At 43.8% G+C, this 288,358-nt stretch overlaps 2 protein-coding genes across 11 annotated transcripts; one reads left to right on the top strand and one right to left on the bottom strand.

Annotated features, from left to right (window-relative positions):
* Positions 1-66,186: 66,186 nt before the first annotated feature.
* Positions 66,187-193,717, bottom strand: PTPRC (protein tyrosine phosphatase receptor type C). Of its 10 annotated transcripts, none has more exons than XM_084851522.1 (32): positions 193,675-193,717; positions 193,470-193,591; positions 131,874-131,915; positions 127,454-127,582; positions 125,229-125,309; positions 123,834-123,857; positions 119,598-119,831; positions 115,803-115,919; positions 115,342-115,497; positions 109,793-109,945; positions 106,879-107,028; positions 102,392-102,591; positions 96,914-96,974; positions 96,676-96,784; positions 95,839-95,873; positions 89,816-89,925; positions 87,654-87,744; positions 87,441-87,517; positions 87,265-87,301; positions 86,733-86,830; positions 84,641-84,766; positions 83,863-84,020; positions 82,587-82,722; positions 81,147-81,296; positions 80,356-80,446; positions 78,782-78,918; positions 76,180-76,314; positions 74,755-74,877; positions 73,446-73,621; positions 69,852-69,987; positions 67,872-67,979; positions 66,187-66,333 (listed from the first exon to the last, which is right to left on the bottom strand). In XM_084851522.1, the coding sequence occupies exons 2-32, from the start codon at positions 193,534-193,536 to the stop codon at positions 66,322-66,324; spliced, it is 3,459 nt and encodes a 1,152-aa protein (XP_084707648.1). In that variant the 5' UTR covers positions 193,537-193,591; positions 193,675-193,717; the 3' UTR covers positions 66,187-66,321. The 10 variants fall into 10 exon arrangements, with proteins under 10 accessions (XP_084707648.1, XP_084707649.1, XP_084707644.1 ...); XM_084851523.1 differs by having other exon boundaries at positions 106,879-107,025; XM_084851518.1 differs by having other exon boundaries at positions 66,187-67,979.
* Positions 193,718-260,590: 66,873 nt separating this feature from the next.
* ATP6V1G3 (ATPase H+ transporting V1 subunit G3) lies at positions 260,591-285,969 on the top strand. Its single transcript, XM_084851517.1, has 3 exons — positions 260,591-260,718; positions 281,356-281,456; positions 284,502-285,969. The coding sequence occupies exons 1-3, from the start codon at positions 260,637-260,639 to the stop codon at positions 284,673-284,675; spliced, it is 357 nt and encodes a 118-aa protein (XP_084707643.1). The 5' UTR covers positions 260,591-260,636; the 3' UTR covers positions 284,676-285,969.
* Positions 285,970-288,358: the final 2,389 nt, after the last annotated feature.

Genomic DNA, 288,358 nt, shown 5'->3' with positions numbered 1-288,358 from the left:
CCCAACACCAATCCCTTATTGCCATCTTCCTTGCTAGCCTGCACTTGCAGGCACTGATCTTCCATGCATATCAGAAGCAGGGATCGTTGGTGCAATGTGCAGGGCATAGATTTCATAAAGTGAGAAGTGTTAATAGCTTTTGCTCCAGAAGACTCTCCAAATCATCTCAGCAGTTTTTCCAGCTGGCTGTAGTTATGCAGTGGTAACTTTGTACATTCCCAAGGGAACTGTCGTCGTCGTCGTCATCATCGTCTCCTCCTCCTCCTCCTCCTCCTCCTCCTCCTCTTCTCTCTCTCTCTCTCTCTCTCTCTCTCCCCCCCCCCCGCATGTTTAGGGACTGAAAGGACCAACCAGGATCTGCCCCTAAATTCTCCTCAGAAAAGCAAAGGTTGGAAAAGCAGCCAGCCACTACTACAGAATCAGCTTGAGCAGGGCTGTAAATCAACCATGCAGAAATAGGTTTAGGGAATGGATTTACCCACGCACAAGGAACCAGAACTAATTTCTTAAGGTTTTTGAGGGCTGTGGAGAGAAAGGATGGAAGAAGCAGCAAAGAGCAAGGAAAAGAAAGAGTGTTTACATGACCCAGCATCACTCAGATGAAGTCAGAACAAAAGCCAACATCCAGCGTGCACTGCTTATTTGGAGCACACACATGCCAAGCTCTTATTCTCAGCAGAGCTCTGTGGTCCAGTGACCACTTTCAACTCACATTTTTTATTGAAGGAGGAGGGGGGTGGGGACAGACTTCTAATTAGCACATTCAATAGATGATGAGACTTCAGTGTGGTTTCTGAACCACAGTGCTGGCCTGAAAGGGCCATCAGATAGGGGGAGGGGGGCAGTGTGGCTTAAGTCCTTCATTCATTCGTTCTATTTCATTTCTGTATCACCCAATATTGAAGTCTTTTCCATGGTGTAAGCCCTGTTGATTTCATCCTGACTATGAAGGGCTAATTGTGCAGGGTTGCTGGCTACAAGCATGAAAAGCATATGAATTCAAAACTTTTGGAACAAGGTGCTTTTTTTCTTAAAATACAAGATAAGTTATTTCTTTCTTTTATAAGAAGTCACGATGCACGATTTCCCCTATTGAACTTATCAAAGAACCACGCCACCTCCTTCCCACAGCTATAACCCAGTAGGGATATATTGTATAATGCATAGCTAGATACAGTCATAGTTTTGGAAGAGCTCATGACCATCTTTTAGTTGTGCTAAGTAGCTGATTTCGTTTCCCAGCTAGAGACTACTCGATGGACTGGCTGCAATTCCTAATGAATTTACATAGTAGCATGTCTGGGTGAATATGCATGACAATTTAATCCTTAACACAATGTGCATGTAATCTCTTGGTTAGTTTGTTATCTGTGACCCCTTTTTTATATTACACTAGCAATGTGGGAATCATCTTCTTCCTATGCAACCAGAGTAGCATTAGAAGCCCCAGGCCATGTGGCTACTCTACATGCTAGCATTGCTGTGGGGGTGTGAGGATATTGCTGTAGGGAAGAGCCATTGCTTGGGCTTCTCACATTACAGAAATGACCCTGCAGTAGTGGCTTCCATGTCATCACCAACATGTAAGCAAGAGAAAGGGGAGTATCTTCCTTTACTGTGGTGAGAAAATGGTAGATGCTTCCTTTACCTTTCTCTTTCCACATTGAATCAGATAGCATTTAGGATGATGTCCACTATCAGACCTGCTCATTTCCTCCCCACCCCACCCCACCCCACTGATATAATGACTGTGATCACATGACACGGGTGGTTAATACGCTGGCTTCTTAACGACCCTTGAGCATGCTGGTTGCATGCCAGCTGATTTCCCTAATTACCTTGCCAGGCATGGTTTGTCATGACATCCGAACCCGGTGATGGTGGGTGACTGGGGTGGTTAACAAACCACACAGAACCCACGTTCTGTTGAAGGTAGAGATGGCACAGGTGCCTGATTCAGTTCAGGAATCCGGTGGAACTGCCCCTGCCCACACCCCTGAGCCCCGTTCGCTGCTCGCCCCCAGCCCGTGCTCGGTGAATGGCCTGCACTCACCCCAGAGGCCTCGTCAAGCTTCGCAGTTGCCATTTTTTGAGAAATAAAATGGCAATCGCAAAAGTGTGCATATTTGTGCATGTGCAAAAATGCGCATTTTTGCGATTGCCATTTTATTTTTCAAAAAATGGTGGCCATGGAGCTCGACGAGGCTTCTGGGGTGAGTGCTTACCAAGCATGGGAGGGGCTCGAGTGCAGTCCGGGGACCAGCGAACAGGGGCAGGGGCTGGGTGGGCATCTGGAGAACCTGACAATGGTGAGTTCGCACATCCCTAATTGTAGGGTTGCTGCATAGTTTGTTAACTACCCCAGCCACCCACCATCACTGGGTTTGGATGTCACTGCAACCCACACCCGGTAAGGGTACTTATGGAAATCATCCAGCACATATGGGGATGTGTGTCTCAGGGAATTCTGTTCCATTTGAACCCGACAGGATTCTCCAGTATTTCCCTTCTGGAAAGCGGTGGCAGATTTTTTTTTCTGATTCAGGAAATGTTTCGTGCCGTGGGGGTGGGGGGGGGGGTCCTGCCATTCATGCAGATGATAACTTGAGCAAATTGGATGGGATTTTTTTAGAGGGGTGGATCTTGAAATTTGCACAAATTGGATTGTTTTTTTGTTTGTTTTTAAGAAATCCATGGTCTTTCTCAAGTATGCGAGAGTGCAGATTCAGCTATCTGATGCATATACACTTGCCTTGTCAATTTCCTTGTACATTTCAGCTGTCAATGGAGCTGAAGTGGAATAGGTAACATATACAGAAACTGACAAGGTGAAACTGCATATAGGCTAATTTCTGCACAGCTGTGAAGGACCAGGGGAAAAATAATAGGAAGACAAAGGAGGAACCCATTTGTGCAATTCAGAAGCACTGAAAAATAAAAAAAATGCAAATGAATTGCACCAAAGGGGTGGGGGCAACTCCCACTTGGCAATCCTCTTGCAATTAAGTGTTGAACGGATCGATGTCCTCCTCCTTTTCAGCATTTCCCCATGTCTCCAGCAAGTCAAGAAGGGGGTCATGTTGGCTTCTTCTCAGAGTAGTTCAAGTGTTGAAAGGGAAGAAGACACTGACAAGGTCAGCTCAACACTTAATAGTGAGAGGATTACAATAGTGAGAGCATTACATTACATTACATTACATTACAACGCTTAGGGAGCAATCCTGTGGGGATAGTCGGCCGCCTCCAAACTCAGAGGTGACCACCTACCCAATGCAGGGCAGGCGGAGCGTGGAGGGGATCTTCTCCTCCGTACTCAGGCTGCCCTGCATTTGTGGCTAGATGGCTGATTTCACCATTTCGGTTCAGCATTTTTCTCAATAGGTTCTAGAAGGCTGCTGTGCTCACTTCCTGCTTACTGAGGAACACAATGATATGACTCTTAAGCCAAAAGCTTATTCCATCCAAAAAAAAACACAGGGCTTCTACATAAAGAGAACGCAAGTTGAACATAAGGACTCACTCATCTAATAGTTGTTTTCTGAATATCTGACATTTTGACAGATTTAACTGGAGAAGCAATAATTGTCCTCCATCCCCAAATTTGCATAATATATACGTACGTTTCTTTGCATGATAGAAATTGAGAATCTGTAATAGTCATATTCTGAACTCTCTTTTCTTCCATTCGCTCTGCACTGATAGGATCCCTTGGGTGGGCACAGGGAGAACTGAGGGGGTGGTCAAAGGAGTTGGATTAGATTGGTCACTACCAGTGATCATCTGTTCTGGGGGAAAGAAAAGGGGGAAGGATGACTTGATTCAGTTCTTCCTCTCCTCTCCCTGAACAGATGGTTGGAGGTGTGCTGTCTTAACTCAGAGAAGTGTCTGCTCTACACAGATTGTGTGTGGATTTCTCCCATTGGAAAGGGGGCAATTACAGTATGTCCCAAAATTAAAAACATACATACATATATACGTATATAGCTATGTTTCTTATTGCACAAAATTAAGCTCAAGTCTACCCTGCCCATGACTGCTCACATGGAGAAAGCAGACTTTGGGAATTCATTAACCAGCCTAAACTCATCCAGCAGGAAATCCCCTGTGGTAGAGAAGTCTTGTCTCATCTGAACTAGGTCTTTGTATATTCTCTCCCACACACAATAAAAAAGAGCCCCTTACCAAGCCAAATTAGGACAGCTACTGTTAAGAAATTCCCATCAAATGGAGATAATTTGCATGGGAAACACACAAAAAATCTCTGTGCATGTGATCTTAGTTTGTCACAAGCTGTTTTTCAAGTTTTCATCAAGTTTCCTATGGTATTATTTCCACTAGGCTGCTTTTGGGTCTTAGCCTACTTGCTCTGTGCCAGAATCTGATTCCAGTTCCCACTGTCTAGAAACTGAGATTGCCAAGATATTTGCTAAATCATTAGAACCTAAATGTGAAGTCAGGATGAGAAAATTTGCCTAAAGGATAATAATGAGAAAAGCAGTTGTCATGCTACTTCGGCTGATTTACAGAACAGATGCACTATGTGATGTGTAAACACTGAAATAGGTGCCTCTCCTCTACAAACAGCGTCCGTTCCATTAGCAAAGCTGGTGGAGACCTTGTTCAGAAGTGAGGAGAAAATATATTTCAAGTAACCCATTAATAGTTTAAAGTTGTTGACTTCTTTTAAACTCAGATGTGTTTCCTGCTTGCCAGCCCTTCCCAACCTAGATCCCTCCAGATATTTTCACCTACAACTCCCATCATCCCTGGCCATTAGCCATGCTGTCTGGGCTGATGGGACTTGTAGTTTGAAACATCTGGAGGGACTCAGGTTGGGAAGTGCTGCTATATGCCATTACAGAATTGTAGCAGCAATTCACATTGCAATTATAGGATCATCCTTTTTAAGAACCAGAAATATTAGTCCCTTAGTCAGTCTTATGGCCTTCCTGTCATGGAGAAGGCAGTGTATGGGGCCCTTCTATTATTTTTAAACTTTTATCTGAAAATACAACAATAACAAACAAAAAACAAAAAGGGGGGCCACAAAAGAGAAGAGAAAAGAGAAAAAATACCATATAACAATCCATGCACAATAATCATCTACGACACACCTAATACAAAAAGAAAAAGAGGAGAAAAGAAGGTTTTACCATTTCCACTTCAAAAATATACATTAATATAAGCAGTCCATATATCTAAGTAAGCATCCATACAAGACTGACAAATGTCAGAGATTCAGATATAACAAGAGCAGTACCATCCTCAATCCACTGAATGATGGGCAGTAGGTGTTTATCCTTCCAAGCCTGAAGTGTATGTCTCTTTGCAAGTGTAAGGGATCTCAGCATCCACTTTTGTAATCCATCTGTTAATCCCCACAATACAGGGATGCAATTTAAAAGTGCATGAACATCTGCTATTATCACAGATTTTTCAAAAAATTTTACGAGCTATGACTTCCAACGAAAAGGAAGCCACTACAGGACATGTCCACATCATATGTCTCAATAAGACATTATCCTCATTACATTGGAAGCATCTGGCAGAGCTAGCCAGCTTCTTCTTAACAAGCCTCTGTAGTGTCCAATATATGCAAAACATCATTTTTTGTTGAATCAGCCTCTATTTTAGATCTACAGAATTAGTACATATGGAAGCTAAGGCAACTTTACATTGATTAAACTGTATAGAGCATTCCAGCTCCTTATTCCATTCCTCTCCGACATTCTGAACATCTACTAATTTCAAAAGACTTTTATGAACAGCTATTATAAGCTTAGCTTTCTGTGAAGAACCAATTAATTCCTCCAACAGTGCAAGAAGTGCTGAAGCATTCATCTCTGATGGCCCATATAAAGACTCCAACAAGTGCTGTAGCTGAATATACTGCCAAGTAGCACTAGCCAGTAAATGATATCTATTCTGCAATACTGAAAATGTTAGAAACTCATCATCCAGTCCTGTTCACTGATCTAAAGTATACATTCCACTATTGGCCCAGCTCTTCCACATAAAAAAGGCTGTCTCTCTATTTTCAAGACTGGATTCTCCCATAAAGTTAATTTAGCATGTGAATATGGATCAAACTGCAGCTGATGAAAAACTGCATGACAAGTATCTCTTGCTGCTAAGATTGTTAGTGGAGCCATTTCTTTTTAATATACCCAGATCTTAGTGCCATCTAACCAGAAAGAGGTACCAAATAATTTGACTCCAAAAACAACCGATAGACTAGCCTTAAAAGAAAAAGTTGTTTTCCGATCATTGGTATGAGTTAACAAATAAGTTTGATGATGTAAAGTAAGATCTGGAAAATTAAATCCATCCTCTTTGATAGCCACCTTCATCTTCAGTAAAAAATGGGGAGGAGACTCCCCCCCAATAAATTTCCAAAATGCTGCATATTTTTTTTGAAAATAAGTTTAGGGAATGTATAAAGAAATACTGTGTAGTACATAAATTAACTGTGGCAAGTTATCCATCTTAAGTATGTTAACCTTACCCCAAGTACTTAATTAAGCAATGCCCATCTTTCCAAGTCAAGAGATATTTCCGCCAGTAACACACTTCTATTCAGTTAAACCATTTGTGAAATATCTCTAGGCACCAATATACCAAGGTATTTTATCACTCTGGACTCAAATGAAATTGCCATTGAGTAGCTACTTTGGGTATCTCAGTACTACCTACAGGCATTAATTTAGGTTTTGACCAATTAATAGTATAATCTGGAAGTGTACCACAGGTATCACTTAATCTTATTGATTTCAGTACAGAAGACTAACCTACTGATAGGTAACAATAAATCATCTGCATATAAAGCTGTTTTATACTCAGCCTGCTCATGCACAAAAATATCTCTACCTAATTGCACACACCAAGGATTTCAAGCACAAATCAAATATCAATGGAGACAAAGGACACCCGTGTGTTGTGCCCCACTCCAAACTAAAAAACTTGAAAAAAATCCATTTGTCATCACTTGTAACACTGGAGAGAGAGATAAAATTCTAAACTGTTAAAAAAATTCTTGTGGAAATCCATTTTTTTCCAATGTCACAAACATAAGCTGCCAATATAATTTGTCAAATGCTTTCTCCACATCAAGTGAAATAATCACAGCCAAATCTGTTCTTTTAGCATTCAAAGCAGTCAGATTTACTGCAAACCTTAAATTATCTGCTCCCTGTCTTTGGCAAATAAATCCCATTTGATCAGGATGCACTAACGTATGTATCATACACTGAAGTCTATCGGCCAGAATTGCTATTAATATTTTCACATCCACATTAATTAGTAAAATTGGTCTATAATTTGCACAGCTGGCATGGTCTTTGCCAGGTTTAGGGATAACTGATATATAAACTGATATATAAACAGGGCCCTTCTATACCGCACAGATGGAGGTGTGTTTTACTCAACTTAGGAAAATCGCGCAAATTTGTATAAGCTTCCATGTGGAGTGCCAACGATGATGTGTTGTGTTATGTTTGTGGGAGTGGGGACCACATGCATCTATTGTTCCAGTACAGGAAGAATACCACTAGGCAAAGTAAGTTTGTGACCTAGCAACGAGTGATGGGATGTGACTATTATGCATTTGTCAAACTAGCTTCACCTTTGGAACTAATTAATACAGAGCACACGCCAATGATAAGAGGTACAGTCATCAAGATCTAGGGATGTATGTGATCAAGATGCACACACCATTTCTTGCATGTTCACTTTGCATAGAGAACCAATCTACACATTAGATTATCACCCTCTGTTGAAATGAATGAGGATGATGTTGCAGCCAGAAAAATCTCTGCGCATACATTGGAGCTTGTGGCATGAAAGAGATCATGGAATCATCATCATCATTTATTATTTCATTTCTATACCGCCCAATAGCCGAAGCTCTCTGGGCGGTTCACAAAAATTATAACCAAACAGCACACAATAAAACAATTTAAAATACATAGAACATTAAAACCACAATATAACAATACAACCACAATAAAACCTAGCAGCAGTGCAGGAGTTTAAAATACAGATTTAAAACAGCAAAGATAAAAGTTTAGAAAGCTAAAATGCTAAAATGCCTGGGAAAATAAAAAGGTCTTCACCTGGCGCCGAAAGGAATACAATGTAGGTGCCAGGCGAACCTCACCAGGGAGCTCATTCCAGAGCTGGGGTGCCACAGCAGAAAAAGTCCTCCTCCTAGTAGCCACCCGCCTCACTTCCTTTGGCAGGGGCTTATGGAGAAGGGCAGCTGAGGATGATCTTAAGGTCCAGGCAGGCACATATGGGAGGAGGCGATCCTTCAGATAACTTGGCCCCAAGCCATTAAGGGCTTTAAATGTTAATACCAGCACTTTGAATCGGGCCCGGAAATGGACTGGCAGCCAGTGCAGCTGGAAAAGTACTGGCGTAATATGAGCTCGCAGGCCAGTCCCTGTTAACAATCTTGCTGCCCTATTTTGGACCAGTTGAAGTTTCCGGACCGTTTTCAAAGGCAGCCCCACGTATAACGCATTGCAGTAATCCAGACAAGAAGTTATCAGAGCATGGATAACTGTAGCTAGGCTATCTCTGTCCAGATAAGGGCATCGTTGGTATACCAGCCTAAGCTGATAAAAAGTGCTCCATGCCACTGAGTTCACCTGTGCCTCAAGTGACAGTTCTGGATCCAAGAGCACCCCCAAACTACGAACCTGATCCTTTAGGAGGAGTGCAACCCCCTCCAGAACAGGTTGAATATCACCTAGCCGGGCAGATGAACCACCCACTAACAGTACCTCCGTCTTGTCTGGATTGAGTTTCAGTTTATTGGCCCTCATCCAGTCCATTACCGTGCCCAGGCACTGATTCAGAACAGCCACTGCCTCACCTGGTTTTGATGAGAAAGAGAGGTAGAGCTGGGTGTCATCCGCATATTGATGGCACCTCAGCCCACACCTCTGGATAACCTCCCCCAGCGGTTTCATGTAGATGTTAAACAGAATAGGGGATAAAATAGAGCCCTGTGGAACCCCATGGCACAATTGCCATGGCACAGAGCAATAATCCCCCAGCACCACCTTCTGGAATCGGCCATCCAAGTAGGAACGGAACCACTGTAGTGCAGTGCCTCCAACTCCCATCCCTGACAACCTATCCAGAATTAAATACTGCACATTCAGATTTGCCCACTGAATAAAATTCCTCCAAGTAGTAAGGTCAGATAATCAGACAGTGAATCTCTGCTGATAATTTTTCTAACAGTGATGATGCATTTCCTAAAGCAGATTCATTAGCAATAGCCCACACATATGTACTTGTTCCCAAGTTACTGTGACTCATCAGCATCCCATCTCTGTAGGATTCTGTGGCACATGTACATTATTAGGTGAAGGGTTTAATTTTAACAGTGCAGTCCGTTTTCAGAGAGCAAGTACACTCCAAATGTAGTTCAACTGCCATCAGAATAATCTTTTGGGTCAATAATAGGCTCCCAGACTGCAGGAAATGATGAACATGCATACCGATTTGCTGATCTTTCTTGATCACTGTGTATTCATCTCAAGCAGTTTCACATCTGGTGCACAACTGCTGTCTTCAGAATTAGTTTGGGATTTTTGTTAAGAGCAATAACGTTATAGCAAGTTAATACATACAGCTGGGCTGCACTGCTATTCTACACTTTTTCTTTATTGCTTCCTTTTGAGGAGCATAGAATTCACCCAATATAAAACAGCAATATTTCATCTTGAACATGCCATCTTTCTGCCTCTGCTGCAGTCTTCCCTGCAGAGCACTTTATTTTATAGTGTTGGATAACATGATTACCTACACAAGGTTTTATTTACAAAATCCTACATTGATGTTTTAACATTAGGGATCAGCAACTGGATGTCTCTGGACAACGTCTGGCCACCTGAGAGCTACTGCCCCAATTGCCAACCCAGCGGTGAGAAAGTTGTGTAGACAAAATGGCAGCTGTGGCAACAGATGCTAGGCCATCGCTTTAGAATGGTGGGAATTTAGGCTTTGTGCCTCCATCCCAACTCCATTCAAGAAGTAACCTTCTAATTCAGGGTTGGGCAACTTGTGGTGTCCAAAAGTTTTGGTCTACAAATCCCTTCATCCTTCACCATTGGCTCTGGTGGCTAGAGCTGATGGGAGTAGTAGACCAAAACATCTAGAGGGCCACAAGTTGCCCACCCCTGCTTTAATGGTTGACCAGGCTGTTCTTATAGAATTGAATCTATAGAATCAATTCCAAAACTTGGATGGTTAAATATATAGCTTTCCCCCACCATAAAATAGCTTTTTGCAATGTCATCACAGTGCTGATCTTGTGAACCTCAGTCTCATCTGAGTAGCATAGTAGCCATTTGATAGTCTTGATTCAAGGATACTTCTTGTTGGACTGTGACTGGAATGCACCTTACACCACTCACAAACCTGGGTGCCTATTGCACTGTCACTGCAAGGTGAGGACAAACAAAACAAAAATGACCAGATTAGCATGCAAAAGGAAGCAGGTCAGGGGGAAAACTGTCACATGACCCCTTGCTTATTTGAACCCAAAAGCTGCTTTGGACACAGATAGTCAAACAACAAGATGATTATCTGGCAGCAGGAGGTTTAATGATCTAGTCCTTTGGTTTCTAATGTAGTAATACAGATCCGTCTAACAAGCTGTTTTTATGTTCACAGATTGCAGATCAAGCTGTAATGTGATGAAGATGTGGTACAAGACCATTTTCAAGCAGTATGAAGTTGAAACCAAGAAAAAAATGGTAAATATTACTTAAAGGTGTCAGGAGAGATGGGGAGGTATGTTTCTACCTGGCCCCAAAGATGAGATTGGTGCAAGCTGATGTCAGCTCAATGATTTATAAATACCAGCTGAAAAAAATGGACCTTCAAATTAACTTACATTCTTTTTTTTTTACCTCTGTGCCTATTCTTTCTTTTTCCTAGGACCATTCTCTTTGTTAAAACCTCATAAATATCTGAAACAAATGTCTAAAATTGCATATATGGCAACCAATAGTGACCCAATTTTATGTGGAGAGTAAAATGGACACTTAAAGGGGGACAAATAGCTGAGCAAGACGTTTTGATACCGGTTCTAATACCATAGATGCTAAGGGTAATTTTTGGCAAAGGTCTCACACATCATAGTAGAAACATGGACATTCATTAAACGGATCATTTTTCAAATGGATCAAAATAGTATTTAGGGCCAACTCAAGCTCAGCCTTGTTTGGCAGTAGTGGCCATTTTCCAAAAGGGCCATATAGATGATGAAACTTGCCTAACATTCAAGTGAAAAATGAAGTCAGCAATTCTAATATAATATCAGCCTTAACAGACGTAATACAATGTAGAATAATAACATGTGTATTTTTGATACTAGTGGGGAGGGGGTTGCACGGCATACCATAATTTCATCATTGACACTGACATGTGCCTGAACACAGATGTGCGTAATGTAATTCATTCTTCTCACAGACACTTTCCAGGAAGGTCTGTTTTACATCCACAGTATTCAGTTCATAGCAAAAAACCCTAAATCTGCAAAAGAGACATCCAATGTTGTTTCCACCCCTTGGTATTCTGACCTTATTCACATCTCCTACACTGATGGAGGTGTGAATAAGGGCACCACCATTCATGAACAGCCTGATAGGTGGTGTGCATGATATGGAATTGTAAGGTTTTTGCCACAGGTGGGGTATGGTTGATTCCGCTATCTTGCAAAAAAACAATATTTCCCTCTCTTCAATCACTGATATACATTCACTGTTGCATTCATACATCAGTACAATGTACCATTCAGTGTTACTAAAAACACTTCTTGAGCTCACTGCCTTTTGAGACTGAAAGTAAGTTGAGTGTGTCTGAAATCTTGGAAGCTGGCTACATGTCCCATGCTGTGATTTCCTGTTTCCTGCAAATGATGACATAGTGTCACAAGCCATGAATTCATGAAAGAGCAGCAATGCCTTGATCTTCTCACCAAGTTTCATAGCAACATCACAAACAGCTATGTGTATGACGTTCATTGCCATACGAAATCCACAGCTCTTTTCAATGGAAATCTGAAAAAAAGAATAAAATGGGGAGGAATCCAACATCAGAATCAAGATTCCTCATCAGTTTTCTCAAGCAACCATCAATGGCAGCAGCATCTGGTGTAAAGAGCATTCTCATTAGATCATAGATCACGGAATCGTAAGGTTGGAAGGGGCCTACAAGACCATGGAGTCCAACCCCCTGCTCAGTGCAGGAAGCCTGATTCCCAGGCAGTCTCCCATCCAAGCACTAACCAGGGCTGACCCTGCTTAGCTTCCAAGATCAGACAAGATCAGGCACATCCAGCCCTTTGCTCGACTCCTTGATTCCACTTCCTCATGATCGCCTGGTGCAACATTACTTGTATCAAAATGACTGATATGAGAAATGACTAGCTCTCCATGTGTGCTGATCAGGCGCTTTCCGCAATTCTGCTTTGAAATCGTCTTGGCAAGAAAGTTGAACAATTCAGTCATGCTTTCAAAAATGTAAGAATTTAAGTTTTTCAGTAGTTTCTAGGGGAAGGGCCTCAAAGCAGACCTGAGAGGAGACCTTTTCCCTTGAGTCCTCTCCTAAGCTATAAATAATGGTCCTGGTCTAGACTATGACATTACTTGACTTAAAAATCTGTGGCATCTGGTGGGTATTCAAGGTGTCACTTTAAGGCTCTCTTTGTCAGACATATCCCACACAGCATCAGTTCACTTGACTGCTGGAGCCTAGTTCTGTATGGATAGGTAGGAAGCCAATTCAGCATATCCCAACACTAGGGGTGGACGAAAGTCACTTACCTTTTCTCGCAGCTTGTTCGCGGTGGGGGGGAGCGCTTCGCTGCTCCCCCCGCGAAGTTCAGGCCAGGGGGGGAGGCTTCCCGCCTCGCCCGGCCGAAATTCAGGCCGGGGAGGAGGCTTCCCGCCTCGCCCGGCCACGAATGCGAAAGTTAAAAAAAAAAAAACGCCCCCTGATAGGCTACGTGACGATTCACGTAGCCTATCACGGCTAGATCTGCAAAGTCAGCCGTGATAGGCTACGTGAATCGTCACGTAGCCTATCACAGGTGACTTTAAAAAAAAAAAAGCGCGTACGCGAATGGCGGCCCCCATAGGGAGCCGCCATTCGCGTTCCTTATTTAGTTGCTGTAGTCTACGTAAATGTTTACGTAGACTACGGCGAAAATAAGGCTTATTTTCGCCGTAGTCTACGTAAACATTTACGTCGACTACAGCGACCAAATAAGGAACGGGAATGGCGGCTCCCTATGGGGGCCACCATTATCCGAACACACTTTTTTTTTTTTTTTTTTAAGTCACCCGTGATAGGCTACGTGACGATTCACATAGCCTATCACGGCTGACTTTGCAGATCTAGCCGTGATAGGCTACGTGAATCGTCACGTAGCCTATCAGGGGGCGTTTTTTTTTTTTTTCTTTTATTGCAATGGCGGGAGCGGCAGCCGGTTGAAAGATCGGCTGCCGCCCCTGCCCCGCTCGAACACCCGACAAACCGCCAGCCGGACCCGCCGCCGGGAGGGACATTCAGGGAAGGTAAGTCCCGTCCCGGGGGGGGGGCGGGGGGCGGGGGGGCGGAGGATTTCTCCCCGAAACTTGTTCGGGGGGCTGAACACGTTGGCGCTCGGCCCCCCGAAGTTTCAGGGAGAAATTCTCCGCCATCCCTACCCAACACGTAAGAGCAGTACCAGTGCTAAGCATATTTACCAAAGCAGTGCTGTCAATAGCTACTGCATTAACCTCAGGACAAGCGTTACTGGTTTTTGAAAGAATCCAAACGCACTTCACCTACAGCCTAAACTACGGATGGGCAAATCTCTCCGCTTCACTTCTTACAACACTCAATTAAAAAAAAACAACCCTCAAGTTCTTTATCTTCCTAATATGAAGAACTGTGCAAATTTTAGTAAATTCTGATCAAAAACCAATTGAAACTAAATTCCCACCCATCTGCATCAGGCAAATTCAATAAGTACAGCGATTCCCAGCAGGGAGAGGACCATGATGTACCTGCCTGCCATATACCTATTAAAGCTATTTCGTGTCCCCTTGGCAATTGAGCTACCGTATTCTCCAGGGTACCACCTTGTCCCCAGTGTTGTTTAACATCTATATGAAGCTGCTGGAAGCAGTCATTAGGGGATTTGGAGCAAACTGCCATCAATACGCTGATGACATATAGCTCTATCTCCATGTGACTAGGGATGTACGAAAGTCACTTACCTGTTCGCGGATTATGTTTATGGTGGGGGGGGAGGTGTTCCGTCCCTCCCCCCGGAATCCTGGATGGGGGGGGGAGGCGCTCCGTTCCTCCACCCCGGAATCCTCCGCAGCCAGTTGTGTTCCGCGGCAGCTCCACGGAGCAGCCAGCCAGCCCCAGCCAGGCCAGAGCCGTCCGCAGCCGGATTTCCAGCCATGGAGGGCTCTGGGTAAAAAAAAAAATCCGCGTACGCAAATGGCGGCGGCTACAGCCACTGCCATTTGCGTTCCTTATTTTTTCCCATCTTAGTCTACGTAAATATTTACGTAGACTAAGATGGGCAAAAATAAGGAACGCCATTTGCGTACGCGGTTTTGTTTTGTTTTTAACCCACCCAGCCATGATAGTCTACGTACAGATTTACGTAGCCTATCACCTCGTGTGCTTTTTTTAAACCTAGCCATGATAGGCTACGTAAATCTTTACGTAGCCTATCACATCTTTTTTTTTTTTACAAGAACAAGAGTGGAAATGGTGGCAGTGGCAGCCGGTCGGAAGACCAGCCACCGCCGCAGCTGCTGCCACCCGGAAGATCCACCCCAGGTGAGTCTCGTCCCGGGGGGGATCCATGGGGGGGTGGGGGGTTGCAGACCATTCTGCCACAGATTTCGGGGGGCCAAATGCACTGGCATTCAGCCTCACCGAGATCCGTGGCGGAATTCTCTGCCATCCCTACATGTGACATCTTAAATTAGGGATGTCGGAGAAACCTGCAATGGATTCAAATGGATCTGAATTTCTATGAATCCAACCTACAGATTGTGCAGTGGACCATTTTTTTCTAAGTCATGTGGATTCTGCAGATGTGTGGACCAGGTTTTTTTTTTTTACCTGGGGGGGGGGATTTGTGTAGATTCACACTTCTATTAATGCACACCCATGCTAATGCACTAATGTGCATTAGTGCTAATGAGCACTTGCACGAGTGAAGTGAAATTCTTATAGAACCCTTAAAAAAAATCTGATTCCATTACTGAATAGATGATGGAACAAAAGACGCCTGACAATCTATGAAACACAGATGGCCCAGATTTAACAAAATCTGTAAATCATTAATATGATCGGGTGAGGCTGTGCAAGTCCTGGATTTCCCACATTTCACGCATACATATTCGCATTTTTGCAATCGCCATTTTATTTTTCAAAAAATGGAGACCACAGAGCTCGATGAGGCCACTGGGGTGAGTGTGGGTCACTCGCCAAGCACAGGCAGGGGGCAAGTGGGGCAGGGGCTTGTTGAGTGGGGCTTGGGGTGCAGACGGGGGGGGATTCCACCGGAATCCCGGACAGAATCAGGTGCCCGTGCCATCCCTCTTTGCTCTCTCTTCTTTGCACACTCGAATAATGGACATTGTGAAAATGTGAGGGCTGAGCTGCGTGACACCTTAGGAAAATAGGAAGCTCAGCTGCCTTATCCATTGGTCCATCATGCCCAGTACTGTCGAAATTGATTGGTAGCAGCCCTCCGGGGTTTCCAGCATGATTTTTCCAGCCCAGCCTGGAGATGCCGGGGATTGAACCTGGAACCTTCTGCATACAAAGAAGGTGCTCTACCACTGAGCTATGGTCTTTCCCTTCTTCTGTGATACTTGTGTTTTGCCTAGGGATGGCGGAGAATTTCTCCCCGAAACTTCGGGGGGCCGAGCGCCAACGTGTTCGGCCCCCCGAACAAGTTTCGGGGAGAAATCCTCCGCACCCCCCCGCACCCCGCACCCCCCCCCAGGACAGGACTTACCTTCCCTGAATGTCCCTCCCGGCGGCGGGTCCGGCTGGCGGTTCGTCGGGTGTTCAAGCGGGGCGGGAGCGGCAGCCGGTCTTTCGACCGGCTGCCGCCCCCGCCATTGCAATAAAAGAAAAAAAAAACGCCCCCTGATAGGCTACGTGACGATTCACATAGCCTATCACGGCTAGATCTGCAAAGTCAGCCGTGATAGGCTACGTGAATCGTCACATAGCCTATCACGGGTGACTTAAAAAAAAAAAAAAAAGTGTGTACGGATAATGGCAGCCCCCATAGGGAGCCGCCATTCCCGTTCCTTATTTGGTCGCTGTAGTCTACGTAAATGTTTACGTAGACTATGGCGAAAATAAGGGCAACGCTATTTGCGTTGCCCTTATTTTCGCCGTAGTCTACGTAAACATTTACGTAGACTACAGCGACTTAATAAGGAACGCGAATGGCAGCTCCCTATGGGGGCCGCCATTCGCGTACGCACTTTTTTTTTTTTTTAAAGTCATCCGTGATAGGCTACGTGACGATTCACATATCCTATCACGGCTGACTTTGCAGATCTAGCCGTGATAGGCTACGTAAATCGTCACGTAGCCTATCAAGGGGCGTGTTGTTGTTTTTTTTTTTTACTTCCGCGTTCGTGGCCGGGCGAGGCGAGGCGCCTCCTCCCCGGCCTGAATTTCGGCCGGGCGAGGCGGGAAGCCTCCTCCCCGGCCTGAATTTCGGCCGGGCGAGGCGGAAAGCCTCCCCCCCCGGCCTGAACTTCACGGGGGGAGCAGCGAAGCGCTCCCCCCCACCGCGAACAAGCTGCGAGAAAAGGTAAGTGACTTTCGTCCACCCCTAGTGCCAAATCATATTGGCAAAGGCTATGAAAGAATGTAGCATTTCCACAGTTTGGTATAAATGGAACCACTGAAAGTATTCTGGACAGCAATATATCACTATTTTAGCAGTTTGTGAAAGACAATGTGGCTCTGTTCACCAGTGTCATTTTTATATATCAGGAGCACATCCCATCCTTGAGATTGGGCAGTGAACCAAGAAGCATTGCATTTAGTTTACTCTTGTGACACATTCGTATTTTATTTGCTCTTTATGTCTGCACCTAGTTCTTTGAAATGAGCTTTACCAAGATTCAACACATATATGTGCTATTGCTATTTCATTTTCTGAAAGCTTGGCCTTAGTGCTGGCATGTTTGTAGAATTTCGTAAGGCACACGAGGTGAGAAATAGCATTATTTGCCACTAATAGCTACCCGATGAAAACTTTGGCATCCCTCAGTTCTGTCACAACTTTCCTTACTTGATAGTCAAGCCTGAACCTACACAACATTATCAGCTTAATTTCTTCCACTTATGACAGAAAAAAGTCACTAATTAAAACCTCTAATTTTAATCACAAACCTGAACATTAACGATTGTAAAGAAACCAAGCACTTTGAAATGAAGGGTATATAGCTAATGCAATAAATATTACCACCTCTGTGATAAATATTAGCATAGCTGTTCAAAATTAGAATTGATCCTATCCCAGTTGTTATCAGCAGGCAAAACTGCAGATTTGAACCAAATTCCAGTACTTCCTCTGGTCGCAAATTAACTTCCATTCTTGATGTGCTTGAGACAGTCACTTGGAGCAGGGGTCCCCAGGCCGCAGACTGGTACCGGTCCATGGCCTGTTAGGAACCAGGCTGCAGCGGGAGTGTAGGAACCCCCCTTACCTTGGGTCCGCGGGGGGGGAGGTGATCCCCCCCCCTAATCCTCGCCGGCCCCGGCTGGCTCCGCTCTGCAGCAAGTCCACAGAGCTGCCAGCCGGCTCCGGCCACTGGTGGACTTCCGGCCACTGAGACGGAAATGGCATATGCTATTTGCGTGCCTGTTCTTCAAGTAATAGGCTACATAACATAGCTTATTACTGCAAAGAACAGGGACACAAATGGCATCCGCTACGCAGACCCCATTTGTATCCCAGCGGCTGGAAGTCGCTGGAGCCAGCCAGCAGCTCCATGTTCTCACCGCGGAACGGAGCCGGCCAGGGCCAGCGAGGATTCCAGGGGCGGGAGGGACAGATTGCCTCCCCCCCTGCGGACCAAAGGTAAGGGGGGTTCCCACACCCCTACTGAGGCCCAGTCCCATCCTCCCCCCGGTCCATGGAAAAATTGGTCCCTGGTGCCAAAAAGGTTGGGGACCACTAACTCGGAATACTGTTTCCCATGCAAGTCGACAATTGGAAGCCCAGCATGCCCGGTTGCATATATGAAATTATACTTTATTTGTTTAAATTGTTTTAGCCAGCTATGAGAAGACTATGTTTAACATAATATTTGCATACATACATACATATATATATATATATACACCCACACACACATACATACACACACACACAACCATCAACCCCCAAATTGGAAAGTAGGGATGAGTGAGAATTTCATTCTGTTTGGATTTTTTAGAAGAACTTACGAAAATTTGCAAATTGAAGGAACTTGAGATTTAAAATATTCAAATGTGAGAGAATGCTATACTGACACATTTGTCCATCCCTATCTGAAAGCACCACGTTTCCAACTATCAATTTGCATAAATTTTGAAACAGTAGTACTTGTCTCCTGTTTGTTAAAGATGAGAAGGTTAATTGCCAACCTGTATGGCAGCCTTTCCCTTTCATGAGGAAAAGGTAAATGAGGTCCTTTCAAGGACACCACTGGGATAGGCTAATCCCACTTTCTCCTCCTGATGACCTCAGCTTTTAAACACGGCTTGCTTGCTTTTCTATCTGCACAGGCACACCTCTTCATCTGCATAGTTCCAGCCCGAGATCTATTTCCTGATCATTCTGGAGTATGTCAGAATTTGGCAAAACTGATAAAGTGGGGGATTCTCACTGTAATTCTAATACTGGAAGTTTGTGTGACCCAGTGAAATGGATAGCTGAATGTAAGTTCAGTACAGACAAAAGGAAGTCATTCTTCACACAACTTGTAATTAACATCCGGAATTCATTAGAACAGATGATGGCCATTATCTGAGAAGGCGTTTATAAAGGAGTAGGCCAATTTGTGAAGTATGGGTCTACCTATAGATTTTAGCTAAATGGAATGCCTATGTTATATAATGCTGAATGCCAAATCCTGAAGACCATCAGTAGATGAAGGCCATCACCTTCATGCCCAGTTTTAGGTTAGCCAATTGAAACAGAGTTCCAGGCTAGAGGGATTATGGTCTGATACAGTAAAGCAGTTCTTTAAAATAACATCCCATGAACACTTCTACACCTGTCTATGTTTACTATGCATGCAGCCTTTGTGTAGAATATTTTCCCATCCTTCTAGCAGCCAACAGGAAGGTGGTGCTGAGATTCCACATGAAGTGTAACAATCGTAGTGAGTAAGAGATGATAAGTGGGGATGTGGACAAATTGTCACAGCTACTCTGCTTTTAGTCATATTCCCATGGCAATGTGTAGTCCATCTCTCAGTTAACATCAATAATCCTTCCACAGGTGAATGCCCAGAGGTGGGAAAGGAAAAAAGGGGAAGAAGAGGAATACTTTGCAACCCAAACTTACAACCATAATAAAGAAATAGTTTATCTCGCTAGGGAATCCATCAAGTTTAGTTACCAGACAAAACCAGCTTGTGGAAACCCTGCAAGAGCACTGGACATACAAGCACTAATTAGTCCAGCATCCTGGGAAAGAGCTTCACTGTTAATGGCATTAATGTCAACAGTCAGTGCAACTCTGTCTTCATTGAGCAAATCCTTTGTGATTATTTTTCACAGCTAGAAAAATTTGTATGTGTTTCATTGAACTGTCAGATATCTTCAGAACAGTGGGCTCAATCCAGCCAAAGTTAACCACCTTTTCAGTCTCACGGATTTAAGCACATGGTTTGTCGTTTTCATTAAAACCAATGACTTAAGAGTGCTTAATCTTGGCTGGATTGTGCCTGTTACTTATACAGTCTCATGCATTAATTCACATGATACTTTCCACGATAAGCCAAAACACACACACTGACAATGTTTGGATATTATGGTGTCCTCAGTGTTCCATTTGATTTAATTACATTATGTAGCATTAGCACAGAGTCTATGAATTGTAGGAAGGTAAACACAAATATATACTCAAGTAAATTAACATTCTTCATCTTGACCTCCAGCCTCATATACAAAAGAAAAGCCTTGGTTCATTCTAATTAACAGGCTTAAAGATGCCGCTTGGCCTAGCAGGAAAACAAATGTTCTGTACAACGCAGCACCCATATCTTCAATTTAGGTCAAGCCATCAAGACGATGCAAAGGACTGAAGATGGAAGATGAGATGCTCTATTTCACATATACGCCCTCTGGAAGGGCTGGCAAAGGCAGCCACTTAAATTAAGTACAGGTCATCAGACAAGATATTTAATCTATTCCTAAAACAGACAACTTCCACAGCTGAAATCCCAATGGCCTTTAAAGCAACACAATGAACGACTTCCTCATGTACTCCTGTCAAGTCATGTTAGGTTTCTTGTTTTTTAGAAGTGATATTTCATGTAGGCTTGTGACCATATTGCTCAGAGCAAGGAAAAGTGTTTTGGTTTATTTATGACCTACTAACCTTAAATAAAGAACACCGCAGAAAAAAAGTTACAGCCAATCTGAATGTTCTCAGAAGCCTGGAGATATGAAATGAACATAAAATAAATCTGGCATTTGTAGCTCAGGCCAGCAAAGGCACACATGGCCAGTCCACAGGGTTTCTTTAAAAACGAAGATGGAAACCAGATGATGGAAGAAAAGGGGGGAGAAGTCATTGTTACCCAGTGTGTAATGGAAAAGGCAGACCACAAAGCTGAAAGTTTAGGAGGGAGAAGGGATTTTCAGATTGCACTCAAGGTGAGAAATAAACAGAAGGATGAATGGTAGTGCTGAGCTTTTGAATACTGTATTGGGGAGGGAAAATGGAAGTAAGAAGCAGTTGGCTGTATTGTTTGCAAACTGAATCTAATGGAGCCAACACAAGTAATGGGCTCATTTGCCTGATAGATACCAAGGAAGTAAGACAGTGAACTGGGGGGGGGAGGAATCAAGTCACAGGAATAAGACAGTGCCTAAAAAATAAATACAGAAAGGAAGGATATAATAGGGAGATGTTAAACTTGAGTGACTCTAAACCATGAAGTCTGCTCTCTTCATTGGGACCATGGTGACCTCATGCAGATAAATTCTACAGAACCCAAAGTCTGGGTTATTTCTTTTGCTTTCAGTGATGTGAATACAGAATAAGTGGGGCTGAGCCAAAACTACTCCATAAACTAAAAAAAGGAAAGGCTACCAGAAGCTCCAAGATCCCTTGTAGAAGGCAGTACTATTTTATTTTACCTTGCCCAGGGTACCAGATATTACATGAAGTATCTCTTGAGTTTGTCAGCAAAGGGAAGAATTATCTCTGGTAACATGGCTTACAGTGGGAGAGTTGTGATCATCACCTAGACAGCAAGCCATGTGTTTCTTCCCTAATAATCTGGATGAAAGAGCAGGGCTACATGCTATCTCCACCAAAGGAACGCTGCTGAAAATGCACACTTGCCCAGGGCAAGCTGCCCCCTCCCTGCCATAACATCCAGTTTTGAGCATGTAGCTATCTGGCAAAAGCAAATGTAACTTCTACTTGCATACGTTGATACTACTTTTGAGGCTTGTGTTCAGACTAATCAAGCCACTGCAAGTACACATGAGCAATAGCTCAAAGCAGCCTTTCAGCAAAGGCAGCTAATACAAACCAGTTTCATAGTCACTCTCCACCACTAACAATAAAGACTACCTGGCCGATTGTCATCACCTGGCTGCAGGGGGTGGGGCCTTGCTACTAGACTACTTAGTCAAACCACCACTCAATGTGAAGTGTGCATCCAGTGCATATTTGGGCCAGAGGTGTCACACTTCAGGAGTGCACGTGGGGGTATGCAAGATATTAGCTGGTTATAGATGTTGACAAGATCATAGGAGGATTGGATTAGTTGTAGCTAGGGATGGATGAATCTGTAAATGTTGGCTTCTCTCAGTTTCTTATTTCCCATTCTTAAGTTTGGTTATTATTATTTATTTGATTTGATTTTTTACATTTCTATAGTGCCCCATAGCCGAAGCTCTCTGGGCGGTTTACAGAACATTACAAACATTAGAATACAATATACAAAGTTTAAAAGCTATTCACATGAAAGCACACAGACAATAATACACAAACAACATATAACTAAAAACAACTTTGAACAGTCAGTCATAACTAAAAACATATCTAGGACCAATTAAAACTCATGATGTGCTGCCTGGGAAAAGAGATAGGTCTTAACCTGGCGCTGAAAAGAGAACATGTTGGCGCCAGGCAGACCTCATCAGGGAGCTTGTTCCACTGATGGGGGCCACCACTGAAAAGGCCCTTTCCCTCATTGCTGCCTTCCGAGCTTCCCTCAGAGGAGGCATCGAGAGGAGGACCTTAGATGCTGAACACAGAGTACAGGTAGGTTCATTTCAGGAGAGGCGTGCCATCAGGTATTGAGGTCGCAATAGGGATGTTAGAGAATTCCTCCATGAATCCCAGGGGGGCCGAATTCCAGTGAATTCGGCCACCTGGAATCCATGGCAGAACAGAGCCCCCTGCCCCTCCACCCTGCAAAAGCCCCATGAAACAGAGCCTACCTGGCTGGGGCTCTGGCGGAGGCGGCAGCTCCAGCTGCTGCCAGGCTGGTGCAGACACAAATGGCATCCTGACCTATGGTAGCCCGTGATAGGCTACGTAAATATTTACGTAGCCTATCACAGGCTACCATAGGGATGCAAATGGTGTCCCTTACTCAAGACGCCATTTGTGTCCGCACCAGCCCAGCAGTGGCTGGAGGCCCTGCTGCGGGTTGGCCTGGCCAGCGGCTCCGCAGCCTGGCAGGATTCCGGGGGGGAGGAACGGATCGCCTCCCCCCACCTGCGGAAACCGGCGGAGCCAGGTAAGCGAGGTTTCGTACACCCCTAGGTCCCAAGCCATGTAGGGCTTTATAGGTTAAAACCAGCACCTTGAATTGAGTTCAGAAGCATATAGGCAGCCAGAGCAAGTGGACCAGAGTCTGCCTTATATGTGCCAGTTATTAATCTAGCTGCTGCATTTTGCATGAGCTGCAGCTTCTGAACCATCTTCAAAGTAGGGGTGTACAAATTCCCCACCATCTGTTCCAGTGGGGAATCCATGGTGGGGGGAAGCTATCCATTCCTCCCCCCCCCCCGAATCTTCCGGAGTGGCTCCGCTCTGCGAGGATTCTGCAGAGCAGCACCAGCTATAGGGCCGCTTACCTTGCCAGCCAGAGCCGTTCGCCTCCTCCGTGCGGATCGCCATTTCTTCTTTTTTAATGGCGATCAGCAGGATGTGCCCATAGACTTATACGCAAATAGAGCTTTGAATCTTGCGTATAAATCTATGTGTCCATAGGCTTATACGCAAGATTCGTGGCTCTATTTTACTCCAATTGATCAAGGAAACAATTTTTTTCAAAATTCCATGATAGTCTAGCTGGCACACTTTGCATTTTAGTGCTAAGACCCAGCTGGGGCTATTAGTGGCGATATGGCCAAGAAGGAGAGGAGCAACAGGAAGCTGGCACCTGGACTTTAAACCGGTACTACTTTGTTGACCAGACAATGGCTCAAGGCCAGGCTCCTAGACTTATACCAGGCCTGCCGCTCCAGAAGCTTCATACTACCTGCCGCTGCCAGCTGCAGTGGCTGATGATGTTGCACACCCCTGTTTTCTTCTGTGCATAAAGGCAGTTCCAGGCCTGAAATATGCACAGGCCAAAATAACGTACCAAGCTAAATACCATTCTCAGACCACGAAATTCTGAGTTTCAAGACCCGGAGTTCCTGACACATACTAATATTTTGTTCCCCTCAGTCACAGGGGGATTGGCCTTCTGATCCCATATTTCTACATTTAACAAACAAAACTCTCAGATTATTACAGATACTTTATTATTTTTACTCTCTATATAGCACTTCAAATGCTTTAGAGTGCTATATAAATGCTAGGTATTGTTATGTTTAGGGTTGAACAATGGATTAAAACCATTACTAATCTAATTTGCACATCTTTTTATCTCAGTTGTTGTTGGGGAGTTGTTTGCTTCTGTTTGTTTTTTTAAGAGAAAGGTATACATTTGGCTTTGATGTAATACTTTCCTCCAGGGCTTCATGGGCAAACTCATCCTTTATCCTTGTACGAACTGTACCCAAACAAGACAAGTTTAGATTTCTCTATACATTAAACAGGTCACAGCAATTCTTTGTTGAGAATCCTTTAAAAGAACAATTTTATGGGATAGGCCAATGGTCGAGAGCTATGGAATCAGTGACTTAAAAGTGAATGATCGATAGAATTGAAACCATTGTCTTTTTTTTAAATCTCCCCCACCTACCCACTTGCAGATATTTAAGGATGGATACCGTGCAGCCTGTGGAGTTCTGATTCTTGTGGTTGCTTCAGTGAACATTCAACGCTGTCGGTGAGTTTGGGATTAAAGTGAAAACCATCGACCGTTGATTGTACCCTCCAGCTAACCCTCCTCTTCCTCCTCACTTCATGCTTTCAGACCTTTCACTGAAGACCATCAGAAACCCGGCCCACAAGATTTGGTTATCGTTTTTGTTTTGTCTTCCCTTGCAGAGCCTCACACATACATAAAAAGGTCACAATCAACATTCATTGCTGTCGGTGGGTTTAACTATATGGACAAGCTCACTGAACAATGAATGCAACTGTGGCCCCACTTTTTACAATCGCAAGTGAAGGGGAATATTGGTTTTGAAAGCAGCACCTGAAGTGGATTCTCTTTGGCTTGAAATCCTACGGCACTTAGATCAAGAGACTGAAATGTTTTCAAACTGTCCATTGAAAATACGTTTTGGGGTAGATGGGGGAAGAAGAAGAACCCAAAGATGCTAGTTCATTGGATTTCATGATTATGTAAGCAAAAGTATTTTCTTTATCTCTACCATTTTTTCCCTAGATCAGAGATTCTCAACTTTTTTTTTATCATAAATATCGGGGGGAAATTAATTTACTGACCTCCAGTATAACTTACATCTCATAGCAGAGCTCATGACTGTCCTCAGCTAGAAAGATGGTCAAAGAAAAAGAAAGAGAACAGAACCTCAAGAGTAGGGATGGATGAAAGTCCCTTACCTGGTCCCGCAGCTTTTTTCAGGGGGGGAGGCGCTCCGTTTCTCCCCCCAAAATGCTTGGCGGGTGGGGAGGCGCCCCGCCCCTCCCCACCGAAATTCTGGCCGGGGGGGAGCGCCCCGTCTCCCCGGCTGCGAAAGAAAAAAGTAAAGTAAAAAAACAAAAAACGTGATAGGCTATGTAAAGATTTACGTAGCCTATCACAGCTAGATTTTAAAATCAGCCGTGATAGGCTATGTAAAGATTTACGTAGCCTATCATGGCTGACTTTGAAAATCTAGCTGTGATAGGCTACATAAATCTTTACGTAGCCTATCACGTTTTTTGTTTTGTTTTTTACTTCACTTGGAAATGGCGGCGGCAGCAGCCAGTCGGAAGATTGGATGCCGCTGAACCGCCGCCGGGAACCGCTGCCGCGAGGGTCATTTGCACAAGGTAAGTCCCATCCTGGGGGGGGGCGGGGGGGAGAATTTCCCCACCAATTTCGGGGGGCCGAATGCGTTGACATTTGGCCTCCCGGAGATTCGTGGAGAAATTCTCCGACATCCCTACAGTCAAGAGTACATACCATCTGTGATGTACCTCTCCCTCAGGCCCGTCTGCCTCCACTTTGGGACAGCTGTCCTCACTGTCCCACAAGCTTCAGCCCCTACATTCACTAGGTAAAAGAGACACCCAATATACCTAATTGGTTCCCTTTGCCCAACCAAGAGAAGTACCCAGGAAATATGGACACTATTGGTAGTGCAGAAAGATGAACAAGATGTGGGATTTTATAATTGAAACACAAACAAATTAAAGTTTATTTAATACAAGAGATGTTATATCTTATAATTAATTACTCAGTTCTCAGTCTTACCCTGTCTGCTCTACCCCTTCTAACTCCTCTTCCCACAAGCCCACTATCTACATGTAGCTAGGGTTGGCGGAGAATTTCTCCCCGAAACTTCGGGGGGCCGAGTGCCAACGTGTTCGGCCCCCTGAAGAAGTTTCGGGGAGAAATTCTCCGCACCTCCCCAGGGACGGGACTTACCTTTCCCGAATGTCCCTCCCAGCGGTGGGTCCCGGCGGCGGTTCGTCGGGTCTTCGTCAGGGGCGGGGGCGGCAGCCGATCTTTCGACTGGCTGCTGCCGCCGCCATTCCAATAAAAGTAAAAAAAACACGCCCCCGTGATAGGCTACGTGACGATTAACGTAGCCTATCACGGCTAGATTTGCAAAGTCAGCTGTGATAGGCTACGTAAATCGTCACGTAGCCTATCACGGGTGACTTAAAAAAAAAGCGCGTACGGCTAATGGTGGCCCCCATAGGGAGACGCCATTCACGTTCCTTATTTGGTCGCTGTAGTCTACGTAAAGATTTACATAGACTACAGCGACCAAATAAGGAACGCGAATGGCGGCTCCCTATGGGGGCCGCCATTTGCGTACGCGCTTTTTTTTTTTTAAAGTCACCCGTGATAGGCTACATGACGATTAACGTAGCCTATCACGGCTGACTTTGCAGATCTAGCCATGATAGGCTACGTTAATCGTCACATAGCCTGTCACGGGGGCGTGTTTTTTTTTTAACTTTTTATTTCGCAGCCGGGCGAGGCGAGGCGCCTTCTCCCCGGCCTGAATTTCGGCCGGGCGAGGCGGGAAGCCTCCCCCCCGGCCTGAATTTCGGCCGGGCGAGGCGGGAAGCCTCCCCCCCCAGCCTGAACTTCAGGGGGAGAGCAGCGAAGCGCCTCCCCCCCACCGCGAAAAGCTGCGAGACCAGGTAAGTGGCTTTCGTGCACTCCTACATGTAGCTTCAGCAAACCCTAAGGCCCTATCTAACCAACTCACTGACTTATCCTGCCTTTTAGAGAGCAATCCTATGTCCCCTAGACAGCATCTGGGGGAGATAGGATTTTTTGGTTTCCCAGCTCTGAGCTCATAGACAGTGCTACAAGCTTGCAGCCAGGAAACCATGCTCCCCACCCCTTTCCCCTTGTAGCTGAGGTGGAGAGAACCACGGTGGCTGCCCCTCCGTGCCTGTCCGTTCTCATAACACAGAGCACAGACAGGGTGAAAACGGGCATTCCCATGGACGGGGAGGGGAGGAGACCACGTAAGCTGTTTTAGACAGCTTCCTATGCGGTCTCCAGCCCCATTCCTGCCCCCTCCCCAAAGCCTCAGATGCCCAAAATTGGGTGTCTGAGGCAACCCGCAGGGCAGCTGGAGCACAGAGGGAATCTGTGCTACAGCCGCCCTGCATTGGATAAGCAGTCGCCTCCGACTTCAGAGAAAGTCGGAGGTGACTGTCTGTCTCAATAGGATTGTTCCCTTATAAACTCTGTCTCCTCTCTCTCTCACACACACACACACACATGCATGCCCCTCCCACCTTTTACTCACTTCCAAACAGTTAACCCTAACCTACCTGAGTTCTATTTAACATAGCACAGCAAACACATATAAACATTAATATAGACTCCATGTGACAAGTGTTGTGGTTTTGTCACACTATATTTCAAGATCCGTATTAGAGGGTTGTAGGAAACAGAAATTACACTTTGTCTTTAGTGTTGATAATCCTCTTGTTAAGAGGAACACAGACTTCTCTTACTGTGCTGATTGGGCCAAACAAGGGTCTTTGAAGGCCAATCAAGGCAAACATTGGGACAGATTAAGGAGGAGTTTAGACCTTTTAGACTTCAAATTTTAAAGAGATCTGCCTCACATCTTGTGAATGGTTGATCCAACAAAAATCACAAACATAGGAAGGAAGTTGCCTTCTACTGAGACAGGTCATTGGTCCACCTGGCTCAGTATTGCCTAAGCTGACTGATTGGCTCCCCACGGTTTTAATCAAGTGTTTTTCCCAGTCCTATGCAGAGGTGCCAGTGAATCTGGAACCTTTTGCCTGAAAAACATGTGCGTTGAGCTATGCCCTTTCTGCAGAGATGCAGTCATGGACAGGTTGTGGCAAAACAAAGATCATTAAAATGCAATCCTATACATGTCTACTCAAAAGTTAGCCCAATTGAATTCAATGGGACTTACTCTCAGGTAAATGGATTGCAAACTAACTTTTCTTCCAGGAAATGGTCTTATTCCTGAACTACCTTGGTGGTGGTATAGATCGTACGTGTGCTACTATGACGACATATTTTAATTTTGTTCTGTAATGATACTCCTGCTGCAATTTTGGGATTAATTTACACATGCTGTGCCTTAGACGGTTGTGTCTCTGTGTTTTATTCTCATATCTGATTATTTTTTTCCCCCTGTACATTGTTATTTTAATGATACATGTTCCTAGGGTCCCTTAAATTTACAAACAGCAAGATTTCCTATACAATTGACAGCAACATTCACTTGCCAGAAGTATTTTAAGGCACACCAAATCATCATCATCATGAGATCTTTTTGTTCAAAAAGAATTGAGACACACACTTTCGTGATGAAAAGAGCAATTTATTGCAGAAGGTGCTGCTTTAGATAGTAGGAACAGAATACACAAGCTTATAACTGCCATTACAAATTGCTCACCTATAATTCATTTGCAAGTATGGTGAGTTATTTCCCTTACATATTACATACTTTTTATCAGAATGAAGAAACTGAATGCAAAAACTGATGAGCCTCAAGAAAATAAATATTTGCTGGTTAAGTGGAATTTTAAATGAAAATCATTTATATTTAACAATTATTAGTTAAAGCATCAAAATGACAGTTCCAGGTGAAACAACCTTCATTTTGGATGAAAAGTGGCATATTTGTTCCTTATTATTTTGTAACATTTGGTTGACTAAATATTTAAATCATCAGTATTTCAAATTATGTCTTGTGTTGTGCTGCATTTCTCACAATATATGAAGTGGTTGCAATACATATGCAAAATGTACAATAAATATAAAAGCAAAGGATGGAGTGGGATGAAATAAGTAATTGAAAGACAATATACAACTTATTTTGATTAGAGCATTACACAGGAATTGTGGGGGGGGGAGCACCTATGAGCATGGTACTAGTAGAATATCAGCTTAAACCCAGCAGGTAACTTGGTGCCCCCATGAACCCAGAGAATCACAGTAACACAAAAAGAGAGAAAATAAGGAAATTAAGAGTAATCTAAGAAATTTTAGATGACGTTAAGGAAAGAAAAGTTGTCTTGTAATCATAGAAGACCAGTGTAGATGGTATTCTAGGGAAAGCTTCTGACCGATATACAGCTTTTATTCCGTATATGTTTCTGTGGTTGTTAGCCAGTCCATCTAGTCCAAAGGTGGGCAACCCATGGTCCTCCAGACGTTGTTGGACTCCAGTTAGCCTGATGAGACTTGTAGTCCAACAACATCTGGAGGGCCACCGGTTGCCCACCCCTGGTTCCAGTCCAGCATTCTGTTTCCAACCTAACCAGTTTGATGCTTCCAGAAGGCACACAAGGAGTGCGTGAAGGCAGCATCCGTCCCCTGTTTGTCCCCAGCCTCTGGTGTTCAACTTGTCATCTCTGAACATAGAGGTTCCATTTAGCTATCTTGACTTACAGCTACTGTCAGACCAATCGTACTCCACCAATCTATGTAATCCTTTTTAAAGCCATTTCAGCCAGTGCATTATCACCACCTCTTTGGGTTTCTGTAAGTTTATTATGTACTGTGTGAAGAAGCACTTTCATTTCTGCTGCCAATTAACTTCCATGGATGTCCACAAGTTGATACATTATGAAGGGGGGTGGGGTCTCTCATAAATATCAGAACATAGGGTCACCTTCCAATACCGACACTGTACTTCACATAACCTTATATTCCTTGCTATTCACCATTTGCAGTCAGTATTAACAAATTACTCTGAATCTAAAGAAGCCACAATATATAAATATTTGCATAATGTTTCTTCCTGATTGCACTAGATAGACATGCCCATGTATGAAATGGGTACGTGAATCAAGTGTTTTCCTAACTGGCATTATCCTTGTACTTGAGGAATGTTCTCTCCTGAACACTTTGTTTTGTGCAGCAGTTTCTGGTGAGGCACAGGAATTTACACTCCAAAGCAACTATGCTGCAAAATGCTTATATCACAGATCACATGGACAACCCTGCTATCACATTCTAGATAGGCATATGTTAAGCTTATTTTCTAGATCGAATACTGTAAAGGCTCCTCAAAGTATCTTCCATTGAAGCCACTGACTATATACCATGTTTGCATACTTAATTGTGGAGGTAAAATTACAGCTGTATCTTAAAAAAAAGAAAAAAGGAATAATTAATGATAAAGATTTTTCAACCATGAAGCTATTTTAAAAAAATAATCCATACCAGATTTTGGTGCAAGATAGTAAATGAATGGGCCTTGGTATTTTTCCCCTCTTTTCAAAGCAGTCTGTTCAAAGAAAAGAAGAAAGAAAAACCCAAACCACAACCATCTTTATGGGATTTGGGGGGAAATGGAGACAGTCTCAGGACAAGGAAATAAGATACTGCTTCCTGCAATATTAGTGGACCCAGAGCCGAAGTCTTTACAACAGTCATTTAGCAATCCACCATGGTTCAGTTTACAAGTGTTACTCATTCTACAAGTATTCCTGGACAATTCTGTACAAATAGCAAAATGTTCCAACCCAAGGACTTAGCGACATTCACTTCCCACTCCCCCCAAAGTTTGGTAATTAATGGAAATAAAAGATTTCCCAGAGTAAACAGCTTGTTACATTTAACACAACTTCCATCATCAGCACAGTATCAAAGTGAATGGCCTCTGATGTCCTTCAGACCAGGCAAAAAGTAAGTTAAACAGAAGCTGCTACCACATATTACTCTTTCTGTTGTGCTCCACAGCCTATACGTGCTGAATAATTCACATCCAGCAATATATATTGAAAGGCTTTCTTTGTTGTTCAGTCGTTAAGTCGTGTCCGACTCTTTGTGACCCCATGGACCATAGCACGCCAGGCCTTCCTGTCCTCCGCTCTCTCCCGGAGTGTGCTCAAGTTTATATTCATTGCATTGGTGATGCTATCTAGCCATCTCATCCCCTACCGTCCCCTTCTCCTTCTTCTATAGTGTAGAAAGGCTTTCTACACTATAGTATAGAACAGCTTGTAGTCACATTCTCTTGCAGGGGCTGGATGGGAAACAGCTCATGCAAACCTGCCGTGTTTACAAAGGTGTTCTTTCTTTGTGGAAGGCGAAGGATATCAAAGGTGTAAAGCTAGCAATACTGACTCAAGAGATTAAAAGGGAGAAAACAGGCACAGCTTCATTCTGTCACTGCTAAAGCTTTTGCCATTTGTAGGAGGTTTGTGTGAGAATGAACACTGATAGCTTAGACTGGAAACTTGGTTTGAACAAAGATCCTTGTTCCTTTGAAATGAATCCACAATGAAAACAGTCTACTTACCAAATTATGGCTCATGAACGGCCTGTTCTATGTGCATAAGGAAATTCTGCCCGAACCAGATTCGGTCTGGCAACCCAGTTTCCAATCAGAGCCAGATCAGTCACAAAATGGATCCAGGAGGTACTATCCTAGGCTTAGGCCTCACTTGCTTGCTCCCAGGCCCCAGTGCATGAAGGAGTTGACCTGGAAGTTCCACATAAGGGCTTTGCAGTAGAAACATGAACAGTAGAAGCATTCAGGCTTCAGCTAGGTTATGTACTTATCTTCTTCCATGTCAGCAGCAGTCCCAGCCTGTAAATCAGGGGCTGGCAACATATGGCCAATGGCAGCAAAAAAAAAAAAAAAAAGATGCCTTCCCACCAAATTTCAGTGGCAAACCATGGCAGAGGCTTAAAGGGGACAAATTTAGCTTGTTTTCAAGCAAGCTAAATTTGAACCTTTTAAGCCCCCGTCACCAATTGCTGCCAAAATCTGGTGGCAAACCACCCATTCTGTGTCACAAAATCTCAGCGGTGGCAGCAACAGCAGCAGTGGGGCCCATGGCAGGACTGTGCAGGGGATGAGAAGTGGACCCTGGAGCCCCCAAATTTGCCCATTCCTGCTGTAAATGCACACAGTCAAATAGAGAAAGGGAGGCACGAATTCATTGCACGGCACCTGGATAAAACTTGAGCATTAGCTTTGATCATGGGAGCTGGAAAAAGCGTTGCTGTAGCTGGATAAATCACTTTCAGTTTTAGCCAGTTGCTGCCTGGTTCACTACTCCATTTTGCCACATGATTGCAGGTATGCATTTTGCAGAGAAAGGCCCAGTGCTGCTCTCTTCCAGGGGAAATTCACTGTGTAAATGAATCCCACATGTTCCTTCCAACCCACACATCAAGGGGCTGCAACTCTGTTACACCACCAAGCCATAAAACTGTTGTATGAATCACTGCACAAAGCAATGTGCAGACAACCCAACTATTCCAGGTGAGCTTTCTTACGCCAAGGTAACATGGACATCTGTATAATTCTGCTAAGTAGCAAGGACATGGTTACCATGCGTTAGGTCCAGATGGGAGGTAAAAGCGTCACCTGTATCCACCTACGGTCAGATCACTGTTTATCACAGTGCAAACACATTGCAGCCAATTCTCTATTGGACACTGCAGCAGTAAATTAAGGGAGCAATCCTATGGCTGCTAGTCAGTGGCTAGATGGACATAAGTAGGGATGTACGAAAGTCACCTTTTCGAAGGGTAACATTCGCGGTGGAGGGGAGGAGCTCCATCCCTCCCCCCAAAATTCTCTCTGGCCAGCTCCACTCCGTGGCAATTCCGCAGAGCCGCAGCCAGACATCCGGCCGCTGGGCAGCCTGCACAGGGACGCAAATGGCGGCTACCATAGCCGCCGCCATTTGCGTCCCTGTATTTTGCCGTGATAGGCTACGTAAATATTTACGTAGCCTATCACGGCCAAAAAAAAAGGGAATGCAAATGGTGGCCGCCGGAGCCGCCGCCATTTGCGTTCCCCTTTTTTTGCCGTGATAGGCTACGTAAATACTTGCACAGCCTATCACGGCTTCCACAGGGACACAAATGGTGTCCCTGCGTTAGCCGTGATAGGCTACGTAAGTATTTACGTAGCCTATTACGGCCATAATGAAGAAGCGAATGGCGGCCGCAGACGCGGCCACCATTCACAAAGCAGTGCGTACAGCAGCAGGTGGGTGTCCCATTTCACGTGCCTTTTGCAGGGTGGGGGGACGGGGGGGGCTTTGTTCCGCCACAGATTTCAGGGGGCCGAATGCACTGGCATTCAGCCTCACTGAGATCCGTGGCGGAATTCTCTGACATCCCTAGCCATAAGATAGGTCGGTTCCGAGGAACCAACCTCAGAGCCCACGCTCCGAGGTCGGTTCCCAGAGAACCAACCCCCACCCCCTTCTGCACCGCCTTGTAAACAGCGCAGATCAGCCCCGTGCTCCACACTCATAAGAGCAGCACACAGGGGCGAAAACGGGGTGGGCTGGGGCGGGGAGGTCGGAAATGCCTGTACGACACATCCTATGTGTCATCTGGCCGCTGCTTCCCATGCCCCGCGGTCCCATGGCTAGACAGCCGAAATCAGCTGTCCAGCTGTGGAAACAGGGTGGGGGGGAACAAGGAGGAGATCTCACCACTCCTCCCACCCTGCACTGGATAGGTGGTTCCCCCCCAGGGTCAGAGACAACTGTCGATCCACATAGGATTGCTCCAATCCAGGCACACAGTATTGATGTTTTGAGATTTGGGTGTGTTGAAATTAGTGATCAGATTTTCACACTTGATCTTAGAATCTACCTCAGTACTTAGAGATAAGCCAATTAAAATCAACAATTATTAACATTGTTCTGCCTTAATGCAAGACAGCCTCTATGATGTTGGCTTTTTCAAAGGCTTAGACTGATCCTTAGTAATGACCTATAAGCAAACTTTCATTATCCTGAACTTACTTCAATTAGCTACTCTCATTTGCTTGGTTCTCACAATGCTAATCCATGGTGTGGTTTGTTGAAATCTGGCTTCATGTTGTGTCTGAGCCTATCCCTGCAAACAAGCCATCGTTTGTTAACCAGCTAAAAACCACCATAGAAACCATGGTTTGTTGCTGGCTTACAAAATCCAGTTTGTTTAAACCATGGCTTATCATGATGTCTGAACCGAGGACCATGATTTATTCCTCACTCCTTTGTGTTGCTGTCTGCCCTGAAACAGAAGCACCCAGTAAGAGCAGCCTGAAAATGAAATGTGGCAAAATGGATGGGAGAGAAACAAACCAGAAACAGAGAAAAATAAGTGGTTTGTTTGCTTTTCTGCAAGATAATTCATGACTAAAGCAACAACCCATGGTTAACATAAACCATGGCTTAGTGTTGCATGAGAACACAGTATGTAGCATTTCCTTTCTGTGGCCTAGTCTGTCACACACAAGGGGTAAGGTCTGTTTTGGTTTGTACAAATAATCCCTCCAGGATGGTCCATATTAGACATTCTAAATCAATCATCTCTAGCATGAGGAATGGTGCGTGTGAGGGTATGGCCATCCTTTTTCCTAGAGCAGGTCTGTATTTTCCCAGGACATTGGTTTTCTCTTCCTACTTCCTCAACCTTATATTGTGTAAAGCAAATATAGTGTGGCTGCTCTAAATCAAAGGTGCCGTAGAAGTTGTGCAATCAGTGACATGTTGGACTTTGAAAATGCCCTGAACAAAAGGGCTTTCAAAACATGGATGGATTAATTTCAACATTCGTACCCAGCCTATATTCAAACTCAAGGTAAGTGAAGAAGGACATCTGCCTATTTAATTCTTATTTTGCTACTTTTTAGGCTATTTGTGTCTGCTTCTTGATAATAAACTAGTTTGTTTTAATGGGCTTTGTCTAAAAGAGCTGCAGTGTTGCACCCACTTCCATGAAAGAGCCTGCCTAGATTGCTGTATTATGCTTCTTGCCTAGAGAAGCACAGGGAACACAGAGCCTTGGCTAGGACACATGCTAAAAGACCTTTAAAAAGGTTTAATTGCGGGCATTCAGGTGGCCCTTAGTAACAACTTGATAGTAATACTTTTGGAGAAATAGCCCTTGCTAAATATTAAATTGCTGAATGGGCTTATTAGACTGAGTTAGACTGAGAGAGAGAGATGCAAAGCCTTACATGGACAATAACAGCTTTGTCAGAATTACAAGCTTGCAGCCATAGATTTCTCCCTACTTTTCTTTATAATGAAACTTGAACATTTCTCAGTAGGAGCCCATGACCGAGAAGAAAGCTGACACTGAGCCAGTCTTGTGCTCCTCTGATGCCAGCATTCAGAATTTTTCAGGCATATGAGCCAATAAAGCTGGAAAAGAAATATTCATATCAGTCTTACCTTTTCCTTCCAAGTGGAAACACTCCAGGAATGAGATGCCTAAACTGACAGAGAGCTTCGTCAAAAGAGAAGAAATGACCTTGAAGTAATATACCACTTAGAATGGAAAGGCAGATATCTCGAGGCCAAAGAAAATGTTTTGAAATCATTCTTCCCCATCTTGTAAAAGTAAAGGGGGTGAGGGGGAAGCCGCCACCAATCTCATAATTTTTGGCGACAATAAGATGGCACAGGTGGTTGCCCCAAATGTCAATAACACCATCTGATGTGTAAATGATTTTAATTATCAAGTACAATCAGTGCTAATGGATGCATTTGTGATGAAATAAGGAACCGTAACAAGCCCACTGCTCCTGTGGAATCTGCTTTTTAATATCATCTTCAGTACCTCTAGCTATGCAGTCAGCAACAGCACAGATCAGGCTAGATTTGTCAGTGGTTCCAGTGGAGTTGCAGGCCGGTCTGTGCCCAGCATGAAGCAGCCACAGCAAAGTCCCCTACTTGCTCAGTCAAATGGGCAGCCTAACCTGAAAGCCTTTGCAGAAGTAGATGTCTTTGGCCTATTGGAGTCAAGAGGCTCCCTCGCTTCTGTAGTTGCTCTCCTTGCAGTTTTCTCTTTGGGCCACAGTTAGATGGGCCAAATCCCTGCCCAAGATGTCTCCGATTGCCGGTTTAAGAGCCACAGCAAGCTCAAGTCTTTACACCAGGGCTGGACAGAAGGTAGATCTGGATCTACCAGTAGATCCCCATTTGCAGTTGAACAGCAAGTGTTCCTGAGTCCTGCATTAGGCTGCTAAAATCAAGAAAGCTTGGATGAAAAGAGGAGTACATTTGTGTATTAGTTCCAGTCCTGGTACTGACAACAAATTCTTGGGCTGAGCATGTCCTCGGAGGGATGTTGTTCTTCAGTCCTAAGCAGCTGTTTTGCAACTGGCTTGTCTGACAGAGAGAGAGGTTCTGCCCCAGCCTTCTCCCTGGCAGGCTAGTTTTCTAATGTGCAGGGATTTTTTAAAATATATTTATGGAGGTTAGGGATTCAGACACGTTATGATTCCCCCATTATGCTGGAAGTTGTAGGGCTTTTTTTCTGGTTAAACATGCTAGGATTGCACCCTGATTCATTTTAGAAGCTCACTTTATCCATAAGCACCACCTTTCTGCCACTCTTTTTTTTTTTTAACAACCCTGATTGTGAGCACAGCAGAGCGATAAGGGGACAAGAGTGATAAGGGGTAATTAATCCTATCCTATCAATGCCAACTCATCTGCTCATCATCCACACAAGCAGGAACCTTTTCCAGGCAACTATGCAGGGAGCTCTGTTAAACTGGAAGAGGATTCATCTCTCAGATAGGGAAGTTAATTAAGAAATTCATATGTGCCATTATTGCTAAATTGTATTAAGTGACAGAATAGCCCTCAAGCCCTTATTCCAGAAGCTCAGGCTGGGAGATCCAGGCAAGTTCCTCTCTCAGGAGGAACCTGCCTTGTCATTTATTTTTAAAAGGGCTCCAGGTCACTCATGCTTTTCTGGATAAAAGCCAGCCTTTCATCTGGAAACGCTTCATCCTGAATTGGTAGGCGATGATGCCATTAAAAGTTGGGGGGTCAGTGAAGGGAGGAAGCCTTCTGTACATGCTTAGAGACATGCTCAGGAGATTTCTGTTTTCATTGCAGCTCCCCATGAACTCTGCTTGCCCTGTCCCTGAAAAAACAAGCGCTGGGGCTCAGCTGTCTCTCAAAATGATCTCTGGAGGGTCGCCTTCCTGGACCTCATCCCAGCCATTTTCTCTCTCTCATCATGTCTTCCCCCCTTTTCTTCCTCCCACTCTTGCCTTTTTCTCCTTCTTCCCTACTTTCATCCCTTCCCCACTCTCTTCTTTCCTTTCCACTCTTTCCCTTCTTGTTCTTCCCTCTGTCCATCTCCAGCTTTACCCACAGGCCAGGCCAGGCCCCACTTTAACCTCACCACTGCCCTGCCATAGTTGCTGGCTTTCACCCTTTCCTCTTGCCCTGTCACAAAACCTGCCAGGCCAACCCCCAACAATCCCAGGCTGTCCTCCCTGCCACCGAGAGTGGGATGGCGAGAGGAGGGCGAGCGCCTATGGATGCTGTCTGAGGGGACGAGACCACAGAAGGAGAAGGACGGAGAGGAGCCGCCATCACTTCCTGCCTTGCGCAGCCCTCCCTCCATTCCCCTTCGAGGCACCACCACCACTGCTTCTCTCACCTCCTCCTCCCACTCAGTCCTCACCCTGCCCAAACACTGGTTGTTGCTGCTCCTGCACTGTTCCCACTGTCACCTGACTGCCCAGCGGGGGGAGCGGTGCAGCGTGGGGCTGGAGCTGCTAGGGCCACTGCCACGGGAAGCAGACACAGAACAAACGAAGCACTGAGGTGAGTGGGGGCTGTGGCACCAACAGCCAGCAAAGAGCTCCCGCCTGGAGACTCAGGGTGAGGCCCAGAGGCTCCGGGCAAAGCCCAGGCACCTGGCAACCCTAGTGGTATGTAGATAGGTTGATGGTATTGCTTTTGCTTTTGCCAAATAACGTAAAAATAGTACGTTGCTTACACCTGACTCCTGATGAGGCTAGTAACAAAGACCAACCACCACCCTACTCCTAATAACGATGAATGTCCTCTATTGCCATACACTGTCTTTGCAGTGATTCGGAACACACACTTGCAGCCACGAGATTCAGGGTGTATGTGCAATGGTAGCAGGAAAACACGGAACACGGGATTTAGAAAATGACCAGGTGCTTGCCACCCGAGGCCCGACTTTCTTTTGGTCCTGTCATTTTGTTATTAGACTCACTCAGGGGAGAGAAGTCCAGATCGCCCACTCAGGCCATGCATCCTTGTGCTCCACGAGATATTGTGCACTTGCCTCTGAGGAAACAGAACTATCCTCACAGTATCACAAGCCAACACACACTTCTTTTGTGGTCCACAGCTTCACTTCTGTCCGGAGAGTTTTTCAGTCCAAACAGAGACTCTAAGCAGATATTTCCTAGTGCAAAAGGCTTAACTGGGGTTCCTTTTACTGGGTGGCTTTGTCTTCTGCCGTAACAAAAAAATGGAGCCTTGCCTTCTCTTATGACAGAGCTTCTCCAAACACTAGAAAGCTGTTTGGCAAGCAAAGGTGTGTAAGCACTGTACTCGGTCTCTAAGTAGCTTTTTGCCTCCACTTCCACAGGTATGCTAAGCAATATTGAGAGATGGCATTTGGACCAATCCTGACCACTGAATCTCACTGGCCTAAGGAAAAGTCAGATGGATGTATTAATTAATTTATGGAATGTGTTGCCGCAAGATGTGATGATGGCCACTAACTTATACAGCTTACTCAAGATCAGCCAAACTCATGGAGGAAAGACCTGTCAGTGGCTGTATCCCCAGTTAGCAAAATGTAACATCCTTGTAAAGAGGCAGTATACCTCTGAACACCAGACAACAGAAGCATGACATCACTTTCCAGCCCTGCTTGTGACCACCCAGTGATTGCAGACAGGGATGCGGAGGGGGGGACTGCCCCAGGGGCCCAGAAGGCTGAGGGCCCCTAACACAGTTGTTCATATTGCCTAAGGTTAGTGGACAAACAAGGTTGCACCCACCTAACCTTTGACCTTGGCTTACCCAGTCAAATCAGAAGCCTTTTCCCAGAGTTCCCTACAGGTGAGCTGGAGTGCTGCAATGTTTCCCTGGCTGAAGACTATGCACTGGGAGAAGCAACAGCCCTGAGTGGGAGGGAAGAAGAATAAGCCCCAACAGCAATGCTACATACTTTGGGGGTTGGACTCGATGGCCTTGTAGGCCCCTTCCAACCCTCCTATTCTATGATACTATTCTATGATACTAAACCAGAGTGGGCAAATTCGGGAAGTCCAGGGGCCATTTTTGCCCCCCAGACCCTGTCCCCACAAATTGTAATCTGCCAGGCAACCCTACTTTAAACAAAAACAATTTCTTTATGGGGAAAAAAAAATGCTGTCCAGAGCACTGCAGAGGATTTTTTGGTACTCTGTAAAAATTAATTTGCAGGGGCTGCAGTGGAGGATGGTGAGGGCCACGTGTTGCCCACCTCTGTGCTAAACTATGTAATACATTGATTATGCTGATATTCTACATACTTCACTATGCTGTGTTATCTACTGACAGCATTAAGAACCTAAGAAGAGCCCTGCTGGATCAGACCAAGGGTCCATCTAGTCCCGCATTCTGTCCAACCAGCTATAGACCAGGAACCCACAAGCAGGGCATGGGAGCAACAGCACCCTCCCACCCATATTCCCCAGCTACTGGTGTACATAGGCTCACTGCCTCTGGTACTGGAGGTAGCACATAGCCATCAAGACTAGTAGGCATTGATAGCCTTTTCCTCCAGGAATTAAAGGCACTGAGGATGTGTGCAACAGGAGCACCCCAGTGTTATGTTTTGCCCCAGGTTATTTCTCTGTGGTCCAACTTGTTCACCACTGGGGGAAGAAAAATGATGGGTGGGTGGCTTATGAACTAAGGCACTGCTTATGAACCATGTGTTAGCCACTGAAAAGCTTACCACATGGAAAGGCACCTAAATGCATCAACAAAAACAGGACAGTCCTTCAGACAGAATATACTTCAAATAGAAGACTGTCCTCTGATAGCCCTTCAAATGGAGGACTGTACCATGTAAAGTAGGACACATGGCCACCCTAAAACCAGGCTCAGTCACATAGAAGCTACAGATGCCTGTTTCCCCATACAATTACAGGTGTTATCTGGCAAGCTCTTAAGTAGCAACTTCATGCCTACCAGTCATCTGAATTCATCCACTTGATCACAGAAGTGGAAGGTTGAGCAATGCCCCTTCAGTGCACTCTTTACCAGGGCTGCACAGCAAGATGTCAAACTGCATTAGAGGCCTTGAAAAACATGTCACTTGCACTTCCTAAGATGGTTTTAAATAATGGAGTTCTTCTGCTGAAGACCTGTTGCAGTCACATTTTGTACAGACTAGATGCACGATCTATTTGTTCTTTTTTGAATGGGGTTCTTGTGATCCACCAATGTACATTTGAAGATCTTGTGGTCTACCAGTGTATTAAATGTACAAAGCAAGAATTCACATGCAAGATCTCTTAAGAGGCAAGGCACAACTAATCTGTGAGGAATGATTCAGAGTATACACCCTTGTTTAAGAACATAGAATTGCCTTCCTGGATCAGACCAAGATCTTTGTAGAATCCCAACAGCCAAAAGACCCAAGGTGGTCTGCCAGAAGTTGACTAGCGATCCCATGGTGGACCAGAGTGCTTCTGCCCACCTGTGTTATAGCAGATATAAATTTATAACCAAAGCATTGTCCTAAGTGTGCAACATGGACACTTGCCCATAAATGAAATAGCGAGATAATGTCTTTTGTCTTTGGCCCACCACCCCTGGAATGCAGCCCACAAGAGCTTCTCTGAATTTGGCCCTCATGCTGAAAAAGGTTCTACACCTGTGTTCTATCTAGTATATTTCTCTTAAATATAACAAGCTACAATCCTGCATCAGGATACTTATATCACCTCTGCAGGGACAGATTCCGCTCCATAGATATGTCAGAGATTTACTTTGCCAGTAGCTAAATTCCAGAGTGCCTCCTCTGCTGTGCTCAGTTCTGTGGCACCCAAAAAGTATGCAGATGGGTGGATGAGGAATAGAAACACGAACGGGAGGGCTACACAAAGTTAGGCAGGGGAAAGCATAGCAACAGAGCAGCGGCTGGCAGCACTCACAGCTGAGATGAGCAGCTGCTTTCCCAAAGAGCTGGAAGAACGGAGAATGTCAGCTGTGGGTGCTGCACCAGTCCTGGCCTCCCCCTCAGCGCTTCTCCATCTTACATTCTGGGCGAAGCCTATAATAAGTAGATATTTTGCAAATTGACTGTTACCAAATCTAGCAATGGTGGAGAAAATTATATATATATATATATATATATATATATATATACACACACACACACACACACACACACGCTTCAAAACATATCAGATGTTGTGAGGCTCCAGATACATCTTCTCAAGAAAAATATGGTGGCATTTTGATTGGTGGGAGATAGATACAGATATATAGATATATATAACAATTAGAACTCTGCCAGCTGGTAAATTTCCTTCAGCCTCATTTACCTATAAACTTTGCCTTTTCAGCATAAGGTTAGGCTAACTTGAAATTCTGCGTCCCCTATTAGGTATAACAGTGGCTTTTTTCTTTTTGGCTCTATGCTAATTGGCTTCCCTACTTACACTTCATTTCACAGAAAGGGCTAACTTTCTGAAAGCTCTAAATTAGCTCTTGGGTAGAAGCCACTTTTAAATTTTGGTCCACAAGGACATTAAATAAATCCCTAGGAATTTAATTCAGATTTCTCTCCAGCAGTAGTGAGGAAAGTAGGCTGTCTGTTCTTTTGCTCAAGGGAAACTATGCCAAAAATAAACGATTTATTTTTCATCTTTTAGAGTTATATTAGAGGGGAAAACAGAGACCCACAATGAGCAATTATGTCATTGGCTTTCATGCCATTTTACATCATTCCACAATCAGCCATGCTCAGAAGCTGGAAGGCAACATTCTAGGTCAGTAGCTTTTGCCTGTGGTGTATTTTGATAATTAAATTACATACATTTAAATAACTTTAAAATTCTGAAGTGGAGACACAGTCACCAAAGATGCACAGCCCACTGCAGCATTTATACTGGACTCAGAATTAACCTATCAGGGTCAATCTAAGGGTTTCCTGGCCTAGTTCCAAGATTTAAAATAAGTTCAACTCCTACTTAGGGTTACTATATCACAGTTCCCAACATCTGAGCAGTCTTGCTAACTATGCAAATCAAGCACATTAATTTGGCCATTTTCTACCAACAGTGCTTCCAGACAGACACTTCCTTGCACTACCAGTCAAAAGAGATTCTGCAACAATTCCATTTTTCCCTCTTTAATGGTTTTTTTGTGGTAAGAAGAAAAAAGACAGAAGATGTGATAGCAAAACTCAGAAGGGTTGCAAATGGAAGATGTTGTCTGCCCTGTAAAATTCCATGAATGAGATGGGGTAATTGCACAGTAATAGCCTCCTCTGGAACGCCCAATGTGTGTTGTGTTTGCTCCTGGCGCATACAAAAGTTGGGAAAGGAGCAATGGAAATAGATTTCATCATGGTGTGCTCATGTCATGAAAGAGGAGCATTTTTGCATGAGTTCTGCTGGCTCTTTTCTGAGTCTGAGAGCGGAGAAAAGCATGTTTGCGAGGGCTGTGGCAAGTTGGCCGTTTATTACTGTTGCTGCTTCTACTGCACCAACAGAATATGTCTGTGCAAGTGCAACTGTGTGTGACTAGAAATTCCAGCTAAGAGAAGGAGCTTATCATAGTGGGGCTTATAAACTAGACATGCCGGTGTGAGAAAGGGGACAGATAAGAATGCAACAACCCTCTGCTGCAGGACCCCTTGCACTAGAGCAAATCAGAGAATTGGCACCATGCTTATCCAACAGAGGAACATTAACATCTATGCTGAAGTAATAAATGTGCTTGATTTCAGATTGCCCAGTTTTACTGGCCTGATCCTTTTGGACACTTGCCGGAACTTTGGGATGGAAAGTGCGTGCGCACATGCGCACACACTCCAGCTGAGCCACTCTTCCTGTTAATCACAGACATGCACTGCTGTGGAGGCTGTGTGTTGTTGTAAATGCCAATGAATGGAACTCAGGCCCTTCATGAGGGGATAATGGAGATGGCTGGCACCATTGTGAAGATATGAAGCTGCCTTATACTGAAGCAGACAGTTGGCTCTTCTAACCCAGTGCTGTTTATGACTGGCAGCAGCTCTCGGGGGTCTTGGTCAGATGTCCTTCCCAAGCCTGGGTTTCAAGATCCTCTGGGGGAATTAAGACTATCCATATGCAAATGCATGCACTTTATCACTGAACTATGAGCCTTGCTGAATGAAAAGATCTCTCTCTCTCTCTCTCTCTCTCTCTCTCTCTCTCTCTCTCGTGTGTGTGTGTGTGTGTGTGTGTGTGTGTGTGTTAGGGCTGGGCACCACCGAGGCCCGAGGCCTGAAGCCCGAGTCGAAGTGGGCTACTTAGGGTCACTTTGAGCCCCTTCCGAGGTGAGGCAGAGGGGGCACAAAGCACCTCAGAGCAGGTCGGGGCTCTCCAAGGCACTCAGTGCGCTTCAGAGCTTCGGCATCACCGGCCCAGCCATGCTGGCGCCTCCAGGTCCTTACCTGATCCGCCCACCTCCTCCACCACAACCTCCGTCACCTCCGCCGCCACCACCACCGCCTTCTCCGCCGCTGCCGTTGCTGCTGCTGCCTTCTCCTCATCTTCCGCCACTGTCTCCACCATCGCTGCCGCCACCATCATCGCCACCGTCTTCTCCTCCTCCTTCTCCTCCTCTGCTGTTGCCACCACTGCCAGGTCCAGGAAGTTCCAGGAGGTTGCCATTTTAAAAATGGTGACTCCCTGCAATAACAGTCAGTGCGTGTCCAGGCCTCAGGAGCTGGCGGCGGCAGAGATGGCAGTGGCAAGGAGAAGGCAGCAGCAAAGGCGGCAAAGGCAGCAGTGGAGTAGGTGGAGGCGAGGAGAAGGTGACGGTGGAGGCGGTGGCAGCGGAGGAGGAGAAGGCGGCGGCAAGGTAAGGAGCTGGAGGGTTGCACGGGGGCATCAGGGCAGGACCCAAACCAGGGTTTGACATCCGAATCCCGCTTCAGATTCAGGACCGAGTCAGGTCGGGAGGGCCCTGAATCAGCCAAGCCGAATTGGGCCTGTCTCCAGAGCCACGAAGCGGCTTCCAAGTCAGATTGGGGGGTCCCCGCACAGCCCTAGTGTGTGTACACACACATACACACACACACGGTAACAGACACGCATGCACAAACACACACATCCCATGTTGTACTTCAGTGGACCCTATTACTTTCCCCATATACTGTTGTATGTGAATGGCTTTCATTTACTCCTACTGGGAAAAGTGAAGTGCTGCAGCGGTGACAGTGTTGTGTCGAAGGAAACATTGCTCCCTGCCCTGGACACAGGGTGGGTCAAACCTCACTGACCATGGAGTGGATTTGGTGAGCTTGCTCTCAGTGGTCTCTCAGCTGCTGCACAGGCAAGCAAGCCAGTCCACTGTAGAACCGGAGCCCCTTCCCCTAGTTAAGCGGCTGCCTGTCATCTCGCCCCATGGCTCCCCTCAGGGAGCTTTCCACATGTGGGCCAAACCCTAAGCTAAGGTGGGTTCTAGCAATGGCGTGCCAGCATCACTTTAAAAGCAACAATGTACAAGAAATGTTGGGGAGAGGGAGGGATCCTTTACTATTAAGTGCTGTGAAGGAGGAGAAAATTCAGCTGGTGCAGCTTCTCCGTTCTCACTCTTTCTCGAAAAGCAGCCCAAATTCCCATTTTATACTGCTGTTGCGGTGCAATGACCTTGTCCTCCTAGTGCGTAAGAACAGGGAGAAGGACAGACATGTACAGTAAAAAAATTAAAAGTGGGTGCCATGATGGAGGCTAGGGTTGAGGGTGGGTCTTGCATCCAAAATATTAGAAGACTGGCAATGTTTTCAGTTCACAAGGATCAACTGCATGGCCCAGCACTCTATGTCAACTAACTCTGCTGCACTCCGGAAGATGGATCAGCAGGTAAAATCCAACCCAAGTCCTACTTAGAGTAGACCCATTGAAATGAATGGAATTTACGTTAGTCATGACTAACTTAAGTCCCATTCATTTCAGTGGGTCTACTCTAAGTAGGACTTGGATTGGATTTTACCCACTATCTTCTGGAATGTACAAGGGTTCTGTGGCAGCCATACAGGTCCCCTCAGTAGTCAATGTTGCAAGGGTTTCCTGAAAGTTCAAAGTCTGAAAAGTAATAATGGCAGAGGACAGGCAGCAGTTATTTGAAGATACAAAGAGTATCCCATCAAGAAATCAGTATGAAATATAGAACAAGCCCATTTGTTTCCCTAATAAAAGCTATCCTGAGAAAGATATGTTATTGTTTCTGTACCACAGGAAAGGAAAATTTTCTGCACTGACATTCCCAGCCTCCAACAGGTGCTGTTGCGGGTATCGATGTAAAGGTTCCATTCACTACCCTTTCCGCTCCCATTACATACCCTTATGAGAAGGAAAACAGAAGAAAACAGAGAGGTTGTTATACCAGCCTTAAAAGCTTTCACACCCTGACCTCAGCTATGTGTCTCAAGCTGTGCAGATCACAGAAAAGAGGCAAAAGTTGTCCAGAGAAGGATATTTTCTGCTCCAGTAACCTTGTCTTTGTTAATACTCAGTCCAGAGAGAGAGAGAGAGAGAGAGAGAAATCTCAAGCCATTTTTAAAAGTGATACACAGGTGCAGTCTCTCAGCTATCCACAAATAGTGTGTTGTTGTTTTTTAACCTGTCAGCCACTGGGATCACCAAAAGAGAGACAAAGAGGAACTGAAAGTTAAAATTCATAGACTGGCAAAGTTTTTTTTTCACGTTTGATGTAATTCTTTCAACTGTTTTGGTTTCATCTGCTGTGTGGGTCTCTGGCTCTTGGGGCGTTTTCTATTGTTTTGAAATAGTAAACTCCTTTATTCTGTTTATATTTATGTCAGCTACTTCAAGAACCCAAATTTGGGCTGAATGGTGGAAAGTAATTTTGAAAATAAATCCATACATACAAGGTATTCAGCATGTTAAGAGTATTTTATGAGAGTATTTTATACCACCCTGCTCCCTTCAGGGGTTATCGCTCTCTAGAGAGGATTAGTTTACTTTTCTCCAGAAGAAAAAGCTTTTGAGATCCCAAATGTTCATGTAGAATGTTTACTCTGTTAGCCCAATTAAAGGCATTTCCATGTATATGTGATTAATGGAGCTTTCCGCACTGGCAGCAGTAGGAGATGTGAAGTATAGGCCTACTGGGACAAATCTTGGTGCTAATGCCTATACATTACCACTTCAAGCACTGATACACAATAAATCAAATTTGTAGCCCTTTCTGAATCATAGATCAGCAAAAGCAGCTGTGTTTTGCTTTTTATTACTTTTTTATTGGGAGCACCAAAGCTGGGGAGGGAACACCCTTCAGTTCTACTTAGGTATGTGTTTATATGTGTGGTACTTGCCGAGCAAATCTTTCCTCCAGAACAGTCTTGTTTATTCACTTGGCTGCTGTCCTTTAAGCAGCCTCAAAATGGGAGCCTAGTTATCAGGGCCGGCCCAAGACATTTTGCTGCCTGAGGGGAAGGCCAAGATGTCCTTCTCTTCCCATTCCACATAAAGAAGCCAATTCAGTGGAGGCTAGTGGTGCTTACACTGGAGGGTATCAGAGCACAGTGCATTGTGGTCGTATCCAGGAGAGGCTTCAGCTGATGAAAGATGCTCTGGGCTGCTGGTGCCACCTGGGCCTTCAGAACAGAGCTGGAGAAACCATCCTACCAGTGTAGGATGGGCCTTCTTGAAGTACTGTGGTATAGAACAATTAGGGTGCAATCCTGTGCAAGTTTAGACAGAAAAAAGGCTTACAACTCCCAGCATTCCCCAGCCAGGGGAAAAGGCTATACACCTTTATTGTGTGTGTATATATATATATATATATATATACACATTATATATAAATGTATAATATTATATTATATTATATTATATAAATATATAATATATTATATAATATATTATAATATATTGTATTTATATTATATTTATAATATATTATAAATTTATAATATTATAAGTTTATATTATATAAATATAATATATTATATTTATATAATATAAATATATATATTTCTGAAGTGCACCAGTGATCCTGTGCAAGAACGAAACATCAACAAAAAATAAAGTCATTCAAACAGTATCCCCTTTGGACATTTGTTTTCTTTGGGGGGTGGGGACATTAAAAAAAAACTACTTCTGCAGGAGCATACCAGCACTTCTGCACAATACAGGAAAATCAACAAAAAACAACAAAATCAACAAAAAAATCCCTTCAAAAATGACTGCTTCCACTGCAAAAGCATTTTTTTACATTTAATGTTTAAATTTTGAAAATATTTTTCCTCTAGCAAATTTGCACCAGCATTCCTGCACAACACAGATATAACTACTAAACAAAATAAACCCCTTCAAAAATAGTCTCTTAGCCAAAATGACCTTTTGGCTGAAATAACCTCTAGCTCTCATTGTTGGCCACCATGGGAAACAACAAACTTGGTCTGATCCAAGAGAGACCTTCGTTTGTTCCTATTAAGAATTTTCTTTTCTTTTACTGGGTTTTACACATGTTCCAGAATTACAACTCCCAGAAGAACCCTGGGCTGTGTTTCCACAATAATGGAAGGGTAAAGCAAATGGAGGAATACCTGATTTTTCATGGAATTGGTATGAATGTCGCTGACAGAAACGTACTTCAGGGTGGGGTGGGGGGATTGGATGTGAACGGCATCAGACTGGCAGGGGCTGCTCAACCAATAAGAGAGGCTCACCCGTCCAGGCTCTACTCCCATTTCTCCTGCCCCCTCAAGCTTGGTTAGGCGATGATGCAGAGGACTGAAGCTGGCATTAATTACTCACGGAAAGCCTTGAATCAAACAGCAGAGACATGCAGCTTTGGAAATAGTGCCTCACAGCCATTAGGGGAGTTACTGTGCCTTTCACCCAATGAATACATGATGTACCCTGGGTCTAGTTAGTGTTTGGGGCTTAATGGCAATCTCAGTAAATTCAGGAACAGGCCTCATTGACCGCAATGGGAGTTACATCTGAGTAGACTTCCCTGATCTGTGCCCATTCCTTTCTCTCTAAAAACCAGGCTTCTGCACTGGCAAGCACCCCTGAATAAATGCACTATTGCACGATAGCACAAATGCATGATAGTGCAATTTTGGGAACAAGCCTCACTGACCACAACGGGAGTTAGCAGGAACCCCTGAACTAATGTGCTATCCCCCGATAGCACTATCGCACAATAGCACTAATACATGACAGTGTTATTTCGAGATAGATTTATACAGTGAACGTGAGATACTGCCATAGGGAGTATGTGAATTCCTGGAGTAATGCACAATGGTGTTATAATGAGACAGCGAGATCCACGTCGAAGTGCACTGGAGACTGGGGCTTTGTTGCTATTGTATGATAGTGATACTTTCTAAATGCGCAACTGAGGATTCTGCGGTAACTACCTCTGGAACTGCGATCTGGCCAGGAACTTATAGATGTACACACTACTCCACAGCACTTTCAGTAGTGTAAGCCTTAGCCCCTGACAGAGTAACAACTTTAAATGTACAGTTCACAGTCCACAGGTGGCTGCTGGTGAATGTGGAGTGCTTACTTCGGGTTTCTGACGTCACACTAAAGCACTGTTTCAGTTTAATTCTTTACTTAAAAAAAAAAAAGAACTCTGGTCACCAGCTGGGAAACGGTGGAAACATCAGGGAACCACAGGCGAGGAAAACCTTTGGGAAACACCCCTTGACTGGGGTCATGGTGAAAGGCACACCTCTGAGCAGGGCTAACATACTGGAGTATGTAAATGCAGAGGGTTGGTGTACACCACAACAGAAACACAGGCAAGCTGATTTAAGAAAAAGAATCAAGACTATAAGCAGTCTCAGGAAATCCAGTTTTTCTGCAATAAAACTGTTCCAGTGTGGCTGCTGGATGGCCACAATGTCATGTATCCCTAACCACCTCAACACACAGCAGCCAGTTTGGAGTAAATCACTCATGGAAATAGGCCCCTGGTTTCTGTTCTGAGTTCAAGAACAACAACCATTTATAAAACATGTTAAAGCTGCAATCTTATATATGCTTTCCTGGGAGTCAGTGCCATTGAACTCAATGGGGCTTATTTCTCAATATTTATTTATTTATTTCATTTATATCCCACCCAATAGCCAAAGCTCTCTGGGCGGTTCACAAAAATTAAAACCAAACGGCACACAGTAAAACAATTTAAAATATATAGAACATTAAAACCACCTTTGGGAAACACCCCGTGTCTGGGGTCATGGTGAAAGGCACACCTCTGAGCATGGCTAACATACTGGAGTAAACGAAGAGGGTTGGTGTACACCACAACAGAAGCGCAGACAAGCCGAATTAAGAAAAAGAATCAGACTATAAGCAGTCTCAGGAAATCCAGTTTTTCTACAGGATTGCACAACATATATAGGATTGCACTATTCATTACCTTTCCAATTCTTCACTCAAGATGATGTACAGAGCTCAAGCAACGATGATGATGTTGGTGTCATCCATTTTGGTCTGATGTTTGCTGAATTCAGTGGTGCTTTGGGTCTGGCAGGACTGAATTAACATTAATGATAATCATGTCAAGCTGCAGTGAAAAAGCAACTAGAATATTTTGAGAAAAGGATTTTGCCACTTGACAAAAGACATACAAGGGTACTGCAAGAGGGCCAACACTTGGGAGAAGAACAAAGAGGCCCCTGCCACATGCCCACACCACAGGTCTGTGTGGTATAGTGACCAATAGTGCAAACCTGAATATGCTTACTCAGAAGTAAAGCTCTCTAATTTCAGTGTAAATTTACATCCTTACATTTTCCCATGTAAGCATGTGTATAGGGTTACAGTCTTGAGAGACTGAGCTGTGACTCACAAGTTCTCCAGTTTGAATCTTGGCTCAGCCATGAACTCACTAAGGACCAAACTACATGTTATGCTAATTATACGTTGTGTAGCTGATGGTGATAGTTTTATTTATTTTAGTGTAACTGCACATGGTCCTGATTTGGAGTGGGACCAGTGCACACTGGGATGGGAGGATTAAAGCTCAAGTGGAGACTTTTTATTTCTTTTTAACATACACACACACACACCGGGGGGGGGGGTGGAATTTCAGGAAAAAATCAGGCTTTCCTCATCAGGCTTTTGTTACAGATATGTAAAGTACAGTTAGGCCCTCATATGGGGAACAGTGTTCCATGAGATAGTCTGGGCTATAGCCATTATTACTTGACTCTTAAGGCCTACAATACCAAATTATCAAGCAGCCTTTGCCCTGTTCAGAATGGGATGGAAACTAGAGAGCATCATGCCTGAATTATGGATTATCCGACCATCAAGTTTGAAGAGGGGCAAATCCTGGGGGAGAGCATAACAACATAGAAAAATGGCCAGAGGAGAGGGAATTGTTTATAGCAATAAGAAACAGAAATGGCCAGAGGTGAGGGAATTGTTGATAGCAATAAGAAATAAGAAGTTTATAGAACGTCTGGAAACCTTCCTTTGAGAAATGGGAAGGGGAGTCATTTCAGTTTAACACGTGTAACATGGTGGCAACATATAAGTTAACCTGCTTCCTCCAATGCAGAAGTTTCTGCTCAGCTCAGGCAAACATCTGAGGAGTTCTGAGGAAAGCAAAAAGGATTTCAATTAGACTCAAAACATTTCTCAGGCTATCGGGTTTTTTTTTTAATACACATGCATTCCTATATAGGGATCCGGTTATGTTGAAAATATGTACTAGAGTTCCTGGGTCTCTGGGCTCCTTCACACTGATCTTTTATCCTGCAATTGAGATTGCTCCTTCACGGAGGTTTGTGGGCTCTTTACATGACACAGTGACCCTGCTCTGACCCTCCAGAGCATCTCCTGCACTAAATGCCCTTTGTTCCATTTTTAAATAGATCGCAGATAATGAGCTATCAAATTAACCTGTTGTGTTCCGCTTCAGTTCCCTCTGTGAAAAGAGTAAAAGCAGCAAGAAGAGGGGCGAGAGCAATGAAAAACATGGAAGACTCAGACACGGGGAGAAGGAGGGGGAAAGGGGAGGGGGAAGGAAGTGGGTGAAAAAGGGAGTCGTTGTGATCTTGCATTTAAAACGGAAGCAGAAAGACCCATTTTAAATGCAGGAAATTAGGGTGGGTATAGAGATGCCCTCTTTCTCCTGAAGCTTAATCAAACTGGAAAATATCCCACATGAGAACTGCAGCACAGTGCTAAACACTGGCTGCCATGTCTAAAGCAGTTCTCCCAATAACTCAGTAACAGCACCACTGTTGTTGTATTTCAGATCACGAAACCAGAGACCTCAGCCCTTGAAGCAGTCTTTCACACATTTCCACGAAAGTTATCCCACCAAAACAAAAAACAAAACAGCAAGCAGCCGGCTTCCGAGAATGGTGCCTGGGTGTCTCAAAAGCTGCTCATACGCTGCACATTTGTAGACAGCATGACTGCTAGAAGGCAAAGTGGGGGGAACTTGCCTTATTTCATTGCTTTCATCTCTAAATATCTAAGTTACTCACCAACCCGTGTATCTTTATGCATTACTTGAACACAGCAGGAAATACTATTAAAAGCATACATTCCAAGTCATAAATCAGAAATTGCCTGCTTGTTAGTAATAACTGTACAAAGTATATATTTTATAAGGAATGCAATTAAAGATACAAACATATGTCTAAGATTACCAGAGATTTTACTACAAAACCTATCAACAGAGCCTTGAGTCTGCATCAGGATACATTTATTTAAGGAGTCAGCATGTTTTGCTTTGCTTATTTTTTAAAAAAGAAATCCCATACTGCCAGAATTAGATAGGTTCTTGACATAAAAAGCAATGCTGCTATGGCTGTTGTCCTAACTGACATCTAGGAAAAGATTTTGTATTCTGCATGTCATGTAAGCACCCATGGTTTCCTGTGTGTCTTTCCCACATTGTGGGTTTCAAATTCATCTGAAATATGTCTGGAGCAGCTTCGGAAGAGGATGGAGCTCTTTTTCTAGAATGGATGCAACTGAAATAAAATGGATAGCGGTGCAAGGACAACATTTCATTTTGCAAAAAAATCCACAAGGGCTGCAATCTACCAGGCTATGTGCATGCATAGGGGAAGCTATGGTGCCTTTGACAGTTCTACTGCAGTCACGCAGACAAATCGACAAGCTGCTTTTCATTTTAAAATTGATTTTAAATAGATGGATTTAGGATTAACTACACATCATGCATACATGTGTGTAACAGCTCCAATGCTGTTTTGTTTTAATTTAAGTAAAGCAGCTTTTGGAGGGGGCAGATTGGAACAGAGAAATACCTGCCCACTATCATACTTGAAAAAAAGTTCACTGTCTTTGGTTTGACTGTGTTAGCCTTCCCTGACTTGGTGTCCCCCGGATGGGTTGGAATACAACTCCCATCATCCCCACCAGCATGGCCATGGCTGTGGATTATGGGAGTTGTATCCAAACATATCTGGAGGGTACCAGGTTGGGGAAGACTGGACTGTGTATTTTATTCTCATATTTAGGGTATAATATATTGAATTCTCACTTCATTCATTTTGCTCCAGTGCTCACCACCGATCCCACTGTCTTAGACTACTTATTTACCTGATAAAGTAGGTTTTCTATCTATCAAAGCTCATACCACAACAGCCCTGTTAACATCTAAAGTGCCACAGTGCTGCTTGGCCTCAGTCAGACATCCAAATCGTACCAAAACAAACATCACGTTCAAAGTTTCTTCCCTTCCCCCGTCGTTCCTGTTTTGCATGCAATGGGAAAGTATTTAATGTTCTTGGTCATGGTATGGCTTTGATAAAACTGCCATTTCCTGTTGCATCTGAATATGGGGAACTGTGGTATGTTCAAACCAGGACAATAAACCAGGATCAAACTGTAGTTTAATATCCTCCTTTGTGATTTGATCAAATCACAGCTCCTTGCTTTCAGATGTGACAGGAAACTAACTATTTCAAACCATGTCCAGAAGTTTTAACTTTCTCCCCTCATACGTGAAGGAGACGGGTAGTGCAAGGCTCATCCCAGCATGTTCTCATCACAACAAACCATGGGTTGATATTTGAATGTAATCTTTGTCTTTTAGAAACTCCCTTAGCAACTTGAAGTACTTAAATCATATTACAGTATAGCTAGAGTTCCCACACCTGCAAATTTGCAACCATACCCACCACTTTTACAAGAATGTCTAATTGCTTACTTGTAGGGATGAAATGAGCATCCAGCTGGGGCTTGAAGCCTGGCGAGAAATCACCGGTTCAGCCCCCTGGATGCCAGTTCATGGACCCAAGCTCTTGCCCAACTGGCTGAGTGCTGAGCCAGGCAAGAATGCAGGCCATGTGCCCGGTCCCTTAGCAAGCTGCCTATCCCCTCCGAGAGGGAAAGAAGGGAGCACGCCCTTGCTACAGCAACAGTGGTGTGGGACAGGATTGTCGTTTTATGCAAGTCTCCTACACTTATGTAAAAGTGTAAAAGCCACTGCCACTGTAGCAAAGATGGGGGAAGGAGGAGAGGTGCTGCCTTCCTCCCCTCTCATCCTTGCTACAGCCATGTCAGCGGCAAGAAAGACAAGCTGGTCGTTTGATCATCAGGAGGTTTGGGGTGCAGTGTCACCAATATGCGGATGACACGCAACTCTACCTGCCATTTAAATCCTCACCAAGGGTGGCTGTAGAAACCCTGTCCAAGTGTGTGGAGTCGGTGAGTGGCTGGATGGGAAGGAATAAGCTGAAACTGAACCCCGACAAAACTGAAGTACTTTTGGTGGGAGACCAGGGGAGGTTGTGGGATGCTGACCTGGTTCTGAATGGGGTGCGGCTGCCCCTGGAGGACCAGGTCCACAGCCTGGGGGTCATTTTAGATACCCAGCTCTCCATGGAGGCTCAGGTGTCGGACGTGAGCTGGGCGATGCTGTACCAACTCCATCTGATATGGCGGCTGTGCTGCTACCTCTCTAACCATCTGCTCCCATCAGATGGTACCTGGCTCCAGGTTTTTGAGGGCTTTGGGGCAAGACGCTGTCAACAGGACCCCTCCCTCACTGCCATTGTCATTATCCGCTATTGTTCCTCATCCTCTTTCTCATCATTGCGACCACTTGCTTGATTGACAGGCAGACAGCCAGTGACCAAGTAAGCACCGGGATCTACTGCTCCTCCTTCTCACCACCAGGTGAACAAGCAGGTTGCAATGGTGAAGAAGAGGAGCAACTCCAGGGGGATCTTGTCCGCGGGCCCCTGTTGTGGCATGGGCCCTCAGCAGGTGCCCAACCATGCCTACCCTTGACACCAGCTCTGTGGTATAGCTACTATAGCCCTGTTCATGCATTCTCCTCTATACATAGGGACCTTTCAGGCAAGGCTTTATTGTGCATTTGCCCTGCCTCATTCATGGAATTTGGGGGGGGGGGTCCAGACAATGTCATCTCCTATTTGCAACCCCCCACCCCCAATTGGTAGCACAAGGAGCTGTCCGTCTGGAAGCTCTCATAGCCTCAATTATTTATTTATTTTATTTATTTATTACATTTATATCCCACCCTTTTTCCTCTTGCAAGGAACCCAAGGTGGCTTACATCATCCTCCTCCTCTCCATTTTAGCCTCACAACAATGACCCTGTGAGGTAGGTTGGTTTGAGAGGCAGTGACTGGCCCAAAGTCACCCAGTGAGCTTCCATGGCCAAGTGGGGACTAGAACCCAGATCTCCTGGCTCCCAGTCCAACAGTCTAGCCACTACACCACACTGGCGCTCAATTTACAATGTCTGTAAAGAGGACCTTACCCACACATACAGCAGTATACACAGGCTGTCTATGCAATCAGGAACTGCAATAACTCAGAGCATGTGCAAACCCACTTCTTAGCAATGCTTTCCCTTTCCATTCAACCTAAGCATTGCATTAGATGGTTGGATTTTCATTCTGCCCCATTTCCGCATAAATGTGCAAGGTTTTTTTTTTGTTTTTTTGTCCCCATAGAAATTCATACTTTTTGTGCATGTTTTCCTGAATGTGCTCATTTTTGCATACATTTTTAATATGCATTTTTTCCAAGTACTTTCCATTGATGCACCGCATTTTTCTCAAATATATGTATTTTGTGCACTCTTTTCAATATGCAAAAAAAATTTCTTGATGAGCTGCATCACCAGGCTCAAAAGACTGTGGACTTCAGGGCGCACCTCTGTCTCAGCTCGCATATTGGTTCGAGAAGTTCAAATTTGCTGAATTGGCATTAAAAATGCAACATAATTAATTTCTCACCCATCCCTAATTATGTATAGCTGCAGTGAAATGAAGAAAGGGTCAAGTAGTAATTCACCCTTTGTGGCTGCCTGATTTGGAAAATCCTTCATTATTTTCCATTGTTATTTTTGTCAAAGTAAGTAGCAGGTCTCCAAGTAGCAGGTCTCTTGGACAAGCAGCAAGTGTCCCATGGATCACTGTTGATCATGGGCCATCATCACTGACACAGGGGGCTCTTGCCAAAATGTCATACATAAGCCAGTTGCATAAACCTAACAAATGGACATTCACTAACAGATGTGGTAAAGCTTAAGTGAACCAGTCTCATATGTTGTTTCCTCCTTCTCACAGTTTCCACCAATTTTCATAGATGCTGACATTAGTATACTTTAAAGATCATCTATCAACTAGTTAATCAAAGCTGGTTTCATACCAGATGTTAAGGGACATCTTGAAAAGGAATAAATACTGCATGTCCAGTTTATACTTACAGCATACACCAACAGCAGAGTTATAGCAAGAGACATAAGTTTGACATAACAAGCATGCACACGCACGCGTACACAAACATAAATAGGAGATAAGAATTATAGTCCAAAATGTACCTGTTTACATTGCTTAAAATGAAGTGTAGATTGCAAAAGTTAATGCAGTTCATGGGGAACAATTCGATTTGTTTTCCTTTTATTTCCTTTTATACAGGCATTCTAGATAAGAGCAGGTAGAGGAAAGTGTAACAAGGAATGAATACGAGCAAGTCTAGGTGTTTATACTTGGGCTTTGTTTCGTTTGGGAATAAGATGGGGAGGACAGAAGGTCAATTACGATCCATCCATGGGCTTCTGAACCACTGTGTACCTACAGGTTGTTGCGGATTTTGAAAGAGATGGACTAGATGGATCTCTTGGACTTTGGTATCTCCGTGAATAGTGTCATATACTTCAGCCACTAGTCTTAGCTGTATCTGGGTGGAGTCAGGAATTTCCTGTTCTTCTTCTGTTCATTTAAAAGAGACAATAATGTAATTGTAGAGCTTCTTCAGTAGTGTGTCCTCTAAGTCTTCCATGACAGTATGATCCACTAAGGCACGTCTTATGTTCTTCAGCAAGAATGCATACTTCAGATCATTAGTGTGCAGTACTCTTCCTTTGTAAATTTAAAACACATAGGTGTATCAAGGGGATTCCAGGAGGGGTGAAGGAGAAGGAGAAGGAGAAGAAGCCACACAAGACCAAATTCAACCTATCTCTAGGATAGGGACTAGGGTTTAAGCCAAAAGCTTCCCAGAAGTCCATTCGCTAAAGGTTTTTATTTGATTTAATAACCCAATGAGATCACCAAACAAAGATTTAACAGCCTTATTCTTACTCATATGATCACTTATCTTGAGATGACATGGATGTGAATGAAGAGGCACTCTTGAAACTCACATTGGCTTCCAATTGACGGTGTGAACATGTAAATCAGCCAAATGTTGAGGTATGTATGGGTGTTTTTCATCCCAGATTAACTGATTTCTGTCCACAAGCACAAAGTTGAGGGAAAATATATATATATATATATATATATATATGCCTTAGCTTCCTTAGCAGTAGCCTCAAAAACAGCAGGAAATAATATTAATTTCAGTTAACTAGATCTGCTCGATGAGCAAAAGCTGAAAGGTGTATTTTCTTTTAATTATATAATAAACCATTTTCAACAAATAATGCAAACAAGTCTGTTAAAGATAATTTTAATATTTCTCTTCCCATGTGTCTTTTCTCCCATCTCTTCCCATCTCTTCTCATCCTTCTCTTTAGAAATGTGTAAACCTGTATGCAGGATATGCCTTTTTTTATTTGGAGAAGGGTGGGTTCACCATGCTTAGATATAGACACTATTTTAAATTATTACCATAACTGTCTACACTGAATGAACAATGTATTAGTTACAACTCATTAGTTACAACTAATGCAATACATGAGACTTGATGGGACTGTAGGTAGGATTAGAAACAATACTGAAGGAACCATTCCAGCCATCATTAGTGATATTATTGCTCCTCCTGAAAGGATTTTTCTTTCCATCTTTGTTATTTTTCTCATTTTTCTGTATTTTTGCAGCCATCTCTGTTTAATTCCCCTTTGCTTTTGGCTGTTGTTGTTGCCTTTATCTGTACTTCTGCTCACACCTTCCGCCTTGAAAAGTCTAGGCTTCCTTAAAAGAACCATGAAATTATGCAAAGCTGTTCCCCCCTCAGGTCCTCCCATATTTCCCTCCTGCAGACAAACCCTCACACTCTAATGAGGTAGCCAGTGAAGTTCAGCAGCTGCCTTCACTCACCCCAGATAAGCTCATAATGAAAGGCACTGACTCCTTGGAGCATTAGTCTTCCATTGTGTGCGTGTATGGAGGACGAGGAAAGTCTGCTCTGGGCAAATTCCCTCGTGAGTGCCAAAGACTACTGGCAAACCTCACCAGAGTAATACTTTACACTAGGAAATTTGTGAGAGGGAAAGAGAAGTGAACACTTTCATAAAAGTCAAGGACACATGTGTTTGGCCAGGGCTGCTTTTAGTGCCTCTTTGCTACCCCAGATATTCCCTAGAGTGCAACAACACTGTAAAGATGTATGGCAGTGTGCAGTAATATGTACTGTCACGAACCCCAGTGGGATTCCTCGTGCGCGATGCTGTTCCATCTAGGCATAAACCTCTGCTTTATGGAAACACAAACAAGTCTGGCTGAACTCAGTAACTACCAAGCTAGAGTCAAATGATTTGGTGTAAATAATTGTAATTGTCTTCCAGTTCTTCAGGTATGAAATTTAAACTAGGGATGGGTGAGAATTTTATTTCAGTCTGGTTTTGGTAAGGATTTCCCCGAATTTGAAAAGTTCTCCATATTCAAGATAAAAAGAAATTGAGATTTCAACAGATTTGTCCATCCATCCAGGCTCAGGATTTTGAGTGCTTATCTCTTCAAAGTCTGGGTTTGAATCCCTGTGTACTCAACCATGTTAGTGCTGAATTAGGGTTGGTACCTCTTTTTTCTGACAGGCTGCTCATCTTCAACAACTGTATGGAAGGCAGATACATCATGGCCCTCTCCGTGCTGGGAATAGCTGTAGCTATTGGATTTTGCTGGTGCAGATGGGTAAGAATTTCATTTCAATTTGTTTTTAATAAGAATTTACCAAAATTTGCAAAGTTCCTATTTGGGAGAGAAATAACTTGAGATTTAAAAAATTTGAGAATTTTTGTGCAAGAAAGGAAAACTGACAGATTCACCCATCCTTACTTGGAAAATATTGGCCAGGTGACTATAATTGAGGTGAAGGCAGGTTAGAACTCACCTTCGCCCCCTGTTTGTTCATAGCTGATATTCCTGATAATTCAGAAGCTTCTAGCCTCTGACTGGTTCTGCCCTCATAACCTCTTCTCAAGTTATGCCACTCTTTCATGGCCTGTAGGAGGAATTTGGCTCCTTCCTGTTTGCCAAGATGGCATTTGGCTATGCGATTAGCCCTTTGATTTCGGGGGAGAGGGGCTGCCCTCCACCTGCACTGAGAAGGAGCTGTTGATCTGGCATGGGGTGGCAGCTATGTCTGAGAGTACCTCAGATGCCTCCTTCACAATAATAATAACAAAGAAAGCTTGGGCGAACGACAAGAAATCTTGCATGTGGGCTTTTAATGTTTCTGCATCTGCTGGAAATCATATCAGTAATATGATCACTAACAGCTGTTGCATGAAAATCCTAATGAGTCACAATTTTCAAGGTGGAGGGAGGGGAGAATGTTGGAACAGATGATGAAAAGTGACTGTACAGGATGCCCCAAACAGGCAGCAGCTAACAGATTCTACTTTCAGGAAGGGAAAACTTCACTAAGCCTTGTAAAAGAAAAAATGGTTTGTGTGTAAAGGACTTTGTTACAAACAGTACCCATCAGCCTTCCTCCACCTGGTGCCTCCAGATGTGTTGGACTACAAGTCCCATCATCCGTAGCTATCATAGCCAATGACTATGGTGGCTGGAAACAATAGAAGCTGCTGTCTAACACATCTGGTAGGCAGCATACCAAATGTACCAGAGGTCTGGATGCAAAGTGCCCTGCCCTGAACTGAAACAAAACCCTTTCCAATATGCTGCATAGACATGTAGTGATCTGTCTCAATAGATGACAGACAGACAGACAGACAGACACTTCCCAGTGGTGTTGTTGTGAGGATGAAATGGGTGGTGGGGATGAAATGGTGGTTAAAACACAGTTCTGAGCTCCTCATAAAAAAGCAGGTTATAATTGTATAATTAAACAAACAGACAAACAAATATCGAGTGTTGCATTATGTGTGCTGAAAAACATTGCCACATCTGAATTGGGTCCATGTCTTATGAACCCTATATCTCCTCACATGTCACGTACGTAGCCACAGATAAGGCATCATATTAATCTCCATTTGTGCAACAGAAGTAGAGTTTTCTATACAGATTTGTGACTCATAAAGCCAAAACTGTGTAAGCAAAAATGAATTTCAGCCAAAATCCAGGGCCCATTGCAGAAGCCCAGTTAGCAGTGATCACAGGCCACTCCTATGATGTAAAAACAATGTTTTAATATGGCCTGTTTTTTCTTTTCTTTTCTTTTCTTTTCTTGACATGACAACAAAAGTGCAAGCTCTATTTACTTTAGTAATAGAGTTTTGTCAGTTTCTGAAATGGACTAAATGTCAGTGTATCTCATTGCTCTTTTAAGTGAGAAATGAATCTTGGGTCCAGCGAAGTGAAAGGACTGTGTAAACTCCCACCCACATCTTCGTCAATGCTCCTCAGTCATGGGCACTGGCAACTCATGGCTGCCTTCCCAAGACCGGTCCTCTCAAGTGGAGACTGCCAAGCCTGCTAACAATGTTGTGTGTGTAAGCAGCTAAATTCGAAGACCACCAAAATGGAAGATGAACAGCTCAATCCTATATCCACTTACGTGGGACTAAGCCCCCGTTGAACTCAATGGGATTTACTTTTGAGTGGACATATATAAGATTGCACTGTGAGTTATAAAGGTAAAAGAGTACGACTTGGTGTTTCAAGGTTTTTCTCCCCTTAGAGAAGAGTTTATTATCACAGGGTTGTTGTTGTGAGGATAAAATGGAGAGGAGGAGGAGAATAATGTAAGCCACCTTGGGTTCCTTGCAAGAGAAAAAAAGGTGGGATAGAAATGCAATCAATCAATCAATCAATAAAATTTTCGACAGGCCCTCTGTCTTTTGGCCTCCATGATAAAGTTTCATAAGAACATAAGACGAGCCCTGCTGGATCAGACCAAGGGTCTATCTAGCCCAGCATTATGTTCACACAGTGGCTGATCAGCTGCCGACTGGGAACCCACAAGTAGGACATGAGTGCAACAGCACCCTCCTTTCAACCACCCCCTTTTTTCTAATATATTTTCCCAGCGTTGATGTCTTTCTCTTTCTGTGGGATAGAAGGGCTGAAAGTGGGAATAAATATAACATACAAATACATGAAGAAAAGGATGAAGATCTTTCACTAGAGGTCAAGAGCCCTGCTGGATCAGACCAAAGGGGTCCATCTAGTCCAGTCCACAAGTGGGACATTAGGGCAATAGCCCCCTCCCACTGTTAATTCCCCCAAATAAGTACTTAGAGGCCTCTGATTAGTAGCCTTGTCCATGAATTAGTCTGATCTCCTTTTAAAGTCATCTGTGGTCATGCCCATTATCACATCATGTGGCAGCAAATCCCATGAATCAATTATGTGAGCTGTGAGACCTCAAAAGTCAACAAACGCAAAAATGAATTGCCAGCTACACGCCATGCTCCATGAGGCACCCCTCTATGCTCATGGCACCCTGCCCACCCAGCCAAGTTTCAAGGGTCTGAGCCACTATCTAGTTAGAATCCATCTTCTTTCCTCTCCAGGCCTTTCGCTAGCTTAATAACAATTTGATGTTTAAATCCTGCTCAGCTGTTCTACAATAACAGCCAGAGTGGCTTATAGTAAAATGCACATAAGGTAATTCACTCTCATGCCAATTTACACCCTCCTACACTGACAAAATGAACAACACACACACAATATACTATAAGTGTAAAGAGAATGTGCAAGCCACTCCCTTGCATGGTAGAAATTCCCCACCCCCCAAAGCATGAAACACCAGTCTGCTTTGCACATGTATGTAGTGAAGCTATCAAGGCAGAACTTGGGAGGAGAGGCCCAGGGCCCCAGTTAGCAAAATAAGCAGGAGGGCCTCCAAATGCAGCAGGGCTGGATTACCACATGTTGAAGCGAAGGGCCTCCACCCTCCATAAGAACATTATGTCCAATCTGTTTTGGGACTAGAGTTCAGCACCTTGGATAGTTCCTTTACAGTGCTGGCTGCTTCTGACTGAAACCCAGAATGGATTCACAGCCCCATTGAAATTGGAGCCAGCAGCAGCTTCCACTGGGCCCAGAGTCTAAAATTATCCAACTTTACCAGTGCACGCATGTAAAATCACTTGATTTCTCATCTGCTGATGAATCAACAGCCGATGACCCCTGGCCCAACTGATTCCATTGGCGCATGTGTCTGTGTGTGCACATAATCATGTGAAGTGATATGGAAGCCTGTTTGAACTGAGATGTCTCATTGACACATGCAAGTCATGATCACTTGGTTCCACAGTCATCCAAGGATGCGTATTCATGTCTGAGGCTGCCTGGACTACTTGCTACCATGGCCTTCGGCAGCAAATTCCCCCTTTCCCTTTCTCAGTGGAATAGCTCAGAAATACTCGCTGCATTAGGACTGTTCAGATTAATTCCCTCACATGTGGAGGGAGAGAGAGCACACCTGTAAGCCATGCCCCTGTGGTGCAAACCCACCTGCTTGCCACACCCTCTGGCAGTAGCATGTTCAGGTTCAGTGTGCAAGAGGACTACCCTGATGCCAAGCATGCAGCCAAGCATGTGGGGGGGGGGGCATGGCCAGCAGGCAACTGTAGCTGGCAAATGCTAGGGCTGACTCCCTCGATGAAAAGCATTGCATTTGATCTGGCAGAAACGTCTGTCTGTAGTGTGAAGACTCATACCCATGTACACATTAGCGGCTGATGCCAGAATCATCAGGTCAGGAAGATGCATGACTGAACCAGCCCTACATCTGTTATTGACCAGTTCTTCATGTGAGCATATACTGTCCTGAAGAAGGTAAGCACTGTAGAGGGGGGAAATGATTGTGTGAACTGGCCCAAATAAATGTTTAAGTGTAAGTTCGTTACTGTAACTATCAGTTTTGTACTTATGGTGGCAAATGATCCCTTGCCTTATATAAGGTTTGGCTGAAATCAGGCTACACAAACATACAGTTTGCAGCAGAGTCTGTAGTTTAATCTGGCATGCCCACTTCCCCCAAAGACGTCCAGCAGGCTAACAGCTGAACACCTGCATAGACAGAGGGTTTTTTTTTTTCTCATTTCTTTTTTTGGCCCGGCTCAAACTATATCCTCTTCTTAGGCTTCTGTTTTATTTAACCCAGGTTCCTTTTCTTAAAGTATTTTTCCCCTGGGTGGTCTTTATCCTGAAACCACTTGCAACAGGTCTTAGCTGCTTGGGTCTATCGATTCAGATGATTTCAAAGCCTGAAATCATCATTCATTTATCCTTGTAACATCTCTCCCGCTCAAGAAGTATCGCACTGCAAAGTGAGGGTTATCAGTGTGGTTTATGGCTTTATTTTTAAATGTTGCCAATAGGGACAACCCCCCCCCAAAAAAAATGTTTAAAGAAAAATCCACTTTCCTGTTTATTTTACCCTTTGAAGTTTTTCTTTAATTTCAATTTTGATTTACTACAGCTATTTGCCTTGGACTCCTTGGCATTTCGAATTTCTATTTGATCAAAGAAGTGTCTGTTTTAACAGTAGAATTGCCATTCCACGACTTAGGGAGCAACCCTGAATGGCCTGGAAGGGTGGCTGAAGGCTCTCTGGAGGTGGTGGTAGTGCTGCCCCATGAGCTAAGAGGGAGATCTGCCGGGGGGGCACTCTTGTATCACTGGAGGTCCCCCATCATAGTAGCGGAAACTTTTGCCAGCATTTTTTTTTTCTGCTGATGGTGTCCCACCAGCATTTGGGGGGAGGAGCAGTGAATCAGGATGTCTTGAGGTAGCCATGGGTCCACATGCTCCAAAGCCCCTCGTTTCCCCAGTGTGTCCAGAACAAGTGCCCGACACTACACCAGCCTTGGGACTGGCATAGCTATTTGTGTCCCGCTGGAGTCAATAGGAGGGAAAAAATGCACAGGCCACAATGACCTGGCAGGGCCACAAACACAACAGATATTCCACATAGGTCCCCCTGCTTTCCACTTTTTTTTACGTAGCATTGCTCCATTAGGGAGCCATTCACACATCCTACAGAGGTTTCCACAAATTCTAGACTAGGGATGGCAGAGAATTTCTCCCCGAATCTTCGGGAGGCCGAATGCCAACGCATTCGGCCCCCCGAAATTGGTGGGGAAATTCTCCACCGGCACCCCGCCCCCCCCCCCGGGATGGGACTTACCTCCTGCGAATGTCCCTCCCGGCGGCGGGTCCCGGCAGCGGGTCCCGGCGGTGGTTCGGTGGCAGTTCGGCAGCATTTTGTTGGGGGCGGGGGCGGCGGCCGGTCTCCCGACCGGCTGCCGCCGCCACCATTGCAAAAAAAAAGTAAAGTAAAAAAAAAAAACCACACCCGTGATAGGCTACGTAACGATTATGTAGCCTATCACGGCTAGATTTCCAAAGTCAGCCGTGATAGGCTACGTAAATCGTCACGTAGCCTATCACGGGTGACTTTGGGGGGAAAAAAAGCGCATATGCAAATGGCGGCGGCCCATGGGTGCCGCCATTTGCATTCCTTATTTTGGCACGTCTAGTCTACGTAAAGATTTACGTAGACTATGGCGAAAATAAGGGCAACGCAAATAGCGTTCCCTTATTTTCGCCGTAGTCTACATAAATCTTTACGTAGACTAGACGTGCCAAAATAAGGAACGCAAATGGCGGCGCCCATGGGCCGCCGCCATTTGTGTACGCGCTTTTTTTTTTTCAAAGTCACCCGTTATAGGCTACGTGACGATTTACGTAGCCTATCATGGCTGACTTTGGAAATCTAGCCGTGATAGGCTACGTAAATCGTTACGTAGCCTATCACGGATGTGTGTGTGCGTGTGTGTGTGTTTTTACTTTTTTTTTCGCGGCAAGGTAGACGGGGCGCTTCTACCCAGCCTGAGTTTCGCCGGCAAGGGATGGGGCGCCTCCCCCTCAGCCTGAATTTCAGCCGGGTGAGGCGGGGTGCCTCCCCCCCCCTCGCCTGAACTTCGGGGGGGAGAACCGAAGCGCCTCCCCCCCACCGCAAAGCAAGCTTCGAGAACAGGTAAGGGACTTTCGTCCATCCCTACTCTAGACTCATCAGATCACAGCAAGTTAAACTTAGCTACGAAGTCCTGAGCCAGATCATCTTCACAAGGACTGAACTGGAAGCAGGTCCAAAAGGCTTTTCAGCAAACCAACAAACACACACAAAAGGTACAACAGAGTTAATCCCACTGTCAGTTGCACCAAGGCCTGTGGGCTGCGAGACGCTTTTCATCCCGCTGTTCTTTCGTTTCAGTGCATTTTTAAAGATTATCTTACGTTTGAAAAGTTTTAGCACAACCTGGTGGACAAACAGTGTAGTTCCATGGGAACCGGTACATCTTCAGGCACTTGAAGCAGACAGGCAGCTGTCTTTTCCACTATCTTCCTTTCCTTGATCCAATTTCCGGCCTTTCCTTCCTCCACTGCTACTGCTGGCCAACCTCTGGAATGAGGAAACAGCTTGGACCGAATACAAATTAGAGCCCATCTTAGTGCCTACTCATACTAGTGACAGTGGCAAAGAAATTTTACCATGCCGCCACCATTGCATCTATGCAGAGTTGGCCAGATGAGCTCCTCTGAATGGTGGGAGGCTTTTTATAGGCAGGACCTTGAGATAAATTGAAGGATCCCTTGGTGGCCTACTGTGACCCATCTGCAAGGCACTTTGCAGATAGTCACTTGAGTTGCATCCATTCCAACCCTGACTGCACATCAATTACTGGGTTTTCTGGATCCATTTCAGGCTGGCTTTTGACCTGGTTTTGTAACTGAAATAGCCTTGGTCTTCGCCAGGAGCTAGACTGGGGAAAGGCATCCCTGGTAGTTCCGTGGACCTCTCAACAGGTTTTTTCCCCCAAAACCATTGAATATTTCCCTCACCCAGTGCAACAACCCCATGTACATCCTACATCTCATCTCCCTGTCAGTTCTACTTTGGCCCTGGCCCATTTTGTGTTATCTAAACCATCCGTTTATGCTAAACTGTAAAACAACAACAACCTATTTTCAACTGACCTCACATTTTGTATGTAAGGGACTGGGGATTTTTTTTAAGCTGATACATTATTTTTATTTCAAAGTAGAAGTGATCAGAAATATAATATATAAAACTGTTTTTTTCATATAATACTTCTGAAGCCTGCAACAAACCTTCAGAAAACATAGCATATACAAGAATCTGGAGAAGAGAGGGAAACATCTTGTAAGAAAAATACCATGCAAGCCAGAGTATTATTATTTTTTTAAATTCAGCTGTGCTAACAAGTTGAATCAAAATGTCAACTGAACAATGTTTCTCCAGCATTCTGAAAAACTTTCAGTGTTCATAACTCATCGAGCTTTTTGGAGATTCAGACGGGAACAGTCAGGTGAATTTCTGTGAAAACAGTGACATCTTGAGGCCAGTTTTAAGTATGCAAGCCTGAAGTTCATCAGAATTTTGCTATTTGTTAATGCCCATTCCACAGTTTCAGTGCCCTGGTTTGTGCTAATCCAGTTCATACAATGGATCTGTCATATGTATCTTTGCTTAATAAACATTTGCTCATGAAATTATGGTCTATTATCACAATGACCATGGGTGGGATAATAAACCATGATATTATAGTCTATTATCCTACAATCTATATGGGCTTCAGTATACTTATGGGGCTCTGCAGGATCTCAGGTTATTCGGTTCAATATCAAGGAATGCTCCATTATCTGCAACGGGCATTGCGCTTTATGTGCTCCATATTTACACCACAGCTACCTTTTGCTCACTGGAGCGAATAAGGAGGGCTTATTGTCCCATGGGGGGGCGTAAATTCTTGCTGTGATCCAAAGAACATTGGCTTGGGCATGGCCAATGCGATTTTTAAAATCATTTTGCCTCTTTGATTAGTAAACCCTCCTGCCATATCACATTTTTAAACTGTCCTAAACTTAAAAGTGTGTCATGGTGGAATGTCGTCGTCCCCCCCCCCCCCCCGGACATGCAGAACTAGGGTTCTAACCCCATAGCCACGCCCCCAAGGAGAGTCCAAAAATGCAGGCAGCTATCTTGATCTCTATCAACAAACCACTTCTAGCAGTTTCCCTCTCCACCAGGAACAATTCCTTTGTAACTGCCCACAAGACCAAGCCACCCACAAAATACTTTGCATTACAAAGAGAATTATAGCGGCTGGGAACATTCATTTCCTCCAAGCTACTCTGAGAATTACAACTCAGTTCATGGGAAACTAGAAAGTCTGAGGGGGTGGCAGTTGATGACAGTGTCCCTGCTAATAAAAAAAGTGTCAGCACTGCAGCCCTTTGAGCCCTGGTTCCACTACACTGCTGGTTGTGTCATGCTTTGGATACCTGTCTGGATATTTACACTTATGACTGAATATAATTGGTGATAGGTATCTGATCTGTGTACTAGCTATTTTCTTTCTTGTTAAAAATGCAAAATAGTAGATTTTCTTTCCTTCTTTGCTGCTATGTAAAAGCCCGTTAAAAAATAGCCCAATGCTATACATTTAAAAAATATTAAAGAGTACAACTTATACCAAACAATTAAAAATGGCAAACCTACACACACAAAAACACACAAAATTCACAGTGCCTTGGGAGAAAACAATAGTTTCAGTATTTTATGAAAACTTTTCTCTAAAGCAGTAAGAGATTGGGTTTCTGAAGGAAACACCCATTTCTCTTTTTGCTTTAAATTTACTGCACATGTACAGAGACTGTCAATTGGAAGGATTCAAAAGGATTCTAGACTATTTCAGTTAAAACTGGATTTGTGGGTCCATTAGAAGAACTTTCTGCTTGCCTAGAGCCCTCCTTGGCTTTGGAATCGTCACACATTTCCACATCATTCCCAGTTTCTTGAACTGGAACAGAGAGATCAATTGTAACCGAGTTAGCTTCCTCTTCTTTCTTTACCTCATTTGGAATATCAACTTTGTGTTCTGGGCATTGGGTGTTTTGCAGTTGTCCATTCTGGGCAGGATACATGCTAGCAATAGCATCATATAGAAACTGATAATCTTCCTAAATCGGATTAAAACAAAACAAACAAACCAAAAAGAGTTAGTATATACACCAACATGTCCTATGCTCTTTTTCCTTCCCCAGGTGGCTTTACTGAGTGGGAGGAAGGTGAGGCACACAGAAAGGTAGAAGTCAGGCAAGGTGTGGTGCCTGGGCTTACCAGCCCACTACCATCCATCATTCTTCAAACAGCCGCTGTCAAACCAGGTTAGAGGGAACCCAAGGTTCCTCAGAAGCTTACTGTGGGTTCCTCAAATAGAAGATCAGTAATTGCAGGCAAGCCACCTTGGAAAACAGCCTGCCTGTCACTACTCATCTTCCCCTGCAGTGCACAGCAATAGCACAGTGTGGGTGTGTTCAAGAAATGGGCAACAGTGAGGAGCACAACAAGCCCAGAAAGTGCCCCCTACACATTTAGGTATGTGCCCTAGAACATGTCTGAGAATCCTCTGCAATGTGAAGGGGTTGTTCGGCCAGGGAGACAAAGGCAACAGTTGGAGCCAAACAACCATTGGAGCAAAACTACCTGCCAGTCAGACCCAGCAGCGTCTCAGGTACAGAACTGAATGCAAACATTAAATTACCATTTAGGAAATAGGGGTGGGGTGGGGGGCTGATTAGAGAAAACATAATTACATCTCATTCCAGTAAGTGACCTTGTTCCAACATAATGCTGAATTATAGTTTAGCGTTATGTGAATGGTGCTGAGTGAGCCTCAAGCTCATGAGCTCTCCCTGGCATGGCTGGCAGGAGACTGGAAGCTTTCACTTCCATTTTCAAATAACTGCAGTTTAGCATCAGGTCCAAACCCCTAAACTGTAGTTAACTATTTTTTTATTGAAACAAACCAGCATCATAAACTATAGTTTGAAGCTGGCTTGTTTCAGTAAACCATAGTTAAAACTAACCACAGTTTCCCCGTAATGCTGAACTGTTATTAGTTAAATAGAGAAACAAAAGCTTTTGATCTCTTCCATATGGCTGCACTGGAGGAGAAGAGGGGAGTGGGAGTGCATAAGCCCAAGGTTAACCCAGCCTTGTTCATGTAACACTAAACCATAGTTTAGAGTTACGTCTGAACAAGTTGAATCATGATACATTTTCAATTGCTCTAAAACGTATGGCTGAGGCTTCAAATGCACCTGCTTGCTAACTGAGGTCTTCCTCAGAGGTTCCACTCTGGGTGCCCCACAAAGTTTAGAGATGGCCTTTCTCTAAAAGCATATCAAGCTTTCCCAGTCCCCAAACTGCGCATATCTAAATATGCACATTTTTAAACTCCCTTTTTTATGCAGAAAAAAGGTGGCAAAATGGTGGGTGCTCTCTGGATGGGATCGTGGTGAGTGCGAGTGACTTGCCAAGCTCATGAGGGCTTGACTATGGGTCTGGGGGGGTGGGCGAGGGCGGCGCTTCAGTGGGTGCCCGGAGGACTCAAGCTGGGGTATGTTCACACATCCCTAAGTATAACATCCTTTTGGTTACTGCTTTGCTGCTGTTTTATTCTAACTATTTTATTTGATGCTTTAGTTGTTTGATTATTGTATTTTTTATTATATTAAGCTATTTTTTCTAGCCACCCTAGATACTGTGGTAGAAAAGCAGAGTAGTATTTTAACAGTGCAACTGTATGCATGTCTACTGAGAAGTAAGTCCTATTAACTTCAGTAGAACTTACTCCTGGGTAAATGTGTATAGGATTGCAGCGTGAAAGAAAGAAAGAAAGAAAGAAAGAAAGAAAGAAAGAAAGAAAGAAAGACTCAATCCACCTACTGAACTGTAGTGACACATAGTATTACTGCAGAATAAATCATATTTAGAAGAAGAAAAAGGAGAGGGAGAATCCCAACTAACTTGTATTATTATTTACTTACAAAGGAGGCAACCATTCCTGGCCTGGCTCTGCGAAGAGATTTCACAACTTGGAAAACATCTATTATACCTTCAGTCTCAGCACTTTCCAAGAGGTTCAGCAAGGCACAAAATGTTCCTGTTTGCTGGGAACCATCACTACAAAATGACATTCCAGGAAATCAGTAGTGTTAGTCCATGGCAGAAACAGGATGGTAGGATGTTTCATAGGTTCAGCGTTCTATATGGCAGGAGAAGAGGATGCACAACCCCAAGGCTTTCTCCTGCACCTCACTACAAGCCAGAGTGCAATGTCAGGAGTAGAACTGGGTGGGTTGACATGGGCACCTATCATTGTGTACAGCCTGAACAGGATCACAAAACTGATATCAAAGGGTACATACTATATTGACACTTATTAAAAAAAATGTTAAATTATGTAATGTATGTATACTTGCAACAGTACCACTCTCCCCTGACTAAGCCTCTGAGACAGTTGATATCTGGATGTTCATTTATCATCTTGAAAACTACCTTGAATAACTAAGCACGTATTCAAGATGATAAATGAACATCCAGATATCAACTGTATCAGAGGCTTAATGAGGGCAGAAGGCCAGGCAGAATTGGGCAGTGGCATTTTTTCACTGGCTGCATCTGCAGCCTAACATAGTACAGCACACTCAGCTGCTGGATTCAGCATATATATAAAGCAACAACAACAAAATGAGACATTATGAAGTCCCTAATAAAAGATTTTTGAGTAAGCTTAGCAGTAATGAGATAAGAGAACAGCTCCCCTCATCCATTAGCAACTGACTGAAGAATAGGAAGCAGAGGGCTGGAGTAAATAGACAATTCTCACAATAAAGGAAAGTAAGTATTGGGGTTCCCAAGAAACTGTACTAGGACTGGCACTATTGAACTTCTTCATAAATTATTTGGAGTCAAGGGTGAGTAGTGAACTAAATAACCAATGAGAAGGAAACACACTAATAATGCCAAGAAATAGAAGAGAAAACATTCTCAAGAAGAGAAAACATTCTCTACAGCTTTAATAAGCCTGATGCATTTCAGAAAGACATGTCCTTAATCGGGGGCGACTCGTATATCTTTAAAAGTCTTGCTAATTCTTCCTCTGTTTCTACTTGCGCTGCAAGACCTTTTAAGATATTCAAGTGGCCCCTGAAGAAAGAAACCTCTTTCTTAAACGCATCGGGTTCATTCAAACTTTTTTCTGGAACTTGAGAACATTTTTTCTTCTGTTTTTCTGAGTAGTGAATTAGCCCTGTTTGTCAAGGACACCAAATTATTCAAGACAGTGAAAATCCAAGAAGATTTTGAAGTGCTCTAGAAGGTTCTCTCCAAACTGGGTGAAGGGGCAACGAAATTAGGGATGTCAGAGAATTTCGCCACGAATCTTGGGGAGGCCGAATGCCAGCGCATTCGGCCCCCTGAAATCGGTGGCGAAACGGTCTGCCACCCCCGCCACCCCCCCGGGACTGGACTTACCTTGGGTGAATCTCCCTGGCGGCAGCGGCTCCAGCGGCGGTTCGGCAGCAGTTCGGCGGCGGCCGGTCTTCTGACCGGCTGCTGCCGCCGCCATTTCCAGTAAAAAAAAAAAAAATGTGATAGGCTATGTAAAGATTTACGTAGCCTATGACGACTAGATTTTTAAAAAATACCGTGATAGGCTACGTAAATGTTTACGTAGCCTATCACGGCTGAGTAAGAAAAAAAAAACTGCGCGTACGCAAATGGCGGGACGCTATTTATAACTACGCTATTTGCGTTCCCCTTATTTTTGCCGTAGTCTACGTAAATGTTTACTTAGACTAGACATGCCAAAATAAGGAATGCAAATGGCGGGGCCCATGGGTGCCGCCATTTGCGTACGCATGTTTTTTTGGTTTTTTATTTACTCAGCCGTGATAGGCTACGTAAACATTTACGTAGCCTATCATGGCTGACTGCAGGGACGCAAATGGCGGCGGCTATGGCCGCCGCCATTTGCAGACCCAGCCGGCCAGGATTCGCGGCGGGAGGGATGGGGCACCTCCCCCCCGGCCAGAATTTCAGGGGGGAGGGACGAGGCGCCTCCCCCCCCAGCCAGAATTTCGGGCGGGAGGGACAGGGCACCTCCCCCCCGGCCAGAATTTCGGAGGGAGGGACGGGGCGCCTCCCCCCCACCTCGAATCACATTTCGTCAAAAGGTAAGTGACTTTTGTACATCCCTAAATTAAATAGCAATGAGGTTCAGGGTAAGAAACTGTACAATGATGAAAACATCCTAACTTCAGGATGTATATGTGAACTGGTGGTGAATAAGCAGGTAAGTGATCTTGTGGTCATGGTGGATAGCTCAAGGAAAATGTCAAATTGGTGTGATTATGTGGAAATGGATAGAGAACAAGACAGCCAGTGTCACAATGCCTTTATGTATAACAATGGTGTAGCCACATTAGGAGTACAGCTGGAAAAAGGGAAGGAAGGGGCAACTAAATGATAAGACGCTGGAGCACTTTCCTTACAAGGAAAAGTTAATGTGTTTACTTGAGAGAAAAAGATATGGCAGCCATGATGGAGGTCTATAAAAATATGCATGGAGAAAATGGACGGAGGGAACATTCCCCCCTCTGTCCCATAATACTAGATCACTAGGGGTAGTAAATGAAATTGGCAGGAGAGTCAGGTCAGACAAAAGAAAGAACTTCTTCACAAGTCACATAATTGTGACATAAAATGTGGTTACAGCCACCAGCTTAGATGGTTTTGAAGGGGGATTAGAACAATGAATGGATGATAGGTCCACCCATGGCTTTTAATCATGATGGCTGTTGTGGAACCTCCACTTTGAGAGGTATTAAACATCAGTTGCTTCAGAGACAACAGTGAAGTAAGGCTATAGCCTTCAAGCCTTCCTTTGTGACTTTCCAGGGGCCTTTGGGTGGATATTGTAGGGAAACAGGACATTAGACTAGATCAGGCTTTCCCAAGCTGGTGCCTTCCATCAGTTTTGGATTACAATCCTCATCAGCCCTAGCCAACATGGCTGATGGCTAGGAATGATGGGAGTTGTACTCCAGAACATCTGGAGGGCACCAGGTGGGGGAAGGCTGGCCTATATCAGGGTAAGCACAAAGTAGATCTCCAGATGTTTTGGATTTCAACTTCCATAAGCCCCTGCCATGGGTAACGGTCAGAAATGTTTAAGACTTCAAACTCCCAACATCTAGAGATCTACCTTCTGCCCGCCTCTGCCCTAGATGGACCCTTGATCTGACTGCAAATGAAGACCAGAATTCTTCTGGTGTTGTTTTCTCAATGGACAGAAGCAGCCAGCAGGTCTTCTTCACAGCAGTCTCTGAACAGGACCAGTTCATCTGACCAGCGATAATTTCATTAGCAGTTTTAAAGATCCACAGTCATTCTTACCACACAATGGATGCATGTTTGGGGGGTGGGAGCAGATGTAACAGCAACAAGGTATGACAACTGACAGTGTGACCCAGGCAAAGCAAAACCAAGAGTTCTGAATACATGACCAAAACAACAAAAAAAATCAAACCAAAATTAGTCTCAGAACTTGTTAAAATATCTCCAAAGTCTACACCCACCGGCAGTGAATGACCATTGGAACATTCTTGCTGGACATATTTGCTTCAGCTGTTGGTGGTGGAAGCTTCTGTCTGAGATTCTGGATCATGGTGATTATTTCTTCAGGGCTTTCTGGGAAAGAAAAGCCTTTCCATTTATGGTACTGATACTGAAACACTTTTCGGGTTTCTTTCCTCTGCAAGAAACAGATACATAGAGAGACTCTTCAAAAACCAAGCAACCCAGAGAAAATAAAAGTCATATAGCTGACAGCCATTTAGAGAATGTAATTAATTGCACCCACACAGAACAAAATATATATCTGGAGATTCGTTATGAAGAAGTTGAGCTAATCCATTATTCACCCTCTAAGAAAACAGACAAGCAAAAGACCTAAACAATGTCTCATTAAAATATTTTGAAGATTAGCTAAAAACCCTAGGAACTACCGAACTCTGTAAAAGGGTAGCTTTTAATTACATCCCTGCAAGCTCCAGTTTACCACATAAAAACTTGAGCTGCCATTTCTTTTTTTAAAGTACATATTAGGGTGACCAGAGGCAACAGTAACAACAAAATAAATAAATTTACACCCTCAGTCTTCAAAAGTTGGGTCAGACCAGTTGCACCATCACTATTTTTGAAATTAAGATTATTATTTTTAGAAGGAGATAGATGGAGAGGAGAGGAAGAGGAGAAAGAGAGGAGGGAAGACAAGAGACAGAAAAGCAGAAAGATAGACATAGTTAAAAGCAACGTAGTTAAAAGTGGTCCTTTTTGAAGACTGCTTTTAAAAGAGGGACTGAAAAATTGAATACTACGGTGAGCAATCCCTCTTTCATACCATTTCAAATCTCATTAACAAAATTATTGTTTATATCCAAGCCAGGCAGGACATATCCTTTTAGTGCCCTCCCCTGCCCGCCATAGGTTCTGGATATGAAAATTTTCATTGTGGTGTGGCACCTCCTACACCACAACAATAATGCCAAGGTGGTGCAGACAGCAAGGATATGGTTCTGCCCTGCTCCTATTTTCTCATTCACAAATTTAGAATAAAACTCAGATATGTCTAATATAGTATGAAATCACAGCAAATGCACAAAAGAAAGCAAAGACCTGCTTTTAGGCTGTAATCCTATACTTATCTGGGAGTAAGTCCCATTGAATTCAATAAGGATTGCTTCCGAGTATAAATGTATGGGATTCCACCGTAAGTCAGTCTCTCTCTCTCTCTCTCTCTCTCTCTCTCTCTCTCTCTCTTTCTCTCAGCTTTGGAAAATGCAACAAAAATGTGGGGGAGGAGGTTGGAAACAAGTCTTATTTTACCTTCACATGAGTTAGGTCAAAGGCACGAATAGAGTAACTGGAACAACAGTTGACATCTGTCAGTTCAACCACGAGGCTATCATATGTCTTTTGTCCTTCTCCCCAGTACTGTGCACAGAGTTCCTAGAAGTGAAGAAAAGCTAAATCAGTGGTAATTTGAGCTGACACAGGTAGGAAGGTACTGGCAAGGTAAAGGCTTGCTGGCCTGGAGCTGGATGTTCCAGAGTGTCAACATAGCATCCCATTGTTGTTTGGGTCAGATAGGACAAGCAAAAGCCTTTAGTGTGAGTGGAAAATATGGGGGCCATGTAGCTGAGTATTATTCTTCTTATTATTTTCTTAGTTGCCTTTCTCTTTACTGAAGGTGACTTGCAGCAAAATTATTAAAACACAAAATATAAAATAGCTAAAAACAATTTCCAGTAAAATACCATAATAAAACATCAGTACAGAATAAAAAGCTCATCATATAGAGGAAAGTCTTGACCTGGCATCGAAAAGATGCCAATGTTGGTGCCAGGTGGGTCTCACTGGGGAGAGTGTTACACAGTCACGGGGGCCAACACTGAAAAGGTCCTCTCCCTTGTTGCCATCCTCTGAATCTCCCTCAGAGGATGCACTCTAAGGACACCCTCAGATGTTAATCATGATCAAAGTGTATGGGTAGATTCATTCCAGGCACATATGTACCGATGACTGTATGTGCATCATATGCATGGAAATGCACAATATAATGGTGCATGTGAAGGGCCAGATACCTTCAGGTCAATCCGGCCTAATAGTGGTTGATAATTCCCCTCTGTTAGATATAGTTGTAATAGTACTTCACTATGCATACAAAGCAAACTTGAGCCTAAGACACAGCAGATTTAGCAGTGGTACCAGGCACATTAAGAGCATCATAGCGTTGAAGCTTAGGATTCATGCTCCAAGCAAAACAGCAGCCATTGAGCATTTATACCATATCCCATATGCTTTTTTCCAATGACATATGTCTTGATTGATCGCTCTAAGGCTACAATCCTATGCATACTTACCTGTGAGTGCACTTAGGAAGCCTCATTGAACACAACCCTTACTACTACAAGCTATGGATCGGTGGATAAGAAGCCACCCCCACTGCGCACCGCACCAGATTCGGATGCAGCGTCGCAGGTAATTACGCAAATAGGAGCCATGCACATGGCATGTGCGGGTCGGGGAAAAGAAGCCACAGTGGCTTCCTTTCCCCCTCTAATTGTCCGAACCTGTTCAGTGGGAACCTGTTTACCTCTCAGTAAACATGCATGGGATCAGGCTACATGGCTTTTTTTGACTGATATAGTTTTCAAGACTGAATTCCATTTCAGTTTGGAGAATCTGAATTTCAGGATTTCTCTGTAGGAAACACCTTGTCATATTACAGATGTACGGAAATTAACTCACCTGAGTGTCATCTTTCAACTCAGTCAGCATAACAATAACTTTTACTTTTCTTTGATAAACCATATTCCAGAAGTCACTGATGGTTTCTGGGAGTGGCCCTTGTGTTGCTATCATTGCATTTTGAAGCCAATAACCCTGTAAAAAACAATGTGTGTGGGGGGGAGATGCATATGTCATTAAGCAGATATTAATTTCATAGTAAGTTAAGGGAGGGGGAACAACTGTCTGAATTCCTCTGTGAAATAAAGGCAAATCCAAGACAATGGCTTGGCTGGAAACATACATTTATCTATCATTCAGTTGGCAGAGATCAGAGAGGAAAACAGAGGAGGTAAATCGATATAGGCTTATTTAGCTCCTGAGATATGAAATCCGAGAAAGCAAAAATCCTATCAAGAACTGTGGGTTGACCCATCATTAGCATTAATCAACAAAATGGGTAGGGCCTGAGTCTACACAAGGGGTGTTGAAACTCTTTCAGTCCAGGGGCTGAATTCCATTTCAAAGAAGCTCTCAGGGCCTGCATTCCCGTGGAGGGCAGAGCCAAATGCAAAAGGGGTGTGAGTGAAAATACCAGCATATTTTAGCTTAAAACTCTAACTAAGCCTTAGGAGAGGCATTTCAACCTTTTAGAATGGGTGAAAAACTGCTGGGAAACCACCAAATGTATGATGGTCAGAGGGAGGTTCTGGTCCCAGGGGAAGGAGGTGTGGCTATCTGGGAAACCCGATTGGCACCCCAGGATTTGACCCCCAGACCTGAGGTTCTGCACCCGTGGTCTACACAATTCATATTGCATTGAAGACAGAGAGATATTTGTTGCATTGTCCATATCAGATTCATACAAATAGATATATAATGTAATACTGAATGGAAATGATTCATCCACAGTTAAGCACTTTTAAGTCCCACTGATTTCAATGGGAAGTTAAGCATGTGGATAAATCCCCCCCCCCCCGGTCTCTCTGAAATCAATATGACCTAAAACTGTTTAACTGTAGCTGGATCCTGTGCCCCTCGTAGGTGAAATAGATCCATTTATATGCCTATAAAAAGACAAAGTACCTGAAAACTATAAATGGTGAAAGTATTAATGAATTAATAAACAGATGGAAAGGATCAGTGACTGGATAGACATTGAGTCACAGTCACTTCCCATCTGACTTTTTAAAATCATGATGGCTTTATATATACTAGCTCCAGGATCAGAGTGAACAATTAGATGGGTGACCATGGCATGCTCCCAAACAGCAAAACAACTGGTTGGGCTTACTAGTGACTATATATATACATCTAACAATAAAGGTTTTTCTATCTGTGTAGTTTAAAAGCAAGAATGAACAAACATATGTATGAAAACACATTGTGTACAACAGATTCCTCACAATTACAGACATTTGACACTGCAGTATGCTGTTGGAATCTGTTGTATGCAGTGTGTCTGCTGCACACACACGTTTGTTCATCCTTTGACATACCTTTGACATACTAGACCATGCCCTAATTGTACTAGACCACTGAGGAAGACTGTATGTCGAAACGCATGTGGTCCATTTGGTGTTGGTTACTTTGGGTATGGTTCGTTTTTTTCAGCACCATAATATTGTCTTCTCTTTTATTGTTTAGATGTATGCTTTTAAACTACACCAATAAAAGAACTTTATCATTAGATTTTGTGATAAATATCTGTTATCACCAGTAAGCTCAACCCAGTTGTTTTGCTGTTATATCACTTAGGGTTGTGGTACCAAAAAACGCTCCCTGTTCTGTTTGGTAAGCCTCCAAGCAGGAATTGATATGAGGGCAGTAGCCCCCTCCTGTTAGGGAACAACTGCAGGGAGAGCTACTGGCCTCATATCATGTCCTGCTTGTGGGCTTCCCATTGGCCTCTGGCTGACCACTGTGAAAAAGAGGCTGCTGTTCTGGATAGCCATTTGGTTTATGGTGGCTTGCAAAAGAGGACAGGCAGTCCTACACCTTTAATAGTTGCTTAGAAGGGAGAATTTCAACAGGCGCAGCTTGTCATAGAAGCTGAAATTCCCTCTTCTGCACAACTATTGAAGATGCAGGAGCTCAGCCCCCTTTTAAGAACATAAGAAGAGCTGTGCTGGATCAGACCAAAGAGGTATCTACTAGTCCAGCAATCTATTCCCACAATAGCCAGCCAGATGCCCCAATGGGAAGAACACAAGCATACATGAGTACAACAGCACCTTCCTGCCCATGTTCCCCAGCAACTGGTATACAGAGGCATAGTGCCTCTGATCCTGGAGGTAGCATATAGCCATCATGAGTAGTAGCCACTGACAGCCTCCATGGATTTGTCTACCCCCCTTTTAAAGTCATCCAAGTTGGTGCAATCTTTTATCTCTGGGCACCCTAGTTTGGTCTGATCCAGCAGGTCTCTTACCTTCCTATAAGCATTAATTGAAGGTGGGGACAGAATCCAACTTTTCACCTTCCTGATAGTTAATATAATAACCTCATTTTAGGGTTCTGTCTGTGGCATATAAAATGATCCTGTATTGAATGGTTTTGAATAGTTACAACAATGTGACTTAAACACCTACGAAAGGTAGATATGTTATCCAAACACACATACAGTTATGAAGGAAGCATTGATATATTTGTTGGGCTCCTCGTCGCAGTCACTTTCTTCATCCGAGGATTCACTGGCATCATGTTCGCTCTCTCTGCTCCCCTCCTCTTCATGTTTGAATAACACTCTGTTATAGTCGTCTGCACAGCAAGGTAGCCAGAACAAAGGCGTTCGGTTAGATACTTTCACGGGGATTGACCCCAGTCATCACTATCGTAGGACACAAGTGTGCAAAAAGTACCACTATTTAGCAGTCCTGGTGTGGTTAAGAGCTACATCTGCTCATGAGAATAGTACGCAAATCAGAATTTTGACAATCAAAGCAGCACGTACATCAAAATGTTGCAGAATGGAGTGCTCCTGTTCACTGCTCTAGTCAGCCAACCATCCCCCAACCATTCCTCCTCCCATCTCGTTTTCTGTCCCCCCACCCCACCCCTAACATTCGGTCAGCATTCCTTGGCCACTTAACAAACTAAGTCCTCATTAGGCTGTTTTGGAGGGTCCCCCCACCCGAGGCTTTTCTTCTGAAGATTTTTTTTAATTCTGCAAACCGTGGGGGTCCCGTAAGCCTCTGATGCCTCCCTCTTGTGCATGGGTGGTGCCACTTTGGCTGCATAAGCAACAGCACTCACAGCCTGAACACTGGAAATAAATGGACTGGCTTATATATTCAAAGATGAAATAGATGACTTTAGTTTGTCCAACCTTCTCCTATTCCCTTCCTTTAAGGTTGTCCAGTGCCAGTGCCCTCTTAAACAACTCTGCTACCCCTTATGCCCATGTTTTTCTCCCAGAATACCTACAGGTTGACACTTCTCTCTCTTTCTCTTCCTTCAAGCCCACTTTCCCTCCTCTCCTCCCCTTTTAAAATCCTTAGTGCTCCTCCCAGCTGCAAGGAAGGCTGCGTCACTGCACCTGCACACATTCAGCCTCTCTCATGCCACCTCTCCCTGTCTCTCCCTACTGTCAAATTCTGATCTCCATCTCCTTCCCCTTCTGCGCCACGTTCCCAATGAAAATCAGTCCCCAAAGCTATGATTTGTTCTGATATGAAAAACATAGATGTATAGATAGATAGATAGATAGATAGATAGATAGATAGATAGATAGATAGATAGATTTTCCAATCAGAGCAAATAGCAGATTCAGTGGCAATTTTTATTGGGAACATGGCACGAAAAGAAAGGGTTAAATACACACACCCATCCATGCGCTACAATCCTGATCCAGATTTGTGTGTGTGTGTGGGGGGGTGACTTTTATTTGTACCATTTTGAAGACAACAGAAATGCATTCAGTCGTCCTATCTAGCTTGGCCCTAAGAAACGAAAACATTATGTTAATGTGAGAGAGACTAAAAAGGATGTTTTTCAAAGAAGACTGACTTTGTTGATGAACATTTGGAAATTACATGGACTGACACTTGACTCTGATACAACCACAGAAGATGAACAAGAGCTTTGCAAAGGAACTAAGTGGTATTTGAAGTGTATTTTAAATTTTTAATCTTCAATTTATACTTTTAAAAAATAAAAGAAACCTGCTGCTTGCAAGTTAACCCCTGAAATACTCACATGGAATAACTGTTGAACTCCGGTTTTTACTTTTATTTTCATCTCTCTTGCCAGCTCTCTGTGACTGCCAGTTCTTATATGCTGGCAGCCTCTAAAAAAAGAGAGACATTAAGGATTACAGAGCATACTCCAAATAAAAGCACTTTATTAAGAGAAGTTTAAGTAGAATCATCCCACGGTAAGACACTTAAAATCATCCCACAGTAAGACACTTAAAATCATCCCACAGTATTATGGTCCCTTTACTTTAGTTTTACTCTGCTATCAGTGTCATGTCTTGGCAATTCACACTTAGGAGGAATTTAAATGTGAAAGAAAATTCCCAAGAGGAGGAGACTATATACCCAGCTTAAAACTAAATAATGAAAAGTAGTTATCTTTTCCATTAGGGGCTTCTTCACATGGAGCTTTTCTCCTGCAATTGAAATGGCTCTCTCATGGAAGTTTGCAGGCTCTTTACATGACGTCGTGAACCTCCAGGACAACTCCTGCACTAAATCCATTTTAAAATAGATTGCAGATAATGAGCTATCAAATTACCCCATTGTGTTCTGCTTGAGTTCCCTCCATGAAAAGAGGAAGAGAGCAAGAAGAGGAGTGAGATCAATGAAAGATAATGCAAGACGGGGAGAAGGAGGGGGAAAGGGGAGGGGGAAAAGGAAGCACCTGAAAAAGGGAGTATTTGTGATCCTGCATTTAAAATGGAAGCAGAAAGCCCTGTTTTAAATGCAGAATTTTAGGCTGCTATAGAGATGCCCTAAGACTGGAGAGCCGAGAGAGACGCGATTTACCTGGAATTCAGCTTCCAACAGAGATAGATCACAGGGAGTATCTCTTTTCTTCAGGTGATTAAGGTTGTTGTGCAGTTCTGAGATAGTGACCTCTGTTTCACCAAACTGCATGTATTCAACCAAAGCTTGATGGATCAAGATGTACTGTGCCTAGATTGGGAAGATTTCAGAAAGCAAAAGTTGCAGTCAAAAGAATGACATGTAACATTCCCTAAATACAAAATTGTACAGAGTCAAATTATTCTAAAGAAATCTTGCTCTCTAACAGCTCAAGGCTGAATGCGTTTGGTAGGGCTTGCTTCTAAGTAAATGTGCAACTTTTTCAGAGTTATCTGGGAGTAAGTCCCCTTGAATTCAGTGGGGCTTATTTCTGAATAAACATGCATATAATTGTGCAGCACACCTAGTAAAACCTCAGTGGACTTCTCCAAATGTAACAAAGGTAAGGAATATTCCACACATTATGCAGAGGTAAAGCCAAACACCTGAGTATGCTCAACAGGGAGATGTAACCAATCACAGCTCCCTAATAAGTGTACTTGTATGATACATGTGTTTGCAAATTCATGCTTAATACGATCTCATGCTTTACATTTTTTCAGTGTACATTTAAAATATCTTTAGGCATACATCTAAATTACAGGGGTGGGCAACCTGTGGCCCTCAGCCTAATTTCAAAAGCCCTCTGCACACAATTAGTTCAGACCTCTGGCAACAGCGAACTGTCCCTTCCTTGGTAGCCTGCCGTGTGGGAAAGAAGAGGGAGAGGGGGGAAAGGGGGTGTCAGAAATACAGGGAAAAGAGTAAGGGAGAAAGAGAAAAGAGGTGACCCACCCACTTTTGACTCTGCCCCTGATATGCAGCTCCTGACAGATTATCCATGGGGGATAATGACAGAAAAAAGATTGCTGTTGACAGAAGGTTGCTCACCCCAATATAAAATAATATAATGTGTGGACTGTCTCCAGCATTCTGGCTGGGTTCACATGTTGTTTCCACTGCGTGTGCCTGCCATTTGCTTAATTACCCCCAGGGTGCAGCATGGCAGGGATGGCTTCTGACAGACCCCACAACCCATGGCTTGTAGTAGGGGTTGGGGGAAACAACCCATATTGTGTAGTTTCCCCGGCTGATTGTGCAAACCCAGCCAAAATGATGTTTCACTAGCAATATTCACTTTTGATCAAAGGAATAAACTGGGCAGCCTGGGAATACAATACTTTTAGATTTCCCAAGAGAGAAGCTAAAGGGAAATGAAGTGCTAGCGTACCTTCCTGGCTATGCAATCTCCCTACCAGATGGAGCACTGACTAGGCTTTAGCAATTGTATCTGAGGAAAAGTGAATCTTCCATCTTGGCATCTTCCCTAATGCATTCCAAGATATCAATAATTCAACAGTAATTTCTTTTTGGCCAATAAATACAGTTCTGGAAACACACCTCCACTTGCACCATAAGGCATCGCTGACGCCGTAACTTTACAATGTAGCCATAGACATCCACTCTTCCTTCACTCTCCAGTCCCTCCAGCATTGCATCAATTCCAATATAGGTTCCGGTGCGCCCGACACCAGCACTGACCAGGTGGCAATGAAGTGAAGGAGAGAATACAACTGTCAGTCCAGATGCTGATGATTAAGAGATGCAACTTAAGTGGAAGACATTGACATCAAACTTTAAGGCTGTGCAAGGAACTCAAGCAGGCACTTAAGCCTGATCCTCCTTTCGGTGGCACAGTCCTTCATAATATTCCTAACGTCAATATCAATAACATCGGTATGCTCTTGACATCATCGTCTTTGTGGAGGTGTGCACTAATTTAGGCAGCATAAGTGCAAAAAAAAATCGCATAAAGGGTAACATTCTCTGGTTTAAGTTTCTTTGTAGCTTCTCACTGGTCTATCCAGGCAAGAGAACGACATGCAAATCTGTCTGTCTGTCTGTCTGTCTGTCTGTCTGTCTGTCTATCTATCTATCTATCTATCTATCTATCTATCTATCTATTATGTTATCATTTATTTACAATATTTATATACTGCTCCACATCAAAATATTTTGGAGCGGTGAACAGCAGAGATAAAAGAATAAAGCACCACGTTAAAACAATTAAAACATTTTCAAAGAAATAAATTCTGAATTTAATAAACCACGGCTAGTCACTCAAGGAAGGCCTCTTGAAATAACGATGTCTTCAGGAAGCACCAGAAGCAACACAATGTTGGTGCACATTCGAAGGCAGGGAGTTCCACAGGAAAGAAAGAGGTGACAGAAATTATTGCACCACTTTGCAGGTGTGGAACCACATTTTCGAATGCTCCCCTGTATAAGAAAGCTCCCTGCATATACTAAACTAGCACAAGAAGGGAGAATGTTTTAACATATTGTTATAGGGTTGAGGAGTTGGTCTGATTCTGAATGACCTCTCCTGACCCTGCGCCTGAATTTATATTGCCAAATAATGATTCACTAAAGCAAAACTCTTATATATTGCAGGAGTGCCCCCTCCCCATCCAGAGCAGGACCCCAAATGGGGGGGGAGTTAAAGCCCCCCACCCTATGCTAAGGTCCCAATCCTGATCAGGACCCCTGTGCTGAATCTAGAGTAATTTTAAAAAGATTTAGCTGTGTGCTATGAATTTAAAGTAAAATATGCTTTGGCCCTAAGCCTCACATAGCAGAAATTATGAGAAAAGCTTGTTTTACATTTAAATCTTACCTGCAGTGGACCACTATTGGGCCACTAAAGAAGTTGCTTAAAGCATTAACTCTGCGGCGTAACTTGAGAAGGAGATGGGCATCATCAGGTACTCCGTGGTCTGGCCAGCTTGTAAACTGAATATGGGTCACGTCTCTTCCTGTTGACTTTTCCCTTCTCTGGACAAAGGGGTGTGTGTGTAAATATTTATTGTTGCCATTTCAGTATGAAAGGTAAAATGGCAAGAAATGGTGGAAAAGGCCACATAGCAAGAGGTGATCATCACTGTCTGAGTTGATAGTGCTTGGCCAGAAGGGGAGGCAGAATGCAGATGGCTTTCCACACCTGCCCACCCAAACACATAGCATTAGGTGACACTTCATTAGAAGACTCTGACAATGTAATCTTTATATTACATTGTAGTCACCACCCACCTTGCTCCCCCAAAGCAAATATCTAATTAGTGGAAGAGCAGGCATAGAGCAGTGGTTATGAGAGTGAGATGACTTGGATTCCTGCACCGAGCAGTGGGTTGGACTTGACGGTCTTGTTGGCCCCTTCCAACCCTACTGTTCTGTGAGACTATGATCCTATGATTCTATGTGAGCCAATAAACCTCTGGTTCACCTGTCACCTCAGCCATGAACTCCCTAGGTGGCCCTAGGCAAGCCAGCCCCTCTGCAATATGGAGATGATGATAATTATTATTATTATTATTATTGCTACTTATCTTACAGAGATGTAAAGTTTACAGAGTGAATGTGTGTAAACCTCTCCAAGCATTATTATTCTTACTTACATTTGTGATATGCAACTTCTGAATGATGTAGTCAGGACACACTTTGCATTCATTTATCTTCACAATGATATCTCCAAAAGACGCTGTCTCTTCCTCCATGGTTGGCCAGTATTTGGCACATTTGACCTGTAAAGACAAAGGTCATCAACTGAAAATGCAAGGGTTATTGGCTGAAAAGAGCCTTCACATTCATCTTTATTTCTTCTTGCTAAAATATTTATTTATTACATTTCTATACCATCCAATAGCCAAAGGATAGCTGTTAATTATTTAGCTGCACACTCCGGTTTACCACATTAAAATCTGACCTGCCATATTTTATTTTAAAGTAGTTATTAGGGTGACCAGAGGCAACAGTGGAAACAAAATACATACATTTACACCCTCAGTCTTCAAGTGCTGGGTCAGCCAAATAACCAAAGTTCTCTGGGTGGTTCACAAAAATTCAATTACAGTTTTAAAAAAAATTAAATAGTTGGGTACAAATTTCAAAATGAAATAATGTTTGTTCAATAGAACAGGACAGAGCTGTTTTTATTGTGCATGTCACCCTGAGAACAATTTGTTATAGGGTGATTAAAGATGCACATGCACACCATGCACACACAGACATGCACACACATACACACACACATATCATGCTTGTTTCATTTAAGAGATTTGCAGGATACAGCCATGTCTATTCCTGTGTCTCAGTCATCTGCCTAATACTGTTTCCCACTCTGTTCGTCTTTAGTTTTTGCTTATTCTTCTTCCTAAAGTGCTATGTGTTGATGGTGTTATATAAATAAAGTTGTTGTTGTTGTTGTTGCTTTATTTATATAATACCATCAACACATGGCACTTTATGAGTAGCATAAGCAAAAACTAAACAAGACCCCAAACCCACCCCTGAACAGGTCAAATCATCATCATCATCAAGACTAAACTAATCAACTAAAGACTAAAAAGACAAAACTAATAAACTAAACAAGAAACCCATCCCCAAACAGGTCATATGCCCCAAGGCAATAATAATGACAATTATTAATAATAATAATAATTAATAATAATAGTAGTAGTCATAATAAAATATTTCAGAAGAAGTTTGTTTTAGCTCACTAAACCTATTGCATCCATTAGTTCCCGAAATCTGAGACTACAGTGGACCTGTTTCTTCGCTTAGACTGCCTTTCTCATTCCCTGACTAGGAGGGAATGATTTTAACAAGAACATAAGGAGAGCCTGCTGGATGAGACTCAAGATCCATCTTGCCCAGCATCCTTCTCCCATAGTGGCTAACCAGATGTTCCTGGGAGGGCCACAAGCAGCACATGGGGGCAACAGACTTACCCTTGCTGAACATCATCCAGCAACCAGTGTAACCTAGGGATGGGCAAATCTGCACATCTTATCTCATCGAGGGTCTTGGTTTTTCCCCCACACAGAAATATATATATATTTTTGTGCACATTTTTCAAATGCACTAATTCTTTTTTCACATTTATCAAAGGTACCCATTTTGGTATGCATGTCCCCATTGACAAAAGTATGTCTGTGCACATTTTACAAAGGTGTATGGTGTTTTGTGCATTTTTCAAATGTGTGCATGTTGTCGAAAACATTTTCTCTCCCATAGAACACACTGCAAGCCTGGAAATGTATGGACTTCCAACTGAAAATTGTGTCCAGTTCCATGTTTGTTCGGGAAGTGTGGATCAGGTGAATCCAGGGAAAAAAGCCTTGATAGAGCAAATTTCTCACCCCACCCATCTCTAGCACATGCATGCTTCTCGTTAAAGTCTGGTCAAGACCAACTGGAAGAGTTATAAGCATGCATACATTAGAGGTGGCACAAAAACAATTCAATGAATATCACTGACAAAGCAACAGGTTTTTCCTCCTTCCAGATGGCAGTGGCAAAATACATGACTCCCCAGAAGAATTTGGGTTGGCTGGTAAATCTAGCAGCAGCAACAGTTAATAACTGGTTTAAAAGACATACTGCCAAGGCCTTCATACCTCACCTCAAGTACTTCATGACAAAGAGGTTTCCCATAAGTAAATGTATGAATAGTTAGTCACAACAATGTAGTATGTATGTTTCCCTCACCCTGTTTCCTTCCTCACAGCGAGTCACCATGACAACAATTGTTGCCTTTTGCTCCCAGATCATTCTCCAGAAATCATCAGTTGTCTCATCCTTGGGACCTAGCAGAAAGATTAATTTAATCACTTGAAACATTTCAATGTGATGATTCGAATGGACATGGGCCATCCAAAGATAAGCGCTTTTAATGGCCATCAATTTCAATAGTAAAGATAGTTAAGCACATGCTTAGCTTTCCCCACAGCACTTAAAAGTGCTTATTTTTGGTTAGATCAGGCCCTTATTGTTTAATATAGTAAAAATAAACAAGGAGAAGAAGATGTAATCTTGTGTTCTTGCTGTTGTACATAAGGAATGTATTGCCAAGTGCATCTCTGTTATTCTACCAGTTTGATATTATCATTAATCTGTTTCCCCATGCAGTCAAAATCATACAAGGTGCAGACAAATATATTTATTTTACTTTCCTATAAGATTGAAGGTAGAAACAAAAAGAAACAAAATGAAACAAAGAAGGGGAAGGGGTAATACAAACCTTGGGCAGCAATGTATTTTCTTGGTTCTTTGAAACCCTATGATAGAAAGTTACATAATATTATCCCACAATTAAATGCTCAGGAATACCAATATTTGCATATCCATAAGAATTACAGGATTATGAACAATGTTTTCATTTTTGCATTAGGAACGTTGTTGACAAAAGTCACTCACATCAATATGGCTTGCATTGATGTAGTCGGATCCTGGGTCACCGGGTACTGCAGAAAGCTCCACACGATTGTAGTCATCTTTTCATACAGAGTGTTAGAAACAGAATTTCAAGACAAAGAATATTGCATCTGAATCTTTTGTTCAATATAATATCAGGGAGGAGGCGGGGATTAAGGATCAACATGAAATACTCAGTTCACAACATGTACTTACATGGGAGGATATCAACATAACGGTTTTTGTTCTGGTTGTAAGATTTGCGTGCATCTTTTATAGTGAATTTGCTGAAAACTCTGGGAATGCTCTGCAAAAGACAACATCTGCCTGAGCAAAAAGTATTGTGTAAAAATTATAATTATAGATAGAAGTTTATGAGATATTGAGCTCTTTAATTATTATTAATTATTATTAATTTGCATAATAGTAATTTCAACTGCCATCCTGAATCCGGATTTTTACATTGAAGGCCACAAACCTATTCAGACTTACTTCACGGTAAGTCCCAAAGCATTCAGTGACACTTACTTCTAAATAGGCATGCACAGAATTGGGCTGTAAGTTCCACAGGAATAATTATGAACAGTGATCATATTTAAGGCCCAGAATCTACTGCTGAGATGGTTTCATCTGCATGCATGGCACTACAAAGTACAGGTCCCTGCCTCAGGAGGCTTACAGTCTATAATTTTTTAAGTTATTTATTTACAATATTTATATACCGCTCCACATCAGAAGATTTCAGAGCAGTGAACAACACAGTAAAATAATAAAACAGCAGATTAAAAGAGTTAAAACATAATTCAACACAGGGGAGACAACACAGGAAGGAGAGATACATGGTGGCAAGGATAATATAGCCCCCAAGTTTCTAATATACAGCAGAAATTATTAAGAAGGGAATTCTAAAGTCAGGCATTCTAAATCCCCCATGCAAGGTGGGAAAGTAGGGACAAGAACACTAGCTCTGCCCCTTTGTCGCCCTCCACAAGTTAAAGGGTGGCTGTTTCTAATCACACAGGGAGCCTACAAAGGTCGAACAGGCTCCCCACTGTACAATCATCCTCCAACTCATGGAGAGAAATGAAGGGGGACAGAGCTACAATGACCATCTCCATCACACAGTTCTAACTGCATGACAGAAATGAACTTCTGAAAAGGGCTTTTTGTGTGAGGGCTATCCGTTATGTATTGTTTTAATTTTTTCTTGTTGGGAACGCTACCAAAAGTACAATAATAACAAAGCTTATAACTAACTGCAGAGTTACTGACAAAAAGATATTAAGGGATGGGACCAGGTGCAAAGTTACAGAACAAATCATATAATAATTGAAGCAGATCCAAATCAATAACCGAACTATTAATATCTTAGAAGCAAATATGGAAAGCCATATGGAAGAATGACCATCCATATAAATAAAGGGCAATATACTCTGACATTAAGTTGGAACCAGACTTAGTCATGCTTAAAGTAGACCCATTGAAATCAAAATGTGGGTGGCTTTAAAAAGAGATTAGACAATTCATGGAGGATAAGGCTGTCAATGGCTACTATATACATGACAGCTACATACTACCTCCAGTTTCATAGGCAGTATGCCTGTGTATATACCAGTTGCTGGGGAACACAAGCGGGGGGCTGCTGGTGCACTCATGTCCTACTTGTGGGCTTTCCATAGGCATCTGGTTGGCCACGGTGTGAACAGAATGCTGGACTAGATAGGCATTTGGTTTGATCCATCATGGCTGTTCTTATGTTCTTAAAGGGACTTTAGCCAGTACAAAGTAGCCCTATTAATTTCAGTGTATCTACTCTAAGCATAACTAAGTCTGATCCAATTCGTTGTTTAGGGGCACTTTTCTTTTCTTCCCTGGAATGATTCTTGTCTGAATGGATCTTTGACCTCTTTCAACTGACATGTTAATTCAGATATTATCATCATTATCACCTCTCAGGCCTTCCTCACTGCCTCCATGTACATGCCAGGCAATCTTTGCAACTAGCAAAAGGCTAAGAAGAAAATCCCTGTGAGGACTCAATGGGTGATCTTTTTTCTATGTACCAATAAAGCACAAGTATAGAATCCTTTAGAACAGAGCATCTTAAAATTTCCCTACATTTAGCAAATGTTTTATATCTTCCAGTCAACCGAGAATATCACTCTCCTAATGAAACTCTTTCCCTTCTGGATCAGATACTTGGGCTTTTTGCCTGGAATCTCTCCCCCCACCCCCACCCCCAATTCCATGAAACTTGAGCCCTCACAGGGCTGTGCTGGGAGCTTCCTCCTCCACACCCAAAAGGAAAACCAGCCATCAGTATTCATATTTCTGACATGCAGTTGCCTCTTTAAAAAAAAAAAAAATAGGGCACCAACCTGAAACTCATCCAGGAAAAGTCTTCCTTCGTCAGCTATCTTTCTTTTATATGTTTCCCACAACAAGTCTGCAGGAATTGGTTCTATACTCCTCAGCTGCCTTTCATCATCTTTAAAACAAGAAGGGAATATGTAAAATGTCAATGTAATACACATTTAAATACATGCTTAAGTACATAATACATAGTTATATAATAAGTCTGCAGTAAGTTTAGTGCTTGAACACAATGAGATGAGCTTTGGCAAACCACCACCAAACAATTCAGTCGAATGATGTGATACATTCTCTTCAAGCATGCACCTTTAATCCTTTGTGATGAACCCACAATGAACAAACAAAAGAGCTCCTAAAATCAACGTCATACATGCAGTTACAATCTGTAGCAGTGGTTTCTAGGGATGTCACGGGAGCCCGTTTTGGTCCGCAAATTTGACAGACTGCTGGAACACGCACCCACCAAGCTGTGCCTGCCAAGCTCCCCCCTGCTCGCTGGCTCTCTGGGCTGCAGTTGAGCGCCCCCTCCATGCTCGTTGAGGCCTGTTCGTCTCTGTGCTGATTGCCATGTTTTTAAAAAAATGGCGATCGGCAGCACTTGCCCATAGAGTTATACACAAAATAGCTCTGTCAACTACAGTCTATGGGTGATTCACAACACTTTTTGCATTTAAGTCTATGTGCCCACATACTTATAGTCAAAAAGCGCTGTGAATCACCCATAGACTCTAGTTGACAGAGCTATTTTGCGTATAACTCTATGGGCAAGTGCTGCCGATCACCTTTTAAAAAAAAAAACATGGCGATTGGCACAGAGACAAACAGGCCCGGGTAAGTTGCAGGCTGCTCATCAAGCACAGAGGGGGCACTCGAATGCAGCCTGGAGGGCCAGCGAGCAGGGGGAAAGCTCAGGGGCACCTGGAGAACCCGAACTGGGATGTGTTCTCACATCCCTAGTGGTTTCCCAGGTTCCCTTCTGGAAACCCTTTCAACATGAATTTGTCTATGGAATAAGTCCTGTGCATCAGTGAGAGAGCAACACAAACCCTGTACATTGTAAATATGGATGTGCAAATCATCAAAATTCGAGTTCTCCAGATTCCATCTCAAACCTCTTTCTGACTGGAGTTGCATCATATTGTGAGCTTTGTTTTTACTTTTCACATGAAAATCCGTGCATATTTTCATGCATATTTTTCCAAATGTACACATCAGTTATCTGTATCTTTGAAATGTATGCATTCTTCTTCCACAGATTAAAGCGTATTTGTGCACATTTTTCAAAAGTGCAGGTTTTTCAAAAGTGCAGGTTTTTCAAATGTATGCATGCTGACAAACACATGCTGTCAAACACATTGCGGTGTGATTTGGTGCACAAATCACACTGCAAGCTCAGAAATGTATGGACTTCGACCACAGATTGCATCTGGGTGCATGATTGGTCCGGAAGGTGCAAACTGAGTTGATCCTGATCAAAACAAACAGAAGTGAATTTCTCATACATCCCTACTTGTAGAATATTCTGGGGACATGTTCCAGGTGCATATAGTCACTGCCCAAGCCTCTGGGGCCTATTCTAGCATGTATAGTATACTGTCCTGTGAGAACTGAGAGTACAAGCTGGGGGCTACCCAACACACTCCTGTAATCTCACATTGCAGGAGGCTTTCAGGAAAGCTTGTTCACCATGAATAATGTTCTCATTGAGGAACTTCTGGAAAGTTTCCAAGGAAACCTAGGATTCTCCCTGAACAGAGTAATTGCCACTTATTAGGATATTAGTTTATTACATTTCTACTCCACTCATCCTAAAGGAGCTCAAAGCAGGACTCCCCACTTGTTTTTCCACCCAGGCACAGCTCAGGGCCAGACCTTCTTACTTCCACAGTTGAACTATATAATTTGCCTTCAGACCAATCTCTGAGTGCTCAACACCTAAGATGTTAGAAGTGTTGTGGATGCTGAAGAAAATATGAAACTTTGTTTTTTTAGAAATTGGTAAAATAGCAGAACAAAGTATATATATATAAAAAACAGAATGAGCATTACTGGGAATATTTCAAGGTAATAATGAGAATGTATTACATAAAAAACTTATAAGATTTCTAACAACTGCAGCTAGATTGTTTGATAGTCAGCAAATGGAAATATCTAAAAGAAATCTCACTTAAAGAATGGTGCAATAGAGTATGGCAGATTGCGTTATTAGAAAAATTGACAAATAATATTAAATTAGCAAAAGGACAAAGAAAGAAGGACAGTTTTACGGAAGAATGGTATAGTTTTATTGTTTATACAAAGGCAGAGAAATGATGGAGTGTTCCCTCTTACTACAAAACTATGGTTGTCATAGAACACAGGAAGGTACTATTCATGATTAAAATAACAAATAAGAAGGTATGTTCTTATTATAATTTGTCAAATTGTAATGCATGTTTTCAAACATAAAAAAATTGCAGTGAATGTTTGGTTTAGGTTATATATTTGTCCTTAAGAATAAAATATGTACATCTTATTATTATTAATAGCATGGATAACTTGTAAATTGTTGTATAATTTATTATGCATTTGTTGAACAAAGTTGTACAGATAGATAAAGTACATGTATGGTAATGGAAATGAAATAAAGAACAGTTAAAATTAAAAAAAGAAGTGTTGTGGATGCCCACATCTGGATCTTTATCCTGCTTGACTACTTGTTGGAATTAGTAAATTGGAATGATTTCTTTAAGGGCCATGACTATCTTTATCAAGTGAACACCTCACATGGTATTTTCCACTAGAGACTATGTGCAATAAGGCCGGATAATAAATACATATTTGAGACTATGTGCAATAAGGCCGGATAATAAATACATATTGCCATACACTTGGCGTATGTGACAGCACTATGATTTAAATCAGTCTTCCCCAACCTGGTGCCCTCCAGATGTTTTAGATTTCAACTCCCATCAGCCCCTTCATGACCAATGGTCAGGAATGCTGAGAGTTGTAATCCAAAACATCTGGAAGTCATTGTGTTGGGGAAGGCTGATTTAAATTATTAAATTATATGCTGTTTACTCAAAAAGCTCAATGTCATCCATGGTGTGAGAGGTGAAGGCTATCACGGCTGTGTGTCAGGCTGGGGGCAGTGTTTGGTGGGGAGATCAAGCCCCCAATAAAAGTGCACCAGGCATGCTCAGTGACTCCTAATCAGACACGCAAGGGCAAGGCATAGTCAGGATGACCTAAATGTCAGAGTCAAGAAGATTCCAGCATTTGCAGCTACAGCTCTTCACTAGAAAGGCTGAGCAGCCCTTGGGGACTAGAACCAAGCTGTGGTCTATGATGTCTGGAGAAGTGGTCGGGTAGCAGTGCAGCTGAAATAAGGACTGGCACAGAACTAACTACAAATGGTGGCAGTAAACCTGTCCTGTGTGTTAGAACATGGGTCACCACTAAATTTGTATAAAGGGTGCGATGCTGATCTAAAGTAGAAAACCTCCAGGAAGGAGGGTGCTTAATTCTTCCCCTGCCTGCTGTTTTTCACTCACAACCCCTGCCTTGCAGCCACTCTCCTCCCAGTGGGGTTCTGAGAGCAGAACTAAACCTGGATGGCTTAAAAGCAACTTGGAGGAACGGGGTTGTGAGTAAAAAACATGGCAGGCAGGAGAAACAGCTAATGCACCCCCTTCCTGCCTGTATTCTCTCCCTCATACCCTATTCTAGCACATGCATTGTGTACCCACTGGATGCAGTTAGCTTCTCAGGGTCCAAAACACATGAGCAGGTATATAGAAGCATCTGGCCATGGGTGCATATGGGCAAGATGAAGGATGAAAAGATAAGGAAAAGTTGAAGGACAAGGGAGCTTCTTCTGACCAAACTAGCTGTGACATTAATTTGGGGAAAAGCTGTAGTTCATTGGTAGAGCCCATGCTTTCTGCGCAAAAGATCCTAGGTGCAATCCCTGGCATCTTCAGGTGGGGCCGTGAAAGACTCCTGTATGAAGCCCTGGAAAGCTGCTGTAGGGATGCAGGTGGGGATGTACAAATCCCTTACCTGGTTCCGGTCAAGGCATCCGCTGGGGGGGGGGAGGCAATCTGTTCCTCCCCCCGGAATCCTCAACGAGGGGGAGGCAATCCGGTCCTCCACCCTGGAATCCTGCCTGGCTGGCTCCTCTCCACGGCCATGCCGCAGAGCCGCTGGCCGGGCCCATCCGCAGCAGGGCCTCCAGCCACTGCTGGGCTGGTGCGGACGCAAATGGCATCCTGCGTAGGGGACGCCATTTGCATCCCTACGGTAGCCCATGATAGGCTACGTAAATATTTACGTAGCCTATCACGGCTAAAGCAGGGATGCAAATGGCAGACAGGAAAGTTTCCTGTTTGTGCAAAGTAAACAGCCATCGCACATGCGAGTGCAAACTGAGGAGAGACACACAGTGAGCTGATGTCCAGAGGATCTTGACGAGCTCGAAAATTGCTCGTCCGCCCATCCAGTGGTGGTGGCTGACTCCAGTTCCAGAGGGGCAGTGGTTCCATTCTGGATTTTAGTTACCACCGGCCAAAACTCTAACAGTGCTATCCAAGGTGCTGAACCTTATCCTCAGACTGGGTTCAGCACCTTAGATAGCACCTTTAGAGCTTTGGCTGGTGGTAACTAAAACTCTGAATGGAATTACCACTCCTCCGGAACTGGAGTCACCAGCTGCCACTGTACCCATCTCTAAGCTGCCGTCAGTCAGTGCAGACAATATTGCTTTGACTCAGTATAAGAAAGCTTCCTATGCTCCTGTGCATGAATGCTAATTAATGTACAAGATTCTTGTAATATAAACAGCAGCCATGCAAGGGAGAGAGCAGCATTGGGATCATCGGGAAACTGTGGTCCTGGTTGTGCAATTTCACACTGCTATTTATATTGCAAAAATGTGCATGTTAATTGCATCCAATTTAGCCCTTATACCAGGGCTGGGCAAGCTCCAGACATTTTGTCCTGCAAGAAGTATCAGGCTTAGCCAGCAAAGCCAATGGTGAGGGATGATGGAAATTCTAGACCAAAACATCTTGATGGCCACATGTTGCATAACCTGGCCTTATATTCACAATGGCAAAGGAAGATTATAGGGGCAATTGTGGTATTAGCTACTCAGAAGTCCAGAGGTAGTCCTGGACAGCTCATCAGGTCCTGGCATTGTAATACCTATATGTAGGGATTGCGGAGAATTCCGCCATGGACTCCAGTGAGGCCGGATTCTTTAGAGTCCAGCCCCCCAGAGTCTGTGGAGGAACGACCTCCCTCCCCCCACCACCACCCCGCGGAATCCCCCTAGGATGGACCCACCTGGTGGCGGATGCGGCAGCAGTAGTGGCTCTGGCGGCGGCTCCAGTGGCAAATGAAGCAGTGGTGGCGGCAGCTCCGGCCACTGCCAGGCTGCTGCAGCCACAAATGGCGGCCATCGTAGCGGCCACCATTTGCATCCCTACACTAGCCTGTGATAGGCTACATATTTATTTACGTAGCCTATCACGGCTAAAGCAGGGACGCAAATGGTGTCCTCTACGCCATTTGCGTTCCCTCTTTAGCTGTGATAGACTACGTAAATATTTACGTAGCCTATCACGGGCTAGCGTAGGGACGCAAATGGTGTCCCCTACGCAGGACAGCATTTGCGTCTGCAGCAGCCCGGCAGCAGGTGGAGGCCCTGCTGCGGGTTGGCCCGGCCGGCGGCTCCATGGACTGGTCGCGGAGCAGAGCCGGCCAGGGAGGATTCCGGGGGGGGAGAATGGATCACCTCCCCCCCCATCGAGGATTCCAGGGGGAGGAATGGATCGCCTCCCCCCACCTGCAGACCCCAGCGGAGCCAGGTAAGTGGGGTTTCGTACACCCCTACCTATATGGGTCTCTATGGAAAGTTTCTACCCTACAATTCCAAAATGTCTGGTTCAATGCTCAGTATCACTGCATCAGCTTTACAGTAAGCTGGACAAAATCATCCCCTTGATGGCTGCACTTGCCAAAAGGACGGCAAGATAATATTTACCTCTGGGAACAAGCATCACAGCTTCATCTGCATTTCTGTAAGAAGCATAAACAGTTATGAATGCTAAACAACATTCTGCGTCATCAAAGCCTTCTGCAACCAAATTTTAGGTTAGTGCAGTTGTGTCTGAGATGATATATACTAACAGGGGACTTAGGTGCTGAGTTATGGCAGCGCTGGAGACAAAAAAGGAGCTATTGAGAAACACAAGGCAAGTATGAGCATGCTCTGGGGAGCCCCGAAGTTGGCAGAAACAGAAAAACAAATATTTAGGAAAAAACCCTAAGGGGCACACACACACACACACACACACACACACACGCACACACGGCAAACAAACAAACAATCCAATGAGGGCTGAGCATGCTCAAGGGCCACAGAATGCTAAGGTTCTGTGGATGTAGAAAAGTGGAAAACAGTGGTGGGGATATGAAATAGAGTATCTTGAAGGAAGACATGCTTCAACATTTTGCTGCAAGTCCCACTTGTGAAATCCTAGACTCCTGGCTGGTTGCTTTTCTGCACTTTGTTCCTAGGTGATTCCAGTGACAGAAATGAGAGAGGTGGTGGACAGAACAATGTAGCTCTTTCTCATGTCAACATCACCCAGCTCCCATGGTAGGTAGTGCTGAACCATGCCATTCTTCCTTCCCCTACAGTTCCCCATCTAGATGTTGCTGGAACGATGTGGGGACAGCGCCACAGGAAAAGAAGTCCCACAGCATCTCATCACATGTGGTTTCAAATGACTCACACCTCAGCCTGCATCTGAATGAAAACGTTGCAGCCTTCTTATCTTATCGTGCATACTAGGGAAGGGAAAAGACATAATTTCACCTTGATTTATCTCTGTTGAGGGTATAGATTTTATACAGAACAATGAGTAAAGCCAAAGATGTCACAATAATGAGGAAAGCCAAAAATCCAATCAGGGCTTTAGAATTATCTGTAAAAAGAGAGATAGTAGTGTTGGAAAGTTTTTAGGAAGTATCAGAATTATTTTACTACCTTGTGTCTTAACAGGTAAATTAAACTAATTAGGAAATTAAAAGGAATGATTTAAACTTGAACTTACATGCGGTGTCCACTGATGTCCATGCTATGTCTGAACAAAAAATTCCATTGAAAACCCTAACCTAATAGAGAAACAGAAAATGTAAGGTTTTTTCTTACTCAAGTCAAAACAAGTGCATCACCAAAGACAACCCATTTTATAACCTTTCAAAATGTATATTCCATCAAACCCAAAGACGTACATTTTATTATGAGGTCTTGAAGTCAATTCCCTATTTTATGAAAGTTGCAGTAAGAGGAGACATTAAAAAGAGCTACTCAAGGGAATCATGGAAATTGTTTTGAAAAAAGATTAGTAAGGATTTGCAATCTTCTGATTATTCTTTGGTTATCTCTTGAAATGGCATGTATGGTGAAACAAGGCTGGAGATCTGAGAAGATGGACATTCAGGTGGTGCGTAAGATGGAACTTTTACAGGTTCTACTTTTGAACCATTTTCTGGGCTCTAGCATGCTGTGAATGAGGAGCACGCCCACAAAACATGGAACTCCTGTGAGCTAAAACATGGACTCACAAATGACATAGTGGTTTTCCTCTGTTTTGCTGGAACCAAGGAGAGGCTGAAAAAAAGCTGACAATGCATCTTTGAGGATGGTATGCAGGAAACATCATGGCAAGGGACTGAGTGCCATAAAACATGTAAGTATGAACAATGCAACATAGCACAACCTTTGGGGGCCCAAGGGCTGCCTCAGGTGACACAGAGAGGATGTGTCACCCATATGTGCACACAGTACATAAGCTCATGCAGAACTCGTGAGGATGATGCTTATACAAAACTAATTAGGGTGATGCTTAGCAAAGCAGCAAGCAGAGCAGAGTCAAGACAAGCTCTTAAAATGCTTTAGGTTAAACATACATTTTAACCTTGCATCTTCCTTTTTCTCTCTACTGAGAAAAAGAAAACGATTGTTGGCCTGTTGTTTGGGGTGGGGGTTGCTGGTTGTCCTCATACACAACTAGGCTGAATTTTAAAACTCTACCACAGAAGGGTTTCCTTGGGGAGGAACAGAAGGGTGATTTGATTTTAAAATATCTCTTACTTATAAACTTTTGAAAGTTAGTATTTATTTTCCTATGTTATAAATAAATTAAAATAATTTAATTTATTTAATATTGAGACAATGATTCTCAATATTATTTTGCTTCTTGGTTTTCATAGCAAGGACAGGTTTTTCCTTCTGCTTTTATGGCCTCATTCTTTTATAGGGTTTTCGCTTTCTCAGAGCCTGGCCAAAAACCTAATGTTTTGATGAAGATGCTTGCTTTACATTCTTCTGTTTTTGAATTCCAGTGGACCAGCATTGGTCCTGTCCTTCGTTTCATTAATACACTGTTACAGTAGCGCAGGGAGACCCCAACACAGCACCCACAGATATCTTCAATGGTGCCTGCAGAGCGCTTCAATCCCTGCTAAAGAGTCTGGATTTGTTTTGTTTTTTTACTTTATTTCAATCTCAGTGACAAAAGATTAAGGCTTCTCATGTTCCCTGTTTCAATATGAGTGAATAAGAGTAATAAGGAAGAGTGATAAGTCTGCTTCTTCACTTGGTCCTGGGGAGAAATGTTGGGGGCAGACAGCCAGTGTGGTGTAGTGGTGAGAGTGTCGGACTGGGAGCCAGGAGATCCAGGTTCTAGTCCCCATTCAGCCATGGAAGCTCACGAGGTGACCTTGGGCCAGTCACAGACTCTCAGCCCAACCTACCTCACAGGGTTGTTGTGAGGATAAAATGGAAAGGAGGAGGATAATGTAAGCCACCTTGGGTTCCTTGCAAGAGGATAGAAGGCAGGATATAATTGTAATAAATAAATAAATAAATAAATAAATAAGACTATTGGTTTCTAATAAGGACATCTGGAGGATAGGCTGCAGTTCAAGGGGAAGAACAAAGAAGTTACCAAGGTTTTTTGGTTCAGTAAATAATCGAGATAGAATCAGTTTCTAATTAGAACAGAAATTCCCAATAGGAACAGTAAGGGGAAAGCACAGGAACTTCTACACATCAAGTCTGGTAGATATACAAGTGCAATTCTATTTTAAGAATGTTCAGATTGCCTCCTGCACATGCAGACTTCTGAGTGAACTTAGGGTTGACCTGAGAGTATCTAGAGAGTTACTGAAAGTAACATCTAGAGCAGAAGAATGACCAGCTGGAAAAAATGTGGGAGCTGCGTTATTTTAAACCAATTCCTGGATGGGTTATTTTGTCAATGGTCCACATTATTTTTATGCATTTCCAGAGATGTAGCCATGTTAGTCTGGTACAGTAAAAACAACAAGGAAACTTATGACACTTTAAAATGAATTTATTCAGGCATAAGCTTTTGTGGTCACAGTGCACACCATCAGATGTACCTGATGAAGTGGACAGTGTCCATGAAAACTTATGCCAGAACAAATTTGTTAGGGCTTTTCTACATGAGGCATTTATTGTGCGCTCATCATTCCCTACTCACGGTCATTTATGGGTTCTTTAAACGATGTTGTGACTCTCCAGTTTCATTTCTGCGTCTAACCAGCACTTTGGGCAAGTTTTTTTTTTTAGACCAGGGAAAATGCAGCATTTAATTGTGAAAGTGAAAGAAAGTGTGATTTCCTCTTGTGTAGTCATGCTATTCTGCTATACCACAGCGCCACCTAGCGTTTATGTAGCAGAGAAGCAGGAAAGGAAATGCTCCTCATGTAGTGCTTGAATCTCAATTCTGTCACAAAACCAAAAGTAGATACAGAGGATTAAGAGCCGGTTAACAGCCTCATGTACAAAAGCTCTTAGTCTTTAAGGTGCCATAAGAAACTTTATTTTTTTTATGGATTCTCTTGCTCCTGTACATGTGATTCTTATTAACCAGATTATTAATACTTTTGAATGTTTCATTTATGTGCCCCAAACCGCTAAGTATATACCAGGGGAATAATAGATAAGTTTAACTTCACGTTCTAATAGTTAATAATTTTTATAAGACACAGTTACTTTACTGACACCTCAATAATTTTCTACATGTTATCTTAGCATATTTCATCTAACCTTTTACATTCTTTTAATATAGCTTCACTGCTCCTGCCTTTAATTTAGTTGTGCTGGAGGGATTATTAGGGGACTCCATTGCTCTTTTAGATTCCACTTGATATTTTGCATTCACATTATGGTGCCTTGTATTTTTTCTTTGCCTAATACATTAATATTTTATTTTATTCATTCTTATGCAATATTTTGTTTAATTTATACTACATATTCACCATTTAAATTAATATCTCTGAGTTTTCACCATTTGGACTATTATTTCAATAAATATTGAACTAATTTTATTTCTTGAGTGTAGCTCTAGCTTAATGGCCTCTCTCCATACACTCACTGGAGCAAATTAAAATACAGGGAACAAAGAAATAGAGCCCAACAGTCTTTGAGCAGTGTCTCCAAAGAACCAGTACTCTTGCATCACTAGGGCCAGACTCAGGAACCTAGTGGTTCCAAAACAAAGGCCCATGAGCATTCCAATACATATGAAGAGCATCTCTGGGCAAACAGGCTATGCCACTGACTTCAGCAGAAGCATTTCCATCACAAATGGAATGGGGCATCCTAAATGCACCTGTGTTAAGTTTGTGCATGTTAATCCAGCAAGGGAGATCTTCATGCAGAGGCAGGTTCCGGTACATTCTGTTGATTTGTCTCATAAAGACTAGGGCTTAGCCAAAGAATTCAGCCCAGTGTTCTTCAGTACATTTGGGGCTCAGGAAGGCAAAAACCCTCCCTGAAGATTGTAAAACCCTTTGTGGGGGGAAATACCTGACTGTTGGTTGCGGGCGGGGCAGCACCTTTGATAAAGTTTCTTAGGATCTGGGGTGGGTTTTTTTACTTTTTAAAGTAAAAAATGCTCTAGCAAAAACCCTAAGGTGCCATTTCAGGGAACTGTGGGCCAACTGGAGTTCCCTAAAAATGCACCTGGGAATCACTCTTATTATGTTTCCTAAATACCCCAGGGAATGATGCTGTGATGACATAGTCTCATTCTCTGGGGAATTCCGGGCACATTTTTAAAGGGAACTGCGGCTAGAGTCTGAGCAGCACCCTGGCTTTTTTCAAGTGAAAAGGGGGGGGGGAACCAAGCACCTCAGCCACCTTGTCAAAAGTAAATAAACCCTCCCTCACCTGAAAGTGCAGGGATTTCCTCCCATTCCCCCAAAGGTCAGAGATATTCTTTCCCCCACCCCACCCCAGCAGGGGACAATGGTACAGCAAAGGGCTGGTGGATGGCAATGACTTTAACAGTGTTCTAGATAAAAATCGCCACAAAAAATCCAAGGAGAAAAATATGATTACATTCTACTATCGAAGGCAGGGGTTAGTAACTAGTTGCCCTTCAGGTGTTTTGGACTACAGCTCCCATAAGTCCCAGCCAGCTTGGCCAATGGCCTGGGATTCTGGGAGTTGTAGTCTGAAACATCTGGAGGGCACCAGGTTGCCTAGCCCTGATCTAAGGGCTCCTTAGCCTATTACTCATTCAGAGAACTTTTCCTTCTGTAAAGCAAAGTATATCCCATTAGTTCTGACAAAGATTCTTATCAAACTATGTTGGCCTTTTCACAAGCCTTGTTTATATGACTAAACTTTTCTCAACCTTAAAGCCGATCAAACCTTAAAGCTTGCCTCCTTATTCATTTACGAGTCTTAAAAGATGTTATTTATTTATTTATTTATTTATTTCATTTCTATACCGCCCAATAGCCGAAGCTCTCTGGGCGGTTCACAAAAACTAAAACCAAACAACACACAATAAAACAATTTAAAATATATAGAACATTAAAACCACAATATAACAATACAACCACAATAAAACCTAGCAGCAGTACAGGAGTTTAAAATACAGATTTAAAACAGCAAAGATAAAAATTTAGAAAGCTAAAATGCCTGGGAAAATAAAAAGGTCTTCACCTGGCGCCGAAAGGAGTACAATGTAGGCGCCAGGCGAACCTCACTAGGGAGCTCATTCCAGAGCCGGGGTGCCACAACAGAAAAAGCCCTCCTCCTAGTAGCCACCCGCCTTACTTCCTTCGGCAGGGGCTCACGGAGAAGGGCTGCTGCTGATGATCTTAAGGTCTGGGCAGGCACATATGGGAGGAGGCGATCCTTCAGGTAACCTGGCCCCAAGCCGTTAAGGGCTTTGAATGTTAACACCAGCACTTTGAATCGGGCCTGGAAATGGACTGGCAGCCAGTGCAGCTGGAAAAGTACTGGCGTAATATGAGCTCGCAGGCCAGTCCTGTTTTTATGTTATAAAAACACAGAGAGAGAAGTATCTTCTGTTTTAACCATGGGCTATTTTAACGCTTAACCCCAATTTGTTTGGCCAGTTATTTTATTTATTTTTATTTATTTAAGGAATTTATATCCCACTTTTTCTTCAAAAAGAAGTCAATGGGGCTAACAATAAGAATATGAAATATCTCAATGTCAAAATTAGAATTACACAAATTACCGTAAAATTGTATGTTTTCAAGTGATAAAGGTCTGTCACATAAAAGAGACATGTGCTTTCATTCTTACTGCCACCGTCCCATTCCAACATAAAGATTTTCTGAGGGCCGTTAATTTCATCTGGTTCTCTGCAGGTAATGTTTACAGCATTGTTTGCTTTGTCTGACAAACGTCCTTTGAGGTTTCCCACATGTAATGGTTCTGTTAAAAATTAAAATGGTTTATATCAAAATAAAAGAATAAGAGCTCACATTATAGGTCTTTGGAACCTGAACATTTCAAATTTTACTTTAAATATTACGTCCTACTACTGCTTATATGAATGACAGATTCTAAGGGTTTTCACCAAAACTCAACATTATGCAAGATATGTGGCCACTGCTAAAAATAGCTCCACTTCTCTTTCTCTTCTGTCCCCTAGTAATGTCATATGTTTTGTATCGGTAGCAATGATATCATCATTTCATTGTCCCCATATATGAGGCAGCCAGTGAAGTGGAGAGATGCCTGTGAAACTCACAGTGTGGTTGAGCCTCCTCATGTCACACCTTGCATATTATTTATTTATTTGCAGGGTTGCCGCCAGTACCTCTTATCCTTGGGCAGCAGCCAGGGCCCCAGTATTCTGGCCAGGCTCACTGCTGATGCTTACCCTGGGACCCCTTAATAATTTTTTTTCTGGCTAAGCACTCTAAACAGCACCAGGCAGCTGGATCTAGTCATCTTATTAATTTCCCACAATGCACCAGCTTAGCCTCTCTCTGGGGAATTGTGGGAAATTAAAAGGGTTGCTAGAGCCAGCTGCCCAGTGGTGCTGCAGCACTGCCACTAGGGCCTGCTGACAGAGAAGAGGACTTTCCAGAGGACACTTCGCCTACTGGCCTCTCACATTTAAAGCTGTCCTCAGTTACATGTTTTAAGTCTCTATATCTTGCCTTTATATCAGTTCACTCTTTTTCCAGGGTAGATTACATAATTTCAGTAAAACAATAGAAGCTATACAATACAAAAGACTAACAACAACAGAAGACCCAGCAGCATAGCACATTAAAATAGGGGTGCACAACCTCAGGTAGGGATGTCAGAGAAATCCTCCATGGACCCCAATTAGGCCAGATTCTATTGAATCCAGCCCCCTGAAGTCTGTGGAGTATCGGATCTCTTAACTCTGCCTCCCCGTGAAGTCCTCGGCAGCCAGATCCTGCCTGCCGCCAGCTCCGAAGCCCCAGCGATATGGCTGCCATTGCCATATCGCTGGCTGGACTGAAGGACTGCGGACACAAATGGCATCTGCTACGCCATTTGTGTCCCTGCTCTTTGATGTGATAGGCTACGTAAATCTTTACGTAAATCTCTACATAGCCTATTGTGTGAAAAAACAGGGACGCAAATGGTGTATTTGCGTCCCTGTTCCTTCGCGCGATAGGCTACGTAAAGATTTACGTAGCCTATCACGTCAAAGAGCAGGGACGCAAATGCATCTGCAGTACGTCAGTCCAGCCAGCAATACGGCAATGGCGGCCGTATTGCTGGGGCTTCAGAGCAGGCCGGTGGCTCTGCTGAATCACCGCGGAGCAGAGCCGGCCAGTGAGGATTCCAGGGGGAGGGATGGATCGCCTCGACCCCCCCGCAGAGCCCCCCCTCGGAACAGCAGGGAAGTAATTCATACATCCCTCGCCTCAGGTATGGGGTTCCAATCCAGCCATGCTCCCCAGATGACCACACCCTTTCCCCTGGCTCAGCCCTTTCCCCCTTGACCACCAATCGTTTCATGGTCTCCCAGCTTTTGTGCAGTTTTTCACCCATTCTAAAAGGTTGAAATGCCTCTCCTAAGATTTAGCTGCTGGCAGTAAGAGCTTTAAGCCACAGTATGCTGGTATTTTTGACCCCACCCCTTTTGCCTTTGCCTTCACCCCCACCGCCCCACCACCACTGCCACTGGAATGTGGCCCCTAACAGCTGCTCTGAAATGGAATTCAACCCTCATGCTGAAAGAGGTTCAACAGTCCTGCATAATAGTTGGTTTTTCCAAGGGGCCTATGGCCCACTTGTATATGCATAGAAACAGATACTGGGGGAAGAGAGACATGCACATACTGGAGTGTGCGGGGTGTGGGGAGACACACACACAAAGTCCAATACGGATTGCTTCAGCATGTAGCGTTCTTCCCACCCCAGCTACCCTGACCATATCATTGCTGCATTGCAACCATTAGTGGGATAATGGCGATCTGGGCTGTTTCGCGGTTGCTGGGGAAGGGAGAAGGCTGCAGCCTCCTCCCTGCCCTGGCTGCTTATCTCCAATCTCTCATCAGAGATTGTCAATAAGGGAGCCTTGATGAGAGATCGGAGATCAGCTAGGAAGTGCTGCCCTGGCAGCAAATGCAGGGGGGTCTTTTTGCACCTCTGTGATAAAGGCTAAAAACAAGACTAAAAAGCCTGGTAGATTTAAAAAAAAAAAAAAAGGCTTTTGCCCAGTACTGAAAAGATATTAGGAGAGTCTCCCTGGTGTGAGCCTTCCAAAGATGGGAAGTCCCTCCCCAGTCACCACCCTCCACATCTCAGACAGCAGGTGCAGCCAAGCATCTGAGTGTATACACAGGGTGATGTAGGAGCAGGGTCCTTCAGTGTTACTTGAAGTTCCTGGAAAATCAGGAGGGGATGTGAGAGACTTTAGCCCCAAGTCTCATCACCCACTGTGTGTAGAGTTTCTTTACCAGTTCTGGGCTCCGAGCCCTAGCTGTGCTGGTGAGAGCCATGTTGTAGCAAAGCACAGCTTTGTTAATACTTTTTGTAAGGTTTCTGAGTGGCATTTACATTAATCCCTGAGAAAAAGAGTTTCGGTTCTCCCCTTGAAATCTCTCAGATGATTTGCCTGAAAAGAATCTCCAAATACGCATCAGAATTTTCCTTTAGATAAAAATTTGGTGGCAATTCTATTCTTTTGTAGAAAGGCAGTGAGTTAATACATCTCATAAATAGGTTACAATAAAATAAGTGAGGGTTCTGTAATACTTAGAAGCTTTATTTTATTTTCTGGAAAAGATTATTCTGTACAATCCTTAATCCCTGGTTTCTACTTTAGCAAAGACGTACACACATTTTTAAGGGTGTACAGAACTCACCTCCAGTTCTGCTGGGTGGTCCATGGAGGGGGGCAATCTGTTCCTCCCCCCAGAATCCTCCCTGGCCGGCTCCACTCCATGGTGAGTCTGCGGAGCCGCCGGCCGGGTCCATCCACTGCCGAACTGCCAGTCTTCAGACACAAATGGCATCCGGCATAGTGGACACCATTTGCGTCCAAAGACAGGCAGCAGTGGAAAGGACAGCCGGCAGCGGGCAGCAGCAGATGGCCAGCAGCAGGTAGGATCCAGCCCACGTGGATTCCCCCGGGTGGCAGAGGTGAGCCTTTCATTCCGCTGCAGACTCCAGTGGGCCGGATTCTTAGAATCCGGCCTCATTGGAGGCCGTGGCAGAATTCTCCGCCATCCCTACACATTTTACACAGATTTATGCCCCTTTACACATACATATCTTGCAGGATGGGAATTGCTGCAGCATGGTCCAGATCCCACTTTGCAGGGGCATATGTGGACAGTATATAGCATGACCACATAAGTGGCACCAATTGCATGAGTCTTTCCCACAGAATTGGTACCTCACACTGAGTCCCAAATGCGTAAGATCAAACCATGCTGAAACAGATTTTAGCTGCAGAGTGTGCATATGAAAGAGGGCCTGAGTGCTTTCAAAAACAGAAGATAAGCTATGCTGAAATTGCCTGCATACACTGCTACCAGTGATGTCATCAAGATGGATAATTCTAATGGATCATTCATTGTTGTTGCTGTTTTACATTTTTATGTTATTTTTGTATGTTTTAATTCTAATGTGAGTAACGTTGAGTCTTTTGTTTGTTTGTTTGTTTGGTAATAATAATAATAATGGTAATAATAATAATAATGGTAATAATAATAATAATAACCTGCACCATTCGCCCAATTGTGCATGCAGATAAAATTCCGTTTCAGCCCTGTCAACCAGAGTCTAGCCTCTGTCCATAGCAAGATGTGGATATCTGTCTCGGACTGGGTGGGTAAGTCGATGACAGCAGTGCCAAGCTGCAGCTTGGGCCCTAAATTGATACCTCAGAGGGGGACTAGAGAAGGTTTTCCCTCAGGTCTGCCCCAAAGCCCCAGCCCACACTCTGATTGGCTCCATGTAGCCACTCCAAGCTGGCCTCCCTCAGAAGCCCTGAAGCACCAGGGTGAACAGCCACAGCTCTCCACCACACGGCCACCTGTCCCCTTGCCTGCATGCCCGACAAAGAGAAGGTTCCCAAGTAAGCCAGGAGCCATTGCTTGTATACAGCGTATATTGCATATAGTAGTGGAATGCATGTAGAATGTATGCATGTAGCAAGTTTTTAAACAGGGAAGAAAGCTATTAGCTATAAAGCTAGCATAATATTAAAATGACATGACTTACTTCCTGGGTCAGTGCGATCAGTGTGGTAATTTTTTCCCCACTCAAGTTTTTCATTGGTCTCAGTCACTGTGTATGCCCATACACTCATTGCATACCATGTGTAAGGCTTTAAATTCTCCCATCGATAAGTGGTCTTTTCTGAAACGTCTTCTGGTACAAGAGCGGGAATGGAAAGAATTAGGTTAAAATCACTGATACATGCAAAAACAATCAACATTCTGTAACATCTGCATTGTATTATTGTTAGCCGCCTTGAGCACTATTTTTAGTGGAAAGTGGGATATAGGTTAAATAAATAAAATAACTAATGAACAATATTTGAGCGCCACACTAAAAAGCAGAACAGAGTTGTGATAGGGAGATGAAGTGATGGGACTCTACAAATGGGGACTGGTTCACTTCTCAGTAGTTCCACTTGAGTTCTATGGGTCAAAGCAAAAAGGCTTCAATCGAGGACACATATCCTTTCCACACTAGGGCACTTCAACACTGCAAAGGCATTGCTCTTCCACAAACAGCTTGAAACATAATTAAAAATCTGGCTCTACACAGCAGTTAATATAGTGTTATATCCCATAACAGTCCCACAGTGGGCACTGTCATAGGCAAGATCCAAAGTATGTTTGCTGAGAAGTAGGGCGGCCAATTACATTCCACCAAAAAAGGGGATATGCGCTATCAATAAAGATGCAAGAGGACACAATTTTCATAGCTAATATGTACAGCTGCAAATTCAGAAATAATTACTAGAATTTAAATTTCACAAAGACAAATATTCCTCTTCAATTAATTTACTCCAAATTAATTCCCTACTCCAAATCAATTCTTCCCTTTCAATTAATTACCCCCATTCATTATTACTGAATGCCCAATAATGTGCAAGCATCATTTCCCCTAATAATATGCAAACATACTTGCCACCAATAGCCTCTGCCCAATTAGGCTGGTGATTGCTGGAATGAATTATGGCTGGACTTTGGAGGGATAGAATTAGATCATTCCCAATAATCAGGAGTTGAAGAGGTATGTTTGAGGTCGGGATGGCAGAGAATTCCGCCACGGATCTCGGCGAGGCCGAATGCCAGTGCATCCGGCCCCCCGAAATCTGTGGCGGAACAGCCTGCCACCCCCCCTGGGATGAGACTTACCTGGGGCGGATCTTCCCGGCAGCGGCGGTGGCTCCGGCAGCGGCGGCAGCTGGTCTTCCAACCAGCTGCCGCCGCCACCATTTGTTTGTTTGTTTGTTTTTTTTACACAGACGTGATAGGCTGTGTAAGTTTTTATGTAGCCTAAAATGTCTGGGTAAAAAAAAAAAAAAAGGCGTATGCAAATGGTGGCGGCTATGGCCGCCGCCATTTGCATACGCCTTTTTTCTTTTCTTTTACCCAGACGTTTTAGGCTATGTAAAAACTTATGTAGCCTAAAACGACTGGGTTAAAAAAACAAAAAAAGCGTACGCAAATGGCGGCGGCTATGGCCGCCACCATTTGCGTTCCTTGTTTTGGGCCGTCCACTACGCTATTTGTGTTCCCCTTATTTTCGCCGTCTTAGTCTACGTAAATATTTACGTAGATTAAGACGTCAAAAATAAGGAACGCAAATGGCGGTAGCCATAGCCGCTGCCCTTTGCGTACGCGGTTTGTTTGTTTTTTCCCCAAAGCCCTCCGCGGCCAGAAATCTGGCTGCGGACAGCTCTGGCCTGGCTGGGCCTGGCTGGCTGCTCTGCGGAGCTGCCGTGGAGCACAGCCGGCCACGGAGGATTCCGGGGGGAAGCGCCTCCCCCCCGTCCAGAATTCCGGGGGGAGGGACGGAATGCCTCCCCCCCACCATAAACATAATCCACGAACAGGTAAGTGATTTTCGTACATCCCTAGTTTGAGGTACCAGAATGCCGTCCCCTTAACTGCTGCCACTACCAGTGATGAAATGTGCCGTTTCACCTCTCCATCTGGATTTATTTTCTAGAGTTTTACTTTCAATTAAAGGAATCTCTCTTCACTCCCCTCCACACACAGCCCTGCTTCCCCTGTCTTCGTTAATAAGAGTTGAAAAGGTTAATAAGAGTTCAGGTCTGAGGAACACATGAGTGTTCACCTAAGGCACACCTCAATTAGCATGAAGATCTGAAAAAGGGTTGTACACATGTTAGGCTGAATGCACTTACAAAGCTCAGGCACCCTGCATTATCAGCTGGGCACACGGGGATGATGGGGGTAGAGCTTATGCGCATGCCTATGCCCCTTACCCAGTTTTAGCTCTCAGGTGTTGCAAGCAAATGGCTACATAAGACTTCAGTCATTTCCTGTTCCTTGCTGATGACGGCTTTAATTATTTGTTTCCTCTTTGAAACCAGACCACTTGCTTATTCTTATTCTTACTGGAATTGCCTGGGCAATTATTGCACTTCAATGAATAAGACCGCAAAGCACATGGAGGAACATATGGAAAGAGGCACTCCTTCAGGTAACATTGAGATAATGTGGAGCCAAGCTCAATAGGTGGAGATGGGCAATTGGTTCACCTTATAAATGACCTCAGTTGTTTGCCCCTAGATCAGTAAATTGCTCAGTTTGTTGCTGACCCAATCTGAGCATCTCATTGAAGCAGCCCCCAGTAAAGCAACAGGGATGTTTCTTTGTGGCTTTCCTAGGGGACTGCTTTGAAGCACTGTAGCTTCTTATCCCCTTGGGATAGGAGTGTCCCCGATAGATGGGCTGTTGCTGGTGGCAGCTCTTCAAAGCAACACCATGGCTAAAAGAAAGGGCGAAAGATGGTGGCTTAATGCCAAGCTTAGAAAAATGATCCCTGGGACTGAATTTCATCCTAGACACTTCAAAAGAAAAAAAAAAGATCCTCTTTAAAAATGCACATGTGTTGAATATGCCTTCTGGCAATGTATGTAAAATGTACATACCACTTTGTTTGCAGTTTGTACCACCTGTATTGCAGATTTGGACCTTGTAGCCATCAATAGCGCCATTGACTTCATTTAGTGGCTTCTCCCAGTTGATTAATATACTCCTCGCATGTTTTTCGCTCGTAGTGACATTTACAGGTTCGCCGGGGTCTGGCAATAGAAGATCAGCAGAAAATACACTTTTAAAATGCACTGATTATCATAGTGATAAATCAACAATTAATAAATTGCTAGCAATAAAAAATGCGACGATGTTTTGTTTTGTTTGAAATACAGCAACTACCCAGTAACAGATCGTTCCATGGACACTGGACATGACCAGAAAAGACAGCTTTCAGATATACCAGACCAAAACAAGGGAGATCTAAAAAAGATTTCCCATCCTCAGACACAGCCAGCTCAAAAGATACACTGAGGAGGCTCTTCTCTTCAGCCAGTTGCCCTCTGTGAGTAGAGGGCAAAGAACACGACAAAGGGGAGGGGTGGGGCCAGAGTGCTCTCTCCCCTCACGTGCTGATTTCAAACCCTTTTTGAATGACTGAATGGGGCTAGAGTCTGACCCAGCCAGGAGCAGGACAGGGTTGTTGCTTTAGCCATGAATTGTCTTGCAGATGAGCAAACCAGTGGAGGCTGGTGGCTCCGATGTCGGTGGGGCAGTGAATGTGCTCTGGGTTTCAGCCAGAACAAGCCAGAACTCTAAAGGAGCTATCCAAGGTGCTGAACCTATGTTGTGGGTTGGGTTCAGCACTTTGGATAGCTCCTTTAGAGTTATGACTGCTTCTGACTGAACCCCAGAGCAGATTCACCGCCCCATGACATCGGAGCCACCAGCCTCCACTGGCGCAAACCATGGATTGTTTTTCTTATTTTTTTGTGTGATTCTCCAACCCCTTTGCCAGCCTTCAGAGCCTTTTTATTTTCAGGCTGCCCTTGTTGGGTGCTTCTATTTCAAGGAGACAGCAGAGCAAACAAGCCAGGGATAAGCCGGGGTTCTAGATTCAGACGTCACAACAAGCCATGGTTTAAACAAGCCAGACTTTATGAACTAACAACAAACCAAGGGTTATATGTATAGCTATTTAACAAACCATGGTTTGTTTGTGGGGATGTGTTCAGAGACAACAAAAAGCCAGATTTCAACAAAGCACACGATGGCTTAGCATTATGGTTGCAAACCAGATAAAAAGGTTAAACTTTATTTCAGTAGCCAGTGGTATAGCGAAGGTAGATTTTAAATCCTTATTTACTCCTTATGTCACACCTTCAACCTTCACACATTGAGTTAAGGTCTGAAGGGTGAGCTAGCTGTACTCGTCTAGGTTTCTCCACATGCTCAGGAATGCTGTATGATCAAGGGCCACAGGAGTACACTGTCCCCACCCCACCCCACTTCAGATCTTTGACAACCATGCAGAGATCAGAGAGATGCAACTGTGCAGGCACAGGAATGGTGGGAGCAGGACCAGAATTTTTTTTTTTTTTGGTGGTGGCGGGGGGTGGGGGGCAAGATGCATGCTAATGTGTAACTAGGGTTTTCGTAAGTTGTGTAATGGCTAATTTCTGAGACATTTTGCTTATGTTTTTGCTTTTTAAAAATGGCATATGGGAGTGCTTCTTCTATGCTGCCTTGATTGCTAAATGGATATTAGAAAATTCCAAGAGAAAAAAACAAACACACAAATAAAACTTCTTTTCAACTGCAGCAGTCTTAAAGTTCAACTGAATGGATGCATTGCAAACAGGAGTGTTGTCTTGTCTTTTGCGCTTCCTCCCTTCCTCTGTTTATATAGATCTCATTCAAAGGGCTGGAAAATTTCAAAGCAGATGAGTCATATGAAATCCTCACATGATGGTTAAAGGGAATGAACAGAGGATGATGTTGCACTTTATTACAGTTAACAATAAGTTCAAGGTAAGATGGGAACAAGCACCAAGGGGGGATTTCCTCCCAGTACAACTAGCAGTTCCAAAGTATCACATTTTGTCCAGGATAAACTCCCTTCCCCACCACCCGCCCCTGCTGTGATCCTGATACTTATCAGCCCCCAGAGGCTGCTGTTTGCATTTTATAAAATGTGCATGTTAAGGACAAAGATGCATTTAATCTGCCCCATCTAGTTTAGCTCAAAGTCTATGAAGGATTTTCTGCTTGCAAGCAAATATCAAATAAAGTATTTTTTAAAGCAGATAGTAACAAGAAGAAATATTTATTTCTGTGTCCTTAATTCCAGTGTCCCTGCTGCAACACATTTAAAGAGCCTTGGTTTGATTGTAAAGCTTTTATAGGACAGAACTGATGATCTTCACAGGGACAGAGATTTTTCTAAGATTCTACATGGTGGGCTGGAAATTGCACATGTATTAGGCTCAAATGTACTAGTTAATAAAGGGCACAACCTATGTGTTCAACTGCAACCCTTGAAATGTCAGCAAAGTGTCCTGATAATCCTGGAAACATGATGGTTTGGGTCCATGCTTAGAGTAGACCCGCAGAAATCAACTAACTTGTTCCATTGCACAGTGTAGATAGGGTGGATAGGGAGACATTTTTCTCGAACTCTTATAATGCTAGAACTCAACGGGGTCATCCCATCAAGCTGATTGGTGGGAGATTCAGGACAGATAAAAGGAACAACTTGGCCATACAGCACATAGATAAACTATGGAATTCGCTTCCACAAGATGTAGTGATGGCCACCAATTTGGGTGGTTTTAAAAGAGGATTAGACAAATTCATGGAGGCTATCAATGGCTACTAGTTCTAATGGTTATATGTTACCACCACTATCAGAGGCAGCATCCCTATGTACACCAGTTGCTGTGGAACATGGGCGGGAGGGTGCTGTTGCACTCATGTCCTGCTCTTGGGTTTCCAGTGAGCAGCTGGTTGGCCATTGTGTGAACAGAATGCTGGACTAGATGGACCCTTAGTCTGATCCAGCAGGGCTCTTCTTATGTCTTTATGTTCCTAATGAATCCACTCTATGCACCCAACCCTAAGTATTCATACTTTATTATGATTCCTCCTCAGTAGACAGGTTTTTCTTGAGAATACAAACACAACAGCATGACTCTCATGGCCACCTCCCGTATGTACCTGCCCAGACCCTAAGATCATCTTCGGGGTCTTTGTCCGTGAGCCCCTGCCAAAGGAAGTGAGGTGGGTGGTTACCAGAAAGAGGGCTCATTGTGGATCTGGAACGAGCTCCCTAGAGAGGTTCAGCTGATGCCCATGTTGTACTCCTTCCAGTGCCAGGTGAAGACCTTTTTATTCTCCCAGCATTTTATCACTCTAGTCTTTTAGCTCTGCTGTTTTGCTGCTAGGTGTTATTCTGGTTGTAGTTTTATACAGTAGTTTTAAGCTTTCATATTTTCTATTGTTTCATGTTGTACTTTATGGTTTTAATTTTTGTGAACTCCCCAGGGAGCTTCGGCTATTGGGTGGTACAGAAATGAAATGAAATAAATAAACATGCTCCTTCTTAGCTGCTGCTCTCTCTTTTATATTGTATTGTCCAGTTTTATTGGATGAGCTTCAGTTATTGAGGCCTGAGGTTGTGGACAAGGTGCTTGATCAAGTCCGGTCGACCAGCTGTGTGATCGACCCTTGCCCTTCATGGCTTATTACATCAAATAAGGAGTGGCCAGTTGGGTCCAGGAGGTTGTAAGTTCCTCCTTGAGAGAGGGAGTGGTGCCAGCCTCTTTAAAAGAGGTGGTAATCAGGCCACTCCTAAAAAAGCCTAACCTGGACCCAGAGGATGTTAACGATAAGCCAACATCCCCTTCCTGGGCCAGGTGCTACAGTGAGTGGTTGTGGGACAACTCCAGGCACTTTTTGAATGAAATGGATTATCTAGATCCATTTCAATCAGGCTTCAAGCCTGGCTTTGGAATGGAAACTGCCTTGGTCATCCTGTGGGATGACCTTTGCCAGGACAGGGACAGGGGGAGTGCTGTTGATCCTCCTGGATTTCTCAGTGGTTTTCAATACCATTGACCATGGTATCCTTCTGGATAGGTTGTCTGGGTTGGGAGCTCTAAATCAGTGCCTGGGCATGGTAGTGGACTGGATGAGGGCCAATAAACTGAAACTGAATCCAGACAAGATGGAGGTATTGTTAGTGGATGGTTTATCTACCTGGCTAGGTGATGTTCAACTTTTTCTGGAGGGGGTTGCACTCCCCCTAAAGGATCAGGTTCATAATTTGGGGGTGCTCTTGGACCCAGAACTGTCACAGGCACAGGTGAACTCAGTGGCATGGAGCACTTTTTATCAGCTTAGGCTGATATACCAACTACACCCTTATCTGGACAGAGATAGTCTAGTTACAGTTATCTATGCTCTCTGATAACCTCTCATCTGGATTACTGCAATGCATTATATGTGGGGCTGCCTTTGAAAATGGTCCGGAAACTTCAGCTGGTCCAAAACAGGGCAGCAAGATTGTTAACAGGGACTGGCCAATGAGTTCACATTATGCCAGTACTTTTCCAGCTTCACTGGCTGACAGTCCATTTCTGGGCCCGATTCAAAGTGCTGGTATTAATATTCAAAGCCCTAAATGGCTTGGGGCCAGGTTATCTGAAGGGCTGCCTCCTCCTATATGTGCCTGCCCAGACCCTAAGATCATCCTTAGTGGTCCTTGTTCATGAGCTCTTGCCAATGGAAGTGAAGTGGGTAGCTACCAGGAAGAGGGCCTTTTCTGCTGTGGCACACTGCCTATGGAATGAGCTCTCTCTAGTATTTTAGCATTTTGGCTTCCTAGTCTTTTAGCTCTGGTGTTTTAAATCTGTATTTTAAATCTCTGCATTGCTGCTAGGTTTTATTCTGGTTGTACTGTTATACTGTGGTTTTAAGCTTTCATATTTTATATTGTTTTATGCTGCACTCTGTGGTTTTAATTTTTGTGAACTGCCCAGAGAGCTTTGGCTATAGTACTGGGTGGTACAGAAATAAATAAATAAATAAATAAATAAATAAATAAATCCCGAAAAATGCAGGGCTTAGCAGGGCCTGGCACCAAGTGTCATTATTTCTGGGCACCTACTGAAGTCCATGTCCCAGCAGAGGGCCCACTGATGACTTCTGGAGGCCGCAGGCCCAGCTGCTGCTCTTCCTCATCCTTGCTGTGCCTGTTCACCTGTCCTCTGAGTGAATGAGGAGTGAGGAAAGCAAGCAGCAGACTCTGCTTGACTCCCTGATAGGCTGCCCTGCAGATTGGGCCCATGGAAGAGGGGCAAGAAATGGGCAATGGTGAGGAAGAGGTGAGACCATTCAGGGAAGGTGCCCACCCCACTGACAGCATCTTACCCACAGAATTCCAAAACTTGGAGCTGGCACTGTGCCCAGGTTATCTGTCACTGTAACTCTTACATGCACTGTACTGCATGGACAAAAGGACACCAGCATAACATACAATTCTACCAGCATCCTTGTAGTCACGCGTGCACACACATACTCTTCTTCATTATGAAAGTTTGGTTTCTGTGATGAAGGAAAGAACAATAAGGAGGGAATCATAAGAAAACCGCATTGTTATACTCACTTCCATAATCTGTTTTAAACGAGATGGTCTCATTCTTCACTTCTCTGTTTTCAAAAAATATTTGTGACAGGCAAGTATAGTTCGTATTGGGTGATAATTTAGAGAAGTTTTTCTTTTTTGAAGATTGTTTAGGGCAGTTTCCAATCGGCTTCTCGCCTGTAAGAAATTGCAAGGCATCATTACTTTGTGTGTTATGTATGCAAGAGGATGCTGGTATCTACAGGCTGAGATTAAAAAGAAAAAGGAAGTAAAATCTAGTACATACAGGAACTAGGCAGCTAGAGTTCATAAATGTCCATATTAGCAAAGCCTTTTAAAATATGTTTGTCTCTGACCTCACTACATTTATTTCCATATACATTTATACACAAGATTAAAAAAAAAACAAAGTTGCCAGGTACAGTGAGGTTAATTCTCCATCAAATTAAGACAGAAATGCAAACAGCTTCTAGAAGTCCTACCATGACGATGACAGCAAAAGGAATAACTTAAATCACATCCAAACTTTTCAGGGACGTTCCAGGATAAAGTCATCCTGGCTGCACTTTCGCCGATAGTTCTGCTTAAACTCCTTCCAACTGAAAAATGAAAAATACCACCATGGCATTCATTTCAGTATTAATTTTTCACATTTTGAAAGAAGGCAGGATAAAATTCTATACTTATTTCTACAGTTTATAAGGGGTTACATTATTTTACATCAGATGAATATCCAACACAGTTTTCAGTGTTCATCTACCCACTTTCTATGAGTGCCCTAGCATAATCAACAGATTTAGTGGAAAGAGAAATGAGGGTATTGCACTTGCTTAGCTTTAAAAAGTGGCTATCATGAAACATCTAGTGAACCTGCATTCATCTGAATTTACTCCAAGAACACTGATGCAGACACAGTTCAGCCATAGTTCAGCCTTTTAAATCCGAACTAATTTCAAAGGGAGAGAGTGAAGCACTTCCTTATATTTCCCTCTGCGATCGATGGGACTTCACAGTGCTTGGCCTTGGTTAGATTGTGCCTACTGCTTAACTCTATTATAGCATTATCTCAGAGTTAAAAACAGAAGCTACTACAATCCCTCACCTGTCACCCATTTTCATGTATTTGTTTAGGTGACTTTGCTGATGATGCTTTTCCTACATGAACGTGACTTTTGTCACAGGAAAAAACATGTACCCCACCATGCCAGATAGATGGTATGCCAGATACATAAGCCCCTTCATACGTTAATGACAAGGAGGAGGTCCATGTGTAGAAATGGGCAGTGGGGCCATACAGCTGGCCCCGCCACCAAGCTAGCACAGCTTCCTTGCTCTGCCTCCACCTCCCCACAATGTCACAATGCTTGCTGAAGGGGGTGCCATGCTAGTGCTGGGAGTCTGAGTGGCTGCTGTGCTGAGCCGTTGGCTGTTGTGGCAGTTACAAGCTGGACATTGTGGAATTTGCCTCCAGGTGCCCTGAATTCTTGGAGGAGAAGGCTATCCATCACTACTAGTTCTGATGGCTATATGCTACCTCCAGAACCAGAGGCAGTGAGCCTATGTACACCAGGTGGTGGGGAACATGGGCTGGAGGGTGCTGTTGCACTCATGTCCTGCTTGGGGGTTTCCCATGGGCAGATGGTTGGCCACTGTGTGAGCAGAATGCTGGACTAGATGGACCCTTGGTCTTAACCAGCATGGCTCTTCTTATGTTCTTATGCTGGGCTAGATGGACCCTTGGTCTGATCCAGCACGGCTCTTCTTATGTTCTTATGCTGAACTAGATGGACCCTTCATCTGATCCAGCATGGCTCTTCTTATGCTCTTATGCTGGACTAGATGGACCCTTGGTCTGATCCAGCATGGCTCTTCTTATGTTCTTATGCTGGGCTAGATGGACCCTTGGTCTGATCCAGCATGGCTCTTCTTATGTTCTTATGCTGGGCTAGATGGACTCTTGGTCTGATGTTCTTATGGACATCTGAGAAGGGGAAGCCAATGCACATAGACCTGTAGATGAATGGGTTTCCACAGGAACTAGAATCCTAATTGTTTTCACACATAAGCTTCCCCTCTTGACATCTGCACTCAACACATAGATGTCAAGAGCAGGGCAAGGACTGTACTGTATGTTCTAAACTCCTAATATTTGCTTCTCCACCTCTTTCAGAAAAGTTAACAGTAAGGAAACCTCACTGTAAATCTTGTCCTTGAATGACAGATGTATGTCATCTCTTTTCCCCACATATTTCAATGGTGCAACTAGGGCTGAAACTCAGAGCTGAAGTCTAGGGTCCCATAGCCCAGGGGGCCCCAAATGACCACCCAGACAGCACCAGGTGATGGGGGCAGTGACAAACAGGCCCACCATCAGCACCTGGGCCAGCATCACGACCTGGGCCAGCATGCCTGGTCAAGACCCACCAGGCTGACATTGCTCTCTGCAGCATCATTTATTTCTTCAGATAGATAGATAGATAGATAGATAGATAGATAGATAGATAGATAGATAGATATGGGGCATCCGGATAGGCATGTACATGCTTACAGATGCTCATTCTATTATTTTTACTAGTAATATATTGTGCTTTTCTACAATAAAATGGTGCAAAGCGTGTTTAGCATCAGGGCAGCGGAAGCAAATTCCATTTTATTACTGTAGCCATAATGGCGCTATGATTTAAGTGAGTTTAAAATTCAAAGCTGCACATGCTCAGTGTATTTCCTTTTCAATTATTATTGGGAATGGCAAACAGATTTGTTTTGTTTGGTTTGCTCTAACATAGCAGGAACGTAGAAATAATTGAAAGTCATGGAATGGTTGTGGGGAGAGGCAAGAGAAGAGAAACATTGCTGGTGTGCTGAAGTAACACACATGCCTCCCTAAATGGGGGTCAGTAATGGCGCAATCCTATGTATGTTTATATAGAAAAACTTCTACAAGTCCCAGTATCCCTTTAGTCAGCCATCCCGGTTAGATCATGCTGGGGACTGTACTTTTGCCTGTCTAAACATGCACAGGATTGCACCCTAAGACTGTTTAGTCCAGGGCCCAAAAATTACCTAAGCTTAGGGATGTCAGCGAATTCCGCCACAGATCTCGGTGAGGCCGAATGCCAGTGCATTCGGTCCCCCGAAATCTGTGGCAGAACGGCCTGCCCCCCCGCCCTCCCACGGATCCCCCCCAGGACGAGACTTACCTGGGGCGGATGTTCTGGGGGGCGGCGGTTTTGGCAGCGGCGGCAGCTGGTCTTCCGACCGGCTGCCGCTGCCGCCATTTGCAGTCTTGTCGTCGTTGTTTTTTTACAAGACGTGATAGGCTACGTAAAGATTTATGTAGCCTATCATGGCTGGGAAAAAAAAAATGCGTACGCAAATGGCGGCAGCTATGGCTGCCGCCATTTGCATTCCTTATTTTTGACCGTCTTAGTCTACGTAAATATTTACGTAGACTATGACGGCAAAAATAAAGGGGAACGCAAATAGCGTAGCGGCGCTATTTGCGTCCCTTTTTGATTTGCCGTTTTAGCCTACGTAGGTATTTAAAACGGCGAATCAAAAAGGGATGCAAATAGCGCCCGCTACACTATTTGCGTTCACCTTTATTTTCGCCGTCATAGTCTACGTAAATATTTACGTAGACTAAGACGGCCAAATATAAGGAACGCAAATGGTGGCGGCATTTGCATACGCAGTTTTTTGTTTGTTTTTTTTTACCCAGAGCCCTCCGCAGCCAGAAATCCAGCTGCGGACGGCTCTGGCCTGGGCCTGGCCGGCTGCTCCGCAGAGCTGCCGCAGAGCACAGCTGGCCATGGAGGATTCCAGGGGGAGGGACAGAACGCCTCCCCCCCCACCACCATCAACATAATCCGCGGAAAGGTAAGTGACTTTCGTACATCCCTACCTAAGCTGCATCATTGAGCACAGTAACTTGAAAGGAAATCTACTTGATTTTAAGTGAACAGGGTTATGACAGTATTGCCTGCCCATTTTCTTATACTAAATAACAGAGAAGTCTCCAGAGTCTTCTCTGGACTTTGTCCAGAGTTACAATGCAAATAATGGTTGTTGAAATCCATTAAAAACTGAAAAGCAGTATATATTTATTTACATCTCCCAAATTGTAATGGCTCTCCACTCCCTCTCTCCCCTTCTGACACAACCTTGTCTTATGTTCTTCCTCTAGTACAGCATTAGAGTTAAGACTGCTCGTGAAATTGGACTGGAAAACTATAATCCAAATTTTGCTTAAATAAATGATAAGAATCTGTGCTTACCAGGGTCGACTTGAAAGGATTGCTCAACAGGAGCATTGCATCCTTTAAAATATGCTTGAATTCCATAGCTTTTACATTCTTCAAGATGAGTAAGAATATTTTTGCCTGGGCTCCAGTTACAGTTTGGATTATTGCAGGTAACATTCGGCAGATCTGATGCTCCCTTAATGTTAACTGTTGCTATGACATAGGGGTCAACATATGCATAATTGGTCACTAGAATACTAATTTTTCCTAAGAGATGAAAGAAAAAATAAATGTTGAAACACTTATTACTCTGAAACCTTTATAAATAAATAAATAAATTTGAAAACATATAACAATGTTGAAGCAAGTAGTACAGTAAGCATTACAATTGAGCCTAACACTGTTCTGTTGTTGACATAGGATGCTTCTGGATGAGACTTTTATAGCGCGATTGCCCTGCCTCATTCATGGAATTTTATGGGAAGTTCAGAAAATGCTGCTTTTAACTTGTAGCTTTCCTGTGTTTTCCCAGGGTTTCTACTGTCCATTAAGGAGGGAAGGAGGTAATAATTGCTCAATGCCTTTTAATTGGTAGTGCCAAGAGCTGGCTGGTTGGAAGGATGCATAGATTTTTAAAATGGGTTTCCCCACTTCAGTTAACATTGCTAACATTCTGGTTACTTAACTAGGCTTGCTAGCTTGCAAGCCACCAAGTCGAACAGAGTTTACCAGCCACGTGTGCTGGACCTCAAGGAGCAAAATTAGGGATGTCAGAGAATTCCGCCACAGATCTCGGTGAGGCCGAATGCCAGTGCATTTGGCCCCCCGAACTCCGTGGCGGAATGGCCTGCCCCCCCACCCCCCGCGGATCCCTCCTGGGACGAGACTTATCTGGGGCGGATGTTCCAGACGGTGGCAGCTCCAGCGGCCGTTGTGGAGGTGGCTGGTCTTCCGACCAGCTGCTGCCACCATTTGCAGTCTGTTCCCCCCCCATTCATGATAGGCTACGTAATAGGCTACGTAGCCTATCACGTCTGGGTTAAAAAAAAAAATGCGTACGCAAATGGCGGTGGCTACGGCCGCCGCCATTTGCATTCCTTATTTTTGGCCGTCTTAGTCTACGTAAATATTTACGTAGACTAAGATGGCGAAAATAAGGGGGAACGCAAATAGCGTAGCAGACGCTATTTGCGTTCCCCCTTATTTTCGCCATCTTAGTCTATGTAAATATTTGCGTCGAGTAAGACAATGAAAATAAAGGGGAACGCAAATAGTGTCCGCTACGCTATTTGTGTTCCCCCTTATTTTGGCCATCTTAGTCTACGTAAATATTTACATAGACTAAGACGGCCAAAAATAAGGAACGCAAATGGCGGCAGCCGTAGCCGCCGCCATTTGCATACGCGTTTAAAAAAAAAAACAACACCAGATGTGATAGGCTACATAAGTCTTTACGTAGCCTATCACGGCTGAATTCAGGGACGCAAATGGCGGCGGCTACAGCCGCCTCCATTTGCGTCCCTGCTAGCCAGCAGCCGGATGTCTGGCTGCTGGCAGAGCCGGCCGGCGGCTCCGTGGAATCCCCGCAGAGTGGAGCTGGCCAGCCAGGATTCTGGGGGGAGGCGCGGAGCACCTCCCCCCCAGCGAGGATTCTGGGGGGAGGGACGGAGCACCTCCCCCCACAGCGGAACCTGGCGGAGCCAGGTAGGCAGGGTTTCGTACACCCCTAAGCAAAATAGACCTGTTTTTTTCTGCCTGTCCGTGGCTACAGAATACAGGGGCTTTTCAAATTCCTGTCTGGCCACAATACACAGCTGCTGATCTGCAGACAGCTCAGGGTGTCAAAAGTTGTGCACATCTTCGAGGACTCGCTCTACAATTAGGCAGACTAAGGCAGCCACCTCAGACAGCAGATACTGAAGGGTGGAAGTGGGAGAGTACAGAGCTGAGTGTGCCATGCAGTCTGCCCTGTACCCCCTAAGCTAGACTGGTGTGGTCAGGTGAGTTGGGACACTTCTCCAGTGATGAAGTAACATTCAACTGCCAGTCCATTCATGGAATGGGGAGACATGCCATCTCATCCTTTGCATCATCAGGCAGCAAAATGTCTTAGGCTGGCCCTGAACATTTCCGTTAAAAACATGTGTAGGAAAACCATTGCTCCCAGTGGGCGATTTTTGTAACACTCTTCCTCCAACTCCTGAGCCAAACTAATTATTCATGGGTCAATTTCATCAAAGACATAATTATCTTTAACATATTAGTGTTTTCATATGTGAACTTACTTCTGATCCCCTGTTACAATTATTTATTTTAATGTGAATGTCTGGTTGTTAAACAAAAGAGAAAGTGCGGTAAAGGTGTTTCTAAAGTGAATGAGCATTCTGGCCAATGTAGTTTATACAGTCAAATTATGAACTGACTGAGGCAAGAAGCACTTAAGCTTCATGTGTGAAAGCAGCCTTAATTGTTGGACCATAAAGATCTCAGTGATAGTATGAAAACTAGATATATTATTTTTATTAGTGCAATTATTAGTGCTTTTTGGTAGTTTCAGAGATTCAAAGGTAGAACTCCACATGGAATTCTCATACTATGATTCAGATGCTACTTACTGTAGATGTGTAGAGGTGGGTTGTGATAAGGGAGAGGCATTTACACACATGGTCTGGAGTCAGTCCGCTGGAGCACAAATGAACAATCCCAGCTAACAGGAAGATAGGTTCCTCTGGTCCCAGGTTCAACCTCTAGTTACCAAGCTCAACCATGTTCTGATACAAAGTTCCAGTGGCATTTTCTGATTCAAAGTGCCAGTGAAAGGTAGTTGTAATTAAGTTGTGCAGGTAACTTTGTATCATTTGAGTGGCAAAAGTGGAAATACGTTACCCTGTGTAGGACTGTGGAGAATTTTCCCTCCACTCTGCCCTGTTTTGTTGTTCCTTTGGTTTCATTGTCAAACCCTCATTCCTTTTCTTATTTATTTGTTTTGTTTTTCATTCATTTAAATTTCTTGTATTTCATTATTCATTCTGTTTGTTTGTTTGTTTTCTTTTCACACTTTTTGGGCCACAATTTTATTTTCTCAGACATCATATTGTTCCAGGGCACTCAGGGAGAGGGTAGAAAAAGCAGCCACAACAAAAAGGTGACAGTCTCCACTTTTTTTCTCACCATGTCCCAGAATGATGCAATGTCCAGGCCATTCCGAGAAAATAAAAGATGGCACTTCCACACCTGAACAAATGTAGGCCTCATGCCTCCAAATGAGTATAGCCTAAAAATGAGGACAAATGGGTCCTAATGAACGTAACAAAATCGGAAGCCATTCATACCCGTTCATTACGTATGGCATTAATTTCAGAACAAATGAAAATTGGACCAAATAGGCCCCATTTAGTTAAATTATTTAATAATTAAGAAATAAATGCAACTCTTAGTAGGAAGCAACCTGCAGGAAAGGTGTTCTGGATTCTAGAATATTACTGTATGTATGGTAGTATCTAGAAATAGTGCTAGCAAGGACTGAGGGCACAATCCTATTGAGATAAACAGTAGCCTCCGAAATCGGGGTCTACTGCCTATCCAATGCAGGGCAGACAGAGGACAAAGGAGGTCCTTTCCTCCATGCCTCACCCATCCTGCATCTGGGGCTAGATGAGCATTTTTGCATGTCTAGCTGTGACTTCAGGGAGGGGAAGGGGCCTGGGGACCAGACAGGAAGCTGTCAGAAACAGCTTCTGCAGTGTTCTCCCCTCTCTGCCCCTGGGAACACACCCCATTTGCACCCTCTCTGTGCTTCATTTACTAGTGCAGGGACAGTGGTGGTGCGGAAAGAACGTTGCCAGTTACAAGGGGGAAGGGGAGGGGGAGGGGAACACAGTTTCTGGGAACTGAGGTTAGATGACCTCGGTTCCCAGAAAATGAAAAATCCTATGGCCATCTAGGCACTGTCTAGCAGCCATAGGATTGCTCTCTAAGAGGCTGGAATCTCATGACAAAATGGGATATCAATGCATTGGTATTCCACTTCACATGTTCTAGCCCTGCCACTGGAAAACACAGTTTTAAGACTGCCTCAGATTAAGACCTGAATCTCATAATATGTCTGTTATGGTGTCTTCACAGCCATATGTAGTACTTGGTGTATTTGAGATTATTATCTGTATCTGCAAAGGAGTAACAGGGGAAACAGCCTTTAAGAAAGTTAGTAGAGTTTTTTTTTCTCATTCGAATAGCTGCATTCCACTTTCAGGAAAAACAAAAACTTACCGCAGTCCCTAGGAGTAGTGGGTGCTGTAAGAAAGAAGACAAAGCGTGAGAAGAGGATTTGTTACAAATGTCTTGAAGAGAAGAATTAATGTTAGCTATATTTTGACACTGTATTGTGACACCCTTAAAGGTGGCCTAAAAATAAATTAAAATAAAATAATAAATGACCGAGGGAGAGGGAGAGGGAGAGGGAGGAGGAGGAGGAGGAGGAGGGAGAGAGAGAGGGAGAAGGAGAAGGAGAAGGAGGAGAAGAGATTGCCTTCTTAAAAATTAGCATGTTTTTTTCTTGGTATTAACATATAAACAGAGTTAACAACACACTGTATTGATTAATAGGTGTTCTATAATTATGTGGAACCAATAAATTCAGCATGGTATTCAGCATGAGCTATACATAGTTGCATAGCAGTTAGGGTGTGACTCACAAACATTGCCAGACTGATATGATCTGCACCCTGGCCCCAATGAATGCTAGCTGGCACCTGCAAACCTCAAGCATACCTAAGATCCAGAATACAGTATGCCCCTGCTTGTAACTTGTGCTGTGGTTCTTCTGCAGCTGACCTCTGCAGCTGTGAGAATGCCTGGCCAGACGGGACACCACTGGCTTCTAGCACTGAGCCAGGAACAGCCACAGCTGCTACAATCAGCTGCAGGGTTCTCAGAAAAAATTGCACGGCTACTAGGCCATGATTCTGTGAATGTTTGGGGTTTGCCGACTCTGCTGCCTGCGCTCATATTGGGCAGGCATCATGTCAGTGCACATTCTTACTCATTACCCATAGCCAGAAAATTACAGTCATTAATAGCGATGTTTATGTCTGTTTCAGGAGAAACATTTCCTGAGCAAGTCTTACTGAAATAAAATGAGATCTTAATGCAAGAGCGCTTGAACTCTGTCACTAGCTCTGAAGCTGCAAAACAACATTGTTGGGACTTTATATGAATGGAAGCTGCAGCTTCTGACACAGAAGGCCTTGTCAGGGTTCCTCCCCATCTGAAATACGGTGGGTGGTTACTGGGGAGAGAGGGACTTTTCAGTGGTATATCCCAACTTTAAAACACTCTCTCCAGAGGCGGTTGCCTGGTATCCACTCTGATGTCTTTTTGGAGCCAGGCAAAGGCATTTCCATTTTTTGAATATTTTTAACTCCTGTTGATCTGGTTTATCCTGACTCAGGAATTTGATGCTGCTTTTATAGATTGAAGATACATACTAAAAGCAGCCAATCTATATATATTCATTTCCCATTCCCGAGTCCCATTCATTTCAATAGTATTTGCACAGGACAAAGTTCATGGTCAAAGGCATTGGGATTGCATTGAAAGCTATGCATGCATGCATGCAGGGCTAAGATGGCTCTTAAATGTGTGCAGGTTTGTCACCGATTGTACCAGGGGTGGTGTCTGTGGGAGCTTGAGAGATGGTTGCTGGAGGGTCGGTGGGTGGTGAAATGCTGGCATGCATGGAAGAATCTGTCAGGGAATAAACAGAACATTAGCATTCCATCCAGTGATTACTGTTATCATATCCCCATAAATGGCAGCAATCTTTAAGCATATTTGCAAGCAGAGACCACTTATTATTTCTCCTTTTAAAAACAAAACAAGAATTCCTGGGCTGCAGTTCTATGCACGTTTACCTGGGAGTAAGCCCCACTGAATACAGTGGGACTTATCTCTGAGTAAACATGCATAGGATTGCATTGCTAATGTGTATCTCAGGTTCAATCCTATTCTGCATTTGGATGTCATGGCAACCCATGTTATCATGATGGGAAAACTAGGCCAGTTTTGGGCTTGCACACTCGCCCTGTTCTGGCGCAATTGCAAGGAAGAGTTCAGAAACGTTTGCTTCTATTTTTGATTAACTGCGGCTTGTTGCGTCATACAAAAACAAAAACAAAAAAAACTGTGGTTAGTCTTAACTATAGTATATTTTAAACAAGTCAACATCAAACCATATTTACTGAAGATGGCTTGTTTCAACTAACCAGAGTTAAGATTAACAACAGCTTAGGGTTCGGATGACATGCTCGACTGTGGAGAATTGAATAAAAGCAAAAACTTCTGATCTCCTCACAGTCATGCTGGAAGAGGAGGGGAGAGGAAGAGCTTGCAAGCCTGTGGGAAGTTAATCTTCTCCCTATCCAACAAAGTCTGATAGACTGTATATGTCTTGGCTTCCAAATGCAGCCAGTGGTAATGGGCCTTATTTCTGAGGAAACATGCATAGGATTGCACTATAAACTACTTATTAGAAATGGTCAAAAATATATTGCTTGCTCGCATATGTTCTTTGCATAGCACCTTCAGTTCTAAAGGTGGTCCGTGACAACGTTTATGAACTCAGCAAGGGAGCTGGGGAGATTTGAGGGTTCTTCTTCCTATATTTCTAGGGATCCTGTTGATTTGTTTAACATTATACGTACTTTTAATAAACTAAAAATGGTCTTTATTCTAAACTGTTGTAAACCATTTGAAGCCAAATAAATCTTGCCCCTGTTTTATACAAAAGCTAAACATTAATACAAATATTATATTAAACAGAAATGGCTGAAGTACCTATAGCCTCTTCTTTGAACTAGAATAAAACAGTAATTCTTACTATTTGGCCCCAGAGCAGCAAATATCTACTTCCTAACCACATCACATTAAATATTAACTTCAGTAGCATTGGATCTTAGTAATATGTCCATTTCATTGCTACAAAAGCTTTATTTGGTTCACAGCATCCATGAAAACTACACTCCTAAGGTAGAATCCCTCCAGGAAAGCTCTTGCACAAGCAGCACTTTACCTGAGAGTAAGTCCCACTGAAGCCTATGGAGCTTATGTCTCAGTAGACATGTATAGGGTTACTTTGTTAGCTATTTTATTTATCCTGCCATTCTATATACACAACACAGGACCTGCAGAAGGGTCTCGCAGAAAAGATCTTCCCCATGGGTTATGCTGTTGCTTATTGAAAAGCAAATAAAAGTTGACATTTCAGCATTTTAATATTTAAAATAAACTATCTGGACACAGGGACTACTTTCCTGACTAATTTTACACAAGTAATTCATGAATTTGACATACATGTATGGTTCCCAATGTTTTTACTGGTCCTGCTTATGCACCTTCAACACCAGCACAAGGTAGAATAGGTGGAGCTTTTCCTGACATAGGATTAGAGCCAGCAAAAATGTTGGTAACCTACATATTCGTAACTTGTTTCCTAATGAACCCTTACATTGTACCATTCTAGATTCTAGCTTTCAGTAAACGGCTTTATTTGGAAAGCAAGTGACTTGTAAGGCCTAACTGTATAATTATCAAGGAATAGGAACAACCGATGAGATTATCTTATGTCTGGGAAATGGGACTGTAAAAGTTGTCCCTGTACCTTTAAGATCCATAGTAAAAGCCATGTCTTGGAAACACTGAGATGGCCAATACTTTGTCATCTTGAAAGCAAAAGGAAAAAATGCATCCTGCAAGAACTATGCACATTAAACTGCCATTAAAATTCGCACATCGGCATTCTGATAAAACTTAACTATCTTACAAAATGAATATATATGCCAAACAGTTACACACTGTTGATGCTCTGGGGCATTGAACAGAACACAGCAAACCTGATGGTGTATGCGTGATGGTGGAGGGTGAGAGTGCAGGAAGGGCAGCAGTGCTGCTGAATGTCTGAATGCTTGAAGAGTTTGCGTCCATGTGAGTGGTGCGGGACGTGTTGCTCGATGGAATAGCCTCTGTAGCAACAAAAGTGCAATCATCTTAGTACCACTGTTATGATGCAATGGCCAAACATTAAAAGGTCAACGTGCAACCTTAAGAGCAAGGAAGACAAACTGGCATTCCTAATCACTTGCAAAGCCCTCTGAAATTCTTTCAGTGGCAGGACTGCAACATGTCAGTTCATGTGGAAAAACTAGAATGTGGATGCAACATGCAAGATGAAATAATTTCCTGGCTGCATTCACTCAACTCACATTAACCCTCTTTCCAGATTTTAGAAATCAGCCTTCTGTATTCAGGTGTTACATACTGTTCATTATCATGGCCTCACAGCCTTCTGTTGCAGGACTCAGCAGAATCTCAGGACTAGATAAATTGCTGCCATATTTTGGTTTAACTACAGTTGTGGTCTTGAGTTGGAGTTATGCAGCAACCATATAGCTATATATTGAGCCTGTTCATTCTTTCCTTCACAGCTACTACCACCCACAACCACCACAAAATCTAGGACTGCCAACTGACCAGAAGGAAAGAAAAAATAGCCCAAGCTGCTGTCAATGGCTCAGGAGCAAAAATGAGCAACTTTAACAGCATCATGGGACCAATTTGTGTGCTATAGCCCAACAGCATTGTTTACTAGTGTCAATGGCATTGGCTAGTCATGTGATTAAAGCTGAGTGTAACCACACTAAGGAAAAACTCAGCCACCCACAAAAATACGCACATGCAAACATACACAACAAAGGTCATCCTTGTGTTGTTTTAACTGGCCCAGCTCACATGGGTGTCCTTTCATATACATAACTAGTCAATCAGAGAAATGCCATTATGGTCTCAGGTTCCCATGGTGAACAGCTCCACAAGAATGAGTCAAGTGGGCCAGTGAGCCAGTCTTACTAATGTATAGATGCTCACTGTCCTCAGCAACTATCTATGTAGGTGTTTACTTCTCAGGCCTCACAAAAATGGCTGCCTCCACATGGTCTGCTTTATTCACACATAAGCCTGGTTCACACGTAAGGACAACCCAGATTATGGGTTGAGTATGGGCTGAGTGAGTATGTGTTGTTGTTGAATCATGGGTTGTCGTTAGTACAAACCCTGCACTATGGTTTAACTATGGGTTGTTAACCACAAAGAACCCAGGAAGAGAACCCATGGTTTGTTGCTGGGTTGTGAACTCTGAGTTGTTCGTGGTTAAAACTCATAGTTAAACCATAGTGCAAGGTTCACGTGTAACAACAACTCATGATTCAACAACAACTCATACTCATCATTACATGTGAACCAGATCAAAGACTCACCCACCCCCCTCCTTAGCTGCCGAGATTGCAAAGTGGGTCACCACCCACTGTCAACTGCATCCCATTGTTCCAACATCACATAACTAGTGTCACCATATTAATGCTTCCAGTTACCAGGAACTTATTTAAACTGTTCAATAAAACTATTTCCCCATCCCCCTACCCCTGAGGGAATGCAGTATTGCTGAGGCAGTATAGCATATGTCCAGAAAACTTTGCAAGGCAAACCTGTGATGGCGATGGAAGCAGTAGAAGTAATACTGGTTTTGTTAACAGATATTTCAGTAGTATTAGAGGGCTGGTGGTAAGTAGCTTCCTTTGTTGTAGAGTCAGGCTTTGCTTCAGAGATGTTTGCAGGTGAGAGTGAAGTGGAGTGTGCAGGTATGAGAGAAGGGCTAGAGGTTGGAGAGAGACTTGTTTTTCCTGTTGTGGTGTGGTGGGAATAACAACAAAGGAGGCATGTTACAAAACAGAGCCTTAAATAGAGTGGTATGAAATACCAGCAGTCCGTTTAAGCAGGGAAAATTACAGTGAACATTATGGTTTCAGTGCCCTGTCATGCTGTCATTACCAATAAGGATTAAGCTACATGTGAAGTTGAAGTTTCATGGATTAAATCCAATGTTGGGCATGCAGTGGGTCCCCCAATCCTCTGCAGCAGATTTTGGGGGGGGAATGGGGGAACTGAAGCGGGAGGAAAAACCCATTCTGCCAGCAGTTTCCCCTCTGCTGACAGATGGCCAGCATTGGATCCAACCCCATGACTAGAACTTCTAACATCTCTTTATTTTACCCCCAAAAAACTGATGAGGGGGAGGGAGTAATTTGGATTAAAACTGTGGTATGCAGGAAAGGGTTTCCACTATTTGCCCCCACCCCATGGCCCCATGGCCCCATGGCCCCAATCCAAATTGCATCCCCAAAGTTACTATTAGCCATGAAGAAGAAAATTTCCAAGCTTAAGCTCTTAGGCACATATGACTCCCCTTCTAACAGCTTGGAGTAAGCAGTGATTTAACTCATTAACACAGAGTAGAACAGTTGAAATTTATTTTCCTAATCAAATGTATTGTATCCGAAGCAGGATGTCATAAACACACACACACACTTCTACAGTGCAATCCTAGGGATGTCTACTCAAAAGTAAGTTCCATTGAGTTTAATGGGTCTTACTCCCAGATAAAGTAAATATAGGATTGCAACCTTAATATTTTTAGGCTGCAATCCTTTGCTTATGTACCTGGGAGTAAGCCCCATTGAATTCAATGGGACGTACTTCTGAGTAGGCATGTATAGGATTGGGCTGTTAATTCTTCTGCTTTCTTTGATGAAACTTCCTGAAAGCTGAACAGTATTTTTGAAATAAAATAAGATCAGCTTCATTAAAGGGGAAAATCCACTCTTTAATCACTATTTTTGTGAATACAAAAGAGTGAGAAAAGCAGTTAAGGCAGAACTAATCCAAATAAAGATCTCAATATGGACCCTGGGACAGAGAGGCAATTGAGTGGTAAAGAGAGGGAGGGAGGACACCATTTTCTTTGTTTACACTATTTCTATACCACACAATATAACTAAGGTTCTCTGGGCAGTTTACAGTTAAAAAAAGTAAAGCAATTAAAAAGTAGTTAAACTACAAACATGGTGTCTAAAACAGGATAAAACCAGCAACAACATAAAACCAAAATAAAAAATACCCAACAAAACTGTACAAAAGATGAGGGTGGGAATGCTTAAAGCTTGGTAAACAGTGGAGCAATAAAGAGAGGTCCTAACAATAGGCTGACCATACGTACCGTTTTAAACAGGACAGTACCGTTTTTTTCATATTTCCCGACCGTCCCGTCATTTTAATATAAATGTCAATTTTGTCCCGTTTTTATTTTTTTGTAAAAAAACTGAACGCGTTTCTCATAAGGCTCTATGCTAATCAATGCGTGCAGTAAAACTACTAGTGTGACGAAAGAGGAAGTTCCATTTACTTTATCCAGTCAGGGCCAGGCTTCTTGAGCTAGCGACGATCAGACGCTGCCCCCGTGCTTGTCTGCAGTGGCGGGGAATTCAAGAGGCGGTCGCTAAGCCCCATTCAGCATGTGGGAGCCAGGAGGGGGAGTCTTACTGTTATTTCTACCATCATTCCACCCATAGAGATTCTTTCTCTAATAAAACTTTTGTTATTGTCTTTTTCATGAATACAGAATATTACATAACCCTGTCCCATTTTTGTCATCCCAATATCCCGTTTTTGTCTCAAGGAAATACGGTCAGCCTACCTAACAGTAAAGTGGAAGTAAGTTTCAGTGGTTATACTTGTGACCAAAACCGAATCCATTTTGAGTCAGTTTACAGCAATTTCACTGCAGTCATCGACAGGAAATGCTGGGTCATTCTTTATAAATCCACATATAATTTTCATTTGATATATCATTTCATTCTACTTAAATGTAAAGTAACCACACACCTCCTCATATAATGTATATTTTCTGCATATCTGCCTCACAAATCAGGGGCCCTGATCCAGTCCCTCTCCTTTTCTTTCACTTTCCCTAACACAATGTCCTCTGCTATGTGTAATTGGCTTACTTACTTGAGTGTAACTGGGAAAGTTTTTCTTTTTCTTTTTAACCTGTCCATGTCGGGGTGAGGGATGGAATTTTGGGAAGAAAATGGGAGGGGGAGCTTAAATCTCCCCTCCCCCAATTGCCGTGGCGCCAGTCCAAATTGGGTCCACATGCACTTACCCTCAAATAAGTAAGCCAGTCACGCATATCTCTGTTATGTGTGATTAGCAGGACTTTTTTTGGCCCCGTTGTGTTCAGAACATAGGACATTCCTTCTGCCAAGAAACTGCGTTCCCACAATGCCAGTCCACCACCACCACCGGTCCTAGACATGGAGAACTTTGCTTGTGTGAAGGCTGCAGCATATTAACACTGTCACAGAACTGGATCATGCCCCACATACAGCAAAAATGTCAGGGAAATAAAAAGTATTTTCTTACCGAGTGAAGGATCTGCAGGAGTAGTTCCATTTGTTTTTTGGCCTAGAAAGAAACAAAAATAGGATAAAAACATTATAATCTGAGAGAATATTTCCAAATTTTCCCCCAGAAGAGGGGTTGGTACCTTTAAGTATATTTGAGAAAGGCAAGAAAAGGCCTGGAAATAATATTTTAATTGTTTATTTGAAAATGTATGTCCGGCCAGTAGGCTGCATGGATTCTTCAGCGTGGTAGCTGACAACATACTATAAACAGACATGGAACAAGACAAAAAAACAAAGGCAATGGAAGGTTCTGAGCAATCTTTACATCATTGAAATGGAGTCCTGCCTGAAGATTATTAACAGCACAATCCTATACAGACTTACCTCATTGAGAAGACATGCATCCTAATGTACTGTACCTGGAGGTTAATAGAGCACAGAAGGTGTTGCACTGAAACACTCTCCTAAACTGGTGGAAGCCCTTCGTGCCTTAGAGGCACTTGCATCACCAGTGACAAAACTGGATCTAGGAACACATACCCAAAGTAGAAGCCCACTCTTTTAGGGGCATTGCAATTCCATCTAGAACATGTTGAGCACCACTATCCCAGACTGAAAAACCACCTACCTGCAGCATCCCCATCTTGTCTGGGTTGAGCTTCAGTTTATTGCCCTCATCTAAGCACTGATTCCGCATTTCTACTGCCTCACTTGACGCAGATGAAAAAAAAGAAATAGAGCTAGGTGTCACCCGCGTACTGATGGCACCTAACTCCAAATATCTGGATGACCTCACTCAGTGATGATTTCACATAAATGTTAAACAATGTGAGGGACAATATGGAGCCCTGTAGGAAATCACAGCATGAATGCCACAGCAGTAATCCATCAATACCACTTTCTGGAATCAGCCATCCAAATAGGAAATGACCCACCATAACATGGTGCCCCCATTCCCAACCTAGACAGCCTATTCTGAAGGATATTGTGGTTGATGATATCATGGTTGGTGATAGACTAGGAGTATGCTTTGTAGTCTCCAGCATAATCCTAGTCTAGTTAAATAATGTGCTACAGTGTTATAGTGGGAACAGCAGTAAGTAGTTGATTTGTTACATCTCTCTCTCTCTCTTTCTCTCTCTCTCTCTCTTTCTCTCTCTCTCTCTCTGCATAAACCAAAGTCACACTAGAATTATTTCCTCTCTTTTTTCTGTTGCCCTCACTCCTGAGCAAAGCATTGTGGGATAGCCTTTTAGCGAATGGCTTCAAAAGGAGAATACATGAGCAGAAACATAAGTAGCAAAATCTATAAAGTGGCAGTATAGCGTGTGGACTGAAGACAATTGCTGGTGAACATAACAACACCTTAAACTAGCCATGGAAAATCTGACATGTGAAATACCTACAGCAAGCTTTATGTCTCATACTTAATGGACCCACTGACAGCTGTGTGGAAATGAACATAGTGATGCCAAAATATGACTCAATCCCCAAACTATTAAGGCTGTATTGAACAGTTTTCTCCACATAGCCAAAATGTGGTGTACAGTCAGAAATATTATGAAGGATCAACAAGATGCAAGACAACCACCAAGAAGATCAAGTATTTGATTAATTCTCCATTGACACAAACAAAGTTATCTGGGTGACTGAGAATTGCTAAAGGCTACATGAAAAGGGCCCAACAACAATCAATAACTCGGCTCTAAAGAAAAAGACCCGAACATCAGTGCTCTTCTAGTACAATCTTGCATTTATTAATATACACCTCATATTGCTTAACATGATATCAAAGCTGGATCATATCATATGCTCAGTGTTTCTTTCATCCAGCTGCTTAATGATGTCTCACACAGTGTAATTATTATCACAGAGTACTTATTTTAAAAATTAAGGTAGGGCTGCTAGTTTAACTAGTTAGTTCTCCATGATAGGAAAAAAGAGAGCTCTATGCCTCGTTTATAGCTGAAACATTTGATAAACTTAGCTAGAATGAAAGCAGCATGACATCCTGGCCCTTTTGAAGTTAAGAAGGTTTGATCTTTGGTCTTAGGAATGAATTTGTTAACCTCTGTCCTATATGAAAACTATACTGAGGGATTAATGTAAAAAGAAGTTATAATCTTTATAAAGTAATAATGACAATGAAGCCTTCCGGGAAGTGACAACCACTGAAAAATTGATCAGGTGAGGTACCAAAGGTATAAAATCGCATAAAGTGATATAAGCACTTCTCTTTCACTGACACCTACTTTGAATATCGCCACACAAAATGCATAAAATAATGTGGTGGTTTGCATCCACAGGACTCATTCAGACACATGCACACACACGTTTGAATAGCTCACAAAGAACCAGTTGAGACATTCACCTCTGTGTCTCTTTCAAATCCCAGACTTTAGTAATGAGGACATCCCCCACTGTAATGCTCACTGCTCTATTTAAAAAGGATGCACAGTTCCACTGCTTTCACCAGTCCTTAATTCCCTATTTGCTAATGGTGTCAGTTGTGCCATAGCTCAGGGCCAAAACAGACATTACTTTAAACGTGTGTCTAGCAGCTATTCAGGGCTGGTGGCTCATTTTTACCCTGAAGTAGGCACAGGCCCCTGATCCAGATCAGGATCCTAGTGGGGTGGTGGTGGTTAGGGGGACTTCTGTGATCTTGATTGGGAGCGCTGCGCCTACTCTAGAGTAAAAAGAAAAAGGAAACAGCTGCTAGACACACATTTAAGGCACAATCCTATGCATGTTAAGACAGAAAAAGGTCCTACAACACTCAGCATTTCCCAGCCAGCATAGTTCGCTGGGGAATGCTGGGAGTTGTAGGGCTTTTTTCTCTCGAAACATGAATAGGACTGTGCCCTTAAATACTGTCTGTTTTGGCCCTCAGATCCTCAGACTACTCACATGTAGCAACGTAGTGGCATAGCAAATGGCTGGGCTGGCCCTTACTTTGTACTCCAGAACATATCTGCTCCCCTTCATGGATCACTGCCCCCTTCATGGATCACTGCCTTGTTGTGGCGAAGGGGCTTGCATAACTCAGTGAAGCCATAAGCTATGCCATGCAGGGCCACCCAAGATGGACAGGTCATGGCAGAGAGTTCTGACAAAATGTGGTCCACTGGAGAAGGAAATGGCAACCCACTCCAGTATTCTTGCCAAGAAAACCCCATGGAACGTATCACAAGGCTAAAAGAGATGATGCCAGAAGATGAGCCCCTCAGGTCAGAAGGTGTCCAATATACTACTGGGGAAGAGCAGAGGGAATTTCCAAGTAGCACCAGAAAGAGTGAAGCGGCTGGGCCAAAGCCAAAAAGACTCAGCTGCGGATGTGTCTGGTGGTGAAAAGAAAGTCCAATGCTGCAAAGAACAACATTGTTTAGGAACCTGGAATGTAAGATCAATGAATCAAGGTAAGCTGGAGGTGGTCAAACATGAGATGGCAAGACTGAACATCGACATCTTGGGAATCAGTGAACTGAAATGGACAGGCATGGGCAAATTTAATTCAGGTGACCATTATATAAACTACTGTGGACAAGAATCCCTTAGAAGAAATGGAGTAGCACTCATAGTCAATAAAAGGGTGTAGGGATGTATGAAATTCACTTACCTTTCGCAGATTCTGTTTATGGGGGGGGAGGCGTTCCATCCCTCCCCCCGGAATCCTCGACGGGGGGGAGGCGCTCCGTTCCTCCCCCTTGGAATCCTCCACAGCTGGCTGTGCTCCGCGGCAGCTCCGCAGAGCAGCCGGCCAGGCCCAGCCAGGCCAGAGCCGTCCGCAGCCGGATTTCCGGCCGCGGAGGGCTCTGGGGGAAAAACAAAACAAAACCGTGTACACAAATGGCGGCAGCTACGGCCGCCGCCATTTGCGTTCCTTAGTTTGGGCTGTCTTAGTCTACATAAATATTTACGTAGACTAAGACGGCGAAAATAAGGGGAACGCAAATAGCGTAGCTGATGCTGTCTGAGTAAAAAAAAAAAAAAGGCGTACGCAAATGGCGGTGGCCGTAGCCGCCGCCATTTGCGTACGTCTTTTTTTTTTTACCCAGACGTTTTAGGCTACGTAAAAACTTACGTAGCCTATCACGTCTCTATAAAAAAAAAAAACCCTGCAATTGGCAGTGGCGGCAGCCGGTCGGAAGATCAGCCGTCGCCACTGAAGCCACCGCCGGAGCCGCCCCAGGTAAGTCTCGTCCCGGGGGGGATCCGTGGGGGGGCAGGGGGGCAGGCCGTTCTGCCACAGATTTTGGGGGGCCAAATGCACTGGCATTCAGCCTCACCGTGATCCATGGTGGAATTCTCTGCCATCCCTAAAAGGGTCGGGAAAGCAGTACTGGGGTACAATCTCAAAAACAATAGAATGATCTCACTACGAATCCAAGGCAAACCATTCAACATCACAGTAATTCAAGTCTATTCCCCAACCACTGAGGCTGAAGAAGCTGAGGGTGATTGGTTCTATGAAGACCTGCAACACCTTCTAGAACTAACACCAAAAAAAGATGTCCTTTTCATCATAGGGGATTGGAATGCTAAAGTAGGAAGTCAAGAAATCACCGGGATAACACACAAGCATGGCCTTGGTGTACAAAATGAAGCAGGACAAAGGCTAATAGAGTCCTGTCAAGAGAACACGCTGATCATAGCAAACACTCTTTTCCAACAGCACAAGAGGCAACTCTACACATGGACATCACCAGATGGTCAATATCGAAATCAGATTGATTATGTCCTTTGCAGCCAAAGATGGAGAAGTTCTATACAGTCAGTCAAAACAAGACCTGGAGCTGACTGTGGCTCAGATGGATCATGAGCTTCTTATTGCAAAATTCCGGCTTAAATTGAAGAACGTAGGGAAAACCACTAAACCATTCAGGTATGACCTCAATCATATCCCTGAATGTCTGAATGTCCCTGATAGCCATGATAGTGCGGTCACTGAACTTGAGCCGGACATCCTCGAGAGTGACGTCAAGTGGGCCTTAGGAAGCATTGCCAGCAACAAAGCTAGCGGAGATGACAGTATTCCAGCTGAGCTATTTAAAATCCTAAAAGATGATGCTGTTAAAGTGCTGCACTCAATATGCCAACAAATTTGGAACATTCAACAGTGGCCACAAGACTGGAAAACATCAGTTTACATTCCAATTCCAAAGAAGGGCAATGCCAAAGAGTGTTCAAACTACCGTACAATTGCACTCATTTCACATGCCAGCAAGGTTATGCTCAAAATCCTACAAGCTAGGCTTCAGCAGTATGCGAACCGAGAACTACCAGAAGTACAAGCTGGGTTTCAAAGAGGCAGAGGAACTAGAGATCAAATCGCCAACATTCGCTGGATCATGGAGAAAGCAAGAGAATTCCAGAAAAACATCTATTTCTGCTTCATTGACTACGCCAAAGCCTTTGATTGTGTGGATCACAACAAACTGTGGCAAATTTTTAAAGAGATGGGAGTACCAGACCACCTTACCTGTCTCCTGAGAAACCTGTACAAGGGACAAGAAGCAACAGTAAGAACCGGACATGGAACAACCAATTGGTTCAAAATTGGGAAAGGAGTAGGACAACGCTGTATATTGTCGCCCTGCTTATTTAATTTATATGCAGAGTACATCATGAGAAACGCCGGGTTGGATGAATCACAGGTTGGAACTAAGATTGCCGGGAGAATTATCAACAACCTCAGATATGCAGACGATACCACCCTAAAGAGCCTCTTGTTGAGGGTGAAAGTGGAGAGTGCAAAAGCTGGTTTGAAACTCAACATTAACAAAACTAAGATCATGGCATCTGACCCCATCACTTCCTGGCATATAGAAGGGGAAGAAATGGAAGCAGTGACAGATTTTACTTTCTTGGGCTCCAAGATCACCGCAGATGGTGACATGTAGCCATGAAATTAAAAGACGCTTGCTCCTTGGGAGGAAAGCTATGGCAAACCTAGACAGCATAGTAAGAAGCAGAGACATGCCCTTGCGGACAAAGGTTCGTATAATCAAAACTATGGTTTTCCCAGTAGCAACGTATGGCTGTGAGAGCTGGACTATAAGGAAGGCTGAGCGCCGAAGAATTGATGCTTTCGAACTGTGGTGCTGGAGAAGACTCCTACGAGTCCCCTGGACTGCAAGGAGGTCAAATCAGTCAATCCTAAAGGATATCAACCCTGAGTGCTCATTGGAAGGACAGATACTGAAGCTGACGCTCAAATATTCTGGCCACCTAATGCGAAGAGAAAACTCCCTGGAAAAGACCCTGATGCTGGGAAAGATTGAAGGCAAAAGGAGAAGGGGACGACAGAGGATGAGATGGCTAGATAGCATCACCGATGCAATGAACATGAACTTGAGCACACTCCGGAAGAGAGTGGAGGACAGGAGGGCCTGGCGAGCTATGGTCCATGGGGTCACAAAGAGTCGGACACGACTTAACGACTGAACAACAACATATCTGCTGGTGTCCTGTGACATTTATTTTTCCCAACATTCTTCCCGCTCAGCACAGACAGATTACCCAGGTAACCAAACAATATGCTAATGTTTAAACCTTTTCTCAGTTCCTGCATTCTATGGCTGAATCTACACATAGCAGTTATACCATTATCATACTGTTTTCATAACTATTGGTGCCCATTGGTGTCATGTGTACCAATATTTATGATAATGGTACGATAATGGTATAAATGCTATGCGTAGATTCAGTCTATTACTAGGTTGCTACCCTCTCCCCAACTTTCAGGGTTTTTACGATCTACAATTCACCATCCCAAATTACATGGGAAAATCATGTAACTGCTTTTAATTTGTTGTCATACCGAGCAGCAAATACAGCTGATATATGTTTGTGGGCCTTCCTATGACCAGATCTTGCTTCTTTCTCTTTTTTTATTTCAAAATTAGCTTAAGATCTGCTTCAATGAAATTTAGCCTATTCTTGTTCCTTATCTGAGACAGGTAAATGTAGGAGAATCCTAGTGGCCTTTCTTTCTTTCTTTCTTTCTTTCTTTCTTTCTTTCTCTCTCTTTCTTTCCTTCCTTCCTTCTTCTTCTTCTTCTTCTTCTTCTTCTTCTTCTTCTTCTTCTTCTTCTTCTTCTTCCTCTCCTCCTCCTCCTCTCTATGTTTTGGCAATGCTATGGGTCTTTCTTTCTTTCTTTCTTTCTTTCATAAAATTTACCACAGCCAGAAGTGCCAACTTGCACCTGATTATTAAATGAGTTATTTTGAACTGGTTGCCGATTCTTCTTTTAGAAGATTCCGTTCTGGCTCAAGTTCATGGCTACTGGCATATTTCAGATTAGGATTCACTCCTTGGGCTGATCTACACTGCGCCCGCCATCGCAATGAATTCGGTGTCCCGTTGGGTTAAACACTCTCACATTAAAATGTGATTATTCACACTCACCCATTTTCCCCATTGCAGTGCTTCATCGAATGCATGAGCTCACTTCACACTCGAGTGCTGTGCTGTTTTCCTGCACGCGCTTGTCTGATCTCGGATGCTAAGCAGGGTCAGCCCCAGTCAGTAGTTGGATGGGCGACCGCCTGGGAATCAGGCTTCCTGCACTGAGCAGGGGGTTTTTCTATCCCTTCAAATGAGATTAAGTTTTACCCCCTCCTATCCCCCACTCCAGATGTTTGTTTTTTTAAAAAGAGCTTCACAACTTCGAATCTTTGAAGATACTGCCTGAATTAGAAAGAAAAAAAAACATTGCGGAGAAGCCCCGATTCTGCGAGGATAACGCCTTAATTTAAAAACACACACATCCGGAGTGGGGGATAGGAGGGGGCAAAACTTAATCTCATTTGAAGGGGTAGAACAACCCCCTGCTCAGTGCAGGAAGCCTGATTCCCAGGCGGTCGCCCAATCCAACTACTGACCGGGGCCGACCCTGCTTAGCTTCCGAGATCAGACAAACGTGCACACATCCATCCCTTTGCTAGTTGCTGAGGAAATGGGGGCTGCTGAGGAAGCTATGTGATCAGTAGCCGGAAGAACACATGGAGCTGTCGAGAGCTGTGACTGGACAGGAGGGAAAGACAAACACTGCTGTATATGGACAGGCGGGGGAGGGGACTATGACTGGATACGGTAGTGAAGGCAGAAAATCAGAGTACATTAAGGGGAAATACCGGGATAGTAGGGTATTGAAAGCGGGAGCACGGCAGTGGGAAATTCTGGTTCCAATTCAAGGCGGGTACTGCGTAGTATGAAAGGTGGGTGGTGAAACCTCATTGGAAGTGAAAAAAGGCAGTAAGTGTACATCCAGCCATAGTTTATTAAGGGAACGGAAACCTCTCTGAATCAGTTTTCAGATTCTTTTCAACTCTGTATCCCCAAAGTTTGCTACAGGCAGACCAATGTGAAACCAGGAAGGTGCCCATCTTACCAGCTTCACTAACAGCATCATCATAATTGTTCAGAGATGCAGGCCCTCCAGCCTACAGGTCTAATTTTGTTTGCGGAGGCTCCACATCTGGCCCATGAAGGCTTGTGCCACCTCTGTGGGACCCACCCTCTTGGTGTCAGAAGCGCCCTAGCGGCCTCTTTCAGTAGACTCCAATAGCTAACTCAAGACACAGACGAAAGGATTCTTTTCAAGGCTTTAATCCTCTTACAGCTTAATGACTCTTTCAGATGCTAGTCACCAGCGACTAAGCAAGGAACAGCAGAGTGGCCTATGCGCCGAGTAGGCAGTTGATCCCCTTTTGAAGGAGAGTCACTTGAAGACCCTGAACTTATGGGCTAGGGAGAGATCCTCCCTCTTTCCCTTGGGTCCACAAGAGGTGGCCGTTGCTTGCGCGCCAAATGGGTGCTACGCCTCCTTTCCGCACCCTCCATCGCTCGTCGCTCCCTGCGTCTGTGTCAAATGTCTAGCAAGCCCCATTCCTGTACTTTCTCACTGCTAGGATCACTATCTATCTCAGGAATGCTGGCAGGAGGAATCTCTGCCAGCTGCTGTGCCTGTGAGGGATGAGCTGGCTCCTCTCCCACGGATTGCTGTTCCTCCTCAGAATCAGAACTGCTCTGGGGTTCTATCGGCTCAGTTTCCACCCTGACATCTGGCACTGCAGGCCCTAGGGATGTACAAAATGACTTACCTGTTTCATTTTGTGACATCCGCGGTGGGGGGGAGGTGCTTCGTCCCTCCCCCCGAAATCCTCACAGATTTCGGGGGGGCTGAATGCACTGGCATTCGGCCTCACTGAGATCCGTGGCAGAATTCTCCACCATCCCTAGCAGGCCCTACCTCCTCAATAAACCCACTCCTACCAGGGGTTGGGGAGGAAGTAGGGTGAGGAATCCCCATTGCTGTCTCTAATCACAGATCAGCATAAGAGTAAAGATTCCCCTTCAGTGGGGATTCCCCTTCGGACTTTCCTGGTCAGGACAGAGGAGCAAATGGGACTCACTCAGCCAGCCTTGATTCACCTGCCCCACGTAAACAATAAGTGTTAACAATATCCACAGCTCTCATGGACAGATTTAAATAAAAGCTAAATACCTGATCCTACGAATGAGAATTCTGCTTCAAAAAGCAGAGGAAATGGGAGTTTGCCAGCATGGCACTGGTAAAATACTTATCCAGCATTCAAAATAAAACATATACTTTCATCCACAGTTCCCAATTCCTCATTTCACGTTTAGATTTAAAGGGAAGGAAATGATCAGCAAGTCAAAAGATTTTAGTCAATCACAATGTACTGGTGTTCTGGGTTGGTTGGATGGATGGGTAGATAGATAGATGTGTGTGTGAGAGAGACAGACAGACAGACAGACAGAGACACACAGAGAGAAACAGAAACATAATAAAATGGGATAGAATCAGCACAGGATAGACAGAGCATTATTTTTTCATCAGTACCTGTAAACCATTTGGCAGCTTTTAATCTTGAATACTGAACAATTAGTAAAAGATGGCCACATTTACTTTGTACTGCCTTTTCTCATTCTTGCAGTTAGTCCAGGCAATGTGACAGTATTGTGTTACGTATGTCTCCTATCTCCTCTTTCCTTTCTCTATAATGTAACACATAGAAGTTTAGTAAGAAATCAATAGATGGCACCACAACACCAAAAGCTGAAACAATGTGCAGTGCAGTAGATACCTGTTTCATTATAACGTGGTAGCAGTGAGTCGCCCAGCCAATGGAAGAGAGGCCCCTGTTTAAAAGAGCAAACTGATCACTTATCTATTTATTTTCATTTTACATACTCCACGGGAACTCCAGGAAGCTTATATTATTATCTTCAAAATTACCATTGCTAAGAGGTAATGGCCAACTTTGTAATCCAATGCCACTGATATTATATCATCTTATGATTTGTATCTTGGTTCTTCAGCAGTGGCCCGTTTGGGTTTTTAAAACCACCAACCTAAGATCTTGGTTTCTGTCTGGGCCCAGCTTCATTACTGCAGTGGGCCTTGTAGGTTATAGCCAGGATTTGATTAGAAGTAGCCTGGAAGGGCTTAGGTCTATTCAGCCTCTGGGATGTCAGAGTCTGTATGAGCTTATCTCTGTCAGTGTTCTCAGAGCAGAACCAGGGGGAGTCACCCAACTCCCTGTCTGCCTGCTGGTCTGGCCTTGGTGAGCAGGGACGCTGGAAGATGTCTGTGAGAACCTGACAGAAGTGGGGTGGGATTTGCAGAAGGGTCACCCAGGTTGAAGTGTCACTACTAGAAAGCCAAGCAGTGCCGCCCTGTTTAGACAGGGGCCTTGCTGAAAGGCTGAAGGCCCATGTTTGTCAAGGGATCTGGAGGGGGTGTCCTACAGTCACACCTTCCCTTTTAAGATGATGCAAAGGTGAAGAGCCTTTGCTAGGAACATCTCATCTTCATTGCCCAAAGCCTTCTCTCTTTGGATCCATCATCGTCTGGGCTTTTGGAGGCACTCTGCACATGGACTGGAAATTTGCATTGTTATGGACTTGCCATGAAAAGTACTGTGAGGCTTTTCATAGACTTGAACTCTTGTTGCTGTGGACTGTGTGTCTGTGTTTGTAGTCAGCTCAGAGTACAGCAGGCTGGGTTTGATCTACGACTTTTGGACTTCTCTCTGCCAGAACTCATGCAGCGTGGAGTTGCCAATGCGAAAGCGGTGGCCTCGAACTCCTTGCATGTGTGGGTAAGCCCTTCACTTGATCTCGATGGGCCTTGACCATGTAGCCTAGAGTTATCAACTAGGGATGTATAGGGATGGCAGAGAATTCCACCACGGATCTCGGTGAGGCCAAATGCCAGTGCATTCGGCCCCCCGAACTCCGTGGTACAACAGCCTGCCACCCCCCCGCCACCCCACGGATCCCCCCCGGGACAAGACTCACCTGGGGCGGATCTTCCGGGCGGCAGCGGTGGCCGGTCTTCCAACCGGCTGCTGGTGCCGCCATTTCCAGGCTTGTGTAAAAAAAAAAAAAAAAAGACGTGATAGGCTACGTAAAGATTTACTTAGCCTATCATGGCTAGGTTTTTTTAAAAAGACAAAAAAGATGTGATAGGCTACGTAAATCTTTATGTAGCCTATCATAGTTGGGTGGGTTTAAAAAAAACAACAACTGCATATGCAAATGGCGGCGGCTACGGCCGCCACCATTTGCGTTCCTTCTTTTTACCGTCTTAATCTACCTAAATATTTACGTAGACTATGACGGCAAAAATAAAGGGGAACGCAAATAGCGTAGCGGGTGCTATTTGCGTCCCTTTTTGATTCACCATTTTAGCCTACGTAAATCTTTACATAGGCTAAAACGGCAAATCAAAAAGGGATGCAAATAGCGCCCACTACATTATTTGCGTTCCCCTTTATTTTTGCCGTCATAGTCTACGTAAATATTTACGTAGACTAAGATGGCCAAAAAGAAGGAATGCAAATGGCGGCGGCCATAGCTGCCGCTATTTGCGTATGCGGGTGTTGTTGTTTTTTTAAACCCAGCCAGCCATGATAGGCTATGTAAAGATTTACGTAGCCTATCACGCCATTTTTTTTAAAAAACCCAGCCGTGATAGGCTACGTAAATCTTTACGTAGCCTATCACGTCGTCGTTGTTGTTTTTTTAACAAGACTGGAAATGGCGGCGGCGGCAGCCTGTCGGAAGACCAGCTGCCGCAGCCGCCGCCACCGGAGCCACTGCCGCCCAGAAGATCCGCCCCAGGTAAATCTCATCCCGGGGGGGATCTGCAGGAGGGCGGGGGGTGGCAGGCCATTCCACCACGGAGTTCGGGGGGCCGAATGCACTGGCATTCGGCTTCACCAAAATCCGTGGCAGAATTCTCTGACATCCCTATTATCAACACAAGATTCAAAGTTGGACTCTCTATGGGTATGGGTTGTTAGGCCTTTCAAGAAGTCATTTCCCGATTGCCTGATGGGTTCATTCCAGGAATCATTCCCTTTTCCATGTCTGGGGTTGGAGCCCCATGAAAGGATTGACTGGGTTAGGTACCCAGGAATCCAGAGTCCCTTCCCTTGTATTCAGAACCATGGAGATGGCAATGGAGAAACCACGCTAAGGATCTCAGTCACGGTAGTAGTGTTTAGCTTTGGACTGTTCTGGAATTACATAGAGCCTATAGCTACTGACCATCAGCTATATGATTTCTGAAGAGTGTAATCGTTAAGCGTTTGCCGTGGGTTTCCTGCAATAAAGATATCTCACTTGGGTGTCCAGTGTCAGATTGCCTGAGTGTGTGCACTGGGGAGATTGGGAAACCTGACAGTTTCCTCTGTAGGGACTGTCATGCCTAGAGAAGGATGGGTGCAGTCAACACTAGGGATGTACGGATGCCCCACCTTCCATTCCTGGAAGGAACGGTGATCCGTTCCTCCCCCCACCCCCCCGGAATCCTCCTGAGCGGCTCCGCTGTGCGAGGATTCCGCACAGCCGCGCTCCAGCTCCATACTGCTGCACTTACCTCGGCTCTAGGAGGATTCAGGCTGGAACGGCACTAGGGCTCCAGAGCACTGGCGATATGGTAATGGCGGCCATCATTACCGTATTGCTGGGAGGAATATGGCCACAAATGGCATAGTGGATGCCACTTGTGGCTGTAAAGCGTCGAGTTTAACCTAGATGCAGCCGTAAACAGCTGCAATTAGATTAAACCGAGGGCTTTACAGCCGCAAGTGGCATCCAATACTCCATTTGAGTCTGTGTTTTTCCCCTCGATAGGCTAGCTCTAGTCAACACCACTGTAATAAACATTCTTTGGGATAGCTGTGGGTGTGTTTTGCACACATACATAACCTGAATCCAACACTGAAGGCCAGAAAGTAATTTTTGTGCCATTCAGATGAGTAGTGAGTTTGTTTTCATGCTTTTCCTGTAGCATTTGATTTTGATCTTCAGATGTCTACAAGTTAAATGTTGAGTGAAGGGGAAGGGGCTGGGTGCAGATGCACATTGGTTCAAATGTACCTGCATGTACGTGACAAACATGAACACAAAATACCAGTTCACTGCTTCTCTTTCATTCCCTCCCCTGATGATGACTACTTATCCAGATAGCACATATTGCTGAAGTTGTTTGAGCTACAGGTGCTTTATTAATAATTACAACCAGCTCCACTATGAAAACTGCAGTGCAATACTATGCAAGTTTACTTGAAAGCAAGTTTACTTGTAAAGCTAGGGCTAGCATATATCTGTTTTGAGGCATGCCTAACTATCATCAAAAACAGATGGCTGTATGGTTTAAATGGCACCATAGACAAGTTTAATGTTTGTTTTTTTGAGATTAATGAAGATGGTTAGAGTTATTATTGGGATTAGTCACAATCAAAAACAACAAATAGTCTTGTGGCACCTTAAAGTCTACCAAATTTATTCTGGCACCAGTTTTTGTGTCCATGAAAGCTTGTGCCAAAATACATTTGTTAGTCTTTAATATCCCACAAAACTCTTTGTTGTTTTTGCTGAAACAAACTAACACAGCTACACCTCCAGAAAAAGATAAACAACTGTAGCAAAGTCTTCAGGAAAAAAATGAACATATAGTTGATGGGTTTCTTTGAATATGTTTGACTATTTTGTTTCAGTAAGGTTCAGATGTAAGCAATGAAACCTCTTAAAATAATAAATAAACATGTTATTTAGGGCAAACTCCTATGCATGTTTAGACTTTTTTCTGTCTAAACATGCATAGGAGTGTGCTCTAATTGGTGTAAGTCAATATATTACTGACATACTAATAGAGTTATGAGCCACCTTAAAGATACCAGTAGCTATTGGAAAGCTGCTGAAAAGTACTCACACAAGTGGGTGTGCCATGTGGTCAGCACAATGTTTAAATGTTTTCTACCAGTGTGTGCTGCCCCATGTATGTGCAGTGTTTGCGTGGTGCCCAAGTGGTGACCACATGCAGTGGGCAAGCGTGCAGGCTAAGAAACTTTGAAGCATTACATATGACTTTTGTGAGGTGTATATAGGCAGACATGGCTTTTGACAGCCATTGTAAATAGTCCCCAGAAGTCTTTCAGAATTAAATAACAAGAATACATGCAACATTCAAAATATTAGTGTTTTCCATGCACACGATGGTGCTCAGTCTTGAAAACAGAATATCTCTGCAGTTATGCCCAGACTTTAAATATCTGCTCTACTCCATCAACCTTTGACACCACTATAAAGGCACTACGATACAGTGGTAGACCTTAAGCGAGGCCTGGCCAGCTTGTAACTCCCAAGCCAAACACAGCCCCATCAGCCATGGGGCTGATGCAAACATCAGCCATGTTTGTGGCTTGTCAGGTGCTTATAACCCTGCTGTTTCTGCAGGTCTGTGGAAGCAGCACAAACAGTTTTAGCCTGCCATACATGACTGGCAGCCTGTCGGCATCTTCGAGGTTCACAAGTTGTGCAGGCCTGGCATAAGCATTTATTTGCTAGCACAGCAAGCCTTTGAACTAGGCCATTAACCTAACATTGTTATCTGGGGAACTGAAAGTATATGTCAGTTGCAACTGGTTGTGCATTGTGAGAACGGTATGAAAACTCCGTTATCTGATCTTTAGTAGACTAGAGCAGGTAGATCTATGAAGCAATTAGTATAGCTACAGCTAATGACTCCTTAGACACACATTTGTGGTTTCTCTTTGCCTACTTCTGTTTTTTTTCTTTTTCAGAAGCCTACATGTGTGTTTTTTTTGGGGGGGGGGTTAAAGGAAGAGGGTGTGCAGCACACTGTGGTTTAGAACATAAGTTCTTCTGAGTGGCGAAACTCGGTTGCCATAGCATCAGCATGCTCAGGGCCTCGGCCCACTCTGAGTGCTAAACCACAACTTCTCTAGCGCATTTGTGAAGCTTCCTGATTCAAATTCTTTGTGACAAATGTGCATTTGTACTTATGCTTCATTGTTGCTTCGTTGTACCAGACAGCAGTGATGCCTGGCCCAGTGGTCTCAGGAATATAAGGGCCAACCGAGACATTTTGAATCAGCTCTAACTTGCACATTTAACAGCTTGGGGGAGGGGGGGGTGCTTTAGCACATCGGGACAGCACTACTTATGTAAGACTGCAGTGACTACTTAGGGAGGGAAAGAGTTCTGTTTCTAGTATATAATGTTCATGGACAGGAAGTAGCTGCTGCACACTTCTCATATGCTACATCAGTATTCCACAAACATCTGAAAGCTGAAGCATACTTTTTCTCTGAATTAAACTTAAGAGTCAGATCACCTAGAAAGATTTAGTCCTAGAGTGTGCAAGAATAAGTATGACTTGCCTTCAGAGGGGAACTGCACACTTCCCTCTATCTCTGCACCAGTCAATCTTCTGGGTGTGGCCCATGATTTGAAGGAAGCCAACCCAGAAGAGAGACAATGAACAACCCACCCACCCCTTTCAGGGAAGGGAATTCTGCTGTGTGTATGTGTTGTGGGTAATTGAACAATACAAACACATCTGAAGCAGAGACATGGCAAAATCATGCAGAGACACAGAAGGCAGACTCTTCTGTGAATGAGTATTTTAGGCCCAGAGGATGCTTTTATGCTCATGGGACACCTGCAGTCCTTTCAATGCATGCTAGGGTTACAGGGCTAAGCCCTAAAAAATACTGTAGTTGCTTAGCCATCCTAACTGCCAAGTCAGAAAGCAGTCAGACACAATGATCACGGGAGTATTTGCATGGTGCTCCTTTGAACAATATTCAACAAGCTCCCATTGGCGGTCACACATAATTATTTTTGTATCAATCTGAGGGCCAATTCTTACATTTCCTTTTCAGCATAGCTACTGATCCCATGGTCAGGTCTCCACATCACACCATAATGTGGAAAATGGGAAGCCACATGGCAAATGGGCAGGTTAAGTGGTTGCTTTCCATGCCGATTCCATTGGGCCCCTGGGAGATAGACCTGTATTGGTAAGGAAGGAAAGAAGGGATGGAGGAGAAAAGAAGGGATGGCACTGCCACTCATGCAGAAAGGAAAGGAGAGGGTAGGGTTGGGATAGAGTAGGGAGTTTAGTGAAAGCCTACCTAATTTCCACTTTCTAAACCAATACATAAACCAAAATCCTTCAGTATCCTCACTTCTTCTAGTTCTGTGATGCAGTTCTCCAATCAAAAAATGAGTACAAAAAATGTGTTCAGTGAGGGAAAGTGCATACAAAAATGTATATATTGGTGAAAATAATGTACAAAATTCATAATAGGGGAAATTGTTTGAAAAATTCATATACTAGGCAAAATTGCATACAAACAGCGTGTATTAGGAGAACAATCACATACTGATGCAGAAATGGGCCCTTAAGACTGGAAAAAGAAGAAACTGCTAGATCTGCCCATCCTTAGGAAAGAAAACCTCTAAAGTGTTCTTAAATCAGCCCAACGTGTTCTGATTAAAATAATTGTCAGGATGCCATAAAATAAAACACTCTGGGTTCCCCATGTGATGAAGTGATAATAGAGCTCAGGGTGACCATAGAGTATTGTTTTAGAGTACCCCGACAAAGATTTTAATTGAAAAACATTGGGCTGAATTAATTATACTTTGGTGCACCTCAGAGGATATCTGCCCTTTTATACTGCCCAAGTTTTTCAAATGTCACTGGTGTATTGTCAGACTCAAATTCACAAAAGTGGCAAGCATAGCAAAGGTAACAAAAAAATTGGCCCTCAAGGAAACTTTATTGCATCGTTTCTGCCTTCAAGCTGGCTGGCCCAGAAATGATGATGATGATAGAATCCTGAAGCTTTGGCTACTCCTGGCCATTTCACAGATTATATAGAAGCAAGCCCAGGTATATAGGGCTTGCTTCTTTAGGGTTTGCTCCACATATAGTCTATGGTGAAGAGGAGCTGCCTGCAACCAATCACAGTTCCCTGATAAGTGTCTGATGGCCAAGAGAGATACAACTGGTATGAATGGGTTATGATTAGAGGAAAGCCCAGAGGCAATGAAGACTCTATTGTTATTGTGTGGGGGACTCTAGAAGCTGGTCTTTGTGGATTGTTTAACATTTTCTTTCTTTGTTCTGTAAGAAAAATAAAAGGGATTGACTTCTTCATGTAAGACACAGTGCTAAATCATGAACAGCCCTAATGAGAAAAAAGACTTTTCTGTGCTTCATTTAAGAACTGAACCAAATGCATTTGAAGTCAATGGCTGTTGACTTCAAAGAGTTCTGATTCAATTGCTTCAAGATAAATTCTTGTAGCTGATGAGAATTAAAACTATAAGATATGGACCATCAGGAATATTGTCTATTGGAAACCTAGTCACTACCCAAATGAATTTAAAGGAATGTTCATATATGAACCTTACTGTCAGTTATTATAAATGAGCAAAATGCCAATGTCATTTTGATGGGTGGGGTGCAGTGTGCATGGAAGAAGGATTTGGGTATTACAAGGACTAATGGACAGGCTTGCAGAAGATCTTGGTATGCTGTGTGCAAAGGGACATTGCATCCTCTAGTGAGCTCTCTCCAAGCGTGGATGAGGCCAAGCTGCATCAGGAGTAGAGGGCAGGTTTTGCCCTAATTGCATCACTTTTCTAGGGTACAGCATTTTACTTTTTCCCACTGTGACCATCCACTTATATGAGAGAAACAAATGCAATCAAGGATAAACTTACCCATGGTAACCCCAGACACTGAGAAGCAATTCTGCCCCATTATCCCTGACCCCCCCCCCATCTTTCTAGATTTCTGTTTTCATTATTTTCTGTGGGCAGATTTCCATTGTTATGTATAGGCAGGTCTCACTCCCCCCACCCAATAAAAGTGGGGATCTAAAGCAGAGCTGGAATCAAGGGTGGTCCTGGTGGGGCATCTCCTGAGGGCCCACAATGCAGCAGGGGCCCACTGAGAAGAACCCTCTGCTCATTGCTCCTCCTCTTCACCATTGCAAACTCCTTGTTCACCCACTTCTCACTCTGACACAAACAACGGTGGTGGTGGTGAGTAGGAGCAGTAGATGCCACTGCCTGCTTCCTCACTGGATCTCTGCCTGTTAAGCAATCAATATTGCCCAGGCCATACAAAATTTGGGTAAAAAACCAAGTCGCTCACCAGTGCCAATGGACTTTGTGAAACAGCATCTTTCCATGTTGCCTTGGTTCGAGACTTTGTCAAGTAATTGATCAAAGCTCTTGACTAGAAATTTTGACAAATGGAGAAATGAGGTTGAGATGGTAGGGTATACATCCCTATTATATATATAGGACATTTATATATCATCCATCTTGGTCAAGCTGGATGATACATAAATGTCTGTCCTATACATTAAAGTAGCCATAGCATCTTGTTATGGTAGGATATTATTTTAGAGTTTTCAGAGTATTCCAGGTGTGGGGGCAAAAAAAACCCCCAACTTCAAGTATAACTTGATGGGATCTGAGCTAGCAGTGATTTTGGGGTTGTGGTGGACAGCTCAATTAAAATGTTAACCCAGTGTGTGGCTGCTTTAAAAAAGGGAAACTCCACATTAGGCATAAGTAGAAAAGAAAGTGGGAATAAAAGTGCCAATATCATACTGCCCTTATATAAATCTATGGAGCAGCCCACTTAGAATACTGGGTACAGTTCTGGCCACAGCACCTAAAAAAGATATTGTAGAGCTGAAAAAAGTGCAGAAAAGGGCAACTAAAATGATCAAGGGGCTGGAGCAATTCCCCTATGAGGGAGGTTACAACAGCTGGGATTGATTAGCTTGGAAAAAAGGGTGAGTAAGGGGAGACATGATAGAGGTGTACAAATTTACACATGTTGTGGAGAATGTGGATAGGGGGACATTTTTCTCCCTCTCTCATAATACTAGAACCCAGGGTCATCCTATGAAGCTGTTTGGCGATGCTGGGAGATTCCGGACAGGTAAAAGGAAAGACTTCTTTACACAGTACATAGTCAAACTATGAAATTTGCTACCACAAGTTGTAGTGACCACCAATGTGGATGGCTTTAAAAGGGGGTTAGACAAATTCCTGGAGGAGAAGACTATAAATGGCTGCTAGTCCTGAATGATGCCTCTATGCTACCTCCAGCATCAGAGGCAGTATGCCTATGGGAGGGTACTGTTGCACTCATGTCCTGCTTGTGCATTTCCCATTGACAACTGGTCATCACTGTGTGAACAGAATGCTGGACTAGATGGATCTTTGTCCGATCCAGCCTGACTCTTACGTTCTTATGTGTTTACACCAGTACTGAAGTTATATGGTTTACTATATGACTGCTCTGTTTATTCTGCACAGAGACATTTAAAACTGCTTTAGATTAGTAGGCTTTTGTTGAATACAGATCAGTGAATGTCTGATATATACATTTTCCCCCTGGCCTGACATGTATTTACTACAACATAAAAGTCTGGTTTAAGATGATTGAATTCAATGGAATTGCACAAGATGCCAATGCAGTGAAAATGTCTTGCTGTGAGGTGCATTTATTAAAATGGAATAAATAATGTTTATATTTTAAAACCATGTTGATATTAAAGGGGAATCTCTCTCGCTCTCTCTCTTTATCCCTCTTTCTCTCTTTCTCTCCCAAATACATACACACACACACACACACACACACTGAAAAAAATTATGAGCAAAGACCTCTACCACACATTAATTATTTGGTAGGGCCCCTTGGGATCAAATAAAATGCTTTGCATGCAAGATTGGTTCTGTGGGCTATTCCTGATTTAAATGAGCCATTCCATATTTAAAGGGCAGTGGGGATCTCTTTAATCTTACATTGTGCAGTGCAAAGGGAGATAAAGGAAACATGGCAGCCTTGATTCAGAATGAGCAAACTAGAATGTCACAGTTCTGCAACAGCAGCACATAGCATTGTATTTTACAGTGTGACTCCTCTGCCTGTTGTAATCCCAGGAGGATTCTGGAATGTCCATAATGACCATGGAGTTCTCTAAATCATAATAAAGATACCATTACAGCAAGCCTTGGAAAAGAACTTTGTTTTCCAACAAACTGTCACTTGGGATTCCACCATTTCTTGCTCTGAGCGTAATGGAACTTTCAGCAGCACTTGCCGTCTCTGCATCTGAGTCCCAGCTATCGTATCACCAAGAAACAGCACTCTGTAAACCACACTGTTAGTGTTATACATCTAGCATGACCCAAATTTCTTAAGGAAGTACCTAACCATTTCTGGCTGATAGAAATCTAGCACCTGCTTTTTCAAAGATATAAACATATAAAGAAATATATAAAATATAAATGGGCACAGAGAGGGGGAGATCATTTTACTCTCCTGTATACAACCTACAGCAACCACACTGCAGAAGATTTACTGGTCCTGATCCTGAAATCTGTTATTTTGCATTCTCTAACTACATGGGTGGCTCCAGTTAACTCATTCTGATGTCAAAATGGCTTCTGTCAGCAGAATTCCCCTTCCCCCTGCAGCCCCACATGCACCCTCAAAGTGCCAGGGAACCCTTCAGAGTGGATTTGGGGAAGGTGGGGGGTGCAGAGGGCAGGAGAGGAGGAGAAAGTCTCACCAGATGAGCAAAAATTCTGCTCACACACAATGTTGGATGCTACCCTGTATATTTTAAACTGGGCTTCAAATACTAGTCTGGTAAAACAGGTTAAACCCCAGCAGCTGCATTTTCTTTTGGCTGGGACTCAAATGTGGTATACAGTACCATGCTCCTGCCCGGTAAGTATGGCACTGTCTTCAGGAGGTGGGGAGAGGCATAACCGCTGTCCCACACATGCACATCACGGTCACACAGTATGAAGGGATGTATTAGTGTCTGTAGTACAAATATAATCTCCCATAATAATTAATTTATTCACTTACATGGAGAAAGAAATGGCAAGTGCTCAAGAACACAATTGAGGAAGGAGCAAAATATGCACCTTCCCTCTGTGTGGTCCCTGTGTGAGAAGCAGACACCCATCTTAACAGTGTCCCACATTACCTCTGGTATTGTTGTTGTTATTTTGTTCTGATTGTTTCCCTAAGGGATAAAAATAAAAGTATACAAAATAGAAAGTTATACAGAAAATGTATCAGCAAATACAAGATCAAATGATGCTGAATTTAAATAGAAATAAAGACAGTATTTACAAGAGTGAAAATAATGAATGATAATGGACATACATTCTCCTGAAGCTTAATATTCCAATAATTAATAAACACAATCCAATTCTCAACAATTTTGACTGAAACTGCTCCTTCTTCCATATTTTTGTAATGAGTCAGTTCAGTCATAAGAGCAATTATCCAAACGTTATTAAGCCTGTCAATAGTAAAAAGGGGTCCAGGAGTTTCCACTTTGCTGCAACACAGATTCTAGCCACTAATTGACAAAAATTGCCAAGACTTCATCTAAAACCAACTATTGTAAATAAAACAAAATATGCTTCCAGTGCAGTCCTATGCATGTTTACTCAGGCATAGGTCCAACTGTGTTATTAGAGCTTGCTCCCAAGCAAATATGCATAGGGTTGCAGCCTTCAGGAAGTATGGTAAAGTATAACCAGTTATATCTTGGAGAGCGATTAAAACTTATTTCCAGAAGTTTACAGTACTGGGGAACTGCAACAAACAGATGCAATATACCTGCTGAAGGAGCCTGACAACTACAATATGAATCTCCATTAAGACTGTATATATAGCTGAACTGTAAAGACAGCAAGTGCCATCAAGACTGTGGTTTATGAAAACTCTTTTCAGGAGCCGTTATAAATTTTATGTCAATGGTTTTATGTCCATATCCATTCTTTTTGTAAAATTCCACATACCCCTTTCCCATTTATATTGACACGTTGGGATTTTATCTTCTGCCTCTGGCACACGTTACACCATATTTTACATTATCTTATAAAATCCAGTGGAAGTCACTGAGAACTGAGCCAGCCCCTCTCAGCGTAGCATTTGATCCTCATAGCTCTACCCCAGGTCCTGTTTCTTGGGTAATTTCACATCTTAGACTTAAATTGCATTTACATGTGCACACATGTACACAAAGACCATTGCACACCCTTTCAGGTTCCCTGTTGCTGACAGCCAGGCCACCTGTTCTTTGCCCTTCATCCTACCCATTAACAATCCAGACTGTGCCAATCTGAAAGTCATAATCACTGGGCCAGTGGAGTGCCCAATCCTGGGGCCACCAGCACAGCCCTACTCCCCAATAAATCACATAGAGTACTCTTCAGTGTTTGAAGGGGGCTTTTGGCCACAGTAGAATATGACAGAATGTTAGGACAGTGCCATGGAGTGTTGGAATTGGCTTTTGTGTATATAGGTTATGACTAAAGAGGACAAATTAAGGCTTCTGTTTCCTCCGACCTTCCATCATATTTTAGATTCATCATTTTAGAAAAGAACCTTAGAGTGCAATCCTATACATGTCTACTCAGAAGTAAGCCCCACTGAGTTTAAAGGGACTCCATCCCAGGTAAGTGAATACACATGCCTTACTGCACAAACCTATGCCTGTCTACTCAGAAGTAAATTCCACTGATTTCAAAGGAGCTTTCTCTTGGGTAAATCTATATAGGATTGTAACCTCCATCTCTTAATTTTATCTTCTTTGTATGGAGAGTGGAGATCAAGCATTCTTGTTTTTTCTTGGTTTAAGGAAGATTGTTCTTGATTTGATTCTGATAACATCTGAAAAGCTTTGGCGTATCACAATGTTTATAACAAAGTCCTTACATTCAGTCATGGGGGGGGGGATCCTATATTCATTAGGAGCCTGGAAATTTCAGGTTGCTGTCTAAAGCTGTAATCCTAAACACAATGGACAGAATGAAAGGTATCTGATAATCTGCAAAACACAGACGGAATGGATTTTATACAGTCTGTACATCCCTACAATTACCTTAGAGCAAATTCCCATAGGAATCAATGGACTTACTTCTGTGTAGACAAGAATAACACTTCACTGTAAGAATCTAAAGTATTTTTTCAGCTCTTGTAGGACTTGGTGCCTAAAAAATGTGATGCTGATTCCTAAAATATTTACACTAATGCCTAGGAATTGAAAAAAAAATTCAACTTGGGAATGTTAATCAATAAGACAAGTAGCTTCCACCTCCAGTTCATTTATTTCTCAGTCTGATCATCATGTTAACTATTATAATAATAAAACTCAATGTATTGAGTAGGCATTAAAGCTATCCACTATAGTGTGGGTTAAAAATTAGTATATAATGAATTTTATTTTCCTACCCACAGACCTATATTCTAAAATTATGTTGCTTAACATTTTTCTGGTTTTCTGCATCATTATCATCATCATCATCTTAATTTTACAAAAATGAGTATGATCCAGCAAATGCAAAGCATTTCTACCTCCTATTAATTTTAATGGGAGATGTAAGTATCTTTCTCATTAAAATTAAAGGCATGTAAAAGTGTTTCACATTTAGGGCGCAATCCTATTCAGATAGGCAGCTGCCTCCAAACTCAGATGCAACCGCCTATCCAATTCAGGGCAGGAGAAGCACAGAGGGGAGTGTTCCCTCCGCACTCCTCCTGCCCTGCATTTTTGGCTAGACAGCCGATTGCAGCTGTCTAGCTGGGGGAGGGCTGAGCAGGAGAGGAAGCTGCTGTACAACACTGGATGTGTCATACAGGCATTTCCGCCCTCCCCACCCCGGAACGCCTCCTAGAACGCCCCTTTTGGGCTGCTCCATGCTCCTCTTGCAAGCGTGGAGGACGGGGCTGTTCCGCGCTGCCTCCGAGGTAGCACAGAAGTGGGGGGAGGTCAGTTCCCAGAAAACAAGTTATCCTATGGTCGTCTAGCTGCTGTCTAGTGGCCATAGGATTGCTCCCTCCCTGCACTGTATATATACACACAATGTCTACAATTACAAAAAATATAAATATTTCTTTTAAAATTGACAATAACTTTCCTACTTGTTCTATCATATATAAGCATCCATAATATAATTAATGAGAAGAGAAAGTTCTCTTTGCAGTCTCTTTCTTAAGAATCTTAGCCAAAGATGTGTATTTTATCATCATAGCTCAAATTAAAATTTTCAGCACTGAAACAAGACAGCAGGCAAGGGGAAATGAAAGTAAAAATAAATACATACAAAATCGTAAGTCCAGAATTTGTGAGAGAGTTTGAGGCTTTGAGAGTCTGCTGTGGACTTTTAAAAGCCTATACTTTAGGCCACAGATAAAGCCTTCGGGCAATCACTGAGAGAACATGTGATTACATGCTCCAGTTACCCTCCAATTCCTTTTCCGTTCTTAGAGACAGCAGTGAGGTACACGAGCTAGGGAATTCAGCAGACCTGTAAACATCTTTCCTGACCTTGACAACACGATATTTCTGAGGTGTACAGTGGCATTTCGGTTATTACTGGTGAGACGGAGAGAGAGAGAGAGAGAGAGAGAGAGAGAGCACAAACTATTACAAAGAAGAGGACATCATTGCTATTTGTTTTATCAACAAAACAAAGCTTGGTTTGCAGCCACAAAGATAAATGCTTGGCCGTAACATGTGTGTAATACCACCAGTAAGCTTGCCAAAAATAAACCTCAAGAACATGTTGCCATAAAATAGCCGAGGAATGTCTGTAAAGCTACAATATTACAGAAGTTGTCAATGTCTCAAAATCCCAAACAGGTAAACTTCTAACAAAAATGGCACTAGCCTCTTTGCAAATTATAGCCTTAATTGGCTTGCCAAGCTTATCTTCGTTAAGGTTTGGTGGAACAGCTTAGCTGTCATAAAGCACACCTTTCTTGTCTTCATTTCCAGTAACCATGTGTGAGAAGAACATTCAATTAAGAAATAACTTCTCTGTACTTAACGTCAGGCCTACACACAACTGGTGACCCACAATGTACAGTGGCACAGTCAGGAAATGATAAACCTCTTGCTTTTCCTGTTTGCCTGGGGCTGCAAAAAATCGGAGGGTGGGAGTGGCAATTGAGCACCTACCAGGCCATAATAATACATGTCTGATTCACTGTGTTTGGTTTTCTGGGCTTACAACTTGTACAGGCCTTCTTAAACTAGAGAAAAAGAAAGCCACAATGAAATAAAAATATATTAGTGAAATGGATATGCTACATATGGGGCATATTTTGGAATCAAAAGTAAGGATGTAAGAATAAGTAAGAATTTTGGTTTCTCTCAGTTTCTTATTTTTCCAGTCTTAAGTATGTTTCATCATGAATTTTGTGTGTTTTTTAAAGCTCACATAAAAAATTGTACAAATGTTTGTGTGCATTTCTCCTAATACATCTATTTTGGTATGCAATTTTGCCTTACACACCCACATTTTTACAAGCAATTTTCCTAATATAATGCATTTCCAATGTTATTTTCACAAAGATACACATGTTAGTCTGCACTGTCCCCTAATATACACATTTTTTATTGGAGAGCTCCATTGAAACATTCAGAGAAGCACAAATTTGAAATTTCACCCATTCCAGTTCAGGTATTGATTTGAAAGTGCAAAATTAGGTATATTTGCATTAAAATGTGAAATGAACAAATTTCTCCTCCATTTCTAGTGAAAAGGAAGGTCTCTGCCAAAGATAGGATGGGAACATCCAGCAGAATGTGCATCCCACTGAAAGTAATAGCTGACAGACACACATGCTTGAAAGTGCATTTTGTTCCAATGGGCATTCGGTCTGTTATTCCTGTTTTCTGCCTACCTTGTGGGAGAAAGTATTGGAGGATGGAATGGTCCCCAGCATTCTTCTAACCTCCCCCCCCCCAATGCTGGCAGGGGGCATTGGGCTACACATGCACACTTCCCTCATGCTACCAGAAACCCTGGGAAGAGACAGCAGCACATAGACTCGAACAACTGGGCCTTCTGTTGTTTGCTTCCCCTCATCCTGTGGCTTAAAATGAGGCATGAATTGAACTCAAAGGATATGCGGCATGCCTTGTCCAAGCCCACTCTACCAGGGGATGCTTTATAGCAGGGAATACCATGCAACCTCCTCCCCACGGGCCTAATCCTGTCCATGGAAGTGGCTGATTTGGCCTGCGAGCCTTCTCAGATTCCTTGACTTCTAGGCCCTGCCCCTTAAAGTGATCTTCGCCATTATCGCCAATCTGTGATAGGAAGTAACAGTGGGGAATGCATGTGAATGGGGACTCACCCACACAGCGTCTTCCCACTGGGGAAGCCACCACATGGGCAAGGTGTCTGGAACTGAGCAGGCAAAGCATCCCAGGTCCCCCACCGTGAAAGTTTTAAGGGTCCCCATTTATAAAAATGCTATTGTTGATTTTGTTATGATGCCTTCATTTTAAATGGTGTTTTTAAAGCAAAAATTAGACATGTTCCTGCTCTAAGTAGCTTACAATATAAAATCAACTATGAGTGGATGGATTAAAAAGCACAACAAAGATGACCCTTCATGTCAATAGTCTACCACTCAAGGAGAGAAAATTAATAGCCTTTATTCCAAATTCCCCCAAACCCATCAGAATGTAACTGGTAGTTTCAAAGCCATGTGGCAACCACATAAAACCTTACTATGTGGCACTAGTTTGCCATGACCAAGTGGTTGTCTGAACCCTCCACCACATAGTTAAATTCTGTCTTATCACCATTTTCTAGTCCCCTCTGTATTTCCAAGCAGCTGTGAAGGGATGGTAACTGAATGGTCAGGAAGGACAGATGATCTGATGTGGCTATAGGTGTCACACGACTTTGGAGAGTGGGGGGGGGGTAAGAGCCACTGTGAAATAGCAGCTAGAGTGCTTGGCTAGGGTGTGGGAAACCTAGATTAAAGGCCTCTTCCTTCACAAATCTCACAAAGTGACCATGGCCAAGGGTCAAACGACACGTTATGTTAATTGCTTGGCATGTAGTTGTGGATAATTGTTTTTTAACTCTCAAGTAAGTGTACACCTCCCATGCACTGGGAGGGAAGCATTAAACCTTAATTTGGGGGCTATATACATTTTTGTAAAAACAAAAAACCCTTCTTGCAGAAGGGTTCTGCGATCATTTAGGAAGCAGATGATAACATGCAGCCTCTTAAATTTTCATAATAAAAGGTATGTTGAGTTGACTAATGAAAATAGTGTTTTGATGAAAACAGAGAAAGAAAGATTTTTTTAAAAAGTGGCAAGGTGCACAAAGTGAGGAATAATTCAACCAGATACAACACTGAAGAAATGGATGTTGTTGCACATTTCTCTACCACACTAGCAGCATGTATGTATGGCTTTTACATTGGTTTTATTTCCTGATGCAGACTGAAGGCTTGAACGACTAAGCGTTGCCGGATGTGGCAATGTTAATTTTATCTCCAATTTGCAGAGCCTGCCCAGTTGTAATGCAGCCAGCAGCTGTGTGTCAGCTTGCACTCCGTAGCGGGCCACCTCCGCATTCCCATGATGTACCTCTTGCAAACCCACAAAGGAATACAGATCCTCCTCACCGATCAGTTGGATTGTAGCAATTTATCAGCACTTCAAGGTGTAATGAACAGTGTTACTTCCCACTTTCCACATGGGAAGTATGTCAGGTTATGAAATAATGTGAAACCTATATGCAGTCATGCAGATCATATCGTGTGATGGTTGGTGTACACCAGAGGTGTCGAAAATCTTTCAGCCCAAGGGACAAATTCAGTTTTAGAGAAGCTCTTGGGAGCTGCATTCCAGCAATGGGCTGGGCCAAAGGCAAGACCAAAATACCCAAACTGCCAGCATCTTTTAGCTGAAAGCTTTTATTGCCAATAACTAAGCCTTAGGAGAGGCATTTCAATATTTCTGAATGGAAAAAAAAACCTGTGCAAAACCCAGGAAACTATTAAGTGATCTGCAGGCAGAAACGGTGAGACCAAAGGAATGGGGTACAACCATCTGGGGAATCCCAGAGGACCAGACTGGGTCCCAAGAGGGGCAGATTTAGTCCATGGGCCTGAGGTTCAATACCCCTGGTGTACACACACTGACAAGTAATGGCAGGTCTAGGCAGTGAAATGCACTTGTATGGATGTTGCTAAAATATGACTAATATTTTTATGGCAATCTTCAGAGTACAAAACAACCAGAAGGAGCAAGGGAGACAGGAGCAGGCTGAGGGAACATCAGGGCTTGCTCAAGTTGGACTCCCTTCCACACCTCCCCAGGAGATGAGAAGCAAAGCAGGGCTATTCCATCAGTCCTGCTGAAAATCTACTTACTTCCCCCCCCTTTTCCCTCCGCATCCTCTTTTCTTTGTGTGTAGTATCTTTTTACCTGCAGGCCTTATTTGCCTTATTTTATAGATTGATTGTAAGCCACATGGGGAGCCTTTCTGGCTGAGGAGCAGGATAAAAACACTTTAAATTAATAATAAAGTAACATTTTTATGGTAATCAGATTTTTAAAAAGTGGGGTGAAAGATGAAGCTGAGAAAGTAGTAATGATGGGTGGCTTCAATTATTCTCAAATCTACTGGGTAATTGAAAACTCCAGGCATGGCAAAGAGACAACTTTTCTAGGCACAATAATTAGGCTGAGTTAAGAATGTAAGAGCTGGACTTGATCAGACAAAAAAGGCCTATCTAGTTCAGTATTCTGTTTGAACAGTGGCCAACCAGTTGCCTATGGGAAGCTACAAACAAGACATGAACGCAATAGCACCCTCCTTCTTGTGTTCTTCAGCAACTGGTATTCAGAGGCATACTATAATATATAGCCATCATGACTAGTAGCCACTGATAACCTTATCCACCGTGAATTTGTCTAATCCCCATTTAAAGCCATCCAAGCTGGGTGTCCGTCATTACATCTTGTGGTAGTAAACTCCGTAGTTTATCTATGTGCTGCATAAAGAAGTATTACTTTTTATCTGTCCTGAATCTTCCACATTTAAGCACAAGCCACACAACTGATGAACACATGGCTGCTGTTGACCCTCAGCTGCTCCTGCATATGCCTGGTGAAGTTCAATTACCATGTCAGATGGAGCGGCACTGTTGTGCTCAGCTCCTGCTTCACTCGCATGGCTGCTGATTATGCACGAATTACAAATTCATCATAGTTTGGGCCTTAGCCACAGAAACAACAAGAGGAATAATGCATGATTTAACACTACGTGATGCCCAGAATCAGTGCGGGCTCCAGATTTTGAGGGCCCTTGGGCAAGACACCTGCGATGGGCCCCCTCCCTCAGTGAGTCTACCTTCTCATCACCGTTATCACCACCTGCTGTTGCTCGTCACCCGCTTTCTCATCACTGCTACCACTTGCTTGCTTGACAGGCAGAGAGCCAGTGAGCAAGTGAGCAGCGGCATCTGCTGCTGCTCCTTCCACTACCACTGTTATCTGGGCCAAAGCGAGAGGCAGATGGACAAGCAGGCTGCAATGGCGAAGAGGAGGCGCAATTCCAGGAGGATCTTGTCAGTGGGCCCCTGCTGAGGTGGGGACCCTTGGCAGGTGCCCAACCATGCCTACCCTTGTCCCCAAACCTACCCAGGAGCTGGCACAAGACACAGGTGTTGTCAGGCCAGTACGAAATCATATTCATTTGAACTATCAGATTTAACACATTTAAGGGGAATGTTGCCCAGACAGTCCAACACAATCATATTTAAAATCAAAGGGGGAAACTTCTAAACTTAAAAAAAAAAAAGTTAAAGGGAACTAAATGTTAGGAGGATTTACACTATGGTTTACATCAGCCTTCCCCAACCTGGTGCCTTCTAGATGTATTGGGTGACAACTCCCATCATCTCCAGCCAGGTTGGGAGTTGTAGTTATCTCAGGCAGGGTGTGCAAAATATTTTACAGTAATTTCACAAACTGCGTCAGGGCATCGCATAGGCCTAGTTCTGACAAGCAGCAGATGAGGTGGCAAACTGGTGTCTCAAGTACATCACTTCAGCTTAGAGGTGGGGCTCACATGATCAAATGCTCCTCCCATAAAAATGGGCTCGGGGAGGAGGCGGGTTATTCCCTGCAGATACAAAACTAGCATGTCAAGGAGAACAGTTCTACACTCCCATTTTTCTTGACATCAAAATAAACTATGTGTATTAATATGTGTGACACCACCACCACCACCACCACCACAAATAATGGAGCATTCCATTATGTCAGCCTCCACTTTCAATCTGAATTGGTACTGGTGAGACCACGATATCAATCAGGCAGTTCCTGCTTCAGATCTTGCCTCTTTGAATTCACGAGGTGCTCTTTAGGCCACCAATTTTCTCTCAGCATCAGACCCTGAGCTTTAATATGGGGATAATGATACTGACCCAGCTAGTAGGGTTGTTGTAATGAATACAGTAAGATACAACATGTGAAGCCTTGTCACTTCTTCGACTTGGTTTATGTCAACGACTTGCTCAAGTGTAAGACCAGGGCCTTCTAGCACGTTGAAATCAATTTCTGCTGAATCATCTTGCTTACTGACAAACTCACATCTATTTTAAATGTAATAAGTTTACGTTGTTTTGATTACTGTATCCTGCCCTGAGATCTACTGATATAGGGTGGGTAATCAGTATTTTTATAAATTAATTTAAATTTAATATAAAGCATTGGATCCAGGATCTGCCTTCCATTGACAGAGTGGTTGCATTGACAGAAGGTGCTTCTGCCCGCTTTTCGGGGAAGCAAACACCTCTACACTACAGCTCACCCCTTCAGCAGGATCTTCTGACCCTCTGGGTAGCATCATCAGGGAGCCGGAGGGGCTGGTGTGAAGAAGAGGGAGTGGGGAAGTCTGTTTCCACCAGCCCAGTTGCACATCCCTAAATCTGGATCTAACTCATATTCCAGAACTTTCAGTCAAGACATTCTTTACTAAAATACACCCTGTTCACCAAAACGGCTGTCGCTAGTCAAAAGATGAGACTTCCAAAAACTTGCTATATAAAAGCACATCATCTATGATCTGGACACTCACTTACACCTAGGAGGATTGGAATCTACACCTTGCGTGTAAGTGCAACAAAGGCAGCAGAAGATCACTTTCATAACAATCGGATTATAAGGTCCTAATTCACACCCACTCAATTTCCAGGTTCTCATACTTCCTGGAAAGCATTACCTCACCCCACACTTTCAATAGGGGAATGTTTAATGCAATAAAAGAGGGCGGTTCAAGGAAGAGCAACGGACTGGCCAAGCTATATCTCTAGAAGTAACTAGGGATGCTGGAGAAGTTGGAAACAGACTCTAATGGGTCTGGATTGGTCTGTGATTTCCTCAACTTTTAAAATGTTATTTACCAAAGCAGCGACTTCCTTATAAATTTAATATGGGTGTGTGTGTTTAGTATTATGCTTACCGGTAGCATAGTGAGTGGTATGGGTGTTTTTTTTTTTTTCCAGCTTAAATCCTACTCTGCTGTAATGACTTCTGTGTTGATGAACTTCCTGGAATTGCGGGTGGACAGGGGGGAGAAATGACCAGATGACACAAATCGATTTGGGAAAAAACAGGGCCACGTTTATTGATAGATTACAATCTGCGAAGAAAGCACCAGCGGGCACACTGCCAACAAGACCAACATGACACATGTAGAGTGAGGCATCCGTCGTCTAGGGCAAGGTGTCCACCCCCCACCAATCAGACATACCCAGTTCTGGGCTGGGAGACCTTCCCCTGTCACACACACCCCTCGAGCCACAGAACCTGAGTGGGTGAGGAGGGTTGGCCTCAGAGGTAAGCCGTATCTCCCGACTGGGGCCACAAAACCCAGAGCCGGAAGCCTCGGGCCATACCGGTCACCTGAAACAGTGCCTACGAATGCTCACCTGTCCTCTCCCCCAGTGGAGTGCCCGCCCAGGGCCGCAAATGCAGTTATGTGACCGGAAGCTAGTACAGTTGGGTGATGCAAATTGACGTATGTAGCTCTATATCGAAACTGCAGTGCAAAGTAGGCAAAAAACCCCAAGCCTGGCCAATATGGCTAAGACCCAAAATTCCTACTCGGCCCCCAGTAGGGCGACCAGTATAATCCGCTCTGCAGTAAGGGCGGGAGGGAGGGAGCTCAAATGGCCGGAATGAAGAGGCGGCTGGGGAGCGCGGCCTAAGTAGCGGCCAGCTCAACCCACCCCCAGGTGACCCAAGGAGCGAAGGCCAATGGCCTTCGCCCTTGTCCCGTCCTCCCCGCCCACCTGCAACAGCCCCCCCCCCCCGCAGCCAGGCAAGCCAGGCGCGGGGTGAGGGCACTTCCATAAGAGGACTCCAGTTCCTCTCATGGGTATTGCAGAGAGTTTCCTGAGAGGTTGCCTGTAGGGAAAGGTTTCCTGCACAGAGGGAAAGTGCCCATTGATAGCATTCTTGCCTTCAATCTATACACACTTACCTGAGAGTAAATGTCATTGAAATCAGTAGGACTTACTTTTGAGTAGACATGCACAGACTTGAGCTGTAAATTAGTTAACCATCCCCAATGGTTCTCTGAGATCCCACTGAACACAGCAATGCTTACTTCTAGTTCTGACTAAACACATTGGCTGTAAAGCTATCTTTCTTTTTCTTTTCTTTTTTGGTGAGGGCACAGGGAAGTTTTGTCTTTCTCAGGAAACCTTGTGCTTTACTGCTCCAGTCCTCAAAGTGTTTAGAATCTAGTGTCAGTTCTAACGGCAACAGGATGCCAACAAACATTAAAAGAGGGAGTTTGGCTGAACTGACTGTAGATCGTGAAATGTGTGGCTTCAGAAATACACCTGACCCATTTACATTCCTGGGACTAAGTGCCATTGCATTCAGTGGGGCTTGCTTCTGAGTAGGCTTCCATAGGAGTGCACTGTACGTCTGCTTGGAGTAGCAGTCTTAAGATCCCGCATCCCTTCAATGCATTTACTTGGAACCTCCCCTGCCATTGACTTCAGTGTCGTTTTTATCCATGAGAGGATTGTCATCTTTAACCCTTGCCTGCTTCTTCTCCCTTTTGCTCGCCAGTTTGATGGACAGGGGCCTATTTAAAGTGCCTTTCCCCCCTCCCTGAATACAGTCATCATGCAGAGCTTGGCAGGGCCATTAAAAAAACAATTAAGGAGTTGCTTTAGATAAGGCACTCACGCTTGGGTGGGAAAGGCGTTCTCCATTGCCTCCAAATCAGAAAGAAACCTTAAAGGCAATTTGCTTTCAGTGAGATTTCCCTCTCTCCTTGAAAAGACCTAAGCACAGGCAAACCCAACCCCAGGGATTTGCCAATGGAAGGGTAAACCAGAAAACCCGGACGGGATTAAATTCAATCCTAATACCCCTATGGAGGACAGAAGGAGGGGGTTTAACTATATCCCTAGTGGGAGAGCCCTCGACAGCAGTCACTCACGCATTGAGAGCTGTGTGGGGAAATACAAACACTCCCATATAAGGACAGGGATATGAGTAACCCACGCCGATATACGGTCACCAATGCGGGAAGGTGGAACACATCATTGGGAATCTGGGATTATGTTATGCTTTGTTTGGGTAATGAAACCAGTTAAAAATCCACTGATAATACCGGCATCAAAACAACACAGGGGAAGCGTCATGTGAACCGAGGGCAGCGGAAACTCTTCGGAAATTGAGTAACGCGTAAGTGTAGATTCCCCCCTAGAATAAGTGTAACCCACTGGTATATTTCCCTTTAAGAATTCTGGAGGAGGGGAGATATTCCTGCACATGCTCAGTAACAGAGTGAGATAAAAGTAGGGATGGACGAAAGTCCCTTACCTGAACCCGCAGCTTGCTTCGCGGACGGAGCGGAGGCGCTCCGTCCCTCCCCCCCAAATTCTGGGCGGGGGGAGGCGCCCCATCCCTCCCCACCGAAATTCTGGCCGGGGGGGGAGGTGCCCCGTCCCTCCGGCCAAAATTCTGGCAGGGGGGAGGCACCCCGTCCCTCCGGCCGCGAAACCTCTTCTCCTGCCAGGACGCAAATGGCGGCGGCTGTAGCCGCCGCCGTTTGCGTCCCTGCAGTCAGCCGTGATAGGCTACATAAATGTTTACATAGCCTATCATGGCTGACTTGGGGGGGGAAGCGCGTACGCAATTGGCAGCGCCCATGGGCGCTGCCATTTGCATTCCTTATTTGGGCACATGTAGTCTACGTAAACATTTACGTAGACTACGGCGAAAATAAGGGCAACACAAATAGCGTTGCCCTTATTTTCGCTGTAGTCTACATAAATGTTTACGTAGACTACACGTGCCCAAATAAGGAATGCAAATGGCAGCGCCCATGGGCGCCGCCAATTGCGTACGCGCTTTTTTTTTTCCCAAAGTCAGCTGTGATAGGCTACGTAAACATTTACGTAGCCTATCACGGTGTTTTTTGAAAATCTAGCCGTGATAGGCTACGTAAATCTTTACGTAGCCTATCACGTTTGTTGTTGTTTTTTTACTTGGAAATGGCGGCGGCGGCAGCCGGTCGGAAGACCAGCTGCCGCCGCTGCCAAACCGCCGCCAAACCGCTGCCAAACCGCCGCCAAACCGCCACCGGGAGCCGCCGCCGCCAGGGACATTCGCACAAGGTAAGTCCCATCCCGGGGGCGGGCGGGGGGCGGACCGTTTCTCCACCAATTTCAGGGGGCCGAATGCGTTGGCATTCGGCCTCCCGGAGATTCGTGGAGAAATTCTCCGACATCCCTAAAGTGGCCACCATTATGGGCTGTTACCTCAGTGCCGTTTGGAAGAAGCTTGCTTCCTCCTCTCTGTAAGACCCTGAACCCTTGAGATGGGTTAGTAGTGAGGTTTCCTTTAAAAAATTTAAGGAGTCATGATTTTCCCAAACATGATGAGGTCCTTATCTGTTTATGTTCTTTTACTTTATATAAAGGGCTGTCTGTAAAGCTTGTTCCTGTGTTACTGGACTCTGATCCACTTTGAGAAGACTACTGTGGAGCTGAGGTGAAATGAGAAGAGACTGCTTTCCCTCTTTGGCCAGCAGAAGAAAGAAATCAAGCTTCAGGGAGAAGGGGTGTATGTATGTGTGTGTGTGTGTATGTGTGTGTGTGTGTGTGTGTGTATATATATATATATATATATATATATATATATTGCTGTGGACTCAATCTGGAAGACAGAACTTTGGGAAAGCTGTGCTGTTTTATTGTTTTATGATATGTGAATTGTAATTTATGTCAAATTCTTTTCCGTGTATTATTGTTGATAATTAAGAAATGCAATAATATATGTTAATTGTCCCTCTATAAGGCCTTTGCTGTGAGTCCCTTTAGAGACCTTGCAGAAAGTGTTGCATAAGTAGCAGTGCTGTCACTTTAAATTGGAAAAATAAAAAAAATCATTGCTACTCAGAGATTCCGGAAGGTTTCCAGTAGAGATGGTGGAGAATTCTGCCACGGATTTCAGTGAGGCCGAATGCACTGGCATTTGGCTCCCTGAAACCATGGCAGAACGGCCTCCCACCCCCTGCCACCCCACGGAATCCCCCCCAGGACGAAGCTTACCTGGGGTGGATGTTCCGGCGGCGGCGGCAGCAGCTGGTCTCTCGGCCAGCTGCTGCGGCCACCATTTGCATCCTACCAGGCTGCCGTGATAGGCTACATAAGTATTTACGTATCCTATCACGGAAAGAGCAGTGGTGCAAATGGCGTAGCGGCTGCCGTTTGCGCCCCTGCTCTTTGCCGTGATAAGCTATGTAAATACTTACATAGCCTATCACGGCAGCCTGGCAGGACACAAATGGCGGCCACTATGGCGGCCACCATTTGCAGCCGCAGCAGCCGGACGTGGCCAGAACTCCAGCTGTGGATGGCCCTGGCTGGCGGCTCCACGGAGCCGCCACGAAGCAGAGCCGGCCCAGGGAGGATTCCCGGAGGAGGGATGGAGCACCTCCCCCCCACCACGAATCAAAGCTGCGAAAAGGTAAGTGACTTTCGTACATCCCTAGTTTCCAGATGTGCTATCTACAGTCTTCCTGTATGACTAGTATAGATGTAGGATTGTACTACCTACACTTTCTTAAAACAAATCACGAGCCTGTATGTCTGACATTATCACGGTAGCCATCAAGCGACCAAAAGAAATTTTTAAAATTCCCCCATAACCATTCACTTACTGAAAAAACCCCAAACGTACTAAACTAGAATGTGCTTTAGTAGTCAGATGTGACTATACATTCCAATTTTTATATTAAAATATATCTAAGGGTAGTATCCTATGCTAGCAGCACAAAGTGCTAGCACAAGAGGAACTAGCAGTTCTTGAAAGAACTGGAAACGAGTGGCAAGGCCTGTTTCCAGAATTAAAGATATTAGTGGAGCTCAGAGAAAGGAGGTCCATAGACCTGCCCTCTTCTGGAAATGAGCATTTCTGCTCATTTTCATGCTTAGTTCAGGAACCGCTAGTTCCTGTTCCTCTAGCAGTCTGTTCTGCTAACGCAACAGAAATAGCAGAGGTTCAGCAGCAGTATAACACGTGTTTGTTTATTTAATCAATTGATAGCCACTTACTATCAAAGAGGTTTACAGAAAGGGATTAAATATACAATTACAAATAAAAATACCCATTCCTTAAAATGTCTTAAAAATTTAAAAATAAAGCTAAAAGCACAATAACTAATCAACAGGTCTGGCACGAAGGATAGGCATGGTTGGGCATATGCCAAAGGCCCATACCCCAGCAAAGGCCCACTGACAAGAGCTCCCTGAAGCTGCTGCTGCTCTTCACCATTGCAACCTGCTTGTTCACCTGCCTCTCACACTGGACCAGACCACAATGGTGGTGGGAAGGAGCAGCAGATGCCACTGCCTACCCGCTCACTGTCTCTCTACCTGTCAAGCAAGTAAGTAGTAGCAATGATGAAGGAGAAGATGAGGTGACAGCTGGTGATAATGGTGGTGAGAAGGCAGAAAGAATCACTGAGGGAGGGGCCCATGAGGATGCTGGAGCCAGCACTGTTAACAGGTGTTGATTAAACACTTTCTGGATTAGATAAAAATTCAAGTGAGGTAGGGATGGGCGGATCACTTACCCCGTTCTGGTTGGGGGGGTCCGCAGGGGGGGAGGCAATCCATCCCTCCCCCTGGAATCTGTCCGGGCCAGCTCTGTGGTGATCCTGCAGAGCCGGCTGGTGGCTCCACATCGCTGGCAATATGGCCGGCCGCCATTGCCATGCCGTATCGCTGTGCTCAGTCCAGACGCAAATGGCGTCCACTACACCATTTGCGTCCCTGTTTTTTCATGCGATAGGCTACGCAAATATCTTCATAAATATAATTCACATAGCCTATCGCGTGAAAACAGGGACTGTATGTACGAAATACAGGTTCCGGGGGGCATCCAGGTTCCGGGGGGCATCCGCGGGGCGGGGAGGCTATCCATCCCTCCCCCCGGAATCCTCCCCAGCCATCTCTGCTCAATGGCAAGTCCACAGAGCTGCCGGCTGGGCCCGTCTGCAGCCAGAGTTCCATCCGCTGCTGGGCTGTGGCCGCAAATGGCGTCTGGCATAGGGGATGCCATTTGCGTCCCTGCTGTAGCTGTGATAGGCTATGTAAACATTTACGTAGCCTATCACAAAAAGAGTAGCAATGCAAATGGCATAGCAGACGCCATTTGCATCCCTGCTCTTTGCCGTGATAGGCTACATAAATATTTATGTAGCCTATCATGGCTAAAGCAGGGACGCAAATGGCGTCCACTATGCTGGACACCATTTGAGCCACAGACCAGGGCAGCAGATGGCAGCGGGCAGACCGGACCGGCTGGCGGCAGGTAGGGTCCATCCCAGGAGGATTTGGGGGGGGGGTGGCGGAGGGGTAGTCTGTTCCGCCACAGACTCCAGAGGATTCTTTAGAATCCGGCCTTATTGGAGTTCATGGCGGATTTCTTCGCCATCCCTAACAGGGACGCAAATGGTGTAGCGGGCGCCATTTGCAGCCATAAAGCTGCTAGATTAGCCTAAATGCAGCCATTTATGGCTGGACTGAGCACAGCAATACAGCATGGCAATGGTAGATGGCTGTATCCCCAGCGATGTGGAGCCGGTGGCCGGCTCCGCAGGATCACCGCACGGAGGATCCAGCCCAGATGGATTCTGGAGAGGCGCGGAGGTGAGTGCTCCATCCTGCCATGGACCCCAATGGGGCTGGATTCTTGGAATCTGGCCTCTTTGAGGTCCGTGGCGGAATTCTCCAACATCCCTAAAGTGAGGTATAGTGAAATGTTGAAGGAGTTTTGAAATTCTGACTCCATTGCATGTACTTTCTTCTTTTTCTTCTTCCATATTCTTTAAAAATATAGACATCATCAAACACCCTAACTAAGGATGAGTTTGCATGTCTGCCAACCATGCAAAATGCAGTGGTTTTGCATATGTGTGAAGCTCTCATAAAGCATGAGGGAGCATTGCACAGGCTGTGGGCCAGGGACAGGGGGGTCATTTGCAGTAAAGTGTACTTTTAAGTTATACAACAAGTATAGTGGTATACCTATAAAAACAGCCTCAGGTCAGCAGGGCTACTGATATTCCTGATACTGGAAATTATGTCCTTTACATACAAGCCTGGGGGACAGGGTCATAGTCATAGTAACAACCCTGGTACTATACCTGCTAGCTGAATGTCTGAATCCACCCTCAGGTCCAAATGATACATTACATTAAAATGCCTTCAATGCAAAGGTGTTGAATCTCTTTCACCCCAAAGGCCAAACTTCATTTCAGATAAGTGCTGCATTCAAGTGGTGGACGCAGCCAAAGGCAAAAGGGTTGGGACCAAAAATACCAGCATATATTTAGCTTAAAGCGCTTACTGTCAGTAACTAAGCCTTAACTAAGGCTTAAGAGAGGCATTTAAACCTTTCAGAATGGGGGCAGGAGAGAGAGAGAGAGAGAGAGAGAGAATGCACAACAGTCAGAAAACCACCAAACAATCAGTGGCCAAGGGAAGGGCTTGGGGTCAGGGAAGGGGGCATCGCGATCTGGGCAACCCTGAAGGGCTGGGTTTGGCCCCTGGCCTGAGGTTCTGTGCCCCTGCTTTAATGTTATGGATTGACTGAACTTTTGGACTGCTCGGTAACCAAAGTTCTTTGTGCAATGTAATGTGTCATTTGGCCCTAAGACTGCAACAGAACTTCCCTTAGGAAAATATCTCTATGAGGATGCATCCGTCATGACTACTACGCAATCTCAGAAGTTTCAGACTCAAATAGCAGCTCTGGGAAGTGCTGGAGTAAAAACAAACCAATAGAAAATGGAGGCCCTGTAGAGAAGCACATCATGGAACCCCAAAGCACTCTTATCTATGTCATGTAACCTACAAGCTGAGACAGTCAAACATGGAGACACACCCTTATGATCTGCATGTATCCTTCAAACCAGACATATATCGTCTGGATCTACACACACAGCTTAATCATGTGGTACAGCTTTTTACTAAATGTATCACTTGAACCTGCACATTTGAATTGCTCCCTGTAGGGGAAAAGTCCTTGCACACAGAAAATGAACATGTCAAGGATAAATTGCTTGGGAATACCAGTTGTAGTGGAACACAAGCCGGAGGGTCCTATTGTACTCAAGGCCTGCTCATGGGCATCCCATATGTATCTGATTGCCCCTGTGGGAACAGAATGCTGGATTAGATAGGTCTTTAGTCTGATACAGCATGGCTCTTCTTCTGTTCTTAAGATTTGTAGCATAGTCTTCCCCCTGGCAAGCTAGGATTTTTGTGTGCATACATGCATGATGCTTGCTGTATGGAAGAGCATTCAGCCACAATAATCCCTCTCTTCCTCCCACTCGCAATAGTCCAATCCAGGAAAAGATACGTATCATGATTATACTCCATGTGTAGATCAGCTCTGAAGTTCCATATTTAATAGTATTTCCATCATGAAATCTGCATGTTTGGTCAAATAATTTATTTTTGCTATTTCATATTTGGCAAATTTTTTAATAGGAAACAGGCCAATATTTAATCACTTGGCAATAATTCCATCTCAAATGCCTGGTAACTAACCATACAGATTCTTTAAGCTTTTTTCTTGCCAGATCCATGTGACAAAATTATATCCCTGTAAATCACATGTGCTGCTTACTGTCTGTTATGTATCATTATGATTTTATTAACAGATGCAGTTATGAGCAACCACACAGACAACTTTCAAAAATCCATTTCTCATTCTTAGCCTTTTCCTTTCACTGTAACTGGCTGTTAGATCTTACTCAAGATGGTAGAGTGGGATCTAACAGCTAGCTAACTTGAAGCAACAAACTCATCCAGCTGAACAGGTGCCATTATACTTTCGGCTTCTGGAATATTTTCAGAAACATTGATTGCAAAAAATTCCCAAGTTAAAACAGCAATATATGGATAAAGCATGGAGTAAGTGACAAATCTATCACTCCATCAAACTTATTTGTGGACTTACTGAAAGTCCATAGAAATGTTTTAAAATAAACTAACAAATGTTACTTTAAAAGAGATGGAGCTGCAGTTATTCTCCAGCCAGACAGCCGTCAAGCAGATAAAGCTTTGCACTTTAATTGGTTTAAGTGGTAGGTTTATAGTCCAGCTTCTATGAGGAAAAGGAAAGTTGCCCATTCGACTGGCATTACATTTTTACACAGGGGCAGGCTGGAGGCTGGGAAGAAGCCCTGAGACATAGGGAAACTAAGGGGGAGAAAGCCCAAAGGCAAGGAGGCCAAAGGAAGGAACCGCAATAGGCAATAGAGTGGTGAGAAAAAAAAGCCTCGGGGAGAAGCTGGAGGAGAATGAAGCTTGAGGAAAAAGGAATTCAGTCAACAAGGTATTGAAGCCAGAACATACCCTGAACCATTGGATAATTATAGGGATGTAGTAGAAGGGCCCCTTGGGGCATGCCAAGCCCTTGGTTAGTCTGGAAGGATGAAGAGCTCAGCACAGAAACTTTGGGGCACAAGTGGAAGGGAGGTATTTTTGCTGGGCTGCCAAAATTTTGAAAGCAAAGATTTGGTACAAAGATGTCATCCATTTAGTACTGGATACATATATGACTATAAGAAAGATGTGATATTCATAAGGGTATTAGTGTAAATTTTAAAAAATAAGAGACATGGTGAAGCTGTGGCAGTTCATCCTCTTCCATAGAACTCTAATTTCTTTTTAAGTTGGGGACATCTCTTAATATAATAGGCCAGTCTAATATAAAGCAAGAGGAGCACATTAGTTTAACAACACGCTATGCATAAATGTGAGCAGCAGCACAGTTTCATAATCCTTGATGCGAATCATTTCTTCAAGAATTCAAAGTAACACTGTCGGCCATGAATGAGTCATGCTTTTGCATTTTCAACTTTTAAAATGAGGACTTTTGCAAGGGGGAAAAGACACACTAGTCACAGTGACCTAATATGTGGGCCACTCAACTGGCACATTAGTTACTGTGCAATTATTTTCTATTGTGTTAGAGTAGCTTTACCATTATCTGACTCTTGGCAATGTGCTAATGTAGAGATTTGCAAGGGGCAAATATTTTACTGCAGCAGAGGCTGGAAAGAACAAACCCTTCCCACCTTCACTGTGGAACTCATACTTCTGAGTCATACTTATGGAACACATGCAGCTCACTGACACCTAGGTCTGAGAAACAGCAGATGAGAAGGAACGTACACCTTTTTGTAAGCTGTACTGCTTCAGAGTGCAGATGGGGGCTCACATGATTGAATGCTCCTTCCATAAAACAAAATGTTACTGCATTTAAAAAAGGAGATGCCAGGGAGAAGGTCCCAGCAAGCTGTATGGCAAGGCCACGATGGTGAGGGTCAGGGAAAACGAGGGAGGGGGAATGGGACACAGATTAGATTCTAATAAAATGAGCATTATTTTCACAACAATGTGATGGATCCAGATTTAGTCATGCTCAGAGTGGACCCAATGCAATCAGTGGGGTTTTAATTAAGACCAGTCTTCAACCTGGGGCCCTCCAGATGTGTTGGCTGATGGCCATGCTAGCTGGGAGTGATGGAAGTTGTTATCCAGCACACCTCGAGGGACCCAGGTTGGGAATGGCTGGTCAAGACTAACTTAGGATCAATTGATTTGAATGGGCATACTCTTAAGTATGACTAAATCTGTATCCAACTTCTTGTGTATGGAAAAAGAACATTTGACAAGACAAAATGGATTGTGATGATAACAAAGACAGGAGTCAAGCTATGTCCCAAGCCATCCAGAGAAGCAGCTATACACTGAGGTTCTAAGGTTAGTACCACATCTGAATTTTATGCACAGTCCCACAGGTCCACACCTTTGATCTCTCTGCTTTCTTCATTGGGCTCATTATTTACTTATTTATTTGAAGCATTTTTTGCCCACTCTTCAGATTAAAAATGTTTCCAGACTGGCTTACAAAAGTTAATAATCTTAGGATGCAATCTTATCTAGATAGGTGGCCGCCTCCGAACTCGGAGGCGACCGCCTATCCAGAGCAAAGCAGGAGAAGCACGGGGGGATCATTCCCTCTGTGCCTCTCCTGCCCTGCTATTTCTGCTATACAGCCTATTTTGGCTGTTTAGCTGTGGGGGGGCCGAGTGAGAGAGGAGGCTGCTGTACGTGTCGTACATGCAGATCCGCTCTCTCTGCCCTGGAACACCCCTGGCCCTGCCACTTCTCAGCTGCTCTGTGCTCCTCTTCTGAGTGCACAGCACGGGGCTTCTCTGTACTGTCTTGTAGGCAGCGCGGACTTGGGGGGAGGTCACCTTTCCAGGAACCGACTTCAGAGCACGGGCTCCGAGGTTGGTTCCCAGAAAACAGCATATCCTATGGCTGTCTAGCCACTGTCTAGCGGCTATAGGATTGCTCCCTCCAAGACAGTACTTGCCCTCATGCTTACAATTTAAAATACAACACAGATGGAAAGGGGACTGGGAGGGAGGAGGAAAAGCACCACCAGGCATTAGGTCCTAGTTTCAAAGTTATTATAACAAGCAGCTAGAATTGAAACAGTTCAAGTGGAAGAAGAACCAAAAGCAGCAGAGCTGATGGACTCATGTGAAGAGTCAGGGAAGATTAGTCAGGTGTGAGACACAGAAATGTAGGGATGTCAGAGAATTCCACACGGATTTTAAATAGGGTCGAATTCTGACAAATCTGGTCTGCGGAATCCTCCTCGGAATGGGGCGGCCCGGTCAACCCAGACCGGAGCTCACGCAGACCCGTTTTTTTTTTTTTGTCCACTGAACGGTGGATTATACAAAAATAATCACTAAAAGAAATCTGTAAATCGGAAATGGAAGAAGAACGCAAACAGCTTTACCCTTTTACGATAGCATTTTCTCTGTGACCCGAGGCTTTCTTTTGCTGGGGCTGAGTCGTGAAGTCCACGGAAATCCTCCATCTTTTCTGTTTATTGTCTGTGGGGGTGAGGTTAGGTCTGGTGAGGTCAGGTCAGGTCAGGTCAGGACAGGTCCGGTGAGGTCAGGTCCGGTGAGGTCAGGACAGGTCCAGTGAGGTCAGGTCAGGTGAGGTCAAGTGACCGGAAGTTACATGGGGAATCCCCGTGAAGGGCTTTACCCTTTTTATGAAAATAAATAGGCATTTTCTCTGTGTGACCTGAGGCTTATGGAGACTGATGGCAGGTGCGCGAAAAGGATTTTTTGGTGGTACTTACGGAATTATTTATGTAAGGTCAGGGAGCCAAAAAAAAAACAGAATCCAGGGCATGTGGATGGCAGAACAGGGCAGCCCTCAGCTCTGCGGAATCCTCGCAAAGCGGAGCTGCTCCGCGAGGATTCTGGTGGGGAGAAACGGATCGCCTCTCCCCCCCCCCCCGTGCAGATTCCCCACCGGAACAGACAGTGAGGAATCCGTACATCCCTATGAAATGTTAAGTCTATAGAAATATGTATAACTGTGCATTGAACCTTTGTATCCCATAAATTACTAAATACAACTAATGCAGATAGTGACATCTGGAGCTCTCTAGTGGAAATTTTCAATTGCGACAGGTGGATGAAAATTAAGGATCCTGACTAAGACTTGATTCCATCACTATCCAAGGGTGAGGTACATCTGATGACTGCTTAGCTGGCAAAGGGGAAAAATTCACCTCACCTCAACAAAAGCACAAATAGGACACTCTGGCTAGCTTACCTGTACATCCATCAATAAATATTTGTTTGAAAATTCTCTAACTGGTATTTTAGACCTTCAAAATACCCCTCTTTCATTGATTTAGATTGTGTTCCCATGTGACCCCACTCTCCTCAAAACCTTTTCTTCAGTGGGAAGCACAATTTGATAACTGGAGTATCATAACTGTTTGGAAGTCTAGAAGACTATTGAAATAGTCTCCCAGGTCTCCAAATAGTTATGATATTCCAGTTATCAAATTCTACTTCCCATTGAAGGGGGGGGGGTATATGGAAACAATAATGGGTATAGCATGACCCTGACATCATTAGAGTTTTAAAAGGATGCCCATTGCTTTCTCTTGGGGCCATTAGATGACCAATGAAAACTGGTTCCTTGTAATCAGAGTTTTGGAGCTTGCTCTATATGTGGAGCTGCCTTGTAGGGAATCAGAGGGTCCATCTATCCCAGGATGGCAGCTGACTGGCAGTGGATCTACAGAGCCTTGGGCAAAGGCCTTTCCAGGCACCTGCTGTCCGAGACCCTTTAATTGGACATTGAACCCTGTACCTTACACATGCAAAGCATGTTCTCTCCCACTAACCGAACCTCTCTCCTTGAGTACTGGATTAGTAACAAGTTTTCCAGTGGAGTGAGGCATGTGGAGCCTGGACTGAAACAGGCCATGCCATGTCCCCAAACTGTAATTCTCCAAACCACGTAGCACCAAACGATGATTCTGGCATGTGTGCCTGACAGCCATTATAATGGCATGTGTGCCTGACAGCCATTATATGACAATGTCAAGAAAACTCATGGCAACTTAAAAAATAAACTTTCATGCTCATGCAAAATTGCAGCAGGAGTGTACTGTGGCCCTCCAAATGTTGTTGGACTCCAACTCTGAACAGCCTCAGCCAGCATGGCCAATGATTAGGGATGATGGGAGCTATAGTCCAACAATATCTAGAGGACCATGGTTTCCCCACCCCTGCTGTATATGGTAGTGGTCAGGAGGGAACACATAGAAGCTATTTGCTTGGGTAAACAGGCCCTTAAAATATTTTTCATAAACTCTTATTTGCTGGCATGCTTAATTTCTGCTGGTGCTCAAGCAGATATACCATAAATTACATTTGCATTGGTTAAATCTATAAGGAGGTCAATAACAAAGTTACTCCCTAGCATGACTGTATATATTGTACTAGCATAAGGGGGCAGATATTGACTCACTACCAAAACAATTTGAAGTCAACAGTTAATCATGGGAAGAAGAGAAATGGAGCTTCAGCATTTTTAATTATTTTCTTTGCTTTTTTAAGAATAAAGATCTCCCAACTTCTGTAGCACTGCCTGCATGGATGTAAATGAATTTCCTAATATGAGCTTCCAATGGATTTGATGTTTCCTGTATTGCACTCAAAAGCGATGCCAGCCTGGGCCATTTTTCAGTACTCAATAAAACTGCCATCTCTCCTACCTTGAAATCGTACGTGGTACACACTTCATGAAAATTAATGAAGCTCGAACCACTCCTCATTAGACTGTGTGACTGGTTTATAATGTCCAGGACAGTTTATTCCTACAGTATCAAAAACCATTTTATCTTTCATATTACCAGACTTGAATGCTTTCAGTGAGAACCATCCTATCTCTGCTTCCTCATGGCCCAACCTGGTTCATCCCTTATCACTGAGATGTCATGGCAGAGTAACATTATCAGTTTGATTATTATATATTGTGCTTATAACCCATGCAAAATATTATGCCTACCCGATGTGTTATTTTCCTGTGATGAAAATGCTTAATCCATGATTGCCGACACGTCAGCTAACCAGAATATAGTTCTGATTATGTGGGGGGAGATCCAATTTCTAACATGCTGGCCACAGTCCAATAAAGATACCCCCTCAAAAAGGCACATACGGAGTTAGGCACACTTAAGGCCACTGATTTCTTGGATTGTCTGGCTTGGATTTTATTTCATTTATTATTTTATTCAGATAATTTATACCCCACCTGTCTATTGAAATTCACAGGGTGGCTTAGAATCTTAGAATTACAGATAAGGGGTTGTATCCAACTAGCAGCACTTGATGATGGAATGGTATCTATCAGAAGTATGGATTTCTCCTCCCACTGGAGCCTTTTGACCCCATCCCACCCCAAATCTGCTCTGTAGCAGATTTGTGGGGACACAGGGGATGGCATATGGCAGCAGAAGGGAAATCTCCATTGTGTGTATTTGTGCATTGTTCAATGTTACCCCAAACTAATAATATCATTAAAACAATACAACATTAAAATAGGGGTATATGTAGCAGAAACAAACCTCTAACACAGGCCCAATCAACATAGATGATTTAGTGCAGAGGGAGAACATATTAGGGTCATTCACGACGCATGCTGTTGTCACCACCCCACAGCAACCGTGCAGCTTCCCTCTCAAAAAGGCACATTTTCACAAAGTCCCTTAGTGCATCTTTTTTCCTTAAATGCGGCTCCCATGTGGTTCTGCTGCAGTGTGCCCCGTTTCCCTGAATTAAGTCCTGCATACTGGGTGTGCCTCAGGGGGTGTCTGTGAGCTGGTCAAGGGGTGGGGCCATCCTTTTTTCCCCCTGTTCCTTTTTTCCCCTGCCCATTGGCAGTAGCCACTTTGGACACAGGCTTCTCTTCCCACTTAGCACTATTATGCAGTAGCACTGTTTGGCTGCTGGCCTTTCCTGTTTATTTTTACTTTGCCCTACAACATAGCTACTTCACAGTCCTGTAATTATGCAATTGTACAATGTCACATTAGCACGATAGTCAGAATTGAATTGTACTGGGGCAGTAACTCAGGCTGGGAACAGGGCTTCAATACTGCTGATTCACAGTCTTGTAATCACACAATTATAAAATTGTCCAATGTTGCATTAGTGTGCAATAGTAACTAATGCAGGGAGCAGAGCTTCAAGTATTGTTGCTTCACAGTCCTGGTACATGCAAGGGGAGAGGTGTGGATAAACTACAGGCCATAATTCATCTCTTCCATTAAACTTCCCTGAGCAGGGGGGAGCATTGAAAGGGACAGGGAGCAAGCCTTTCCCATTCACTGAGCAGCACCTGCATGGTTGATGACATTCAGTTCTACTCACTGGACTCCTCTCACCCAACCCCAAAGTATGGTGGCTTCAAGTGCTGCTGTTTGACCCATGGAAGTGGGGTTTTAGGTAGTATATACTCCACTTTTCTTGCTTCGTGTGCCACTGATGGACCAAAGCAATTTCATGAAAATCCAGATATCACCAGAAAATGCTTCTGAAACCATTTCCATGTAGACTGGGCCACAGACCACTCTACTGAAACTGCTTTAAAATAATTTAGCCGAGCAGAACAAAAGCCTGCCAAAACAAAAACGTCTTCAATAAATGCCAAAAGATCAAGAGAAAGGGAGCCAAATGAGTCTTACGAGGCAAGGACTTCCACAGTCTGGACACAACCACAGAAAAGGCCCTGAGCCAACCAACCATGCTTCCACCTAGGGAAGTCAGAGAAATCTGCAATGGATTCAAATGAGTTCATATTTCTATGAATCTGGCTTGAGAATTCTGCAGCAGATCAGCTTTTCCTGAGTCACACAGATTCTACATACTTGCAGACCAGTTTTTTACTTTGGGGGGAGATTTGTGCAGGTGCACATTAGCACCGTGCATTGGTGCTAATGCCCAAATGTACACTTACAAATGAACAAAATTCTTGTACAAAAATTCTGATTCCATCAATGAGTGGATGATGGAACAAAGGACACCTGACAGTTTGTGAAACAGAGAGAACCTATTTAACAAAATCTGTATATCTCAGTTTCCACCATCATCAGTACTTGGAGAAGAGCCTTCCCTGCAGATCTTAAGGAGTGAGTAGACTTGAATGGGAGGATTATGGGCACTGCCCTTGAATATTGAACCCAAATGAGAGCCAATGTGATATAGTGGTTAGAGTGTTGGACTTGGGAGACCTGGGTTCTAGTCCCCACTTGGCCATAAGCTCACTGGGTGACTCACAGCCTAACCTACTTCACAGGGTTGTTATGAGGATAAAATGGAGTTCGGGTGGACCATGTAAGCTGCCAGTTTCCTTGCAAGAGGGAAAAAAGGCAGGATATAAATGTAATACATACAATGCCTGGCCAATGTAACATCACTTTTTCTTGCCCCCATTTTCCCTCTTCCACTGTAATTATTTGCTTAAGATGTAAAATATGCATCAAGTGAAGAAAGTTAAGTAATGTCTTCTGATTCGGTTTTTGACAATTCCAAGCAGAGTAGGGAAATACAATGCCTTATCAAGTCTGATGTCCGGTCAGAAGCAATAAATATATACCTAAAGCTTGGGTGTATGGTTGCAAGTAAACTGTACAACTTGTGACTAAACTGAATACACTCCAACAGCCATGAAATGTGGCCCACTGGGACAAGAAAACTTTCTGCATTTTGTTGCCTATCAGGGACTGAAAAAAGCAGTTATCAAACTGCTGGCAAGCCACAATTCATGACTATTGCCCGAGGTCAGATTCAGATGCCTCATGATCATTTTCATCCTGGCTTCCTTCCATGTAACCATTTGTCACTTAATTCTTTGCTAGCAGAAGCAGGATATACACATTTGTTTGGAATGTTTTATTTACACAGGTCCAAAAATTCAACATTTCCTGGGTTTGGGTCTTCCACCTGCTCCCAGGTGATTCGGCCCACCCAACAAAATTGTCAGAGGAGGCTTCCTCCATGTTCTACCACCATCTGAAGCTAGGTTGGCAAGTATGAGAGGCAGGGCTCCACCTTTTTAGTAGTGGTGGCCACACTGTGGAATTTCCTCCCCCAGGAGGCACTGCCAAAAACAAACAAATAGTAACGACTGCCAAGTTCTGGATGTCTTTTAATATTGAATTACTTGCTGCTCTTTTTTTATTTGGTATGCTGTTTGTTTTTTTAATGGGGTGTTTTATTTTATTGTTTCATAAGCCCCTTTTTTTGGAGGGGGGCTCTTCTGGACAAAAACTGGGATATACGTTTTAATACAGAATGCATACATATGCTTAATGAAGAGGACACATCGCCCTGCCTGTGTGCATGACAAATGAAATGTCATTTATTTTTAATTTTGACATAGTGAGAAACCTCTTGTGCAATGACTTGTGTTGGGGCAGCAGTCACTTCTCATTGTGTGGTTCTCAGCTCAAATAGCTGAGAATTTTACAGGAAGTGCATTGAAAGCCCACAAAAAATGACCTCATCTATGCTTTTCACCAAGTTTAAAAATATACAGGTTGCAGAGCTCATGTGGGCTACTGGAGTTCTTGGAGTTTAAAATATCTAGGTGCTCTTGAAATCAGTTAGAGTGCAATCCTATAAAGCTCAGAGAAACCTATGAAACTGTACATTTTCTGTGAGCTCATAAGAACTCTGCATGGGAAACACACTGGAAGGAATCAAAATACAAGGCCCTCTATGAGCTTTGGGCAATAATGGAGGAGGAAGAAGCCAGTCTTTCCAATCTGCTTTTGTGCTATCTGGCTAGAAGAAAAGAAAAATCTGACAGTGCAACCACCAGCCCCTGTCTCTACCCTTCCAAAAGCACTCATCCAAAGGGCAACCTATGTTCCACTGTCTATGGGCCAAGGTACATTATCCATAAAATATTGTTTGTTGAAATAATTCAGGTTTGCAATATACATTTTTGGGTGCACGTTTTCCTTACAGAGTGAGCTCTTTATCTTATACAAGATCAAACTAAATCTGGCAGACCCCTGAATAGAGAGCTTCACATCACATTCTTAGTTTTCTTGATCCTACCCATTCATTCTGCTTCACCTCAATGAATTTAAAACTTTCACTAGTGCTGCCCATCTAAAAACCATTCCTGGCCATAACCTTAACCTTAACCTGAAACAGTATTGTTAGTATGTATGTTCATATAAACTTGTGCTGCTACTAGCAAATTGTATTTCCAGCATAAATTTTCCTATTTGCTTTGTGATATATCAAGTTCATTTTGGGAATCTGGTTGTTACTGCAAATATAGAAAGTGACTTTGATCTATTGCCATTTTTTCCTCGCCTATCAGAGTCTGATGTTAATCTGATTTTTTTTCCTCATCATTTCTCAAGTAAATCATATTTCAAAGGCAGTTTTAAAAATTGCTCCACAGAGTCTGGCTTTTTTTGAAAGAGAAAAGGATTCCTGCCCCCTATGTACAATAAAAGATATGGTTGACGCTAATAATTTTCTCTATAGAACTGTAGGATTGTGAATGAGGAGCAAAAGGATGATAAGTCTTTGAATCTACAAATAGAAACCAAGCAAGCCTAGCAACAGAGGACATGTTGACACAGAGGAAATAATGGCCACCCTAGAACAGTGAAAGGGAAAGTATAAAAAGCTAGAAAATAGTTCCCTTTTCTGTATAACATTATGTACTTTGTGGACTGCACTGAAACACTCACAGCTAGTTTTAAAATGTCTGATATCCACAGCCTCAAACAGCTTTTATTTCAAAGGGTGGATAAAATGCTTGAAAATAGATAAATGGTTTAGCAGTTCTTGAAAGATCAGCAAGCATGACCTGTTTGCCAGGGTCCTATTTTATTGATATATGCAGTTGGAACTCAGCAGACAGCACCTCACGCTAGAAATTTATTATCCAGCTGTGCTTTACCATTTGAATCTTATGACAGCCTTTTCCCTCCAACTCTGAAAAAAGAACCTTTACAGTTAATAAACAAAAAATGATTTTTAAAAGAGATGGAAATATACAAGATGCACAGGAAATATGTCTGCATCTCCCCACCACCCCACCCTCCTCCAAAGCTGCAAAATTTTGAGAGGCAACATTGTGTGCCAGCTTCAGGCATTTTTAGAGGCACTTCTGTACTTTGCTATTTCAGGGGTCTGCACCAATGCGTATACGGAGGCACATACGACTTTGGCATTGACAACTGTACATTTTTTTAAAAAGGAAAAGAAAAGCTGCTGTAGTTATGAGCTATTTCTCTGATTTTAAAGGAACAAATTGGTTGAAAGCCATAGTCATTCAGTTGCACGTCAGACCTGAATGCAGTAAGTAATCTGCAGCTCTTATAATCATTATTAGTATTGGAATTAGTATTGGTATGACATCTGACCTTTTAGTCAGAAACTCTCAAGGAAGTGTACACGACAGCATTTTTAAAACCCTACTGTTGTGGAGATAAGAAGGTTGTATAGTTTATTCCTTGCGATGTTGTAGAGTCGTTAAGAAGAGTAGCTGTTGAAAATGCAAACAATATCTGTATGTGTTCTGTGTAATTATCAATCGTCATCTTCTTCATCATTATTGTAGAATATTAGCCATAAGATAGGGAGGAACTGGTTCAGGAGCCACTGGCTTTAAAGCAGGTCACTATGCTTCAGTGCCACCCCATGTCCTCCAGATGGGTTGTAGACCAACACATCTGGAGGACACCAGGTGGGGAAAGTTGCCATACATCATGGGGAAAGGCTTCTGGATCATAGGATGCTATTTGTAGAAGGATTTGAACCCCATTTTCTCTTTTTCTAAAAACTAAGCATGGATGTCAGGACTCAAACCCATTGCACATCTTGAAGCTGGCACCAGACACTTCAGTCTGCACAGCACAACCAACCTCTGGCTAAAGGATGGAAACATCTGGAAAATAGCTAGGCCACTGAGGAAGCAATAGGCCAGACAGAGCAGCTCCTGTGAAGGGCCCACAAATTTTAGCTGGCTTGGAAGCCAACCATTGACTCTAACAGACAGCAGGGCTCAGTTCTCTTGCTTCCTGGTCCACAGAGACAACTTAAGTCCCGCTTGGGCCTGCTGCTCAGTAAGGTGGTTTTATAGGGAAGGAACAGTGGGTTGTGGAACATAAGAACACACAAACATAGGAAACTCAGCTGCCTTATACTAAGCCAAACCACTGGTCCATCTAGCCCAGTATTGCCGAAATTGACTGGCAGCAGCTCTCTAGGGTTTCAGCCAGGAGTTTTTCCAGCCCTACCTGGAGATGCTGGGGATTGAACCTGGGACTTTCTGCATGCCAAGCAGGTGCTCTAACACTGGGCTACAGCCCCTCCCCAATTGTGCATGTGTGTTTGTTGTACCAACACCCCTAGCCCCTGACAATTATGCTGTATTTCACCAGCACAAGACACCGCCTGGTGACATTTTGAAAAAACTCTCTTCCTCCTGGTATTTTCTTCTGCTTCCCCTCCCCATTTTTTAAAGTTACTCTTGTGTAACTTTTAATGTAGTCCACTAAAAGTACTTGCCAGAACTACATTTCTGGTTGCTATTGAGCGTGGGGTCCGTATTTGTGGGCCTCTGGTCCTGTGGCATGCCCTGGAGCCAGTTTTGCTTGTTGGCCTGACCGGCAAAGTTACTCTCCCGCTATTCCCTCAGATAAATGGTCTTGGTTTCATCTTGATATAGCTACCCCACTTCCCAACATACACATACACATTTCACAGGAGCTGAGTATCTATAGGTGCTTCAATAATTCTCAAGTGCACAAGCCATTTAACACAGTAAAGGGGAAGGAAATTCTGCTCAACTTCCCTTTCCGTGCCTCTACAGTGACTGCATTACCCCTGTCAAGGTAACCACCAATCTGGCTTGCATGGCTATTCATTCTTGACTCCAAACATAAAAAAGCAAAAACCTGCCCACTGATCCCCATAATGTCCTTCTGAGGCACCAGGTTAAAACTCATTCTATAGCAGCAGTAATCATAAATGTATGCTTCCATAGGAGGCTTTTATTGGGAAATTGCCCTGCCTTATTCATGGAATTTGAGGGGGATCCAGATAACATTAATTTATAACCCAATGATGCTTTCCCACCACTTCTGTCATTTTCCTTCCCACAGAAAATCCACTAAAGACAGAATAGCTGCACAATATCTTTTGACTGGTAGCACTAGGAAGAGCCATCCATCTGGAGGCACACAGTGTATTCAGCTCAGTTGTTATTGCATTATTATTATTATCATCATCATTAAATGCTTACCCACACCAGCAAATATGAGTTTAAACACACACACGCACACACGGGGGCAGAATGAGTTCAGGTATTGAATGAGAAATTTTCAATACCTACAGGAATAGTAATTTGTAGTAAATTTCATTTACTGTAATTTCAATAGAAGAGTGTTGTTTTCAAATGTGTGTTTGTTGTGTTTTTATATATTTCCCTGATGCTGGTTTTTACTCTGGTTTTTATTCTGTTTTAAACTTTTATATTATGTTTTATCGTGTTGTATTTTGGGGTTTTAATTTTTGTGAACTGCCCAGAAAGCTTTGGCTACTGGGCAGTATAGAAATGTACTGGTTGTCCATAGACTTCCTTACCCAATTTAAAGTACTGGTTCTGACCTTTAAAATCTGCTTGCACTTTAAGAGGATCTTTGGAAGCTCTACTCATGTGGCCATTGGTGCAAGCAATTTATCTATTTATTTAAAACATTTTGGGCTGCCTTTCGGGGCAGAAGCCCTCCCAAGGTGGCTTACAGCAATAAAATACATAAAAACAGTTAAAATATTAAAAGCGATAAAAACATAAAAACAACAATAAAAGCCAACAATAAAACTAGCAACAACAACAATAGCAGTAACAGCAACAACAGCAGTCATACAAAGAGATGGCCACAGTAAAATAATTCATTCAAGGCCTTCTTAAAAGCCTGCAATGACGGAACATGGTGGACCTCCGCTGGAAGCTTATTCCAAAGGCATGGGGCTACTGCAGAGAAGGCCCTCTCACATGTGGTCACCCACCTAATTGCTCTCATGGGTGGGCAAATGAGAAGGGCCTCTCTTTCTGATCTTAAAGTGCAGGCAGGCTGATATGGGTGAAGGCGGTCCTTCAAGTAACTTCGTTCCAAACTGTTTAAGACTTTAAAGGTCAAAAACAGCACTTTAAATTGGGCTTGGAAACACACCGGTAACCAGTGCAGCTGGTTTATACAGTGCTCAGTATAGGCATTCTGTGCTCAAATTGTCTCGCCCTCACCAATACTCAGGTGGCCACATTCTGCACCAGCTGAAATTTCTGAACCTTCTTCAAGGGCAACCTCATGTACAGCACATTGCAGTAGTCTACCCTGGACATCACTAGTGTGTGGATAACTGAGGCAAGGTCCGTTCTCTCCAGATAGGGCTGCAGCTGGCATACCAGCCTAAGCTGGTAAAATACACTCTTAGACACTGCAGCCACCTGGGCTTCCCCAGTTAGTTCAGAGTCCAGGAGGACTCCCAGACTACCCACTGGTCTTTTAAGGGGATTGCAACCCCATCTAAGACCAGTTGTAAACCTTCAACCAGAGTAGTTGGTTTCCCAACCCACAGTACCTCCATCTTGTCTGGCTGGTGGGCACAAGGGAGAAGCTGTTTTCCATGGTGGTCCCACATGTATGGAACTCTATTTTAACTATTTCATATAGCCCCATCAATGCAAAACTTCAAATGGGCATTAAATACATTTTTGTTCTTGAGAAGTATACGATGCTAATGTAGACTGACTGGGTTATCATTATTTTATCTGTTTATATGATATTGTGTTAAGCTGGAAGCTGCTATGTATTGTTATTGTTCGGCTGCTATTTTATTGTTGATTTTACTGGTGTTTTTATGTTGCCTCTTTCACTGCTTTTTTGATGTTTTACAGGGATTTGTTTTTATGAGATATTGTAATTTTATATTTATATGATGAAAGCTGCCTTGTGAGAGCTTAGCCCTAAAAGGGAGTTTATAAATAATTTAGGGTGCAATCCTATGCATGTTAGACAGAAAAAAGTCCTACAATTGTAGGACCTTTTTCAGTCTAAACATGCATAGAATTGCACCCTAAATTAAATTAAATTAAATAAGAGGCACATTGAGAGGCAACTAAAATGATCAAGCGGCTGGAGCATCTCCCCTATGAGAGAAGGTTACAACATCTTGGATCATTTAGCTTGGAAAAAAGGAGGGTAAGGGGAGACATGATAGAGGTCTACAAAACTATGCCTGGTGTGGAGAATGTGGATACGGAGACATTTTTCTCCTTCTCTCAAAATACTAGAACCTGGTGTGATCCTACGAAGCTGATTGGTGGGAGAAGGGAGATTCAGGACAGATAAAAGGAAGTCCTTCTTCACACAGCACGTAGTTAAACTATGGAATTCGTTACCATGAGACGTAGTGATGGCCTCCAATTTGGATGGCTTTAAAAGGGGGTTGGACAAATTCCTGGAGGAAAAGGCTATCAATGGCTGCTATTCCTGATGGCTATGTGCTACTTCTACTACCAGAGGCAATGAGCCTATGTACACCAGTTGCTGGGGAACATGGGTGGGAGGGTGCTGTTGTGCTCATGCCCAGCATGTGGGTTCCTAGTCGACAGTTGGTTGGCCACTGTGTGAACAGAATGCTGGACTAGATGGACCCTTGGTCTGATCCAGCATGGTTCTTCTGATGTTCTAATGTTGCCAAACAACAGTCTTCCCGAACCTGGTGCCTTCCAGACATGTTGGATACAACTCCCATTCTCCCCAGATACCACCACCTTGTGCATGCTGGCTGAGGATGATGGCAGTTGCAGTCCAGCAAGTCTGGAGGACACCAGGTTGGGGAAGGCTGCCTTACAACATTACCTCCCAATCCCATCACCTCAACCACCCCAGGCAGAGAGCATTCTGAGTAGATGGAGGAAAGGCAATGAGGTTAGAAGGTGATATGTCTCTGTAGGCCTCACATGCACTCAGATGCACACTGATCATTTGTCCCTTCCATCTCCCTAAATGTGAAGAATCATGGCACAGAATTAGAAGTTAGGTACTGGCTTATATATCTATATAAAATATATCAGAGGCCATAGCCTAGTGGTAGAGCATCTGTTGTGCATGCAGAAGGATCCAGGGTCAACCCCCAACGTCTCCAGGTAGGGCTAGGAAAGAATCTTGCCTGAAACCCTGGAGAGCCATGGCTGCCAGCCAGCGTCAACAATACTGGACTAAATTAGGGATGTCCATTGCTAGAAAATCTGGTTCTTTTTTGTCTTGATGGAGTTCCACAGCGTGTACGACTCACTTTGCATCTGTGAGCTGAATTGCAGGCTGTTTCCTGAATTCGTGGAGCTTTTTTGCACATTTTTTAGAAGGTTCTGCAATTTTCACAAGTTTCTAAGTAATTTGCACAAATCATGGCCCAATTTGCACAAAGTATGCAAATTTGGCCAGAATTTGTGCAAATTCTGCAGAACCTTCCCAAAAACGCACAAAATTCCCAGTAAATCTGCAAACTGCAGATTGAGTCAGCACCACAGAGGGAACCAAAATGAAGCCGGGGAGGGGGGGAGCCTAGGAAAATGCATCCAACTCCACCCCTCAAACAGATTTCTCTGACATTCCTAGGCTAGCTGGACCAATGGACTGATTCAGTATAAGGCAGCTTCCTATATTCCTATATGGTTTGGCTGAAAAATTAGGGCTGCAACCCTATGTAGACTTAACAGGGAGTAAGTCCCATTGAAAACTGTGGTGCCTACATCTGAGTAAATTTGTATAGTATTGTGCTGCACCAATAATTTAAAATGTAAGCCTGTTTTTACACAGAACTATCTGCCTGGAAAATGGTGTGAGTAGTATTATTTGTAAAGAACAAAACACAGAAACACATACACATAATCACAATCACAGAAAAACAAGTCGACCCGCTTAAGAACAAATGCACTGAGTAAAACATGCTTTTCAAAAAACAGTAACCGGGGGGGGGGGGGGAGTGCCTTATTATCTACTTCACAGTTGTAAAATAATGAAATGCTCTTTCATATTGGAGCATTTCCTAAAGTTTGGTACCTCTTAGGATTTCTATAGCAACAATTAGTTAGGATAGCACAGGCCCTAGGCATCTACGGACTACCTCATGCAGACAAAGGAGATGAAAATCTGTCTTTTGAAGAAAACTATTGTCGAACACCCTCCCTTCCAACCCCTTTCCATGCCTTCTCTGTTAGACATTGCATAAAGTAACAATAGAGGTGAGCTGCAGAGACAGACACTGGCCTACTCTAAAGAAAAGGGAACAGCAGTCAACTGGAGAAAGTCAGTTATTAAAATGAACCCCCCCCCCAAAAAAAAAGACAAGACAGAATTCTGTTCTTTCAGCTTTATGTATGGTGCCTGCTTGTTTTCATGTCCCATGCAAGAGCTACCTACCATCTGCTCCTTATGGCCATTTTGACAATAATATGAATACATCATATATGTACATCATTCTAAATTAGCAAACATCCTAATTCTGCACTTTCATTTGTATAAATACCCAACTACAGAATATTACAAAAGTGACCAACCAACAAATATGTCTTCAGAATTTGTTCTCTGTATGATGTTTGGGGTTTAAAAAGAAAAATGAAGCTTTTAAAAATGCGTTCCAGTACAGAGACTGCTGCTATATTCGATTTAAACATAGCAACATTTTAAAATCATGAAATCTAAAGATATTAATGTAAGGTTCAGAAAGATAATCATTATTACTATGTGAATTTTGTTGATAAATTATGTTAGCTTGTATAGTAAGCACTAATGACAGAAGGATGAGTACCCCACTCCACCCTCAGCTAGCCACCCACCCACCCACCCACTTACGGTTCTTTAAGGTTTTTATGTGCATGTGAAATCACAAAGTAATATAAATTCATCCATGTTTAGCAGTAGCTGCAAAGAGTGATGGTCTTGTTTGGGGGAACTAGGCATAATGAAAGAGACACAGGGTTTCCAATGCAGGGTTTCCCTTGTAATGGGAAGGGGGTGGTGGTGCTAAGAATCAATAGGCAGGAATGCAGTGCTTAACCCTTTCCCTGCATGCCAATTGTTCCCTGCAAAAACAGGTCCCACACGACAGTTTTTAATAGTTTGGTTTGTTTCTCAACCAGGCTCCGAAACTGGAATTGAATCACAATGGAAGAAAAACAGTCTCAGAGGAGTGTTTGAAGGGAAAATCAGCAGGTATGAGATGGTTCAAATGTCCTGTCCTCCTCCCACTATCACACCCATGTAAGTGCCCTTCCCCAACCTGCAAATTCCCATTATCTCTGCAAACGCAGAGTCAAGAAAATACCTTGGTCAGTATTAAATTCCATCCTCACAATCTCAGGAATGCATCTCAGGACTGAGACCTTATAACTCTCCAGGATTATTCCCCCATGCGAGATGCTGTGATGGTATTGTCTAACGTTGGGTGTGTCATGCCCTAGTAGACATTGCAGAGTGCCTGTAGGGCATTGTTTCTTCAATGGGCAGTGGACTACTGCTGTCAGATTATATATCGCCCGTGGAAAGGAAAGCATAAGGAAATCAACCCTGACTGCTCATTGGAAGGACAGATATTGAAGCTGAAGCTCAAATATTTTGGCCACCTAATGCGAAAACTCCCTGGAAAAGACCCTGATGCTGGGAAAGACTGAAGGAAAAAGGAGAAGGGGACGGCAGAGGATGAGATGGCTAGATAGCATCACTGATGCAATGAATATGGACTTGAGCATGCTCCGGGAGAGAGCGCAGGACAGGAAGGCCTGGCGTGCTATGGCCCATGGGGTCACGGAGAGTCGGACACGACTGAACGACTGAACAACAACAATGTCGTACTGGCAATGGGCCCATAAACGATGGAGCGTCAAGGTTTCCCAAAGGCGGGAGGTTCACAACTCCACCAGGAATGCTGAAAGGAAATGATAGGTTCGTGGGTCCCTGACTGTTGAAGGCCCAGTTGCTGTATGTTCAGCCCCAAGCTGGAAATTTGGGCTGCCTTTTCTCTCCTGCAAAGCATGGAGAGGCACAATTTCCAGGGCAGAAGGAGCAGGTGGATGCTTAATCCTACCCTACCCCATGGCTTTCCCCTGGAAGCCCATTGCTCAAGCACCTTTCAGTCAGCCAGGGTTCCTAGATGCATGGTTGCTTAATCAAGGAAACATTATTTACTTACTATGAACTGCCATGGGATATACTTGTATGAAGGGAGGTATACAAATCCCTTAAATAATAAATAATAAAGTGGGGAAAAGAAGCTCGGAATGGGTGAGAATTTCATTTCAGTTTTGATTTGATAAGTATTTTTAAAAGTTGTCATCAAAGTTGTCAATATTTGGAACAAAAAGAATTTGAGATTTTAAAAAATAGAATATGGAAGAAACCAAAACTGACAGATTCATCCATCCATCCAGGCCCATGGCTTTGAGTGCTCTGCTCTTAAAAGTCTGGGTTTGAATCCCTGTGTATTCAGCCATGTTTAAATTAGTGTTTTAAATTAGTGTTGTCAGCTGTTTTTCCTGATAGGCTCCTCATCTTTAACTGCTATATGGTAGACAGGTACCACATGGTCCCCTTCATGCTGGGGTTCGCTGTACATATTGAATTTAGCCAGTGCAGATGGGTGAGAATTTTGTTTCAGTTCATTTTTAATAAGAAAAAAATTGCTAAAATTCACCAAGTTCATATTTGGGAAAGGAAGAACTTGAGATTTTAAAAATTCAGATGCAGGAGGAAGCAAAAATGACAGGTTTGCCTATCCTAAAAGAAGCAAATGCTTCACCCCTGCAAATCAGGCCCTACTCCCTTGGCTGGCACAAGATATTTCTTTGCCTGAGGCTAAGAACAAAAAGGTGTTCCCTTCCCCTCCATGTATAAAAGCTGACTGGACTGGCACTTGAATCTTTCTTCAACAGGGGAGATGGGACAGTGTCTTCCACTGCATCTGAAAGCAGCAGGCTAGTTTAGGTGGTACAGGGCAGGCCGAGCCATAGCACAGAGCTCTTTCCTCCAACACCTTGCTGCCAGCATTGCAGCATCTGCTACTTGAGGTGACTGCCTCACTTGGCCTAACAGTAGGGCCAACCCTGCATACTCCCATGGCTTTAAAGCACAGAAGTGACACCCTGGTTTACCAGACCCATGTTTGTCACTGGGCATATAGTTTGGCCTAAGCTATAGATAAAGTGGTACAGAGAGAGGGAATATGTAGAAAGTACTGGCAAGGGAGGTAGACCATGAAAGATGAGTGACTGGAGGTATGGGCAACCTGGACAGATGAAGAATAAGCAGTGCAGGGAATATCAAGGGAATAAGTTTTCTGCATTGGAATGGCATGTGTAGGCAGAAGGTCATGGTTGCATAAAACGAGAAACAGTGCACGAGATTTGTTAACAGTTACAAAGCAGATGATCCAGTAAGGTTAGTTGAGCTCTGGACAACTATCATTATATCCAATATTATTCTGATCACATCTAATTAGCACCACATTCTAAAAAATAAAATATTTAATGTAGAGTTTGAAATATGAGGAAGTAAATACAGGATCCGAGATCAGGGAGTGGCTGAAAAGTTAATGGAGAAGTAATGGGGGGGGGGGAATCAGCTGTATTATTGTTTAAAGAAGAAGGTGCTTACTTATAGAACATTATTTAAAACACAATTCTGTTGGGTGATAGGTATTATGAAAAAGTAGTGACACAATGGTTGCAATCCTAACCATTCTTAATAAGGAAGTTCTAATCCTAAACACATTTGGACTAAACTGCCTGATGCATTTCTTCTTCTTTAAAAAAAAAAAAAAATGAATTTCAAAATTTGTTTCAGAGGAGATCCTTGCACACCACCTTCAAAAGTAATTTTACCTTCATTGCACTGTGAATATTTTCACAAAACACCACCAAATGCACTTGGTTGAGAACCTGAAATTCAGTGTGAAGGAGAATCTCTGGCAAGGAATATATCCAAACCCCAGGTAAACTTTCCAGTTTGAATTATCTTCTTGGGGATACCTGTGAGTTGCCGAGGATTCTCTGTGGCCCATTCTAGTGTGCTCCCGATTCATATGGGGTGCAGTCCAGATCTGAAAGTCCTAATTGTTATCCCACCAAAACTGAGAGTCTGACATAGAATGGTAATGGTGGACAAACTGTTCCTCAGAGAATCTCAGCTTCTGTTATTGATATTCTAATTAAGGAATCCTTGCTAAGGTTCTGACAGATGCCAAGTTTCCTGGGAACACAGGAATATGAGAAACAGCCTTACAATTTTAAACACAGTCAGATATTTTCAAGATTCAAGATGGTCCTGTGTTGTTGTTGTTGCTGCTGTTTCTAAGAAGAATCTTAAGGAATGAATGAGAAGTTTCTACTTACCTTGACTGAAAAAAACCAGGTCCACAAGAGCCAAGCCAAACACCAAGAGTTTAAGCCACAAAAACATGGTTACATCCAGGGCTCATGTGTATCCTTACAAAACAGCATGTATGTGTCTGTCTCTGGAAAGCAAAATAATTGTTATCGCTCTGTACAAATGTCTTGCCAAGGTCCAAATCAAATGTAGAATATGCTATGCACATACATTGCAACGCGTCCTTATCATCCAAGAAGCAGCTTCCTCTGTCACCCAAAGACTAACCACTTGCAGTCACACTCTATAGCAAAGTGATGTCACAGACAATTTTACTCACTTCTCTAAAAACTTTTTTTCTTCTTCTTCAGTTTCCAGGAAGTCACAAAGGGTTTTTTTGAAGTTGCTGCTGTGTTGTTCTGACTTCCGAGCTGAAAAGCAGATGCCATCAGAGTTTCTGTGAAGAATTGAGAAGGGCTTCTCTTTCAAATGCTGAAATAGTTAAAATATTCATGGCTAGGGAAAAAAATAGAAACTCCATTACAACAGAGAGAGAATAATGCAAATTTTCCCGTTAATACTGACAAAACAGTGTCTTGATGTGCTTAGCTGACAAGGCCACACTAGATTATCTAATGCCTCTTTAAAGTGGTTACTGGCTAAAAAACATGTGGGCAAACCCCAGGTACCAAAAACATTGATGTTTTCCTTTAACCTGTGACCCCAGATGTTCTTAGACTGCAACGCTAATCATCCTTGACATCTGGCCAAGCTATCCAGGGAATAGGAGCTGTACCCCAAGAACTTCTGGGGATTTAAGATTGGAAACCACTGACAAGGTATGATCCATCTAGGTACAAGCTCAACACCAAAACACAGAGGGCCCATCATTGGGCTCAAAAGAACCTCATTCCCCAAGCCTCACTTGGAACCACGCACATGAAGCACTGGCCACTATGGGGTTTAGGAATGCTGTGTGTGCTTCCCATATCCTCATCCAACCCTCTTTCTCACCTGGGTACAACAAGTTACTTACAGTGCGATCTTATACGTGTTTAGACTTAAGCCCCATTATGTTCAATAGGGCGTACTTCCATCCAAATGTGCATAGAATTGTAGCCTCAAGCTTGTAACTTGAGTAACTTCACCAAGCTGTCAGGAAGGGCTGGACAGGGATATGACAGGTGCACACAGACCTCTCAGTATTGGTAATGGGGCAATGTGTTGAATGTGCATGTGCTGACGGAGGGAGAAAAACTCTTGTTGAGCTCTGTGGTGATCTCCCTGAATATGAGTGCTGTGCCTGCACTAGGACAGAATTTGCTCATAATACTTTTGTTTTCCCCCACACCCTGCAGCCCACCCACACCCTGCACACCATCTTTGTACAGGATAGATGCCTACAAATTTGATGCTTGTTCCAAAAAAAAAAAGATGCTGGAAAGTGATGCTTCATCAAAATTTGATGAAGACATCTGAAATATTTTTCCAACCCTGGCCAGGAATAACGAAAATGCAGACATGTAATATTGCAGTCATTTTATTCATTTATTTATTGGTTTATAAAATTGTGTGCACCGCCTAGCAGGCACTCGTAGGTGGGGGAAGGCTTCAATAAAAACATTCAAACTTTACATAATACTCAAGGAACAAAGGAACAAAAGCATACAATAACATTTACGAATAGCATTAAACTAAGGAACAGTGAAAACATTAATCATTAAAACCCTGAGAGAACAGGGCAGCCTCTACTGCCCATCTAAAGCAGAACAAGAAGGGAGCCATCCTCACCTCCATCAGGAGGGTGGTTCCACAATCCGGGTGCTGCTGTCGAGTATTTATTTATTTATTTATTTATTTAGTTCTATACTGCCTGATAGCTGAAGCTCTCTCAGCGGTTCACAAATATTAAAATTACAAAGTTTGAGTACCTACGAATCTAGTCTGTCCAGGTGGTAGGACATACAATAGGCCCTCCAATGATGATCATATGTCACGGGCAGGTTCATATGGAAGGAGCAGATCCACAAAGGGAGGGGCCATAACTCAGTGGTAGAGCACATGTTTTGCATTCAGATAGTCCCAGGTTCAATCTCCACCATCTCCAGGTAGGGCTGAAAGAATACCTACCTGAAATCCTGAAGAGCTGCTGCCAGTCAGTATCAATAATACAGGGTTAGATGGACCAGATGGACTAGGCACAAGGCAGCTTTCTATGCTTTCATTTTCCAATACTCCAAAAATTCTAGTATTCAATTCAGTGCATGGCCATAAACAGCTCAAGAGACATGGGGATTTATTGTCATTTCTTCTTAGGGCAACAAAAATAAACCTTGCACACACACACACACACACACACAAACGAACGTCTGATACATGATTGCAGAAAGTGTGACAGTGCCCCCATCATGGAGAAGCTCTCAAGACAAACCAACAAGCCTCACTCTGAAGATTTGCTTCGGATGTGGAATCCTTTTCAAGCTTACATAGAAGTAGGGGTGTACGAACCCTACTCACCTGAGTCCGCTGGGGGGGTCTGTGGGCAGGGGGAGGTGATCCGTTCCTCCCCCTGGAATTCTCCCCAGCCGGCTCCACTCTGCGGCGAGTCCGCAGAGCCACCAGCCGGGTCAGTCCGCTGCCGGACTTCCATCCGCTGCCGGTCTGCGGACGCAAATGGCGTCCAGCGTAGCGGACGCCATTTGCGTCCCTGCTCTTTGCCGTGATAGGCTACGTTTGGCTACGTATCTTTATGTAGCCTATCACAGCAAAGAGCAGGGACGCAAATGGCGTCCGCTATGCCAAATGCCATTTGCGTCCGCAGACCAGCAGCGGACAGCAGCACGGACCCGGACCCGGCCAGCGGAAGGTAGGATCCGGCCAGCACAAACTTTGCGGAGTGGTGGAGGTGAGTGGTCTGTTCAGCTATGGACGCGGGGGGGGGGGGAATTCTAAGAATCCAGCCTCATTGGAGTCCATGGCGGAATTCTCTGCCATCCCTACATAGAAGCAAATATGGCTTGGAGCACCCATTATCAACTTTGGTTGGTACAACAACTACGCCCATTCCTGGATAGGGATAGCTTAGCCATTGTGTTCCATGCACTGGTAACCTCATGACTAGACCACTGCAATGCACTCTGGGTGGGGTACCCTTGCATCTGGAGTTCAGAAGCTGCAGCTAGTGGAGAATTCAGCAGCTAGGTTGCTCAGTGGGACACCCAGCCATATACACATTCCACCTGTGTTAAAAGAACTGCACTGGTTGCCCATGAGTTACCAAGCCATGTTCAAGGTTCTGTTGTTAACATACAAAGGCCTAAACAACTCAGGAGCGGGGTCCCTACCAGATTGCCTACTCCTATGTACGGCTGACCATTAAGATCCTCAGAGGAGGCCTTGCTGGCCATTCAACAGGCAATGTCATGTGACATTTAGAAAACAGGCCATCTCAGTGTGGCACCCACCCTCAGGAACCCCTCCCCCATGAGTATGGGAGGCAGAAAATGTGGTGAGTTTTAAGCGCTTCCAGGAAAACTACCTCTTCTCCCAAGCTTTCCCTGGAGTGTAAGTAGTATAATGATGCTGCTCCGTTTGATAGTTTTCTATTGTTGTTTCTTAATTGTTTTTTATTTATTTTTATATGCCTATAGCTGTTTATTTGAATGGTGATTTTAATATTTTAGTCCTTCAAATAGAGGACATCATAAAATGGAGGACTGTCCACTGTCCAGTAGGACACCCAGATACCCCACATCCACCCAATATGGAGGCTAATCCAAATATTCTTTGGGTTACAGAGCTGGTCAAATCCCAGTGGAGTCTGGGGGGCATCTTGTTTAGAAGCACTGTCCACCAAATGCATTTTGGGATTAGACCAGATGCTCAGAGGCAATAGTATAATCCAATAGCATGGATGTACAATCTGGGCTGGACCAAGATTATTTTGGGACACAGAGCTCCCAAATGTTAATTCCTCATTCACAGTTTAATTGCTCATGCAAACCTATAGGAAGCATGAAGGCATCATACTTAGGAGCCTGTTGTGCAAAAAAAGAGCCTTTCTGCCTAACGTGGTAGTAGGCATGTGGTTAAAGCCAGAGCCTGTAGGGCGAGAAAATATTCCTGAAGGAAAGATCCAGCCATATGGGTGCAACAGGGGGGAGCAATTGCCTTGTCAATGGACGGTGCAAGAGTGGGAGCAGGTCAGAGGATTGTTTCAATGTGGGGCTACAAGCCCTCAGATAACTCCAAAGCTAACAACTTCCTCCCACAATGGCCAGAGCTGATCAGTACCCAGGCCAGCATCCAAGGTCAGCATCATTGGGTACCTGCCGAAGCCACACCTCCCCCTGTTGCCCTCTTACTACTGCCACCTGCTCTGTCTCTCTGGCCCAGAGGAAAAACATCAGTAAGCAATTGAAGAAAGTAGGAGGAACAACAGCTGCTACTTCCTGCTCACTCATCTGCCTTTTCTCTCTGGGTAGTGGTGGGGATTGGGCCCCGAGGCAGAGAGAAAGCAAATGAGTGACTGAAAGGCGGAGGAGAGGGGGGATTCACTGAGGCGCAGTTTCAGACAACACAGAAGAGGCCTTTGGCCTCTTTATTGGGACTGCATAACAATCTGCACTTTAGTAATATTGTTTAATTGAGCCTTAATATGTTATCAGCAGTTCAGCTAGAATATGATCAAAAGGAGGAGGGACTTTTCTGCTGTGGCACCCCAGCTGTGCAATGAGCTCCCTAGAGAGTTCACCTGGCACCTGCGTTGTACTCCATTCGGCACCGGGTGAAGACCTTTTTATTTTCCCAGCATTTTAGCACTCTAGACCTTTAGCTCTGCTGTTTAAATCTGTATTTCAAATCTCTGCATTGCTGCTAAGTTTTATTCTGGTTGTCCTTTTATATTGCAGTTTTAAGCTTTCATCTTTTATAGTGTTTTACGCCGTACCTTGTGGTTTTGATTTTGTGAACTGCTCAAAAAGCTCTGTTATTGGGCGGTATAGAAATGAAATAAATAAATAAATCCTTCAGTTCAATGCATTAGAATTGGGGGAGGGGATTCTTATCCCATGTGTAACAACTGGCTGACCATGTCATCTGTTATTTAAAAAAAAAAAAACAACCCAGAGAAATACTCCAAATTCAGCTGCTGGAAAGCTGCCAGAGGTTCAGTTCCTAAGGCCTGCCCTGCTGCCCCTTCATTGCTATTGCAGCAGCTTCCCGCCTCCGGTGGAAGAGCTGCAACTAATCTGCAGCTTTCATTACATGCAGAATGACCTCTTTGCTGCCATGGCCCTATTTGCAAAAGCACCCAACCGTTGTAGAGCATGCAGAGAGAGGGAAGGTTAGAATGTGGGCCTGCAGGGGGCGGGGATGGGGGGGCTGGAACACTTCCTTTAAGAAAAAGTTCTGTGTGGGTGTTGTTGAAGAGAAAGAGGGCCGACTAAAATCTGTTAATTTGCAGATGCAATGCAAGCCCGCACAAAGGCTCCCCCCGCCCTTTTATTTTTCACCTGTTTCTCTGCTTTGCTCAGGAGGGACTTGAGCAAAGCAGAGAAACAGATAAACATAAAAAGTTTCCTCACCCTGCTTGTCTGCAAATGAAACAAGTCCTCCTCCTGAAAAGTCACACAACTTCTCTGCTTTCCGGCTTTGTGACAATTCCCTAGGTGGGTGTGGGGTTGCTGGGGCAGATGCTTTACTCTCTATCTCCAGGCGTGGGGGAGGGGAGGCAACAGCAGAAGGTGCAGACAACAAGTTAGAAAATGGGGCTGGACTTACTAGCCAAACTTTACTGCCTAGCAGCCTTTATTTGTTTGTTTATTTATTTATTGAATTTCTTAATCACCCATCTGGCCGGTCAAGCAGCCACTCTGGGCGATGTACATCAATACAATTGTAAAACCATAAAATTCTACTTTAAAACATCATATTTCTAAAAATACCCTAACCCATCCCAAATGCCTGCCTGAACAACCATGTTTTTAATGCGTGGCGGAAGCTCATTAAAGCTCATTAAACCCTGCAGTGAGTCAGCTACCAGTAACAATTTTTTAATCTAGTGCATCACCAAAAATTAATTTCCACCTTTGCTAGTATAAGAGCTACCATATTTCTCTTTACTTCTTTCTGTTCTCTACCAAACAAGGAATTCTTCATTTCGCTTACGGCTGGAGACAGATCCGGATAGGGATGTACGAAAGTTCCGCCACGGATCTCAGGGAGGCCGAATGCCAGCACATTTGGCCCCCCGAAATCGGTGGCAGAACGGCCCGTCACCCCCCCGCCCCCCCCGGGACGGGACTTACCTTGGGTGGATCTTTCTGGCGGCGGAGGCGGCTGGTCTTCTGACCGGCTGCCGCCGCCGCCATTTCCAGGTTAAAACAAAAACAAAAAAAGTGATAGGCTACATAAAGATTTACGTAGCCTATCACGGCTAGATTTTTAAAAAACACCGTGATAGGCTACGTAAATGTTTACGTAGCCTATCATGGCTGACTTAAAAAAAAAAACAAATGCACGTACGCAAATGGCTGACTGCAGGGACACCGCCATTTGCGTCCCTGCTAGCCAGCGGCCGGATGTCCGGCTGCTGGCGGAGCCGGCCGGCGGCTCCGCAGAATCGCTGCGGAGCACAGCCGGCCAGCCAGGATTCTGGGGGGGGGAGGAACGGAGTGCCTTCCCCCCCCGGCGAGGATTCCGGGGGGAGGGACAGAACACCTCCCCCACCACCATCAGCATAATCCCCGAAAGGTAAGTGATTTTCATACATCCCTAGATCCAGATAACTGCTAGATTATATATTTTCCAAAATAGGGAATCAGTCATTTTCTTTTTCCTAGTATCTCTAGGTATAACCTGAAACCTGCAGAGCATCTAGGAAAGTCTAATCCAACAAATTTACATATTATGTCATATATTCAACATATTTTTATCACCTTTAAAAATAAAAACCTTCTCAAAATGGTTTACAAAATAAAAATATAGAACGGTAACACACACACATATACATTCTCTCCCTTAACTAAAACAGCAGCATTAAAAGTCTGAAGTCTCTTCCTAATCTTAAAATCATGACAAATACTGGTTTCATGCCTTTAACCCCAAGCCAGCTTTTTTTCTTCCCTCCCTCCCTCTGCTTTTGCTTAACATCCAGCCTGATGAAAAGCCTTGGAAAACTCAAGACCTTGTCACTATTTTGTGACATTTTGATAACGGTGTTGCCTTGCTGTAGATTTTGGAATCAAATCCTATCACAATTTTACGTGGCCTTTTCAAAAAAGATGTTTAGGATTATACCTTAAATTGATTGCTAAGAGAGCAATCCTATGGCCCCTAGACAGTGTCTGGGAGGCCAAAGGATTGTGCAGTTTACTGGCTCGGAAACCTGAGTGCGGAGATGGGGAAAAGGGGCAGTCCTGGGAGCGGGGGAGACTGGGAAAACTGTATTATCCAGCCTCCTTCCCTCCTGCTCCAAAGCACCTCTGTGCTCCACACACTCTACATTGGATACTTGACAGCTCCGAGTTCAGAGGCTGCCAACTATCACCATAGGATTGCTCCCTAATTGCATTAAGATACTTAATAAATAAATACTACTGCTTTAAAAGACTTCACTAGAACCCTATACATGTTTACTCACAAGTAAGTAGCACTTTCAGTTGGTCTCACTCTAAAGTGAGACAACATTGCAGCCTAAGAATATAGCATAGGAGCCAGGATTATTTACTAATTTCTACAACCCTTGCCACCTTCTCCAACCCTCTGATCTGAGGAGCTTTTAAAAGAAAACACATTTTAAAAGTGTGTGTGTGTGTGTGTGTGTGAGAGAGAGAGAGAGAGAGAGAGAAAGGAGGAGGAGGAGGAGGAGGAGAAGAAGAAGAAGAAGAAGAAGAAGAAGACTTGAGACTGACCTTTGCAGTGCTCTTCTTCTGTCTGCTTTAACGTCAAACTACAAGAAAGAGCAGGGGGAGAATTGTGCCTGGCACTTTTTTCCTCTCTCTCCTTCCATTATCTTCTGAGGTCAAACAACCAAACAGGTAATAGTTGAGCCTTCCCAAAAGGAATCATCTTATTGTGTTCCTCTTCAGGCCACCCTCAAGAAAGCCCTTAGGAGAGGACTGAATTACCATGCAAATGTTCTCCACTGGCTCTGCCCCTCAGGTCTTGCTCTTTCCAGTATTTGCCTCTAAAATGTCAAGAGAGCCCCTCTGAGCAGGTGTCCCTGTGGCAGAAACCTGCCCATGTTCGCATTCTTTGAGGATTCATGAAGAACTTGGGTGAGGGAGGAAGCTTGCCAGAGAAGGTAAAGCACTCCCCTGGTGTGCTGGTGTGGGGACTTGTCAACACCAAGGGCCAAAACGAAACATTCTCCTCATGGCACATAGCAGAGCTATTGTTGTGATTAGTGTTTGTTTCCTCTACTCTCCTGCAAGCACGCTTGGCCCCAATTCATATCGGGACTATGGCACTTTGGGAGGGAAGATTTAAGCTTCCCCCCTCTCAGGGTTGGATCGGAGCCCAGAGAGCCCCAAAGCAGTTCTGATTCTGAGGAAGAGATCGAAACTGCAGGAGAGGAACCCGCGCGCTGTTCAGAGGAGCAGCCGGGGGAGAGCCCCTCCCGGTACACATTCCTGAGAGCGATAGTGACCCTGACAGGGAGAGGGAGGCGCAACAGCAGTTTCTAGACTCTAGGCGCTGGTGCAGCATCAAGCGGGAGATGGCGGGTGCTGAGAGGAGACACTCAGCCCACTTGGCGCGACGGCAACAGTGGCCCGATGCCCCACAGGAAAAGGGTGGACTCTCTCCTCCTAGCCCATAAGTACAGAGGTTTCCCGCCTTCCCCTCCAAATGGAGATCAACTGATTCCTAAAGTTAGAACCCCTGAGTAGGCAGCTCTCTTAAGTCTCACTGGTAGGATCAAGCAATTAGCATCTGTAAGCGTCATCGGGTTGAATGGGAATAAAGCCTTGGAAAAGAGCCCTATTGTCTGCGTGTTGATTCTGGCTATCTGAGGATTTCAGAAGGCAGCAGGGGTGACCTCCCGACACCCCCTCACCCATTTTTTCTCAAAGGTCCACACACCCCTCTACAGGGGGGAGGGGTGAAAAAAAGGTCCACTATGCATGATTAGGAGAATGTTCAGTTTCATTTCATTTATTATATTTCTATATCGCCCCATAGCCAAAGCTCTCTGGGCAGTTCACAAGAATTTTAAAAAACAGTAAAATATGTTATATAAATTATAAAACCATTCACATAATGACACAGAACAAATAGCACACACAACAACAGCATATATCTAAAACAATTTAAATAATCAGCCAGAGACGATCAAAGAGATTCCTTATATGCTGCCCAATGCCTGAAAGAAGAGAGCAGTTTTGACTTGGTGCCAAAAAGGTGACAATGTTAGCATTAGTCGGGCCTCATCAGGGAGATTATTCCATAAATGGGAACGGCACCACCCAGAAGGCCCTCTCCCTTGTTGCCTCCCTCTGAGCCTCCCTTGGAGGAAGTTCCCAGAGGAGGGCCATAGATGCAGAGCATAGTGTACAGGTCGGTTCATTTCAGGAGAGGCGTTCCATCAGGTACTGTGATCCCGAGCCATGTAAGGCTTTTGGCCTGTAGTAGCAGGCATAGAACAAACCCACTGAAAGATCAGATGACAAGTATAACCCTTTCCAGGCATTCTGTAGAACACATGAAGGGTAAACGTGAGGACAGGGGTCATGCATGCTGGCCCTGCCCTCAATGCCACCATGTGTTCTAGGCCTTGCCTCCTCATTTCCCAACCTCCCTGCATTGAGCAGGGCGGTGTGAATGGAGCTTCTACTTGGGTGGAACTGAATATGAGTAGAGCTGTCCACTCTATTGAGGACCCTATTAAAACAGGGTCCCTGACCCTGCAGAGCATTCAACTCACGTTCAACTGAACATGAGTAGAACCCCACTTCAGACCTCACCACTCCACATGGTGAGGTCAGGTTTTTAAAAAACACACTATCAGGCTGAAGGGTGAAAGACGGTTTGATTGCCTCTTTCTTTTCTGGGAACTGGTCCAAAAGCAAAAAAGAAGAAGAAATATGCCTGTAATGTTGCAGACATTGCCCTTTTAAGGCCCCTTTTTGCATAGATAGGATACTTATGGAAAAGAGCGAACAGCCATTTGAGTGGCAAATGGCGCTCATTGAGGGAGTGGATGCCTCCCTCCTCCAAGTGTTTTGTTTTGTTTTAAAGAAGACCCCTCAAGAATTGCCTACACTTAAAAAGGTATGTGGAAACCCTGGCCCCCTCCCCAAGGAGAAGATTCTACGAAATCCCTACCTCTCCCAGCCTCTTTCGCCAGTGTTCATCCCCCTGCCCCCATGCTGAAAATGGAAGAAATGAAATTCACTGACACAACCATGAATTCTGCAGTGTATCAGGAGATTCTAGAGGAGAACATCACACCATCTGTTCATGAGCTGAAGCTGAACTTAAAGTGGGGCACGCAACAAGACAATGATCCTAAACATACAAGCAGATCTACAAAAGAATGGCCGTGGAAGAAGGAATTATGTGTTTTAGAATGGTCGAGTCAAAGTCCAGACCTAAACCCCATCAAAATATTGTGGCAGGACCTGAAATGAGCTGTTCGTGCAAGAAAGCCCTCCAATGTCACTGAACTGAAGCCATTCTGTAAGGAGGAATTCCTTCTGTAAGGAGGAATCAAAATTCCTCAAAATTGATGTGAGAGACTGACTATCAGTTACAGGAAATGCTTCCTTGAAGTCATTGGTGCTCAAGGGGGTGCCACCAGGTCCTGAATCTAAAGGTTTGCATACTTTTTCACACATGGATATTGAATGTTGAAGCAGTCATGGATAAATAAATGTTGAAAAAGCATCATGTTCGTGTGTCATTTGTTTATCTGTTGTTCTTTATCTAGGATTATGGGATTAGATTAAGATCTAATAGCATTTTAGGTTAGGAATATGTGACAATCCTAAGGGGAGTCACAATCTTTTTCTCACCACTGTCATGTCTACTCAGAAGTAAGTCCCATTGATACCAATGGGGCTTACTCCCAGTACATGAGTATAGGACTGCAGCCTAATTACGTTTAGAAGAAGACACTGTAGCCCAGTGATAGAACACATGCTTTGTATGCACATAAGGTCCCAGGTTCAATCCTTGGCATCTCCAAGTAAGGCTGGGAGAGACTTCTGTCTGGGACCTTGGGGAGCTGCTGCCAGTCAGTGTAAACAATATTGAGCTGGATAGATCAATGTTCTGATGCAGTGTAAGGCAGCTTCCTGTGTTCCAGCTTTAGTCCTCTTTCTAATAAAGAGAGAGAAAGAAAACACATCTGCATGTCTTGTAGACAATGGGAAAAGGTGTTGAAAAGGAAGAGAAGGCAGGGAGAAAGGAAGGAGAGGAGATGGAAGGGCCAAGAAGGAAGTCTCATCAGCAGGTATATTCCTTGGCATATAGGATGTGTCAGCTGCTGAGGCTCATGCCTCTTTGTCAGCAGTCCTCAAAGATTCTCCCCTGCCCCCTTACCACCTACTAGTTGTTTAGACACCTGTTTAAGGACATAGTTGACAAGCAAGGATGGGAAGGATACCCAGTGCCACGAGTACCTTTTCCTTTCTGCAGCAATCCCTTCTTTAATAACATTTCAGCTTCTACATTCTATTTCGCCTTTCATTTCACGGGGCGGCGGGAGGAGAAGAAAAATATATCAGATATGTTCAGCAAAAAAAGAATGATTGTCTAGAACAGTAAAGCAACTTCAGATGCCAAGTTCATGCACTCCTCACTGTCAATTAGACAGATTTTTGTTCCCAGTTGTTGCCAAGGTAACCCACTATACAATGAAAGGCATGTAAATTTGTATCTAATATTCCTAATAATGCCTCCCCCGCAAAGCTTTACAAGGTGTCAGCTAAGAAAACAAAGGTCATCATGGGTGACATTTTAAGAAACAAAGAAACTTTCTGCCTGGGAGGAACAGGGATATATGGATTTAAATTGGTTAAAGCTGTCTTGAAGAAATAGATAAGAATGCAACAGGGCAGGGAGCAGGGGAGATTAAACAAATAACGAGGGGAAAGCAGGCAGAAAGAAGAGAAACAATTCAAGTAGGTTGATGTAGGTAAGGAGGGATCTGAATATAGATTGTATCCCTAGGCTATGGATGCCGGGCGTGGGGAAATCTGGCCCTCTTGGGGCTCGCTCGACGGATTTCCCTGGAGTCCCCAGCTTGGCTTGCATTTGCCAGCCGAGCTGCGGGCTTCCCACCAGAACTCGTGGACTACCAGCCGCAGCGCCAGCTGTTGTGTGCAAGTGTCTCCCTCTCCTTGCTGAGGCCAGGCAGGGAGAAAGAGAGATGTGCACAAAATGGCCGGCGCTGCAATTGCCAGGCCTCAGCAGAGAGGAGAGACTTGCACATGAGGGCTGGTCCCGCAACTGCCCCCTGCCAGCCGTTGTGCACCAATGTCTCCTTCACCCTTCCAGGCCTCGGCAGGGAGAAGAAGAGACTTGCACATGACAGCCACCACTGGCAGGAAGGGCAGCACTTCTTCCCTCCCTGCCACCATCACTATGGCCCACCAGCCACTCTATACAATTGGAGACAGAGAGAGAGAGAGAGAGAGAGAGACTTGTGCAGAGTGGGCAGCAGTGGCAGCACAAGTCTGTGAGCTGGCCTGACTCAACCCAGGTAGAGTCAGGCCAGCTTGCGGACAAGTGAGCCAGAGTCCAGGGGGCTGAGCTGCCAAAAGCTTGGCAGACTTGACTCCCCTGGACGGAGTCCTCCGGGCGCAATTCAGTAACTTTAGGCTCTGAACTTAATGGCCTTATGGGTGGGGTTGTTTAGACGGTAACGTGTATAATTTCACATACTAAGGCTGCAATCCTATGCATGTTTAGACAGAGAAAAGGCCTACAACTCCCAGCTGGGAGTTGTAGGCCTTTTCTCTGTCTAAACATGCATAGGATTGCAGCCTTAATGAGTATAATTCCAGGAGATTACAATTTTTTACAATACAGCAGGAAAAACAACAGAAGGGGGTGGGGGGAAGGTTAGCAAACAAAAGAGGTGAGGGAGAAAGACAGGAACCAAGAGATGAAGGTAAGCACATCTACTCACACACACATATAGGCTTTGTGGGAGTTGGGAACAAGAGCTAAGGATGTAGCATGTGCTGCTACAGACTTTGTAATGCAATGCAAGTGGAGAGTGACATGTGAAACAAACTTTACATACCACTGTGCAACTGTTTCTTCAATGGATCTCAGTACTAGTGTTTCTTAGCACTGCTTCCTTCCACGTACATGCTCATGGAACACTTCATTTCCTGTTATCATTGTTATAAAGGACTGGGCTAAAGGTTTCACATAAAAGGATTTGACCTAGCTACCAGACACTCTCCCGGATCAGCACATGAAATCTGTAACATGATGTACTACACCAGAGAGTCAGAAAGGCACCCGCAGCTCACAAGCTATGTATAGTTTGCGATTCTACCATCAAATGCAGAATTTTGTACTAGCCACATAATTTAGCATTTTGAGAATCTTAAGTATTGAGGAGTGAACTTTTTAAAAAGCAAGCTTCTAACCCTTTGGGGTACCAGAACAGACTTATAAGAGTGTACTGTGTGTGTTTTGTTTTGTGGTGGGGGGAGTGCAGAGTGCAAAAGTGTGTAATTGTGATATGGGAGGGGCATTTGGGGTTTTGAGGACAGAGTGCATTCAACCATATTTGGAGAAAATAGTTAAAAGACAGCTCAAATGAATGAGTGAACAAGCTAATCACTGTAGGAAGAGTAAAAAAAAAATGGTTATCTCTCCTGCCATCCAACATCTTGCCTGCAACTATGGCAGTCCCTAAACTCTCAGAAGGCAAATAAAGTCACTTTTGAGAGGATCATACCTCCATTATCTGTGTCTGCTGCAAAAAGTGAAAAACAGAGCTACATCTCAAGCTGTGCTGTATGAGAGTTATATTGTTGTGCACATTTTTTAGAAAAACAGCACCTGACTAGATAAATGATTTAGTGTAGAAGCAGTGCAGGAGAAGGGAAGTGGAGGTTTTGGAAGGAGAAGAAGAGATTTTAGTAAACCTTTTTAAAGGCTTCGTTTTCTTTTCTGACTCACAAACACATTTCTCCATGTGTTTCATGTATTCTTACAAAAGCTTTTCTGTACATTTCAAGCAGAAGGGCTTCTTCAGGGCAAAACGCTAATGAAAATGAGCACAGTAGAATACAAGAAACTCTTAAGACTGAAAATCTATGCACATTCAACTTGGGAATAAGCCCTGTTGAACTCAGTGCGACTTGCTTCATGAAAACATGCAGAGGATTGGATATATCATCTCAGGAGGAACTTCAGATAGTCTGGCAATGTTTGTTGACAAATATGTGCTCCAGAAGCTTTTGCATCTTGCAAGACTTCTGCACCAACCCTTGTAATAGGCTACCTTGTAAGTATTTATCCAAAATAAAGAGTTATTGGTCTTCCACATTTTTCTCATATATTGCTAAACTCCTAGACTACAATTTTGATAGAGAAACAAATGATATCTTAAAATGTATTATCATATGAAGGATGAATCACTTTGATGAATCACTTTGATTCTAACAGAAGCATTTATGCTGACATGCTGTGACTTTTGACTGAACCTTTCAGTGACCTTGGAGCCTGCTATGGGAAAGATGAAATTTTCCCAGCTGAACTCAGGAAAGAAGTAACAGGTGCATCAGATAAGAAAGTTGAGGGGGAAAGATAACTCTTTATTGGACTGTTCTTCATATGTGTTCAGGTTATGATACAAATAAGTGAACATGAAATATTGTGAGAAGTAGACAAAACCTATGAAAGAGAACCAGATGTTAGCCTGTGCGGGAGATTATGGAAACATGTAGTTCAGCGATGCTGATAAGTAATAAAGTAAATATATTGCTAACCAAATCATAGCTAAAAACTTTGGAAAAAACAATAACTAATTGTTAAAGAAATTCCTCTTTTGTGGGAAACATACATCAGCAGTTCAAAATAATTCATTTAAATATGAGAAGGAAATAGAGGGACTTCAGAAGCAAACATTGGTTCTCACAGGAAGGATGCAACATCTGCTCTCAGGAGGACCATGGCACTGGTCCTCACACTGACTTCTCTATTCTGTTATGCTACAAGCTCAGAAATGTCATTGGGTAAGATTCTTTAATCCTTTGAAAGGCAATGCCCATAGAACTAAATTAAGAATGCTTTAAAAATGTGTTTTTATTGCAACAATGTATTTGGGGGGTATTTGTTCAATACTCTTCGATCATGGAATATAGAGACTGCTTAAGATTTTGAAATAAAACATGAAAAGACTGGCCTGATCTCAGAGTCCTCTATCTAAAAATTATGTGTATTAAGGCCAGGAATGTTGTAAACTTACAATTCCTTGGTGACACTCTGTACCTGGAATATGGCATGGGATATGTTACCTGCAGATCCATGATCAAAGCTACATTCAAAAATCCCATAGCATAATAGCTGTAGACAAGGACAAATCGGTCACAGTTCTACAAAATGGAAATGGTAGTCTTGCTGGTATTTGTCACTTAATAAAATAAGCTAGATGAGCACTATATGATAGGAACATAGGAAGCTGCCTTCTACTGAGTTAGACCATTGGTCCATCTAGCCCAGTATTGTCAACACTGACTGGTAGCAGCTCTCCGGGGTTTCAGGCAGGATTCTTTCCTCACCCTACCTGGAGAAGTGGGAAATCGAACCTGGTACCTTCTGCATGCAAAGTGTGTTCTCTGTCACACTGAGCTATGACCCCTGCTATGAAGTTGCACAACAAGAGAGGTGGGATGATGTTAAGGGGGGGCAGGGAGGAAATGTCCACCCAACCCCTGTATAAGACAAGTGGTATAGCTTAAGACAGGTGGTATGGAAGACAGGTGGTACAGTACAGTCTTCCTCAACCTGGAGCCTTCCAGATTTGTTGGACTACAACTCTCAACATCTCCCAATCAATTGCCGTGCTGGCTGGGATGATGGGAGTTATAGTCAAACATATTGGGAGGGCACAAGGTTGGGAAAGTTTGGTATAAAAGAAGATATAAAATAATGATGCCAAATGCTCTTAAAATATGCTACTTTTTCACAACTTGGAATTATTTAAGACTGTATTTTACCCAGTCTCTCTCCACCCCAATCTATTAATATACCTCTCTCTCCATGCCCTCCATCTTTAACTGTAACCTATAATGGCATCTTGGAGGTAGGAAGAAAGAACACATCTATTACAGCCAAGAAAGAAAGAAAACTTCAACAGAGCAGTAAAATAATTTTACTTGTCACCATTCATTTCACTATTTCTGCTACAGGCAATATACCCAACAGGTAGGAGGTACCTGTGATGCTTTAAGCAACGAAGTGTGACTCTCAGCAAAGACAATAGCAATACATATGCAATCTAGGAAAAGGCTTACATAAAATTAAGCAGACTGGGGAACATCTTGGCTGAAACATTTTTTTTTTTCTGGACACCACTTGACCAAAATCACATGTTTTATTTCACCCCTACCTCATATGTCTTTGCCATATCTGCAACAGGTAGTAAAGTGGTGCAGCAATGGAATTTACATCCCACAGCATCATCTCCCTCTCCATCTCTCGCTCCTTCCAAGTCTGCAATCTCCCAAGGCAGGATAGATTGTCAGATAGCATTAATTTTGTGCATAATTCTTCAGGTACTTTTCAGTCTGCCACATGACATGACATGAGCTGAGCCATATCCCAAAGTATTTGATTTGATCCTCCCCATAAGCATTATTTCATTGGGCTTTATACAAACTCCTTATCTGTATTGACTGTAACCTGTGAACAGGAATATGCTCCCCACAGCAGCTTGCAGCCATTACAGAATGGAGGCAGAAAATTCCTTTTAGCAAGAGTACTCGTCGTAGGCATAAATCATAGCATTTACATGGACAAGCTGCTTGCAGTGATGCTTCTTGGCTGGCATCTGAGATCGCTTCTTCTGTTGACAAGATTATTCTCTCTGGGGATATCCATTTGTGTTAGACAGATGTCATTGAAGATGGGCATGTTGAAGGCATTCCTTCTTGCTCAGTGCTTTGTCAAAAATGTGTCATTAGAAGATGACATCTAAAGAGGTTTCCTGGAAGCTTAAAGTTAAGATTTGAATCCGGGGAAGCTGAATCTGTAGGTCTGCAGTGAATCTGTGTTACAGGCATTGGAAGGGCTGGTTCACCCGGTTCAGACATCCATGTTTATCACTTGCTACCTGCCACATCAAGCGAAGGTTTGCACATGCGAACGAACCATCACACATCCAACACCATAGATAGAAGTTTGTTATGACCTCAAATACGCTGTTGTTCAATGGATTCAGCTGTCAGTCATAACATGCAGAGCAACCAAGTCATGTCCTAATCAACCAAGAGTTTGTTCACACGGTCAATGAAGTTTCTAAACTGACCCTCAACATTCTGTGACTGCTGAGTATGCTCAGTCCTCATGGATTTACGGGGGTCGGCTGGGAAGGGGCTTGCCCCTTAGGGGTTTTGTTCACCTTTTGTCGGGGGATACTTCTGCCACCCTCAGGATTCCCCTAAGCATGTTGACACCTCCCCCTTGTTCATCAGTGGCCCTCTTTTGGCTTCATTCCTGTCAGCGCTCATCACTTGAGTTTACTATTAAGAGGAGTTATGATGGTGTTAGGTGCTTTGGGGACCATCAAAAGGGAGTTATAAATACTTACAGTAAATTACCCTCCACTCTCTAGTTCAGAGGCTCTTAAAATGTGGATTAACATTCTCAAGGTATGAGGTTTTTCTTCTTTTTCCTCAAAAGTAAGTACACGTGGCCTTGATTTGGATTGTGACCAGTGCACACTGGGAGAGGAGGATTAAACCTTCCCCTTGTCATGCCCCCACTGGGGGAATCCTCCTCAGAGGAAGAGCTAGAGCTCCCAGAAACTGAGGGTAGCCAGAGCAGTCCCTGTCATCAGACCAGGAGGAGCCTGGGTCCTCAGGGGAGATAGCTGCAGGTCCGTCCCTGTCAGGTGGGGGAGATTCTGCCTCTGAGCAACCCCCTGGCTCCCAGGAGCATCATCCCTTCAGGCAACAGACCAGTAGGGCTCCTGTGAGAAGGAGTGCTCACTTGCAAGGAAAGACTGCCCAGGAGAAAGTGACTTCTCATGAGCAGGGCTCTGATCAGAGAGCTCTAATGTACTGAAGCTGAGTGGGGCTTAGCAGGCGTTACTGTTACAAGCCTTCAGTGTCTGCATAGCCCAGTTCCTATTGCTTTGTATTCTGTTTTCCTGGCCGTGCCTTGAGATTGAACTTCTGTGCTACTGACTAGGGATGTATGAAACTCTTACCTGGCTCCGCGCCGGGCAATCTGCAGTAGGGGGGAGGCGCTCTGTCCCTCCCCCTGAAATCCTCCCCGGCCAGCTCCGCTCCGCGGCGACTCCACAGAGCCACCCGCCGGGGCCGCCCACAGCCGGACATCCGGCCGCTGGGCTGCGCAGGGACGCAAATGGCAGCCGCCGTAGCCGTTGCCATTTGCGTCCATGTCTTTAGCCGTGATAGGCTACGTAAATATATACGCAGCCTATCACGGCTAAAGACACGGACGCAAATAGCGGTGGCTACGGCAGCCGCCATTTGCGTCCCTGCCCTGAGCTGTGATAGGCTACGTATATATTTACATAGCCTATCACAGCAAAAGACAGGGGCGCTAATGGCGGTGGCTATGCCATTTGCGTCCCTGCCCTGAGCTGTGATAGGCTACGTAGATACTTACGTAGCCTATCACAGCCTGCCAGGGACGCAAATGGCGGCTGGCGTAGCGGCCGCCATTTGCGGCCGCAGCCCAGCAGCAGCCAGAACCGCCGGCGCCGCAGCCAGGTAGGCTCCGTTTTGTGGGGTTTTCGCGGGGTGGCGAGGCGGGTTGCTCCATTCCGCCACAGATTCCAGGGGGCAAAATTCACTGGAATTTGGCCTCCCTGGGATCCGTGGCAGAATTCTCTAACATCCCTACTGCTGACCTTGGACTTCTGCTGGACTCTGCTTCTTTGTGTATGGTATCTGACTGTTTATCTGTGTTTTGACTTCAGCTGCTCTTCAGACCTCTCTTTTAGATTCCTTCCTCTTTTAGATTCCTTCCTGATAAAATTGCTTTTGACCATTGCCTGCTGATTGACTCGCTTTTGGGTTGCCCCTTAGTTTAACCTGAGCCTGATCCAGCCATAGCAGGACCACCATCCCCACCATTTGCTTCCCAAAATCCCACCCCTCAAGTGGGGAAGTTTTTTTTTAAAGGGGGGGTGGGGAATCTTCCGTTGACTCCAATGGAGACTTTTATCTTTTTTAAAAAAATCCTGTGCTGTGGGAGCAGAATTTCAGGATGCAAATGGGCGGGAGGGAGGGTTAATCCTCCTCTCCTGGTGTGCACAGGGTTCAGCACCCTGATATAGAATGCTTTGAGACTCTGGTCCAGACTAGCTGTCATGGTGGGACATCTGAATGGGACCAGGGCTGTGGCACTGGAGGAAAATAAGGTTTAATCCTGTGATGTTTTTCCCAGTCTGAAAAGCTGCTATTTGTCACACAGGGGGAAACATACAGGTTCAACGGTACCTGTGAAGCAAATGGCATTGGGGGTGGACATTCAGATCAAGAAAATGGCACGGAGGGAAAGGGCTAAACCACCCTTTCCTTAGCTCCCGTGAAGTGCTCCCAGGTGTCCCTCTGCTGCTTGTTTGGGGCGGGGGAAGGGGGGGACATCTGATGAAAGATCTCCTGGCCTCAGATATAGGTCGGCCCTCATTGTATTGTGGCACTGAGCTATGAATTCGGAAGCTATGAAGGACTCCATGGCTTGAACTAGGAATGTCATCATCTGGGACTGGGCATTAGCTTCAGTAGGAATGGATGAAAATTGCATTCAGATCTTTTTATATATATAAGTATTTACCAAAATTCAGAGAATTCTTCATAAATGAAACAGAAATTTATTTAATTAAAAAAAAAAAATTCTTGGCCACTTTTCAGGGCAGAAGCCTTCCCGAGGTGGCTCACAGCAATAAAATACATAAAAACATTTAACATGTTTTTTAAATAATTTGAGATGTAAAATATCTGAATGTAGGAGGAAGTGAAACTGACAGATTCGTCCACCTCAGCAGAGGGCATAGAGTGCTTTGCTCTTAAAAGCCTGCCTTTGACGCCCTGTGTACTCAGCCATGTCTGTGGTGCTGAATTCAGACTGCGCCTCCTATTTTCTGACAGGGTTCTCATTTTTAGCTCCTGCATGGGAGGAGGGTACAACATGGTCCTCTCCATCCTGGGAATAGCTATATTTATTGAAGTTGGGCAGTGTAAAAGAGTAAGAATTTTATTTCAGCTTTTTGAAAGATAAGGTTAACAAATCAAATTTCATAAACAGGGTAGAAAGAACTTGAGATATATATATATAAAAAATGAATGTAGGAGAGAGAGAAACTGACATATTCGACCATCCCTACTGAACTGCCTAATTCAGTGTGCACTGAGAGCCCTCTTCAGGTGCAGATAGAATGTGTGACGTTGATCTGCAACAGTGATTGGCAGTCTATATGAAGACTCTAGATTGGCCAGATCTAATATAAATACTAAAAAAAAAACCCGCACCCTGGCCTTCTGTGCTTACCTCGCCAACAGAAAAGTAGTTGGGTTTGAGTATATCAGACAGAAAGTAGAAAAAAATACTATATGCCTGATGCATTCAGGCCCAAACTCCAGGTTCAGCACCTGAGCTCAGGAACTCTGTTCTAATGCTGGATTCAGGCACAGTTGTCATGCTTCCAGTCCGGCTATAACAGGGGCACACATGTTAATGTGTCAAAGCAAAAGGAAAGAAGAAAATCAACAAAAACAGAGTCCAAGGGAGTTGTCTTACTCATTCATTCTATATGTTTTTAAGGCCCCTTTCACAAGCAGACCTTGTAGAGTGGCAGCTCGCTCGGGATAGTATAATTCTACAATGCAAGGTACAATCCTGTGGATCTTTCCCACTCAGCCTTGCTCACAAGCCTTTGCTATTCACACACATGCATACCTGCAGTGTGGCATGACACCATGTTGAAGCAACCCCACACTGCATGAACAGTGCCTATGATTCACCCCAAAGTGTGGCTTTCAGAGCCAGCTTTAATGTCGTCCCGCACAGTGTTAAGAGCATAAAGCTTATAGCGGTCTTGCTTCACCCAGTGGGTCATCTGGTCGCTCAACAAACCAAATTTGGCCTAAATGGAAACAAAACTGCGTCACTTGGTTTTCTTGGGGCATGTTCTGTATTGGAGCACATACTGGAGACTGGTTCCAAAAGATGTTGGAGTAAGACCACCCAGAGCAATGTCTTGCCTTTAATCTCTCCAGACTTGTTCGGATTCCGTCACTGTGGTTGGTCCATCTTTTAATTCCAAGCTCCTGAATTTATATCGCTTGGTGTCTGTAAAGGAAGGGACCATAGGTTAGTGGTGGAGCACGTGCTTTGTATGCAGAAGGTCCCAGGTTCAATCTCCAGCATCTCCCAGTAGGTCTAGGAAGAAATCCTGCCTGAAACCCTGAGAGCCACTGCCAGTACTGGGCTAGATGGACCAATGGTCTGACTCCATATAAGGCAGATTCCTGTGTTCCTTATGACTTCTTGATCAGTTGATGGCATACCAGTGATCTTGAATGCGTGCAGTTGATGCATACCAGTGATCTTGAATGCGTGCAGTTGATGGCATACCAGTGATCTTGAATGCGTGCAGTTGATGGCATACCAGTGATCTTGAATGCGTGCAGTTGATGGCATACCAGTGATCTTGAATGCGTGCAGTTGATGGCATACCAGTGATCTTGAATGCGTGCAGTTGATGGCATACCAGTGATCTTGAATGCGTTCAGTTGATGGCATACCAGTGATCTTGAATGCGTGCAGTTGATGGCATACCAGTGATCTTGAATGCGTGCAGTTGATGGCATACCAGTGATCTTGAATGCGTGCAGTTGATGGCATACCAGTGATCTTGAATGCGTGCAGTTGATGGCATACCAGTGATCTTGAATGCGTTCAGTTGATGGCATACCAGTGATCTTGAATGCGTTCAGTTGATGGCATACCAGTGATCTTGAATGCGTGCAGTTGATGGCATACCAGTGATCTTGAATGCGTTCAGTTGATGGCATACCAGTGATCTTGAATGCGTTCAGTTGATGGCATACCAGTGATCTTGAATGCGTTCAGTTGATGGCATACCAGTGATCTTGAATGCGTTCTTGCATGCACAACTACACTCTGTCCAGATCGCTCTCTAGCTTGGCAATGCCCATATTGTCTGTATGCTTGTATGTAAATGGCTTTTCAACTTTGTGTATTTTAATGTTTTAACTTCTGTAAAATGCCCAGAGAGCTTCGGCTATGGGTCAGTATACAGATGTAATCAGTAATATTAATATTTCATGACCATGTTTACAATGTGGGCATATCATGGAGATAGTTGGTGAGGTATCCTATCAAAATCAAACTGCATTGAGCTTTATGCCTTGTTTTCACCATCGGACAATATTGGCATGATAATATTTGCTAGAAGTTGTCTTGAGATCAATCAGTTGACATTTCAGTAGTGTGTTGACATCCTTGGATAGCAGGTCATACAAATGAATGCAATTTCTAAATCCTTGCTTTCCCTTAAAGCATCCTGCTTCTGATGTCTATATACATTGACTTTTTTTTTTCAGTGAATGATCAAAGAGGTGAAGATAATGGCCATCTGGTAAGCAGCAAGTGCTGCTTGTTACAATCATTAGAACCATCTCACTTGTTACCTTGAACTCTACCATCTGTTTGTTAGAGGTATGCACAAATAAGCTTCTGCATTTTGTGTAGACATTGAATTTTAGGGACGGCATGGCATTACATGCCATGGCTCTTCGTAGTTCATTTGTTTTCAAACTAACCCAAATAATATAGTAAAGAGTTAACAATAAAGCATTGTAGAATGGGGAGATTTCATTTGGAATATAAACTGTGAATAATAAAAGGAAAATCTAAGAATTCAACAGCAAAAAAATAAAACTAACCTTTCTGAGATGTTTAAAGACATTAACTGGTAAAGCTGGGCAGGTTGGGGAGTGGGCGGGGAAGGGGAGGAAAACATCCTTCTTTTTATAATTTTCCTTAAGAATGTATTTCTGATGGACAAGACTTTCTGACTGCAATAAAACAATAAAGAATCTTTTAAAATGTTTCAGATCCACATATTACAATAGTTCAATAATCAAAAGCATCCATATATATTACAAAATGATCCAAAAGCACATGGAATGCGCAGTGTTCCAAATCTAAACCACAAGGAACATAATAATAAAACTCTTAAAAATGCATAATTAGCCATAATGAACACTTAACCCTTACAGCTATATTGCTGTTACAGCTATATTGCAGTTATATTACAAGAAATATAAATCAAAGTATTGAATAGGATTCCCTTTAGAACTTCATCCTCTACAATTTTATTGGCCAGCTACAATGAAGAAGTAAATATAGGGCAGAAACCAATGTTGAACAAGTGGAGGTTTGTTTGTGCAACTGGACTGCCTCACTCTCCACCCCCCCCACCCCAGCCTCCCATTCCCCCAAAGGATGTTCTGGAAGGTCCCCCAACAATCCAGAGAAGATTTTGAAGGTGTGCAGGGGGCTGCAGGGAGAGGGAGAATCACGCACACACACACACACACACACGTTTCTGCTGACGGAAGCAATTTGTCAGAGGAAAAACTCTGAGGAAATTGGATTCCACCCATATTGTGCAATCATAACAACATTATTCAGCATATCGTGGTTTCTCCACATGTGTTCATTTCCCAACACTGGAAAGATCACAAGCCCTCATTATAAGGGTATGGATATGCAAAATCTTGTGATGGACAAGATTTCACAGCAAAGAAGAGTCAAATTAGGACAGCAACTGAAAGTACATCCTTGCAAGATTGGTGGCCATTAATAGAAAACTTGGATAGGATACAATCTTGCTATGTTCAACCACATATGTACAAGTGAAAATACATTTAATAAGAAGGTGTGAAACTTGGGATGGATTGTTATAGGGTATATACTTGATATGGGATGAGCAGTGGGCTGGGAAAGGAGGGTAAGAAAATATTAGTTTATTTTGCAATATTAAATGCTCTTTTAAAAACACTTAAATAAACATCTAAAAAACTTCCTCGTGGCAGAATCCTTAGAGCATTGCCTGGAAGGCTGGTTTGTTCAGTGTTCTGCGTGCAGGTGAATATGTGTACCTCATCCCATTTTCTTCCTCTCTGTTAGCCATTATCACTTTGCATTTTTCCCCCTTGTAGGGCCTATTGGATGGGCTCAGCTTCATTGCATGAGAGTTTCAGAAAGCAATGCAGAAAGGGAAAAAAAAAAAAAAAAAAAAGCACCCACTTGATGACGTGTGATGCACCAATAAAGCAGCTGCCTATTTCCTGTGCATTCAAGATGTGGATCTTCGGCTGAAATCTTTCGTTCACAGTCATAACAGTCAACTTGCTGCAGACCCGGGAAACAAAAGCCACAGTGTTCCACTCCAACCTGAGCTGGGACTCTTGTGGACCGGTTCAGAAGGATGCTGAGGGGCAAGAGACAACTTCTGCTTTGATGCTCTTACAGTGTAACCTTATTTATGTCTACTCAGAAGTAAGTCCCACTGAATTCAAGGAACTTACTCCAGGTAAATGTGTATAAGATTGCAGCACTATCCTATTTGCTCTGGAATACGAAAACACCTGTCCAGTGGATTCCTGTTATTTGAAGGAAGAACCCATCTTTGGGTGTGAATCTAGACCACATCCTCCAGTTTCTCAGTCTTTTGTTCCAGGGTCTGACCTCTGCCTCTGCATCTCTTCTTTTAACTTCAGCCTCCATTGTATAGGGTAAAAATTGTATTTATATTATTTCTGAAGCACCTAAAAAGAAAATTCCTATAGCAACAGGAGGCTCTTGCATTTAATGCTGTATAGCTGTGCTTATTTTGACAACAAAGAAAATGCAGTGGGGGGAGCAATTAAAGCATTTTAGTGCTATCCTTGCCATAGACCCTCCTAGGAAAGTCAAAACTGATTAACAGAGCAATCCTATAGTTCCCAGATGGCATCTGGGGAGCCATAGTACGGTTCAGGTCTCCTCCTCCACGGCCAGGGTCAGAGCTATGACAATGGAAGAGGAGACTCAATTGTGGATCTTCTCCCCAACTTAAATGGAAAGCTCTGTGGTGGCTTCTCTTCCAAGGAGACCTTGAAAGAGACATCAGAGAGGAAGAAAAGGGGGCAGGCAGGACAGTGGACGGGCACGAGAGGGAGGAGGAGACACCTGGATCCACTGGATCCATGAGCCTCTTCATTACTGTCCCTGCCAACTCCCTGGTAAGCAAGCTACATAGGCTGAGAAGCCTGTCTAGCTAATTGAAAAAAAAAATGCAGGGCAAAGGGACTATAAAAGTCTCTGTCGTCCCCCCACCCTGCCTGGCTCTTCCTAACAGGGCTATGGATAGACAAAGGGGTCCAAGATCAGACCCTTCTGTCTATTGAGCATCAGCCTCTTAGGGACAGCGTGCTCTTAGTTAATCTCTTGCATCATAGAGAATGCATATGAAAGAATAAGAAAAAAATAACTTCAGTAGACATCGCTGTTTGTTGGATGGAACCCAGGAGGACACTGTCTTGTCAAATGGCCACCTTTGTCCTGTCTTGGAATGTACCTCCCCTCCTGGGTAAACTCTTGATGTTTAGTCATAGGTTTTTGAGGTCAACAAAGCCATTGGAAATGGTCCTAACAACACTGGAACAAGGAAAATGGGGTTATCTGAGGTTTTCAGACATTTTTGAGCATGATGACTAGGGCTTTGCTCTCATGTCTGAAGGCATAAAAACAATATATAATAGGAATAGGATTTTTGTATTAATTTGAACAACAAAGAATATACCACTTCCTTGGGGTTTAACAAGAAAACCTGTTATACACTTTGCAGGCTGAGTGAAAATAAAACCAATACTGAAAGGTTTGATTCACATTTTCACTCCATTTGCAGCATTCGGAGCCAATGAAATTTCTTTTGCATTTTCACTAGGCAATTGCAAGTTATCATCAGTGATGCAGAGTGGTAATTTTAGACCCTGGATGTAATGGTCTTATGGGGGAGGGGGCAGCGTTAGACAGCCATATGCATTACATCAGCTGTGAAGCACACAACTAACATTTCTCTCCTCTTCCGCCATCTCCATTGTTCCATCCTTTACTACTGCTTCTACATCCCTGATACTTCAGAGCAACAAAACAAACAAAAAGCAAACAAAGAAAAACCTGTTTGCCAACTCTACTTAAAGAAAGAAATGAGCATGTTCAGTTTCACATTTTAAACTTATTAAAACAGTAGCACCATCATAACTTCAGGAATAAACTGGTGATGGTTTCAGCTGTCCTAATGCTTTGACTTAATGGGAATAACCACTGTAGTTCAGTGGTAGAGCACATGCTTGGCATGCAGGAGGTCCCAGGTTCAGTCCCCAGCATCTCCAGGTAGGGCTAGGAAAGAATCCTGCCTGAAACCCTGGAGAGACTGGTGCCAGTCAGTGTCGACTATGCTGGGCTAGATAGACCAATGGTTTGATTCAGTATAAGGCAGGTTCCTATGTTCCTACATACCATTTTGTTGTAGAAAAGAATAATATATCTTAAAGTAAAATAAAATAAAATGAGCATCTTGTAACCATGTACATGCCTGGGGAGCCACCCGCTAACTACAGAAAGAAAGGATGCCATAGTGAGCTCCATTGGTGCTGATGCTGAGATTGTCTGCTGCTGCCCCCCATCTCCTGCTACTCTGTGAGTGGTCACTTGGTCCCCTGGTCAGCTGGACCCTTGACTTTGGCACTGAGGTCCAGCATTAGCTGCACCACTAGTTTTCATCAGTATCTCAGGGGCAGCGTGAAAACATTCATCTGGAAGAAAAAACTTACCAAGCTCCTCTATCCACCCAAATGTCATTGGATGCAAGGAATTTGACATCTGGTACCTAACAACGTTAGACATTGACATAGCACAAAAGATGTGTTCTTTGGGTATCGGTTACGAATGGAGAAGGGAATGGGTGGACGCTGTGCTATTGTTTTCCTTTTGTATGGTATGGACCTCCTATAGTTCATCAAATGTTTTGCAGTGAGTTGCCGGCTGCAGGCCTTTGCCAAGATATTTCTTTGCTCCCTCAGAAATGCCATCAGAGGGTGTGCTATCTTCAGCAAAGTGTGCAAGGAATTTAGCTAATAATACTTTCAACACAGACACGTTGGTTTGCTAGTGGTTCCAACTAGGCTGTGGGCCTTTGTGAAAATGCTGCAAGTTGTTGATTCTAGTATGAAGGGGAACATGCTGTGTGGTGTAGTCATTTAAGTGTTGGACTGGGAGCTGGGAGATCCAGGTTCTAGTCCCCACCTAGCCATGGAAACTCACACGGTGACTTTGGGCCAGTCACAGACTCTCAGCCCAACCTACCTCACAGGGTTGTTGTGAGGATAAAATGGAGAGGAGGAGGATTATGTACACCGCCTTGGGTTCCTTGGAGGAAAAAAGGCAGGATATAAATGCAATAAATAAATAAAATAAATACATTTTTTAACTTAGGTCCACTTTCATGAACATTCAGACTGTTTCTTTCCAAACAGCTGAAAGAAGTATTGAAGAAGGCAGACAAACACATCTTTATCACTGCACTGTGGCAGGTGTGAAACCTGACGACACAGCATGATACAGAGAATAAGGTCACATTTCAGTAGAGTTCTTGGTGGTTCTCATCTGTCTTGTACTATCTGCAAGAAACTTTCAGCAGCAGGGTGTATTTCCTTTTCTAATGCAGAGCATGAAGTTTCTTTTTCTTCTCGTCCTGTTTGCTTCAGCACTAGAAAATGTTGGCAACTTCGCCTTTGTAACAGTGTCTTTTCGCTGTGTTGTTTATGAACCGAATGCTCATCTCGGAACTGTATGTAAGCCTCCTGTCTTTGAGTGAAAGGTGATATTATGCTAATTCTCTATTAACTGAAATACTTAAGAAGCCCATGTAGACTGGCAAGATGACACTGCCAGACAATTCATGTTGAGCAGCTGGTTTGGGGTATCTTGTTGTTGGTGAATATTTGTTATTGTCAGAACTGGGGATGGATGAATCTGTCAAGTTCGATTCTGCTCAGTTTCTCAGTTCTCCTACATTGAGCTTCTTCTATCCCATTTCCACATCAGTTTTCTTTTTGGTGCTTTTTTAATGTCCACCTAAAAATTTGTTCATATTTTCATGCGCATTCATCTAAACATACACCTTTTTATGCGATTTTATAAATATATATATATATATATATTTTGTCAAGTGGTTTTCCCTAATATGATGCTGTTTTCTGGACATTTTCCCCTAAAATATGGATTTTTGTGTGCACTTTTCCCTGTTCGCATTTTTGTGCACATTTCTCCCATTATATTAATTTTTGTGAGCATTGTTAAATTGGTGAAATGCATCACAACAGTCAGGAAAGTACAAATATCACTGCATTACTGCATTCCAGTTTGTGCACAGGTTCTTGAAGTGCAAATTTGGCAATTTCACATTAAAATGCAAGCGAAACTAACTTTGTTCCCATCCCTAGTCAGATCCTCATGATAACTTAGTTCCCACTCAGTTACATATGTCTGTTGATCAGCCTGGCCAATAAGTCCTTTACCAGGAATGTCTGCAAACTCTGAATCATCTGCTCTAGCTTCATATCTGGAGAGATGGTTGATTGGTAATGAAATAACCCGCTGAAAATGTATGATATGACTCAATGCTGTTTTTGGAGCAGGTGCAACTTTTCAAAGTACCAGGACTCATATCACCGGCAGTTCATGCAGCTGAATTCTTGAAACACAGGGAGGAGGTCATGTTCTCCCTAAATATGCCTTCCTCGGTGTGCTATGACATTGTTGAAATGGTAGACAGGCTCAAGGAATGTACTCCAGTACCCCCCCCCATTTCTGATTGTATTGTAGAATTCTTTATAGCTTTTGTATAATATAGGGATCATTAGCATCTCCTGGACAACTTTTGTGTCCTTTTCTGTGAGAGATTACATCAGGTACAGTGAAGGCTGGTGCCTTGAATTTTGGTGGGGGGTTTAGTCAGAACCAGCCAGAACTCCAAAGGAGCTATCCAAAGTGCTGAACCTATTTGAGGGATAGGGTTCTGCTTTTTGGATAGCACCTTTAGAGTTCTGGCTGGTTCTGACTAAAACCTAGAATGGATTCACTGCCCCACTAAAGTTGGAGCCACCAGCCTCCACTGATCAAGTGCTATGTTGCATGAGTGGTGATGGGTGAGTACTTGTCAGCAGGCATGACTTTTAAAACACACACACACACACACACAAAAACACACACATTCCATTTCATTGTATTTCTTACTTCTAATAAGATTAAGAAACCCTTGAGAAACTGCATGTGGTGGTGACTGCTTCATAACAGATTCCACAACTGTAAGATCCAACACTTCACACTTAAGCCATCCATCCAATATAACCTAATTAACAAAAAAAGCCACTGACCTCATTTTCAAAAATTATGTCTGCAAGCCCTCGGATAACCCCATTTTCTTTGTTCCAGTGCTGTTAGAACCATTTCCTTGACCTCCAAAACCTATGATTAGACATCACTTTTACACTTCTAATTTATCCAGGAGGGGTGATACATGCCAAGATATCATAAAGGTGGTAACTATACAAGATGGCAACCTCCCAGGTTCCTGTGCTGACAGGAGCATTTCTCTGTGACCTCAAAAAACCCAACAGTAGACACCAAGATTATGTTTCTAGGTCATCTAGGAGGAGAGAGATATGCCAAGATAGTGTACAGCTGGCCATTTTACAGGACAGCAGCCTCCCATGTTCCATCCACTGAGTAGGAACGTCTGCCCAAGTTTTTTTCTGTTCTTTCATATACATTCTCTATAATGCAAATGGTTAATTGAATCAGTGTTGACTTTGCTACAGGGAGCTATGACAGGGACTGGACTATTATTTAGGCAGCTTCATACTTCCATGAGTTCTTTTCTTTCTCAGATCTGGAGCTATGACAGGAACTGGACTATTATTTAGGCAGCTTCATACTTCCATGAGTTCTTTTCTTTCTCAGATCTAGAGCTCAGGCTGTGATCCTTACTGTCCTCCAAGCCACTGAAAAGGCTCCCTACCCAACCACTGAGCGCAAGGAGCTGGGCTAGTGGCTTAGCTCTCATATGGCTATTCCCTTAATTCATCATGTGGTACAAATTCTTGTACATGAGCAACACCTGGGGGTGGCGTCCTCTGGGTCAGGGTGGGGTGCAGACGAGGTCCAGTGAAGGAGCGAAGGAACCTAACAGTTTCTGACAAGCCTTGATACAGAGCCCAGTGCAAAAGCTACTTGCCTAAAGCTTTGAAAGAAAAACAAAAAACAAAACATGCAGGAGCGAAGAGAGAAAATGGATTTGCTTTCCTGACAATTGGCTCAAAGGCCCCAATTTTTTTCCCTTTTTTTTAATGGGTTCCCAGACGTACTTCCTCATGTACTATGATTCAGTAATGACTATTTATTGCAGACAAAAAGTCACTACATTTGCATATGTATGTGAGAATCTTGTATATTATTGTGTACAGGAATTGTGGTTTAGGTAAACATGACATACCCAGTATGGAATAGAATGTTAAGATTACTTCTACATTTTCTGTGGCTGCTATAGCAGGAAACTGGAGAAGACAGAGTGCAGCAACTCATACAACAAAAAAACAGGAATGCTTTGTTGTAAAGAAGTATTCCTGTGTTTCATGGCATTATGTGAAGTGTTAATGCTTGCTTTTATTGTACAACACAATGGGTGCCAGGTAGGCAGAGGGTGCAATTTATAAACTGAGTAAAGAATGAATGAACGAAAGCATGGCTCATTCGTACATGCAAGGCATCACACGATGGCATAGTCAACAAATGATGAACAGGAGAGAAACAGTGATTCAACTGAACGTTTGTGAAGTTGATCCAGTAATTCAAGGAGAAATGTTTTCATGAAAGGGTGCAACCTCCCTGGCTTTGTTTCACTGATTTATTGCACTGATTCATCAGCTCATTTACTTGGGAGTAAGTCCCTTTGAATTCCTTGGGGCTTATTTTTGATTAGACATCCACCTGCTATCTGAGCAGTATGTCTTTTATCAAGTCACATTGTATGCGACTGCAGCAAAGAAAATCAGAACGAGAACTTTGAATGAGATGGCAGTAGATTGTAAGGGGGATTGAATGATCTGATAGGGCCAAGCTTGTAAGGAATTTTAGTGTGTTTTTAAGGTCTATTTTAAATTTGAGCATTTAAAAATTGTATGTGTAATCTTACCTTATTTCTTCCTCAGTGTTTTCACCACAGGTGATTTCACTGTGAGATTTTGTGAATAATTTTAGTAAGATTCAAGGTGTATCTCCTGCAAGGAGGTCAAATCAGTCAATCCTAAAGGAAATCAACCCTGAGTGCTCATTGGAAGGACAGATACTGAAGCTGAAGCTCAAATATTTTGGCCACCTAATGCGAAGAGAAAACTCCCTGGAAAAGACCCTGATGCTGGGAAAGACTGAAGGCAAAAGGAGAAGGGGACGGCAGAGGATGAGATGGCTAGATAGCATCACCGATGCAATGAATATGGACTTGAGCACGCTCCGGGAGAGAGCGCAGGACAGGAAGGCCTGGCGTGCTATGGTCCATGGGGTCACGAAGAGTCGGACACGACTGAACGACTGAACAACAACAAGGTGTATCTAAAATGTGAAGGTTCTACGGTGTATTTTTAAATGTGAGTGGTTTTAAATGAAATGTGTAATTTTTCTCCACATGTTTTTATCTGTTTCTATCTGTATTCACCCTGATGAATGTTTTTGTGCTTTGTTGTTCTGCAGTGGCCTATGGCTAAAAGCAATAAACATGTGATGATGATGATGATGATTAGACATGCATAGGATTGCACTGTTAATCTTTGGTTCCTCCCAGCAAAATGAAAGTACAACATGGTTAAAAGATACCTTTTAAGCCTTTGGTTCTGCTTTCAAATAAAGCATCTTCGGATTTTTTCCACAACATTCTTATATATTCCATCAAAAAATTGACAAATCTAAACAGTCCATCCCAATGTGATCATTGTCATTTTGAGCTAACCCTAGAATGCACACAAGTGAATCAATCTGTTTTGTCTGTTTTGTTTTTTAAAGATAGCATATAGAGTTAATGCATGAAAAAGAACATAGCCACTAATATGTAAGTGCTAGTACAAAATCATGGCAGAGAGCCAGGACAGTAACAGGCTATTTAAAAAGATGTGTGGGAAAAAAGGCAGACCAGAAGTTGGGAAATGAAACACTTGAAAAGAGCAGGGTTCTTGATTTTATGTTCTGCTTTGGTTTCTTTTCTCTTTTTTCTTTTTTTTTGTAGCAAATTCTCGAAAAGCGCTGGCACAAATCAGTCCATTTCATTGTAACTGAGTGAAATTCCACAGATCCTTAAAAGGGAATCCTATATCATTCAAGAGAGAATCTCACAATTAAACAGGTGAAAAGAAAGTATGTTAAAAATGTATCTTAAAAATGTTTATATGCAAAGCTCTGACTACTATGGCTAGAATAAGGATGGACAGAATATTGTTGTGTAATACACACCACAAGTTACGCAAGTATGTGTTCATTTTCATCCCGTTGTATCTTTCCTTTCTCCCTTCCCTCCTTCAGTTGTGTCCTGCATTGTTTAGATTGTAAGCTCCTCAGGGCAGGAATCTATTTCTTTTTAAAAAGTCTTCAAAAACCACATACATCAATGGTGATCTATAACAAATAAATAATGAAATAATAATCGGACTTCTTGTTTCCTTTCCTATAGACAGCTGCTTTATGTTGTTTATCCAAACCTATGAAAAACACCAAATAAATGTCCTTTTAGCATAAAGTAGGTCTTTTAAAAAGCCTACTTTTGGAGGTGTTCCCCATCCTTCTAAAAATAAACTCTCACATTACCTGAGCAACAAAACCCACCATGAAACTCAGCAGTGAGCACAGCTCAGTCATCTAGGCTTTGATCTGGCATTCTTCTTTTTTGTCTTTCCCATTCAGATTTTTTCCCCCAAAGCAAGTTAAGGAGGGCTTAACCTGCTCTTCTGCCTTAGGGCCAAACAAAGAAAACTCAGGGTTCCCAACCCTGTATTTCTCTCATAATGCTCGGGGGGGGGGGGGGCTATGTCCAGGGTAGAATCGGCTGTTGCAAGAATGCTTAACCAATCTTCCCCTTCAAATGCCCCAGGTCATTTTAAAGGGTTCCTCCACAACCACCACAGCCAGGTTCCAAATGTGAAAGTGAACCTGCCTGACGATAAAATACCCTTGTGGCAGAAATTTGTAGGTAAGAATCAGACAGAGGGGGGTCCTAGACTAGTTGCCAGCAAGTAGAGCCCTAGGTGCACCATGCAATCAGTGCCCCCACCCCAAACCCCAAGGGCAGATGAAAGCTGAGATTTTTCGTAAACCAGGAAACACTTTGCCCCTATTTTCCATGGAATGAAGAGGCAATCCCTCCCCGCCCCCATCTTCAGAAGCAGAATACTAACGTTTATAATAAAACATGCCCAAAATGGTGTTGCCGTTTGTTTACCAAGTACTGGATCCGCACAGAGGATCTGATAAAAACAACAAAGAAGACAAGCACAGCCCTGGAAGAAATAACTCTTAAATGCCTGCTTTTTCAAAGCTTTAGCAAAATCTGAATTGGTTGTTGGTTTGGCCTTGGTCTGATGCCTTAATTCCTCCTCTCCCCCAGTGTCTAATTGCCTTACCACACCTCCCAGTAGAATGAGTTGGCTGGGTCAGTAAGTTACAGAGGTTAAAGGTGCAATCCTATGCATGTTTAGACAGATAAAAAGAAGTCCTACAGCTCTCAGCATCCCTCCAACCAGCCATGCTGGCTGGGGAATACCGGAAATTGTAGGATTTGTTCAGTCTAAACATGCATACGATTGCATCCTAAAGGACTCTTTTATTGGAGGCAGGTCTGAAAAATAAACATTTCCACTTGGTGGCAGTGGTGAAGAACACAGGAGGATCTGGGCTAGCTGTTTTGCTTACCTTCCCTCCCTCCCATAACACAGGCTGCAGCCTGTTCTGTCACAAGGTCCTAGCGCTCCAGTTCAAAATACTGTGGTGTATATTTCTGTGTGGGGCATGAATACAAGTACAACCAGCATAAAATAAATTATGTACCTGTGAGCAGGGAGGGGGGAGATACCAGAAAAAGTATGTTATTTTGCCTTTGCAGCATCAAAATTCTATCAAAATTATTTTGATAACCAAATGGTTGATTATAACCAGGATTACTGAAATTTATAGAGGACATGTAATTATCTTTCACATTCATGGTGGTCTGGCATGAGGGGATTGGCTGTATCTGTCTGTTTTAAAGGGCTGTGATGGTTTTTTTTTACATTTTTGATACTTTTATTATGGCCTATGGCTGAGGCAAATAAAATTTGACTTCTGTGGTAGCTTATACAGAAAATGTCAGTGCCTTCTTGATAATTGAAGGTTCTGTATTATTACAGTCTGTGAAAATACTGGGTTCAATCACAAACAAGCAATCAAATGGTAGAAATAAATAAATAACCCCGTTGACAGAGCCTTACCAGTCCTGTGAAACCAGAACTGCATTTTAACTCATTTACAACTATCAGGCCTGCAGGTTACTCATTATTAAATTGTTTTCCTCCTTCCTCTGTTAGGAAAACAAAAGATACATTGAAGCCCCAGCATTCATTTCAAGTTGCCAGACATCACACAGCCAAATCTGCAGGATATGGAGCTTTTGTTTCCACACTTCTAGCTAACTGGCTTTCCCATCACAGGAATGGACCTGTAGCTCCTCAAGGTAAGACAAGGAGAATTGTTGGCCTATTGTTTTAAAGCCAAAGAAGTTGTTATTGATGTAAGCTAGGCTCCAACACTCAGAAATGTCCCTTGAGAATGCTTAAAATGTGAAGTGCTTAAATACTAATACTAGTAGTAGTAATAGTAATTACATAACAATAGTAATAATGAAGTAATAGTAATTATGAGGGCACAGTCCTATGCATGTTTAGACAGAAAAAAGTCCAGCTGGCTGGGGAATACTGGGAGTTGTAGGGTGACATCATCAACCTCCAGGGCATCTCCCCACTAAATGACCTTTATTCCATGTTTTAGAAGATCAGAGATAATGAGCTATCAAATTACAGCTCTTGAGTTCCGCTTCAGTTCCCTTGTGAAAAAGGAAAAGCTGTAATAAAAGAAGCTAGACCACATTGCCATCTCGTGGCTGTATAATGAAACATATGGAACGCTCAGATCGGGGGGAAAGGGGGAAATAGGGATGTACGAATCCCTTACCTGGCTCCGCACCGGGGCATCTGCGGTGGGGGGGAGGCGCTCCGTCCCTCCCCCTGGAATCCTTCCCGGCCAGCTCCACTGTGCGGTGGCTCCATGGAACCGCCGGCCGGGGCTGGCCGCAGCCAGAGTTCCGGCCGCGGCCAGGCTGCTGTGACCAGAAATGGCGGTTGTCGTAGCAGCCGCCATTTGCGTCCTTGCAAGCAGCCATGATAGGCTACTTAAGTATTTACGTAGCCTATCATGGCATAGAGCAGGGATGCAAATGGCAGCCGCTATGCCATTTGCTCCCCTGCTCTTTTCTCTACGTAACGATTTACGTAGCCTATCACGGCAAAAAGGGAACGATGCAAATGGTGTCCACTATGCCGGACGCCATTTTGCATCTGCAAGGAGCAGCGGACAGACACAGCTGGAGCCGGCAGTGCCAGCCTGCCAGCTAGGATTCATCCAGGTCGGACTTCACGGGGTGTCAGGGGTGGGGTTGTCCGTTCCACCACGGACTCTGGGGGGGGCGGATTCTAAGAATCCAGCCTCCTTGGAGTCCGTGGTGGAATTCTCTGCCATCCCTACCTAACTGTGTATAGCAAAGCTAGCATGTGTAAGATACGTTATTTGTAGAATCCAAACCAGAGTTGGTAGCTAAATCAGTAAACATGTATTTATTTATTTAGAGAACAAAGTACCCAGAAGAAGTTTAATAAAGAATAACAAATAATGGTTCTAGGTCAGCAGTCCCCAACCTTCTTGGCACCAGGGACCGGTTTTGTGGAAGACAATTTTTCCACGGACTGGGGGGGGGGGTCCATTTGCATCCATGTTTTTGCAGTAATAGGCTACGTAAAGATTTACGTAGCTTATTACTTGAAGAACAGGGACGCAAATGGCATCCGCTACACAGATGCCATTTGCATCCCAGCGGCTGGAAGTCCGCCAGAGGCCGGAGCCAGCAAGGATTCTGGGGGGGAGGGACGGATCGCCTCCCCCCGCAGACTCCTGCGAACCCAAGGTAAGGGGGTTTCACACACCCCTACGCTCACCTCCTGCTGTACAGCCCTGTTCCTAACAGGCCACGGACCGGTACCGGTCCATGGCCCAGGGGTTGGGGACCCCTGTTCTAGGTAATACCCTAGCCTGCTATAGCTGATTTCCCTCTTCAACTTCTCTCCATCCTATGCAACAGCCTCTCACTCTCTTTCTCTGTGTCTCTTTTCCCAACTCTCACTCCTATAACTGTCTTCAACCCCCTCTTCTAGCTCCTTTTTCTAACTGCCTTTCTCAATTGACTCCCCTCACCTGTCACTCACTCTGACACCACCCACCATTCCATTTCACTCACCTACTGTCACTCATATGTCCACTCATTCTTCAGCTACATCACCATCATTATTTACCTTTATATACTGCCCAATAGTCAAGGCTGTCTGGGCAGTTCACAACACTTAAAACCATAAAATACACATGATAAAACATAATATCAGACTTTTAAAAGAATGTTCAAAGTGCTTCAAACACACATTATCACAATAATCCTTATTACAGCTGTGTAAGGCAGGCAATTATTATGATCCCAACATTTTGGATGTCTGAGGCAAACTTTGAACCAAAGTATTTGCAGTTGAATCTAGGCCACGCACCCTCCCAGATTCCACATAATGCCTATTGGGTTATGCTATCTCTGCATATGCACAAGTTGCATAGTCAGTCAGTTGTACATTCAGTAATGACAGCAAGAAGAGGACTGAAATTCCTAAGATAACTTTAGTTATCTTTAGTTCCTTGTCAAGAGAGCTAGTGGTTAAGAGAATAAGCTGTCAGAAAAATCCTGGCTCAAAGCTAACCTCAGTTGTAAACATGCTGGATGGCCTTGGGCAAAATGTTATCTCTTCACTTTCTACTGATTTAAGAAATATCATACCACACCGTTTGCTATAAAAGTCCACAAGGTGACTTACAAAACCAGTAAAGCAATATAAAAACATCACATATGAAACAGACTAAAACATGAATAGAAAATGAGGAAAGCAAACAGAGTTCTAAAAATTAGGGCTGTGCACCACCTTGTTATGAAGCCCAAATAATGAGACGAAGTGGGCAGACTTGGACCAGCCTCCTCATGATACGAAGCGGATCAGAGCTAGGGATGGCTGAGAATTCCGCCACAGATCATGGTGAGGCCGAATGCCAGTGCATTCGGCCCCCCAAACCCTGTGGCGGAACGGCCTGCCACCCCCCCGCCCCCCCCGGATTCCCCCGGGACGAGACTCACCTGGTGCGGATGTTCCAGGTGGTGGCAGCTCCGGTGGAATCAAAAAGGAACGCAAATAGCACCCGCTACGTAGGGATGTATGACAGGCACTTACCTGGTCCCGCAGCTTGCTTCACGGTGGGGGGGAGGCTCTTCGGTTCTCCCCCCGAAGTTCAGGCTGGGGGGGGAGGCGCCCCGCCTCGCCTGGCCGAAATTCAGGCCGGGAAGAAGCGCCCCGTCTCCCCGGCCGCGAAATACAAAAGTGAAAACACACACACGCGTGATAGGCTACGTAACGATTAACATAGCCTATCACGGCTAGATTTCCAAAGTCAGCCATGATAGACTACGTTAATCGTCACGTAGCCTATCACGGGTGACTTTGGAAAAAAAAAAAAGCGTGTACGCAAATGGCGGCGGCCCAAGGGTGCCGCCATTTGCGTTCCTTATTTTGGCACGTCTAGTCTACGTAAAGATTTACATAGACTACAGCGAAAATAAGGGCAACGCAAATAGCGTTCCCTTATTTTCGCCGTAGTCTACGTAAATGTTTACGTAGACTAGACGTGCCAAAATAAGGAACGCAAATGGCAGCGCCCATGGGCCGCCACCATTTGCGTACGCGCTTTTTTTTTTTCCAAAGTCACCCGTGATAGGCTACGTGACGATTTACGTAGCCTGTCACGGCTGACTTTGGAAATCTAGCCGTGATAGGCTACGTAAATCGTCACGTAGCCTATCACGGGTGTGTGTTTTTGTTTTTGTTTTTACTTTTTTATTTTGTAATGTCGGCGGCGGCAGCCGGTCAGGAGACCGGCCGCCGCCCCCGCCGAAACACCGCCGAAACATCGCCAGGACCCGCCGCCGAGAGGGACATTCGCTGAAGGTAAGTCCCATCCCGGGGTGGCAGGGGGCCAGCGGAGAATTTCCCCGACACTTTCGGGGGGCCGAATGCCTCGGCACTCGGCCTCCCGAAGATTTGTGGAGAAATTCTCCGCCATCCCTAACGCAAATGGCGGCGCCCATGGGCGCCGGCCATTTGCGTTCCATATTTGGGCACGGGTAGTCTACGTAAAGATTTACGTAGACTATGGCGAAAATAAGGGCAACGCTATTTGCGTTGCCCTTATTTTCACTGTAGTCTACATAAATCTTTACATAGACTACCCAGGACCAAATAAGGAACGCAAATGGTGGCGCCCATGTGCGCAGCCATTTGCGTATGCGCTTTTTTTTTATTTCCAAAGTCACCCGTGATAGGCTACGTAATGATTTACGTAGCCTATCATGGCTGACTTTGGAAATCTAGCCGTGATAGGCTACGTAAATCGTTATGTAGCCTATCACATGTTTTTGTTTTTGTTTTTACTTTATTTTGTAATGGCGGTGGTGGCAGCCAGTCGGAAGACCGGCCGCCGCTCCCGCCCCCGATGAACCGCTGCCAAACCGCCGCCGGGACCCGCCGCTGAGAGGGACATTTGAGGGAAGTAAGTCCCATCCCGGGGGGGCAGGGGGGTGACGGAGAATTTCACCACCAATTTTGGGGAGCCGAATGCGTTGGCATTCGGCCTCCCCGAGATTCGTGGAGAAATTCTCCGCCATCCCTACCGCTACGCTATTTGCATTACCCTTGATTTTCGCCGTCATAGTCTACGTAAATATTTACGTAGATTAAGAGGGTAAAAATAAGGAACGCAAATGGCGGCAGCTGTAGCCGCCGCCATTTGCGTACGCGGTTTTGGTTTTTGTTTTTACCCAGAGCCCTCCACGGCCGGAAATCCGGCTGTGGACGGCTCTGGCCTGGCCGGGTCTGGCTGGCTGCTCCACGGAGCTGCCGCGGAGCACAGCCAGCCTCAGAGAATTCCGGGGGGGGGAACGGAGTGCCTCCCCCCCAGCGAAGATTCTGGGGGAGGGACGGAACGCCCCCCACCACCATCAACATAATCCGCGAACAGGTAAGTGACTTTCGTACATCCCTAATCAGAGCAGAACTGAGGTGCCCCGAGGCGAAGCTAGGGATGGCGGAGACGTCCGCCACGGACCCCAGCACTGCCATGTGCCACCACTGCAAGGCGTCTCTCAGCAGGGGAAACAGCTGGGGCACTACAGCACCAATAGCTCCTGCTCCTGCACTTAAGGAGGCAGCACCAATCGGTGTTGCTCGGGGAAGAGGCCCTTGCATCCCAGCAGGCCGGCAGCAGGGGCAAGCAGAAGGATGGTAGTTCCTCCGGAACTCCTGCAAGCTCTCTGTCTCTCACCCCCAAGAGGTTTAGATGGGCACCATGGAGCAGATGGGGTGGGGGAAGTATGGCTCCACCGGGTGGAGGTTTCCAAAATCAGTGGCCCTTCTCGGCTATGCACTGACTGTGTTCATTCAAGATACATTCAAAATACTCATTTTGTGTGTATAAATTAAAAAAAGCAGATTAAAAAAAAGAAAACTTCTTCCAGCCTAGGGATGTACGAAAGTCACTTACCTTCTCACGAAATTGATTTGAGGTGGGGGGGAGGTGCTCCATCCCTCCCCCCGAAATTCTGGCTGGGGGGGAGGTGCTCCGTCCCTTCCCCCCAAGATTCTGGCCAGGGCAGAGGCGCTCCGTCCCTTCCCCCCCGAATCCTGGCCGGCCAGGTGCGCAAATGGCGGCGGCCGTAGCCGCTGCCGTTTGCGTCCCTGCAGTCAGCTGTGATAGGCTACGTAAATGTTTACATAGCCTATCACAGCTGAGTAAAAAAAAAACACCATGCATACGCAAATGGCAGAACCCATGGGCGCCGCCATTTGCATTCCTTATTTTGGCACGTGTAGTCTACGTAAACATTTATGTAGACTACGGCGAAAATAAGGGGAACGCAAATAGCGTAGACGCTACACTATTTGCATTCCCCTTATTTTCGCCGTAGTCTACGTAAATGTTTACGTAGACTAGACGTGCCAAAATAAGGAACGCAAATGGCGGCGCCCATGGGCGCCTCCATTTGCATACACGTGGTTGTTGTTGTTGTTTTTTACTCAGCTGCGATAGGCTACGTAAACATTTGCGTAGCCTATTACGGTATTTTTTAAAAATCTAGCCGTGATAGGCTACGTAAATCTTTATGTAGCCTATCACTTTTTTCTTTTTTTTTTACTGGAAATGGCGGCGGCAGCAGCTGGTCAGAAGACCGGCCGCCGCAGCTGCCGCCGCCGCCGCCGCCACCAGGAGGATTCGCCCAAGGTAAGTCCCATCCCGGGGGGGGCAGACCGTTTCGCCACCGATTTCGGGGGGCTGAATGCGCTGGCATTCGGCCTCCCCGAGACTCATGGCGAAATTCTCTGACATCCCTATTCCAGCCTGCCTGCCAGGTAATGTGTGTCTTCAGCCATAGAGAGGCTGAGCTGGTGATTCTTCTGAATAAGGGTTGTTTTGCACTTCAAAGAAACCTGCAGCAGAGATTAGGCATAGCGACCTCTCCTTCGACACATGTTCCCTTCTGAGTTCGGTCTAAGTTTCTGGGAATATCAGATTCAACCTACGCCTAGCACACAAGCCAGTGGGCCAAACGGCCTGGACTTTGGCCAGTGAGATGCCCCCAAGGGGGGCTGAGAGGGGCCCAGGTGTCACGCATGTCTGCAGAAACAGGGAGAAGTTATAGCTCTATTCTTTGGGAGTTTTGGTGGAAAACATTAAATTTCGCCCACGCCTAGCATAAAATTCAGTGGGCCAAATGGCCTGGAATTTGGCGAGCCGGATGCCCTTAAGGGTGGCTGGGAGGGGCCAAGGTTCTCATGCACTTCTGCAGAAATAGAGAGAAGTTATAGCTCTTTGCTTTGGGAGTTTTGGTGGAAAACATCAAATTTCACTTGCACCTAGCACACAAGCCAGTGGGCCAAAGTGCCTGGACTTTGGTGAGTGGGATGCCCTCAAAGGGGGCTGGGAGGGGCCAAGGTTTCACACATGTCTGTGGACACAGGGAAAAGTTATAGCTCTTTGTTTTGAGAGTTTTTGTGGAAAACATCAAATTACACCTGCACCTACCACTAAGAACACTAGGTCAAACTGTCTGAAATTTGGAAACTTGGGTCCCCTCTAGGGGGCTGCAAGGTCCCCAAATTACATGTCTGTATCATAAAAACTGAAAAAGTTATTACCATTTGTGTTTTCCCATGCAAGTCAATGGGAAAACACCAAAAACAAGTGATCCAGGTATCCAAATCTTGCTTCGAAGTGGGATCTGATTCAAAGCAGAGGGGGTTTGAATCAGTCCAAGGTGGATAGAGATCACTAAGGAGTATCCGAAGCAACATCAGAAGCAGAGTGAGGGATCTGTACTCAGCCCTACTAAAAATATAAAAATCCGCAGCCAATTAAACTTAATTGGTTTTAAAAGCTGGGGCAAACAGGACACAAACATGCAAATATGTGTGGGGAAGAAATTCCACAGATGGGGCACCACAGATAGCCACCCACCTGACCTCTGATGGAAAGGACACCAGGAGAAAAGGATCTAATGATGATTTTCCACTGCCAGAGGCAGGTTCATCCCTCATAAGACTTCCTTCCACTTAGGGCTGTACACAAAATGGCCTCTCGAAATTCTCCAGCCTATTTGTGGGCAGTGAAACTGAGAAGACAATTTCACTGAATTTGTCCAGGGGGAGCAGAAATTCTTCAACTGTTTCTCACAGGTAGGGCTCACCATTGACAGGGATTGTAGCACAACGTCTTTCTTTTTTTCCTAAAGGTTTAGGTTTTTTTGTTTTTCTACTGTGCTGCAAGTGGCAACAGCAGCATGTTTGTTGGCAGCCTGGGCCCCATTTTGCATCCTCCACAATGCCCCATACCTAGCGGTCTTCTGAGACATGGGGGGGGGGTCAGATGGCCACCACAAAAAAATGGCAAAGAAAATTTAGAGGAAATTCTGTAAAATTGACTTTTATTTCTAGGAGAGTAAGAAAAGAAATATCTCAGAAATTTTCTGAGAAAAATGTCTTTTGAGCAATTTTGGGCTAGCTCTAGTTGTGATTCTTCAGGACTTTCCCCAAGGTCTTCCAAACCTTAAATTTCTGAGGGGTGATTGTGGATACATCTTGTCTCTAATCAGATGCTTATAATACTCATACTTCCCTGAAAGCCCTGTAGCAGGTGGGGGGGGCAGTGTTGTGTCCAGCTCCAGAGAAGAGGTGGAGCTAATGCTGACCAAAATCTGTCTTCCAATTTCCTGAAAATCTTCCCCTAAGACAGTGGCTTTTGTTTTTCTGCTTTGGCCTAGGAGCATTTTATAATTTATTTTGAATTTATTTTGGTGGTATTTTTGAGCTTATCTAATCACTGCAAGGTGGCCAAGGATGTTGTGTGTCTTTTTCTTTCAACTAAATGTCTCCATTGCTCTGCAGCCTCCCAGGCTGCCTGCACTTCCTGATGTGAAAGGCCCTATGGGAGGAATTACCTCATGATGTATTCCCCTGGGCTTTAATTGAAATGCAGGAAGCCAAGGAGGCTACAGGATGCTTGAGAGATGATTGTACAGTGAAAGTCAGGACACACACACACACTTCTTCACCACCTCATAAGTAGGGTAAACACAAGACCCCAAACCCAACCCATGAAAATTTCTCCAAACTTTTCTCCACCTTTGAATTTCTTTTCAAGAGCAATTTCTTTTCTATCCAATTGAATGAGAATGGTGACAATTTTGGCACAGCACTAACATAAATGTTCCAGTGCATTAGAGGCCATTGACCATCAGGGAGCTGGTAAACCAGGTTTTCAGGACTGCTTGGCTGGCACCAGTCTGATAAATGTTAAAGATCAGCCAAGCAGCCCTGAGAACAGGGTTACCCTAACAGGGTTTACGAGCTGCCTAATCTCTGATGGTGGAGAACCTGGACAAGGGCCTCCAATGAAAATACATTTATTTAGCCAGGTATTTACTTTATTTTAGCTATTGTTTAATGCTGAGCCACTGCTTCTGCTTTGAACTTGTAAGTTTGATTGTTTAATGTGGTTGAACATGAGGCAATGCCTCAAGACCTGGCAAAAGATTGTTCATAGCTGATAACCTTCACGTGATGTATCTCAATAGGAGCGAAGATGGTCCAAGAAAGCTTAGGCAAGGGCAAATATGACTCATCATTCTCCCCACCACCACCACCCACCCCAACACACACACTAGATACAAGGATAATGATGAGTCATCCCCTGTTGCCCATTGTCTTTTTTCCTACAACTTCTCCCTTCTCTTGGGATGAGGTCATCAAACTGTGTGTCTGTGAAGATGCTGGCAATTTCTGAGAGGATGTGCAGAGAGAGAAAGAGGTGAACTTGGAGCTCAGGAGGTAACTTTTAGGATGCCATGAGCTCCCAAAGGAACCTAATGAAGGAGCAGTATATCTGTTAGAGTGTCAATGCTATGAGCCTCCACCTATGCTCAACCTATATATACATGTAAATAAACCATAGATCACAAAATGCCATAAGCTTCCAGTGACCTGATTTCAAGGATCAGGTCCTGAGTAAAATGCTTTCAGCCCTGGAGTTCTCACCACTCAGAAAAATGGGTGCAGAGGATATAGCAATACAGCTGTTTCATACCAGGATGTTGTGATTAAGTGTTACCCATGTGATCTCTTAAAGGAGAGTGCTATATAAATGCCAAGTACTGTTGTAGGGTTTGCTTCTTTCCTCCACTGGGCCGCAGAATCACTACAGTTTTGTGGTGTTGACATAAAGTAATGGTCATTAGCTTCAAACCAGAAACCCAGTCCATGTAATTTTAGACCTATTTTGAGGTACCAGCATCACATTTCAGGTGCCTTGTTACTGATTAGGTCAGGGGTGCCCAAGCTTTTTGGGCCAATGGGCACATTTGGCATTTTGAGAGAGTGTTGTGGGAGAGAGTCCCACCAAATGGCTGCCAAGGGGGCAGCTTGCCCATTCATAAAATAGTGGGCATCGCCGGTCACAAAGCACTCATGCCCATAGTGGGCATGGCCAGTCACAAAGCACTCATTTTCCAGAATGCCAATTGGCGAGATTAAAAGAAAAAGATGTAATGAGCCCAAGGACCTAGCTACAAGGCAGAGTGGGGGGGGGGGTCTTAGCTCCAAAACACTAAACCATTCTTTTCAACCCAAATAAAGATGATGCTGGAGGGCAGCCCTCCTCTTTGCACCATGCCAGCCTCCCAGTTAAGAAATTAATAATTTAAAAGCATCTGTAAAACAAAATAAAAATCAGGAGAGGCAGCACACTGGAGACCCCAGGATTAGGTGCTACGGGTTTTGTTCCCACAATCCTGGACTTAAATTATATCTATGCCTTTGGATGGAACTGCCCCTTTACAGCTCCACTCAGTGTGAGAGATTTTTTGTTGTTTATTCGTTCAGTCACTTCCGACTCTTCGTGACTTCATGGACCAGCCCACACCAGAGCTTCCTGTTGGCCGTTGCCACCCCCAGCTCCCCCAAGGTTGAGTCCGTCACCTCCAGAATATCATCCATCCATCTTGCCCTTGGTCGGCCCCTCTTCCTTTTGCCTTCCACTTTCCCTAGTATCAGCATCTTCTCCAGGGTATCCTGTCTTATTTAGCCTTAAATGATGAACCAAGCAGGTCTGACTGTATAAGCTCCCTAGATGGGAGAACACCTGGAATCCATATGTAAGGTGTTCCACACTCCTGTAATCAATCACTAAAAGGCAGATCAGTCCTCATCACAGCTGCATCAGAAACCAAGGACTATGAATGACACCTGTCCTGATTTGAGCTGCTATGCATATCTATAACAGGTTTTCTTTCCTACAAATCAAAGGGGGCAGGGAGGACATTTCAAGCCTGCCAATTCAAACAAATAACAAAGACCGGCCCTTTTGATTTTAATCATAGCAACACTATGTCCTTTGGCACAATCATCAGATGTTAGCTTTTTTGTGGTTCCTGGCTATGGCATGTCTTTTTGAACACATTTAAAATAGTCCTCCAGGAGGAGCAAGGGGGGAAAGAGATAAAGGGAGCAGGTGAGCAGGTGAGTAGGTAGCCGCTTTTAGGCAATTCACAAAGGTCACCATAGAGATGAAATCCTGCTCCTGTTGAAATTAAGGGGCGCTCAGCTCCTGGCTTCAATGGATCTAAAATTTTGCTTGGATTCTTTTGGTTTTGGTTTTAAAAGCAGCTGGGTCTTTATTTATGCCACAATACTTGTGGACTACAGCTTTTGCTATTTTATGTTTCTCATTTTATGTAGGAACAGCCCAAGGCCATTTTAGAAAAAGAAGAGGGGGAGGTAGAAGAGAGACTTTGAAGTCATTGTTCCAGTGCTCGGCAGGGAGCCTGGAACACTCTCAGCAACCCCAACAGACAGCAACAAGCACTCACAAACTGATGGCGTAACGGACAAATATGTTTTCTGCTGGGGTCTCTTCCCTGATGTGAAACTGCCACTAAGGACTGAATAAAGAACATTTCACTGGAAGAAGAAAAAAACAAGGCAAAACAAGTGCCTCCAAGTTTTATATTGCAGCAACCATTTCTAAAAATGTCCTCCTGTGAGCAGCTTGGAAGTGCTGGAAATGCAATTGTCAGGCTTACTAGGAACTGGCTGGCAGTCAAATAATTCATGGCTTCGCTCAGATTCAGATGTGAATGTCATTATCCCATCCCATTGCCACTTTGCCATCACTGGAGATTGCCAGGTCACAATAATGCTGCAATGATGGTAGAACCCACAGTGTGGTATGGAGGTTAGAGCGTTGGCCTGGGACTCAGGAAATCCGGGTTCTAGTCCCCACTGGGCCATAAAGCTCATCAGGTGACTGTGGGCCAGTTATTGACTCTCAGCCTAACCTACCTCACAGAGTTGTTGTAGGAATAAAATGGAGAAGAGGAGAACCATGTAAGCTGCCTTGGGTTCATTGCAAGAGGAAAAAAGGTGGGATATAATGCAATAATATTAACAACAACAGCTGGCAGAATGCTCCCTTCCATGCAATTCTTAACTGTCCCCCACCATTTGTTTTGACACTATCAATCTGCTATTGGGGTCCAACAGACCCTCTTAAAGTTCTAGCTGGAAACAAAGATATGCTTTGATTTCAAAATGACTCCAGTTTAAGAAAACAAAAAGAATAGAAAAGAGGACGTTGTTAGTCTCATATTCCCCAAAATTGTCTAACACAAAAGCTATTCAGATACTTTGGAATCCACAGCGTTAACGGAGGGTGCAATCCTATCAGGATAGGTGGCTGCCTCCAAACTCGGAGGCGACCGCCTATCCAATGCATGGCAGGAGAATCATGGAGGGGATCATCCCCTCTGTGCTTCAGCCACCCTGCATTCATGGCCAGACCGATGATTTCAGCTGTCTAGCCATGGGACCTCAGAGTGCGGGAAGCAGCAGCCAGATGACATGTAGGATGTGTCATACTGGCATTTCTGGGTTCCCTGCCCTGACAGGCCCCAGGAATGCCCCGTTTTTGCTGCTCTGCACTCCTCTTCCGAGCGTGGAGCAGAGGGCCGTTCTCCACTGCCTACGAGGCAGCATGGGAGAGGATGGAGGTTGGTTCCCAGGGAACCAACCTCAGAGTGCAGGCTCCGAGCCTATCCTGTGGCTGTCCAGCTGCTGACTTGCAGCCATAGGATTGTGCCCTTAAACATTTTAAGGAAAAAATTCCTAACCCATTAACTCATTTTAACAAAAATGCAATGGAGGGCTTCAGGTGTCCACTTATGCATCGCCAAAGAAGACGAAACGCATCACCAAAGTAGAGGACAAAGGGAAACATATATTTGCATGCATGCATATATATATGCAAATTAAAAAATAAGTCTAATTTAAATTGAAATATAATATATCTCACCATAGTGGGGAAGACTGTGACCTGGCTGGTGCCTGCTCAGTCTGCTGTCCAGGTGCTAACTGTTGATGGGCAACTTCCAAACCTCCCACTCTCCCTTCTTATGATCCTTTACCTTTAAACCAAGTTTGGAGAGGACAGCCCATTAAACAGAGGCTGCCTTCAAGTAAGGACTGTCCTCTGACAGCCCTTCAAACAGAGGACTGTAAAGCAACATGGCCGCCCTGAGAGGACTATTGTGAATTCTGCACATGTCTCTAATTTATTGTAATCTTGAAGAAATGGAGCCTGGGCAGACAACACAAGCCCTAACCATTCCATCTGGATGCTATCACCATGTTGTTGTTCAGTCGTTCAGTCGTGTCCGACTCTTCGTGACCCCATGGACCATAGCACGCCAGGCCTTCCTGTCCTGTGCTCTCGCCCGGAGCGTGCTCAAGTTCATATTCATTGCATCCGTGATGCTATCTAGCCATCTCATCCTCTGCCGTCCCCTTCTCCTTTTGCCTTCAGTCTTTCCCAGCATCAGGGTCTTTTCCAGAGAGTTTTCTCTTCGCATTAGGTGGCCAAAATATTTGAGCTTCAGCTTCAGTATCTGTCCTTCCAATGAGCACTCAGGGTTGATTTCCTTTAGGATGGACTGATTTGACCTTCTTGCAGTCCAGGGGACTCGTAAGAGTCTTCTCCAGCACCACAGTTCGAAAGCATCAATTCTTCGGCGCTCAGCCTTCCTTATAGTCCAGCTCTCACAGCCATACATTACTACTGGGAAAACCATAGCTTTGATTAGACGGACCTTTGTCAGCAAGGTGATGTCTCTGCTTCTTACTATGCTGTCTAGGTTTGCCATAGCTTTCCTCCCAAGGAGCAAGCGTCTTTTAATTTCATGGCTACAGTCACCGTCTGCGGTGATCTTGGAGCCCAAGAAAGTAAAATCTGTCACTGCTTCCATTTCTTCCCCTTCTATATGCCAGGAAGTGATGGGGCCAGATGCCATGATCTTCGTTTTTTTAATGTTGAGTTTCAAACCAGCTTTTGCACTCTCCTCTTTCACCCTCAACAAGAGGATCTTGAGATCCTCTTCGCTTTCTGCCATTAGGGTGGTATCGTCTGCATATTGGAGGTTGTTGATAATTCTCCCAGCAATCTTAATTCCGACCTCTGATTCATCCAACCCGGCATTTCTCATGATGTACTCTGCATATAAGTTAAATAAGCAGGGTGACAATATGCAGCCTTGTCGTACTCCTTTCCCAATTTTGAACCAATCGGTTGTTCCATGTCTGGTTCTTACTGTTGCTTCTTGACCCTGCACTATGCATGGCATGCCTAGTTTACTTGGATTTCAACAAATGTCCCCTCATTCCTCACCACCTAAGCCACCCACAGCAGTCAACAAACTCATATGTCAAGTGGTAGCATGACAGACATGTTCCCGAGACTCTGGCCGGGAAATTGCACAACATGTCCAGAGTATCCCTCTGGGGAGATAGAACAGTGTAGCTCTGTCATGACCTGAAGTTAGACTTTACATTGTAAAAGATCCAACTGACAAGTTATCTGGATGTTAATGGAGAGGCTGCATCACCCTCAGATCACTTTCATTCAAAAGGTGGTGAAAGTAACCACAACAAATGAAAGATTTACTGTTTGAGGAGACAGGTAATGTGAGCTGTTTCATTTTTAGTAAGCTCCTGCTTAGAAGGCAAACTCACTTGCTGCTGACTAAATAAATCTGGTCAGCCTACTGGAAGAGGAGGAGTGGAATAAACGTTGGTGATGTTTGGATTTCCTTTCTTTAAAAAGAAGTGAAGAGGCATCATTTAGGGCAGGGGTGGGTGACATGAGCCCATGAGCCATATGTGGCCCCTGCCACATCCCAGTGCTGAATCCCATAGTCCCCTCCCCCCAAGTTGGAATTTTTAAAAAATGGAGTCAAACCACTAGGGAGGCTTACTAAGGACAAAGTTAGCTTGTTTTCAAGCCAATTCTTTTTTTGCTGCCACAGCAAGAGTGCAGCCCGTAGGGGGTTGTGCGGGGGACTTGGCCCCCAGACTGCTTGAAGTTGCCCACCCTTGATTTAGGGAAACCACATCTCCCACCTCTGCCCCTTTGTGTTTCAGTCCAGACATGATTATTCCTCAGAAGCACCAACATTTTGGGCCTACCTCTGGTTCTGTACACTGACTGCTGTTATCAGTAATGCCCATGACCTTGTTTATGGTACTGCTGCAGAGTTTGCGGAGCTGTTGCGTTGCTATTTTTTTTAAAGTCAGAGCTTTGGAGCTCTAAAATGAAATGCAAGAGAAACAGGGGAGATGTGGGAAGAGGACAATTTGATGACAACGTTGTTCAGATGGTTGTTAAAAGCATGGCTATTCTACAATAAACACCTGTCAGGGACACACATCCTAGAACACTGTATTTTTAAAAAGTAATCCTATTACAGTAAAAACTATTTGAAATAAAATACAATAAATCAATTCTTTAAAACCAGCAGCCATTTTAAAACAGAAAGAACAAACAAATGACATTTATAAGTTGCCTCCTATGCCTGCCAGGTGCCCAGTTGTGATGTGCAATAAAATATATATTTTAAAAAAGGAAACATAGGAACAAAAACCATACAATGTCATTTGAGAGTGACATTAAAACTGAAAAGCAACGAATTATTATACACAATTAAAAGCCCCACAGTATTTACCAGTGGAGGCTGACGGCTCTGATTTTGGTGGGGCTGTGGATCCATTTTGGGTTTCAGACAGAACCAGCCAGAACTCTAAAAGATCTATCCACAGTGCTGAACCTTATCCTCAAAATAGGTTTGGGACCTTGGAAAACTCCTTTAGAGTTCTTGCTGGTTCTGACTGAAACCCAGAATGGATTTACAGCCCCACCAAAATTGGAACCACCAACCTCCACTGGTCTTTGCTGTATGGCTAAAGCAAAACAGGGAAGGAGTCAATCTCACCTCCCCCAGGAGGGATTTCCACAATCAGGGTGATGCTAACAAAAAGGCCCTGTCTTGAGTACCCACCAACCTAGCCTCCTTAGGTAGCAGGACATATAACAAGGCCTCCAGTGGTGATCCTAAGTTATGGGAACAACCAGCAAGGCCTCCTCTGAAGATTTTAATGGTTGACTGTGTAGATATAGAGGAAGGCTGTCTGCTAGGTATCCTGGTCCCAAGTTGTTTAGGCTCTGTATGTCAATGACATAAACTTGAACATGGCTCAGAAGCTAATAGGCAGCCAGTACAGTTCTTTTAGCACAGGTGTTATGTGAGAATGGCTGGGTGGCCCCGTGAGCACCCTACCTGCTGCATTTTGTACTAGCTGCAGCTTCCAAACCAGGTACAAGAGCAGTGCCACATAGAGTGCATTACAGTAGTCTAATCACAAGGTTACCAGTGCATGGATCACTATGGCTAGACTGTCCCTATCTGGGAATGGGTGTAGTTGGTGCACCAACCAAAGTTGGTAATGGGTGCTCTGGGCCACTGAGGTCACCTGGGCCTCCAGTGACAAAGATGAATACTGGAAAAAACCCAACTATGTAACTGCTACTTCAGAGGGAATGCAATCCCATCCAAAACAGGCAAACAGCCCAATTCCTGAACCTGGAAACCACCCACCCCTAGGGTATCTGTCTTATCTGGATTCACTCTTAGTTTATTAGCCTTCATCCAAGCCATACTGCTTTCAGGCACTGGTTGGAATGTGCACGGCCTCTCCTGGTTCAGATGTCTCAGAGAAATAGAGCTGGGTATCATCAACATACTGGTGATACCTTGCCCCAGATTTCCTAATGAATGCTCCCAATGGCTTCATATAGATATTAAATAACACTGGGGACAAGATAGCACCCTGTGGCACCCCACAGTTCAATTGCCAAGGTGCTGAGGTGCAGTCACCCAATGCTATTCTCTGGAACTGACCACACAAGTAAGAGCTATCTTACTGTAAGACAGTGCCTCTAACTCCAACTCATGGAGACGGTCCAGAAGGATACTGTGATCAATATGAAGTAATATGAAACTTCTGTCTATGGTGTTTGCCCTTTACACAGGCAAAGTCACCATATGAAGCTTAGACACAGTAGTAAAATGTAAGCATCCACTGTCTTAGACACTGCCAGTCCTTCTATGCAAGAAGATGGTTCTGGGTGGCAGGATACTCTAACTAACGCCAAGAGCCGGAATCTGTATTTTCAAGTAATTTTTAAGAAAAAGAGCTAAGCGTTGTTTTTGAAAAGGTAGCCTTGAACAGGAAAAACACAGAGTACATCAGCAAAAAATGTCTCTTCTGAGTATCACAACAGTTTGGCAAAAGTGTATTACTTTTTGGAAAACCGAGACTGGTGAATTCTCCTATTCAAAATGGCTCTCATTCTATATTATTCAAAGCAGTTTGCAACCACCTGTATTAGGTGCTGAGATTTGGAAGAGTGAAGAATACTCTCATCAAAGTTCAAGAGTAAGGTTCCCTCTGGGCAAATACATGCAATTGAAAGATGTTCCATTTGAAGACTTGCAATGGAGAGACATCAATGGGGTTTAGTTTAATTTTGCAAAGATTTCAAACACTGGCATTGTGCAGGCTTTTTTATTGGGGATTACTTTGTCATAAGCACAGAGCTTCCTTTAAATACAGAGTTAATCTTTTGAGCTTTTCAAAGCAACCTGTTTCTTTTTGTGAGCCTTCTATTATCACCTGTCATGCCCTATGAGAAAAGGTTTAATCTCGGCGGTTGCTGCTATCTCTGACTCCTAAGAAAGAGCAATGCAAATACTAATGGTGTTTCAAACTGGCTATGCAGGACAGACAAAAGCTTCCCTGGCTGAAGGCTAACACAGGGAAAACGGATATACCAGTCTTGGCCCTTTGTCATCCATCTACCATTCTTTGATTTGTCTGAGTTGAAGTTATGTCAGAGTAAAGAATATAGGAAGATGGTGACGTTTTCAGCCTTTTATTCAAGACCCATTGATGAACAGGGATTTGCATGTCTTCAATCTATTACGTATAGATTGATTGATAATAATATATAACTCTTCTTGTATTAAATACATTTTGTTTGTTTGTTTTTAACTACAAAACCCCACGTGTTGGTTTATCTGATTGCTCTACCATTCGAAACATATTTCCTTGTTACTTCTCCTGTATTGGGTGTTGTTTATTCAGTCAGTCGCTTCCGACTCTTCGTGACTTCATGGACCAGCCCACGCCAGAGCTTCCTGTCGGCCGTCGCCACCCCCAGCTCCCCCAAGGTCGAGTCCATCACCTCCAGAATTTCATCCATTCATCTTGCCCTTGGTCGGCCCCTCTTCCTTTTGCCTTTCACTTTCCCTAGCATCAGCATCTTCTCCAGGGTATCCTGTCTTCTCATTATGTGGCTAAAGTACTTCAGTTTTGCCTTTAATATCATTCCCTCAAGTGAGCAGTCTGGCTTTATTTCCTGGAGTATGGACTGGTTTGATCTTCTTGCAGTCCAAGGCACTCTCAGAATTTTCCTCCAGGACCACAGTTCAAAAGCATCTATTTTCCTTTGCTCAGCCTTCCTTATGGTCCAGCTCTCGCAGCCATAGGTTACTACGCGGAATACCATTGCTTGAACTATGCGGACCTTGGTTGTCAGTGTGATGTCTCTGCTCTTCACTATTTTATCAAGATTTGTCATTGCTCTCCTCCCAAGAAGTAAAGTCTTCTGATTTCCTGGCTGCAGACAGCATCTGCAGTAGTCTTTGCGCCTAGAAAGACAAAGTCTGTCACTGCCTCCATGTTTTTTCCCTCTATTTGCCAGTTATCAATCAAGCTGGTTGCCATAATCTTGGGGGGTTTTAGGTTTAACTGCAACCCAGCTTTTGCACTTTCTTCTTTCAACGTCGTCATAAGGTTCCTCAGCTCCTCCTCACTTTCAGCCATCAAAGTGGTATCATCTGCATATCTGAGATTGTTAATGTTTCTTCCAGTGATTTTAACTCCAGCCTTGGCTTCATCAAGCCCAGCACATCACATGATGTGTTCTGCGTACAGGTTGAATAGGTAGGGTGAGAGTATACAACCCCGCCGTACTCCTTTCCCAATCTTAAACCAGTCCGTTGTTCCATGGTCTGTTCTTACCGTTGCCACTTGGTCGTTATACAGATTCCTCAGGAGGCAGACAAGATGACTTGGTATCCCCATACCACCAAGTACTTGCCACAATGTGTTATGATCCACACAGTCAAAGGCTTTAGAATAGTCAATAAAACAGAAATAGATGTTTTTCTGAAACTCCCTGGCTTTCTCCATTATCCAGCGGATATTGGCAATTTGGTCTCTAGTTCCTCTGCCTTTTCTAAACCCAGCTTGTACATCTGGCAGTTCTCGTTCCATGAATTGCTGGAGTCTACCTTGCAAGATCTTGAGCATTACCTTACTGGCATGTGAAAGAAGTGCCACTGTTCGATAGTTCGAACATTCTTTGGTGCTTCCCTTTTTTGGTATGGGGATATAAGTTGATTTTTTCCAATCTGTTGGCCATTCTTGTGTTTTCCAAATTTGCTGGCATATGGCATGCATCACCTTGACAGCATCATCTTGCAAGATTTTAAACAGTTCAGCTGGGATACCGTCATCTCCTGCTGCCTTGTTATTAGCAATGCTTCTTAAGGCCCATTCAACCTCACTCTTCAGGATGTCTGGCTCTAGCTCACTGACCACACCTCAAATCTATCCCTGATATTATTATCCTTCCTATACAGATCTTCCGTATATTCTTGCCACCTTTTCTTGATCTCTTCTGCTTCTGTTAGATCCTTGCCATCTTTGTTTTTGATCATACCCATTTTTGCCTGGAATTTACCTCCGATGTTTCTAATTTTCTGGAAGAGGTCTCTTGTCCTTCCTATTCTATTATCTTCTTCCACTTCCGCGCATTGCTTGTTTAAAAATAATTCCTTATCTCTTCTGGCTAACCTCTGGAATTTTGCATTTAATTGGGCATCTCTCCCCCGATCACTGTTGCCTTTCGCTTTCCTTCTTTCTTGGGCTACTTCCAGTGTCTCAGCAGACAGCCATCTTGCCTTCTTGGTTTTCTTTTTCTTTGGGACATTTTTTGTTGCCTCCTCCTGAACAATTTTGTGAACTTCTGTCCATAGTTCTTCCGGGACCCTATCTACTAAATCTAGTCCCTTAAATCTGTTCTTCACCTCCACTGCATATTCATTAGGAATATTAGTGAGCTCATATCTAACTGAACTGTGGGTCTTCCCTATTCTCTTTAGTCTGATTCTAAATTGTGCAATAAGGAGTTCATGATCTGAACTACAATCAGCTCCAGGTCTTGTTTTTACGAACTGCATAGATGTCTGCCACCTTTGGCTACAAAGGATGTAGTCAATCTGATTTCGGTGTTGACCGTCTGGTGAAGTCCATGTATAAAGTTGTCTTTTAGGTTGTTGGAAGAGAGTGTTTGTTATACACAGTGAGTTGTCTTGGCAAAATTCTATCAGCCTATGTCCCGCTTCATTTTGTTCTCCCAGACCATGCTTGCCTGTAATTCCAGGTATCGTCTGACTACCCACCTTAGCATTCCAGTCTCCTGTAATGAAAATAACATCTTTTTGGCGTATTATCCAGTAGGTGCTGCAGATCCTCATAGAACTGATCTACTTCTGCTTCTTCAGCATCTGTGGTTGGGGCATATATTTGGATCACTCTGATGTTAAATGGCTTACCCTGAATTCAAATTGAGATCATTCTGTCATTTTTTGGATTGTATCCAAGCACTGCTTTAGCCACTTTATTATGAATTACGAAGGCTACTCCATTTCTTCTGTGGTCCTCTTGTCCACAGTAGTAGATCTGGTGGTCATTTGATGTGAAGTGGCCCATTCCAGTCCATTTCAGTTCACCTGTATTGGGTAGAGGGAACCAATTTGGCATATTGGGTGTCTCTTTAACCCAGAAAGAGGCTGAAGCTTGGTGTGTCAGAGAGGACAACTGACCCTGTGGTGGCAGACGTCTTGAGGGAGTTTTCTTCTCAGTTTCACTAGGTGAAAGCTGGAGAAGGTAGACCCTAGGGCAGGAAAGTCACAAGAGTATCCATCTGTACAAACCATTTCAGTAATAACAATACATACCATTAATATTAGGGATAGGCCTTCTTATAGTTCTTTATCTTTAAAAACTGGACATGCACCAAGCAGGAGACACCTTCTAGTAGCGAATGGTCCTCTGTAAAAGTAGGGCCCATGGTCAGCCTTCATGGTCCTAGTAAGGTATCATTTTACTTCCTCTATGAATCTTGTTGTAACAGATTCATAGAGGACAACTTTCTTTATTTCAAGGAAGTACGGCTTCCTTGAAATAAAATTTTAAAAAAATCCTGTAGCTAGAGATTTGTGGTGAAACCAGATCAATGCTTTTGTTGAAGCTACAATGTATTTGTTTTTTTAAAAGGGGCAGCTTGTTTCTCCTGCTAATTTAGTGACATGTTACTTGGCTCTGAAGGACAAAACAATGTATTGTTTGTGGGGGTGGGGGATTTGAATGGCTTTTGAGATTTTTGTTCTTGTTGCAGCTGCAGTTTTGCTCTTGTCAAGGGTGGTGCGAGTGGGTAATTTCAGACCCTGGACTTAAAAGTCCAGGGGGGGGGGCAGGGAGAGAGCTTTAGACTGCCATGTGTATTATTTCAGCTGTATTACTAACATTTGTTATTACTAATTTGTGTATGACTAATGTTGCTCTTCACACACACCCATGCTTTACAACTGCTTATATATTTCTGATATGTTAGGTTGGCAAACTGTGTTGTTATTATCCTAACCCAACCCTGATTTTAAAAAGTACTCTGAGTATGTATTTTAAACTTCCTTAAATTATAGAACCATCATGGCTACAGAAATAAAATGGAGTTTGGTTCGGTTGACCTGATCACCTGCCACTCTCTGGGTAGCTATTTGAAGTCCTAGGTTGGGTTGGCAAATGGTGTCATTATCTGGGGTTCCCCTAGCCTCCAGGGCCCTGGACTTTGGCCCCAAAGGTGCAGCCCTAACTACACCACTGGTGATCATGTTGAATGAAGACAGGCTGTTATTAGAGAATGGCTTTCAAAATCCTGCAGCAAAATCTTGCCTCTCTGCCCATTTCTCCATCATATAACTGCCTTGAATTGTCTCCATGTTAGGAACATAGGAAGCTGCGTTATCCTGATTCAGACTGGTGGTCCATCGAGCCCAGTATTGTCAACACTGCGACTGATGGGCAGTGGCTTTCCAGGGCTTCAGGCAGGAATGTTTCCAGCCCTACCTGGAATTGCCGGGGATTGAACCTGGGACTTTCTGCATGCAAAGCAGGTGCTCTACCACTGAGCTACAGACTCTCCCCTTATTCTACATCTGGTGGTGATCGCCTGATGACCAGCACAGCTATCCTTGTTTTGTATGTGCCTTGGAAAATACCATATTCAGCCATAGAATCTACCACTAGAAGAAGATGATTTCCCACCACCTAATGGCTTTCCATTCTGAGGGTTCCATTCCTTCCAACCTCTAGGTAATACTACACAATTTGACTTCTACTTACTCTTGTGCCACCTAAACTTAATCTCCAGATTTGCTAATATAAAGACTGTCATGCTTCTGCTCTCTGCCTACCCAGGAAGCTGCTTCACTCAGAACAAGAGGTAGATCTGAATTATACTCAAACTTAGGGATGGGCCGATGGCTTACCTGCTGTTCCGGGGGGGGGGGTGTCCGCAGGGGGGGAGGCGATCCATCCCTCCCCCCCGGAATCCTGGCTGGCCGGCTCTGCTCCGCGGCAATTCCGCAGAGCTGCCGGCCAGCTCCAAAGCGCCAGTGATACAGCCGCCATTGCCGTATCGCTGGCTGGGCTGATTAAATGGCTGCATTTACTTTAAACTAAGGCCTTTATGGCCGCAAATGGCATAGTGGATGCTATTTGCGTCTACAGTCAATCAGCCCAGCCAGCAATACAGCAGTGGCAGCCGTATCACTGGCGCTTTGGAGCCGGCCAGTGGGGAGGATCCATTCAGTGAGGATTCCTCCAGGAGGCGGAGGTAAGTCTTCTGATCCTCCACGGACTCTGGAGGCCAGATTCTTTTGAATCCAACCTCACTGGGGTCCATGGAGGATTTCTCCCCCATCCCTACTCAAACTTCATATTTTCAGAAATGGGGGCCAGCCATTTTTTCTCAGTCTCAGAATGCATTGCTGGGCGTAATCTGATAACTGCAACACCTACCATTGACTCATTCATACAGTCTGCAATCTCCATTTTGAAACTGGGCCTTAAACCGCAAACCTCATGGCCACAACATCTGGCCTAGTTTTTGGACTTTTCTGTTCTTCCTCATCCCCCCACACTTTTACTTTTCTTCACCAGCTAGCTTGATGAAGAGTTCTAGAGGTCTCAAAAGCTTGCACCATCTTTTCTGGCCTTTGGACTGGTCCAGTATGGAGCAGCAGTAGTAATTTTAATGTTTTGCTATAAACTGTAAGAAAACAGAAGGAACATTCAGAGTTGAGCAACAAGTTTATATCTCAGTTTCCTGGCTGACTGGTCCTGATTAAAGGTATTGCCCAACTGAGGACTTTTCACAATGTAGAGCCGACTCATTGTTGAGCATAACATGGGTATTATTATCAGCAGTTGGCTTAATTATGCACTATTTTGTGCATCTCATTATCACTTTTTTAAAGAGTTCTAACCATAATGTTCTCAGATCTACTTTCCATACATTACACTTATCCAATATAGCAAATATGTGGTTTTCACATGGGTAGCTGCAACATCACAGAATTTAGAGGATCCCTAATTTTAGCTTTCATGTGATATTCATGTAAGTTTCTTAAAGCAGGATTGGCTATTCATTCATAATATATGCAGAAGGGAATCATTGGGCAGTACAAGGAGAAATAGCTGCTCAATTATATTTTTATTTATTCGTTTAATAGATTCCTACAAGCCTGCTTTTCAGAGTAAAAACTTCACGAAGAGGGTTACAAAATGCTTTAAAATTCAAAATAGAGACATACTATAAAAACAATAAGCACTATTCAATACATAAATAAAACAAACAAGATTCAATACATAAATCATTAAAATAACAAAGAAAATAACCAACAAGCAGCAGACAAAACCTCTGTTAAAAACACAGCACAATAAAATTAGGATTGTGCGAACCAGCAAAACTCAAGCTTATCACTTCTCTGAATTCCACCTCAAAGCTCAATCCAGTTCCTGGCCATATCACATTGCAAGTTTATTTTCTCATGAAAACATGTGCATATTTTCATGCGTATTTTCCCAAATGTACACTTCAGTTGGGTGCATTTCTGAAATGTATTCATTTTTCCTGCCATTGATTAAAGCATGTTCGTGTGCATTTTTCAAAAGGGCATATTTTTCACACATATTTTTCAAATGTATACCTTTCTTAACATTTCTTTGTTATTGTCCTGTGAATTGCATTGCAAGCTCGGAAATGTACAGTTCTGTGTTCAGGTCCATACTCATGTCCAGAAGGTGCAAGCTGGGTAAATTCTGGTCAAAAACAAACTGAAATAAATTTCTCATACATCCCTAACTAAAAATAACCAAATGAGACTGGAATAAATAGTTATTTAAAAGCCTCTTAAAGGCCAGCAAAGAAAGGGGCCATATCCTGCGCTTCCTGAGGGAGAGCATTCCAAAGCCCTGTCCATGGTATTCACCAATCTCATGGTTCTCATCAGAGGACAGGGCCTCAGATGCTGATCTTAAAGCTTGTATGGGTACAGGCGGTAGTTCAGATAGCCTTGTTCCAAGTGTTTAAGGCTTTAAAAGCCAATACCAGTCCTTAAAACTGGGCCTAGAAATGGCTAGAAGTGCATGTCCAATTGCAGTAAAGTGTGTGTTCACAGCTTCCAACATTTTTTTTTTGAAACAACACATTAATTTTTAAAAATATCCAATGCTACAATAATCAGTTTACCCATCTTATGTCAGAACTAGAGGTTACTAAAGAAACATGAAGTTCCCAACTCTGTATTTCCATTGTAAAGTAAATGTGAAGATGCGGGGGAGGGGGGGATTTGCAGGGAAGGATTGATGGGTGGAAGGGGATACTTAACCCTTCACCTGGCAACCCAATCTGGCTGGGGCATGCTGGGAGTTGTAGGACTTTTTTCTGCCTCAACATGCATACGATTGTGGCCTATGTAATTTTATACAAAACAATTAATTCCCTTCTCCCCAGTGGTAGGAAGGAAAAAGCTGGTGCTGGAACCAGCCCAAAACATAATTTCCAAAACAGCAGGAGAGCTTATCTACAAGGTAGATAAGACAATGAACAAGGAGCTGGACAGGTTAGGTGTTGCACCAGCAGCTGCCAAGCAGCAACGGTGAGTTCTAAACATACACCTTGCAGCCCTAACTTTGCTGGGACATCACTGGAATCCCTGATCCTGGAATCATTTAAGTCGAGGTCTCACCCTTGGGAGCAGAGTTTAGCAAAGGTATGCCAGTGGTAGTTTCCATCTAGGTTCATCACTGGGTCAAGGCTACTGTATATCTGAGTCCCTGGATTTGCCAAAGTCCAGAGTTGAAGTATCCAGTGCTGTGGTCTGCAAAGAGCTTCACTTCCTCTTCCAACAAGCTCCTGTCTGACTCAAGCTCCAGAAGTTTCCAGGTTTTGACAGTGCCCTCAGCAGAGATTTTGGTTTCTCCCCCTTACTCTCTCCATAGCATCAAGGTCAACGCCACACACCTTTGACCCATTCCCTCAGTGCTGTAGGGCTGAGTGTTCCCCTGGTTCCAAGCCCCACACACTTCAGTCTCACTATCACGCCACACTAGGAAGCAATTGGAACAGCAAGTCTTAATCTTCCATTCCACACTTTTTTTTTAAGTTGTCTATTGAAAAACCACAGAACACCGAACAGGATACAGACAATTATTTTTAATGCTGCACTTCTGGTGTTGCTTTCATCAGAGTTCTGTACAGCCTACATTGCATTTAGCCCCTTTTATACCTAATGGTGCAATGTTGTTGTTTTTTAATAGCAAATTGATCTTACTGACTGGAGCCATAATTCCATCGTTCATTCATTAATTCAACCATTCTTGGACATAACCCTGCCATGGGATGATAATCCTTTCCACGCAATGGAAGAAACTAGTTAGGGATGTGTGAATCAGCAAAACATGAGCTCATCAAGTTTCTCTGAATTCCACCTTGAAGCTCATTCCAACTCGTGTCTGTATCACATTGTGAACTTTGTTCACATGAAAATTCGTGCATATTTTGCGTGAATTTTCCAAATGTATGCGTCAGTTGTGTGCATGTTTGAATTGTATGCAATTTCCCCCATTATTTAAAGTGTATCTGTGCATGTTTTTCAAAAGTGCACATTTTTTCATGTTCATTTTCCGAATGTACATGATGCATTTCTCTTGTTCCATGCTCAGAAGCTCATAAATGTACAGACTTTGGCTGCAGATTGCCTTTGGATCTGAGTTTGGTTCTGGGAGGTGCAAACTGTATAAACTCTGGGCAAAAACAAACTGAAACTAATTTCTCATACCTCCCTAAAACTAGTCCAGGAAGTTGGGGTTCTCTTATGTTCTCTATCAGGGGAGAGTCTTACTTTTATTTCAGTATTTCTGAGTATACATTGTAGCCTAATTACATCAACAGAAACAACCCTTAAGCCCGACAGTTCTAATACGATGGCCAACTCTCACTGGTATGCCTGATGAGCTGATACAGGTAAGCCCTGCTCTGCAGTGCCACCTACCACACCACAAAACAATGAGCTAGGCCTCCAAAGAAGACCTTTCTGGTCAAGCAGACTCATATGGGATCAGGTGGTCCATACCCCAGGCCCAGGCTATTTATGACTTTGAATTGTGGCCAGAAATGAACTGACAGCTAGGGATGGCATGGAAGTCCCCTGGATGGACTCCCCTGCCTGGCCACCAGGACCCCATTCCCCGGGCTATGTAGGGCTCGCTTGCCCACTCTGCAACTGGTGGGAAGCACTGTGAGTCCGTCTGTCTCCTTACTGAGCTGCAATTGTGTGCACACTCATGGCTCTGGGTTTCTTCCACATATCTGAAGTTACATCTATGGTTGCCTTAAGGGGGCAATGACTCAAGATTACAGGCGTAAAGGGCCAAGGGCTCCATGGGGGTAACCCTGAATGAATCACTATCCCTCACAATGAGCTCTTCATTGGGGAAATTAGAGATGGGCAAGGTCTCAAAAGCTATCCATATTCATTCAGAAAACTTATGTTTATGGAATAAACTTATGGAGTAAACTCCCCCCAAAATGCTCAACTGGCACCTACATTGTTATTTTCTCTCCCAGGCATTTTAGAGACCTAGTTCTCCATTATTACGGCTGTTTCCTGTGCTGTTCATTGATTTGCATTATATTGTATTTTATTCTTTTAAATATTTGTATTGCATTTTATATTTTTAACTGTGCTTTAAAATGGCATTTTAGTTTTTTAACTGGTTGTAATCCACTCAGAGAACATTAGTCATTGGGTGGATTCAAAATATACTAAATAAATAATAATAAATAAGGGATGAATGTGGGGCAGTACAATGCAACCTACAGCAAGGACCCCCAAACTTTTTGGGTTGGTGGACACATTTGGAATTTTGAGAAAGTGTGTGAGTGCTGTCACAAAATGGCTACTATGGAAACTGGCTTGCTCATTCATTACATTGTTGTAATGGGCCAGGCACCATGTTAGAGACCCCAGGGGTATGCCATCTCCACCTTTCCCCTTCCCACCCAGACGATGAGAGAACTGAATGAGAAAACTGTGAAGGTCTTGGTGGAGCTCAGCCCCATGCTAAGAAAATACAACAGAATTTTGTTCCAAGAATCAAGCAGGATGTGGTAGGAGCTAAAGTGAGAGAAGCTGCCATAATAGGTGGAGAAACAGCATGCGGTAGGCGCAGCATGCTGCAGAAAAAAAGCTGTAGTAGACATGAAACATCAAGGCTTTTAAGTTTCTGAGGTTCTTTCCCAACACGACATACCTTAACCCATTTGAAGAAGTTCCCCTGGTAAAAACAATAGCAATGGTTCGCTTCATTTTGATATCACTAAACACATGCGCGTGCGCGCACACACACACACACAAAACAGGTGTTTGCACAACCTTTCTTTGCTTTGATAACTTTCACACAAAACAAAAAAGAATGGACAAACAAACACCCTCTCCAGGTGTACTCTTTGGCATCCTGCTGGCTTCACTCTTTCATCCTTGTGTCAAGTCTGCAGCGTGGCATCTGCATTCTGAACAAAGCCTGCCACTGATCACTAGAGCCAGCAGATGAAACTGCTCCTTCAGTAGTACACCCCCACCCCTACCCCCCACCCCTACCCCCCACCTCCTATCGCTTACTGCTGCTGTCACTTTAAAATGTGTGTGTGTGTTTATGTAAATTATGTTCCTAACAGACAGCCTCCCTTTTCAGGGGGAATTGCTAGTTAGGGTCAGCCCCAAAATGATGGCTCCCTGGGGGCAAAAGACAAGATGGCACCCCCTCCCCACCCCATTCCACATACAGAAGCCAACCAGACTGGCAGTTGGATCATACTTCAGTAGAGCTGCTCCGAAAATTTCTCCCACTTTTTTTTTTACCATAGTCACTCAAATTGATAGAAGAGAAATTGCTTTCAAAAAGAAAAGAGAGCCAGTGTAGTGTAGTGGTGAGAGTGACGGACTGGGAGCCGGGAGATCCGGGTTCTAGTCCCCACTTGGCCATGGAAGCTCACTGGGTGACTTTGGGCCAGTCACAGACTCTCAGCCCAACCTACCTCACAGGGTTGTTGTTGTGAGGATACAACGGTGAGGAGGAGGATAATGTAAGCCGCCTTGAGTTCCTTGCGAGAGGGAGAAAAGTGGGGTATAAATGCAATAAATAAATAAATAAATAAATAAATAAAATCCGATGGTGAAGAAATGTTGGAGAAATTATCAAGGGTTGGGTTCAGGTTTCTTGGGCTTACCTTACTTAGGAGGTGGCTGAGGAGTGTGTGTGAGTGTCCTGTCTGTCCTTGTACAAATATCTCTCTGGCAGCCTGTAGCCTCCTCAGCTTCCTACACTTCAATTAAAGCCCAGTTTAAGGCACCATGAGGTAATTCCTCCCATAGGGCTTTTTCAGATCAGGACTTGCAGGCAGCCTGGGAGATTAACTGTGATTAGGTAAGCTCAAAAACACCACAAAAATAAATTATGAAACATCCTGAATGAGGCAGAACAATGGAAGCCTCTTTCACGGCAGGAGAAAATTTCAGGAACTTGGAGGGACTGCAAAGGCAGTCTAAGCCATTTTTTAAAGGTGCCAATATTTTTCAGTCACATAATTCAAAATGTTCATTGCATTGTTTATTTAGTGATGTGCATCATCCTTCTGTGATACTTTAGTGCCATATTGTCATTCACAGTTAGAGGCTTTTGTAATCTGTTTACAAATCACTGGAGAGTGGATTCGAGTGAAATCCAGCCCTTTATCTTTTGAGGACTTTCTAAGTTCTGCCGATAAAAGAACCCAGCTCTGCTGTTTTGTGTCAATGTGAGAATAAATGCAAGGCCTCGCTCAAAAGCTCAGAGAGCATTGAACGTTGAACATTTCCCACCCATCCCCGGGCTAGAGTCTTTGGCAGAGATGTAATTATGCACCACAATTGCAAACTCCCATTCACTTGTTTGTCTGTGCCTGTGATTCAGTAACTGAGGTGCGTATGCTCTGACAGGGGTTCTGTTGCTTTTCATATGCCCTGGATAGGAAGTGGTTAAAGAGCCCTTTTCCCTGTGCCTGATGCATGAGAAAGAATGTTGCTGAGCACCTTGGGAACTCTACCCATGCTGGGAGACTGATTAGTTGGGAACTTCCAGGAGTCCCTGAGATGCCAGTGGCCTTAAACTAGACACATCTTTGTCTTAGTGGGCGACTAGAAATATATGAAATGGAGGTACCTCAACTAATGTTTACTTTCATTTTCTCTTTGGCATTTTTTTCTCCCAAGGAGGACATTATGGGGAGAGCTGCTTTCAGCTTTAACAGCTGAATCACACTGCATCAATCATTTTCTCCATGCTTTCCTCCATAAGTGACCCTTACTTCCCCTTTTTCTATCTTGAAATGCAATATTTACGTATTTATTTAAAACCCCCAACAACCATGCCCGTAATTCTTCTAAAAATAGAGCGCTCTCTCTCTGTTCTTCTCACATCTGTGTGAGTCATGGGATCCAGAGAGCCAAAGTAGGCGTTTATTTCCCTTGACAGCAGGGTGGCCACTTCTCCATCGCCGAAAAAGAAAAAAAAAAAGAGGAAATGCTTAACATTTGCCTATGCTACTAATGTAGAGATTCAAATGTAGAAATAAGTACTGAAGAGGGAGGGTACCAGGCTGAGGTGACAGATCAGGCATTTGGCCTATAACCACCTTCTCCAACTTGATGCACTCCAGATGTTTTAGACTATGACTCCCATTATCCCTGACCATTGACCATGCCAGCTTGGGCTGATAGGAATTGCCAACAAGCAAAGACATTTTTATTCAGGCTGGCCTTTGGTATGTAAGCTAGTCTGTGGCTGAAGGGGTTTTTAATTGGTTCGTGCTGTCTGTTTCTTTTATAGTTGTTTTTAATGTATTTGATTTTATGTTGTGCTTTAATTAAGTTTTTTATTTAAAAAATACCAGATTTTGTTGTTAGCTTCTTGAGCACCATGGGGGTGGGAGTGGAAAAGCAGGATATAAATTCAATAAATAAATAAATACTCTCCCACATGATCATATGCCCTTTATACAAATCTATGGTGCAACCATACTTCAAATGGTATGTGCAGTTCTGGTCACTGCACCTCAAAAAAGGATATTGTAGAGCTGGAAGAACTGCAGAAAAGAACAACTAAAATCATCAAGGGACTGGACTAACTCCCTTATGAGGAAAGTTTAGGGATGAACAGACTTGCTTGAGCCTGTCAAGCACAGGCACTCTCTGAGTCCCTGCTGCCACCTGCCCCCATGAGCTGGGCTGCATGAGCCCTGGCGGGCTCTGCGAGCTGTTCAGGAGCATCTTTCCTTGATGTGAGCCACCATTTTTATGCAAGGTGGCAGCTTGCATCAAGGAGCGGATGGCTGCAGGGGGGGTCATCCCCCCTGCCACCACTGCTGTAGTGGGGGGGGAGATAAGAGGTGCTCCTTTTTCCCCTCTCGTCCCTGCTACAGCAGCAGCAGTGGCAATGGGGATAGGCTGGTCATTTTACATAAGTCTCTTACACTTATGTAAAATGACCAGCCTGTCCCTGCTGCCCCCACCACTGTAGCTGTAGCAGGGGTGGGAAGAGGAGAGGAGCTTCATTCTCCCTCTCACATCCCTGCTACTGTGGCGGTGGCAACGAGCAGCTCACTAATGGACCAGGCACCTGCGTGCTTGCCTGACTCAGCACACACTGAGTCAGGGAAGTGAGGACTGGCGTCCAGGGGACCGAGCCAGCAATCCTTGCAAGGCTTTGAGCCCCAACCAGATGCCCATGCCATCCTTAGGACAGGTTGCAACATCTGGGATTGTTTCACTTAGAAAAGAGATGAGTAAGGGGAGGAAAGGTAGAGGTGTACAAAATGATGCATGGTACAGAGAATGTGGACAGGGAGACATTTTTCTCCCCTCTTCAAGGGGTCATCCCATAGAGCTGATTAGTCAGGACAGATAAAAGGAAGTACTTGTTCATACAGTGCATAGTTAAACTATGGAATTCACTTCCACAAGATGTAGTGATGGCCACCAATTTGGATGGCTCTAAAAGGGGGTTAGACTCCTGGAGGAGAAGTATATCAGTGGCTACTAGTTCTGATGGCTATGTGCTACCTCCAATACCAGAGGTGGTATGCCTATGTACCAGTTGCTGGGGAACATGGGTGGGAGGGTGCTGTTGCACTCGTGTTCTGCTTGTGGGTTCCTGGTCAACAGCTGGTTGGCCACTGTGTGGACGGAATGCTGGACTAGATGGACCCTTGGTCTGATCCAGCCTGGCTGTTCTTATGACAGTAGCAGCACTACAAATCTTGACAAATTTCAAACTCTATTGAAAGGAAGAGTGCAGAGGTAGCAGCAGCACTTGACACATCGTACACTGTGGCATCTGTGGTTCAGGTACAGAGGGAGACATACAAAGCAAGCAGCAAATATGGGATGTCACAAATGGTTTTTGAATTTGTTCCACTTGTTTGATTATTTTATTTTTTTCTTGAAAAAAATAATCTGTTTAGGAAAATGGAGCTACCATATTTTCAAAACATTTTAGTGATCCTGTATAAACCAGAGGAAAAGAGGACATGCTGGTCAAACGGGTCTGTGCACCTTCCTTGCATCCACTTTCTTGTATTCCTTTCCAAAACATTTAACTTCAGCAGGCTGGGAGAGAACAAAGTAGGTGTCCTTACTGTTGACACAACAAGACAAGCGATGAAGAAACCTTAATAGCAGTAGCAGCATAAAGCCGACTTCCTCCTTCCCAGTCCCTGCAAAGACTCCCTGAGCTCAAGGAGACAAAATGACCAGCCAGTCTCAGGGAATCCAGCAGCTTTTGCAGGCAGAAAAACGTGCCAAGGACAAGCTTGAAGAAGCCAAAAAAAGTAAGTTGCTGGACTGACTGTATTCCTTTGTTGAAGGCTCATTAGAAAGGCACTAGAATTCTTGTTTAAATTTTATTTCACTTATGAAGAAGCCGTTCACACAAACAGAAGCATGAATGAAATAAACAACAGTGGGCAGTATCCAAACAGGCCATTCTGCAAGCTGGGCCCACCGCTTGCGCAGCTGGAATTTAGCACTTCCTAATGCGAGCTCTCCTGACCTGCCCTGTTCCAGAAATGAGTGTTTCCACTCGTTTCCAGTTCCAACAGGAAGCGCTAAATCCCCGTTGCACAAGTGGTGAGTGCCACTTGCAGCACAAAATCTGCAGTGACCACTGCTTGCACAACAGCCTGCTTGGATACTCCCCAATATATTTTAACATAAAGGATATCAATCGGTGAATGAAGAGAGCAATCCTATGGTCCTTGGGCAAGCATCCCGGGGACCATAGGATGGCTCAGAAAACCCCTTCTGATGTCAGAGACAGTGTGATGACCTCGGAAAGAGGAGTCATAGATCTGACTCCCGAGCCTGAGCCCTTGTAGCTGGCACAGAGAGAACTGTACTGGCTACCTCTCCGAGGTTGGAGAGAGGGAAAAGGGAACATTACAGTGGGTGGGAAGGGGAGGAGACCAGCAAGGCCAGGATATGATTTATCTTGAGCTTCGTCCAGCCTTCTTCCCTTCCCCTCCAAAGCTCCCTTGCTAGACAGGCTTTTCAGCCCATCTAGCGAAAATAAAGGAGATCGGGGGATGAGGAGGCAAAGATTGCCTTCACCGTTTCCCCCTTGCTACACAGGCTTTTTAGCCTGTCTAGAGAAATAAAGGAGATCAGGGGATGGGAAGGCAAACATTGCCTCCACCGTTCCTCCTTCATGACACAGGCTTTTCAGCCCATCTAGCTAAAATAAATGAGATCAGGGAATGGGCAGGCAAAGAGTGCCTCCACCATTCTTCCCACCCTGCCAGCTTCAGCCCAGCAAGACACTGGAATCTCAGAAGCCTCTGAGTGTGGGAACTGCCAAGCAGTGAGGCCTCAGTTCATAGGAGTTTACCCTAAATTATTACAATTGGATTTATCTTTTTATCATGTTATTTCCTCAAATAAAGAGGTCTCCAAGACCTCTTTCCCAGCATTTTGATCATTTGTTTTCTGGTTCCAACAGTCCATAATATCTTCTTTCCTTCCTTTTTTTTCTACACAGCCTTCCATAATATCTTCTAATGGTTATCTTATACATTCCTATTTTAAGCCAGAGGTAGGCAACCTGGCACCTTCCAGATGTTTTGGACTACAACTCCCATGAGGCCCAGACTGCATGTCCAATTATCAGGGATTGTGTGAGTTGTGGTCAAAAACATCTGGAGGGTACCAGATTACTTATCCCAGCCATATATTTCTTTTCCACCTCTAAAGACGGGAGTTGATATTTCATCCAATTTTGGACCACTAATAATCAAGATATGACTTAACATACTCCCTACCATTTTTTTAATATTTGATCAGCATTAACCCTTCCAATGAACCTCCTCAAGAACCACACTGGGCTCTAATGGTATCCCATACTCTCCCCAATGGCATTGATTCCATTAATCCAGAATGTCTTTACTTCTTTACATTACCGCCCACTGTGGTTAAAATCTGCTTGATTTTGTCTGCTTCTCCAATGGTATGCATTAGGTGGTTGGTACATTTTTGTAAGTTATAGGTATATAATACCATAGAAATAAATTCTTTTTTTTTTTTCTTTTTCAGCGGCATCTGTAGAATAAGCATAGGATATTCAAGCACTGTTTCATCTTTACACAAGATTTCATCTCTTGCTGCCCTATTTTTCTACATCACTTTCTCCTTACTGTCTTGGGGGCTGTCTTAAGCTGTGCATGCATTTACTACTAGAGGTTATTAATATGTTTTGCTAATGAAATTGGCTTCAGTTCCATGAAGCATGGTATGCCTCCACTGATTTATGTCTCATGTGACTTTTCTATCCTGTTCAGAGCTACAGGCCTGCCACCTTCCATTCACTTCTGTTAGCTACCACTAGGGATGTTGGAAGAATTTGATCTTTGTGAATTCAGATGTGAATTGAGCTGTTCTGTAGCTCACAGAGCAATGTGCAGATCAGAATGTAGTTTAACTTCAGATTTTTTACTTCTCTGAATTTTATGATACAGTTCTCAGCTCAAAAAAAAACCCCTTCCCAAAATAGAAACATGAACATTTTTTATAATCAAATAGGTTTAGAAATGTTTGTTTTGAGATAAAATATGTTTAGGAATGCATGTTTTGTGAGAAAACACATTCAAAATACATATTTAAATACAAGTTTTCACGAGGATTCATTTTAAAATAGGAAATTAATGCTGAAACGGGACAGAAGGGGCTTATGAATGAACACAGTGAAACTGACATGGACTGGAAATCCATTGAGCCATCCATGCCTAGCTACCACTAGAGTTGAGTGGGTTGGTATGAATGACTCCATTGCCTTAACCTTGTTAGCTGGAGGCCACCCACCTGAATGAGGGGTACAAGGTGAGGAATGTTTATTCAATCCCAGACATTTATGATGCATTATGGTCTATGGTAGTACATTTCTTCAGCACTTTTTCCATCCATTCTCATTCATTTTGATGGAAAAGCAATTGCTTTCTCAAAACATTTCAAAGGAGAACATTTCCGTGAAGTTCTTCTTGGTGTGGTGCAGCATCTGATGCCTCCCTGGCTGCCTGTGCTTCACCTAAAACCCAGAGGAGGGCACACTGGAGCAGTGGATCTGCTCCGGGTTTCAGTCAGAACCTGTCAGAATTCTAAAGGAGCTCCTTTAGAGTTCTGACTGGTTCTGACTGAAACACAGAGCAGAACCATCACCCCACTGACCTCAGAGCCACCAGCCTGCACTGGGAAGGCATCATGAGGTAACTCATGAGGTAACTCATCCCATGGGGCTTTTTCAGAGCAGGAAGTGTGAGCAGCCAGAGAAGCTGCAGAGCAGTGGAGAGAGAGATAATAGAAAGAAGAAAAAACAGAGTATCCTTGACCACAAACACCCCCAAAAGAAATTCAAAAGAAGTTCAAAAGTACTTTGAGAATGAGGCAGAAAAGAAAACACAATCCTCTTTTGCAGTGGAAGAAAACGTTTGGGAAATAGGACGTTAGGTTTTGACACAACTCTAGAGGAGCTTGCTTCAGTGACACATTCTCCTTCTGCCAGCAACCCGCATGGACTGGGCTTTTCAGCAAACCCCTGACACAAACTAAACCTACTTCTGTGTGCACCAGTTCCAAGGAAATCTGTACCAGTCAGCAGCAGTTCACCAGCGCAGTGTTCAGCCATCAGCAGGATTCAGTTGTAAAGCAAAACAGCGAGCTTGCTGTTTCTGAACAGATGAGGTCCTGGCACGTTAGACTGAAAACATGACCTTCGTTTTCATGGGAACAGATTGTTGTGTAACTCCAACCCTTAAAAAAAAAAAAAATATATGCTTCACTGTTTGCTGCTTATTTGTTCTGAGGGAGGATGCAAAAAAGGCATTTCGAAAGCCTCTTTGAAACATTGGAACTGCAGAGAAAGACCAACAGATAGACATGAGAAAGCGTAGCCTATAATATTACTGGTAGGCTGGTTGGGGTGCACAAGTAGATCTTTCCCCAGTCTAAGATGGGTGACACCAGTGGCACTTCCACCATTTTCTTTTGTGGGCTAATTTGTTTGTTTCTCTTTAAGACAAAATGTACAAACAAAAGGGGAAAACAGAGTGACGACAGAGAAAGGGGGGGGGATAATTAGAAGCAACAGAGCTCCTTTACCTTACTTCTGTTTTATTATTTTATTTTATTACCTTTAATGGTTGTGTAGGGCTGGAGACAGATGTAAGATAAAAGGAGAGCTGGCAATGCATTCACAGCACTCCAAAGCTCCCAACACGTGATTACCAAGGAAGGGGGCCTTACTACAGCCCCCCCCCCATCCACATATTGTCCATGGACGTCTGCAGGGGGAAAGCGTAGCTCTCTAAGTGTGTATGTTTTCCCTCTGCAGACATACACTGTTAATGGATGGATGTTGGGCGGGGCGGGGGGGAGGCAAGGAAGCCATGAAACCTCTGGGGCAGGGCTATTAGCACAGCCATATTCCCCAGTGATCACTTGAAGGGGGTGCAAATCTGCTTTCAAACTTAAACAGTAAGACATTCCAGTGAACTGAACTCATTGTAGCCTTTCAGCCTCCACCCCACTGGCTCTGCTGTTTATTTATTTAATAGATTTATATACCACTTACCATGAGGGATGGCAAATCAGCAAAATTTCAACTCATCGAAGTCCCCCAAACTCCATCTCAATGCTTGTTCCAGCTTAAATCTGTATCAGATTGTGAGCCTTGTTTTTTTCTTTTCACATGAAAATCTGTGCCTATTTTTGTGTGTATTTTCCAAATGTACACATCAATTGTGCACATCTATGAAATGTACTGGTTCTTCTCCAATTGCTTCAAGCATAGTTGTGCTTATTTTTCAAATGTACACATGCTGTCGCACACATTTTTTTTTTTTCAAATGTACACAATGCATTTCACACTGCAAGCTCCGAAACGTACAGACTTTGACCGCAGGTTGTGTCTGAGTCCGCGTTCGGTCTGAAAGGTGCAAACTGGGTAAATCTTGATCAAAAATGAACTTAAACAAATTTCTCATACACCCCTACTTACCATATTTAAAAATATATATCTAGGCTGTTCTCTATGACTGCCTGAAAAGGTTCAGTGGGGCTCAGATGAACATTCCATTGGAGGATGTACATGCACATGAATCTCTATCAGATACGTTTGAAGAAGCCCATTTCTGCTCATGAGCCTCCCTTGCTAGATTGAAGGTAGATTTGAGGATCCAGTTTTTTTTTCTTCATCCTCCCCAGGGCTCTTTAGCCTCTTCCTAATAACGTGGGAAAGCAGGACCCCCTTCACAAATGCACATGCAGTGTGATCCCACACTGATGGGAAATGTGCATGAATGAAGTATCCATGTTGGGCCCTGTTGCTTCCCCCGTGGCTTTGTCCTACAGATAAGAGCTTTTCACTGCTGAGTACTGAGAAAGGGAGACTTTTTTCAGTGCTCAGCAAGGGAAAGCTTTTCTCTCTGATCAGCTGCTGGAAGCAGATAATCCCTGCCAGGAGAGGGGGCAGAACCTGAGAAAGAAGCTGGCTGGCCAGATGGGAAACCCGATGGGCTGCATCTGCCCATGGAGTGGAGGTTCCCCATCAATGTAATGTTTGAAACCCCCAACTCCATGTGGACAGGGCCAGTTGTACAGGCCCTTCCAACCTAATCATTGCCTGAAAGAGCAGCCAACTGGTCAGAATGACCCATATTATTACCAGCAGTACAGGATGAAGATGCAGTGAGGCAGCTCCCATGCAATCTTGGTAGATTGTCTTTCCCACCCATTCCTTATGCTGCCAGGAAGGAGAGCAGTGACTGGATGGAAAAAGCACCCATAATTGATCCCATATCCACAGTTGCTTAACTGACATTCACACTACGCAGTAGGTGTGGGCTCATACAATAGAATTGCCATTCCACACTGCTGTGGATGCATGTGAGAGGGAGCTTACATACCCCATCATTGGGTTTACACCCTGATGTTGGTGCTTGGTGTTTAACTTTAAAGTAAGGGAGGATCTGTGTGAGCTATTCTTGGAGAAGAAAAGATTCTGCTCTCTATAGGCACCCAGATAAGAAAAATTAACCGAGGAAGAAATAGGGTGGACAAGTATGGGTCACCAAAAAGAGGAAATGGGTCACCAAAAAAGAGGGCAGTGATTTGCATAAAATTTGCATATGATAATTTATGTGTATAGGCACAAATTTAGAAATAATTATATAATTTAATTTAAATAGAAATACAGTAATTTCACCACAGTGTAGAAGATTGGAACTAGGTGACTTCTGTGCCTGCCTGTTCACCCTGCTGTCCAGATGTTCACCGTTGATAGGCAACCGTCCTTATGGTTCTTTGTCTTGAAACTGGAATAGGACAGGACAGCCCTTCAAATAGAGGGTGTCTAAAAGAGGACACCTGCTCACCCTAAAATTCTGTTTTGAGAGAAGTATTAATTACATGATTACTATTTAGTAGGTCTGCAATATAGGCCTGGAGTTTGGCCTACTCAGTCACCATTGCCTGCAGCCATATTACACTCAGATGGCTCTGAACCTAAATTTATATCCCTGCCACCACCTCTTGTGTGATGAGATCCACACATCTGGTATGCATCAAGGCCTGCTGTATCCTGACCCTTGCTGTCAGTTGTGTCCTTGAATGACCGAACAACAGGCCCTTGTGTGCGCCGTCTAATGTGCAAGAAAAAAAGGTTAATGTGATCCAAACCATTCATTAGCTTTGGGTTGGCCTTGAGCGAAACAGCAGGTTTAGATCTAGATTCTGTCATGAGATGCAATCAGGTGTAACATAGACTGAGTCATATATATTGACAGTGGTTGAAACCATCCGCGACGCTTCAGGACCGGTGCCAATTTACTCACAGTGTCCAAATGCAATGAAATGAGAAACAGCAGGCCATTGGTGTGACTGAACCAATGGCATGATGGAAAACCTAAGAGGCTGCCATGCTACAATGACATGAAGCAATACACACACTGTGTCAAGCACACCTTGCTTGATTTTGCAGGGTTAAAAACAGAAGCAATTTCAAGAGGCCAAAGTCTGAGGTGGCGGAGATTGTGGATTGCTGCAATTGTGGAATGGATAATGTCAGAATTTATCATTCATCTTAATATTGTTGAGGACTTTTAAAAATGTTGCACACCGAGGCCCCAATTAAGTTGTCAAAGAATAAGGCCTAACTTAGGAGCAGTTCTTCAGCACATAAAGTCTTTACCCATGTTGGTACACCATGCATCTTGGCATCATGTGCATTTATCATATAGTGTGACTTCTTGACCAAAGAAATGTACCTACCTTTGTATACTCTGTAGGCCTTGCTTTATATTCAGTCAGAGGAGTGCTTCCATAGGTTATACAATGAATGGCTTTATGTTGTGATAATGTCCAGCCTCTTAGGTCCTGTCATCATTCATGCTCTATAAGATCCCCTTTATAAAGCCCCTAGCTCCTAATATGCATGCCACAAGATGCTTCCCAATTTCTGATCCATCTCCCAGGTGCCATTAAGCTGTCTGCTCCCTAGCTGACTTCCTGGAGTCATCCGTGGTGGGCACAGTTAAAAGGGCCAATATTCCTCAAATCATTTCCTAATCACACCATATATACCTGCCTGAGAAAAGAAACTGTTTATGTAGATGGACGACCACAAAGCCCATGATGCAGTGTGACTTTTTTTAAAAATACACATTCCCAAAAGATCTGGTGCTTAAAAAAATTATTAATTTATCAGCAAAGATTCTAGGGTGATTTGCAAAGCAGGATAAAATACAAAAGTAAAATATTATAAATAACAGCATGTTAAAAATACATTAAAAAGCCTGAGAGAATAAAAATGTCTTTGCCTGGCACTGAAAGGATAACAATGTTGGTGCCAGGCAACACTGAATGAAACCATTAAGAACACTAAAGGAGTTCTAATGAACTCCTAATGAACTAATGAAACCAGGCAGAGCGTGATTTGAAATCCACAAAAATCTGGCAGCATGAGACTCAGAATTTGATACCATTTCCAACAAATTAGACCCGAAGTGGATTTTCAAAAGCTAATGTGACAGTTTTACTCACACAAAACATCTAAGAAATTATGAGAGAAACAAAAAGTGTTTACTCAGAAGTAAATCCCACTGTGTTCAATGGGACTTAGTCCCCGGTAAGCATGTTTACGATTGCAACCCTAGACAGGTGAACAAAACTTTCACCTTGTGAGCAAAGTTGAGGAAATCAGGGTAGAGTTCTACAAAACGTGACTTCAATTTTTGAGGTGAATTTGGAGGTCCTTGCTGTGAAGAACAAGGTGAGGAATTTCTAGGGAAGCAAAAGTTTCAGTGATAAGACTACTAATATTTCTCACATCCCTTTCTGCATCCCTAGAAAACAGTCTTAAAAGTGAGATTCTTTCTGGACTTTTGCACATCACTGACTTCCATCCGTCTTGCTATCTCATGAGAATCTAGTACTTCAAATCCCCCTTTTTAAGGGAGTTTGCAATAAATGGTTGAAACTGCAAAGGTATGTCCAAACACCCTCACGTTGGGCATGACGTTCAAGTCTGATGGACGGTCCAAACCTGAATCTAGATATTGGATTTTAGGCCATCCAGAAGCATTTTCAGTGAGTCAGCCAACTTCCAGGGCAGCGGCTGCTGGAGGCTTCAGAGCAATTGCTGAACACATTGAGGCTCAATCATATTCAATAAGCATCAACCCTGGTAAAGCATGCTCTTTGGGCTCTTTGCGGGGGGGGGGATAAGCTTTTAAAATAGTTTGTACCCATCTGTACATAATCCAAGAGATCACCATGACATATAGAGTCTGGCAAGTGCAATTAAATAAAAAGGGTTAGGTAGAAGGAGGAATACACATCCCAGAAGATGAAATGACAGTCAATAAACCCATGTGGTCCCTTGCCAAATTGTTTCTTCTGGGGAGAAGCTTTGTATAATCACACTTGATCTCTCTTTGAATCCTGCGGTAAGCAAAGTCAGCAAGACAAGTGGTCCATAAATGGACGCAAGGCCTCAAAAGAGTTTCAGTGTGCATGGTGTTCCACCGTTCCTTCAATCTACGCACTCAGATACTGATTTGGAACTGAGCTGCCCACAGAGCAGATAATTCACTGCTGGATCAGTCAGTTCTATCCAGAGTCATCTGTGAGTCACAGATCCACCTGAAAGACGCATTTTTTCTGAGCTTTGTGTTCCTCACTGTGCCATAGGGATGTGCGAACTCACCCCCATCCGGGTTCTCCGGACTCCTGCCTAGCCCATGCCCCTGCTCACCAGTCCCCAGACTGATCTCGAGCCCCTTCCACTCTCAGTGAGCACGCTCACCCCAGCAGCCTCATCGAGCTCCACGGTCACCATTTCTAAAAAAAATAAAGTGGCGATTGCAAAAATGTGCATGTTTGTGTATGCGCGAAAATGCACATTTTTGCGAATGTGCATATTCTCATGTGTGAAATGCGCATTTCTGCGAAGGCACACAGTGGGTGTAAGGAAATGTGCATTTTTCATAAAATATGCATTTTCACACATACGCGAATAAGTGCATTTGCAAAAGGCGCATTTTCACGTACGTGCAAATTCGCACATTTTTGCAATCGCCATTTTATTTCTCAGAAAATGGCGACTGCGAAGCTCGACAAGGCTGCCAAAGTGAGCGCAGGCCATTCGCTGAGTGCAGGCAGGGGTGAGCACGGTCAGGGGCCTGGAGAGCGGGGCTCGGGGGTGCAGGTAGGAGTAGGTCTGCCAGACTCTCAGACTGAATGGGGTGCCCATGCCATCCCTACTTTGCCATGCCCAGAGGAGGTTCATTGCTGCACAACATCTGCTACAGCTTCTCATGTGCGGTGCAACCGCATTCAATCCAATGTGGCATGCAAGTCAGAGTAAAATGGGGGAAAGAAATGAACAACTGCCTCAGGTCTGAAACATAAGCATTCACCAAATGTGTCTTTGTTAGGGTATGAGTCTGATCCTTCTGACGCAGAACCCCATTAACGTTAACCAAGGGATTCCAGAGTTACACCAGTGGAAAAAATATGGCAATCAAGGCCCATTGTGTCTCATAGACTCATAGAATCATAGGGTTGGAACGGGCCTACAAGACCATTGGGACCAACCCCCTGCTTAATGCAGGAACCCTGATTCCCATTTGGTCTCCCATCCAAGTACTAACCAGGACTGACCCTGCTTAACTTCTGAGATCAGACGAGATCAGACAAGAAACAGCAATGGAGCACTGCGTCCAAGATGGTTTTGGTGTACTGGGCTTGGGAACATGATTGCTTTCCTCTGGGGACATACAAGATTTTCAGGAGTATAAACAGGATGCTTTAGTGGGGTATGGAGGAACTGATTGTCAGCGCTAAGATATTTTTGATCATTTTTGCTTAGAGACCACTTTTAATATGTTGGTTATATGATAACGAAAGTGCACCTGCTGATTTAAAAAGATTACGTTTGTGGTGTAGGGACCTTATTGGTCTTGTGATTGCTGTGCTAAGAGAATGGCCTGCCACATCCTAGCTCAATGTAACCTTTTAGTTGTGCCAGGTAGGATGCTGATATCCCATGATGCCTCCTTCTGTAAGGAGTGTCAATCATGGTTCAGGTATGTCCTAGCAGCATGTCACATCTGCAGCTTTTGGCATTGTATTTAATATGAACTTAGACAAATATATTCTCTCTGACTTTGGTTTCAGAGGTTTTGGATTTCTATTCTGTTCTATTCTATGTTTTGCAATAGGTTCATCCCAGTATGAAGTGTGATCTTGATTCTTAGGAACCGGATCAGGAGGACTATATTTGTAAAAAGGGAGGAGTTCTGAACTGATGTAGCTCAGACCTTGGCAGACTTCTGGCTTGCAAGATCGGATTTATTTTTTTACCAGAAACTTAAGGTCTACCAACTGGAACCAGGTGCAAAACAATGTCAGGGGTTGGAGCCAGATGCAAAATGCTTGGGAGACAGGTGGATATAGTGCCTCCTATAGCCCATGAAACATACACTGGGGTGACCAGCATATTCAAGCACAGATCTATGGCTGGGTTACTACAGTTCAGAACTCCTAACAGCCTAATTGGCGGAGGGGGTGTTGCTAGAGTTAAACCAGAAATCCTTGCCAACTGACAACAAAGGACTTCTTCACATGGAGCTTTTATCCTGCTATTGAGACTGGTTACCCACAGAAGTTCATAGGTCCTTTAGACTATGTCATCAACCTCCAGGGCATCTCCCGCACTAAATGACCTTTATTCCATTTTTTAAAAGATCGGAGATAATGAGCTATTAAATTACAGCACTTGAGTTCTGTTTGAGCTGCCTCCTAAAAAGAGGAAAACCCACAAGAAGAGGCGCTAGACCACAGCGCCATCTAGTGGCTGTATAATGAAACATATGGAAGACTCAGATAAGGGGGGAAAGGAAGGGGAAGGGGGAAGGGGGAAAGGAAGGGAGTCCATTGTGATCCTGCATTTAAAATGGAAGCAGAAAGCCCAGTTTTAAATGTGGGGGTTTAGGCTGGTATAGAAATGCACAGATTGTCAAGTGATCTACCAGCAGATCCCAATCTCTCAGCCCATCCCTGACAGGCAGTGATGATTTTTGTAACCTAATTGTGTCTGGCAAGATTGTCTGTATTGGATAAGACAGGACTGCCAGCTATGAGATGTTCTATGGTTTCTGATTTTTCTCTTTTCTACAAGTATCTATGGTCAGTGTTACATAGTTCTGATCAAATCTTCGGTTTCTGCTTTTAGTTGACCTGCTCTTACAATGCAAACCTATAGATGTCTGCTCAGATGTAAGCCCAGTGTGTGCAGGATTGCAGCATCAGACACCCCACCAAAGAGGCCACATCCACTTTTTCTCTGCAAAGGATTTCTGGATATCCCTGAAGCAAAGATTTGGATTTCCATTTCATTGTTCAATTAATACTAAGACTGTCTGGAATGATTTATCACTGAGTTTTAAAAAGGTGAAGTTTGATCATCCCTCGTCACTGCTTAGAGAGCCACATGATTAGATGTTTTGAAGTAGTTTTGCAGTTTTTATATTTAATTTTTGAAAGTGCAGATATGTAAACTAATCCTCTACCACCTTCAGCTCTAGGGATGTAGTACCTTTCCACTGAGGTTTTTGGATGATGCATTCTGAATTTTATCATGAGCATGCAGGTTCATTTATCAAGCCCATTTATATTAGCATCGGACCTCTTAATTATATCCATGGAGAAGGTCAGAATCCAGACTGCCCAAGTTTTAATTGCTTACTATTCTTAGTCATATGCTCATTCTAATGATCCTCTGTCTGAAGAGATGCTGCCAAGAGAATTTTAAACTGGAATCATGGCCTGTCTGACTCATCTCCAGGTAAATCAAGGTGACATTTCTATTAAGTGTTGATAACTTAGTAGTGTTTACAAGGTGGAGGAACTTCAATTTTACATTTAATTAAGTGGAGTAGAGAGTTGCACATTTTTAAAGGCCAAACAATGTTTTTCTATCTCTGCTTAAAATGTTTGTGGTTGTTAGGAGGCTCTCGAGTCTAGTTGGGGATTCAGCAAATACATGAGATAGTAGTCCTATAACAATATTCATGTTCCATGTTGTCACTGTAGTTTCTAGCAGCACGATTACAGTGGGATTTACTTTGTACTCTCTAAGTATTTGAAGTAGCCAGGCATGCAGCATAGAATCAAAGGCTTTCCGAAAATCAATATACTACTGAGAGATTGTGTTTTCTCACTTATGTGTTCTTCAAGATCACAGCATCCATAGTAAGTTGATCTATACAGCCAAAAGCCATAAGGCCATACTGTCATTAGGGACTATGGGTCTGTGCTGTTCTGCTTGCACCCCTTTCTGTTTCTGTTTCCATGTAATATTAGCTGTTTTTAAACATCAGTTGCACATAGAATCAACATTGGGTGGAGGGGGGCAGTATGCCAGTGGAAACTCCAACCTCCCCATGTTGATCCTAAAGGTTAGAACACAGCCTATGTATATAGAATCTGTGCACACACATTCTGTGTATGTCTAAGTGACCAGGGATCATTTGCGGGGTTCCCAATAACATGTACAGACCCTATGCAGCAGAACAAAAGTTGAGAAGCAGGGCCATTCTATTAGCTCTGCTAAGAGACCAGCTCTATCACACTCCTCCTTCCCTCAACTGTTTCCATGCAAGCCAGCCATTACAAGAACTTAAAGAATTGGTGCCTGGGGTTGCTTGTTTTCCTGTTCCCTCCTCATCCCTTTTTCCTTTTATGTCTTGTGTTTTAGATTGCAAGCGGGTGGGCACGGATTGTCTTGTTTGTTATTGATCTTGTGTAAGCTGCTTTGAGAGCCTTTTTGGTTGAAGAGAGGGATAAAAATAAGAAATAAATTTGTGCTAGTGGAAAGCAGTTCTACCTGTACAAAGTGGCAGCCAATTTTCACCAGGTCCTCTTACCTACTGGATCGCTTTATACCATATTCTGTACTGTCCCAGAGGGTCTCCCAACCCTCAGAAAGAAAAATGAAAGGTACTGGTAAAAAGAGGTACCTTTCATTCAAAGGGGTACTACACCAGGGCTAGGCAAAATGGTGCCCAGAGGCACCAATGCACCCCCAGACACTTGGGGGGAGCACTCTCCGAGGTGCCCCACCCCTCCCACCTTTTTAAAAAAATAACACATTTTCTTACTGGCAGCTGGGATCACTTCAAAGCAAAGGGAGGGCCTCCAGAAGCTACCATCTTCATTTCCTATTAATGCCTCTAGGCTACCTGGTATCTAGCCTTTGCAACTAGCCATGCTTCCCATGGCAGTGATGTGGTGATGGTACTCAGGAGGGTTTCTCAAAATTCCAAATGTGCCCTTAGGCAAAAAAAACACAAAGGCCATCTACCCCTGAAGTACACATATGTAGGCTTCGTTCCAGTTACACACAATGGCCATGCTGGTTGGGATGATGGGAGTTCTAGTCCCAACTCATCTGGAAGGCATTGAGTTAGGGAAGACTGAGATATTGGTTCGAAGCTATTAAAAGAATGGTGTCCTTAAGGCCCTGGTTGCTGGGCAAGATTTAAACAGGGGGCTTCTTAGCTCACACTCTTCACCACAAACACAGCTCCTTCTGATCCGCTCCTAACTGCTCTTCCAGCTGTCGCTTGCAACCCAAGGGCATGCTCGCACTGCCACACCTACCATCATATCCCGTGTGAAGCAAGGGAGCAGTGCCGTTTGGGCCTGCTCGCCTCTGAAAGCAAGTGGGGGTCACCTTGCTGGAGCTCTTAGCTGCTGCCATGAGGTTGCACGCTGTGAGGAACCGCAGGTCTGTGCTGCCCTTAATGTCAAGAAGGATGCAGGAAGCTGCCAAGAAATGTCAATCTGGTGTTCAATCTATTGTGCCCCAATTTTCTGAGTGATGAGAACTCCGGGGGGGTGCACCACCCAGGCTTGATTTCCTTCGGAATGAGGTCACTGGAGGCTTACAGGCATGTAATAGTTGCAATAGCTGCATGTATTTACAGGGATAAAGTTTCCCTGTTTCCCTCCTTCCCTCAGGGAGTTTCACAGCTTAAACCACTCCAACAGATGTCTCAAAAGTCACTGCTCCCCCATCATATGCCTAGGGTGGGAGTAGCCAGCACCTTCACAAATCCCCAGTTCACTTCTTTTCACAGGCTGACTCTCTCCATTAGACCTAGATTTCCCCTTACCACAGGGGAGGGCACCCTCTGGCCTGTGGACCGGAACCGGCTCCCCTGGAGAAATCCCACTGTTATTTCTGTCCCAGGTGCTTCCCCCATTGGGGAAGCCGAACCTGTGGCTGAAGGAGCATAGCGGCCTTCCAGCCACCAGCTCAGCTGCAGTGGCTTTGCCTGCCACACATCCCTTCCCCAGAGGGAGAAGGCACAATGCAGAAGTGGCTTCAGTGTACACAGGCCTTCTCCAATGATCATCCTTCTGACCCACCCACTAGGGACCTAAAGTTTCCCCTGCCCTGCATCTTCTCCCAAAGGGAGAAGGCATGGGGCAGGGGAAGTGGAGTCCCTGCCTGTGACCGCATGCAGCAAAGCTGGTTCCTGGGCGGATTGTTGTGTTGACATGCCGGCCAGGGACAAAATGGTGTCAGGGGCTGTGGTCATGCCCTTTTGATGCCAGGGGGTGAGGCTGCACACCCTGATATCAATCCAGCCCAATTTTGTTGCCCTCCCCTGCCTTAGGAGAGAGGGGAGAACGTGGAAGAAGAAAACTTGCCCCTTTCCAGAACAGGCCAAGGCTCAAGCCAGCTAATCTTTTTGACAAAGGGAGAGTACTTGGCTGCTTTGCCAGGGCCATTAAGCTAATCTCCAGCCATCCTAGTGTTTGATCAGTTTGGCAGACCCCACTTTTGCAGTCAAGAATCCCACAGGGCTGGAAGGAACCACCAAGAGATCATTTAGTCCAAACCTCTATCTTGTCACATTTTAGTCCACAGAAGGAGAGTCCAGATTAAAGAATATTCCAGTTTCCTCTGCTGGCCCCTCCCTCACCATGCCTCTTCCTCTTGGCTGGTTTTTTCCTCTAAGTACAAATGTTCTTAAAGGGATCGTGGTACCCTTTCAGCAGGAATGACAAAGTGTGGCCTTCCAGATTTCATTGGACTGCAACTCTCCTCATCTCTCACCATTGCCCATGCTGTCTAGGGTTGATGGTAGTTGTAGTCCAATAACATCTGGAGGGCCACATGTTCCCCAACCCTACCTTACAACCTGCTTTACAAAATTTTAAGATGGGGACACCCAACTCACCACACTCTCGTAACCCTCAGGCCTCTTCATAGCGCTCTTATGCATTTATTACATTTTGATGCCACCCAATAGCCAAAGCTCTATGGGTGGATGACAAAACAAGCCTTAAGATCATAAAACACAATAGCACCATAAAACATAATATAAAAATATTGTTAAAGTTTGAAATATAATAAAAACTAGAATAAAAGAAAGCCAGCAATAGTACAAGGTTCTTAAAACACACTAACATATTTTTAAAACCCCAAACAGAATGTCTAAAAAGCGCCTGGGAAAATAAAAAGGTGGCACTGAAAAGACAAGGTAGATGCCAGGTGAGCCTCTCTAGTGAGGACATTCAACAAACATGGTGCCACCACTGAAAAGGCCCTTTCCTTGGTAGCCACCCACCTCACCTCATTTGATGGGGGCACCCAGAAAAGGATTTCAGAACATATGCTTAAAGTCCAGACAGGTATATATGGGAGGAGACAATCTTGTGCCACACAGAACGGCTTCCCTCCTGTGCTGAAGCATCCATGGTGATGGCTGACTGTCAAGAACGGGACAGCAGTCCCTTAGCAGCAGTGCAGGCAGCTCATAGGCCCAACAAAGTCATCGGATTTCTTTTAAGGTTCCCATCTCAGGTAGGATGACAAATCCAAATAAATGAATATGTACAGTACATTTCACTTGGGAATGTTGACATTTATCTGGGACTTTCGCAAAATTGAGATCTTTGTTTTTAGTGTTCCCTAAAGATTATCTGGATGTAATCGCTTCCCTGTTGTTTCTTGTTATTACTTGTGTCGCCAGTTCTTGATTTTACCTTCACTTTCATGTCGACAATGTATTAGTGCTAGAAATCTGCTTTGATGTCCTCACCCGCCTTTACATTTAGGGAGGGGGTAAAGGGAGGGGGCAACCCAATAAAAAGTAAATGTTGCAACGCAGTTAATGGCTGAGCTATATCTTTGTAGTGCCTTGGAAACCTGCCAGCATTAAATAGAATCCAGTTGGTATGGACTGAAGCATCCCTGGCTGCAAATCAATAAGGCAAATCTTTCAGAATAATGTCTTTTCTCATCAACGACAACTGAAATCTGTTCTCTGGCTGTTGCTGTTGCAAATGGGGGGAGGGGGAGAAAAGGAGAAGTTTTTTATTTAAAGCTAAAAGCATGATAGGGAATCATCAACGGTTGCACCAAAGAATGAGTTGTGACGATGCCCAGTGCCTTTCAGTCAGCAAGCCTGGAAACATTTGGTTGTTGATGTGAGAGCTAGTAAATAAAATGGTGCTGATCACGGAGTCAGCACATAATCAAAACACCCAGTAAAATCAATAGGAGTTTCCTTCCTGTAGCCAGCACATGGGGAAACAGAGGAAGAGGACAGACTGTGACAATGGAAGCAATTGTGCTTGCTCTTGGGTTTACACATGCTGTTAAAAACGCAGACTCATTAAAGAGAGAGAGAGAGAGAGAGAGACATAAATCCCACCGCCCCCATTAAATAAAAACAAATAAGATTACTTTGCACTGGCTTGATACAACAAATATTTAACTATTCTAAAAGAAAGAAAGATCCACACAGGTCAACTAATGTAATGGCTGCCGCAGAGCACATAGACACATGCCCCCTGATATGTAGACTCAATATATGGTGGGGTTTCAGCCTTCTGTATGCATTCACCACACACACAACATCATGTGTGCTTGATGCATATGCATATGAATCCCCGTGTGGATATACTCTGCCCATGAAATCCATCCATTACCTCATTGTGGCCAATAGATCAAGCAGACAGCCTGTACCATTTAGGACAGGGGTGGGCCCTAAACCTGGAGCACACCAGGTTGGTGTGCTCCAGATGTTTTGGAAACAACTCCTATAAGCCCCAGCCAGCATGGCTAATGGTCAGAAGTTATGTGAGTTGTAGTCCGAAACCTCTGGAGGGCATCAGATTGCTTATCTCTACTTTAGGGAGTATGCGCACGGAAGGATTACCAATCAACCACTGGTTCTATCAGTAAAACAACCCTGAGAACCATTAACAAGTATGTAAAGACCAATAAATGACAGAGCTGGGCTAACATATTTCTGGCTGTTGATCCCACCCATGACCTGCCCTATTCTACCAGTTTCTAGCCATGGCCTGCCAGGCCTTGCCCTAATCAGTCTAAAACGTTACTCAGGCTCTGTTCATGATCCATCAGGATTTGCCCTCAACCAGCCTCTGGGGGGTGGGGTGTCTCCACAAGTGATTTACTCTGAGCTGGCTGTGTTTGGAGATTGTTAGGGATACATGATGTTGTGGCCATCCCGCAGCCACCCCAGAGCTTATCGTGGAAAAAACGGTTCTTCTGAGACTACTTTTAGTCTGATTATTTTCCTTAATTCGGCTTGTCTGCATGTCTGTTGTGGTGTGCACCACCCTCTGCATTTACTCTGGCAAGATAGCCCTGCCCAGGGGTGTGTCTTTCACCTGGCTGTGACCTCATTGACCTGGTCAAGGGGTGTTTCCCCAGTGTTTTCCCCGCCTGTGTTTCCCGATGTTTCCGCCAGTTCACAGCTGGCCATCAGAGTTCTGAACTACCTCATAGCATTTACTTCACCTTGCCATCACTAAACTCTGGTGGCTATGTCTGCAAATTATAGGTCTGCTCCGGAGAGCTTGTAACTATTTTTTTTTTAAAGCAAAGCATTAAAGCAAAATAGTGTTTTTGTCTGCAATACCTACACCCCCTATCTCACCATTTGCCAGCTATTCCTATACCCCTGATCTCACTATCGTACTATCTCACTATCGTGAGATGCGGGGTATAGGAATAGCTGGCAAATGTGAGATAGTGACACAGTGACATTCAAAACCCCTTTGAAAATGTGATGTGTTTAACTACTTCCTTTCAGGATGGGTGATTTCTTCCATCTCACTATGCCTCTATCATGCAATTGCATAGCGAAATAGGGGTGTGGGTGTTGCTGGACAAATGTGTACTAGTGACAAAGTGAGATAGCACTTTTAGAGGGAAAGAAAAGAAAGAAATTGGCAGAATTGGGCAAGGCTTGGGGAAGCAGGTGTCTCCTCATAAGTAACTCCCATTGTGGTCACTGAGGCTTGTTGTGTAAATATCCATGCTGACTGTCCTTACTGTTTGCTTTGTTGAAAGGAAGTAATTAATGGCAGGGAGGGGCAGAGAACAAGAGAGAAAGAGACTGTTTTGTGGCAAGACCATGTCATGGGAGGAGACCTCCCAGGATTTATTGAGTAACAAAGGATCTGCAGCTCTGTTTCCTTACTGTTTGCTTTGTTGGTGTAAGGAAGTAATTAGTGCTAAGCTTCGATCCATTGCATTACAGAGTATCAGCAGAAGGAGAAAGGAGAGCCTGGAGTGGGGGGAGCCTCTATTATTGGTTGTGCGGCCCCTGCCAGTCTGATGACATTTACTCCAAACCCCCCACCCAGAAGTCTGTTCTGTGAAATGACTTATACTGGTGCGGGGCACTCGCTTGTGGAGCCCTGCACAGACCAAAGTGCACCAAAGCCGATTCCTTGAAAAAATCCATGTAATCCTCCATTTGCTTCTCCTTCCATTGTTGTGGAGAAACCCCCCTGGTGAACCAGGTTCTTCCCCTGACCTTCTACAGCTCTGCTCATGAGAGCAGTATTTTTGGAATCAAAAGCTGGCAAGCCTGGCTTGTGGGAACATGTTGCCCACCACATTTATTTATTTATTTATTTATTTATTAAATTTATTAATCGCCCATCTGGCTGGTCACCCAGCCACTCTGGGCAATGTACAACATATAATAAAACAGTTTAAAACAATAAAATTCTACAATAAAAACACTTTCTAAAATACCCTAACCCACCCCAAATGCCTGCCTGAACAATCATGTTTTTAATGCACGGCGGAAGCTCATTAAAGAGGGGACATGGCGGAGTTCCCTAGGGAGGGAGTTCCACAGAGTGGAGGCCACCACAGAGAAGGCCATCTCCCTCGTCCTCACCAGTCTAGCTGTCCTGGTTGATGGGACAGAGAGAAGGCCATCCGAGGCTGATCTTGTTAAGCGGCCTGTCTGGTGTTGCTGGAGGCGCTCCTTAAGATAGGCTGGGCCGGAACCATATAGGGTTTTAAAGGTCAAAACCAACACCTTGAATTTGGCCCGGAAAACAACTGGTAACCAGTGCAACTCCTTCAGCACTGGAGTGATGTGATCTCGCCGGTGGCTGCCTTTAATCAGGCAAGTCGCCGCGTTCTGTACCAGCTGCAGCTTTCAAACCGTCTTCAAGGGTAGCCCCACGTAGAGCGCATTACAGTAATGTAAACGAGAGGAGACCAGGACATGTACTACCGATGGGAGCAGATGGTCGGGAAGGAAGGGGCGCAGCCGCCGTATCAGATGGAGTTGATACAGTGCTGTCCGGCTCACAGCTGACACCTGAGCCTCCATGGACAGCTGGGAGTCCAAAATGACCCCCAGGCTGCGGACCTGGTCTTTCAAGGGTAGCCGTACCCCATTCAACACCAGGTCAACATCCCCCAGCCTCCTCTTGTCTCCCACCAAAAGTACCTCGGTCTTGTCAGGGTTCAGCTTCAGCTTATTCCTCCCCATCCAGCCACTCACCGTCTCCAGACATTTGGACAGGGATTTGGACATGAGACATTCTGCAGAAGGCATGAGCGCTCAGGAGCCCTTCCCCTTTCTCACCATGCCATGCAGATGCCAAACACCAGGGGGACTTGGAGACATAGCCCTAAGAAACCATTGAGGGAGAGAATCATTTCTAATCTCTACAATGGAGGCAAAGATCATTTGTAGGGAGAAGTTGTGTGGTCTGTTGAATTCTGGCTATTAAATTCAGGCTCCACAAGCTGTCGGTAACTTTACAGGTTTATTCACAATGGTTATATTCAGCTTCCTGGCAGGGCTCTTAATGCAGGCCTGCAACAGAGTTTCTCCTAGTTCAAGGAAGGAGAAGGGACAGGCTGGAAGCAGGATTTGGAGGCTGGGTTGTGCATAAAGGAACAGCAGACAACTAATTCACAGTGTCTGAAAACAACAGGGGATGGCATTATCTGTGCCGACTCAGCCCCAGGTTTGGGCTTTCCACATATGAAAGAAATGCTAGGTACAAATGATATTAACTCACACTGCAACGCTAATTACTTGGCTTGGCTTGTTTTTCAGGAAAGGGAAAGCGACTGAGGCAAGCCAAGGAAGAAGCCACAGCAGAGATAGACCACTACAGGCTCCAGAGGGAAAAGGATTTCAGACACAAGCAGTCGAATGTAAGTCAGGATACAAAGGGGAGATTGGATAAACCAGCCTTCCACAGCCTGGTGTCCTCAAAATGTTTTGAACTACAACTCCCATAGTCACCAGTGCCCATGCTGCCTGGAGCTGATGGGAGTGTAGTTCAAAACATCTGGAGGGCACCAGGTTCCCTACCTCTGAACTAAGGGCTGCTTCACAGACTTACTTGGCTGAGGAATGTCTCTGTATGGTGTGGAATAAGCATGTGTGTTTCCCCACTATGCATATAAAGTAACACATAGCCTAGCTCTGCAGTGCGTGGATCTGTATGCATGGGCCCAGTTCCCACAATCCTTTTCTCTCAAATGGCCCACACTCATGCAAATACAGATTATCTCCATGTGTTGATGGAGGTGGAATGCACACCCACCCACAATGCATAAAGCAGGAGTCCCCAACCTTTTTGGGTCAGTGGGCACATTTGGAATTTTGAGAGACTGTCATGGGCACTCTCGCAAAATGGATGCCATGGGAGGCTGGCCTGTTCATAAAATGGCCAACCACAAAACACTCATTTCCCAGAAGTAAAAGAGAAGTCAGTCTACCCAAGAACTTAAGTACAAGGCAGAAGTGGGGCCTGAGCTTCAAAGCACAAAAACAGTCTTTTGAACCAAAATAAAGATGGCACCAGAGGGCAGCATTTTGCCACCCACCCAGTTAAAAACAAGATGCGTTTTTAAAAATCTTAAGAAATAAACTAAAAATCAGGAGAGGCAGGCAGGCTGGCAAGTGCCCCAAAAAAGATGTCCACGAGCACACTGGTGACCCCAGGCATAAAGAGATATCATATTGGGGGGGCTGGGGGTAAAGTAATATGACCTAAAAGTTCCATGCATAGCTTCATACACTTGAACACGTAACATGCATGACTGGTCCTACCCTTTAGGAGTGGTCCTACATACAGACTGTTGTCAGTGAAATAACCTATAGACCAGGAAGGCATGCCAGGAGCACAAATTCCCTTCTTTTTTACAGAAACGGACGGGGGCTAACTGTCTGACTGGAATGGCTAACACTGCTGCCCTTAATATAAAATATTGAAACAAAAATAACTACAAGTTACTTGAAACTACCAGTTCTCTGAAATTGCGCCCACCTAATTCAGCTCCTATTGCAGACAATTGGTTGTGCTTAACAACTGTCCATGGCAGATAGAGAAGCACAGCCCCGTGCACATCAAAAGTTGCATTCTACGGATTCTGATGGGTGAAGCCCAGATTAGCGTTATGACATGGAGTTCCCTTGCTGGATCTGGGCAATATTTTTGTTTTGTTTCATTGCCATAATTTAATTTTGAAAATATTCAAGGGCAGTTATTTCAGCTGTTTTAAATCTTCTCCCACCCACCACCCACCCCCACTACAAAAATCTGAAATGATGTCCCTGAATGCATACATTGGAAAATAATAGGCACCATTAATAGGTATAGCTGAACCTGCACAGTTGCTGCATTTGGACATAATGCTAAACTAGTGCTGTGCCGAAAATTTCTCCCACATTTTTTTTTACCATTCTCATTCAATTTGATAGAAAAGAAATTGCTTTCGAAAAGAAATCAAGAGGAGAAATTTTGAAGAAATTCTCATGGGTTGGGTTTAGGGTTCTTGTGCTTACCTTAATTGTGAGGTGGCTGAAGAGTGTGCGTGAGTGTCCTGTCTGTCATTGTACAGTCCTCTCTGTGGCAGCCTGTAGCCTCCTCGGATTCCCGCACTTCAATTAAAGCCATCAGGAGGAAGACGTCATGAGGCAATTCCTCCCCGGGGGCTTTTTCAGTTCAGGAAGTGCAGGTGGCCTGGGAGGCTGCAGTGCAGTGGAAAGATGTGTAAGAGAGAGGGAAAACACACACAGCACCCTTGGCCAACTCGCAGTGATTAGGTAAGCTCAAAACCCAAAAGAAATTCAATATTCTGCCTCAGAAAAGCGGAAGCCTCAACACAGTTGATGCTGTTGCCACCAACAGAAGCAGTGGAATAAACCAAAACCCCTCAGGAAAGAAGAAAGAAGCTGTGCTACAATCCCTGCCAATAGTGAGCCCTGTCTGTGAGAAACTGTTGGAGAATTTCTCCTCCCCTAGGAGAAATTTGGTAAAATTGTTGTTTCCCCCCCCCCCGCCCCACAATTTCTCTGCCCACAAATAGGTTGGAGAATTTTGAGAGGCCATTTGTGCACAGCTCTATGCTAAACCATGGTTTAGTCCATGGAGGTGGCAGGTGGGGAGGGATCTCTTTCAGCCCCAGGGATGAATTCAGTGTTGGAGAAGCTCTTGGGGACCACATTCCAGTGATGGGTGTGGCTGAAGGCAAAAGGGGCAGAGCAAAAAGTAAAAGGAGTGTGGCCAAAATTACAACATCTACCCACATATGGTAGCTTAAAGCTCTGACTGCCAGTGGGAATGGCATTTCAACCTTTATAATGGGGGAAAGCTGCACAAAGTGCGGGAAACCACCAAATGATGATTGGTCAGGGAAAGGGGGTGGAGCCAAGGGAAGGGGGTGTTGCTATCTGGGGAACCCCAAAAGGCTGGTTTGGGACCCCAGGAGGGCCAGATTTGGTCCCCAGGCTTAAAGTTTCCCCTCCCTGATTTAGCAGCATGGGAACAAGCTGTGGGCTCGTGCACTAACCCCTCCCCACAGCCACAACGAGCAGAAGCATCAGCTAACTATCGTTTGTCTTCTGTCCGAACCAGGACAAACTAACTGCAGTGCCCAGTCCAGAGTTAACAGCCAACAGCAAATGCATAGTTTTTGAAAAAACTAGTTCAAAAATAATGTGAATTTTCATAATTTTTTTTATTTATATATATATATAAAAAAAATCAGATTGATGTGGAAACAGGATGGAACAGACTGATGAATGAACACATGTGAAACGGACATGGATCGGAAACAAATCAAGCAATCCATCTGTCTTGTGTAGCAACTCTTATAGCAAAGAAGGCCTTAAAAGGCCTCACAGCTAATGTGACCATGCATGTACATGTCTGATTCACTCACAGGATATGTCTTCTTTTGCCTCTATAGATAATGGGCTCTCAGGGTAACCTATCAATGAAAGTAGATGAAGAAACTGCAGCAAAGATCCGAGAACTCACTAGCAACTATCATCACAGCAAGGATAGTGTGATTGGACATCTCTTGGACAAGGTGTCCAACATCAATCCCGAAATCCACTCAAATTATGCATATACAATTTAAATCCTTTCATGGAAATGTTTCAGGAGGAACAGTAACGGCCCTACTATTAGGCAGAGTGAAGTAGCTTGATTCGGGTGGCAGATTTGGGGGTACTATTAAACTGAAGCATATTGTCAATTATTATATTTTTATCACCAGCAAAGATTGGACAGGATCCATTTGGATTTTCTGCCTCCGACACCAAAACTGTCGCAAGCTGTCTTTGAGCAGAAGGCATTATTTTCCCAAACGAGTTGCTTCTCTGTATTTCACTATGTGGTATAAAAATCACCAAGGCAAAAGCACGTAGCTGTTCATAACATTTGTGACATGACCAGCTCTTATAAGGTTTCACACAACTGTTTGGCAATATGGATTCCCACTACCACCACTTTTCTTTTCTTTTTTTCCCTTTTTGGTAGCAAAGAATGTATCACTTCAATATGGGCAAAGGGAGAAGAAGGAATTGTTTGACACCAGCAGCTTTTTAGTGGGTGTCTTCTGCTTCTTTACTTATGTTCTGTACTTCTTAAAAAGTGTTCTGTTCATATGAATTGGCCCATTGCAGGAAATCTGTTTGTCACAATATGTGGAGTGTTTAAAATATCCAAGTATGTAATAAATAATATAGATATATTATTGGACCTAAAATTAAAGCACTTGTCTCTAGCTGGTACATATGGAGAATCAGCAATTACACATCCTTGGGTAGCTTTACAGACCAGACATAATTATACCAAGAAATATAGGAATAAGGTGAACATCCTTACAGTGTAATCCTGTACATGTCTACTCAGAAGTAAACACCATTGAGTTCAATGGGACCTATTCCCAGATAAGTGTGTATATCATTGCACTCTAAGACAATTTAACTTAGGATCCAAGCCAATGAGACTAAACCATGGTACATATTTGCGGGCTGATACATTTTTAGTAAAGAAAAAAGAAAGAAAACCAGCCACTGTTACTGTAAGTTTGCAGGCAAGACCTCATATAACATTTTGTAGAGCACCTAGTTTTTTTTTAGGGGGTTAATAAATAATAATTATGATTAATTTAGCAGTGTAATTTCTATGCACAGATGCTATGAAACTCTGCCTAGATCCATGAATGTCAAGTGTTTTTTTTAATTATCCAGTTTTTTATAGGTTTACTTATAAACAAGTGTCATTTTGATAACATTTTCAGCAACATACCTGCTCCCAAGTTTTCCAATACTCGCAGTTCAACTTGAAACATTTCAGTGATATTGGTAAACCATTTTTTTAAATGTAATCTTAATATCAAGCTGAACATCTGGGTGCAATCTCTGGTTTCTGGTTTTGTGCCTCTGTTGTTTCTTTGAAAGAAGTCTTCTATGACAATGACTTTTCATCACCAGAATTATCCATGCTATGGAACAAAACTGGCTTTGCCAGCCTGCACTACAGTGCCCACCCACAGGTTTTTTCAGATTTATTCTTTTACTTTCATTTAGAAAGTGCCTAAAATTGCAAGGAGCTGAACAACAACAACAACACCTCTTACCATTCTGCAATTTTAAGAATGTTCCATTAGGGGGGAAAGGAAGAGGGAAAGAGGGCCAACTGGGAAACAATTTCAAGGCAGGGCAGGGGTGGTGCTGTCAACAGAACAGAGATAATCTTGCAGACTAGGTAATTAAATATGCCACAAATTTATCAGACCCACACATGTAACACAAAGAGATTAATACTATGTACAAGATTATTTCCCAAAGAAGACAGTGGTCCTAGGGTGGCCACTTAGGTCTCACAAAAATAGAGGACAAAAGAGGACACAGATTTGCATAACCTTGGCATATCCATATAGATGTACATTTAGAAATACTTTTTGTAATTTAAATAGAAATACAATACATCTGGCCATAGTGGGAAATACTGTAAACAGTTGGCCTGTGAGCCTGCTCAGCCAACTGTTCTCCTGATGCTAACGGTTGCTGGGCAATTTCAAGGGCCCTGCACTCCCTCCCCTTCTTACAGTTCTCGATCTTTAAACAGGCTTTGGACTGGACAGCACTTCAAATAGTGGACACCTTCAAACAGAGGACTGTCCTCTGTAAAGTAGGGCACATGGCCACTGTAGCTCCAGTCCAGTTTATGATAAAACAGACAGATGTTTTATTTGTCAGCTACTGATCACACAATGCCAGGCCTCTGTCTTTGTAACTCTTCTCACAGGCCTCTCTTCTGAATAACTAAACAAATATAGACATACAAGCCTTCAGGCTTCCAAAACTCTCTTTGGCCTGGTGTCCATATGTCCTACTTTACAGAGGATGATCCTCTATTTGAAGGGCTGCCAAGTCGAAGTCTGGTTTAAAGATAAAGAACGATAAGGAAGGAGAACAGAGGCTTTGAATTTGCTTGTCAGCAGCACCTGGATATCAGACTGAGCAGGCACAACAGGTCACCTGGTCACAGTCTTCCCTATAATTGTGGGATGACAATGACTGGGTTCACACAACATGACAACCCCCACTCAAGGCTGAGTATGGGTTGAGTGTGCATTGTCAATGAACTGTGGGTTGTTGTGCTGTGTGATCCCAGTTGTGCTAACAAACCATGGTTTGTGGTTTGTTAACCATGAATAACCCACAGTTATTCATTTGTTAATAAGAAACCATGGGTTCTCTTCCTGGGTTGTTTATGGTTAACAAACCATGGTTTGTTAGCACAACTGGGTTCACACAACACAACTACCCATAGTTCAACAACAACCCATAGTTCAACGATAACCCACACTCAACCCATACTCAACCCTGAGTGTGGGTTGTCATGTTGTGTGAACCTAGTCAGTGTCTTTCTATTTAAATTATAGTAATTATTTCTAAATTTGCATCTCCACATATAAATTAGCACATGCCAATTTTGTGCAAATCAGTGTGCTCTTTTTGGGGGGCAATACAATGTGGCCACCCTACTCTCCATACACACCCCTAACACTTGGGGCTGCTTTTAGAGATGCATAATGCATACTTTGAGTTTATGTTACTGGCTTACTTTATTATAAGAATTATTTATGTAGGGATCACTATTATTTTTATAGTATTCTTTTTCAAAATCAGAATGAGAAAGGATTTGTCCCAAGGTCTAAGACATTAAGGTACAAGTTACCATGGATAAAATATTCCTACATGAAGGGAGGAACTAACATGCTCATGTGATGCTGTAGCCCTTCCGAAAGGAATCTGGACCAGGCTGAGACGGTCATAAGTCAATTTGGTGAACACAATTCCTTGCAATGTAGGGAACCTCTGCAGCTGTCAGAGAAAACAGGGGTTGGACTGGATGGTCTTATAGGCCCCTTCAAACCCTACTATTCTACTACTATTCTATGAAAAGCTGGGAGGTTGGGGAGCATTTTGGACTCAGCTCAAGCTCAAGTCAAAAGAAGTGGAATGGCATGGCCACCATGGCAGACAAAATAGTGAATCAGATTCAGGTGCACCAAGAAAAAGGACTCCTTGATGAAAGGGTTACAAGACTTGTATGGTGTGTGTGTGTGGCTTAGATTAGAAAAGAGCAGGAAAAAGAGCACTCAGAAGGAAGGAGAGTTTGAGAGATTTACTGAGGGGAATGACAAGAGCAGCCTGAACAAAGGTCCATCGAGTCTACGATCCTGTTTCCAACAATGGTCAGCCAGGTGTTCCTGGAAAGCCCATGAGAAGGGCATGAGCCAGTGTC

This window comes from Heloderma suspectum, chromosome 4 (genome assembly GCF_057233095.1).
Source record: "Heloderma suspectum isolate Gila_16-S chromosome 4, 16-S_ref, whole genome shotgun sequence".
Lineage (NCBI taxonomy): Eukaryota > Metazoa > Chordata > Lepidosauria > Squamata > Helodermatidae > Heloderma > Heloderma suspectum.
Note: the sequence above shows the minus strand (reverse complement) of the source record. Positions and strands in the feature narration are given on the sequence as shown.

Coding starts and splice junctions, on each gene's coding strand:
- ATP6V1G3 (XM_084851517.1), top strand. CDS start 260,637: ATGACCAGCCAGTCTCAGGGAATCCAGCAGCTTTTGCAGGCAGAAAAA. Junction 260,719..281,355: donor GCTTGAAGAAGCCAAAAAAA/GTAAGTTGCTGG, acceptor CTTGTTTTTCAG/GAAAGGGAAAGCGACTGAGG. Junction 281,457..284,501: donor TCAGACACAAGCAGTCGAAT/GTAAGTCAGGAT, acceptor TTGCCTCTATAG/ATAATGGGCTCTCAGGGTAA.
- PTPRC (XM_084851518.1), bottom strand. CDS start 193,536: ATGTTTTTGTGGCTTAAACTCTTGGTGTTTGGCTTGGCTCTTGTGGAC. Junction 87,745..89,815: donor TTTTCCTGGATGAGTTTCAG/GTTGGTGCCCTA, acceptor TGTCTTTTGCAG/AGCATTCCCAGAGTTTTCAG. Junction 84,767..86,732: donor GCTGTGAGGAAGGAAACAGG/GTGAGGGAAACA, acceptor TTGTCTTTACAG/GTCAAATGTGCCAAATACTG.